We start from the raw sequence: 280,366 nt of genomic DNA, 5'->3' as shown, positions 1-280,366 counted from the left end.
TGTGTTGTGCTCTTTTTCCCCTTCGACCGAGGTTATTTTTGTCCCACTGGGTTTTTGTTACTCGGCAAGGTTTTTAACGAGGCAACGAGAGAAGCACCGCGTTTGGACAACACAAGGGGGAGTGTTTAAAGATATCTCTATTTGTGTTTGGCCCAAACTCTAGGTTACTTGACCTAGTGGTAATAGGATTTAATTAGAAGGATCTAGAATCCTAATCAATGTAGAATTACTTTCCTTGTATGATTGAGATTCTATGCATTGTAATCCTCTATATAAAGAGGCCCCTATTATCAATGAGAAGACACAGTAAATTCCTCTCAATTTCAGTTTCTCTACAACATTTATTACTTTTTATTTATTTTTAAGACAGTTTTTCCCTCTCCTTCTTTGTCACTTAGAGAGAGAAGTCATTGGAGACCTTGCCGGACTCCAATGACCGGCGGGGGACTCCGATGACTGGCACCGGGGTAAGTGGTCACGGCCCCTAAAAGAAAATATAGGAATGAGTTTTTCATAATAGGAGCTTCATTTTTTGGGTTTTTTTTCTAATTTTCTCTTTAGTGACTGCCACATTTACAGTACTCTTTACCAAAAAAAAAAAAAGACCAAGACTTTTGCTAAGATCCATTCTAGTTCGATACTTGTCAGTGACACTGACAGTGGGGCAGACATTGTGTAGTTACAGGTTTGTCAAGACTCGAGGGGAAGAAATAGCAGAGAAAAAGTAGAAGACACTATTATAGTTGTAGAAATTTTAGAGGCCAAATTTCAAAATTTCAGCCAAATTGATGATCGTTAAGGCATTCAAAACTGCAATTTACAACAATATACAAGAACGGTTCCGATTCGACAGATTCGGTTCGTTCGTGTAAATTGTAGTTTTGGATACCTTAACGATCATCAATTTGGCTGAAATTTTGCAGAAGTGATATATACATTAAGACCTAAAAACTGAACGGTTAAACTTGTTGGGGGTATCACGAGTGTGAAAATATGTGCAATTTGTGTGATGTTACCTACTCCCAAGATTAGGAAGTCAAGTTTTAGTAAAGGGGAAAAGTATAATAGTATCGTACCCAAGGGATTGAGTAACTCTACCCTAAGCTAGATTACCGCGAAAATAAACCTAGAAAACACATGCGAGTCTATCTTTTTACAAATTAATAATCTCGGCCCTTTGGAAGCCAAAACTATCAATAATGATATTTACAATGATAAAGTGGTGAATCGGCTTTGTTGATTTTAATTATTAAGAAGTAAATTAAGTTGCACAAAAATAAAGTAAGCAAATAAAGATAGAGACTTTGATGTAAGAGAGAAATAGAGACTTAGGCATCACACCTAACCTTACTCACGCACATAATATAACCCCAAATTAATGTAACAACATGCTTTGATAAATTTCCCCTTAGTGCTTTGGTGAAGCTACCAAGAAACCAACTAGTCATGAAATTTAACAATCTCTTTTGAAGCAAAGCTAAATTACACAATCTTTATACCATTCAAATGTTCCGGATCCTAAATGGCCTATGGTGCCGTAAGCCTAAATTCTTCCGAAACCTAAACTCACAACATCATGCTTTAATTTCAAGGTAAGAAATTCAATCAACTTAGTTCTTCCCGTAGGAATAAGCTAAGCCGCCACCTATTTAGCTACACATGCTCACGGAATCAAGAGTTTATCAAGTTCATGTTTCCGATTCATTAATTTCCTAAAGCATGCTTCTAGGTGATAAATCTATAAACACACTTAGGATACATGAAAGTATAGTGGCCTAAAGATTCAAAACATGCATAAACATCAAAGAACATAAAGAGATTACATTGTTTTGTGCACAAGTTTGGCTAGGGCTAAGCCCTAACCCCAAATTCAACTACTCACAACTCATATTTACACAATTACAAGCCATAAACTTCATAAATAACAAATAAAAGAGAGCAAAGAGTGGAGAACAAGTGATATACCCATGAGTTTGGCTCTTTTTGGAGCCAAACCAAAAGCACAAGATGTCTCCCTTGCCTCCTAGATGCTATATGAGAAGAGAAATGCTTCAAAGTATAGGGATTTCGGTTTCTAGAACCCAAATCACTATACAAATCCACAAAATCTCAAGAACAAAGTAAGAACAAGCTAAGGCTTGAATGTGTGAGAAACAAGAGAAGTGATAGCAAATATGTGATCGAAAAGTGGCCAAAAACTGGAAATCCGTTCCATAAGCTTAGGTAAGGATATCCTTACATGAGAAAAGTTCTATATATATATATATATATTGTTGTAAATAATTATGGCTAATATCATGTAAATAGATGGAGAGTCATATATGCCTTTCACTATAGATTAGTGATTGATAGGATTGTGAATAGGAGTAATTGACGTTGCTATTAAACGTTGCCTATTTGTATACATCATGTACTCCTATATAAACCCCCTCATGGTGAGATGAATAGACACATTCTATTCTCTGTGTCCAATCTCTCTCTCTCTCTCTCAAAAACTTTTCTGTTTTACAACACGTTATCAACACGATACTCTAACCCAAGCTCTAGCCAGGAAAAAACCCCCCCCCTGCCGCAGCCTCCCTGCAGTCCCTGCTGCCCCTGCCTCAGCCTCCCTACAGCCCCCACTGCCCCTGCAGCATCGTTGCACGCCTGCTGCCCCTGCAGCACAGCAGCACGCTAGTTCCTATGCAGATCAGCCTGTTTGCACGCCCCGAAACCTCTTGATCGGGACCTCAGATCAAAATCTTTCCTTCATCAAAGTTGTTCGTCTCTGCCTCTTCTATCTGCCCTCCAAATTTCAGCCCTATTGGAGTCGTTTTGAGACCTGTACATCATTCGAAGTGGGAGCTGTCCAGAAGAGGCGAATAGCTCTTGGATTGGCTGAGAAGACAACCTTCTCAGTTCTGCACACATAAGCTGATGATTCATCCGTCCTTCATCAAGTAATGTTTTCCAAAACCTAATTTTATATTCATGCTTCTTGCTTATTGAGCCTAATATTGATTGAATATGAAAAATCACCATAATGCATGAACCCTAGCAAATCCTACATGATTTAGTTACTTGGTATACGTATTTGTATATATTTGTTCATGTGTTTGGGATTGTTTGATTGGAAAAGAAAAGAGAAAAATTTATGGACTGCAACTATATATCTGTAGTACTTGGTCCAGTAGTACCAAATCAATATCAGTAACATCAATTCAACAAGAAAGAAAAAAAAACGGGAAAGGATCCTCTCCTGAGCAATTAACTTGCCTGAGCTTCCTAAGCTTTTAATCCTGTAATGACACGTGTAAAAACAACATCTAATGGTCTACAATAGTGCCACGTAGTGATTATTGACATCTAAAATTTCAACCAAAAGCAGAGAAAGAGAAGGGGAACGGCTCCTTCGCTCAGAGTACTGGAGAGTCTGGGAGCCATTGGAGCTCTTGGTTCAGAATCTCTTCGCTGCCAAATAAAAACTGCATCATCGCGGCTATTCTTGCATACAGAGAAACAGAGAGCGAGTAAACTCGGAGCAGAGAACTACCCTCTGGGTTTGATTGGGATTCAATTGATGCATGGGACGGAATTGGGGATCGAAGTATTACCTACAACAAGTAAGTCAGAGACGAATTTGGGATGGAATTTGTTGGGATTCAATTGATGGGTTCGATTTTTTTGGGGTGGGTGTTCCATTGATGGGCTGGCTCTTCTGTTCTATTGAAGAACAATATCTGGGTATATGGGTAAACCATCAAGGGAACATATTCGTTAAACAAAAATCAATTTGTTCTTATATTTGCAAAATCCAATTAGAAAAGGTTGTGATTTTCTGCAAAGCCAACAAAGAGAGGAACGAGATAATTCCAAAATTATAGCCACCATGATTCAATAAATTAGGCGACCCAAAATTTGATTTACCCAGATCCATTGGAATTAAACAACTAGATTTATATTTCTTCAACATCAGTAGTCTATTTTCTGGCGCAGTGGCAGGTGATTTCATTATAGAGAGAAGGAGAGGAAAGGAGGAGATGATCTGCTACAATAGATAAGCATTTGAATTTAGAAAAAGCAATCAGCTGCGAGTAAGCTAGGCTGAGTGAGAGAGAATAAATCATCAGTTCCCAACATAAATCTGCATAGACCCAATTTTTCAAGCTACTATTCTATTCGTTTTAGTCTCAGACTCTCAGCTGTAGAACAGACCAGCAAAGAAGAATAGAGGGGAGAGAGGGATGCGTGAAGGAAGAGAACAGAGAGAGAAGAAAAATGAAAAAAGTCAAGTTAAAGTTTATCGTAGACCGTTGGATTCATTATATCCACGTGTCATTATCTAGTTAAAAGGTCAGGAAGCTCAGGATGGGAATGAGCTCAGGAGAGGATCCACTCCCAAAAAAAACAGATTGTGCAATTGCTGGGATTCGAACCCAGCTAAAATAAGTACCAACTCAACATGTTGTCCGCTGTACCACTATGGCAAGTTAGTATGTATTAACACTATTTAGTATTAATTCTGCCAGAAGCAGATTTGAGGCCAATTAATTGGTGATTGATCAATCCGTGTTTTGTTTTTGATTGATTTTTTATCCAAAGCAATTACTATAGTAATTTATGCTCATTACCACAATCACTTCATAATTTATTCTTTCTTATTTCATTATTCATTTTAATAACGTATATTGCATTTATTACTATAATGATTTTGTGGTGTTACTTGCTTATCTATTTGCTCATATTAATTATATGAATATTTTAGTGGCTTAAAAAAATTCCTTGCACTAGAATATATATGAATAGAATGCAAGTACTTAATGAACCAGAAGTTCACACATAAATATTGAACCAGAAGTTCATACATAAATATTGAACCAGAAGTTCATACATAAATATTGAACCAGAAGTTCACACGTATCGAACCCGTAGTTTCGATAACATTGAAAGGTTATGAATCTTTCCAAGTAGGCGCACCCAATTCGATGCAATGTTTAGGCAAGATACAATGAGGCTGTGTACTTAAGAGAGCCTCGCTCCACCCAAACCTCATACTCTTACCTGGTCGTATTTAATTGGAGTTACCAAAAAGGGTACGGTTGAGTAATAACTTTTCATTCCTTGGCAGACCAGCTTGAGCCTAGCAGGCCCACTCTCCCTCTGCGGGACCTAGCAGCCCAGCAGGCCTCACACACCATTTGAATTACGCATGAAAGGCCGGGTCACAAGCCCGCAGACTAAGCCCGATAGGCTTCACTATCAAGCCCACTCCTTTGGTCCAGCAGAATCAAATAAAAGGAAAAATGATTTGATATTGTAAATAGATTCACCATATTTAATATGTGTAATTAATTGCCAGAAGCATTTATTCACATAATTGTGTGATAATTAATATGTTATTTTACTAGCATGCAATTAATATCTCAATTGATTTGTGATTTTTATTTATCCAATTTGTGAGATTATTTCAATTTGCTCAATTCAATATTATTGTGTTACTTGTCTAAATTTTCGCACTAGAATATATGTGTAGAAAATGCAGGTACCTAATGAACTAGAAGTTCTAAATGAACCAGTAGTTCATACATATATCGAACTTGTAGTTTCGATAATGCCGTTTAAGAAACTTGAAGTTTCCTTCATAAATTCACCACACACGATAAAACCAGTAGATTTTACATGTCTAATCCGATTTTTCATACCATGTTATAGAACCTGAAGTTCTCATTACTTGCTTATGGATGATATTACCCAAAGCACTAATATTATTTGTTCTTTTCCTGTAAGAAATGTCAAATCTCAACATGTTTGACTTTGTTGCTTTGGAGGTCTCCAGAAGAAACTATCTAAAGTGAACTCAAGATGTGAAAATTCATCTGATTGCAAAGAAGATGAGATCAACAATCAATGCTAACAATGTCGTCATTGAGGCTTTTAATATGAGTGCCATAATTTTCAAAGGAAACATATGGAGAAAACACTCCAAGTTGAGTATCCTATGAAGATGATACACAGACTCTTTGGGTCGCTCTAGAAGAGCACTTTCACCATCAAATGACCATTTTCTTGCTTGAAGCAAGACATGATTGGCAGAACGAAATTAGCCCATATGACCGTCTGCCACTTGGCCAAAGCCCAAGAGGCCATGTAATCAGGCTCCATATGGCCAAGGCCCACGTGGTAGAAACTATGATGCCATAACTCAGCAAGCCCGAGTTGAAAGGAACACTGGTCCGGCCCGCTGCCACCAGAATCAGCATGATCTTTGTTATCAATGTGGAGGAATTGACTGCTGGTCCCGCGCCTGTTGTGCGATAGCCTAAGCAGTAGATGAGTATTACGCTGGTTGCGGAACTCGAAATACCAACTTTATTAAAGGGTCATTTTCTATCGATTCCACACTAGAGATCACGGATTTTCAGGCAGGTACTGAACATACCGAGGATTAGAACTCGAAGACATGGGTATAATTGGCCCCTTGTGCCATATCTATTTCATCTTAATGAATGAAACATCTTCGGATTTTTGTGATTTATGTTTTCAATTATTTTGGATTATAGAAATGTGGTTATGTTCGAATATATTTAATTCAATAAACTTATTCATACATGTGATCCATTGAATTAAATAAATGAATAGGCATATTATGTGGGGAAGTTTGTTGTCTGGTTAAAAGTGCTATTACGCACACCATACTCCCAGATCGGAGATATTTTTCAAACTTATTGTCTATTCATATCTCTATGACAACCGTATCAGGCCAATCCAACCTGATAGAGGGTTATGGCAAAACCCACTATATGTTGTCCAATGGTACTGAACCTACCATTAATGAGGCCTTATAATCTCCACGTTCCAGAAGAACGTTATTGAGTATTAAGGATATTCGAACCAACGGTTATCACGCTGAAACCACTGACAAAAATGAGTGTAATATCTTTGCATAACCTCCAAAGTGTGTGGCCAGAAGCGTACATTGGAGAAATTGAAATCTGTTAGCTAGAAGCTAACTAATTCAAGCAACTACTTGCTATGGCATGACCGTTTGGGACACCCAGGTCAAAGTATGATGCACCATATCCTCAATTCATCGCAGGTGCATCCCCTTCTGAATAAGGGTCTTGTATATAATGACACGCTATGCCATACTAGACCATCATATGCAAAGACTAGTACATACACCACCATTTTTCTGCACAGAATGCAAGGGAAATTTGTGGACATATATATCCAACCACCATGTGGACCAGTTAAATATTAATGGTTTTGGTTGATGTATCGACAAAGTGATCACATGTTACACTATTGTCCACAAGAAAACGCTGCTTTTGCTAAACTCTCACCCAGATCATAAAATTGAGGGTTCACCACTCGGATTATCCCATAAAGTCTATAAAACTTGATAATACCGGAGAGTTTACATCGAAGTCTTTCGATGATTATTGCATATCCCTTGGGATTGATGCTGAACATATAGTTCCCTATGTTCACACCCAAGATGGTCTCGCAAATAGAATCTTGGTAATGCGCACCAAGCTTCTAGTTTTTGCGTGGGGCTATGCAATCTTGCATGCAGCTATGTTGGTCCCGTTGAGGCCCACTGTTACCCAACCTTACTCCGCGTTACAGTTGGTGACTGGGTACTGACCTGATGTTTCGCACTTACGCGCATTTGGGTATGCAGTCCGCGTGCCAATTGTGCCGTCACAACGTACAAAATTGGGTCCTAAAAAAAGGATGGGCGTGTATCTCGATTATGAATCCCATCCATTATGTGCTCTTTAGAGCCCTTGACAGGCAATCTCTTTACCGCTAGATTTGCGGATTGTCACTTTGATGAGACAGTCTTCCCGCCGTTAGGGGGAGATAAGAATGTCACCGTTCCTGATGAACGGCGTGAATTAACATGGAATGTCCCCACAATGTCTCATCTTGATCCCCAAACCGCATGAAAATACTGAAGTGCGGACAATTCTAGATCTATAGAGACACTTTCTCTGATCTAGCTAAAGTGACGAGATCACATATACCTGCTGCAAATGTGCCTGCAAGGATAGATGTCCCTGTAGGACGCGTCGCCCCAGATGGACGAGGTACGGCCATGGCGGCTAACCAGTCACATGTCCCTGCCCAGAAGCGAGGTAGACCACTAGGTTTGAATGATTCTTATCCCCGGAAGAGGGTAAAACTGGCACCAACGAATCCACTAGACATCGCGATCTCAACTGATCCATCTCACGAGACAATTCCGGATTATGGGTCCGTCCTATAAGAGACGACGTTGGGGGACGCTCCAACGTCTGAACCCACTCCCGAGAATAGAGAAATCTCGGTAAATTATGCATGCTTAAGTGAGATCTGGAATCAGAATGAGATTATCATCGATGATATATTTGTATTCGCAGTATCTACCGAAATTATAAATAGCGATGACATCGAACCTCGCTCCGTTGATGAATGTCAACGTAGAGACGACTGGCCAAAATGGAAAGAAGCAATCTAGGTCGAATTAGATTCCTTGACAAAGAGAAAGGTGTTTGGGCCTGTCGTTCCCACACCTCCCCATGTTAAACCTGTAGGATTTAAATGGGTATTTGTAAGGAAGCGTAATGAGAAAAACGAGATTGTGATACACAAGGCTTGTCTAGTGGCGCAAGAATTTTCTCAACTCCCTGTGATTGATTAGGCGTATTCTCCCGTAATGGACGTCATAACGTTCCGCTACCTTATCAGTTTGGTAGTTTCCGAAAAACTGAATATGCAGCGTATGAATATGGTCACAACTTATCTCTATGGGGATCACGGTACAGAGATATACATAAAAGTTCCTGAAGGACTTAATATACCCGATGCAAATAGTTCTAGACCACGGAACACGCTCTCCATTAGTTTTGAGGCGTTCACTTTATTGAAACAATCTAGACGGAGGTGGTATAACCGTCTAAGTGAATATTTGATCGGGATGGGATATGTGAATAATAAACTATGCCCATGCGTGTTTATTAAGGAAACAAGTTCCGAGTTTGACTGATACTCCTGAAGAAATCAAGGAAACCGCAAAACACCTGAAGTCTGAATTTGAGATGAAAGGCCTTGGGAAACAAATTATTGTCTCGACCTGAAGTCTGAGGATAGTGCAGATGAAATTTTGGTCCATCAACCAAATTACATCTAGAAGATGTTAAGACGATTTAATGAGGATAAAAGCGCATACCCATAGTCGTCCGAAGTCTAGAAAGAACCGTATCGTCCTGCAGATGATAACGAAGAGATATTGGTGCCAGAAGTCTCATATCTAAGTGCAATAGGCGCATTATTATACTTGGCTCAATGCCCTAGATAGGACATCTCATTCGATGTGAACTTGTTAGCTAGATATAGCTCTGCGCCTATTGGGCAGATATGGGCTACCCAACACGCCGCCACTGGAATGGCATAAAAGACATTTTTCGCTACCTTAGAGGTACGGCAGATATGGGCTTATTCTATCCTCAGAATAAGCCCATATCTGCCGTACCTCTAAGGTAGCATCAAGGAATGGATCAAATCCCCTTGATCCTCAGAATGATGCTTGCCTTGTTGGATATGCTGATATAGACTATCTATCAGACCCGCACAAGGCATGTTCCCAAACTGGTTATGTCTTTACCATTGGGAATACTGCAATTTCTTGGAGGTCTACGAAATAGACACTTGTTGCTACCTCTTCGAATCATGCTGAGATACTAGCTCTTCACGAAGCAGTATGTGAATGTACATGGCTAAAAGCCGTTACAAAGCATGTTCGAAGCACATGTGGACTGCATTCCACCACTGATGAACCAACCATTATCTACGAGGATAATGCTGCTTACATAGAGCAGATAAAGATGAGTTTCATCAAAGGAGACAACACCAAACATATTGTACCGAAGTTCTCCTTCAATTAGCAACGACAGGAGCATCAAAAGATTGAAGTTAAGCATATTTGATTTGAAGACAATCGTGCAGACCTCTTTACCAAGTCACTACCAAAGTCTACATTCCAGAAGCATGTTCAAGGTATTGGTCTACGTAAACTATCTGAATTACCTAACATGTAATTTTCAGGGGGAGTCGAAATCAGGGGGAGTATCCTGAAGCATACCCACTTGACCATCGTGTACTCTTTTCGTCCTTCGTCCAGGGTTATTTTTGTCCCACTGGGTTTTGTTACCTGGCAAGGTTTTGACGAGGCACATCTTTAGCATGGTCACCCCACTTATACTACATCCTGAAGATGCTTTGATTCGACATATACATGCATTTGCTCATCTTTTCCCTTCGACCACGGGTTTCTCCCACTGGGTTTACCGGGCAAGGTTTTGGTGTAGCAACTCTAATGCATACCTCTCGTAGACATACTATCTACTTATGATGCTGATAAGAAGACTTCACCTATCTCTGTTGTGATACGACTACTCCACATTCACGCGCGTTGTGCTCTTTTTCTCCTTCGACCAAGGTTGTTTTTCTCCCACAGGGTTTTTATTACTTGGCAATGTTTTTGACGAGGCAACTTAGAAGCGCTCAGCCTAGGCAACACTATTGACATGAAATATCCAAGGGGGAGTGTTGTAAATAATTATGGCTAATATCATGTAAATAGATGGAGAGTCATATATGCCTTTCACTATAGATTAGTGATTGATAGGATTGTGAATAGGAGTAATTGACATTGCTATTAAACGTTGCCTATTTGTATACATCATGTACTCCTATATAAACCCCCTCATGGTGAGATGAATAGACACATTCTATTCTCTGTGTCCAATCTCTCTCTCTCTCTCTCAAAAACTTTTCTGTTTTACAACATATATATATATATATATATATATATATATATATATATATATATATATATATATATATATATATATATATATAAGAAATAATCCTCTCTTTTGTGTTCTGTGTTTGAAGTTCTTATGTATCGGGTCAATTTGTCACACAGTTGTTCATTAATTTGGTCTAAAAAGATGGACCCTTTAGCATTACGTACCATGCTATCTAATTAGTTTTAGATTGATATATATGTTGCAGGTCAACAAAGCTGGATTATTCAAATGTTGCAGTCTTTGACTGTTTGACAGGTATTGGTAACTTGATACGAAAGGCAAACGTACTTGTTGGGAAGATCAGAGCTTTTTAATAACTCTCTTTGATTTTAATTATCTGCAACTAGCTAGCAGCCCGACTTGAATGTTCAGAGTCGTTTACCCAGCTAGCCGACTATTTTAATGATTTTATATGGTTTTTGGCACAGCAGAAGCAAAGAGGAGGAAGTTTCATGAACTTAATCCAGAAGCAGCTACCATCTAGAAGGCTCAATTATATCAGATGGTAGCTGTTTGTGGATGAACTTCAACAAACTCATCCTCTTTTCTTCTGCAGTAACAAAGTTAACAACATCTTTACCCAATTAATTTAAATTGAACGCAAGCAAAGAACAATTGCTACTCAACCTTGAATTGTAAAAAGAAAGTAGAAAGACAAATTTAGTTTAGCAGTATGTCTAACTCTTCTTTATCAGTCAACGATGAATAGGACTTATAGGAGGACTTGAAAATCAGCTACTCTGTTTTTCTATAGAAAGACAACCTCAATTCTTTTTTTTTTTTTTTTTTCTGGTTGGAACAAACTCAAATTTCTGCATCAGAGTCTTGCACGACTTTTTTGTAAAGCTAAGGCTTATAATTTCAAGTGTTTGAAAAAAAAGGTACAATAAAAACAGAATAACAGCTGCAACAAAATCATAGAACGACGAACTTTTATTGTGAGGAGCAAGAGAACATTACAGACATAGTCCAAAGAAAGTAAGAAACACACTTTAACAAGCAGAAACATAGTCCACAGAAGTAACAAGCTAACTAAACATATTCAACAATTACAGCATAAAGTTTAAGCACAATGCTATTGAGGAATCGTGAAAAAGCAAAGCTCCATGGCATGTTTACCAGCAAGGAACCAAGTATACTCCAGAAACCAATCATGAATCCCAATCCCAAGCTCAGGTAGAACCACTTGTCTTCAAGTAAATCATATCCTCTATGTTGCACAACTGCTGGTGGTATCACCTTGCTTGCACTACAATTCTTGAAGAGTGGAGGTCCGCAGAGTTCATTGCCAACAAAGCAGGACTGATCAAGGCTCTGAAGCTGAGTGCTTTCTGGAATCCGTCCCGTCAGATTGTTGTAGGACAAGTTCAAGTGACTCAGAAATGTCATTCTCGTGGTGCTTGCAGGAATTTCACCAGAAAGTTGGTTCATCGACAAATCTAGAGATTCTAGTCGTCACATATTACCGATCTTAGAAGGGATTCTACCCGTCAGAGATTTTCTGATAAATTCAAATTTCGCAAGCCAATGAGATTGGTCAGTTCCTTAGGAATCTCCCGGGATATAATGTTATTAGAGGTCCATGCTCGTTACCAAACCGAGAATGGTGCCATATTGCAAAAGAAGTGTAACACAGATATAGAGACGAGAAAGTTGATGTGGTATCTTATGACAAAAGAAGTGTAACACAGATCCAGAAAAGGATGAATTGGAAAGATCCAGTATATACACGGTAGACTGGTAGAGGAGACGAGTGGCATCGTAATGAACCTTTAAACTGGTTAGAGCTTAGGTGTACTATAGATGATGGCTCAGATAATCTAATCGGATCACAAAGTCAAATTGATGGGACTTTCCATTAGGCTTCCAATCGCTAATGATTGCATCCCATTAAAAAATATCAAAAGAAAAAAAGCTTTGGTTAATCCAGTGCAACTGAAACGAAAATAACAAGAATAATAATCTCTATATGGCTAAGAAAGCTTTTGAATACTTCAAAAAAAAAAAAAAAAAAAAAAAAAAAAAAGCTTTTGAATCCCTTTCAAAAAAAAAAAAAAAAGTTTCGAATTGAACCTTTTGAGCAGCTAAGCCTTTGGCAAACGATGGAGCTCCTGCTATTTTCTTCTGCACTGCCGATAGCCCAATACCTATTTTTATCCAATTAATAAATGAAGAAATTTTGAAGTGGAAGCAATAATACTTATCAAAATTGAACTCCCATATCAAAATATATTATTGTAGCATGATGTTTGGTACAATTCTCAAAGAAACACCGAACTAGGCCTCATCAAAAAGCCCGCGGATCAAGTGGGCCGATGGAGGCCCGCCGGCCCGGAGGGCCAAAAGCCCGGCCCGGCCCGTTAACAAGCCCGCCATAGGCCCGGCCCAGTGGGTAGAGGGCCGGACTTGGTTTAGGGGTTTGAAACCCGGCCCGGCCCATAGGCCCGGTCCGTAAAAGCCCGCAAACAAAAAATATTATATAAATTACACAGAAACTATTGTGCAGAACACCTAACTTCGCTGAATTACTGGGAACTTCTCGGATGGAATTAGGAGCTGTACCCTATATGCACAGAAATCCCCATGTGTCTAGTTTCTGAGGAATTTTACGGTTTGCGATTCCGACTTTTCTAGAAGGAGTTATGGCAATTTAAGTGAAAACAGTTCAGCTTGAACGAGAGTCTGCAACACAGAAACTGTTGTGCAGAACACCTAACTTCGCTGAATTACTGAGAACTGCTCGGATGAAATTAAGAGTTGTACCCTATATGCACGGAAATCCCCATGTGTCTAGTTTATGAGGAATTTTACGGTTTGCGATTCTGACTTTTCTAGAAGGAGTTATGATAATTTAAGTGAAGGCAGTTCTGCTTGGATGGGAATCTGCAACATCTTTTACAAGTTCATGTCTAGAACCGAACTTCACTGAATTACAGGGAACTGCTCAGATAGAATTAGGAGTTGTACCCTATATGCACGAAAAGCCCCATGTGTCTAGTTTCTGAAGAATTTTACGGTTTGCGATTCTGACTTTTCTAGAAGGAGTTATGGCAATTTAAGTGAAGATAGTTCTGCTTGGACGGGAATCTGCAACATCTTTTACAAGTTTATGTCTAGAAGGCCCAGCACAGATATTTGGAAATCTTCAGTGTGCCACATCATCATTATATGTGTGTGTATGTCTCTTTGTGTGAGTGTGAATTTGTTGTAATTTGGCTTATGGTGAAATTGGACGTTCTCATACTTCTATATAGAATATGTGCATATATATTATACATGTCATGACTACGGTTGACCGATTCGATCGGATTCGAAAATATGGTGAAATTAGCTAAATTTTTTTACCACACTGATAATTTATTATAATAATCTCATCCAACGGTCGGTTTTTTCATTTTCTTTGAATTGATAGAGGTTACTCTTTAGAGTGTATGATATATAAATATAGGTTTATAAGAGTAACTAAGTTTGACCTAGTTGATCGAATTCGAAACGAGAACCAAATTGGCTGGATTTTCTACAACCACCATAAAACATTACAATCTCTCCATCGAGCGGTTGGTTTCTCCGAATTCATTTTCCATTTCATGGTTGTTTTAGAATGAACCTCAACAATTTAAATGCAATGTATAAGTCAATACAACTTTAGGAGGCAAATTGGTATAAACCAACGTCTTTGTAATTAAAATTAAAGTTTTTATCTTATGTTCACGCACATCCATCGATTGAATATTTACAGACGTGATGTGAAAAAATAAGCACGTTTCGCAGTCGTCATGCCATCGGTCAACTAAGAAGACATACAAGTGACGACGGTTGACCAATTCGATCGGATTCGAAAATATGATGAAATTGACTAAATTTTTTACCACTCATAATTTATTGTAATAATCATATGCAACGGTTGGTTTTTCCATTTTCTTTGAATTGATAGAGGTTGCTCTTTAGAGTGTATGATATATAAATATAGGTTTATAAGAGTAACTAAGTTTGACCTAGTTGATCGAATTCGAAACGAGAACCAAATTGACTGAAATTTTTACAACCACCATAAAACATTACAATCTCTCCATCGAGCGGTTGGTTTCTCCAAATTCATTTTCCACTTCATGTTTGCTTTAGAATGAACCTTAACAATTTAAATGCAATGTATAAGTTATACAACTTTAGGAGGCAAATTGGTATAGACCAACGTATTTGTAATTAAAATTGAAATTTTTATCTTATGTCCACGCACATCCATCGATGAAATATTTACAAACGTGATGTAAAAAAATAGGGAAATTCGTCCAAACAGTGTCTGAACTTTTCCAGACTATTAATTTTCATACCTATATTTCAAAAAACATCAAAATGGTACCTGACGATTTAAGCCCGACCCAATTTCCGTACCTAGCAACAGTAAAATCGTTAACTCTGTTAACTTTTGAAGGGTATTTTCGTTATTTTACTATTCATCTTATCTGAAACCATCCTCATCTCCATCCTCTTCGTCTCCATCCTCTTCTTCTCCTCCACCGAAACCATCACCAAACCAGACTCTCAGATCTATTGATAACTGATTCTTTCTTTCTTTCTTTCTTTCTTCTTCTTCTTCTTCTTCGATTGCTGCTTCATCAAACCAAGGACAAAGCGTTGTCTCTATCTCTCTCGATTGCTGCTTCTTCGATTGCCCCATTTTCGCGCGCGCCACCGGTGAACCCGAACCCGGCCCACAACCAGCTCCAGAACAGCCTGCTCACGGAGGTCTGATTCTCGCGGTGGAACAACGCCAACGCCGAGAAGCCGCCGCGCCCAGCAAGAAATCGAGGATGACGTCCGCCGCGACCGCCGCTTCGACTCCGCCACCAGAATAGCCACCGTCGCTACGGACGACTCCTCCTTCGACGCCGAAGCAACATTCAAATCCATAGGCACGCCTTCGTCTCCCTCAAGCCTTTCAATTCCAGGCAGAAAATACAAGTACTCCAAGAACCCTGACCCTAGCTTGCACCCAGTGTTTCTCCGAGTCATCAAACCCACGAAGCTCTCGAGTATCTCTAGAGAGAAGCCGGAAATCAACCGGAAAGCCAACATCTCCGTCGGCGACGATGGGCTCCTCTTTGTGAAATGGGCATCATCAGTTCACTTTTCTTGGTTGATCTGATTTGGGTTTTCTTGTTTAACTTGTTTCTATGGTTGTTTTTCTCAAGAGACATGTGTTTGTTCAGACTGCTTTGATTTATTTGTATTTGAAGCTGGGACGAATTGGTGAAGCCCAGAAGGTGTTCGATCAAATGCCTGAGAGAGATGTTTTGCATGGACTACAATGTTTTCTTCTCTTACTCGTGTAGGGAATATGATTTTGGTGAGGACATTGTTTGATGAGATGATAGAAAGGTGTACAGCTAGTTGGAATACTATGATCGACAGCATGAAAGGTGCAGATAAGTGAAACCAGAAGAGAGAACAAAGGGTGAAGTTGCAGAAAGATAGGTGGATGAATAGTAAAATGATGAAAATACCCTTCAAAAGTTAACAAAGTTAACGATTTTACTGTTGCTAGGTACGGAAATTGGGTCGGGCTTAAATCGTTAGGTACCATTTTGATGTTTTTTGAAATATAGGTATGAAAATTAATAGTCTTGAAAAGTTCAGACACTGTTTGGACGAATTTCCCAAAAAAAATAAGCACGTTTCGCGGTCGTCACGCCATCGGTCAACCAAGAAAACATACAAATGACTACAGTTGACCAATCCGATCGGGTTCGAAACTATGGTGAAATTAACTAAATTTTTAACCACACGCATAATTTATTGTAATAATCACATCCAATGGTCGGTTTTCCCATTTTCTTTGAATTGATAGAGGTTGCTCTTTGAAATGTATGATATATAAATAGGGGAAATGATCATTTACCCAATTTCAGCTTAAAAATTGCCCACTTGCTCTACCAACAGTTTTTTAACCCCATTTACCCAAAACACTCTAAGAGATTATTTCCCTAATACCCAATTAATTCTTTTTTTTTATTTTTGGGACTTTTTTGACATTTCCTTCTTTCTCACTTAGAGAGAGAAGTCATCCTCCACCTTGCTGTGCACCGGTGACCAGTGGCCGGCCGCGGTCTCCGGTGACCGGACTCCGGCAACCGGTCACCGGAATCCCGAATCCGACTGCCGGACTGGTGACCGGATTCCGTCGTCTGATTTTATTACCCCCCAATAATCATATTATTGCTCCCCAATAAACTTGTTATTGGGGATCAATAATTAGTGAAAAATGAAGATGTTTTGAATTTTGAAAGCTTTCGAAGGTTTATCCAAATAAATAATCTTATTATTGCCCCAATAAATATTTTATTGCCCCTCAGTAATCTTATTATTGCCTTCCAATAATCTTATTATTGCCAACCAAATCATAATAAAAAAAGCAATCACTACTGGAAAAATAAAATTTGACCAGCCTGGAAATGTAGTGGGTAGCAAAAAAAAAAAAAAAAACTAGAAACTGATTTGGGCACCCAGTAAAGCTCTGGGCACCCAATCACCATCTTCGGCAGCACCGTGGCTTCGTCTCCGGCTTCTGAAGGCTATACGTCGGTCGACGTTCGGGTCTGGACGACGAGTCGGTTGTTTTATAAGCCGTCGATCTCTCTTGGAGGCTGAAGAAGCTCCAGCGCCGGCTCCGATCGCTGTAATTTCGGGTCAGCCACATCGGGCGTTCGAGTCGGTTGCGGATCTGCTAAGGAACGACAAAGCCTCCATGGATGGACGCCCCCGTCCAGTCCCCAAAACCGTCCAATCCCCAACGCTTAGCTCCTGACGAACCGGTGTCCAATCCTCGTCCGGCGAAGACTGCAGTGAACTCGGCATCTTTGAGTCGACGGAGGTGGTGGTCACCTGCTCAGTTGACGTGACAGGGGGGGAGAGGGAGAGAGAGAGAGATCCGGCGAAGACTGCAGTGAACTTGGCGTCTTCGAGTCGATGGAGGTGGTGGTCACTTTGCTCAGTTGACGTTACAGGGGGGAGAGAGAGAGAGAGAGTCTGATAGGAGGTGAGAGAGAGAAGGTTGTAATTTATTAATTAGACTGGGGGTAAAAATGTCACTTGTGCTTAAATTATGTAAATGGGAGTAAAAAACTCTTAATGGAGTAAGTGAGCAATTTTCAGGCTAAAATTGGGTAAGTGGTCACGGCCCCATATAAATATAGATTTATAAAAAAATTAGTGTCTTTAAATATTTATTATATATAAAGCCCACAAGGCCCGTCCCGAAAAAGCCCGCAAGGCCTGGCCCGACCCGGCCCGAAAAAGCCCACAAGGCCCGCTTTATATGGACAGGCTTGGATCCTTTGATTTACAATAAAGCCCGGCCCGGGCCGTTGACGAGGCCTACTTCGAACCACCTGCTCTCCTTTTCTTCTCGCCCAAGCGGGATTACTGATTACATGACCTAAAATGTTGGGAAACTTCACAAGCAAAGCAGGCTTGAGCCTGCTAGTCAGAATCAGACCAACACAACCCAACACTACAAAATACCCGGAAGACCCAGTTAGTGAAATCTACACTTTTCATTTTAAAAAGATAAAGGGGAGGGCGGACTGGACCCCGTCAAGCCTGATGGTAATTTCGTCACTGATGTTGTCGATGATGTTCTTGTCAAGTAAAAGGTGTCTGTTTTTGATGTTTTTTTTCTTTTTTTCTTTTGTGTTGATATTTTGTGGAGACACGAGTTGGCAAGTCTGTCGAGGACTTGAGATAGCTAAAGGGAATACCAGAAACATACTGCAGCAGGATAATTTTTTCTTTTTTAATGGAAGCAAAGTATCTGAAATTAGGAAATTGGGACTAAAATCCGAGGAAAACAAACCAGAAAAAACTAACCGAAGTGGCTACTCTGTTCTTTCTGTGCACAAACTCAAAATTTAATTTTTTTTCTTTTTTTCCGTTGGAAGCTAGAACTCAGTACTCAGATTTCTGCATTAGAGTCTTGCAAGACTTATTTGTAAAGGCTTATAATTTCAAGTGTTTGAAAAAAAAAAAGGGATAATGACCACTTACCCATAGAATACCAAATACAACCCCATACACTCCACCAACTTATTTTCAACCCCATTCACACAAAAGTTTTCTCTTTTTCTCCCAACTATTCCTTTCACCAATTATTTATACCATTAATACCCCATTCTCTCTCTAATTCTTGCTTTTACTATTACTTTGCTTCCTTTGTTTTTTTTTTTTTTTTGATGAAACGTGGTGGGCCCATCTTGAATTTATTTGTCTAAATTATAATTGCAGCTAAATTTCATCCTCGATCTCGAAGGTAAACAGTTAGTTTTACTATTCATAATTTCGATCGTTGACAGACTTGAATTAAATGTTATTTGTAAAAGCACTAGCAAAGAATTGAAAAAAGAAAGAGAAAAGTTGAAAAAATTGAAAGACTATAGAGAACGTCTTAACAGAGAAACTCCCAACTACTGGGATATTATTTATAGACTCCAAACCAGGATCTATAAATTAGAAGAAGATATTGATAATCTTTTATATGTACTTGAAGAGGAACAAAAACCTCTTGACTACCTGAGCATTGGTTAGATCCGCAAATCACTGGTATCAGAGCTTGTAAAGAGCTCAGCAGGGGAATCCCCAATGGGGACAATGTCTGATTTAATAATAGAGAGACTGAATTCTCTATTAAAATCTTCTGATGAAAAATATCAGATCCTGCAGAAAGAAATATCTAGATATCAAGAAAATCTAGAAAAAATTCCTGTTATAATCCACCAATTAGAAAAATTGGAAAACAAACTGGATTATATCAAAGATCTTCCAAAAACGGAAGAAGAAAAGCTAACAAGTGTTAGTAGAAAAATCAATGAACAGCAAAAAACGCTGGATTCTATGAAAAATATACTGAAGGACAAGAAAGTGCCTACAGTAAAACCAAAGAAGGCTAATGGATTCAAACCATTAGAAAGACCAGAAAAGAATCCTGTTCCAAACATGATTTTTTTGGATCCCTCAACTAGTTCTACTAGTATTCGGTATGAAAAGCCGAAAGAAACTCGAGATGTCAATATGATGAGCATCTTCGGGAAAAAGAAAGGAGTTCAACTCCTAAATGCTGAAGAATTTGAATACAATGAAATCGAGCATGAGGTAAAAAAACGCCTCAATTCCAAAGCTAGATTTCAAACAAATTTACAAAAGGGGAATGTTTGACCTGATGGATAGCCATCATTTCAAATTACTGGAATTTACAACCCCCTCTACAACAGGAGAAACAGATCTACTACTGATCACTCCTGCTGAAGTGGCCCGAGCAAAAGCAAAAAATTATCAATTTATGCACATTGGAGCAGTCCAAGTAGGCATAAAACTTCTTGCTCGAGAAGGCATAAACTGTTCAGTTCTATGTGTCCTACAAGACAATAGACTAACAGATTTTCAAGCTAGTCTTTTGGGAACCCTTGAAGCATCTCTGTGCAACCAAGTAGCATATTTCAACTGCTTCCCCAACTTCTCAACAAGCTTGAAAGATGCAGCTCACTGTCTTAGATTGAGAGTCAAGACAGATGGCATATCCATGAAAAATGATATGCAAGAATTGGCAATAGTATACAGGATATACTATAAACTGATGAGTACTACAGTAGAACCAAAGACAAGGATTTCAAACATCCCTGGTCTTACTACTGGATTCCTCACCAGTCAGAAAAACCATTCACAACAGATCCACAAGGTTACTTGGAATGAAGTAACATTTCCTATTGAATGGAAATTATCTGGTCCGAAGCTACCAGCAGAGAGTGCAAAAGCTAAAATTTATGAAAGTAGAAAGACTGGAGAAATCAGTCTAAATTTTGACAATCACAGAAAAAGTGATGTCTGTCCTGAAAATATCAGGATAAACAAAAATCTTCTCAGAAGAAGCTACAGCACTAGAGAAGCTAGTGTTAGTGGTACAAAAAGCTATGAAGAACCATCAGAGTCCATATCCATCACTGAAGAAGAATTGGAAGCTGATCGAAGCAGACCAGCTAATATGTTTAGAGCACAAAAGCTCTATGATCTCTATGAAGAAGCAGAATTTTGCGAAAATCCCGAAAGATTAGAAAAACTAATCGAAGAAATGAAAAACTTCAATCCAGGAAAGGAAAGAAAACTCCTTCCCTACCAAGATATTGAAATGGAAGAAGGAGAAAGCTCCAAAACTTCCATCACTAGAGAAAAGGGAAAAATGAAACTCCCTATACAGAAGGCCCCTACGGGCAAAAATGGAGAAAGAAATTCTCAGAGATTTGTCCCAGAGGACAAGATACCCAGAGTACCAATTTCCAACTATGGTATCTGGTTAGATTTAGATAAAGCTCTAGACAAGAGAAAAACTCTTGACCAATGGGTAGACAGCCTGATGATGGCATCTGCTCTAACCCTTGGAAAATTTGAAGCCCCTGATCTTCAAATGTACTTTGAAACTACTCTCACAGGAGTAGCCAAGAAGTATTATTATTCTTTCAAAGAAACAGCCAGAGGAAAAGAATGGCTGGAAGAAATCAAAACTTCGAAATCTCCGTATGATTTTGCAGCACCATTGTACGATCAGTTCTGTGGAGATCTTGCAAATATGAGTGAAAAGGCTAGAGAAACGGCCAAATCAAATATCTATGCTCTCAAAATTTGTGACATGAGATATTTTGAAGAATACTTGAATGAATTTCAAGAATATTACTGTACAATCGGAGAACTAGAAAATACTGATCTAGTCAACCTGTTGCACAGAAAACTCCCTGAACCATGGAGAACAGCTGTGCGGGAAAGCATAGCAGAAAAACCAATTGAAAGATTTTCAGTTGGAGGAATTGCCGACAGAATCCGGCAATTACTGAAAGAACAATGCAAAGCCAATCTTAGAGCTAAGATGGCCAAGAAACAACTCAAAGGAGTTGAAAATTTCTGTTACGGAATACTAGATATGCCAACCAACTGGGGATGTCATGAATCCAAGTTCTACAGAAAGAAGAAAGGAAAATATTACTCTAAAAAATTCAAAAAGAGTAACCAAAGAAAGAATTGGAAATTCAAGAAAAGTTCCAATTACAAGAAACAACAGAATGAAGATCCAAAAAAGAAATTCTTCAAGAAAAAGAAGAATACTCATCAACATAAACAACCAAGCAAGAAAGCTTGCAGATGTTGGTTATGTAAAGCTGAAGGGCACTATGCCAATGAATGCCCGGAGAAGGGTAAAAGATCTTCTACTAAGGCTCTCTTTGAAGAATATGAGCATATAGTAGAATCAGCAAATATGAAAGGCTACGAAATAGCCTATTCTGATGATGAAGAAGACGACAGGTCAGTTTACTCTGCCTGGTCTGAAGAAGAAGATTCATCTGAGTCTGAGACAGATTCTGAAGTAGAGTACTTCGAATCCAGACAAATGAATGTTTTGAGAATCAAAAACTGGGAAGAAAGCAAGACAGAATCCTTAATGTCTTCTTATCAGGTAAACCCTGGTACATTCGTTTGTGACTACTGCTTATGTCACGAAAAGAATGGTCTCCCTATGTTTTGTGAAGAGTCAAAAAAGACTTATCACAAAGAATGCTTCATAGCTGAAGCAAGAAGAAAAACCAAGAATGACCTTGTCAGCCAACTTGTTGAACAAGAATATGAAGAATATTTCTCTGAACAAAAAGAGAAAGAAGTAGAAACTCTGTTCCAAGAAATTATGGAACCATCTTCCTCAAAAATAAAGGAAGAAATCATCGAAAAAGAAAAAATCGATGAAGACATAGAACTGGTTGAAATACCAGAAAACGAAGAAATGGTGAAACCACCAGAAACTGTTCAAGAATGTAAACCATTCATTCCAAAGGAACAAGCTCAAGAAAATGAGCTTCAGCAATCGAAAGTCGTCTCTACAAGTAGATACAGCAACTACATAGAGATTGGACTAAAATTCCCTGATCACAAAAAATATCATCTACATGCCTTTGTAGATAATGGATCAGGATTTACAGTTGCAAAAAGATTTGCAATTCCAGAGAAACTCTGGAAAGAAGAAAAGAAAACAGCTACTGGTGTTACTTTTGATGGAAGCCATCTCACCATGAATAAAGTAGCAAAAAATGTTCATATCACCATTGGTGGAGGAACATTTACCATCTATAACGTCTGGCAATCTGAAGGCCAAGGCGCAGATTTCTTGTTGGGTAATGATTTCATTCTCCAACAGAGATTTATTCAGGATGAAGAAGCAATAGGCTTCAGAAAAGGAGAACGGGTGTTCTGGGCTGATAGGCTTATTCAGGCCAAAAGTATTGTAGGTCCAAACTTTACTACCCAATATCAGAGATCGCAATAGAATAGTGGTGATCTTACCCCCTACAAACCCAAATTTGAACCCATACTCCAAATTAAGCAACAAGAAGAACTACTTGTTGAAGACTCTTCTGAAGAAGAAGAAGAAGAAACTAGTGAAGAAGAAGAAGCTAGTTTCATCCATGAGCATAACCTCAAGCATTTTCAGAATAAGCTTGAGTCTCAGAAAATTCCCACTCTTGAAAAAATCAAGAAACTACTCGAGCAGAACATCGATGTAGATCCTCATAAGTTTTGGGAAAAAGACCCAGTGGTCTGTGAATTAAGATTGCATGACATGAATGCTATCTGTCATGTCAAAGCCATTCCTCAATACAAAGAGGAAGACCAAAAAGAATTCAGAAAAGATATTGAAGATCTCCTGAACAAGAGATTAATTCAACCTTCCACTAGCCCTCATCATGCTCCAGCATTCTACGTGAGAAATCATGCAGAAAATCTAAGAGGAAAAGCTAGAATGGTGATTGACTACAGAGATGTCAACAAAAAGACTGTCAAAGACGGTTATCAAATTGCTCAAGTAAGAGTACTGATCAACCAGCTCAGAGGAGCTAAAGTCTTTTCAAAATTCGATGCAAAGTCGGGTTTTTGGCAGGTCAATATGCATCCTGAGAGTGTACCTCTCACTGCATTTGGAACACCTCAAGGACATTACGAATGGTTAGTAATGCCTTTTGGTCTAAAGCAAGCTCCCTCCATCTTCCAGAGAAAAATGGATAATATCTTCAAACATGTTGCGGAGTTCTGCGTTGTCTACATAGATGACATTCTTGTCTTCTCCAAAAACAGAGAAGAACACATGAAACACCTCCATGAGGTTGTAAAGCTGATAGTTCAGCATGGAATTATCCTAGGTGAAAAGAAAATCTTCTTTATCCTTGATGAAGTTGATTTCTTAGGAATAAATATCAAGAATGGAGTGATAAAACTCCAACCTCACATCCTTGAGAAAATCTGGAAATTCCCAGATAGAATTCCTGATGCCAAAAGTCTAGAGAGATTCCTTGGTGTCATAAATTATGGAAGAGACTTCATTCCCAAGATCTCAGGGTTAACAGCAATGTTATCGCCTAAAACGAGTTCCAAAAGAAAATGGAACTTCACAGAAGATGATGAAAAAACTGTGAAGCAGATAAAAAATCTCTGCAAAAACCTCCCTCCGCTTCAACAACCCGAAGAGAATGACGAGATTATCCTCCAAACAGATACGAGTGATAATTACTGGTCCGGTGTAGTTCTGGCGAAAGCGCCTGGAACTAACATTGAAAAGATCTGTAAATTTTGTAGTGGCAAGTTCAGCCCTGCAGAACTAAATTATCCCACAGGGGAAAAAGAAATTTTGGCTGTTAAGAAAACTATTTTAAACTCTCCAGCTTTTCTTGGAAAACCCTTTACTGTCCGCACCGATTGTGCCAGAGTAAAAAATTTCAAAAATTTCAAACTTGATAAAGCTGCTGATAGAGGAAGACTAGCTAACTGGCAATTATTCCTTAACCAATATGATTATGTTGTTGAATTAATTGCAGGAAATAAGAACTATCTTCCAGACGCCTTAACAAGAGAATTAGCCATGTTCAGCAAAAGAAATGATGACGACGACGAAGGTCGCAATCCCAGAAGCAGAAGAACTGGGAAAGAACATGAAACCAATGAGGATCCTAAAGAAAAAATCCTCAAAAGATTTCTGCTAAGTCCAAGAGGCTTAGCCACAACTGATCAATCCCAGGGTAAAGGATTGACTAGCCCGTCTCAAACGGCAGACGGTAAAGGCTCATCAAGACCGTTGACGGCTGTTGCTTTGCCAAAAAGCAAACCTACTCCAACTGGAGTGCTAAATGTCTTTAATTATGAACTTCGAACCTTCGATACTCCTGTGTTCAGAACTGGCAGGAGACTTGCTTACCACCAGAAGGCAATTCTAGATAACCTTTTATTTGCCTTTCAGGAAAAAAGCAGTGGTCTAATGTTTCCAGCTCTCTTTGCCTTAGCTGAGGAACTCTATGAAAACGGCAGACCACAGTTTGAAGAAATACAGCAGAGTGCTATCAAGAAAGAAAAAATTAACTTCCTTGAAAATCCAGAAAGTGCTAGGGTCCCTATCATGGCACTCACTGAAGCAGATTGGCATGACTTCCACAATCTGATAGGAAGGCACAATTCAGAAGACCTTGTTCCTCCAACTCTCTTTATTATCTCAGGATCATATGTTGGAAGATACTTAGTAAATGTTCAGAGTGAACACCCTCAAGAACACAAGCTTTGGCTTGTTGAAAATGGTTTTGTCCATAACCTGTGGACTAAAACTAATGATGATCTAAAAGGTTTGCCACCCATCATCGTCAATACAGTCAAGAATGTCAGAAAAACTGATGGCATACTCCGACTAAAGTTTAGATCTACTCCTCCAGAATGGATTAGAAAGGCAAACGGCGAGGTTGAATACATTTCTCCATATCATTATGTGAGAATTATTCAAAGAAAATATCTACAACCTGCCTGTGTTGGGTACAACGGACAACCAAATTCAAGCATCCCATGGATGAAAGCCATGGCCCTAGAATATATGAAGAAGATCATCTCTGAAGATATCAACAATACCTTCCTGGCAGCAGGAGAAAAAACTATTATCACTGCCTATGATCATCCTGACGTAGTCAGTAGTGACCTATTTCTATCTCTCACTAGAAAAGAGATAGACTCAACGATGGCATGCATGCAGTGGATAGAACGACTTGAAAATGACAACCACTACAAGATGTATGTTGATACAGACGTTGAAGATAATGCCACAACGGATAGAATGGCCCAAGCTGACAACAACTCCTTTGTCTTAGGCCATAATTCTGAAACAGACGAGAACATGTGAAGCAGCAGGTGTAGAAAACACCGAAAGTACTTTTGGACTCTTCCCAAAAGCTACTTTTGCTTTTCAAAAAAGGAAAGGTGAAAAACATTTCACCCAAAAAGGAACCTGCTTTTTCCTTGTCCGACCTCCACCAACAGGAGCACTCAGGAAAGCAGGAAATCACGGAGTTGAACTGTATATTTTATGTTTTTGAATTTAAGTTTGAAGTCCGCTCTCTATATAAAGAGCTTGAGTTTCATTTGTAGAGGCATCGAAAAATCCCCACACATCAAAAACTTCCACAATCTGTAAGATAGCTTAAGAACTTGAGCAGAAGAGTCTTCTCTCAAGAAGTAGCAGTGTGATCTTTCTTTCCTGTCTAGTGTGAAGTGTGCTTCCATTTACAAGTAAGTACTGTAATCATTCTCATGGATAGCTAAACAGCCTTTTAGCTGTTTACCTGAGAATGAGGCTCTGAATTCTTAGCTTGTAATTATGTTTATATAAATAATTTCAGTGTGTTCACCCACTTCATCAAGTTTTAAATTAGCAAGTTAATTTCTGTTATCATAATCATGTTTGGCTAGTATCCTATACTATCTTTTAAGTTCAAGATTTTCTGATTGTTAGGAAAATTTGCCTCAGCTTAAGATAGAAACAAGCAGCAGTGATTCCGCCTGTTAAAGTAACCATTAGGCAGGAGGCCGTTAGGTGAAAAACGTGGGCATGTTGAAGGCTAGTTTTGTTTTTCTCAGAAGTTGAAACAGGATTTTCTAAGAAAAAGGTGAAATTGGACCCAAAAGTCAGCTTAGGATACACTAGGCACTACTTTAGAAAAGACTACCCTTATGAGTCTTTTCCCCTAAAAGTTGTGTAATTGGGCAAAATACAAAGATGATGGATTGATTGGGCAAAATACCAAGAGATTTTGGGCAAACGGGCACAACCCCAAAAAAAAAATTAGAATAACTACTGGAACAAAATCATAGAACGATGTTCTTTCATTGTGTCAAGCAAAGAAGAGAACTACAGACAAAATTAAAAAAATAAACAGACAAGTTCTTTTTAGCAAGGAGAAAAAAATCCACAAAACTAGCTAGCTAGACATATTCAACAATTACATCATAAAGTTTAAGCACAATGCTATTGAGGAATCGTGAAAAAGCAAAGCTCCATGGCATGTTTACAAGCAATGAACCAAGTATACTCCAAAAACCAACCATGAATCCCAATCCCAAGCTCAGATAGAACCACTCGTCTTTAAGTAAACCATATCCTCTGTGTTGCTCAACCGTTGGGGGTATCACTTTGCTTGCATTACAGTTCTTGATGAGTGGAGGACCACAAAGTTCATTGCCAAGAAAGCTGGACTGATCAAGGCTCTGAAGCTGAGTGCTTTCTGGAATGCGTCCCGTCAGATTGTTGTAGGACAAGTTCAAGTGACTCAGAAATGTCATTCTCGTCATGCTTGAAGGAATTTCACCAGAAATTTGGTTCATCGACAAATCGAGAGATTCTAGTCCTCCCATATTACCGATCTTTGAAGGGATTCTACCAGTCAGAAGATTACCGGATATATTCAGATTTTGCAAGTCGATGAGACTGGTCAATTCCTCGGGGATCTCCCCAGATATAGCGTTGGCTGAAAGATCCATGCTTGTTACCAATCCGAGAATGTTGCCGTATTCCACTTCTCTCCCTTTTGTCACCAAAAACATATTATCTGTGTACCTTTGGAGGATCGAACCATAAGCAAATTCAAATGGGACAACATCACCATATAACTCAGACGAGTCGACCATTGCACTGAAATTGTGAAAGCATCTTGGTATTGCTCCCGAGAGATTGTTATGTGCAAGGTCCAAGATTTGGAGATCTGTGAGATTACAGAGTTCATCAGGAATGGCTCCTCGAAGTTTATTTGAACGAAGGTTGAGAATTTTCAATTTCAAAAGAAATTTCCCTATCCATGTGGGTAGGCTCCCCACAAGCGCATTGCCTCGAAGGTCAATGACTACCAAATCCGAACTGTTCTGCATGGATAGAGGTATTTCCCCAGACAGATGATTATTCCGCAGGTTCAATAATCGAAGGTAGACCAAGTTCCCTATGGAGCCTGGTATGTTCCCACTTAAATTGTTGTTCTCTAACTCCAAGACTTCCAACTCTTGCCAATTCATCCAACAATCAGGAATCTTTCCAGTGAGAAGATTGTTCCCAATATAAAGACGACTAAGTTTATGAGGTACATCACAAAAAAAGTGAAAGACAGATCCAGAAAAGGAAGAATTGGAAAGATCCAGTATATTCATGGTAGAGGGAAGAAGTGGTAATGAACCATGAAAATGGTTACTGCTTAGGTCTACTACTTCTAACCCCTCAACAGCTATACTATTTTCAATATTCCCATGCAAGTAATTGTTTGAGAGGTTTAGGTAACTTAGTTGGGAAGATGAGTTCCAAAACCAATTCGGAATGGTACCTGAAATTCCTGTATTGGATAGGCTTAAAAAGTCTAACTGCCTTTGTGTCTGAAGCCACATCGGAAATTCAGGTGCAAGATGCCAGTAATCTAAGAACATTCCTCTAAGTTGGAAAGGAGGAATCCAATCTCGAGGAGTTTCCAGAGTCAATGAGTTTCCTCTTGCTTCAAATTGTTCGAGTCTTGTAAGATGAGTAAAATGCACTTCAGACACTATACCTTGAAATGAATTGTGATGTATAACCAATTGGTTTAGCCTTTTGAGTTGGCCAATGCTTTCTGGCAGAGCTCCATCAAACTGATTGTAACCAATATCAAGCACGATTAGACTTGTTAAATTTCCTATTTGGGCTGTTAAATGACCAGAAAAATTGTTACTATTTAACCGCAATGATTCGATATGATGTGAACTACATGCAGACAAACTTTCAAGGAATTTTGATCCATTTCCATTGAAATTGTTAGCTGATAGATCGAGCTCTATCAAGTTACAGAGATTTCCCAACGACTCTGGGACTTTCCCTCCCAAATCATTTCCGATAAGAACCAGAGATTCAAGATAGTTCAAACTAGACAATGACTCAGGTATCATTCCTCCGAAGCTTGCTTGTGAAAGGTCAAGATGAGTTAAACTTTTAAGAGAACCAAAAAAGCTAGGAATCTGTGTTCCTTGAAAATCGTTGTATCTTAGATGCAAGTGGGTGAGATGCGTTAAATTGAGCAGGGAAGGATTCATCTTACCACTGAAGCGAGAGTTGGAATCGTCCCAATCTGCATCAAGATGCAGCTCATGGATGTGGCCGGTTGAGTTATCACAGACAACTCCAGCCCAATGGCAACAGTTGGAATCTTCTTCAGCAACCCATGTTGAAAGGCGGTTGGACGGATCAGTAAGATCTTGCTTGAAGATAAGAAGCGCTTGTTTTTCACTTTCTCTACAAGCAGGCACACCCAGGTTTCCATTGCACGAACCAATACTAGTAGTAATGGTTGCAATAGTTAGCAACCTGAGAAGAAAGAAGGCTCTCATGGTCCTCTCCATAAAGTAATAGGAAGTTCGTGAATTAATGGTGGATGTGTGGATAACAGATCCGTCTGGGGTGCTATATATAGGGTGTATTGGATAAAAATAGGGTAAAATTCACAAATGATACCTAAATAATCACGAAATGTAATTTTTGGTACCCACAAATTTTTAGAGACTTGTGGTACCTCGACTATTTCTCCATTACCCCATTTGGTACTTCCGTCCAATTTCTTGTTAAATTAGCTAATGTGACACATATTTGGTCCACATGTAGACATTAGGGCATGGACAAAATTGTCTTTTGGCCTCGACATTTCACTCAGAATTTAAAAAAACTATTGCCTCGAAAATTCCTTTTTCGTCTCTTATTCATCGAGCATTATTGATTGACAGAAAGAGATTCAAAGCGAGATTCGATTCTCTTTTCTTACTGAAAAAGCTCACCGAGATGGTCAAGATGAGGCAGCTGACGAGTACTGGAGATATGAATTTAGGGTTTATGGGACTCCTGAATTTCATAGTGAGCGTCATTTCTCATTCACTTTGTGGTCCCAAGATGGTTTATATATGTTTTATGTTTGTTGAAATTATTGATTTGAACAAAATTCGTTAGGTGTATTGATGACTAAACATATTTGGGTTGAATTGGTTTGTTGGTGTTTTGGGTCTATTTAAATGCATGCATCTAGTAGGAATGGGTCTTTGTTGTTTGTTTTCTAGTTTGACTCTATTGTGGTTTAATTTATGTTACTTGATGCCTCATCCGAATCTGAATCTAATTCATCTTTCTCCCTCAACTCTTCACTATCATTAGAATGGTCTGAGATGTAACCTGCATATCCCATGTCATGAAACTTTTCAAAGACATCTTCATTGTCAACATGTTTATTAAAGTTTGCATCATCCTGTCTTTCATCCACCACATGTACTTCCTCATTATCATCTTCTGGCAAGATTTCATAATCACTACCAAGTATCAACTAGCACTTCCTCTGGTGGTTCTAAAGAGTCTGGAGGTATATACTCCTCATCTTGTGAGTCTTCATCTTCAAATTCTTCTTCAACATATTATATTATTATATGATCCAAGTTTGTGCTGTATACTACTACTAGCTAGCAGGGTCCAACCGGAGACTATTCTTCACCAAAGGAAATTGTGTAGAAAGATGTCAATTTTGGAAGAACCGAACCGTTTTATGTCTGTCGGTTCGGTTTCAATTCTAAATTTGTGTCTGATGCAGGAACCGAAATATAGACCCAGGCCTATATAAATAGTTAAATACCCACTGGAAGTTTACCCAAAAACAATAAAACAATACCCACTATCATGCCTTTTCACCTCGGAGACTCAACCAATTAAAGCAAAGCCACCAGACCACCGACCAGCAATGCCTCTTTACCCCAAAAATAATAAAACAATACCCACTAGCTCATACTTTTTACCCAAAAACAATAAACAAATACCAAGGATGTTGATTTGATTGATTTCTTCTCTCTTTCTATCAAACAAGACCCAGCCCGACTTCAATACTTGTTCTTCCCCAGTTTCGAAAACGCAGCTCTAGCCCCCAAGTCAATCGGCCATTTTAGTTTCAGTTTCTTCCCCAGGTTCTTCCTCAATTTCTTAGACTCAGCACATTAACTGACCGAAAAGTCACTTTCATAGTTTCATCCCGAATCGGGATTTCCAGTTCATCTTCATCACTTCCCCAATTCCCAATTCGATTCCTTCGATTCCCAGACCGGTTACAGGCTATAACCGAACCGAAAAATACGGTTCCGGTTCCAAAACGGTTCCGGCAAAAAAAAGCGATCACACCGAACCGGAAAAAACATTTCGGTTTCGGTTTCGGTTCTGGCAAAAAATGTCAAAAACAGAACCGATCCCAGCTCGACTCTTCATCTTCAAATTCTTCTTCAACATATTATATTATTATATGATCCAAGTTTGTGCTGTATACTACTACTAGCTAGCAGGGTCCAACCGGAGACTATTCTTCACCAAAGGAAACTGTGATAGAAAATTTTTGGGGCTTTAATGACTGCCACAACCGTTACCTAAAAAACAAAAAAAAAGAAACAAGACCAAGACTATTGCTGAAGTCCATTCTAGTTCGATACTTGTCAGTGTCAGTGATAATGGGGCAGACATTGTTGATGTAGATACAGGTTTGCCAGCACTCAAGGGGAGGAAATAAGAGAGAAAGAGATGGCTTAGACTGGAAAGATTTCCCAGTTGATGGGGAACCATTCCTCCGAAGCTTGCTTGTGAGAGGTCAAGATGAGTTAAAGTGTTAAACTCTTAAGTGAACCAAAGAAGCCAGGAATCTTGGTCCCTTGAAAGTTATTGTTACTTAGGTTCAAGTAGGTAAGATGCGTTAAATTGAGCAGGCTAGGGAAGGATTTATCTTACCACCCAAGTAAAAGTTGGAATCCACCTGGTTATCAAGATGTAGCTCATGGATGTGGCCGGTGGAGTAATGACAGACAACTCCAGCCCAAATTGCAGCAGTTGGAATCTTCTTCAGCAACCCATGATGAAAGACGATTTGAAGGGTCTTTAAGATCTTGCTTGAAAATGAGAAGCGCTTGTTTTTCGCTTTCTCTACAAGGCACACTCGGTTTTCCGCTGCATGATCCAATACTAGTAGTAATGGTTGCAATGGTTAGTAACGAGAGAAGTAAGACGGTTTTCATGGACTTCTCCATAGAGTTATATGGAGTTGGTAATGTTGATGTGTATGAAACAGACCCGTCTGTTGTGCTATATATACTAACAGGGTCTAGACTGGGTCTAGACTGGAAGCCTACTCTCATCTTTTTCTTTTTTTTCTTTTTCTTCTGCTCTATACTCTAGAACTCATAATCATTTTCACTATCCTAAATACCGGATAGTGAAAATGATTATGATTAATGACCATTGTATTTCGATTAATGACCTAAATTTTGGACAATTTCACAAATGAAAAGGGTGGGAAAGTGATAAGAAGTTAGCATGTGAACGAGAAAAGTAATTCCTCCCCATAAAACGGCTGGCAAGGACACGGAACGAAAAAACGAGTGAAAATTCATGAGGATTCAATGGTTCTCACGAAGACTGGAGCAACTTTTTACATAAAAGTAAACAGACGATGACTTTTGCTAGATGCGTTGTAGTTCCATCCCGTCATTTAAGGACTTTTGTTATGGACTTATGGCAGACACGTTTTGCAGACTCAAGACGGTAAACGTGAGAATGGGGGCATAAAGATGCCACGGTAAACGTGGGATGGGAAGCTTGTAGAGATGCACTAGTACTGTATTTGCAACCAACGTGAGCGACCAACTAAGTATTGGTCTAGTAGTATTTCTTTTCATCACATTGTTGGATGAGATCTAAGTTTGAGTTCTCCCCTCAAGACGAAACTGTAATTTAAGAACTCATATTGCAATTATCTTCATAGAAATTTCACTCGTAAATTGACATGACAAATTTAGCTCAGCCTCTGGGAGATGTGATTTCTTTATCCATGCCCACCAAGGAACGATGGAGGTTCTAAACAGTACTGGATCGTCGTTGGTAGAAGCTTCTGGATGAAGTACGAGAAATTTCCTCCTCTTTGCTTCTGAAATTTCAATACACATTAAAGAATCAGTAATTATGAAGAAGCTTGATTTGGACCCAAGGAAAGAGCAAAATGAAATTGCATTGAAGGCACAGCACAATATTGAAAATTGTGTGGAAAACATTATTATTGAGTATACCTGCTACAATGATACCATCCCAGCCATCTTGCCATCTTTGGTGAACATATTCAAAATTTCAAATACCATGTTCCCTTCTTCCACCTCGCATCACTAAATTTCACAGCAGAAGATTCTCTATCCAAAACGTGCTTCGATTTGTAGTCAGCTAGCACCACCCTTTGCCTCTGGCCTATCTACGTGTGAAACGGACTTCTCTTGTTCTGCTAATACTAGTGGTTGCAATGGTTACACAACAAACCATTTCTTTTTCTTTTTTGCTTTCGATCGATGAGCTTAACTAAGTATGTGGTGTAGCCAATTTTGGTTCAATGGACGGCCGGCTATACAATGTCATACTGAGTTCTTGTTCATTGTTAAACCAGGAATTAATGCATGGTTGCTTGTGACACAAGGCCTCCATATATAAGCGGATACCCTGAGTTGCAGGCAGAGGAAATGGTCAGGACAATCTAGATAATTGGACCGTGCAACTGGGTTTACGCAGCCGGAAAGCTAATAGTCTTGCAGTTCTTATGGTTGTCAATATCTAGGGTCCATCAATTAAACGAAAGTAATAATAACAATGAGATGATCAGTAATAAAGGTTTAGAATTCAGGAACTCCATCATATCATTGACAATCATCCCCATGGAGAGCAAAACAAAGAGAGAGTCTGGCAGAGGTTGCCAATGGCGTGGGCGACGCACGACTCGTCGTTGGCTTGGTCGCAGGGGAGGTGGTGCTGGCAGCCCCGAGCAGCGGTGGTGAGCTAGCGGCGCTGGAGCTCCTCATTGGCATCGAGGAGGCGGTCCTCGGCCTCGCGGAGGGGGTCGGATGCGGCAGCGTCTAGAGCCGGTGGCGGTGAGGTCGAGGGTTTGAGGAGAGACGACAGTGACGGCATTGCAGAGGAGAGGAGGATGAGAAAGTTTGGGCCTTGGGGTTTGGGTTTGGCATCTGCGAAACGGATTGAGATAATTACATAAAAGTGCATATTTGAATGTTTTTTTAGCCATAAGGCCACCAACTATTTTTTTCCCTCATAAGGCCACTAGATTAAAAAATGTGTTAAATTTTGGATACAAAAACCAACGTATATACATAAATGCTACTAGAGTAAAAAGTCAACCATCATCCTCTGTCTCCTCTCCGGCGAGGTCTCCGGCGAGGTCTCCGGCAGGTCTCCGGTCAACCTCCGGCCAACTCCAGGCGACCTCCGGTCAACTTCCGGGTAACTCCGACGACCACAAAAACTACTGTCACTAACACCAAAGCATTGCGGAGGAGAGGAGGATGAGAAAGTTTGGGCCTTGGCATCTGCGAAACGGATTTGGGGGAGTGATTATGATGTCATTAATGGTGTCATCATCATCTTTGGGAATTGGGAATTTGGGGAAGAAGATGGGAGAGGAAAGGTGTGTTTTATCTATTTTATCTGTAGCGTAATGCTGGGTATTAGGTCTCACTGTGTCTTCTTTCTTGCGTACTGTGATCACTGATCGGTGATAATGAAGTTTATGAGGGAGTTCATGTTGAACACTAATAGTGAATTTATTTCCTATAAATTTTGGTATTTTTTTTGTTTTTAGAAGCACCGAGGTGGTTTATGACTTCACGGAATATTCGTTTAGATATCAATAAATGTTGTAGAGAATTGGAAAAATTGTATTGTATTGTATTCATCTCACCATGAGTTTTATATAGGGTTACATCATGTATACAAAAGGCAATACATAATAGCTATACTAATCAATCGCACATTACAAGTATGTCAATCGCATACATTACGAGTCTATCAATTCGCATACATTACGAGTCTGTCAATCGCATACATTAAGCAATACCTATTGCATGAATAGTCATTATCATTTACAACACTCTCCCTTGGATATTCCATGTCAATAGTGTTGCCTCTGCTATGCGCTTCTAAGTTGCCTCGTCAAAAACTTTGCCAAGTAATAAAAACCATGTGGGAAAAACAACCTTGGTCGAAGGAGAAAAAGAGCACAACGCGCGTGAATGTGGAGTAGTCGACATCCTTCAACACTCCCCCTTGTGCCGCTCAAACTCGGTGATGACGCTCTGATCGTTGCCTCACTAAAAACCTTGCCAGGTAACAAAAACCCTGTGGGACAAAAATAACCCTGGTCGAAGGGCAAAAAGAGCACAACACGTCCTTCACTCTTCGAGATCGAACATGTAGACATCATACCTCCCCCTGATGTCAAGGTCTCCCCCTGATTTCTACAATTATGAGAGTTCGGATAACTTTCTTAATCCGATGCTCTTCACATGTTTCTCGAATGTGGATTTAGGTAACGACTTGGTAAACAAGTCCGCTACATTATCCTTTGAACGGATTTGATTCACTTCAATATTTAGAAGTGTTTGTTGTTGCTGATTGTAAAAGAACTTAGGCGATATATGCTTGGTGTTGTCGCCCTTGATGAAACCTAACTTCATTTGCTCAATACAAGCTGCATTATCTTCATAAATGCATGTAGGTTCATCTGTGGTAGACTTCAAACCACAAGTTCCTCGAATGTGTCTAACTACAGACCTTAGTCATATGCTTTCTCGCACGGCTTCATGTAGAGCGATAATCTCTGCATGATTTGAGGAAGTAACAACAAGGGTCTGCTTTGTAGACCTCCAAAATATCGCAGTGCTTCCCATGGTAAAGACATAACCCGTTTGGGAGCGACCTTTGTGAGGGTCAGAGAGATACCCTGTGAGTACTCCCATGATCGGTCGTAGTCTTGAGCCTGAAAAAGATCCGTTTCGTCCAAGGGATGAGGAAGAAGACTTATTAGAGGCTGAAGTGCCCTATCTAAGTGCAATAGGCGCATTATTGTACTTAGCTCAATGCACAAGACCGGACATCTCATTCGCAGTAAACTTGTTAGCTCGACACAGTTCTGCGCCAACACGCCGCCATTGGATTGGCATAAAGACAATCTTTCGATACTTGAGAGGTACGATTGATATGGGCTTGTTCTATCCCTACAGATAGAAAAGAAATAACGGAAGTGTGGGATCAGACTCCACAAGGCAAAACGCCAAGAGCACGGAAGGTGGCGTTTTGCCTTGTGGAGTCTGATCCCACACTTCCGTTATTTCTTTTCTATCTGTAGGGATAGAACAAGCCCATATCAATCGTACCTCTCAAGTATCGAAAGATTGTCTTTATGCCAATCCAATGGCGGCGTGTTGGCGCAGAACTGTGTCGAGCTAACAAGTTTACTGCGAATGAGATGTTCGGTCTTGTGCATTGAGCTAAGTACAATAATGCGCCTATTGCACTTAGATAGGGCACTTCAGCCTCTAATAAGTCTTCTTCCTCATCCCTTGGACGAAACGGATCTTTTTCAGGCTCAAGACTACGACCGATCATGGGAGTACTCACAGGCTTTGCTTTATCTTCATTAAAGCGCCTTAGTAATTTTTGAGTATATGATGACTGATGGATCATAATCTCATCGCTACGGTGCTCGAGTTCTAGTCCGAGACAAAACCGTGTTTTCCCAAGATCTTTCATCTCAAATTCGGATTTCAAGTACTTAGCAGTTTCCTTTATCTCATCTAGAGTTCCAATTAGGTTCATGTCATCGACATAAACTGCTACAATTGCAAATCCGAAACTTGTCCTTTTTATAAACACGCATGGGCATATTTCATTGTTCTCATATCCCTTCCCAATCAAGTAGTCACTTAGACGGGTATACCACATCCGTCCGGATTGTTTCAATCCATATAGTGAGCGTTTCAATCTTATTGAAAACGCGCTCCGTGGTTTAGAGCCACTTGACTTGGGTAATTGAAGTCCATCTGGAACCTTCATATATATCTTTGAATCTAGATCTCTATAGAGATATGATGTAACCACATCCATAAGCTGCATGTCAAGTTTTTCGGAAACTACCAAACTGACAAGGTAGCGGAACGTTATAACGTCCATTACGGGAGAATATGTCTCCTCGCAGTCGATTCCAGGGCGTTGTGAGAAACCTTGCGCCACAAGGCGGGCTTTATATCTAACAACCTCATTTTTCTCATTACGCTTTCTAACAAAGACCCATTTATGGCCAACAAGCTTTATACTTGGGGGTGTCAGCATTATAGGCCCAAATACCTATCTCTTTGTTAGTGAATCCAATTCAACCTGGATCGCATCTTTCCATTTAGGCCAGTCTGCTCTTCGTTGACATTCTTCAATGGAGCGAGGTTCGATATCATCGTGTTCTATAATTCCTTGAGCAATAGAATATGCGAGCACATCATCAAGGATAATAGAATCTCGATTCAACGTCTCATGTACACTAGTGTAATTCATGGAGATCTACCTATTCCCTGGAATTGGTTCTAACAATGGAGTGTCCCCCAATTATGTCTCTTGGACATAACCATAATCTGGAATATCTTCATGAGACGGGCTATTTATGTCGATGATTAATGGATCTTTCTGTGCCAAACTCGCTTTCTTTCTTGGGCGAGAATCCATCGAACCTTTGGGTCTCCCACGTTTCCTTGCTGGGAGCCTGGCCTGAGCCACATTACCATCACTATTAGTGGTGGCGGTGCCCTGCCCAATACCCCTAGGGGTGGGGCCATGTCCATGATTTTTAGGGACATCAATCCTTGCAGGCACGTTTGCAGCAGGTATATGTGATCTTATCACTTTAGTGATATCAGAAAACGCATCAGGCATAGAGTCTGCTACGTTCTGAAGATCGAGAATTCTCCGCACTTCAATTTCGGACTGTGCGGTTCGGGGATCAACATGAGACAAAGTGGGGGCAGACCACGACAATTCCTCTCGTTCCTGTTGAACATTATTGTTCCTATCTCCCCCTAACGACGGGAAGACTGTCTCATCAAAGTGACAATCCGCAAATCTAGCGGTAAATAGATCGCCTGTCAAGGGTTCTAAGTAGCGGATAATGGTTGGAGAGTCATATCCAACATAAATGCCTAATCGTCTTTGAGGACCCATTTTGGTACGCTGTGGCGGAGCAATCGACACATAAACTGTACACCCAAATATGCGTAAGTGTGAGACATCAGGCTCATATCCAGTAACCATCTGGGACGCAGAAAAGGGTTGAGTGGCAGTAGGCCTCAGACGAATGAGCCCAGCTGCATGCAATACTACATAGCCCCAAGCAGAAACATGGAGATTGGTGCGCATAACCAATGCTCTAGCGACCATTTGAAGTCGTTTAATGGCAGCTTCTGCGAGACCATTTTGGGTGTGAACATGAGGAACAGTTTGTTCAACCTCAATCCCAATGGACATGCAATAGTCATCAAACGTTTTTGATGTAAACTCTCCAGCATTGTCAAGACGAATTGACTTAATGGGATGATCAGGGTGGTGAGCCCTTAATTTAATGATTTGTGCTAGGAGTTTAGCAAATGCAACATTTCTTGTGGACAATAGCATGACATGTGACCATCGTGTCGATGCATCAACCAACACCATAAAATATCTAAATGGTCTGCAAGTTGGTTGAATAGGCCAACAAATATTACCTTGGATTCTTTGTAGTTGGTTGAATAGGCCCACAAATATCACCTTGGATTCTTTGTAAGAATGGAATATTTTCCTTAGTGTCCTTTGCATAGGATGGTCTCGATCCTAATTTTGCTAAAGAGCAGGCTTTGCAAAACGAAAGAGGGGCTTTAGAAGCAACCAGGGAAGTATCCGGTTGAGCCACAAAGTCACAATGGACTTTAGAAGTAGAAAAAGGAACCAAGGAGGTATTGGTGGCGTCAATACCACTTTTGGGCAGCAGGGGGTAGGCGGCGCCAGCCCTACCTTGGATCGAATTTTGGTTCTGACTTCTTTTCGTTTTGAAAAATGGATGTCCGTGTGAAGTCTTTAATATATGGATCATCATATCACGACCTGGGTGTCCCAAACGGTCATGCCAAAGCCTATATGTGTAAGAATCCCATAAGTCATCTCTCATGATATGGTTGGATTCAATAATTCGAATAGTGGTTGCATACAACCCACTAGAGCGACACATAAGTTTCTCTAATACTCGTTTATGTCCGTAGTCATTAGAGGTGATGCAAAGGAACTCTTGTCCATTCTCACAATGTGTTTCCACATGAAAACCATTGGCTCTTATATCTTTAAAACTAAATAGGGTCCTTCCAGCCCTAGGAGCATATAGAGCTTCGGTGACATTAATACTTGTGCCATTTGGCAACATAAATTGAGCTGGTCCTCGACCATGAATCAATTGTGATGGTCCAGCCATTGTAGTCACAGAAGATCGACTAGGCGTCATCCATAGAAATAGTTGCCTATGTCGCAATATAGTATGTGTGGTGCCACTATCAACAAGGCATTCCAACTCTCCAGGAAACATACTGAAAAATAATAAAGTTCGGAATTAAAACATGTCCATGATATCGAATAATAATACGATACTTTATTAATAAAGATAGCCAATGATTTCATCAAAGGTCCCAAAAAATTTAATCCAAAATAAAATCAAACTAAGACACATTGTAGTCACTCTATCCGTTTGGTAACTCCAATCAAATATGACCAGGAAAGTAGAGAGAGATGTTGGTGGAGCGAGGCTCTCTTAAGTACCATTAATCTCAATGACTTTCGTAGACATCATATTTCATTGGGTGCACCACATAAGAAAGAGTTTAATACAATTGTCATTTATTGACTAAGGCATATTGCCATTACAAAAATTCTTGGAAAATAAGAGGACTAATCTAATCAAAGTCTGCGGCATCCTTGTGCACTTCATCGTCAGCTTTGAAGTCCTCTATGGTGAGATGGACGTCTCCACCATTTTCTTCTTCTTCTGCAAAGTACACTTCTTGCTCCCTCAGGTCCCTGTATGCCCTGTATCTTGCAGCTAGTTGCTCACTTGCCTTGCATTGCTTGAACCAATGCTCACTTGATCCACATCGATGACACACATCATTGTGGTTGCCTCCCTTTAATTGAGGTGCACGTTGTGGGCATTCCCTAGGAGGGTTGGTGCCACCACCACGGGCCATGGCGCCACCACCAAGGCCAGGGTTGCCACGACCCCCTCTCCCACGTGTGGCATTGCCACCACGTGTATCCGCACCAAACTTGCTGTTTCCTTCTTGGTTAGGGCGGTTATATGGACTCATACGTCCCTCATATCCCTTATTCTTAAGGTTCCGCTCCTTGCGCCCTCTTTTGGGTGCATTATAATTCGCTTCATGAACGCTCTTAGTTCCAATGAGCCTTGAATTATAATTCCTCACAAGTATGTTATCATGTTTCTCAGCTACAGATATGAGATTGATAAGCTGATGAAACCTCGTGATCCGTCCAGCATTGACTTCAGTGCGGTATTGCTTTGATACCACAATGGCTGAAACGGGGAAGGTGGAGAGAGTTTTCTCAATTAGCTCTTGCTCTGTGACAGGTTGTCCACAAAACCTCAACATGGACTGTAGGCGAAGAGCTTCTGAATTATATTCAGCAACAGACTTGAAATCAGCAAAGCGCAGATTGTTCCATTGAACCTTCAAGTCAGGGAGGAGGGAATCTTGGACATTGCCAAAACGCTCTTCTAGCGCTACCCATAGCTCTCTTGGATCCTTGATCGACATATACTCCAATCTGAGTACCTTGTCCATATGGCGTCGCATCAAGATAACTGCTTGAGCATGCTTTGTAGGTGTTCGCACGAACACACGATCCGTGTTAGGTGCCTGGATTATGGGTAATATTCCCTTTGAAGTGAGGTGGTTCTCAACATCGGTTACCCAACAGTGGTAATCCGAGCCTGTTGAGTCAAGCATGGGGAAAGTCGAGTCTAGGTTCATTCGACATCCTGAAAATAAGAAGAGAAGATATATTAGTTTCGGAGCTAAACTTCCACGAAAACTAAAATAATAAGATTTCCGAGCTATGCTACCAAGAAAACAATTTCCAAGAATCTCTTTTGGATTAGACCAAACAATAATGTTTTAATATGGTCACAATTTGATGCTTACAGACGCTCTTAGTCCGAGCATTATGAACACTCTTAGTTCATACGAACACTCTTAGTTCGTTAAGCGTGAATCCCCATAATTCCGCTTTATTAAATACTCAAAATCCTGTTCATATATTCCAAAATTGTGCAAAAAATAAAAGGAATTTAAAATACAAGAAAGCAGCAACCTTAATTACAAAACTTACGTGTTGAAATTCGGAGCAGATTCTCTTCTGAACAGCTTTCACTTTGATTGTTGTACCGGTCTCAAAATAACTCCGATAAGGCTGAAATTCGGAGGTCAGATGGAAGAGACATAGACGGAAAACTCTGATAAAGAAAGGATTTTGATCTGAGGTTCCGAACTAGATGTTTCGGAGCCTGCAAGCAGATGAACGTGCACAGGAAAGGAGAAGGATGCAGTCGGTGTGCGTTGGTGCTGCAGGGGCAGCAGGGATGCGTGCGCAGGGGCGCGTAGGTGCTGCAGGGGCAGGTACGCAGGTGAGGCTAGCGTGGGCTAGGAGCTGCGGCAGTGAGGCTCGAAGGTGGCAGTGGCAGGTTTTGAAGAATTTTCTGGTTTGGTTTTTTTTCTTGTGGTTAGGGCTCGTGCTGATAACGTGTTGTAGAGAATTGGAAAAATTGTATTGTATTGTATTCATCTCACCATGAGTTTTATATAGGGTTACATCATGTATACAAAAGGCAATACATAATAGCTATACTAATCAATCGCACATTACAAGTATGTCAATCGCATACATTACGAGTCTGTCAATCGCACATTACGAGTATGTCAATCACACACATTACGAGTCTGTCAATCGCATACATTAAGCAATACCTATTGCATGAATAGTCATTATCATTTACAACAATAAAGCAGTTTTGAAAATTCAAGTACCAATATTTACATTTGGCTATAGTATAGTTATCATTTGACAGTACGTACGGGAGTCTTTTGCTCATGAATGATTGGTTTTCAAATTTTCTTCTTCAAAATGTGAGTCGATTTTATTTTATTTTTTATGAGAAATTTTTATAGACGAAGACATGATTAACGTAAGTTGTCCTTACTTATTTTATTTGTTTGTATATACAAATTATTTATCGAGAAAATTTTGTCCTCCATAGTGTGTCATTGTAGTTTTATTTTGAAAGAAGACAAAAGAGCTGATTCAAAGCAAAGTCTCCGTTTCCGGAATTGTTTATTTATGCGAGAACTTACAGACAAAATTCAGAGCATACTAGTTCTTTTCAGCAGGAACAGAAGTAACTAGCTAAACATACTCAACAATTAAAGCATAAATTTCAAGCACAATGCTATTGAGGAATTGCGAAAAAGCAAAGCTCCATGGCATGTTAATGAGCAAGGAGCCAAGTATACTCCAAAAACCAACCGCGAATCCCAATCCCAAGCTCAGGTAGAACCACTTGTCGTCAACTAAATCATATCCTCTCTGTTGCTCAACTGTTGGTGGTGTCACCTTGCTTTCACTGCAATTCTTGATGAGTGGAGGACCACAAAGTTCATTGCCAACAAAGCTGGATTGATCAAGGCTCTGAAGTTGAGTGCTTTCTGGAATCCGTCCCGTCAAATTGTTGTATGACAAGTTCAAGCGACTCAAAAATGTCATTTTGGTCATGCTTGCAGGAATTTCACCAAGAAGATGGTTCGTCGACAAATCAAGAGATTCTAACTGACCCGACTTACCAATCTTTGAAGGGATTCTTCCGGTCAACAGATTGTTTGATAAGTTCAATGTTTGCAAGCCAATGAGGCTGGTCAGTTCCTCCGGAATCTCCCCAGATATAATGTTGGCTGATATGTCCATGCTTTTCACAAGTGTAAGAATCTTGCTGTATTGCACTTCTCTCCCTTTTGTCACCATGACTGTAGAATATTCTGTAAATATTTACTTTCCTTGTAGATGTAGATTATATTTTCTGTATAATTGTAGGAGAGGAGATCTTTTCCTATTAGGACTACTCTTGTATCTCTTTATATACCTCCTATTTTTTGGAGATGAATATTATTGAAGCATAACAAACAAACACCGAATTCTTATTTTCTACTATGACCGCATTATCTTCGTACCATCTTTCAAAAGGCATACTGTCTAGCGCCTCGTCAACACGATTCAATAAACCTCCTGGCAATGAGAATGAGAAAGTAAGACTACTAGATTCTGACAAGTTGCTCATGGCAATAAGACGGTTGAAGCATCTTGGTATTGTTCCCGAGAGATTGTTATTTGCAATGTCCAAGATTTGGAGATGTGCGAGATAACAGAGTTCGTACGGAATGTCTCCCTGAAGCTTATTTGAAGTTTTGAACGAAGGTTAAGAACCACCAAGTTTGGAAGGCTTTTTCCCATCCATGTTGGTAAGCTTCCCTCAAACTTATTTCGACCAAGGTCAACAGCCAGCAATTCAGTACAGTTCTGCAATGATAGAGGTAATTCCCCACATAGCTGATTATTGCGCAAGTGAAGTGATTGGAGGCCTAGCAAGTATCCCATGGAGCTTGGAATATTCCCAGTCAAATTGTTTCTTTCTAAATTTACAACTGCCAGTGTTTTCCAATGCATCCAACAATCAGGAATATTTCCAAGGAGATGATTGTTACCAAGATGAAGAAGTTGAAGTTGTTTTGGTCCAGTTTTTGTATCACAAAAGAAGTTGATGACAGATCCAGAAAATGATGAGTTGGAAAGATCTAGTAAGCTTACACTGGAAGAGACAAGAGGCAATGAACCGTTGAACTGGTTAGAACTCAAGTCAATCATAGACAACTGGGGTGCAACTAAACTTTGAACCTCCCCATGCAATTGATTGTGAGAAAGATTGAGATAAACTAATTGGAAAAATGAGTTCCAAACCAAAGTCGAAATGGTACCTGAAAGTCCTGTGTCAGATAAGCTTAGAATCTTTAACTGGACTTGTCTCTGAATCCACATAGGAAACTCAGGCCCAAGATGCCTAGAATCTAAGGTTAAGTACTGAAGTCGAAAAGGAGGAATCCAATCTCGACTAGTATTGAGCATCAATGAATTTCCGTCACCATAGATGTCGAACAATCTTGTAAGACAAGTAAAATGACCTTCAGAGACTACACCTTCCAATGAATTATTATGTATATCCAAAATCGTTAGCATTTTGAGTTGACCAATGCTTTCTGGAAGGGTTCCATTGAACTCATTGCTAGAGATGTATAATTTTTCTAAGCATGATAGATTTCCCAGGGACACTGGAATGGGACCTGATAATGAATTTTTAGAAAGATCAAGGACGGTCAAGTTTGTAAAGGTTCCTACCTGCTCTGTTAACTGACCAGAAAGATTACAAGATCTCAAATACAATGACTTTATTCTATTTGAACCACACAGACCAAGTTTCAAAGATTTCTGATAACCTTCCAAGCGTGAATTGGTTCGATGAAAGATCAAGAACCATCAAGTTACAAAGATTTCCCAGTGAGTTTGGGATTTTTCCTTCCAACCTATTATACTTCAAGTCTAGGTTGATGATGGATGTCAAGTTCTCAATGGACCTTGAAATTTCACCCCGAAAGGGATTGAAAGAAAGAATTAAGGACTCAAGATGGTTAAAACTATACAACCACTCAGGTATGGTTGAATTGAATTTGTTCACTTCGAGATTAAGAACTTTAAGACCAGTCATATTCATCATACCATCCGGCAGTGGCCCTTCAAGGAGATTGTGCCCCAGGTCCAAAAGAGTGAGGTCTTTGTGGTTAAACAACCACTCGGGTATCGAAAGATAAAAAAAAATTCTGGAGAGATCAAATTCCCGGAGAGACGTGATATTGTTTGGACTTCTGGGAATCGGACTTTGGAAACCACAATTCCCCAGATGAAGAGAAACTAGATTTCTAAGACTGAAAATCCACCCGGGAATGAAGGAATTAAATTCGTTCCCAGAAAGATCAAGGATGGCCGGCAAGTGAAGTAAAATTGACGATAGGTAAAAGTGGAATGCTATCAAGTTGACAACCGTGCATGCGTAATTCTACCAAAGAGGGGAGCACGTTTGTTACTAGCAGCCAATGATCAGATGCTTTGCTAAGATTAACTAAACTCATGTCCAGGTGCTTTAACCGAGAAAGACCAGAAATCCATTGCAGGTTCTCAACTTTCAGGCCGTCGCCACCAAGAAAGAGATGGCTTAGACTGGAAAGATTTCCCAGTTGATGGGGAACCATTCCTCCGAAGCTTGCTTCTGAGAGGTCAAGATGAGTTAAAACTCTTAAGAGAACCAAAGAAGCCAGGAATCTTTGTCCCTTGAAAGCTAAGTAACAATAGGTTCAAGTAGGTAAGATGCGTTAAATTGAGCAGGGAAGGATTTATCTTACCGCCCAAGGAAGAGTTGGACTCCACCGGGTTATCAAGATGTAGCTCATTGATTTACACGCAATTTACGTGTGTTTCTAGCCCTAATTACCTTGAAATTAACGAATACTCAAGCATTATTTCGTAGTATTACTTTGTTTTATTCATTTGTAGGAAATTATGGTCAAGAGAGGAAAAAGACGAAAGAAGTAGCGAATTTGAGCAAAAAATCAACTTCCGACTAAAGGACAAAAAGTCAAATGTTGACCATCGGGTCAACCAAGTCACTCATGGATGTGGCCGCCGGTGGAGTAATGACAGACAACTCCCGCCCAATTGCAGCAGTTTGAATCTTCATCAGCAACCCATGATGAAAGACGATTTGAAGGATCTTTAAGATCTTGCTTGAAAATGAGAAGCGCTTGTTTTTCGCTTTCTCTACAAGGCACATTCAGTTTTCCATTGCATGATCCAATACTAGTAGTAATGGTTGCAATGGTTAGTAACGAGAGAAGTAAGATGGTTCTCATGGACTTCTCCATAGAGTTGTATGAAGTTGGTGAATGTTGATGTGTATGAAACAGATCCGTCTGGTGTGCTATATATACTAGCAAAGGTCCAGACTAGAGCCCATACTCATCGAATTATAATTTTTTTTCTCTTTCTTTTGGTCTAGACCCTATAATCATTTTCACTATCCTAAATATGGAACTCCCTAACCATCTTTATTTAGATTATTGACCAAAATTTTGGACAATTTCACAAATGACAAAGGTCGGAATTCGGAAAGTTATAAGAAGTTAACATGTGAACGAGAAAATAGAAATTCCTCCCCATAAAACGGCTGGCAAGGTTGTGTTGAGATTGGTGTTCATCAACTAGGACCCATGTAATAGTGTGTTGCAGCAAGTACTGAAATAGCTATCTAGAACATAGCTACAATGCTTTATATGATGTTTGTGGAAATTGAAGATGAAAACGTGGTCTTCAATTTGGTGCTGCCGCAAACTTGAATAGGAAGGAAGAAAAAGGCATGTCTTTTTGACAAGTATGATAATTGTCTATAATTGGCAGCATGGCAAGTCATTTGAAGCATGCAAGTAAGCATCAGGCAAGCAATAGAAATAGCCCGTGGGTTGTGCATGAGAGTGAGAGAAAAAAGTGCTAAGAGGGAAATTAGGCCCGCGACATTTAGTCAAATATTTATATTGTATGAACAAATATTTCATAGTTTAGGCCTTAAATCTTAAGGGTACGTTATATTAAATTATTGTTCACTAATCTCATATTTGTGAGATGCATCATGTACGTACTGTACGTGTTATTGCCTATTGGTGAACAGAGGAAGAAACGTGAAAAATTCTATACTTGCCACTTGTTCAATTTTTCCATATTTTTGTTTCGTATACCATACGAAAATCATTAGGTCAATCAAAATATTAGATTGTCACCGAGCCAAAAAGGATTAATGTATACAACATTTCAGTCAGAAATAAAATTTAACTACTGTTTCCAGTTTTCTCTGTAGAGTCACTCGTTGCATTTTGATTTTGTTCTTGCCAAGAAGCTTGCCATTGCTTATCATAGAAAGTAGCCTCATCAGCTAGCTTCTCAAGGTTGTCGAAATCTTCGGTTCGCCTGAACAGTATTATACCGATCACCGTCGCCAAGAGACCTGCCTTGCATATGAAGTTACCAGTTTGTCCGACTACGCCAACCCCTGTCAAAGCATCTACAACATATGCCATGAAAAACCCAACCATTGCTGCTCGACCTATAACATGATAATGCTTTTTAGAACTAAATATAATATGAAATCACAAGAAATGCTAGATGGTTCACATCTTTAGACCAAAGTAGCGAACTAGAATGTGTCACACATTAAGTTGACACAAAAGCTTGTTACCTAATTTAGTCCAATATTGTTGAAGCGATAGTTTTACTTTCAAATTAGAAGTTTGAGCACTCTCTTTGTAAGTGTGAGTTTGAGACTTTGAATTATTGACTTAAACCGAAGACAATTGAAACCCTTCTACCCCTCGAAAATTGAAAATTTTGTCATTCCGTGATCCAAATGAGTCGAGGGAAGGCCTAGCAAATTACGAAATATATAGTTCAAAGAACTAAGAAAGGAAGGCTAGTGTGTGAAATGATTATAAGAAGGTTGGGATTGAACCGTTGAGCAGCTCAGCCTCTGGGAGATGTGATTTCTTTATCCATGCCCACCAAGGAACGATGGACGTCCTAAACAGTACTGGATCGTCGTTGGTAGAAGCTTCTGGATGAAGTTCGAGAAATTTCCTCCTCTTTGCTTCTGAAATTCCAATACACATGAAAGAATCATCAAGTATGAAGAAGATTGATGTGGACAGAGGCAAAGAGCAATAAGAAAATTGTATTGAAAACGTTATTATTGAGTATACCTGCTACAATGATACCATCCCAGTCCATTTTGCCATCTTTGGTGAACATATTCAAATCCCATGTGCCCTTCTTCCACCTCTCATCACTGAATTTGACAGCAGAAGATTCTGTATCCAAAGGGTGCTTCGATTTATAGTCAGCACCACCCTCTGCCTCTGGCCTATCTACAGGGGAAGTGGACTTTGGCCTATCTACATGTGAAGCGGACTTCTCTTCTGCTAATTTGAAACCACTTTGACCTTCCACATTCAGAGAAACAACAGGGGTGGCCTCTTTCGTCCCCAGAGAGCGAGCCGGTCTGGCCTGGGGCTGTTGTTTCTTGGTTACATGTTGTGAACCAGAGCCACACACTATTTGCAAGGAAGCAGAAATGGCAATGGAAGCCATATGCCTTATCTAAGAGCTCTTACTCTGCAGTTCTTGATGTTTTAGTGCTTCAGTTTCTTGTTTTTTCACTTTTTGAATATATCTTATAGATAGAGATCAGAGACTAGGAAGGAAGCCCATGCTTGGAAATTTTAAAGCTTATCTTCCCTCCCACTGCAGCTTTTGTCAGTGAAGTTATGGGCAAACAGTTTACTGCCTCTGCTTCAACCATTTGTATTTTACTGCAGTTGATTTTGAGCACACATTTCACTGGTTCTTTGTGAAAAAAGAGTTAGAATCACTATGGATCTGGTGCAAGATAACTTCGAAAAATCAGAGGGATAAAAGAAGTTGATTCAAACACAAGGGAGCCGATGGATAAAGATACAACTTTAAACTAAATTGCATAATGGTTCTCAATATTTGCAGACACATTGAGACCGAATTTTCAGAATAAATCAATCCCCCTAAGGCATACAAAATCTGACCAAAAAATGTCACAACGGTGGAAAAATATAACAGGAATGTTTAAGGCAACTAAGAACGGATTCCAAGCTGTGTTTTTAGGCTGTGACCCTACGAAAGAGGGAAAGAGAAAAACTGCTAACAGGTTGATTTGTAAAGCTCCTCATGCTTCCCAACCCCTCAAGAGAGTTGCGCGGGCTACCCGGTTTACACCCAATGTGAAGGCACCCATTCTGAGATTACAATCATGAGTCTTGCACATGTTCTTGATGTTATGGAAGGCCCGAGTCATGTACCTCTGAAGCTCGTTATTCACCTTCTCTTCTTCCCACATGAAACCTTGAATATTCTGACAAGACAAATTTTTGAACACATTAGATCAACTCCCTAATCTTCAAACACAACTCAAAAATTATCAACGGGGGAAAAAAGAGTCGTATCGTAGTCACCTGAACCCACTCAAAGTAGCTGACAGTCACACCACCAGCATTTGCATATATATCTGGGAGAATGATGACTCCTTTCTTAGATAAAATCTGCATCAATCAGAAATCACTCATCAGAATCCTAACCATATATTTTTCCTATTAATACCCCCCCTAATAAAGAATGTGCATTTATACCTCATCTGCTTCAGGATCAGTAGGATGATTTGCTGCCTCAACTATGAACTTGGCTCTCACTGATGAAGCATTATCCCTTTACACCAGAAATTAATGAATGTAAGTAAAATGAGAGAAATTATGTGTAATTTAACATTCTACAAGAGATAACGATGAAACCAGTGAGTTTGGAAAAGCTCAGACCTGTTCAGAACCCCACCCAGAGCAGAAGGGATGAGGACATCACATTCCTGTGTAAGCAGTTCATTAGGGTTCATCATATCTCCACCACTGAAGTTTAACAAACTCCCAGTGTCCTCTTTGTGCTTAACCAACGCCGGGATATCTAGTCCATTTGGGTTAGTAACTGCACCAGTGATGTCACTAACAGCAATAACCTTCCCGCCTCTCTCATGCAAGAGCCTTGCTGCCCAGGATCCCACATTTCCAAAACCCTATAAACGTTCACCAAAAAAACATCTTTTCACTTGACCACAGAAGCTTTTAACAAAGAAGACATGTCAATATGGAACATAAGTACCTGAATGACAAAAGTCAAGCCTTTCACTGACTTCCCATGTTCTGCTAGCAAAGCTTCTGTTCCAAAAACAACACCGCGTCCAGTTGCAGCCTCCCTACCTAGAGATCCTCCAAGATCCTAAAATTCCAAAATTAATCCACAGGTTAATTATTTGACCCTAAACTTTAAACAGATTTCCATCTAAGTTTCTCGGGACTAGTACTTACAATTGGTTTTCCAGTGACAACAGCTGGTGAGTGACCATGGAATTTGGAGTACTCATCCAAAATCCATGCCATAGTTTGAGCATTGGTGCCCATATCAGGTGCAGGAACATCAGTGTGAATTCCAATGAGATCATGGATTTTCTGAGTGAAGACACGAGTCAGGCGCTCCAACTCACTCTTACTTAGCTCCCTTGGGGTGCATCCAATTCCACCCTTTGCTCCACCATATGGAATGTCTGCCACAGCAGTCTTCCATGTCATAAGTTGAGCCAGGGCATTTACTTCATCTGGATCAACCTTCATGCCCGAAAAAAGAAACATTTCAATACAGAATTCAACCACAAAGCACATCCATTTGTCTATATTGGAAAATAAATGCTACACATTTCATAGTGTTTTGAAGAAACAGGGGATTCTGGCGAATAGACCAAGTAATTTAGTAAAGACAGAGCCTTTGTATGATTACATATGAACTGTTTAGGCAAACCAAGCTGACTTTTTTATCTGAAGCCAAAAGAGCAATACAGGAACCTAAAGTATTATTCTTTAATATATATTTAACTTCTTTCTACCAAATAAATCATTAAAACCATGAATTCGATTAGTTCCCAAAAGTCTGGAATCAAAATAGATATAACTACCATTTCTGAGATGATAAAGTACTTAAATGACTGGGGACTGTTTCTGGGTCCAAAAGGAAACATCCAAAAATTGGCATCATGAAAAAAGCTTAAAGCTTTAAAACCCAAACAGATTAGAAAAATCAATACTTTATGGCTTCAAGTCTTAAAACCCACCAAAACCCAGATCACATGTATGATGCAATATCAAATCAAGAACGAACAGATCATCAAAAGCAACAGAACTTGCTTAAAAGAAAAAAAAGAAAAATCACCTCAGGATGATATCTGATCCCTCCCTTCATGGGACCCCGTGCATTATCATGCTGCACCCTAAATCCAACGTACGAAACCAAGGTCCCATCATCCTTGGGAATCGTGCACTCCACCTAAATTAATCATCATCATCATCATATCAAACCAGAAATTAGTTTTCTCTAAAAAACCAAACAGAATCACAAGACTGATCACCAAAACTCAAAACTTTTAAAAAAAAAAAAACAAAGAAAGAACGACAAAAGAAAAGAGCTGATGAGAAACCTTGATCTCCCTGAAGGGGATCAAAAGACTCTTCTCAATCTTAGCATCCAGCCCAAGAAGTCGTGCCGCGTTCTTGAAGTTACGGCTTGTTGCGGCGAGGGCGTTCATGGCTGCCTAGAAATTGGAAAAGCTTAAAACTTTAACAGACCCAGAAAACCAAAAGAGTTGCAGAAGCGATCAAATTGGGGAAATGGGACAGTGACACAGTGAAGAAAGCAAAGAGACGAAAGCAAGGTATATATGAAAAAGAGTGACAGTGGTGGGTGAGTATATATAGGGAAACAGCGGGGAAAAGGGTGCTGCTGTTACTACTGCTCTCTTGGATTTTTGGTCACAAGAAAAAAGGGAGACAGGTGGAGAACGAGCACACTATTAAGGAAAATTACTGGAATTTGATAAGATTGAATGCTGGGTCAATCCCAAATCTAACGGTAATTCACGACTGATTTGACTAAATAGCCATCATACTGGTGGTTACTCTTCTCCATGATAATGGGGATACAATCGTAATTTGAATATATTGAAGGGATTGAGAGCACCGGCGTAGAGACTTGCGATAACAGAAACAGACGCCTAAATAACATCAAATGCATTTTCGTTTTGTTATTTTGGTCAAGCAAAGCCACCCAAAGGAGCCACAAATGCAGGGGGAATATTTTCACGTGAAAGTTGTGTTCGTGTTGTTGTTTATTAAATGATTGACGTGGAATCGTAATCCGTCTCCACCACTTATGTCACGACAACTCAGACTATGATGAGCGCTGGCGAATGGTGATCTGCCACGTGGGGATTGACGCGGCGGAGCGCGCGGAAAGTTTACTAATTTGGAGGGACGGGTCGCCGCGTATTTGTCAGCAGTGATGGGATGGAGAGCTGGAGGGATATGCTTGAGGCTTAATTACTTTCTATGAATACAAAGTATTCTATAAGCGACAATATATGAATTTAGTCCAAGTTCTGGGACTAAAACCACCATGCTCAAAAGTCAAGATGACTTGGTTGTAGTCATATTGATTTTGGCTTGTAATTTTTTTTCGATTAATGATGATTTTGGCTTGTTTTGTATGGAGTTTCTTCGAGAAGATGTCCAACTTGGTAGCTCGTCACGTGTGAGTGCATTTCAGTAGGAGTATGAAGGGTGCAAGTGTTTTTGGAAAAGTGGTTGAACGGACCTGTCATGTGATAAGGCCGTCATACTCAAGATATTCTTTGTTTGTATTGATGAAATTACTCCAGATATTCTTGTTTGTTCAACTCAAACTCTTATTTGGTCTTTCCTTTCGAACTCTACAAAACTGTGTATATAGCATTTGGCTTCTGGATTGGTTAATATAAACAGGTCTAGCTGAGTATGATTCGTAAAGGGTACAAAAAAATGTTGTAAATTAGGAGATATCACTCGTATCTTTTGTTCCAAAGTAATTGATCGTGTAGTGAAGAGTGAAACTGTCATTCGTAACTTGGTTCACAAATCAAACGGGGCCTCAGCTTCATTTCTTCTCTTCTTAGAACCTTGATAATGTAGTGAAGAGTGAAACTTTCATTCCCATAACAACTTAAATTTGTAAATCAAACGGGGCCTCCCGCCTCCGCTACATGTCTTCTCTTCTTAGAACATGTTATGTTACTGCCATTTGGTGAGAGTTTAAGAAATCTACAATCCCCGTTCAATATTAAGACTGCTCAAGTACCTAGTCATTCACTAGTTCTCTTGGTTCTGTTACAAGTAGAGTAAGTTCGTCACACATGCTATACTATTGTTCAGTTTCTCTTTAACCGAGGAGAAACGGAAACTCAAACCATTCTCTCCAGGGCCATTAACCAGAAAATCCTACGGCTTCAAAGGCAACAACAATAAATGCCACACAAGAACGTATCATTCAACTAAAACAAACAATCAGAATACACTGTATATCAGTAATGTTGTCAACCACGAATCAAATGACATTCTGAAGCTACGCATTTAGCTTCCTCAACTCTGTTGAAACTAGAAGGAGGCTTAAACTGTCTTACACGCAATTTCTCTTCCTACCATCGACAGACCATCTTAGAGGGTATAAAACAATCAATACTGACAACTGCCAGAACTTCTAAAAGTTTCCCTGATATTGTCAAGTCTGACTGAACTTCAATGTCCACTCAGAAGTGTCTGATAGATTGTCTTGAAGATTCTAACACTAATGTCAGTGAGAGTTGGAAAATCTTGTTTCAGTCTTTTTTCAGTTCTTGACAATTCTCCTGCAATCAATAACAAAACTGTCAATAAACAAATAAATGCCTGAAAACCATAAACTGCCCTCCAAAAACAAATATGCAATATGCTATGCTGAAAGTTCATTCTTCACATAATTTCATAAAATAATGAAAGGTAAGCAACATGATTCCACTGCAGGGTTGACAGGTATTGCAGACCATCCACAGTGCTTAAATGGTTAAAAAAATGGTAAAATGTCATTGATCATAAATAGTCATATTGTTTCACCCCACCCCAGATTCCAAACATTAAGCCTGGCAAAGATGATCAGGCTGGCAAGAAGTAAGTACACCCACCTACTAAAAAGCATCAAACTTAATCAACTTTGTGATCAATGAAATAAACTTTTCATTAATTGTTTCCCACCCAATGGCTCAGATGGTAGTTCAGCTCAAAGAACAACTACAGAGTAGCGATTCTCATCCTGAGAGGTGTAGACAAAAAGCAAATATCATCATTGCCATATAGAGGTCGGGAGGAAAAAAAAAACAAAAACAAAAAGAGGTTGAACTTTTAAAACTATAAACAATTAGGAGTGGCATGTCATGTTCAGATAGACTGGTAGCCATTTAAGGAATTTCCGGCTGTGATGTGACTGAGTAGGGGTTTAGCCCTTCAAATTTTCAGTAACAACCCCACCCGAACCAAAAACAACTTTGAAATCAATAAAATATAAAATATATTTCCTTTAAAAAAAAATTTAGAATTGTCTCCCACAAAAGGCTCAGATCGTTACTTCAGCTCAAAGAACAACTACAGAGTAGCTATTCTCATCCTGAGAGGTGTAGAACAAATGCAAAATCATCATTGCCATATATAGGTGGGAAGCAAAGAAAAAGGTTCAACTTTCGAAACAATGAACAAGTAGGAGTGGCATTTCATGTTCAGACTGTTGATGAGGAATTTTAGGTGCCCCAACCACAGTTTGCACTCCCTTGTTATGTGTCTGAGTAGAGGCTTAGCTCTGTAAATTTTGAGTTAAGCTCTTTAAATCACCCCCCCCCCCCCCCCAAAAAAAAAAAAATCCGAAACAACACCTCAGACACACACACACACACAAACCAAAACCAGTGGAAAAAAAAAAATAGGAACAAAACTTCCTTGGTTTTTTTTCCTGTATATCTCCCATCTTCAATTGGCAGATCAAACATACATACTAAAAACAAGCTGAACGAGGTATGCAATCACTGTGTAGAAAGAGAGTTAATCACCTGGACAGAAAAATTAGACATTGAACTTGTTGAAATTCTATACAAAGAGTAGATAAACAAATATGTATCTTCTTTGTAAAATTTTGCCTCTATCATTGTAGCAATTCTTGTATCATAAGTTTTACATGGAGAAGAATACTAATCTCATAACCTGAAGACCAAGAAGTTATAACTTACCTCATCTGATATATTTTCCATTGCTGTTAGTATGTATGCTATGTCAAGTTAGCCTTCTTTCCTATAGTAATAACCATACATATAAATCAGGACACTGGTCTAGTATGGTCTTTTGGGAAAATTCTGTAAAAAGACTTGTGGTTTGACAATGATAAAGAAAAGAATTCACAATCAGCAAGCGCTAACGAGATAAAGTTCATTTCCTTACTTTCTCTTTCTTCGATCAACAGCACTATTCCTTGCATCGTTCTTTGCAAGAGCAGATCCAGGGGCATTAGCATACTGCATAGGAGGAAGGGCAGGAGCAGTAGCTGCAGCAGAAATGGTTGCAGCTGGCACAGGTGGAACAGGAGGCAGAGATTGCTGAGGCGGAGCAGAGGCGGGGGGTGCAGCTTCAGGTTCAGGAAGAGGTCTCGGTAATATGTGTTTCAAACGGTTGTGCCTATAGTTCTTCCAGAAGTAGAATTGCTGCCTATGCGCCAATTCCTAAAAGTTACAAGAACTTGAAGATTTTAGAACCTAAGCAACATTCACATGTTGTACTACAGGAAAGAAAAGTAATTGCTTATGTTCCAACTCCAAAAGACAATTTACGATTTGCTCCTAATCTGACCCCCATAAATTGTAGGGTTTCGGTTCAGGCACTGTTAAGTACAACATACAATATGTCACAACAAAATATTGGAGTGTGAAAACTAAGAATGGTGCTTTCATATAGTACAGAAAAACTTCTGTTTGCAAATTAAGATAGCAGAAAAGATAGGTGACTTTTTAACAAAATAAAAACAGATCTAACATATTCAAACACAAATACAGGAGAACTTCATAAAACTTCAGGGCCATATATTTACGCTAGACAAAGAAGACGGTATAAACATAACATATCGAAAGATCATGCTGCTCATTTCAATATCTAGTTCCAAAATATAAAAAACATAAAAACAACCAAGAGAGGCATAAAAATCGACCTTGTTGGCAGGATGTGCCATTGCATTGCGAAAGTTTGCATTTTGGAGTTGCTCAAGGAAAAACAAGCAATGAGGGTACCTGAATTGTTACAGTAAACAAAGTTAGACCATCCAATAATCCCAAATACACAACTCAAAATCAGCAAAAAACTAATAGACTACATTGGGCTTTATCTCACATTATGAATTTGGTGTACTCAGGACGCTGCCAATACTGAAGATATTTCAAGTACCCAATGAAGGCTTCATCTTCAAAGTACCGATTTTGAGCCAAATCTGAAATACCAACAGGGCAGAAAATTCACCTTAGGGTAAAAAAAAAAAAAAAAAAAACCCAATTACCAGTAATCGAATTGCAACAAAAGCAAGGTGAAAGAAGAGAAATTTACAGTGAATGTAAGTGGGATTTGCGAGACATTGGATGAACTCCAATTCAAGCAAGAATCGCTGCCTCCCATCATCTGGGTCTTTGTAAATTTCTGGACTGCAATTAACGAACACAAAACCGATCAAATTAGAGGAAATTGAATTGGGGATTTTATAGGCGAAGCGAGAAGAAGAAAGGGGTTTAGGGTTTTGCTTACGTGTCTGAGGCTTCATCACTCTCTGTGCCAGACGCCATTAGAACCCTTCTTCTTCTTCTTCTTGGTTCCCTGAACTGAAATATATTGCTGTGACCAGTCTCTTACCTGATTTAACGATTTAAAGGGGAACCTTTGACCCGTTCTACTTGGTGTAAATGGGCCGGGTCGGGCCTTTGCATGGGGCTGATAATCCTGATATTAAACTCTGCTCAGCAATTAGCTCAAATGCGAGAAAATGTGAGAGACACTTTTGAATTGTGCTACACAGGTTCGAGATCTTTTAATATAAAAACAAAAATAATTTTTTTCGTGATGAATTGTGAGAATGTTAATAGTGAGGCGGGAATGTCTGTGACATATCGAACAGTAGTTTTATGTGATAAGGCATTTTCTTAAGAATGTTATTGGAGGCAAAACTTGCTTGAGATTTTAGCAAGCTTTTAGCAATATCTCCCCGGCCTTTTCCATGACCTCAAATCGAAAACTTTCACACTGTTATTGAACACATTTTTTCATGGAATTCTTCATTTCAGTTTTCATGAGATTTTCAAATCGGTAATAAAACTAGCCATATATTATAATTATTATTTAGCACTATAAGGTTCTTTACATTCATTTATAGCTCTCTACATTGGTACTAAAATCATTGTTTCATCGTTAGCTCAAAAATAACAAAGGAAACATACACACTAATTCCAGTCATGTTCTTTTATTGGAAGATAAACAACTAAAACAATAGATGATACAAGGAAATTGAAGGATCATCCAAATTGACCTACGTCCTCGTGTGACGACGAGTAAGATTCCTCCAAGATGACCTAAGTTTTCCCAGCTTATGCACAACCCTGTTCTCTCCTCCGCCAGTTGGGGACATCCGTCCAACACGAGTACTTGTGTCTCGAGCATTAGCTGTGTTGGACGGATGAGTACTCGTGTTCCGAACATTGGCCGTGATGGACTGATGAGTACTTGCGTCCCGAGCATTGGGTGTGTTAGATTGATGAGTACTCGCCTCCTGAGCATTGGGTGTGTTGGACCGATGAGTACTCGTGTCCCCAGCATTGGGCATAATTCTTGGTGCGGGTTGAAATGGTCTCGAGGTTGCTACTTGATGTCTCGGATGGTCTTTGCGACCTATAAGCCTAAGGGCATGGTCTCTCACATATTTCTCATACAAGAAACATGCCCCTCCGAACTGTGGTAGAACTAACCACGCCACCAACACAAGCTTCACGTCGTACCAGAACGGTATCCATTGTAAAAGGGGTTGGAGAATCATCTCCAACGGAGAGAGTAAAGCGTACATGATCCAATAAGCAAGCCACTGCTGAACGTCTGGTTTCGATGTGTCGCCGCCCTCCATGGCCATCATTGATGCGTATAAAGGGTAAGCCAACGTCAATCCAGGCCAAGCAAGGGAGTGCAGTTTGGTAAGCAAGAACCATGCTTTTCCCATTGTTCTTTGTCACTGAACTTCGTGAATCTTCACACCTTGGAACTAATATAAGCAAAATCTGAGAGAGACTGAGATCGGTTGCAGAAAATTTAGTCGATCTTTAAAGGTTTTACACATAAACGTCATTTATATAAGCTATCACCTAGCTAGTCCTCGATCTAAAATTATTAGGAATGCAGCAAAAGTTGAACTTACCCACTAGGAATAAGAATCCTAGAGACACTAGAACATATTACTCTTAACCTAGTAAAATAAGGAAACAAAACTTTCCATGTTTAAGTGGCAATTCTAATATTTTCTCAAAAAAGAAAATGGGTCAATCCTAACACGACAAAAGAAATGAGAATTAGCTAACATCAAATAGAGGAGTGCATGTTCGGACTCACAAATACTAATTTCTTCCATCGATCTCCGATTCACGAGTTTCCTTATCAAAATAAGTAAACCTGTTTTCAAACAAATCAAACATCTTATAGCAATCGAAGTTAAACTTCTATAAAATTAGGAATACCCTAGATACACTAAACAAAGTACACATAATCTCGTAAAAGGAAACAAAACTTTCCATGTTTTAGCTGTAGTGTCAGCAGCCATGAATGGAATGCAACCATGTTTTAGCTGTAGGAACGCAACAAAGTAGGAATGCATGTTTGGGCCTAACCCGGCCCGGAGGCCATGCAGGCTTCGCCAACCAAAAACAAAAAGCAATTTCGTGCTCAATGCTCTAACCTCTAGTAGCTAGTACTGTAGTACGGAACATTTGTCTGTCCTGTCCGCTCCCTCGTCTCTCTTTTCAAGATTTTTCATTTCAAAACCCTCTCACAAAATAAAATAAGAGAAACAAAACACAGAGGAACAATAATGTTGATGACCAAAGAGAAGAAGAACATCACTTGAATCAGCTAATCAGGTATATATATATGTGAGAAGCTCTCAAATTTTGGTTTCAGATTATAGTAATTTGTGAGACATTTTAAGGTGGATTTTGGGTTTCTTGAGCTAACATTTTCTATCTGGGTTTTTGAATTTGTAAAGTCTCACTTGGTTAGATGAGCTAAGCTAGTCACGTTAGTGTTTGTATTGTAATGGCACTTGTGGAAAAGACTTGATCTTTGTCCCTTTTCCATGCTCAACTCTTGATGTCCTAATCATGCAAGTGAAAAGCTCGAATCTTTGGTTCAGATTCTAGTTATTTCTGAGGTTACTCAAGTGGGTTTTCAACTAGGGACTGTTTGGTTGCTCAGAAACTATAATTTTCTAGCTGGGATTTGAAGCTTTACCTTATCACTTAATTAGTACTGACTGAGTTGGTCACAATCTGTAGTGTTGTTGTTGCAATGGCACTTGCATTTTTGTGGAAAAAGCAACATCTTTGGCCCTTTTCGGTGCTCGAATCTGATGACCTGAGAGTCTCTTATGAGTTAGTCCAAAAGCTCCCGATACCTGAAGACACAAAGAAATTTGTTTACGCAGTTCGTGAGCCCGAAACTCAGTCAGTAATTTATATACTTTGTGTTCAAGATTTCTCAGAAAGGTCAGCATGGGATGCTGAGCTTCTGATTAGGGAGATTAAACCTGATGCTGTGATTGTCAAGGAGGATGTTTCGAACCTGAAAGACTTGCAAGTGCAAGAGAGAATGTTGAGTGTTGAAAATCCTGTTCCAGTTTCGAGTTTTGAAGTTATCAAACGATGTTTTAAGGAAGAGTTGAGAGCCGAAACGTATAAGCGCCTTGCACAAACTTCTGTTTTACAAGAAATCTTTGGGGTTGGCTCTAGTGGACAGTGGTCTGTAGCCAAGAGGGCAGCTCAACATGTTGGCTCATCACTAATGCTGCTTGGAACTCCATTGATTCTGTCCCATTGGAGTGCTACATCAGGTGATTCAGATGGTAAACGTAATGGAGTGAGCAGGTTTCAAGACTTGGCTAGTAGTTTGGTTCCGCAAAAAGTGCAATGCGGATGGAGTTGTCTTTCTGAGGTGGAATCAAATTTACCAGAAGTTAACCAGCCAGCACAATGCAGTTTTGAGGTCCCCCAATTTGTGCAATCGATTGATCCATTTTTGGTAACAATTCATGATAAACTTGTGCATGTTTTTCCATCTCTGGGGACTGCTCTGGATCATGTAAGAAAGATATATGATCGTGTCAACAGAGGCGAAGCTGTAGATGCTCTAGTGGTTTCAGAAGTCTACCCTTTTCGGAAAGTGGTGGAGCTGTTGCGATGTATTGATAATGATGCAGGTCGACTCCCAATCAATAGAATGAATACCATCCTAAGTAGGATTGAGTTTTCTGAGCTCGCATTAGAGGACAAGAAACATGCTCTCTCTGCACAAGCTCTTCAAAGCTTGACTAAAAGATTCAAGACCATAGTAGCAGTTGTGGATGCTAAGGACTTGCAAGGTCTTAGAAAATACTGGTACACTCCTATTCCTCCAGAATACAAGGATCTAGCTGCACAGATTGTTACAAGATATGAAGGTGAGGCAGCTAGGCCAGTTCTACAAGGGTCCTCATTCTCGGAACTTGTTCAAGCTTCCATTATCATGAATGTCAAAGCAAAAGTGAGAATTCCTACGCCTTCTGATTTTGTGATACGGGCTGCAGAGAACACCAGCTGGTGGGCAATGAGAACAGCATTCTATGAAATGATGAGAGATGGGAAAGTGCATCCCCTTCCTTTGAGAAGATTGGTGGTTAGTATGTCGATTCGTATGAAGTTGTTTTGGCATAAAGTTGGGATCAAATGTGCTGCTGATTCCCTTCCTGCAGCTCCATCAGTTGCCCGTCTGGGTCGCGGTATCAAAAGTTTAAGCCATGCAGCTCAGGTTGTCAAGTATACCCATGAAAGTTTAGGATACCGTCCTACTAGCGTAGTTCAATGAAATCCCTAATGAATACAGATCTTCTCATGGTCACTGTAGTAGTCATCTAGCATTACTGGATGCTTTCAGAAAGTGTTTGGACTTTGGATGCCTAAAACTCTAAAAGGTTGATTTCAAGGATGTTCGCTGCAGACTGTTTCCTCTTTCAACAGCCAATTTACTGTACTGATTTACCATTTTCAACAGCTTCACTAGTTCACAAAGCACTCTAAGATTGTAACGACCGGAAAAAGAACCGTTGATTTTATTAGCACAACCAAATTGTTGTAGTAACTAGTAACAAGCAGATTAGGTCAGTCATCTTGGGTTATAGTGTAATTCAAGTATTACAAGCACCAAAAAATGAAAATAACAGTCAGCTCGTTCTCGAGATCAATCTGAAACGGTGTTCTGCAGACATAAACCTTGCATGTTTAATCCACATTTATGCCTGCCAAGGCATGGATGGCACTCCCTTTTTTCCTGGCAAATGATATAAATACTAAGATCATTTCATTCTAACATGTATGTTGAACAGGAAAAGAAGTCATAATAGAACTCATAACTGAATGCACAAACACTTCCTTGAAATAGGAATCTTTCAATGTTAATAATCATCCACACTGACTCTGACTTTAGACTACAAATCTAGCACAGAATTTTGTAAGAAATCATCTCCAATACAGCATTTGCATATCAGCCTTCTTTCTTCCCCTCCACACATAAACTAAACGCTCTTGTGCACTACAAATTCGAGAAAGAATCAAGTCGGGATCAGCAATGCAAATGATAGTTCAAGTTCTTTTCTCTAGTATCCAAAACTATAGATACGCCATAATCAAACATTAATGGCCTTTGCACTATGTGGCCCATTTAGTGATTTCAGTCTATCATTAGCACCGTCTATGACCATCATGAAACATAAACGGCCTTCTCAAAATGTGGCCACCTGGAGGTGTCATCATTAGTATGGTCTGTAACGCATGGGCCGTCTGAACCTTGGAACCCTCCTGCACGCATGAAAATCAAATCAATGCTTCGAGCAATAAGGAGTTGATGCAAAGTTTATCCATATCTCAGAGTAAGCAAGTGAAAGAATAAGAAATCTACAGTTGCCAGCGATGCAATAACATAAAAAACTAAAACTCTGTCTACACAAGTTGTCTGTATTGCAGCAATTCTCAAAGAATCAGTAATGCAATCTAGGAGAGGCAGACCAGTTGCCATTGTCATTGCTTCTAAATTTAGGCAGTTTCAATATATAGTTTATATACTAACACTAAAACAGTATATACTCAGCAGATGTTGGGCGGTAATCAGTATTATTATTATTTTTTAAATTAATGTAACACCAGCACATGCTTGGTACTAAATATTACTTCACGTGTTATGTTGCATTACCAATTCCTACACTGTATCAAGAATCCTAATCTACACTGAAGCACACAAAATGGTTTAAAAGCCACAACACTAAAATACTTTCAAATTTTCATGCCTATTGGTTGCTTCCTTAAAGCATCGAAGTAGAATAAAAGGATTACAGTGCTTACCCATAACCATACGAGGGGTAGAAAGGCGCAGCAGCCATGAAGGGCCTCCTAGATCGGAAAAATGGGTTAGGACGCCTTCCTCGATACTGTTTCAGTCCAGGAACGTTTGTCCGTTTAGCAGAGACCTGTGAACAATAACAAAATCAATCACTATAAAATAATTGAGTCGGAGAAATTTCTCTATATAAATTTTTGTGTGTGTGTGTGTGTGTGTTTTTTGGGGGACCAGGGGGGTGGTTGTGATTGGTTGTGTATATATAAACCAAGTACCTTCAATTGACGACCATGCAATTCTGATTCATTTAGTATGAGAGCATTCTGCACAGCATCAACTTCAACAAACTCAACGTAAGCAAATCCTTTTGGTTGACCAAACTTGTCTGTCAAAATCGTAACTCTGTTCACAGTTCCACAAGATTGAAAATGCTGCTGGACTTCTTCAGGAGTGCATGCATAGTCGACCTGAAGTTAAAAGAAAAGAACAAATTAAGTGCTCACTCTCGGTCATGCTTCGATAGGATATTGCAAATATCAAGATATATAACACTTTAAAATCAATGCTGGATCTAACACAGGTGAACTTAATCCAAATACAAAGAAAAAAGAAAGTTATTGAGCCAGATTATAAACTACATAGAATTTCAACTTATAATGTTTGGATAGATAGTTTCTATTGTACTGAAATAGACATTAATAATAAATAAGCATTGTTACAAAAAAGTCATTAGTCAATCAACCCGACTATATCTACAGAAATAATCTAAACAAGTTTTTCTTCCAAAATCAGCATAGCCATGAACTAGTTGGCTACATGACATAAAAAGCTCTACTGAGACTAGCAAAGCTCTGTATATATAGCATAAAAATCAGTGAACTAAATTCTTACAACGATATCTTCTGATTCTAAAAAAAAAATGATGCTTACAAAGAGTTCTTTGATTCAGAGAAATAGAAAGAGATAGAGAATCAGAGGCAAAAGAAAAGGTATATATATTCCTAATTTAAATAAAACAAAAGGAGTGTTAAGCCTTACGTTGCCAACATAGATGGATCGAGCATCCACCTCCTCCTTCTCTGCCTGACTTGCAGAACCACCATTGGGATCTTCATTCACAATCAAAACACAAACAAATACGATGTTAGGTAATGTTGACGGATATACTTACTGGAAACATCAAACCTCAAAAGTAAAATACAAAAACCCAGAACCAAAGAAGAGAGATCATCCAGATACATATTAAAGCATCAAAGTCAAAATACTGCAGGAAACATAGTAAAGCAGCCTAACATGTAACAATGATAGAGCACAGAGATACAAAGAAACAATAACAGATCCACAGTTGATAGTAACAACCCAGGTGTGGAGGTTCAACTAACAATGTTTGGCCAGTTATCATATCAGACACATTGATGTGCACCATAACTAATCTAGCTTATACAAAACAACAATAACTCCTACTAAAACAATTCAAGACAACAGAACAACATGTATGAGAAACAAACCTCCGAAAACTCAATTATACAAATCAATAACCCACCTGTTTATATCCATATATCTACATACAACTGACAACCATAGTTGCATAAACGCATCGAAATTGAACGAAACTCAAATTTTCAGTCTTTATTTAGCTTGATTAGACCAGTTTTCACCACACAATACCACAAATAAACCAAAAGTTCAAGCCTGACCTAGCCTCAGCAAGAACGTCATCATTAAGCTCAATCCTACCTAAACACAGAATGCAGCCTAACCCTAGCTCACCAAATTACACAAAATCATACACATGCCTAACCCTAGCTCAATAACTCATACCTACAAATCAAGAAAGCAAGAAAGCATATTCTGGACAAAAGAAGAAACCTTGAACAGCTCCCATCTCCTTCTCGACCTTAGCCTGCATATCGCGGAGCGCGCCGGCCTCTTCCTCAATCTCCTTCAGCCTCTTCTTCATGTCCTCCAGCTCCTATTCACAACCAAAAACGACGCCGAATCAACACAAAGAAAAACTCCGCAAAACCCTAGATTTACAGAAGAAGAAGAAGCAAAAGACTTGGATTAGGTTAGATTACTACGGCCCTACCTTGGAGTTAGGGTCGTCGTTGTAGTCCTGGTCGTCGTCGGCGCGGGACGACATGTCGACATCTTCGCCGTCGTCGTTGGGAATCTCGCCGCCGTAGACCTCGTGCTCCTGTTGCTCCTCCATCGCCGTGACTCTGGTTTGGTTCTGGATATTATTTATGATTTGGGATCGGGCGGTCTGGGTTTGTGAGAGGGTTGGCAGACAAGTTTTGGGGTTAGGGAAGAAGAGGCTGCGGTGCTCAAATTTGAAATTTTGAGAAACGGTGGGGGTAATTTCGGCCTTTTTTTATTTGCACGTTTGTCTAAAACTGTTGGGTTTTTTTTTCCGGTTTGGACTTTGGACCCAATAGATTGCACATTGTGGATAAAAACAGAATTTTTTTTTTTTTTTTTCTTGAAAGTTGAAAGAAATTGGATTTATGTTTATTTTGCAATGCATCTATATAAACTTTATAATTTGAAAGCATGATTTTGTTTTTGAATAAATGAATGGTATTGGTTTACTATATACAGATTGGAGTGAAGCGTTGAAGCGATAGTTGGCAAAAAAGATCTCATCTCAAATCGTATAATTAATATGATTATAACATTTATATTTTGTAGTTTGAGAAAGGAAATTAGTGAACTTTTCGTAATGTGGTGAGATATACAGACTTTTTGTAATGTAAATATACAAAAGGGTGCGGCTATATCTACCATACCAAATACTTATCACATCCTACATATTTATTTTTATGATAATAATCCAATTTTACCCTTGAGCATTTGAATTTTGAAAAATGAACGATAATTCAAGATAACAAAAACAAATAAGCCAACAGCCCTATTCGAGCAACTCACTCTTAGGCCGTCATCCATCAACCCATGTGAATGCCACAATCATGGAAAGACAAAATCATGATTGTTCTTGTTTTTTTCCTTTAGATTGTGAAATCTGATCGACATGAATGTTATGTATTACTAAGCTAAAAATGTGCTTTAGTTCTTAAAATTAACGTTTGGATTTAAAATGACATTGTATGATATACTATCTTCAGCTGTGTATATTAATATTCTTTGAACAATAATCGACGACTTTTAAAAACGTACAATCTTTCTCTACCACCAAAAGCAAGAGATGAAATTCCAACCGAATCATTGTATAGTTGCTTCATATTTGATGTATTTAGGTAATTCCTATAGCATATCAAATACAGGGTATACATTTGCAATCCGAACACTAGTCAACAAGAACAAAATCTTGCGAGTGGCCAAGGCATTGACTTTAATTGTAGGTAGGGCATTTTAACTTGGTTGATATTGTCACTAGAATCATCCACCCAGCATAAAGCAAAGGATTATTTTATACCACATGAACAAAAAATATGCTTTTTTAATGCCTTTAAAAAAAACAAAAGCCAAAATTTAGTACATCTTTTGCAAAAAATGGCGACTGGGAACCAACCCATTTGAGGCAAGGAAACATCATTATTGTCTACCATGTCCACTGCAAGCCCTAAATTTGCATCACTATCATGACCGAAAATTAAAGCATCATGGGTAAGTCAAGACAAATTGATCAAGTTGGCTTTTCACTGTCCCAGATTGACCCTCATGAGCATTTCCTTTTCTTCCCTCAAGGAATATATTCCATCATGCCAGCTAAATTGCGCAAACACACAGTGACATAATAGAAACAGAAATTATGCAATATTTTTCAGCTTTTACAGGCTATAAAGAGAGAGTTTAGAATGCAGTGTTTCACATCCTCCATTGTAGAGAGAGAGTGATCAGTGAATGTTGAGGAAGAGAGGCCTTACATGGGAACAAGAGTCTTGTTTGGTAGCCAAGGATGACTTGCCTGCTCCTCCATTGGAGAGACTTCCAGCTCTGTGTTCATAGTTCAAATCTCATGCTTGGCCAGGCAGGCATCCTGGCTAATTTGACAGCCTCTTCTTTCTCATGCTAGGCCTTCTCTTCTTCTTTTGATCCACCAATGGGCAGAGCAAAATCGGGTAAATTACGGTTCTTTCATGAAGGTTAGCTTTACTTTCCTATTTTGTTTTAGTAATATAGTACGTACATCGTAAGTCCAATATTTTTAATCCTAATACATTTCCCATCGACGGCCAGTTGTGAAGACAAGAGTTGGTTTAATTAGTAAGAAGGTTTAGATCCTTAATTAGTCTTACCAACTATCGATTAGCCTTTAATTGTACATTTTATGTTAGCAACATTTCTCACCAATATTCTCATTTAATTTCATTCTTAACCCGCACGATAGTCTCTCATTATCAAATTTTTTTCATTTCTAACATCTCATTTTCATATATTAGAGATTCTTTAGTCGCATATGATTAACAAATAAAAATAAAAAATTTATTTGATAATGGTTAGATGAATAAACACTAGTTCTGATAATCCATTTTCTTACATTAAAAAATAAAACAAAGGGTTCTCTCGGGCATTAATTGCCTCTAGTTTAGGCCGAACCTAGTCCCAAGTCTAAAGTTTCCTATTCTTAACCTCAAACACGGCTCTGTGTTGCACCGAATCGTCCCCAAAGGCAGCAACGGTTGTATTTTCCTCCCCAACTTATAAATCTATTTGGGGGGAGTTGTTGAAATGCCTGCATTCCTATTCTTTCTAGTTGAAGATTTTCTTCTTCTTCTTCCTCTGCTTCATTGCAGAGAGCAATCAACAAGGACTCAAGGAAACCGATTTGATCAAAACACATGGGAAGTTAATCGAATTGGCACTCCCCAGAAGTTTATTGATGAACATAATTGTACCGAATTCGAAATCAGATTTCAATGTATGAATAATTTCCCTACAATAAGCACAACACAAAGTGTATAAGCGACCTTGGGTATACCATGCTACTTAATTAACCGTAGAGTATTACTTACCATTGTTATTATTCGTATCCACAAACGTGGAGGGAAAAAAATCACGATTTCACATGTTCTCTTCGACAAATTGTGAACCGGTTCTACATGAATGTAGTCATGCAACAAATTTTTAATTTGTGAAGGTGCCTTCGTTAAGAAAGTAGCCTTTAGATCACAGAAAGAAGCTGCACTCTGTGTGCATCCATAAACTTCAAAATCACCCTGGTCCAAGAAACCTAACATCACGATTAGTGGAAACAGTACACTGTCATGAACTAGTATCTATTTAGCACCCATTAATGATGTTGGGAAAGAAGGGCAGCCTTAATACAACGCCAATGGATATTTGGTTATCTCAGGATCTAACTTTTTCCACCTCTTGTGCGATTTGCGGAAGTAGAATAGATAAACAAAACAAGACACAATATTTAACGAGGTTTGGCAAATGTGTCTACGTCTTAGGGGCAGCAGTACTTCTTTCTTCCACTATGTATAACAATGAGATTACAAGAACAATCTCACAATAGTGACTAAACTTCACAAGAGTTTACCACTCTTGATATTCTCTCAAGAGGTATACTCTCTCTCACTTAATTGAGGCAATTTTTCTTTCAATTTCTCAAGTGAGGAACTCTCTCACCAAGTGTACGTAGCAATTGTATCTACTCACAAATGATGGACTCCTGGACTTTCTCAAGCTCTCAAATGCTTCAATGAGTTTGGATACCTTGATCTCAAACTTAGACAAACTCTCTCAAGTGAGGAACTCTCTCACCAAGTTTGAATTCCTCTCCCGTTTCCTCCAAAATAGTCTTCCCTCTCCTCGCCCAAATCAATCACGCACCCAGGAATCTGTCACAAAAACACCAAATCAGACAAACACCCAACAATCTTTCACAAAAACCCACCAAATAAGTGCTAAATCAAACAAAAACGAACAGAACGACAACATGCAAAACCTATGACCCAGCAATTACACCATTTTTGATTACCTGCAATCCCTGAATAGCCTTAGTTGAGGCCTTCTGCCTCCCAAAACGAATACTGTGAAAACTTTCCCAAGCTGAAATCTCCCAGGAACCAAGGCTTTCTGCATTCAGTCAATCTACGCAGTAAAGATCGAATTTGAATCGTAGATGCCAACTGTTAATGTCTCAGATTCAGCGGTAGCCGAACCTTGATCAATGCGGGTTAGGGGGGCGAACCGCTACTTGAGATATTCTTGGTGCTTCCGCTATCTATCAAATAAAATACACAAGGTGTCAGAGGGTGACCGCGGTGGGCGGTCTTCTCTTCTCCGATGCCTAAGTCAGTCAATATATTTATATATGTTGACATCATAACGTTAGGTAAGTAGTAAATGCGTAATTAATGAGGAGAGAGAAGTTGACCTTTTATAGGTGGGGAAGAGACTGATCTCTTCCTTGTTTTCGATGTGGGACTGATATGCTTCAATCCCCAGCTTCTGATGCTTCAGCGAGGTGATCTTGGCGCGGCGCGTGGCGGTGCGTCAGTGGTGATCTCAGGATGAGCCGGAACTCAGGTGATAGCCTGTTTGGTTGTGTTTCCGTAGGTCACACCCTCGATAGTTGTTGGTGCCGCTGGCGGCAGTATAAGCGTGGCTCATTGTAGCTAATTATGCTTAGGCCAATGCTCATGTAAGTACACCAACAAACAGTACCACTTCCTCCGCTATCTCTCTCTCTTTCTCTACCTCTCTATAGAGCGGAGTATAGCAAAGACACGCTAGGACTGAGCAGTACACCAGGTGTCGAGGCAAGAAACAGCAGACACGATAGGACTGAGCAGTACACTAGGGGCAAAATCGTCTTTTCACGATGTTGGCTCTGCTCGAGCCGGCACTGTTACTAAACTGATGAACAGTTAACTCACAAATAGTATATACTAAATTTTGTTCTTGTATCTGATGCCTTTATATAGGCATTGCTCTTCATGCAATTCAACATATGCACGTACCATGTAGACCTGTAAATGGACCGGATTTTAATCCGAACCCGCTCCAGATCAGTGGCTATTGGACGGGTTTGGATCGAAAATTTTGATCCGTTGATCCGTTAATGATCCGAATCCGTTAACCCGTTTATTGAACGGATCAAATACGGATTTAGGTCGATCCGATCCGTTAATGATCCGGCCCGTTTTCTTAATAATAAAATATTATTTTTTATTAATATATTATTATTATTTTTAAAATAAAAAATAAAAAATATGAAGAATTTCTAATGCAAATTTTTTTTTGCAGAAATCTAAGGGAACAGTCCATCACCCAAGATTCCAAGAAGCATTAAGAATTTTGATAATGTAATTCTACTTTTTGGTGATACTTTTCATGTTGTTTTAATATTTTATTAATATCTTATGAGGTATCATGATATAAATTTAATATTACTATTTAAAATTATAAACGGGTCGGATTAGCGGATCGGGTATTTGTTAATGTGGCGGATACAGATTTGGATCAAGTTATCAATTATCCGCCGGGTTAACGGAGTAGGTTTAATTGGATCGAATTTTTTTTTAGTAAACGGATTTAGATTTAAGTCGATCCGATCTAAATTCGGTCCATTTACAGGTCTAGTACCATGCATGGAAGCAAAGTCAAGCTTCCTCCTTGTTTCATGCTCAATGTTGGCATGCTCATTAATGCATGTTTCCCTCCAACATTCAACAATTGCTGCACCACCCTAGCTACTCATATAGCTAGCCTTCCTTTACATTTATTGGGTCACCAAAGGAATAGTAGAAAGTGTGTTCCTCATGTAGTACGTAAATCTACCACATGAATTACTCTCCTCCAAATAAGGAGGGACTACTAACCCAACAAGTACCACAATTTACTGCCACTGTCAGCTAAACTTACTAAATTTCTGATTCTCCTCATATACCAATAGTAAGAGCATCTTTAGCAATGCTAGCCATTTTTGAGTCAAATTTTAGCTAAAGTAACTAAAAAGTCATTTTAGCTAGCCACTTTAGAATTACGTCTGCATCAATGCTCTCTATTTTAGCTAGTTTTGAATTTATATTATTTTTTAAATGAATATTAAATAGTTTAAATTTATTTATAAATTACATAAAATAACTTAAAACGAATGTTTTAAATTATAGAGAGCCTCATTCCGCTCTCTATATTTAGGAGCGAGATGACTAAAAGTTATAATAGAAAGCCACTTAAGAGTCTGGTGCAGCTGCTAAATAGATAAAAAGCTAAACATGTTGTCTAAAATAGCTAAGGAGTCACAATAGAGAGTCTGCTAAAGATGCTCTAAGCTCATATATCAATACTAAGTTGATTGAAATGTCTACTTAAGCACCTTGCAGGTAAACCAAATTGAATGCTGGAAATGGGCAATGATCGACTTTAATTTGAATGTGGGGAATTTCAATTTGGTTGACGTTTTCCCACTCCCAATAGCATAAAGAAAAGGATTATTTTACCACATGAACAAAAAAGATGCTTTCTTAATGCCTTTATAAAACAGAAGCCAAATTTTAGTACATCTTTTGCGAAAAATGGCAACGGAAAATTAATCCATTTGAGGCAAGAAAACATCATCATTCTATACCATATACTTAAAACTGATATATCTATCTAAAGTGCTTATAAAGACAATTCCTTATTTCTTCTCAAAAAAAAAAAAAAAAAAAAAAAGCCCTAAATTTGCATCACCATCATGACCAAAAAATCAAAGCATCATGGGGAGTCGACACAAATTGATCAAGTTGGTTTATCAGTGTCCCAGATTGACCCCCATGAACTTTCCCTTTTCTTCCCTCAAGGAATATATTCCATCATGTCAGCCAAATTGTGCAAACACACAAGTGACATACTACAAACAGAAATGATGCAATATTTTTCAGTTTTACAGGCTATAAATAGAGAGTTTAGAATGCAGTGTTTCACATCCTCCATTGTAGAGAGTGATCGTGAATGTTGAGGAAGAGAGCACTTACATGAGAACAAGAGTCTTGTTTGGTAGCCAAGGATGACTTGCCTGCTCTTCCATTAGAGACTTCAGCTCTCTGTTCATAGTTCAAAGCTCATGCTTGGCCAGGCAATCATCCTGGCTAGTTTGACAGGCTCTTCTTTCCCATGCTAGGCCTTCTCTTCTTCTTTTGATCCATCAATGGGCAGAGCAAAATCGGGTAAATTACGGTTCTTTCATGAAGGATAGCTTTAAATTTCTATTTTGTTTTAGTACATCGCAAGTCTAATCTTAATCCTTATACATTACCCATCGACCGCCAGTTGTGAAGACAAGAGTTGGTTTAATCAGTAAGAAGGTTTAAATACCTAGTCTTACCAAACATCGATTAGTCTAATTTAATCATATATACATTTTATGCTAGCAACTTTTTTCGCCAATATTCTCATTCTCATTCTTAATCCGCATTATAGTCTTATCATCTAAATTGTTCATTTATAACATCTCATTTCATAGATTGGAGAATCTTTAATCGCATATGATTACAAAAAAAATCTATTTATTTTGATAACGATTAGATACTTGGATGAATAAACACAAGTTTCGATAATCTATTGTCTTGCATTAAAAGATAAAACAAAGTGTTCTCTATCATTTTCCCTTTAGTTTAGGCCAAACCTAGTCCCGATCGAGGCTAAAGTTTCTTTCTTCCTAACCCCAAAGACAGCCCGGTGTTGCTATGAATTGTCCCCAAAAGTAGCAACTGTTGCATTTTCTTTCTTAACCTATAAGAGCAACTCCAACAGCTTCCCTATAATTTTTGTATAATAGAGAAGCAAAAGTCAAAGCTTTAGCATCTTTTTCTTTTCCAACTCCAACAGATTCCCTATTTTACAGCAATCTCTAAAATCTTCATATTCTTCCTTAAATTTTTAGAGATTGCTGTAAATATAGGGAATTTGGTTTTCTCTTTCCTCACTTTCCCTAAAATAGGGATAGTTATAGGGAATCTGTTGGAGTAAAAGAGGCTCATTTTTCCCTAAAGTAGAGAAAAATCAAAATATGGGGAAGCTGTTGGAGTTGCTCTAAATCTATATGGGGGGAGTTGTTGAAATGCCAGCCCTCCCATTCTTTCTAGTTGAAGATTTTCTTCTCCTTCTTCCTCTTCTTCATTGCAGAGAGCAGTAAACAAGGACTCAAAGAAACCCATTTGATCAAAACATGTGGAAGTTCAATCGGATTGGTCCTCACAGTACGCCCAGTACACAACGATTTTCCAACAAAATGTTTATTTCTTGTTGTTGTGCATATTTTAGGGTGATCGGTTTATACCCAATAGGAGTTTGATGGATCATGATCAAGCTCAAATGTTTATTGACAAGCAGAACTATACCGAATCGGAACTCAAATTTCAATGTGTAAAAACATTATGTACAATAAGCACAAAACAAAGTGTATATAGCCTGAAAAAACTTATGAATTTGGTTGTTTAGAAATCAGAAACCTGGGAATACTTATAAACTGGGGCTTTCTGAAATTTCAGGGTTTTTATACTTTCTCATAGTGTGTGGTTTGTTATATCTTGGTTTGGTTCAACTGGGCTGTAGGAAATTTCAGAATTAGGTGATTTGTGATATGAATCTGAATTATGATTGTAGATATGAATGTGGATGGTTTCTGTGCGAGTGATTGTTGAATGTGTAGTGATTTGGGTAGGTTCTTCCGATTTCATGGTTTTTGACATTCTTGATAGGCTGTTATAGTTTATAGAATAGGGGGGATTTTTTGGTGCTAATACTAATCTGAATTAGGATTAATAATTTTGAGTGTTTGAGATTATTGGATAGAAAATTAATCGTCGATGGGTTACTGGAATACGTGTCCTCCAATTTATGGTTTTCGTACCTTCTTGAAATGTTCTGATAGTTTGTTTTATCACGATCAATTCTTCTCCTTTGTCGCTCCTTTGTTTCTCGAACGAGGATCGCAAGTGACGGTTTTGGATTTTGAGGAGGAGATGAGGGTCAAGGATTTCATGGGCATACTTGTCCATGCTGGTAACGACGTCGTGGTTGGTGACTTTAAGGTCAGTGACTTTGAGAGTAACAGAGTCGGGGCTGGAGACCTTGGGTAGGCTTATGCTAATTTGGTATTTCAAAGTGGAACTGCCTTCTAAAGCTTGCTTTCATGGATTGTTTACAGAAGAGTTTTGTGAGAAAGTGTATTACAAGTTTTGGTTATATATGGAGAAGAATGAAGATGGTGGGAAGGTTTCCAATTATTCTGGGCGGTGGAGATGGTAAAAAGTTCTCAAACTTGAGAATCGTATATTGGCCGGTGAACTGTTGTCTCTATGAGCATAAGATTTGCCTTTTCTTGAGATCTTCTTTATCGTTTCAGATCTGCGTTTTTCTATCTACTTCTGCTTCTCGATGCATATGAAGAACCCAGATAGCTAATGTTTTCTTAATCATTGGTAGGTCTCATTTAACTATTGTTTCCAGAGAGATAAACGGATAGATAATTGAAAAGGTTTATGGATGATTAATTGGAGATGCACGCATGTATACGGTATACCAGCAAAATTGAAGGAAAACATTAAAAAAGAGCCGAAAGATGATTAATAAAGGGCAATTATGTCATTTTAAATTGAAGTGATTTGAAATTTCTGATATACCCTCACAATTGACTGACTATAGGTATCAAGTTGAGGTTGATATGCTTTTGAAAGTTTAGATATTTTTTTGATTACTCTCAAAAGTTGTGTATCATTCTATCCGCTGCACTAAATTTATGACCTCGTTGGTGATAAAAATTCTTTTACACTCCAACCCGTAAGTTAAAATAAATAAATATTTTTATTATTATTATGATGTATTTTATTTAAAATAAAACACAACTGCACTATCGCTTTCTTTCTCTCCATCTTCTTCTCCTGTTTCTCTTCGTCTTCTTCTAGCTTTTCTGAGTGATTAGGAAAGCAACTATATTAAGTTATCAACAAATTAGAACATATTCAAGCAACCATAACAACATATTAGAACATATCCAAGCAACCACAAGTAGCCCAGATTTCAACATCGCAAACACAATCGCGACCTCAACACTGTGATCGACCAACGCAACACTACTATGATTTGATTGCTCAAGATTTGATCTGATCGAAGCTGCTTGAATCCAATTAGTCAGTTTTTCTTTCTGACTCCAAACTCTAACTCTATTCCTCTCTTTTTCTCCAAATCTGAATGAAGATTTAATTTTTGATTTCATATCAATGATTCATGAAGGTTTGGGTATGAAGATTTGGGTATTGTATGAAGAAATAGAGAAACGAGAAGGACCATGAATGACTCTGATATGGGTAGCACGAAAGAGGAGAAGGGAAGAAACAATAAAATGACAGGTGACTTGAGGCTGTCAAAATTGACATATGAAACCAAGAATTGTTATCCATGGTGGATTTGAAGGATGGGTTGAAGAGAATGAAATTTGCCTTTTGTATTCGTTGGAGCTCCACAGTGGATCTTGACGCCACCGTTGGAGATGCTCTAATGATTATTGCAGAAGTACAGTTACGTTGAGCTCACTGCCTCGAGCATGGGTATAAATGTCATCAACCAGTGGGTACAAACTCCAAGAGTAAAAAAGCTACCACCATTATTATTTTCGTACCAGTTATGCAGCATGTAATATGTGAATATATTGAACAAAAATCAATTGAAAATAGTTTGCCAAACATCTAAAGGAATAATTTGATGAGATCAATATAAATATACAATTTGTATCATACATTTCCCATATTACTTGGTTCCTTACTATTTCTTCTTCAATTATAGGTAAATCATAACAACCTTCTTCACTGTTATTCTCATTTCTTTTCTCCTATATCGTAGTTTCATAGTTTAAAGTTTTTATTCATTCAACAATAATTGAGCTAATTTATGTTCTTTTTTTTTGGGAGAATGAGCTAATATTGTTTAGTCAATTTCTTGAATGTGTGTGTTAAAAAGAAAAAATTCAAAAGTAATGGAGAAAACAAACAAAGGGGTTCGGTTAAGCATTTCTCTTCTCTTGGTTTAGGCCCAAACTTGGTCCCAAAAGTAGCAACGGTTGGATTTTCCTCCCCCACCTATAAATCTATTTGGCGGGAGTTGTTGAAATGCCTGCATTCCCATTCTTTCTGGTTCAAGATTTTCTCGTCCTCCTCCAAGGACTCAAAGAAAACCCATTTGATCAAAACATGTGGGAAGTTCAATCGGATTGGTACTCCCCAACTCGCATGAACAGCAGCCCAAATACCCAGTACGAATTTCCGGTAAAATATTCACTACCCTCTTTCTTGTTCATCAAGATTTCCACTTTTCTTTGATTCTCTATGCCATTCTTTGTGGAAAGTCTGTTCCTTTTTGGGTTTATTAATAATTTTTTGTTCTTAGGGTGATCGGTTTATACCCAATAGGAGTTTGATGGATCTTGATCAAGCCCAGAGCTTATTGACGAACAGAACTGTACCGAATCGGAACTCGAATTTCAATGTATGAACACTTTGCTTCTTGTCAGTTTTGGTTTTGAATGTTGTAATTGAATATTGAAAACCTTGGGTCTTGGGTTTTAGATGAGCATTATAGTTTGCTTTAAGCAATACTTGAATTCCTTGAATGCTGAAAATGGGTGTCCTAGTTCTTGGGTCTTTTGGGTTTTTGATGGGTTTTGGTTTTCTTTTCTGTTGTGGCAGGAGGCATACAGACAGAAATTGCAGGACCAACTGACTTTGGATTCAGATGGGAACCCTTTTAAGATGTTGGTTTTTAGGGGAAGCCCAAAATCTAGTAGAAAACCGCTTCGTTGTGTTGATGAGATGCGCCGGAGTGATGAATTTGATAGTAATATGATCAAACCTACTCAGCTTCGAAGTTTGCCTAAGGTATTGGAATATCTCAAGCATTAATCTTGAACCTTGACTTGAATTATCTGTCATTTACTGTTTAGTGGTCAACATATGAACTTTACAAAGGGATGTAGATTACTGAAATAGACAGAAAGTTTGAGATACTATTTATAGTGGTGTGTGCTTCATGCATAGTTTTAGTGTTTCTGCAGTGGTTTTCTGAGCTTATGAACTTTAAAATGGGAAAACGATAACTCAAAGAAGCTGCAGTTTGAGACAATTGTGATAGTGTTGTATGCTTAGTGCATAATGTTAGATTCTATTTTCGGACTTGAAGTGAGTTTATGGTGCAGAATACAATATCCTTTTGACACCCTAATCTAAGTGTACATGATTCAATATCCAAGTTTGTGCTGCTGTAGGGAGAAAGTAGAGTTCTGGATGCACCAAACATGAGAAATGACTTCTACATGAACATCATGGACTGGGGAAAGAACAATGTTCTTGCAGTTGCTCTGGGCCTCGATTTATACCTCTGGAACTCGGAGACAGTAAATGTACGTAAGCTGTTTCATGTCAATGAGAATGATCACCCCACAAGTTTAGCTTGGTCTCAAGATGCCAAATATTTGGCAGTTGGATATAAGGGCTCGAAACTCCAACTCTGGGATGCTGAGGCTTCCAAGCTGGTAAAGCTCTTATTATTTTTAACTAGTTTACTCATTACTTTTAGACATTTTTAGTGAATGAAGTTGAAACCATTGTTCATCTATATGTGTCACACAGGTTAGAAGCCTAAAAGGCCATAATCGCAGGGTAGCGACCATTACTTGGAATGGTCACACATTAACATCAGGCAGCCGAGACCGGTCCATTATTAACCATGATGGTATTTTGTGACTATTACTAAACCTCAAGCTATTCTATTCTGATTCTAAATCATTGGTTGAATGGAATTATTCGCTTTTTTCTTTTCTTTTCTTTTATTTGTTCCCTAATGTCGACAGTCAGAGCAAGAAACAATGTGACTTGCCATTTACGTGCACACTCTCAAGAAGTCTGTGGCTTGAAATGGTCGGAAACAGGCAATTTATTGGCAAGCGGTGGCAATGAAAACCTCTTGTACATTTGGGAATCCTCGAGAATGAACTCATCGAAATACTTGTATTGTTTCAAAGACCATTGTGCTGCAGTCAAGGCGCTTGCTTGGTGTCCTTATCAGTCTGGTGTACTTGCCTCTGGAGGAGGCACAGAAGATGGGTGTATTAAGTTATGGAATACACAAATGGGGACCTGTATCAACACCATTGATACCAACTCTCAAGTATGTTAGAGAAACTAGTCTTCAACTTATAAGCTTTTAATGGTTTTATGATATTCTAACTGTTACAAAACAATCCAGGTCTGTGGGTTGGAGTGGAACAGGCATCACAAAGAGATACTGAGTGGCCATGGTTATAGTCCGAGAGAGCAGATCAAGAATCAGCTATGCCTCTGGAGGTATCCTTCCATGGAAAAAGTGGGGAACTTGAAGCGCCACACCTCCAGAGTCCTTCAGCTTTCTCAGGTTTGACATCCCACAATTTTCTTTCTTAAATCTTTAAGGTTTTGTGGTTGTAGATAGAGTTTATAGGCTCTAACTTTGGTAATTGTATTGATTTTGTTGCAGAGCCCTGATGGGTTAACTTTAGTATCAGCTGTTGCAGACGGGACTCTTCGGTTTTGGAATATCTTTGGACCCCCATGTGCTGACAATTCAAGGCTCTCAGCTCTGGACAGTTTTTTGTCTAATAAGACTTCTCCAATAAGATGATCATGATAGTGTACAGCTAATACCGTTTGTATATTAAGAACATTACATGTGTACATGAGCAATAAGGAAATAGTACAAGCTCTTGTTTTTTGATCTGCCTTTGTTTGCACGATATTAGTACATGCCGCCTAACTAAACTCTATCACAGTCGCAGCAAAACAGAAGGCAACCAACTCAAAATTGTTATCAGTTTTCTCATGGTGAAATAAACTGAATTCATTCAGCCTCCGAGTCATCGCTCTTGTTGTCCACATAAATCTCTGCAACTTCGCCATCTGATGATTTCTCCTCTTCTTCTCTTTTCCTCCTTTCCTCTTCTTCCTCTCTTTCAACTGCTCGAGCCTTTGCAATTTCAAGTCTAGAACTGACTGCTTCCCATGAAACAAGTTTCTCCAAAAAGATTGATATGTAATCAGCTCGCCGGTTCTGCAGTATTAACCAAAGATTTACAGGGTATTAGACAGAGTTCCATTTAACCCCTTCTCATAAGAGGAAAACTGCATGTTTAATTAACAGGGTCTCACCTGAACATCGAGGTAGTAAGCATGCTGTTGAAACAAAACATATTTCCACAACAAATTTAGCAATTTGTCAGCAATGGTTTTCCCATAAAACCCATATATAGTATATAACTATTTTCAGACATGAATATACAAGATAAATTACAAATACCTCCCAAACATCGATGGTAAGGAGCGGCTGCATTGAGCAATAAGAAAAGTCATTACCCATATGAACTTCTTATGAAGTATCTCATTACTTAAGTTGGGAAAAACTTAATGAATCATGATACTCACAGAATAATCCCATATAAGGGGGTTTACTGAATTAGGACTCTTCACCACTACAAGCCTTTTGTCTTCGTCCGTTGGATTAGGATTTACTGCATTTTCAACATCAAGTCTATTTGCTTTATCTGAAGAAAACAAAATAATAGAGAATATTACTGTATGCCAAATGCAGGGTCACAACAGAATTTGCAGTCTTAAAAGGCAAAGAATAAGACATGCCAATCGGAAGGCAAACCCACATGCAAGCCAAGCCCAACCAGAACCAAACTGTGTAGCCGCAGCCAACCTTATATCATCAATGAATCTCTCAAAAGAACCAAAATCTCTATTAATTAGTTCTAGAAGTTCCCCGGATGGCCTTCCTCCACCACCTGGTTTCATGGACTCCCAGAAGAAGTCATGGTTCCAGATCTGCATAAAGGTGAAAAAGGCAATACGTGAATAGGTAGTTAACTTTGAAACGACTCTTCAATAATGACACTGAAGCATATGCATGATGGTATTGATGCAGAACATAAGTAAACACTAAATGCTTGAAAAAATTTGTCATAGACGCCATAGGAGGATTCAATCGATCACTACCTTAACAATCAAGGAGTTCAAAATTCTATCGAAATAATCATCTCATGAATAGCATCATACCTGTGCAGCATTGTTGAAAGGTGGAAGTAAATCTCCGTTGTTGTGTGTAGCAAGTATAATATCTTCCAACGACAATTCATCTAGCTCGGTTCCTTCGATTTGCTTGTTTAGGTTATCCACATAACCCCTATGGTGCTTCCCCCAGTGATACTCCAGAGTCTCCTTGCTCATATGCGGCTCCAGCGCATCCTACTCAAAAATTACAAATCAAACCAAACCGTCACAATTTCGAAAAACACAACATTAACCGGCTCAACATTGACATCTAAACTAACCCAGTTTACAAATTTCACAGCCATTGTCAGCTAAAATTCTCAGTCTCCTCATTTACCAATACTAACCAATGAAGGGTCAAAAAGATTGAAACTTGATTGAAATGTTCCCTTATAATAAACTTAAAGTTTGGTACTTGCTGATTGAAGCCGAAACCCACACTCAAATTAGAAACTTAAAACCTTACCAGTGGATATGGAGGAGGCTTCAGCTCAAATTTGGCACAGATACTACTTGAACCACCTTTCCTTTTGCATTGTCTCTGAAAATTCCACAACAAACAAGAAATTACATAAACCCAATTCAAAGTTCAATACTTTATAAGACACTAGAGTAAGCTCAGTGAGGAAAACCTGTTTCTTTGACCATAGCAAGCTTGAAGGTGATCCCAGACTTCCAGTGAGGCCTGTAAATTGAGACTTAAAAGCTTAAACCCAAAACCCTTGACAGAGAGAGAAAAGGGGGAGGAGAGGGAGAGGGAGAGGGAGAGGGGGCATACTGACCTTTCCATGGTGGGCCTAGTGCGCAAGTTAGCGAATTGGGCGCAGCGAAAGGTGGTGTTGTTGTTGCTGGTATTACCATGTCGGAAAATTTGAAAGCTTTCGGATAGAGGAGAAGAGTCAGAAGACTGAGAGAGAGTAGAGAGTGGGAGTTTTAGATTTTGGGAGGGCCTCAAGTGAAATAAATATAAACTTACCGGGTCGGGTCGGGTGAGGAAAACTTGATAACCCTATTCCAAGAGAGGATGAGGGAGAAAAATACAGTAAAATTTTATAAATTAATATTTAAGGGACTAAAAAAAAAGGCCCCTGATTGTATCGAGCCATCTTGGGAAGACTCGAGCCAATAAGAATGTTCCTTTGCTGTCTACATTTTCGTAGAGCTATTTTATATTTTTATTAGCTTCCCAATAGCCAAGCAATAATTGTCTAATATAAAAAACAACACGTCGAACTTGAGGAATTTTTTTTTGGAAGACATATTTATTTCACTCATTTCAAATTGGCGAAAATTGTCAATTTACATCCATTCGTTAATTCTAACATTTTTCATCCAAATGTGAGAGATATGCCCCTACACAGTACACACCTTAATTAACTCGATAACATTTAAAGATAATAAGGGAGTGAATCATTCCATTCAACCAATGAATGAAAATCACAATGTATAGAATATTTTTGTATTAGTTTCAATCTACCATGACGATTAATAATAGATTGGTGTCAACTGCCTTATAGCTATATCCTTAAGGACTTTGCAAAATTTCATTTTTTGATGAATAAAGATTATGTAAAATCATTTTGGTTAGTGTAACCTAAAGTAGTAAACAGTATATTTTGCAACATTTCATTATTTGATGAATAAAGAAAAAATAAACCATTATTTCTAGAAAATTTGGTTTTGGGTCATCCTCGAAAAAGAAATAGAATGAAATTACTAGCTTTGATAGTTTTTTTTTTTTTTTAAAGGGGTTTGGAACCCAGCCGAGCTGGGAGGCTCAGCCCCACGCCCGGTTCCATTTATTGAAGTAATACTTTGCAACGGGGAGGACATAAAACCTGAACCCCGTGCTACATTAGAAAGATTACAAACATCCTCATAGAGAACATCCCGAATAATAACAGGAGTTTCATCTAACCATACATAAAAACAATATTATTAATACTAGCAAGGTGCGCTAACCTGTTGGCTACACCGTTTGCTTCACGGAAGATATGACTAACCTGAATTGAGTGAAAAGATGTCAAATATGACTTACAATCATCGATAATACGCCCAATTTCAGATCTATCTTCCACATCAAGCTGTAGAGCAGTAACAACAAGGGAGCAATCGCTGATAGTTAGAGGGACTAGGGAACCGCTGATCGGCTGTAAATAGCAAAATATTAATTTTTAATTTTCGATTGTGTCAGTTACCGCACCTCCTTTGAGTGCGTGATGATTACCCAATCTGAATAAGGTAAGGAAGGAAGGGAACTAGAAGAGAGCCACGTAGAAAGAAGGGAGTAATAACATAATTGAACATTCCGACCAAATCCTAATATGACCCACTCCTTTCCTCAAATCAACCGTTAGATGTTTAGATATTCATGTGTAGGTTATTTATGCAATTTTTCAACCAAATTGAAAATCGTTAAGGCATTTATAATCGTGATTTATCAATTATGAACATGAACGGTTCATGTTTGACAGATTTGGTTTGTTCATTGATTTGATCTAGTTTAGTACCTCAATGATTAGCAATTCATAAGAAAATTTTCAGAAGTGATTTACTCATGCATATATAAACATCTAATGGTTAATGACTCAGCATAGATCTACTCATCATAGAAAGACACCTATCTATTAATCACGAGATCCATAGATCTGATTAGTATGGATCAACATCATCGGCATCAGGGCCTTTTGCCTACGACGACGACCACGTGGCCATTTGGCATCCGATAACTCGGCCGCGTCGTCGTTATCAGCAAAGGTTTGATGAGGAGAAGAATTCGTCATCGGCAAAGGCCGACAACATACCCTCAAGTTTGTTTTTCATCAAAATTTGAGTCTTTATTTCCCTTCCGGTCTTCTATGGGGTTTGTGCGAAGTCTTTTTGTGACGTCGTTTTGTCAGGGTTTGTGAAGTCTTGCTGCGACGTCATTTTGTCGGGTAAGCTCGAACTCTTGTTGCAACGTCTTTTCATCTAGTTTTGGAGAAGTCTTGCCATCAAAAATTCTGATCAAATGAACATTTTAACCCACGTTTTCTATTTAGATTTCCGTCGGGTACTACAATTTCTCCGATTTGGATTTCCCCTTTCTATTCATCCATCAAATCCCTTGCGTCCTTCCGTTCTCTCTCTCTTCAATTTCTTTGTCTTGACTTCTTTTATTATTTTCTCGTTAATTAGTGCAGGCATTCTATTTGTGCTTACTCAATTTTAGAATGGGTGGGTGTTGGGAAGAAGTGATCGGACAAATATTTTCTATGTTTTTAGTGCATTTCTCTCTATATTTTGCTTAGTTATTCTCTTAACAATATCATTTCTGACTTAGTTTTGTGTTTTTAGGTACATTTGAGCTCCAAAGGCAGGAAATGAGCTAAGAAGAGCTAGAAATGATGGAAATGAAGGCAAGGAGGAAATGAGGCGCATAAATGACAAAGAAATGAAGCTTTCCTAATCCTACCAGGAAAAGGAATCCCAGTTGAAGTAGGAATCCTAATGCAACTAGGAGTGAGCTCGGAAAAATGATGTTCGGAAATGAGAAATGACAGAGTCCTAGTTAGACTAGGAAACCTGATGACACTAGGAGACCTGGTGAGGCTAGGAGATGTTGTGGCTTCAAGATGACTCAAGATGGTTCAAGAATCTTCTAGAATGCACAAGAAATTTCGACAATTGAAGAATGGGCTTTGAAATTGTCCAATTGAGAAGCCTGGCCCAAAGATTGAAGCATGTGACTTGCACATGAGTTTCTATACCCTTCTTGACGTCTTGGAAGAATTCTAAAACAATTCTAGTTGGTTTTGCCGTGCAATATGGAGAATATTCAAGAAGATTTCGGAAATCCCAAAAAGGAGAGTTTTTAGGAATCTGCCTGTGCAGATCAGTCAACTTCGACAGAGCCCTGAGGACAGCTCAGAATGAACTAAATTGTGATCTATATATGGTTGGAAAACTATGGATGTCTAGTTTCCATAAATTTTTATGGTTCGTCAATATCAATTTTCTAGAAGAAGTTATGGCTGATTTAGTACAGAGAGGTCAAGCTGCGCGAGAATCGGACTTTTGACGGAAATTTTTGTTTTGAGGCCCAAATCACATCCCAGGCCGAGTTTATGCTTCATATTTCAGATAATATTGCATGTGGGACGTCCTAGAGGCTTCAAGAAGGGTTTGGCATCATCCTTGGAGAGTTTTAAGGGATTACAACATGCAAAAATGATGGAAACAAGTCCAAATACGTTGCTTGTTGCTCACACTCCTATTTGGACGAATTTAAGGCTTAAAATCAGAAAAATCTTTGTAAATTCTGCAATATTATCTCCTTTAAAGACTCATGGTACAAATCTACTTAATTTTGGAGGCTTCTCATTGGTTGGACAACGCAGAAAAGCTGACATGTATTTATTTGATTGGTTGGAACTGTGTGGACTAATCAAATAATTTCTAAAAATTAAAAGAAGGATCCAGAAGGCTTGAAGACTAAGTTTGCCGTCCCCTATATATAGATGCATCCTTGGGACGTTTTATTCATCATCAAACCCAGAATCAAAACCAATTCCTGTCCCTTTACTCTCAAAATTTCGATACCTCTTCAATTGTTCAAGACTTGATGGCGTGAAGCAAGTTCCATCCTCCATTCATCATCTCCTTGCCGTGAGCCTCATCATCCTCCACCACCTTTGAAGACCTTCTTGCGTTCTTGAAGTTTCTTTAAAAGTATAACCATGATCTCTATTCTTTTGTTTTCGGTTTTGTGTTCTTGTAACCTTGTAAACAATTTCACTTGCGTTCTTGGATTTTGTTTTAATTGGATGTTTTGACTTTTTGTTAGAATAAAAGAGTATGTTTTGATGTTTAGTTTTCTATAACCATGAAGCATGATAAACGTTTTAGGATTTTCATATTATAAATTGCGATATCTCTATGTGATGATGATTGTTTGTTGATTTTGTGCTTCAATCCCACCTTTTATGTGTTTATCTTAGTTGGTTCGAAACAATTAGAGTTTGCATGTAATTGAATCCAAATTAAGATATGCTAGTGTTCTAGGTCTTAATTGCTTAAGTGGAAAACTTATAATTCCTTAGGTAAATCAACAATGAGTCTTGCATGCTTGTATGGCGTTCCAACTTGTGTTCTTGGCTTAACTCAATCAAACTTTCATTGATCTTTATGCGTTAAATATGTTTTGTTAGTGAGTAGCGTTCTATGACTAGCATTGCATGTTTAATGGTGCGTTCATCTAGTTAATCTAATTAAGGGAAGTAATAAGAACTTTGTATGCGTTCATCTCTGTTCTTAATTGATTTCTATCTTCATCATATGTTGATTCGTGATTTATGATTTGATATTCTGTTTTCGTGTTAATGGTTGATAACTACATCTTGCATCTTATCCGTCCATCTTTTCCTTGATTCATGGTTTGATCGATCACTTGTATTATGTAATTAGATTAGAATATAAACACTTTCGAAATCCCCCTATTTTGTAATTCTGTAAATATATTTTGTTTTATTTTTGTTTATATTTTGTGAATAATAATAATTTGTTTAACGTTTTTGACAGGAAGTATACCCCAGTCCCCGGCTTAGAACGATACCCTACTTACTCATACTAAAATTCGATGCAGGGTTTAAATTGACACTCATTTTGACCGTATCAAAAAGGTTTTTCCTTTCAAGATCTCTTAGGCTTTAGATTTCATGGCTTTTCAGTTAGGCTTATGTCGTGATTTTAGTCCCAGTTCATTGATTTAGTTTCATTGATTTTGGTCCCTGTCTGTTTATGTAAATCTAGGTTGATTTGGTTATGAATAGGATCGTTTGTAAGAACTCTTTATTAGAAACCTTGTTTAAATTAGGCGTTCATTGATTTCAGATTTCAGTGTTCTGTGATGTTTTGTGGATTTTGTTTGATTTTGATTTCACCATATTTCAGTGTTCTGTGATGTTAATTTGATTTAGATTAGGCATTCATTGATTTTAGCAGTCTTGGAGTGTTTGTTTGATTTAGTAAGTACCTTGAATTTCCCTACTTGCAGCCTGCATTTAGTTGTTTGTCTGATGAAGAAGAGTTCTGTCTGCATTCTTTGTTTGAGGAGCATACAGGTGCGTTTTCGCAAAACGAATGGCTATTACTTGTTTTGTTTCTCATACAAATGCTGTTAAATCTTATGTCTGATATTATCTATTATTTTCAGTCACCGTACTCCCAGGGGAATTTCTTGCCCGACCGGTATGTTGTTAAATCTTATTTCTGATATTATCTATTATTTTCAGTCACTAGGGTTTCTGTTGCTTCTATTTCAAGTTACTTTTTGCTTTCGTTTCAGTATCGGCCACCTATTTCATTCAAAATCAAGAAACCTCAACCAAAGTTTCCCCTCCCACTCCCTCGCCTGAAAGTGTTTGAAGAGGTCTTTCAAAATCAAGAAACCTCAACCAAAGTTTCCCCTCCCACTCCCTCGCCTGAAAGTGTTTGAAGAGGTCTTTCAAAATCAAGAAACCTCAACCGAAGTTTCCCCTCCCACTCCCTCGCCTGAAAGTGTTTGAAGAGGAAGAAGAGGAGTTTCATCTCCGGAAACTCTTTGAAGGGGACTCACTTCCTGCTGATGAAGAAGAGGAGTTTCATCTGCATAAACTCTTTGAAGGAGACTCACTTCCTGCTGATGAAGAAGAGGAGTTTCATTTGCATAAACTCTTTGAGAATGATGCTCCTTATTCAGGTGCATATTTCCAACCATGGTTCAGTTGTAGATAAATTTATAAGGATTAATTTCAGTTTACCCCCCTGAGGTTTGGGGGTGTCATCATGTCACCCTCTCTATTCTCAATTTTGAATTTTTACCCCCCAAACTTTCCAATTTCAATCAGCCGTGTCCAATTTCTCCTATTCCGTCCAAATTGGACGTTAACTCTGACCTTTGAGGGCTAAAATGATCATTTCAAGACCAAAAAACTAAAATTTTATTATTTTTTTTTTTCCTGTTTTTTCGTTTTTTTTATTTATTTTTTATTTTGTCTTCAACCTATATACCACAAGTTATAATAGGTTTATAAAAACAAAAAGATACTCTAGGTGGTTGAAAGTCGCTCGCTGATCTACGATATTTGTGATATATCTCCGATAAAGTGGAGAATTTTAGGATATATCCCCAATAAAGTGAAGAAATATCTGTAAAAAACGATTTTACACTTTATCTATAATACGTTTTTTACACTTTATCTATAAATATCTGTAAAAAATGATTTTACACAGATATTTCTTCACGATTTTACACTTTATCTGTAAATATTTGTAAAAAATGATTTTACACAGACATTTCTTCACTTTATTAGGGATATATCCTAAAATTCTTCACTTTATCGGAAATATATCATAAATATTGTATACCAGTGAGCGGCTTTCAACCACCTAGAGTATCTTTTTGTTTTTATAAACCTATTATAACTTGTGGTGTATAAAAAAAATGAAGAAACAGAAATTTATTTTATTTTATTTTTTAAATAGTTTTTTTGGTCTTGAAATGACCATTTTAGCCCTCAAAGGTCAGAGTTAACGTCCAATTTGGACGGAATAGGAGAAATTGGATACGGCTGATTGAAATTGGAAAGTTTGGGAGGTAAAAATTCAAAATTGAGAATAGAGGGGGTAAACTGAAATTAATCCAATTTATAAATTACTAATACAAAAGTATGTTTGGGTTTTTGGAGGCTTTGTTCCTCACAGGGGACTTGCTCCAATCACAGGGGAAGTGGTTGCCACTGTTAGTGTGAGTCATGGCATAACATTAGTGATGTAATATATTGTAACTGTATCATAGTTAGTACTTACCTTTTCTATGTGTGGTAGAGAATAGAGACGTAAGTCAATTGTATTTCTGTAGATCGATCTCTTTATATACCACCATTGTAAGATGAATCAAATATAAGATAATTCACTTTCTCAATCTTGTTATCTTTGACTTGGTATCAGAGCAAAGATCCGAAAAGGACTTTGTCTCTTTTTCTTTTAGTCTTTTCTCAATCTGAGGAAGACAATTGAGTTAGAACCCAGTTTTTTGGGTTAGTCTCCAAACAACGTCGTTCACTACTTGAGCAGACGTCTCCTTTCTCGACTGGCTTCGTCTTCAACCAAAGACCGTCGTTGCTCTTTCCGTGTTCAGATCGACTTCACTGTTTGTCTAAGAACAGTCGTCCTCATCTTCATGTCGAAATGCACACCAGCTTCACCGCGTAAAATCCAAAGTCCCTCATCTAGACCGGCGTGAAACCTACATTGTCCAGACCCGCGTCAAAACCCGACGTCGCTCATCCTCAAAGCCGCTCCTCGTCATTGCTCATTCTTAGACCAGCGTTCTCCTCTGGTCAATTCGATCGGCTTCGTCTTCCGCCCAAGACTGTCGTTGCTCCTCTTCTCCAGATCGACGTCCTCAGTTTAGTCCGGAGTTGCACGTTAGGCCAGCCAACGTCGTTCAGACCGTCGCGCGTCCTTTGTTCAGACCGGCGTCGCAAACTAGGCTATCTTCTCCGGTCGCTCGCCTCTGTTGGTCGTCGTTTTCTGGTCTAGCCAACGTTGGATCAGTCGGTCACCGTCTCAGCCCATACAACAGGTTCAAAAAAAAAAAAAAATTGTTGTACGTTTCTGTTATTATTATTGGAGGTTCCTGTCTTTTTATTCCGCTGCATACTCTGTGATTTTGTGATTTTGCTACTGTATTGTTGTGATGGGTGGTGATGAAAATGAAGGACAGAGTTCCAGGATCAATGAGGTCCAAAAGGTCGAGGTTTCTGTCTGAAGCTTAGATGGTGGTTCTTTTCGAAACTCAATGGGACCAATTTTCGAACATGGAAGAAGATTATGTCTGTCCACCTTCGTGGCATACACAAGATGGGGCATGTGACTGGAATGACCAAAGCACCTAGTGAGGAGGATGTGGATGCCTATACTAAGTGGGAGGATGATGATGGATCTGTGATGGTAATCTTATTCAAAGCCATGACTGAAGATGTGCTACAATTGGTGGAAGAGTGTGACACTGCTGAAGCAATATGGAAGACATTGGGGGATCTGTATACAAATGAGTCTAATTTTATACAAGTTCATGAATTGATCTGCAAAGCTGGCAGTATGCAACAGAATGGGCAACCAGTAGCTGTGTATTTCACCAAGCTGAAGAATGTATGGGCTGAAATTGATCAGAAGTGTCCTTGCAAGATCAAGAATCAGGAAGATCTTGTGTGGTACCAGAAGGAGAAGGAACTTGAAAGGGTTCATGTATTCTTTAGAGGGCTTGATGAGAAGCATAACAGCGCCAAGGGAGAATTGCTCAGAATGACAGACCCTCCTAGTCTAAACACAGCTTTTACATACGTCCGCAAGGATGAGTCTCAGCAGGAAAGTGTTAAACGTGCACAGGTTGAAGTCTCTAGCCTAGCCATTCAGGCTAAGTCACCGACACCTTTTCTCCAGCAGCAGAGTTCAGTCCCACTTCATCAGCAAGGTCTTCCACTAGGCTTCACCAACCACCCTCGTCCTCAATGTTCTTATTGCAACGACCTTGGACATGTTCAAGAGACTTGTTGGAAACTAAATGGGTATCCCAAAAAGAAAGGTTATTGTCCTAAGGCGAAGGCAGCTGCGGTCAGTTGGTCAAAGAACTAGACTTTTATGGCGTGGCCGGACAGAATCATCATACAGCAGGTGGGGCTACTCTTACAACCTTTATAGCTGGTCGTGGTAAGATTGGTATGGCTTTAAAGGTTTCTAACTTTGTTGGGTCTGATACATGGATTATTGATTCTGGTGTCTCTGATCATATGACTTATGATAAATCTTATTTTATTGAATTGTCTTCCCCACCAGTATCCTATGTCACCAATGCCAATGGTGAGGCTTTTCCTGTGTTAGGGTCAGGGTCAGTGCGTATTACTCCCACCTTAGAACTTCATAATGTTATATGTGCCTGACTTGTCTCATCAGTTGATATCTGTTCCACAGTTGAATACTGAGTCTAAATGCTCCGTAACCTTTTATCATATGTATGTGATTTTTCAGGATCTTCTCACCAGGGAGATAGTCAGTCGGGGGTATCTGAGGGGCAGATTGTTCCATCTGGATCAGACATACGCAGGGGAGAAATCAGGAGCATAGTCCCACGCCTCTTTGACTTTGAATTCTGATAAGCTAAGTGAAATTTTGTTATGGCATCGCCGTTTAGGGCATCCATCTTTTAGTCTTATGAGAAAAACCATGCCTACTTTGTTTATTAGTGTGGATGAATCTGTTTTACATTGTGAAACATGTGTTTTGGCTAAGAGTCATCCTGCTACTTATTCTCCTAGTGTTTCTAATAAAAGCGTTATCCCTTTTGAGTTGATTCATTCTGATGTTTGGGGACCTTCTAGAGAGCCCACTATTTCGGGTATGAGATATTTTGTGTTGTTTATTGATGATTGTACGAGATTGTTATGGGTTGCTCTTCTTAAAACCAAAGGTGAAATCTTTCTTGCTTTTCAAACTTTTCGTACTCTTGTTCACACACAATTCCATAGCACCATTAAAGTCCTTCGTTCTGACAATGGGGGAGAATATGTTAATCATGTGTTCCAAGAGTTTTTTAAAACCTATGGGATTGTTCACCAAACTACATGTCCACAAACACCAGAACAAAATGGAGTGTCCGAAAGGAAAAACCGTCATCTACTTGATGTGGCTCGTGCCCTTCTCTTTAGTGCTCATATGCCTAAGTATCTTTGGGGCGATGCTGTACATGCTTCCTCCCATCTGATCAATCGTCTTCCATCTAGTGTCCTTCAGGGAAAAATTCCATTTGAGGTTCTTGCATCTCATGTCTCTTTACCTTCATTTCATAATCTTCCAGCTCGTGTCTTTGGTTGTGTTGCTTTTGTACATATTCCTCAAAACCAGAGGTCTAAGTTGGATGCCCGGGCACTTAAGTGTGTGTTTGTTGGCTACGGAGGTTATCAGAAAGGGTATAAGTGTTATCATCCACCTACCAGAAAGTACTATGTCACTATGGATGTTACTTTCTTTGAAGACATGAGTTATTTTTCCTCTTCAGATACAGCTCTTCAGGGGGAGAATTCATATTTTGAAGAGCTGTATCATGGAGAGAGGGAGGAATCAGAAGGAGGAGGATAAGTCACACAGGCATGAGGTATTTTGACGGATCCAGTTGAGACCATTAGCTCGTCGCCTCCAGCAGCAGAAGCTCCAAACATCCAGGCACCAGTTTCAATCACTGAAAATGAGGTTGAAGACACAACTGCCCCTTCTGCCATCGCTACTACCCCTGACCCACAACTTCCTGGTACTGAAGATCATCCATTTAAGGTATGTCCATCCACTAGTACTAGTAGTAGTGAGTCTAATGTTGGGCAATATGTGTTACCAAATAGGACCACTCGAGGTCAATCAGCCAAAAGATATGAACCTACTCTCACTGCTAAATCAAAATACCCAGTAGCCAACTATATGTCCACTAGGAGGTTGTCTAAGTCATATGAATCATTTGTGAATCAAATATCTGCTGTATCAGTACCTAACAAAGTGCAGGATGCGTTGGGAGATCCAAAGTGGAGGAAGGCAATGGAGGCGTTGCAGAAGAACAATACTTGGCAACTTGTGCCTCCACCACAAGGCAAGAAGGCTGTAGGTTGTCGTTGGGTGTTTACCGTGAAGCATAATGCAGATGGATCAGTGAATTAGTACAAAGCATGCCTTGTGGCAAAAGGATTTACTCAGACGTATGGTATAGACTATGATGAAACATTTGCTCCTGTTGCTAAGATGAACACTATTCAGAATCTGCTCTCGTTCGCTGCTAGTTTAAACTGGCCACTCTGACAGTTTGATGTCAATAATGCATTTCTTCATGGAGAGTTAGCCGAGGAAGTGTACATGAGCCTTCCACCTGGGTATGTAGTTGCTTCTCCTGGTGATTTTGTATGCAGATTGAGAAAATCTCTGTATGGTCTCAAAAAGCCACCTCGTGCTTGGTTTGGAAGATTTTCACAGTTCATGCGGAAGATTGGTTACAGACAGAGCAACTCAGACCAGACCTTGTTCCTCAAGCATCAACAAGGGAATGTAACAGCTCTAATTATTTATGTGGATAATATGGTAATCACTGGCAATGATACTGTTGAGATGGATAGACTGCAGAGACAGCTAGCCTCTGAGTTTGAGATGAAGGACTTGGGTGAACTTAAGTACTTCTTAGGAATTGAGGTAGCCAGGGGGAGAGAGGGAATCTATCTGTGCCAGAGGAAGTATGTTCTTGACTTGCTGACAGAGACAGGTTTGTTGGATTGCAGACCTGTTGATACTCCTATTGAGCAGAACCATTGTTTAGCTGAGTATCCAGATCAGGTACCTACTGATCGAGCTCGCTATCAGAGGTTAGTTGGGCATTTGATTTATTTGGCTCATATTAGACCAGATGTTGCATATGCAGTGAGTGTGGTGAGTCAGTTCATGCATAACCCGAGTGAGAGTCACATGGATGCTGTTATGCAAATTTTGAAGTACTTGAAGTCAGCACCAGGAAGGGGAGTACTGTTTTCTAAACACAACAACATTCTTGAGGTTTGTGGCTTCACAGATGCAGATTGGGCTGGAAATATTACAAACAGAAGGTCGACGTCAGGTTACTTTACCTTTGTGGGAGGTAAATTGGTTACATGGAAGAGTAAGAAACAGAAAGTTGTGGCACGTTCTAGTGCAGAAGCCGAGTATAGAGGCATGGCTCACGGAGTGTGTGAATTGTTGTGGCTAAGAGAATCTGTTACGTGATCTGGGTTTCAAACTCAAAAGTACCATGCAGTTGTATTGTGACAATAAAGCAGCTATTGACATATCACAGAATCCAGTACAGTATGATCGTACTAAGCATGTGGAGGTTGATCGTCACTTTATGAAGGATAAGCTAGATGCCAAAATTATTAGCTTTCCTTTTGTTCCAACTGAAGAGCAACTTGCAGATATAATTACCAAACGAGTTTCCAGGAAGGCATTTTATGACTCACTAACCAAGTTGGGCATGGTTGATGTATATGCACCAACTTGAGGGGGAGTGTTAGCGTGAGTCATGGCATAACATTAGTGATGTAATATATTGTAATTGTATCATAGTTAGTACTTACCTTTTCTATGTGTGGTAGAGAATAGAGACGTAAGTCAATTGTATTCCTGTAGATCTCTTTATATACCTCCATTGTAATTAAGATGAATCAAATATAATATAATTCACTTTCTCAATCTTGTTATCTTTGACTACCACACCTCCAGCTAGTGATTCGAAGGCAAGTATTCAATTTCTCTTCTACTGACTTTTTCTTTTAAATATCTGTTATCTATTTTGCTTGCTACGTACCTACTCTGTTTGAAATACTATGGTGAGATTGGACTTTTTCTTTCATCTGAATATGCATGGAATTGGGGAACTTGAAGTGCCACACTTCCAGAGTCCTTCAGCTTTCTCAGGTTTGACATCCCACAATTTTCTTTCTCAAATCTTTAAGGTTTTGTGGTTTGTAGATAGAGTTTACGGGCTCTAACTTTGCTCTTTGTATTGATTTTGTTGCAGAGCCCTGATGGGTTTAACTTTGCAGACGGGACTCTTTGGTTTTGGAATATTTTTGGACCCCCTTGTGCTGACAATTTAAAGCTCTCAGCTCTGAACAGTTTTATGTCTAATAAGACTTCTCCAATACCGCTTGCATATTAAGATGATCGTGATAGTGTATAAGCTAATACCGCTTGCATATTAAGAACATTACATGTGTGCATAAGCACGTACTTCTATATATCTTTTTAGTTTTAGAAATACAACAATTGTTTTTTGATCTGCCTTTGTTTGCAAGATAATAGTACCTGCTGCCTAACTAAAACTCTATCACAGTTGCAGCAAAACGAAGGGAACCAACTCAATATTGTTTTCAGTTTATTCTCATGGTATAAACTGAATTCATTTAGTAATTTGTCAGCAATGGCTTTGTTTGAACCCAAAATTAACATTTTTTTTTTCCCGACAATGGCGTCTCGAGAAAATCCGGGCCAATATCTGTGGCTCAAGCTATATATTTTCGACAAGTTCGAAATATATTGTTTAGAGGCTAAATAAAGTCTACTTGGAGACTAAGTAATCCTGAAGCAAATCTGGATATTCATTAATTTACTATTAATTATCAAATATTTGATAATTAAATATGGTGATTTGCTTGATTACCAAGTATTGTGCAAGAGGGAAGATGGCAGCTACATATATGGAGTAGGTTATGTGGCCTAGCCATGCAAGGAATTATAGTTTCCCATGCGATTAAGGTGGACGTGCAAGCATGGGCTCTTATTGATTAAGGAATCAATCATCCTTGATTGCAATCCTCAAGGAATATATATAATCTAGTTATATATATAATTGCTCATGCATTGGTCAATTGAGGTGAATCTCCTTTGTTGCATGAAAAAGGCCTTTGTTGCATGAAAAAGGCCAACACATGGCTACCATACGTCCATACTCAGATACATATTTGCATGGCAGAAGATCAATTAAGGAAACTATCATCCTTAATTGCGTGGAGATATGAATATATTTGCAAGACGTGTATAGCGAACAGTTCGCAACCAAGAGCATTACGTCCAGGACTCTAAGAGGCAATCAACTTTGCCTACATTCTAGCCACGTACAGAGGATAATTAATATCTTATTGCCTACGATAGTTATCAAAACTATATATTAAGTGTTTTGATTTGATTCAAAGGCCAATAACTGTGGCCTAAAATATAGTATTTCATTCCTATTAGGAAGGAGAATCTGCAACAGCCTATATATAGAGGCTAAAAATGGGACAATAAAACAACAACACTCTCAATCAACTAATCGCACAGATTATCAAAGTCTCTCCGGAGCAAACCTACCTTCAACCTAGTTGAAACCAGTGAAGCAAGGGTAACGCCCTCGCAACTCAGCGAAGCTAAAGTCACGCTTTAGCAAACCCGTGCTTTCTCCTACTTCCCGGTGATTGCTCTGCTTAACGTACAACGTTAAGTATCGACTCGGTGACGCAAGAGATCACATCACAAGTCCTTATCCGTAAGGCAAAAAGTCCTTTTCCGAAAGGCATACAAAAGAACCTGGTAACGAGATTGATGCTCTCCTTGTCCACAGCGTTTGATTTAGAAGTCAGGTCAAGGGACGCCCCGACGACTGCACCCCACGGTGCTGGCACGCCTGCTCATTCAAAAAGAGACTGTTTGCACGCCAGACTGGTTTTGGAGCCAAACAGGCTTTTCCTATAAACTCCATATATAGTATACAACTATTTTAAACATGAAACACACTATAAATTAGAAATACCTCCCAAACATCAATGGTAAGGAGCGGCTGCATTGAGCAATAAGATAAGTCATTTACCCAGATGAACTTGATGGGAATACCATGTTTTCCTATGAAGTATCTCATTGCTCATGGATACATGAAAAATGAGTTGGGAAAAACTCAGTTTATGATACTCACAGAATAATCGCATATAAGGGGGTTTACTGCATTAGGACTTCACCACTACAAGCCTTTTGTCTTCGTACGATGGATTAGGATTTACTGCATTTTTAACATCGAGTCTATTCGCTTTATCGGAAGGAAACAAAACAATTGGGAATATTACTGTATGCCAAATGCAGGGTCACAACAGGATTTACTGCATTTTCAACATCAAGTCTATTCGCTTTATCTGAAGAAAACAAAAAACAATTGAAAATATTACTTTATGCCAAATGCATGTTCACAACAGAATTTGCAGTCTTAAAGGCAAAGAATAAGATATGCCAATTGGAAGGCAAACCCACATGCAAGCCAAGCGCAACCAGAACCAAACTGTGTAGCCGCAGCCGACCTTATATCATCAATGAATCTCTCAAAAGAACCAAAATCTCTATTAATTAAGTTCTAGAAGTTCCTCGGATGGCCTTCCTTCCACCACCTGGAATTTCATGGACTCCCAGAAGAAGTCATGGTTCCAGATCTGCATAAAGGTGAAAAAGCAATAGGTGAATAGGTAGTGACTTGGGAAACGACTCTTCAATAATGACACAACATAAGTACACACTATATGCTTGAAAAAAAATTGTCACAGATGCCATAGGAGGATTCAATCGATCACTGCCCTTGCACTCAAGTACTTCAAAATTTTATCGAAATAATCATCTCATGAATAGCATACCTGTGCTGCATTGTTGAAAGGTGGAAGCATATCTCCGTTGTTGTGTACGGCAAGTATAATATCTTCCAACGACAACTCATCTAGCTCGGTTCCTTGATTTGCTTGTTTAGATTATCCACATAATTAACCCCTATGGTGCTTCCCCCAGTGATACTCCAGAGTCTCCTTGCTCATATGCGGCTCTAGCGCATCCTAAAAAATTACACATCAAACCAAACTGTCACTATTTCAAAAAACACAACATTAGCCGGCTCAACATTGTCATCTAAACTAACCCAGTTCACAAATTTCACAGCCATTGTCAGCTAAAATTCTGTCTCCTCATTTACCAGTACTAATCAATGCAGGGTCAAAGATTGAAATGTTTACTTATAATAAACTTAAAGTTTGGTACTTGCATTGAAGCCTAAACCCACACTCAAATTAGAAACTTCAAACCTTACCAGTGGATATGGAGGAGGCTTTAGTTCAAATTTGGCACATATGCTACTTGCACCAGCTTTCCTTTTGCATTGTCTCTGAATATTCCAAAACAAACAAGAAACTACATGAACCCAATTCATTCAAGCAAACGACAGTAAGCACTAAGCACATGGAAAGATGTGATGTGATTTTCTAATCCCATAAAAATTTACCTTGAAACTTTTTCTCAATAAGAAAAATGTCTAAAATAATTCACCAAAAATTATGGATAGCACAAGTTTATTTAGTAAAAATATTAAGTTCTTATTTTTTCACCAAAATACTTTTATTGGTAAATCACGATTTTAGAAAAATTCTAGAATTGACATATCTAAAAAATCTCGACCGATTTTTTTTTTGATTTTATAAGTAATTTTAGAAATGAAAATTAAATCAAAGAAAAAAGGCAAAATTATGTTGACTTGTAGCGGTCAAACGACGCCATGCAATTACAAACTCAAACGATGCAACAGTTCACCTCTACTCAACAATATTCCAACACAAACTTTTACTACTCACATTCATTTTACTTTTTCTGATTTTCTCTATACATTTTTGTCTGCAACCGCAATACTGATCTTTCTTTACCAATTATGGCAGAATCATCCCTAAATTCTTCGTTGATGCCCACAACTCCTCTCCAACTCTCCGGATTTCTCACCGGAGACACCATTCAAGTCAGAGGCGACACTGGGAATTTGAAATTCTCAATTCAGTTCAACATTCAGGAGAAACATATCTCTGATTACAACAACAGCCTGTTTAACTCTCTTGGTGCAGATGCATCTTACCCCGAAAATGAACATCGTTCATGTCAAAGTTCAAGTTTTTCTTCATATGTGACACCACCAAATGATGTTCAAGAACTGGAGGATCAGCATAGTCAATTTCCTGAAGAGGGTGGGAGTAGTACTGGACCAATTGTGACGAGGCTGAGAAGTGGGGTGATATCTCCAGTGAACTATTTTCCTCGTACATCAATGTTGTCGTCAGGGTTAAGGCCTGGTGGGAAGAAGAGGTATGGAGGAAGGAATCAAAAGACTGATGATGTGTTTGAGACGGTGCTAAGAAGGCATAGGTTTCCCATAAGGCCATGCACTTCTTATGCTTTCTTTGTGATGGCAACTTGGGGTTCTGTTAAATCCTCTTCATTTGGGGAAACAAGTAAGCAACTTGGTCGAATGTGGTGCCAACTCCCTCAAACAAAGAAAAGAGTATGTGATCTCTCAAGTTCTCTCGACGTTCAATCAAAAACTTGCAGTTCAGTTTTCTTGTACTCGTTTATTTCGAAACAAAAAAGAAAACTAAAAGATATATACATTCTGCAGTTCTACAAGGAGATGGCTATCAAGGACAGCGCAAGGTATAAGAAGCAATGCGTGCAGTTGATGAAAAAGCCAACTCAGAGCACTGCAAGAAAGTAGAAGATGCAGATGCATAACAAGTATATCTAAGAATGGCTTCCCAATAATTCTGATTCATTATTCTTTTTTGTTATATGTTGAGAGAATCTTAGCATATTGTAATGCAAGTTCTAATAATAATCTGTTTCCGTATTACTTCTCTGATTAATTATTGTTTGAGAAAAATGTCTCAACTTTTGACCCAATCTTAGCATACAAGGTTTCCATATTTGATCAAAGTCATTCATTCTTATAGGAAAGAGATTAGGTGAAAATCGTAGTCAAGATAGGATTCTCTATCTTACAGAATAATTGGAAATGGAGTACTGGATAAACGTCGTATTCATGAAATCTGTATGAAGGATATGGAGGAGATTAGGTGAGAATCGTTCTGTCTGCACTAATTTTCAATATAATAAGGAACAATTCCATCATCAGATGGAAGTTTCAGATACAGATTTCAGAATAGATGTTGAAAGAATTAAAGAATATTAGCATATATTGAAGATCAAACATTGACAGTCACATACAATAGAACTTGCAGATTACAAAATTGGGTCCTAGAACTATACATGAGTACAGAACACTACTGGGAGGTTGGGGCATGAGCAGTAGGATGAAAATATTGCTCTTAATACCCTATAGGGAGAAAGGTTTTGTATACACATCATATTGTTGATTGGCAGTTAGCTGTGGTTCCTGCAGCAAAAACCAAAGGGACGTTAGAGATGCCAACTGAAATCAGCATAGACACACCCACAAACTTGGATCCCATATATGGTCAAACTAATGTTAAAGGCATTGATAATCATACCTGTCTCAACCTTCCGAGACTCCCTCCTGTCAAAAGCATGGAGATAAGGGTTGTCACAATACCGCCTCCAGCACCACCATCAGTGTTACGGATGGTGGATCGCATTGCATTCAACATGTTTCCGTATGTAGTTGCATGTCCGCGCTCTATGGCTTGGATGAAAGCATAAGTCATGGCACCAGTTGAGGTAATCTTTGACAGAGCCTGTGTTCAGTGAAGTGTTAGCTTTTATCTTAGTAACCTTATGCTAGAAAAGGCAACATTGGCACTTTAGTTGAATGAACAGTTCAAAGCTTTTGTCCACTACTTAGTACTTACAGAGGTATCAGCAGAGGTCTGATCATCGTCGCAGCCACTGAAGGAAATGGCCTCACCACCACTTGTTCCCTTCCAAACACCTGATCGAGGACGATGGTCCTCCCATATGTACCTCCCATTTCTACATCCACACACAAGAATGCACCAATCAAACAGATTGATAGAGCAACAATAAGCAGAAAACAGTCTCTAAGAAGAAATTGAAGTGTGCTACAAAGAAATAACAAATTTAAGCAACAAAATATATAAAACCGTGAGTTACCTGTCCATTCTACAGAGAAATGGCAAATCTAGCACAGTACCACTATGGCAAGCATCGACAACAGCATGAAGTTTAACTCCAGCAGGAAGAGGCCTAACAATTGTTGCATTGATCTCATCATCCACGATCATCCCCTGAGTCTCATAATCCGTGGGACACAGTGTCTCATCATATCCATCCACCTCGTCTCCAGTGTAGTTCCGCTGCTGTGATCCATGCCCCGAATAATGAAACACCAAAGAATCCCCTGCTTGACAACCTTGCACAAGCCAAAACAGCGCCATTCTCATGTTTTGTTTGGTTGGCCGTCGAAAAGGATCAGCTTCTTCTTCTACAAGTAATGCAGATAGAGATTAAGATCAGAAGCTATCTTGCATTACTTTTTTTGGAACAAATTTCTAATGACATTCTAAAAGATACATTGGTTTCCTTATCAATTTCAAAACCAGTTCTTACTAGCAGTCATTAATTTTCAAGCTGTGCACCGGAGCATACTGTGCACTCTCATAATGTCAAATTCAGTTGTTCAAGACCAACAATAACAATAATAAAACCCAAAACAACAAAACAATGGTTTTGAAGATTAAGTAGAAATTAAGGCGAACTTCAGACTGAGCATTGCTACTCGCCAATTACGGTTTCCTAGTAATAACACCTAGTGGTCACCAATGAAGTATTAACAATGTACAAAACACTAAAACATACAAACAAATATTATTTCATCTACAATGAATTTGGAATAATTCAACCATTTTGCAATGCATCTAGAATAAGGACCACCTGGAGATAAAGCCTACCACAGTTCAATTCACACACAATATCAAAAAATCAATACTTTTAAAAAATAAAAATCAAATCTTTAAAATGAAGAAAAAAAAACAAGAGCTACCTGTGAGCATGACAATGGAAGACTCTGGAAACTTGAACTTGTTGACCAGCAAATACTTCATACACTTGGCGTCGTTAATGCAGCCCTTGAGCTCGCGCCGCGTTCCCTTGTACGACACGGCGCACAGCACCGCCCTCTTCCGTCCGTGGGCCGACGGCGGCGTCCCCGGCGGCGCGTGGGGGGAGGACGATGAGGGGGATTGCGGATGAGGAGGAAGGAGAGATCGGGAGGAGGAGGAGGAGGTTCCGGCGATGCGGGTGACGGCGTTGCATAAGCCGCAGCGGATTACCTGAGCGCCAGCTGGCAGCTGGAGAGGTGTGTGGCAGTTGGAGCAGTCTACCAGCATTAACATGGTGGATTGAATTTTGAAGAAAAGATTGAGAATTTGAGGAAGATGAGCAATTGGGTGTGAAGAAGGAGATGGGATTGGGTATTTTTCAAAGGGGGTTTGCTTTGGTTTTCTAGAGTTGCAGAATGTGGAGTTGTTGGTGGGGGAGAGGAAGCTGACGAGGAAATCGAGAAGCTTTGACTGGCGTGCTTTCTTCAAATTGGACAAATAATGACTAATGACAATTTTGCGATGTGATTAATTTATCTTGCAATTTGCCAAAAAAAAAATAATAATTGAAAATTCAGCTTGGAGAAGACGTACTAGGCTCAAGAGATAAGAACTGCGGGAGAAGTGATTAGAATCATGAACCATCATAAGCAGAAGTGATTAGGATCATGAAGAATCATCAGCCAACCTTGCTTTCGTATTTGCTTTGTTAGCTGTGTTGAATTTTTCAGACAATGAGTAATACGTAAAGTGGAAAACATTAGTTACAGATGATTTGAGTGTTCTTACGGTGTTGAGAATATATATTTAACACTTTAATAGATGTAAAAGGAAATAACGGTGATTGATGAAATAAAGAATGAGGCGAAAAACCATGACATTGATGAACAAACATAGTAGAGTTCGCAATGAAACCCTTTGTAATATTCGAACCAATAAGAATGTAGCTAAATTATGCCACTTCTAGAACATAAGTTAATATAAAAAGCTGAAGATAAATGTTTTTGTGAACTTGCAATTTTGTATATCGTAATTGTGGGTTGATTACACGCATATATAAAATATTTAGAAGATATGTCAACGCATATCTACGGGGGTTGCCATTTTCCGGTGTTGATTTACATAGATTAACAAGTGTTACAAGTTTCTATAAAGCTAAAACCACTTTTGACTTTACAAGTTTATATTAATAATGTTTACAAGTTTATATTAATATTATTCTAAAAAAAAAAATGTATATTAATAATGTGTGCAACTTTTATTAAGAAATGTTATAGAATCTTTCACTTGGTGGAGTGGTTTGGAACCCAAGTCACAAGGTGACCCTGCAACCAACTCATACAAGAAATTAATTACCTCGCACCAAGAAAATCACTTTTACTTTTCACATGGCGTAGAAATGTAAAAGTAAAAATATAGAACTTGGATACAGTCAACAGAGAGGAACTCTTCCAAACGACGCGTCGTTGGTCAGATCCATGTCCAGAAACGGAACGGTCGGTTGAGGAGGGAAATTAAAGTGAGGACCCTTCCCAAAAGAGGCAAAAAAGGAGGGAGATCAAAACGTTTTTCAAAAATTGCTGACAGTCACACGTGTCAGTCGGACACGAAAAGTCACTATAAGACAAAAAAGAATGGAACTTTGGAGCAAATCAGCCTCAAAGGCCTCACCTTTCTCTCTCTAAAGTCCTTTCTTCTTCTTCTTCTTCACACAAACTCTGTGAGTGACTGAGTGAGAAGAACCAGCAATGGCGAAACCGAGCAGCAATACTCGGACTTGGTTCTGGAGCCGAGGCGAGAAAGTGGAGGTGCGCACAGAAGAAGAAGGATTCCACGGCGCGTGGTTCCCGGCGACGATCCTGGAGCCGCCGTCGAATCCTTCTTCGGTTCTCAGCAGGAAACGAAAGAGCTTCAACTCGAACAAGGTCTTGGTCCAGTACAACACCTTCGTCACGGAGAAGGACCCAACCAAGCCGCTGACGGAGTACACCAACGTCATGTTCCTCCGGCCGTCGCCGCCGGTGGAGGCTCCCGGGAAGACATTCGAGGCCGGCGACGACGTGGACGCGTTTCACAACGACGCGTGGTGGCCGGGAGTGGTGATGAGTGTGGAAGGAGGGGACAGGTACAGGGTGGGGTTTAGGGACCCGCCGGAGTTGCTGGTGCTTGGCCGGAGTGAGTTGAGGAGTCACTTGGATTGGGTCAACGAGATTTGGTCCAGACCATACAAGAAGGTATAAAAGTCATCGTTTTGATGATGCATGTGGGTTTTGGGGATTTAGGGGTTTTCAGGGTTTAAGAAACATGGAGGTGGGAAATTACCATACTCTGTTCTTTTACTTTTAAATTTCGTTTATTTTTTGTTAAGAAAATAGCTGGAAAATGTTGGTGTGGTTCATTGTTCTGCGAATTTTCATGATTTATGAACCAAAGTTGCTTCCTTTTTTGGGTGAATGATGAACCCAAGTTGTAATTTTGGGGTTATTATACTTAATGATGATGTGATGGTCCAAGTCAGTACTCGAAATCGAGTTTGATTGTACTTTGTAAAATGTTCTTCTGGGGTTACTCTGTGACTTGAAAGTTGGAAGTTTTTCGTAGTCTTTTTTGGGTGGATAGAACAGTGGGGGACTATTGATCACTTTCTAGTATATATATATATGGCCAATGATTTCTGTCATTCTTTGGCCAAGAGCATTTAGTTCTGATGTGATACATTCATTGATCTTATTTACAGTGAGTCTGGTTTCCTTTTGTTATTCGTAGAGATGACAAGAATGTTCTATTTGCTTTGCTCTTTGGTTATGATATAAAAAAGAAAACTGATTTTTTTTTTTTTCAACGATTGTTAGCGGATGAAGGAATCGATGTATAGTCCGGGGACTCCAATTGAAGTGAGACTTGTCAAAGAACATCTATGGTCTGCTTGGATTCCAGCAATTTATGCTGGTGCATTAGGGGGGAACTTGTTTTTGGTTCAATATAAGAGCCTAAAGAACAGTGATAAAGATGGGATTGCTACAGTGGCTGTATCTGACCATCAGATCCGACCTCGCCCTCCACGGCACAACGAAACAGGTTTTTGCTTGCTGGACATGGTGGATGCGTTCCATGATATGAGTTGGTGGGTTGGAAGTATTACAAATGTTCTTCCAGACAATAAGTACATTGTCACTTTTAAACTTACAGATGAACAGAAAGAATTCAGTCACTCAGAACTAAGGCTCCATATGGAATGGATTGACAAAAAATGGGAGTCTGACTTTTCGGTATGTATGTTTCCTTACGTTATATATTGGGGTTAATGGATGAGTTTCTTTAGGAGTTTGGTGGTCAACATGTTTGAACCACTCTCTGACTTCAAAGATAGTAATTAGTACATTCTGTTTCTCCAGTGAAGGAATTAGTTTTCACTTATGTTTTTCCATTTCTTTTGATAGTTTCCATTTTTGCCACTATAGTTTTGTACATGATTCAGAGGAATATACAGGTTCTGTTGTGCTTAGGGAACACGCTAATTGATTGATAGCTCTAATTGTCCTACATTTTAAGAGTTGTACTATTAATAAGTTGAACCATTACAATGGTACTGTAGATATAAAACTGAGAAACAAAAAAACAAACAAAAACATGTGGCCGGCCGTTATGATTGGGACAGAGCCAAGAATGATGAATTGTGGTGATAGTGTCGATGGTGTCGATGATGAAGATGACAGTTGCTTCATCATATAGCTGTGATTTTTTTCTTTTCTTTCATCTTTTCATCATTCATGTTAGTTTAACCATACTGAAAAACCTATTTAGACTCATATTACTTCAGGATGGCTTAATTTTGGTTTCTTTTCAGAGATTTGGGTCTGCGATGGATGATATAGAACAAACACAGCATACATTCACAAATTCCAGAAACTCTGCGGTAGCTACACCACTTAAAAGGTCACGTGCTACCAAGGATAGCACGGGAGAAGAAAATCCTTATGCTAGCTCACAGAAGAATCAGATGAAGCAGCTGGGTCCTTGCATTGATAAATCAGCTTATAGTAAAACCACAAATGAACTGAAACTACTGGACCAACCTAATGATGATGCAACATTTTTAAGTCCAACTCCTTCCAAGAAGTTAAAACGACATCCAGAAGAATCTGTTTCTATTGATGAAGTATATGTGAGGAGAAGACCAATTAAAATATCCAATGAAAAAGGCCCTGTTGGAGATGGTGTGGTAAGTGAACTCCCAGAGACAAGTGTTGGAATTTGGTGCTATACTTTAATAATAGATGCATTATTTGTTCCTCTGATTTTGTTATTGATTAGAATGCATGATTCCTATTGCAGAAGACTGGGTCGCTGCTTGGAGAACAAGGTAGACAAAGAAAATCACAATTTGATGGGAGCAGTCCACCACTGAAAATTCATGGTAAGAAGACCATAACAATCGGATTTGTATAACCACACTGAGTAATATTACATGAAAGGCATTGTGTAATTCATAAAACCTATTGTTTGTATTTAGTTGCAGTCAAGAAGGGAAGTAGAATGGACAAGGCTGATGAAGAATGTATTGGCGATGAGCATGTAATGGACAAGTCTGAATCTTCTGGTATTCAGTCAGACTCTGAAGTAACGAGAAGATCACTTGCTGGAAATTCTAGTCTCCTGCATTTGAAGGTAAATCTGAAGCCTGGGAACAGAAGAAAGAGAAGAGCATTACAAACAATGTAACAATACAACACCATTATAGATAAACTCGAGTATCACAACATTCTAAAAAAGGAAAGAAGGAATCTTTCAGAACTAAGAAGAAAAGGGAAGATTTGCAACAAAGTTTTGAAACCAAAAATTTGTTGGATGGCAGTTGTCATGGCCATATTCATGTATGATTCTGGGTAATTTTCAAGATACCTAAGTCCATCTAGGATGTGCTGCCAATGTCAAGTTGGATTTCTGATATTACACATCAAAGCTAAAGTCTACATTCAGTGGTGCAGGCAATATGGATCTATGATCACTGTGCTTCCTATCATCACAGATGTAAGACAGTGATGATGGGAATGAAACTTTGCTGTTCAATGATAGACATAACTAGTGCTTCTTTTACCAAGAAAAATGTTTTAATAAACCCTATTACATGAAATGAAAGGGCTTGCATGCTTAGACCATAGAGGGTGCTGCCCAAGGGATGGAAGGGCTAGGATTATGTGTGTCGAGATCTCAAACAGTGTTTGAGGATTAGCTATGAATATCTTCAATTAATTCTGAAGTGTTTAATTATATCCTAAGTATCTCAAATAGTAATGGATTTGGCGGCATCATATTGTGTCTAGCTCAAATTTTCTCTAATTGTTCTTCAATAATGCAGGAGATTAATCAACATGATGAAGATGGAGTGAGCAATCAGACAAAAGTGAAGGGTAAGCTGCCTGATAGACTTGTTGAACACTTGAAAGGTCTAGCGGCAGATGTGTATAATATGTCACAGCTACAAAACTAATCTTAAATGGTTATATTTTGAAAAAGATAAATGGTTATTTACTTTGCTATAGCTCATTAGCTGTGAACAGAACTGCAGAACTAGAAAACATTTTCATGAGCGTGATCCCTACTCTCCCTTCCCATCACCGATCATCTAGAAAACAAACAGGAAAAAGAAAACATATTTTGCGGCATACCTTTTCTTTTATAGTACACGGTCATCTTGTCTTTTACTTTTCACACTGTATCTGGAACAGATATTGCTGAGGCTGGACTGCCCGGAAAGACACCTACTCATGATCAGCCTCTACCATTGTGCATATACAAGATGCATTCTGTTCTAGGTAACCCTGCTGCAACTACCAACCAACAAATTCCAGTTGCTGAGGCTGGACTGCCCGGAAAGACACCTACTCATGATCAGCCTCTACCATTGTGCATATACAAGATGCATTCTGAAAAGACTATGGAGGGCTCAAGTAAGCTGAAAACTTTTAGTGGATTACTTTGGTTGTCTATCTTATTTTCTTTTGCAATTTTGTGATACATGCGCATGCTTATCCTCTTCTCTGTGTGTGTGTGTGTGTGTGTGTATTTCTTTGTTGTCTTTAAATCAAGTCTTCATAAATTTCAGGTTCTGAAGATCCAACAGAAGATGGAAAAGGTCAAGCTACTGCAATGGAAGTAGAAGTGGCTGGGACTGAAATATCCTCAGAGACACCTCTTCATGATCAACCTTTATTATTGTGTGACATGGACTCTGAAAACACTTTGGAGGGTAAGCTATCTTGAAAATTTGATCGATTCCTTTCTTTGTAGTCTGTTTGATGACATGAAGATTGTGTTCTAGGTAACCCTGCTGGGACTGCAAAAACATCCCTTCATGATCAATTTCAGGCATCAAGCATAGCTGAAATGTATTCTGAACATACTACTGAGGGCTCATGTAAGATATTGTGAAACTTTCATGGATTCCTTTCACTGTGTTTTGTTTGATTAATCTTACTACAACCAGACCTCACTTCATGTTGTCTGACAAAATTGAATGGAAAATGTGCTCTAGGCAAACGTGCTGGGACAGCAAAGGAACAATATGAGGTTACAGGAAGACAAGGTGAAACTGGAATTACCAGTGACATTGAGCAAGAAGACACTCCGCATCTGCCTTTTGTGAAAAAATCTCCATTTTGGAAAATGTTGGAATCCATGGATGCATTCAAAAGGTTTCCACAACAGCCACATTTTAAGCCCTTACTGAAGGTTAAAATGTTATGCCGTGAAGGACTAGCCCTTGGAGGTATGCATATCTTTGCCGCTGTGGTCGAGTACATTTCAAAGCTGCAGGTTGATGATCCTAGTGACTCCATCAACGACATTTTGGAAGCTCTAGTTGAACTGGAACGGCTGGGATTTGATGTCAAGGCACTCCAGGACCGACTGAATGAATTGCAAGACATGAAACTTAGGTTTGCAGAGCTTAAGAACAAGTCAGACGGAGTCAAAATCCTGATCACAAATTGTACGCATGAAAGAAGCAAAGGCTCTGAAGTTATCAGTGGGATGGATGCGGACATCAATGACTTGGAGGAAAAGATCAGAGGGATACAGGCAAAAAGGGCAAAGGTGGTCTCAGAGAGGGCGGCGAAAGATTCTGAAATCAGTATGTTGGAATCAGAAGCAAATGCTATCAATGAAGGCATTCAGAGCATCGAGCATGATTTCCAAAATCTAGCAGCAGCTGCATGGTGAATGTGGTGCCTCCTAGTTCCCCAATAATCACCACTCCTTTTGCTAACCCTTAATTAATACTTATGGAGCAAGATGGTCAATGAGAACCTCTATTTACTGGTATAACTGGTACAAACAGTTTAGAATGCTGGGACCTTTAATCCCATATCATCAGCCATGCATTCTTGCACTTATTTATCTTAGTCTTAATATATTCGAAACCAGTCTTTTTTTTTTTTTGGTCAAAGATATTCATTGAAAAGAGGGCAAACAGCCCAGCCATACAACAACAGAAAGCCAAAAGGCTAAACTGAAGAGAAACAGAGCTCTCATAGTCAAAGCCACAGGAGGCAAGACAAGAGGAACTACGAACAGACGCAACAAACAAAACAAGCCTAAAGAAAAGCAAGACATAAAGGAAAGCAAGAACGCAAATTAAAGGAAGACATTAGAAGCTTCGTCAGACAGCCAACGCAGCAGCGTCCCTCAAGCAGGGAGCGCATGTCTTGGGGCACCTGGAACTCCAAAATTGCAGCTTGTAAGGAGACCCCTACACCAAAGTCCGATCAAAATAACCCTGAAAATGGAAAAACAGAAGAAAAAAGAGGATCTAACCACAGATATATCCTCTTCCCCACAGTACAAATTTGCACCATAACATGAGATTTGCAGCCACAACTTTGATAACAAATCTAGGCAAACGAAACCCAGATCAGGAGGAGCCAAGAGGCCCCGAAAATAGAACATAGAAGTAGATGGTGCATGCACCCGAGCCAAGGCTCTACCTATCTTCCGATTGAGACGCGAGAAATCGCGTTTGAGAGAAGCCACTGCAACAACCAAGCCATGGTACCGATTTGAAATGGAATAGAAGAAATCCAGGGAACAAGATCTTGAGTTGAGAGATGGTGGGTAAAAGAAAGTGATGGGTGGTGAGGAATGGGTTAGAGCAAATTTGGGGTTAAAGTGCAAAAAGAAAATTGGGGCAAGATGGAAGGAGAAGGGAGGGAGACCGAAGGAGAAAAAAAGAGAAGAAACAAGAGGCAGAAGCCCCAGATCTGAGACATAGCTCAGGGAAGCACCCATAAAGGGTGAGCAGTGCCACCGACTCTCAAGGAAGAAAAGCTTTGAGCTCTGAGAAAAGCTCTCAGAGGAGGAGGCTTATCTGTTTCCTATTGATTCTCTTGTTTGTTGTTTGTCTGCAATAGCTTTGGCCTGTCGTTTCCATTTCCGGCAGATTATGAAGGTTAATTCCTTTCTTAATTTCTAGCTCTACCCAAGATCTTGACAAAATTGCAATATATATATATATATATACAAATCCTATCTAGAGTGAGGCCTCACTCTGAAATTAACGTGTATGGTTGGAGTTTAGGGTCACTTTTCGGTCTCATATCCACATATCGACCGTTCAGTTTTTAGGTACTAACGTATAGATCATCTTTGTAAAATTTCAGTCAAATTGATGGTCGTTAAGGCATTGATATATATAATGCAAGAGAACCAAGTTATTTTCACTGTAAACAAGAATCAAATCGATGCTAGGACAGTTGTGTTTGACTCAATCGAGCTCACCATTGAAAGCTGTATAAACAAACAATAGAAACCTGCATGTTCTAGTCTAACATATATAGTAAATAGGATGATTAGGGTTAACCATAATAACAGAGAGATCAGGGTTAATTAAGGAATGTTCTGGAACCTAGCGAGATCAACGACATGTCGCTTCCAACACTTGCGACACGTCGCTCAAGAGTGGGAGAGTCAATGATGGGTGGTGGGATATTTGAAGAGAATCTCGAGAACTAAAGTAGAAAAGACATTTGACTCCGCAAAGATCACAGTGGACTTGACACACTGACCGCCGTTTTCTATCACTGCCGGAAAAGAAAAAAAAACCCAAATTCCGGCGAAATGAAGAACCCGAAGGAGGAGATCAGTTGTCTCCCATGTGGGTATTTCAGCCGCGGCGCGAAAGTCGAGGTGCGCGACGTACAAGGTGCATGGTTTCCTGCTCATGTCCTGGACCCAAATCCAAACCCGTCCCCATTCTCGCTTCGGAATCGGAAGCAGAAGTTGCTGGTGGTAGAGTATGAAACTCTCGTCTCCGACGACGACCCTTTGAAGCCGCTGACGGAGGAAATCGAGGTGGGTTTGCTCCGGCCTTCGCCGCCTGCGGAGGAGGAGGAGGGGTTTGAGGTAAACGACGTCGTTGACGCGTTTAATTTGGACGCGTGGTGGCCCGGGGTGGTGATGAGTGTTGTGGGGGACAAGTACACGGTGGGGTTTAAGAGCCCGCCGGATTTGCTGGAGCTTGGGAGCGGCGAGCTGCGGCGGCATTGGGATTGGCGCGGCGGCGAGTGGACTCGCGCCGGGAAGGAGGTAGGTGAATTGGGTTTGGTTGATTTTGATAATGCATGTCGGATTTGGGGGGTTTTTGATGGGTTTATGCATGTGCTCTGTTTTGGGTTTATTTGGGAATTTATGTCTTGGGTTTTGATGGTTTGATTATATGTCTAGCTCAGAAAGATTGAAATTTTTACCTTTTTAAGAACATACTGTTCATGCAATAAGAACCCAGCTGGATTAGCAGTTGCATGATTGTCATTGATGCATTTATTGTTCCATTTCTTAGCAGATGATTGATGAACCAAAGTTGGGATTTTGTATATAATGTGCATCGAGTAATGATGTGATGGTCGAAATTAGTATTCGAGGTTATGTTTGTTTGTCATTCGATTACTTTATGATATATATGGAAAACTGATTGTTTTTATTGATTGTTTAGATGATGATGCAATTGGATTTCAGCCCTGGGGAAGATGTTGAAGTGAACCTACACAGAGAACGTGTATGGTATGCTTGGATACCGGCAATTTATGTTGGTCCATTAGGGGGCAATTCTTTCCTGGTTCGTTATAAGGGTGCGAATAATGGTGATGAAAATGGTTTTGTTAAAGCTGTATCGGACTATCAGATTCGACCTCTCCCTCCGCAGCAAGAGGAAAGAGCTTTTGAATTGTTGGGAATGGTGGATGCATACCAAGATATGTGTTGGTGGGTTGGAGACATTACAAAAGTTCTTACAGAGGAAAGGTATGTTGTCACATTAAGATTCACAAAGCAGGAGAAGCAATTCAGATCGTCAGACCTGAGGCACCACTCAGAATGGATTGGTAGCAAATGGGTGTCTGACCCTAAGGTATGTATGTTTTCGTTTTGTTCATATGGGGATTTATGACTGTGTTTGTTATGGCTGAATCACTCTGTCTGACCCTTATGTTTGGACAAAGGGAAGGATGATGGCGATGATATCAGTCAGTTCATCATTTCAGTCTTTTCTTTTGGATTAGCATCATTATGCAATGTGATTCTGGAAGTTCAGTAAGTTTATGTGAATATGCTGAGAAGTATATATAGACTCAGTTTAGTTTCGAGTGGCTTACCTTTTTGTTTTATATCAGGCACTTGAAAATTCTATTGTCAATGAAGAACGATTAAGATATACAAGAAGCAATTACAGAAACTCCGAAGAAAAAACACCTTGTCATACTAAGTCTCAAATGAAGCAGTCGACTTGTCTTGTGAATAAATCACCTTACGGAAATACGAATAAGAAACTCAAATTATCTGAGCTTTCTAATGATGGCGCAACATTTTCAAGTCCAACTCCTTCAAAGAAGTTAAAAGGGGAACGCTCAGAGGACTCCATATCTCTGTTAGCATTATTTGGCAGGGAAAAATCAATTAAAACATCCAACAGAAAAGGGCCTTTTGAAGATGGAGAGGTAAGTAACTCAAAAAAAAAAAAAAAAAAACATTTGTGTTTGGGATCACATTCCTGAATGTGCTTTACATTACAGTGTTACACAAAGTCAAAGGCCACTCTAAACCTCATTAACTTCTCTCATTCCATCATTTTATAACTTGATAGGAATTGAAGATAGGCATTTTTCTTTGATTTTGTTTCTTCCGACACACGATGTCCCTCATTAGAATTACCCTACATTCCTCTTGCAGAAGTCTGAGCAACAACATGTCGGGCAACTGGATGGTGAAGTAACCACTCCCGTAAAAAGAAGGGGTGGACGACGAAAATCACAAGCTGATAGCCCATCCCCTGGTGTTAGACAGGGTTCAAAGGCTAGACGACCAAAATTGCATGGTGATGTATCCACAAATCTAATTTCGAGACTGATTGACATTAAGTGAAATATTCATTCTCTGTTTATATCTATATACATACTACTATTTATGTATGCTGTAGTTCATATAAGACAAATTTGTATTTTTAGTTTCAGTCAAGAAGAGCAGTGGAATTGACAAAGTATATGAACAAAATCTTGAAGATGAGCATGTAATTAACGGAATTGAATCTTCTGGGATCAGTTCGGAGAATGAAGTAATGGGGGGATCAAAGGCTAGAAGCTCATGTCTGCTCCCTATGGAGGTAAGTCAATCCTGAACTTAATTAGAAGAGAAACAGAACTCAGAACATCATTGTATACAATCTACAGGGCAACAGTAATAGAGATAAAAAATCAGCATCACAAAAAGTATAGAAAAGGGAAAAATGAAAGCTGCTAATTTTTCCACTGTTTGTGGTGTTTGTTCATTACTCATGCAGGATAACCAACAACATAATGAAGATGGAACAAGCAGTGGAATAAAACTGAAGAGAAAACTGCCTATGTTGGTTGTTGAACACTCAAAAGATCCAACAACAGGTAATATCCCAAAGCTACAGAATCCTCACTAAATGGTAGTATATAGAAAGTTTCAATCTGTGCCACATTCTTCGGTGAGAAACACAATTCTCGTTCATAATTGGTCTATCTTTCTTGTCTAAAATTCAGATCTTTTTCTCAAATTTTCAGGTTCTGGAGATTCGGTGAGAGATGGCCGAGCTGTAGCTTCTGTAGAGAAAGTTAAGCTGGCTGTGTCTGGAATTCCTGCAAAGGAACCTGATCATGATCAATCTTTATTTATAAAGGAAGGGAATTCTGTAAAAACCGTGGAGGGATCAAGTAAGATGTCGTGAATTTTTTTATAGATTCCTTTATCTTTACAGTTTTATATACTAACGTCATGTTTGGTTACCCTGCTGGAACTGCCAACCAACAAAATGAAGTAAGTGGAAGAAAAATTGAAACTGGAGTCAAAGGTGATGTGGAGCAAGAAGACAGTCCAAATTTGCCTTTTGTGAAAAGTATCCCACTATGGGAAAATATTGAATCCATGGAAGTATTCAAAAGATTTCCACAGAAGCCGCATTTTCATCCTGTACTGAAAACTAAAGAGGTGTTTCGTGAGGGATCGGCTTTCGGAAAAATGTTAGCCTTTAGCTCTTTGGTAGACCGGACCTCCAAGATACGGATTGGTGATCCTAGAAACGTCATTGATAGCAACTTGGAAGCGACAGTTGAATTGGAACTGCACGGCTTTGATGTTGATGCCATAAAGTGTCGTCTGACTGGGTTGCTAGACCTGAAAGCCAAGCTGGAGGAGCTTCAAAACCAGTCCAAAGTTGTTGAAACCAAGATCACGGCGTGTAGACAAAACACAATCAAGGACACTGAAACTATCAGTAGAATTGACAAGGAGATCAAGGACTTAGAAGCAAACATCAAGGGCTTGAAGAAAAAACGGGCCATGGTTGTGTCAATGTGTTCGGCCAAAGATTCCGAGCTTAGCAAGTTGCAGTCAGAAGCAAAAGTTATCAGTGAAGGCATTCAGAGCATCCAACATGGTTTCGACATACTAGCTGCTGCTCCATTATGATTGCACAGATTGGCTGCTGTAATAAGAATCAGAAGTAATCAGTGAGTCTCTTTAAGTGGGAACTCTTTGCTAATTCTTGTTTGGAGCAAGATTGTCCATGGAGACTAATTTATATGCAATGCCTTTTTAATTTTTTTTGAATAAAACAATGCCTTTTTAATTTGACTGATGGTAGCTCTAGTACTCTGGTCATTCTCAGACTTTGTTTGGTCGGCCGTATGGACATGCATGAGAATTAACCTCTATCTACGTTAAGATATTAGGAACATCAATATTAGAAACATTGTTGATGTTCCCAATGCATTATCGAAGCCAAATTTCACTACCAGACCAATGGTAACAATTGATTAGATGTAAAAAAAAAAAAAAATCCATATTAGTCCATACTCCATAATGCTATTCACCTTTAATAACTATGGCAAGTGTTATAGACTTCTTGGTCACATTTACCTTTTTTTTGGTTTGTATTTTTTTCAAGACGAGAAAATATGTCAAAACACCAATATAAAAGTAAAAAACACCCACCGTATTTACAGACCCTTAACCCTAATTTACATCTTTACTCTCAAAAGTGCATCATCAGTCTTAGTGACTCTATTTACCACTGTCGCCCGTCCGAGCACATACAGAGAATTGAACACGACGAGGCCCCGATTAGGCACCAAATAATTTGTTATTATTTTTCTAATTCAATTTGGAATTATCATTTGTGATGGTTGATTATAATCTTGTCTCTTCTCAATTAGATTCAATCCACTCTACTACTTGACCACAAAAGAATTTGGTTCTAGATTTGATTATGTTGATTAGATTTTGTTTACTTGGGATATTGGTCATAATCTCCAAAACAAAGGAAAAAATTGGAGTCTAACTAAGAAAAAAAATTGGAAGTTCTATGATGCTTCATATATTGAAATTGGAGTTAAAAAATCGTTAGATTACAAACTTTATATGGTGTGCCCTATTGAGTACTGGAGCCAGAACGGTTGGATTGCAATCTGAAATTGTGGTGCGCCCTACAGTAATAAAATCAAACAGATCGACTTTAGAATTTCAATATTCGGAAGCACTTCTCGTCCGTCCATCATCCTAATAAAACAGCAAAATAAATGTCTGAAAACACACGTGTCAGCAACAGAGCTGAGACAGCACACGAGAAGACAAAATCGAATCATCCCCTGTGTTTCATAGGGTCCAAAAGAGTAAGTGCAGTGCCAAAATTGTATAGTAATAATTTTTTCCTCCTTTGAAACTGTGAAGCAACCAATTAAAATGGAGGAGCAGGAGAGCAATGGTGGCCATAACCCTGTTGGGTATCTCACCCAACGTCGAAGTTTGCAGCAAAGAAAAAGGGTCTGAAGGTGCATGGTTCCCTGCAACAATCTTAGAGCCACCAGCAAACTCCTCAGCCTAAAAAAGAAAGACCTTTACTTCCAACAAGGTTTTGATTCAGTACAAGACTCTTGTCTCCGACAAGGACCCCACCAAGCCACTTGTCGAGCACACCACCGTGGGGCTTCTCCGGCCGCCGCCTCCGGCTGACAATGCGGAGGAGGAGGAGAACGACGTCGTTGATGCTTTTCACCTTGAAGGTTGGTGGACTGGGTTGGTGATGAGTGTTGTGGGGGAGAAGTATGGTGTGGGGACGTTTAAGAAACCGCCGGATTATTTGGAGCTAGAGCGCAGTAAGTTGAGGTCACATTGGGATTGGGACCATGGGGTTTGGACCAGAGCCCCAAGACAGGTACTAGTTCTTGGGTCTTCTTGGTAATGATGCATATGTGGGTTTGTTTTTTGATGCAGGGTTTTAGTTGTGCTTTATAAATGCAGGGTTTTAGTTGTGCTTTATAAATGCAGGGTTTTACTTGGGTCTATGTTGGGAATTTACTTGAGGCTTCTTTTGACTAAAGAGCATACATGTGCTCTGCAATAGTTTATTCATTGTCTTACTCTGTTGTTTGGCTGTGGAATTGGTTTTGATTGTTTAAAAAGTTTGAGTCTTTATTCGTTTTCGTAGTTTTTAAGAGCAGTTTGTTATGATTCTTGTGGATAATTTTGTGTTTGAAGAATCCAGATAGGGTAAAGGCGTTTCCTTGATCATTGTAATGAGGTTTGTTATGATTTAATGAATGAAAGCCGTTCTTTTTAGGAAAGAAATAATGACCAGGTTGTGGTTTTGTGTAGTGTGTGGATTTAATGAGGTGATGGTTTTTTGAAATTCATTTGTTCATGACATGTACAATGAATGTAGGAGCTTTTTGTTACTCGAGGGATGACAAAAGTTTTCTTTATGGTATGCTTTTGATGATGATGTAAAAGTAAAACTGATGTTTTTCACTGATTCAGGTGTTGAGGGGATCAAATTACAAGCCATGGACACCAGTTGAAGTGAATCTGGAAAAAGATCATCTATGGTCTTCATGGTTACCTGCATTTTTTATTGGTCAAGTAGGGGGTGACTCTTTTTTGGTGCAATACAAATATAAGACCCTAGAAAATGATGATAAAAATGGTCTTGTTAAAGAAGTTGTAACTGATCACCAGATTCGACCTCGCCCTCCACAGCAAGAGGAAAAAGATTTTCACTTGTCGCAAATGGTGGATGCGTTCTGTGATATGGGTTGGTGGGTAGGGGACATTACAGAAGTTCTTACGCACAAGAGGTACATTGTCACTTTCAGATTCACAAAGGAGGAGAAGGAGTTTTGTCATTCAGAGTTAAGGTGCCACTTGGAATGGATTGGTAAACAATGGGTGACTAGCGGTTCGGTATGTATGCTTTCCTTTTGTTTATACAGGGATCATGGCTGTCTTTAGTTCTGAAAATGTTTGACTAACTTTCTGTCTCGGCGAGTTAATGATTAGTACCTTTAATCTGTTTCCCCATCATAGGGATGTGTTCAAAATTCCCTTCAGAGGTTTCATTTTGCTACTATATTTTCATACAGGTTTCAGAAAAATAGAAATACTGTCCTTGGCACCCTACAATTGGTTGATAATTCTCATTGTTCACAAAATTATAAGAGTTCTCTTACTACATTAATTTCATGTGGCTTACCCTTTTGATGGGGAGAAGGCAAGGATTACAATGGAGTGGTGATTTCATTTATTTTTTTTCCAACTTTGTGATGCAATTTGGATACAGATGGTTTAGTGATGTTCAAGTTGAAGTTACCATGCTGAAAGCATACATAGACCCAAATTAGCCGTAGGTGGCATAATGCTGGTTTTTGTTTTTTTGTCAGGAATTTCAATCTACTAATGATCGTGGAATACAACCAAGACATGCAAGGGAAATTTCCAGTAATTCTGTAGGCAAAACACCTTGTCATACCAAGTTTAGGATGAAGCAATTGAGTCCTTGCATGGATAAGTTACCTTGTGAAAGAACCAAAGACAAACTGAAAATATCTCAGCATCCTAGTGATGATTCAACATTTTTAAGTCCCACTCCCTGCAAGAAATTAAAAGGGGAAGATTCAGAAGACACCTTGTCTCTTGCACAATCCTATCAATGGAAAACCCCAGCTAAAACATCCAAGAGGAAAGGCCTATTTACTGATGAAGAGGTAAGTGGTCTCTCAAGAACGTAACTCAGTGGCATTTAGTCTCCTATTAATGAACGTTCTGTTGGGGTAAACAAACCTGGGAGTCAAGTCTTGCCTCTCTAAACCCCAAGTGCAGGGTTCAGTAATGCTCATTCCTGGGGAAATATTAGAACATATAACTACTCAACTTTACATGTTTCCTGAATTTTTAAAAGAGAAAGGAAACTAGGCCTCTGTAGTTCATATGGGATGATAAATAGATATGTTCCAGCATTAAGCTAAGGTTAATGTTCTCAGAGATGCACCAACTGACCTGGAGGCAGTCCAAGTGGTGCTGTTCTTTTATAGATAATTTGGTTCAGAATTTTTCATTTTAATGTTTCAAAGTAGGGCTGCTATTTTTTAACTAAGAGATGGAACAGCTGTTTCTCATCTGATATTTATTCTTCTGAGTTCTGCATCCGATGTCCTGATGTGAATTCATTTTAATCCTGTGGCAGACGAATGAGCAACAGCAGTTCGAACAACTGGATAGTCTAGCAATCAATTTTGTAAAAAGGGGGAGACAACCAAACTCACAATTTGTAAAACGTGGAAGGAAGGGTATACCCCGAAAATTGCATGGTATAACATCCACAATCCTGAGACGTGCATATGTCCACATTGATTAACGTTAAATGAAATTGTGCGTCTGTGTGTGTGCAGTCAGCAATGGCAGTAAAAGTGTAAGAGGTGACCAAGAATACATTGAAGATGAAAATGTAATGACCAAGATTGAATCTTTTGGTAACCCGTCAGAGCCTGAAGCAATTGGGGGCTTGCATGCTGGAAATTCATGTTTGCTTCCTGTGAAGGTAAGTTTTCTGAGAAGTTTAAATGTAAGACAATAAGACCAATGTGCTTCCTATCAAACAAATGCAAGAGCATTGTGATTTTGAAGAATAAACTTAGCTTTTGAAAATACGAGAAGATGATTCTCCTGAGAGCTAACTCAAAGCATGTCTATTAAAGTAGTGCTGCTTGAAATTTCTTCTTTTATCAAGAAAACAAGATTATCTAAAACTATTCAGTGTTACCTTAATACGCTTTTTTTTGTTCTTAAAGAAACCTGAGTTTCTTTCTTCTTCTTTTTTTTGTGAATCTGGAATTAATTCAAAACTGTTCTGCTTCGCTTATAGTAAATATGGATTTGGATGCATATTACTACCATCTAACTCAATTTTTCTGACTATGATGTTTGTTCTTCACTCATTTAGGAGATTAAACATGGTAATGAAGATAAAGTGAGCAGTGGAATAAAAGGGAAGAAAAAACAGGCTGAGTTACTTGTTCAACACCCAAAAGATCCAGCAGCAGGTGTGTGTAATATGTCAAAGCTAGACATCACTTGCTAGATGGTTATAGATTGGAGATCTCTAATGTGCTAAGATTTGGTTGTGAGGAACTTAATGACTCTGGATCTGTGGCTGCAGGTTGTATGAATGATATACTTGAAAAGCCTGCAAATCCAAGGGGGAACCAAAACCTGGCAACTTACCAAAGAAAGAAAAGGTTCAAACTGACAGGTATAAGAGGCTCACAACCTGAAAATTCCTTCTGTGCACTATGGAAATAGAGCATTGGTATCCTGAAAAACATTGGTTTTGTAGGTGTAAAGCATAACGGAACTGGAGTTTTTACTGATGTTGAAGTGTCCAAGCTAATGTTGTTGAACATATAGGTATGATAGAACATGACAAACCAATATCAATAAACCCTAAACCCTATGTCTTATTTTGCTTATTATAGTTGAATTGTGATAATTTCAAATAGATTCCTTTGGCTGTAGTCTGTTTGATTAACATCAAGATTGTGATCTAGGTAACCCTGCTGGGACTGTCAACCAACAAGAAAAAAGTCCAAATCTGCCTTTTGTGAAGAATTCTCCACTATGGGAACATCTTGAATCCATGGAAGTATTCAAAAACTTTCCGCAGAAGCCGCAATTTCATTTTGCGGTGAACTTGAATCCTGTATTTCGTGAAGGAGCAGCCATCGGCAGTATGTTAGCCTTTGCTTCTTTGGTTGAGAAGATTTCCAATTTACGAGTTGATGATCCTAGAGAATTAATCGAAAGCTATTTGAAAGGACTAGTTGAAATGGAATTGATGGGATTTGATGTCAAAGCACTAAGGCATCGTCTGACTGAATTGCTAGACATTAAAATAAAGTTGGGACAGCTTCAGAAACAATCAAAGGAAGTTAAACTTAGGATCACAGGGAGTACTCATGACACAACCACCTATGATGAAACAATCACTGGGATTGACAAGAAGATTAAGGACTTACAAGAAAAACGGATGATGGCAGTGTCAATGAAAGAGGTCAAAGTTTCTGAAATTAGCAGGTTGCAAGCAGAAGCAACAGCTATCAATGAAGACATCCAGAGTATCAGGTGTGATTTTGGAAACCTAGTGGCTGCTGAATGGTGATTGATTCCTAGTGTTCCCTTTAGATGATCACTCAGTTTGCTAACCCTTATTTTGTTTGGACAAGATTGTCCATGGAAATATTATACCCATTTGACTTGTTCAGTGATGGAATTTGGTACCAATCCGTGTGGTAACAGCTATGATCCCCTGAATGCTGGTATTAGGAGTCTATGCCACCATATTATTAGCCAGTTCTAAATATATATCAAAAATCTATTCACTCTTTCTAGTAAAGCTTTTAGCCTATACTTTAGCTAGCCTCTGCCACTTCAAAGGTTCTAGTTACTTAAGAAAGTAAATGGCCACCATGCATGCACATTTCCTCTGCCACTTCAAAGGTTCTAGTTACTTAAGAAAGTAGATGGCCACCATGCATGCACATTTCAATTAAATCATGATCCGAATGAATGGCATTTTCTACATGTAACCGCAATAAGGATTTCTGTTCCGTGTTGAAAGAATCAAGTTGATGCATATATCATTGCGTACCAGCAATTGCACAGCCTAAACAAGTTAAAAGCCTTCCTGAACTACTCAGTGCAAAGAATGAGAACTGCCCTCCGCTGTCTATTTCTTGTGGACTTTGAAGCCAAATATTCTTGGAGCATAGCTCTGACTTGCCTTCTCTGGCTTAAGATGCCCATAAGTCAAGAAAAACAGGTGAGGAAACGTGGTTCCAAAATATGCCCCATCGATTTCTAAACTTGTCAAGGAAACATTGTTTTGTGTTTTGAAGTACAAGAAATCATATAAGATTGGGTCCTAGTCTTACCAGTTTACTTTTTTTTTACTGTGTATTCAGATGTTTCCAGTCTTGGTCACAAGTCAAATTTCATCAATTTGAAGTTAAAAATCACCTGTGAATCGCACTTCTAAGGGCTTCACTCATGTTGGGCAAGCCATTTGGCCAAGGGAGAGAGCCGAGAGCCATTGCACTGGTGATTTTTAATGATAATTTGACGAAACTCCACACCAGTCACCAAGATTGAAAACACATTGATCTTGTAACCATGGAGCAAAGTTAAAATTCAGCCAAATCAGGTAGACCGAAAGATGACTTTAACCTTAGACATATGCAATGGTTAAGGATACGTTCTTGGTGTCTGGATTGTGGAGAGTAGATATCTTCACACCTGGGACAGTATATTTTGACGGTAGTCAATCTTGGAATGTCAGACTCACCTACAGGTAGACATCTTTGTTTGTTGCAGTTTACTCTTGGACATCTACCAAAATCATAGTTCCTGTACTTCTCCAACTAAAATTGCACAACAGTATTAGCTACCAGAAGCTTGGAATCATATATTAAGAACTACCATGGGTCCATGGTTAACATAAATAAATCTTACCATTGCAGAAATTCCTTTAGTAGTTGTTATGTATCTGGCATGAATCAAACCGTAGAGCATCTCTGCCGCTGATTCGATCAAGTTATTCTGCTCATGATCATGTAAGGTACCATCTATTTGATCCCAAAGGAAAACAAATTACTCAACTCGATCAAACATGAAGCACTAGCTAGCACATATAACAAATTCAACATTCTTAAAAAATTACATATATTATACTGTGACTAGACTCCACAAATGTGCTTTAGTGCTTACCAAATTTTGTTCATCGAAAGAATGTGACAATTCTTCTTATCTAGTCAACCAAGATAGTGATCTTATATTCTTATGTGCGCGGACGGTGAACAAATTTGGTGACTCTAGAAGTAGCAATGCAATTGAAATCGCAGGATTACGAAATATAATATTTCTACAAAGCGGTCATGGAAAATGGCCAGGTAAGTTTTACCGATATCAGAAGACTCAACGTCCAAAATCATATCCAATGCGTAATCATAGAATGGCACTTGATTTCTCAAACCAGAGCGGTTGAAATCGTCTAGGATATAGTCGTCGTCAACTTCACAGAAGAATTCATTCCCTTTTTGATTGCAGAACCATGATATCCAAGATGAATCTTCTTCTTCATCAAAACGTCTAACGTCTGAATCTTCGCAACTTGTTTCAGATTCCTCTGCAATTAGATGAAGACCAAGACAATTGCATGTAAAACAAAACTGAGAAATAGAGTGATAATGTCCGCTTCCAAAATTGATTAATTAACACCAGACGTGGATTAACAAGTCCAAACAAGTTGGTTAATAATAAATATGAATTCTCTGAACAAAATGCTATCATAGATATGTATGCACACACACGCATATGTAATTGTATAGAAATATGCATACACAGGTAGGTATTGGGTGTATGAAAGAAACTGACCCTCTTCAAAGAATAGATTGTTGTCATTGTAATGGCCAATTGCAGCAAATGACGTGGAGGGAGTGTATGAAGATTTGTCTTTCAAAGCCGGTTCAGAATGTGATCTAACCACACCACGTAGATGATGATGATGATCCCCTTTATCTTTATGCATAGTCTCCCTCTAGCTCCTAAAAATTAATATGCAATAATCTCTGTCATATCAAGATTCAATAGCTTTAACCTCCAAAAGAAAAGTAATATCCAGAAAAGATTGAAACAAGGCAAACCCTAATATATATTTTTTTAAGGAACCTAGTATTATATTACCAGAGAAATGAAGCAATCAGACATAAGAAACCCCCACAAACTTCAGAGAAAAAGGAAAAGCTAGAAATGTACAGTGAGGTTTGGGCGTCCGGCTCCGGATAGTATGTAGACGGTGACTTTGATGTACATTTGGATCTGGCAACCTAATGAAACTTTGGATCTCTTTTTCTCTATTCAGGAAAAAAAAAAAATCGAAATGAAAAAAACAAATCATTTTAGCATATAGACATGGTTACATTGCATATTCTTTTTTTTTTTTTTTTTTGAGTAATTATATATACACATCCCTCTTTTATTAATACACACACCCTATAAAAAAAAATTTGCTATTTTTTTCCCATGTTTCCTTTCCTACCCTTCCTTTTTCTCCCTCATCTCTCTCCAACAATTTTTTCTCCTTTTTGTTTTTTGATTTATTGTGGACTTAAATTGCTAATTAATTTCGACAAATTAATATGGTGATTACTAATCATCATTCTTCTTTCTCACATCAATGAGGTTGGTATATGGTTAATTAGAAGATTGAATAACTTAATTTTATTACCTTTATTGTTCTTCTAATTGAAAAACTTGATGCCTCTAAGATTTTAAAAGATTCAATGTCAATATCTTCATGATCCATATAATCATGGTCAATATTAAAATCGGTAAAGAATGAGCCAGGATGGTTGTTTTGCAAACCAAGTTGATGATGATGTATTCATGTATCTAAGATATATTTGATGGTTTTATAACCTCTTTCAATATGTTTCAACCAATTTAGTTGCCTGCTAATTCTTCATGTGGATCACAATTATTTCATCTACTATTGACGTCCTTCACTTATTATCTTGAAGCGAGATCGACTGTATCATGCAAACGAGGAGAAAATTTGACCCTATAAGAATATCTTTAATTAATATTTTGATATAAAAAACATTTCATTCTTATTTTATTTTTGTGAATTGTTCTTTGTTTTTATTTTTATTTGTTTATTATTTATTTATCAATGAGGAGGGGCATAGATGGAAGTTTGATGATAAAAACTGTAGAGAGTGTGTATTAAGTAATAAGGGATGTGTATTCAAAATTTCTCTCCTTTTTTTTTTTTACTGCGATACAAATATAGGGAAATCACATTTCAAAAAACTTATATATCTTTTTCTTTTTTCTTTTTTCTTTTTTGAGAAGAAAAAAAAACGTATATATCCAGGTGACATGGAATAGCATTCATTATCCATGCCCTAACTGGCATAGTAATGTTCGACTGATCATGAGAAATCTGCTTGGCATATGGTAGGAGATGAGTCTCTGCATAAGATCATTCACTGATATAGCATGACATTACGACACTTTAACGGCCACGCCGATGTTACTGGAAATTGAAAATGTGAAAGGTACGTTCTGATCTATCAGTTAAACTTACTATATTGTTAACCTATGGCATCACATATGCATTTGTTTTTGCTTTTGGTAAAATATACATTTAAACCAACCGATAAAAAGAAAGTAGAGTACTGCATGATTGACAAACAAGCATTACATCATGTATATGTAGTACTAAATGGGGTAAAAGGGTTGGGATTGCTCCGGCAGTTGGAAGGTCGACGAGCCGAGACCAAATCTAAACCTAGAGGGTCAGATATTAGAATCCTAGGAACCCTCTTTGTCAAGTTTCTAATTCACCAGCACACATTTAATTTGGTCAGGGTTGGCAACCTAATAGGGGGTTTGGTTATCTTTGTGAACAAAAAAGGAGATATTTGGCAACTAGCGTGGTAGGTAAGTATCTTAATTTAAAAAAAAAAAAAAAAGGAGATATTTGGCAACTAGCGTGGTAGATCTTAATTTAAAAATAAAAAAAAATCTTAATTTAATTCCTTTTTTTTGGGATAGAATATGGGTGTCAATCCACAAAAAGATAAAAATGCCTACAATAACTCACACACAATTGGATAAAAATATGCAATCCCAAGTGCTTTTTTTTTTTTTTTGAAAAGGGTAATCCCCAGTGTTTACCCAGCACCTACGTCCTACGGTCTTCAAATAATTCGTCCAACCCTAAAGATTTGATAAAGGGTGCATTTATTATTCTTTTTAGCTGATTTTCTTCAATTAAGTCCATTACTGTATATGAAAAAGTGTTATAAAGAAAGAGATTTGTTGGCATAATAAGGCAAGAAGAAAAAACACACTTCCGCTCAAACTATAGCCCCAACCCCAATTAATTAATTCACCAATCTCGTTAAAAAAATAAACCATATATATACATAATGTAGATATATACAAAAAATTAATGTCCTCTTAACACTTAAGGTTCATGCGGCGTCCATTCTTTATACATTTTTGATTTGTTTCCTATATAGATTTAATCTCCCCCTAATCGAATTCTTTTAAATTTTAGTAAATACTTAATGAAAAGTATTTTTTGGTAAGTACATAATTATGAGATTTAATTAACATTTCTATCTCTTGTATTAATTTACTTTTGAATTTCTTGTTCATCATACGTTTTAGATCGATTTATGTATTTAATATATAATTATGACTACATAAGAAGACTGGAGGGGGGGTCCAATTGGCTAAGATTGTGCAAGTTATATATGATTTCATAGAAATCATTCATTAATTAGCTAATCAGCTTAAGTCTTTTGATATCCAAAGGACAACGATCTAAATCTGTGTCTAGTTGGGGTGGTTATTAGTCAATTTTCTATTAGTAAAATAATTTTTCAATAGAGTCCGTTACTCGATTTGACAGTGTAAAGATAAAAGATGAGTTGGAGAAGGAATCTACGTACGCAAGAAACACATGCCTACTCAAACTCAATTAAGGTTAAATTCACCAAAATCATGCCTAACTAGCTATGAATCACGCATATTGCTTGCCGTGGTCAGTTTATTCCAGTTTTCATGGGTGCAGAGGCCTAATGAATCTTCAATATATGGCCGAAGACCTTTCATCTATAAGAAGCTTGCTAGTTCCCATCACACCTTAAATAGCTTATTGATTAATAACAAGCAAGGCATGGAAAGTAAACAGTTTGCAATATTCTTCCTTCTGATATTTGCTGGTTTAGTATTGCTCGTGTTCAATCAGAGCTCGAACGGATCCAATCCATTCTTTCTTGCCCGCCAAATATGTCAAACCTCTAAACAGGTAAGTTATGCTTAAGCATCTTAATCTCTGATTATCATTTTTGTTTCTTGTTTCAAATTTTCAATAATTCAATCTAATCATCTTTATGATTTATATATAGGTCAATGACACGAGCAGGAGCGATGCTCTTGAATCAGCTTTGTCTGAGGCTTCCATGGAAAACAAGACTCTGATCATTGCGATTATAAACAAAGCCTACGTAGAAGGAGATAAGCCCATGCTTGACTTGTTTTTAGATGGTTTTTGGCTTGGAGAAGACACAAGGAACTTGATTAATCACCTACTTCTTGTGGCGGCCGATCAAACATCCTTTGAACGCTGCAAGTTTCTCCATCTTCACTGCTACAAGCTTGAGACTGCCGGAGTCGATTTTGATGCTGAGGAAGTGTACATGTCTCAAGATTTTATCAAGATGATGTGGAGGAGAACTCTCTTTCTCGGAGAGACACTCAAGAAAGGCTATAGTTTCATATTCACGGTGAGTCTATTTCTTAGTTTAAATTTCTTGACATATTCAAAGAGAAAAGATCACACCTAATCAATTGTCTAACAACTTACTGTCACCAAAGTAAAAATTAATTACTATTGTGAGTAGTTGGCCTACAATCGTGGGCAAAATTTTAGATTCACATCATTAACTAGTGGTCAGGCGAAATGTATTATGGATCATAGACATTATTGCATGACCTCTTATACTATGTTGAGTATAATGTATATTCATATATTCCTTATGCTACCGTATAGGTATTGCTCACTTGTCCAGGAAAAATATGCCTATTTCTAGATAACAATTTGCCAAGCTTTTGGTCAAGTTCTGCTAACCTCAATTTGCTAAAAAAATATGCCTTTTTACGCAAAATCCGATGACAATTATATATAGAAAATTAAAATAAAAATTATGAAAAGTCACCAAATACACCAAATATTTCGTGGAGGATGTGACATATGGGTTGTACCTCATAGAGCGAATGATAAAAGAATTTGACGTTTTATTGTGTAGAATCATATGTAATACATTCTTGAAATATTTTGTTCTTCTGGCTATAATAGATATCGAGAATGTTAAGCATCTCCAACAGTGATAGCTATCTTCATAGCTAAAAGTAGCTAAAATTAGAATATAGCTAGTTGAATATTGAGTTATGCTCCAGCAGAATACCTAAATCTCAAGTTAAATTTAACTTTTAGTTAAATTTCTCTTTTCTCTAGCTAAATATAGCTAGGTCTTTTAGCTAAACCTAAATTTAGCTTTTGTTTAGCTAGTCTGCTGGAGATCAAACTTAGTCTAAAATTAGTTAAATTTCAAATTTTTTTTGAAATAAGTATTCTGTTGGAGATGCTTATGTTGTAAGATTAGACGTCACTCTAACTCGATTTAAAAAAAGAACCAGTTTGGTTAATGATTTCAAAATGACAATCTTAAAGAACAATATCAGCGCGATTAGATTTTTAAAAACATTTTCTTTCTCGTTGATATCATTATGGTTATATAGTAGATGAATCCAATTCAAGCTCATTAGGTTATGGACTTAAAAATTAAAATATAATTTTTAATCCAACATTTCATTCACAGGATGCGGATGTAATGTGGCTACGGAATCCATTTCCAAGGCTCAAGTACAACCAAAGCATAGATAGCTTAGATCTCCAGATCAGTACTGATAAATTCAACGGCGATCAGTGGTCTGAAGCCAACCCCATCAACTCAGGCTTCTACATTGTGCGGTCCAACAACAGAACAATCTCATTATTCGACAAGTGGTACGCCAGGAAAAACGACTCCGCCGGATTGAAAGAGCAGGATGTTCTAAACAACATGATCCGGGAAGGTGTTTTCAAGGAGTTAGGCCTCAGAGTGAGGTTTTTGGACACCCTTTATTTCAGTGGCTTTTGTGAAGTCAGCAGGGACTTCAAAGCTGTCACAACCGTTCATGCTAACTGTTGCCGCACAATAAGCGCCAAGGTGGTGGATCTGACGGCTGTGATTCACGACTGGAAGAGGTTCAAGAGCTTAACTAACTCAAATCAGACGTCGATTTTGCAATGGACTAACCATGTAGCCTGCCATAACTCCTGGAAACGTCACCGTTAACCTAATATGTATGTATTGCGTTTTCTGAGGAAAAACTGTGTATAATTACCAATTTAATCCACCGACGTGTTTGGTTAATTTGCAAGATTCACGTTTTTTTTTTTAAATTCGCAGTCTGTGGCCGCGGAAATGAGATTAATCAAGGTAGGGGAGACCTGCTTTTAAAAATCCACGTTCTCTTAAGTCTTAACGCAATTAAGGAGCAGCGACAGTTTAATGAATTTTTTATTATACGCGAAATATCCCTACTGAATTTTGCATTTACACCTTCTATCCCATTCTTTCTTCAACGCTCTGGCTCTCGCTCACAGCTCTTCTTCACTCGTTCTTCTCCCTATTAATCTGTTCTCCTCTTTGCCTATAAAAAGTGACTCTTCAATTCTTCTTTCATTCAACGATTAGTGTGAATTCAGAACTCAGATACTTCTAATTAATCTAGCGTCAGCTGCTCATCTTTTTTTTGATAATTTGCATTCTTCTTCTTTCTTTGAAGTTCTGGGGTTTATTTCTTTTCATATCTAGCTCTTTAAGAAAAGGCTCCAGAGGGTTTATTGAGATCATGGACCTTCCCTTTCCTACATTGGAATCATTATGTAATTACTCTTATAATTTTAGGTGGGCAAAGTAGAAATCTGAAATGATTCTTCAGTTGGTGAAATCTTGTTGATTTTAGCAGCCAAGGCTTCTAATGCTATATCATGACGGCTTTTAGTAGCCAAGGCTTCTAATGCTTATAGATATAGCATGTGCTCTGTAGCTTGTGATGGTAGCCAAATTGATTTTTCAATTCACCAGCTCCCATCTCATATTTTGTTCTAAATCATGACTGTTACAACTTACAAGCTCTCTGGATCTAATTCTAATGAATAATCATTGCTGGATATGTTGCAAATTAAGAATCAAAGATAGAGAAATAAGAGTTTCATTTTGTGCTATGTATATCGAAACTAAAGTAAAAGTTGATAGTAATATTGAGCTAATTAACATGCCAAATACCAAACAAATGAACCGAAGTACTTTAGCATCTATGTCTATTTTGGTTATTTTATACGGTGACATTAGGTCTACATGCACTAATAGTTACCAAACACATTACGATTGCTTTTTATGATTATATATATTTTAAAAATGCAATTACCAAACACTCTACTGATTTATTTTACTGCTAATTATTCTCACAACTACTTTATTTTACAACAGATTATTCTCACAGTGATACCAAACTTAGCCTTAAGTTTTAACTGGCCTCGATCTGCTATAAGTCTATATAATTATCTTTTTGACGTTGCATTTTGCTCTTTTTCTTCTCGAAGCTTTGCAATTTTTAATTGTGAGCAATTGGCTAGCTAGCTATAGCTAGTATATTAATTTCTGTTACCAATTATGCAAAGGGAGTATTTGAAACCCCACAAATCTAAACCTTAAAAGAGAAACTAGGAAAGACGAGAAGTTCTCCAAGCCTCACATATATTTGGTTTTCCTCTAATCATATCTATTGTGCTCTATATATTTCATGCATTGTAGACTATAAAAGCAATGCCCCCTGCATTCATAATCTAATCATAACACACACAAAACACCAAAAAACAAAAAAGACAAGAAAATAGAAAAAAGAAATGGCCGGAAGAAAGAAATGGATGGGCATCCATGCAGCTCTCATGATGATCACGACGATTCTCCTTGCTGCTACTGTTTCCATGGCGGATGGTGATGCAGTCGTACCAGCCGAAAAATCCGAACTGCACAAGTGGTTCAACAACAATGTGAAGCCGTTCAAAGAACAAAAGTCGCTTGACGCTGCCCTTGTCACGGCGGAGGAGGGTGCGAAAGTTGTGAAGGTCATGCAAGATGGGGGAGACTACAAGAAAATCATGGAGGCGATTGATAGCATTCCGGCCGGAAACACTAAACGTGTGATTGTATACATTGGAGGGGGTACCTACAATGAGAAAATAACAATTCCAAAAAACAAACCATTTGTCACATTAATTGGGGATTCAAAAAACATTCCGAATTTGACATATTCCGGCGATGCCGCCAAATATGGGACGGTGAATAGTGCTACATTGGCAGTGGAATCCGACTACTTCACTGCTGCTAACTTAAATATCATAGTAATTTTTTTCTTAAATTCTTTTTATATATATATATATATATATATATATATATATATATATATATATATATATATATATATATATATATTGTGTTTATGTTCAAAATTACCTCTAGCTCTAACTACGAAGTATTGTGATCTTTATAGAATTCCTCGCCAAAACCAGATGGAAAAAGAGAAGGGGCACAAGCAGTTGCCTTGAGGGTGTCCGGGACCAAGGCCGCATTGTACAATTGCAAAATGTATGGATTTCAGGACACCATTTGTGATGATAAAGGCTATCATTTCTTCAAGGACTGCTACGTTGAAGGAACTGTAGATTTCATCTTTGGAAGTGGAAAATCTCTCTATTTGGTGCTCAATCAAACTTGAATCATCATCATCTATTTACTTGTTTTTTTATTGTTCATATTTAGCACAAACCAAATTTGATACGTATTTTTTTCGTACCACAGAGCACACATTTACATGTTTTAGGGGACACCGGAATGACGGTGATAACCGCACAGGCAAGAGACAGTAAAGAGGACACCGGATACTCATTTGTTCACTGCAATATAACCGGGACCGCCAAGGGCACATTTTTGGGCAGAGCTTGGAGGGCTAGTCCCCAGGTGGTGTATGCCTACACCGCCATGGGAGAAGTTGTCAGTTCAGAAGGATGGACCGACAATCGCCACCCCGAATACGACAAGTAAGCAAGATTAAGCTAGCAAATTCTCATCTTGATTTTCATCTTCGGGTACAATTGTACATTGTTCTTCATGTTTATAACATGTTGATGGTAAAAATTTGCAGCTCTGTAAATTTTGGAGAGTACAAGTGTATTGGTCCAGGTTCAAGCATGAGTAAGAGAGTGAAATTCACAAAAGAGCTGAGCGAGGCAGATGCCAAACCTTACATCAGCCTGAGCTTTATTGAGGGTTCCAAGTGGTTGCTTCCTCCTCCAAATCCGAAGGTCTAAATAGTTGGTGCCAAACTGCCAATAGCCACAACTGTATATGATATGTTTCCGATACAATATGATTTTCTTTTGAGAGTTTCTATTGGGACCTCCAAATTTGCTCACTTGACCTCACTCTATTATGAATTATTAAATGACATATATAACCTACTATAAAATGACTATTAATGACAATAATTATACCAAAAAAATATTATATTTATTTTATGTAGACTTTCCAATTCAATAATATTAGATTGTATTCCTTATTATTTTCCTTATCTATTTTCATATTCCAATTTCACTACATACTCATTAAAGCATTCACATATATTTAATAAGAATTAAAAATATGATTAAGATCATGTGATATAAAAATGTATGATATATATGTTGAACGCATATTGGTGAGGGAAAACAAATAAATCCTCTTATGATTTATGACCTAAATCTAAGTCTATCCATCATATTTGCAAAAAAAAAAAAAAAAAATCAGCAGTTAAAAAAAAAAACTAAAAATATTTAAATAGAAATGCTCATTTACCCAATTTTAGCTTAAAATTTACCCACTTGCACCACTAACAGTTTTTTAACCTCATTTACCCAAAACACTCTAAGAGATTATTTCCCCTTTACCCAATGAATTCTTTTTTTCTTCTTTTTATTTATTTTTGGGACTTTTTTGCCCTCTCCCCCCTCACCGATTTCTCTCTCTCTCTCTCTCTCTCTCTCTCTCTCTCTCTCTCTCTCTCTCTCTCTATCTCCAGACGACGTTGGATCTCTCTCTCCCTCCAGCAGGTCGCCCACGACGCCGGCTCTCGCCATCGCCACGTCGAAAGTCGTCGTCGTGCTCTCCGCGGCCAGGCTCGACGCCAAGCCGACGGTCCTCGTCACTTAGAAGCTCGGCGAGGCCGAGTTGGACCTTCTGAAGGAATCGATGACCGCCAGTAGAATCAGGTACGTCTTCAATTTGCTTCTGTCTCTCTCGCCGGCGACTGATCATCACGGAAATCGCAACTTGATTGTATCTCCAGTCCCGGGCTGCAATCGGAGTCAAATCAGTGTGAAGGCAAATGGTCAACCGGAATTGTTGCAAAATGACTGGAATTGTGGGCAAAATCGTCAACCGGAGTCGAGATTATTGGGGGGCAATAATCGTCCTATTGGGGGGCAATAATGTGTCTTAATTGTTGTAAAGTCTCTATAATTGTGTTCAGTGATATTTTTCTTTGTGTTTAAAGACTGCTTCTAATGTGTTTTGGTATTTCTGATATATTATTGGGGGGCAATAATCTGTTTATTGCGGGGCAATAATATATTTGTTTTGTTATTTTTTGGAGGAATATGGGTGATCCTTTTGTTGTTAGGTGCATTTATTATTGTTAAGAGGCCACCCGGGAGGCCTAGGGTGAAGCGATTCAAGTGAAGTGAAGAGTGTGAAAAAAAAGCCAATTCGTTGTGGACTTAAATTCACCAAGTATTGAATTTGAATACCTGTACTTTTGTAAACTAATTTAAAACCAAACTGAGTTACTTCTTACCATCTATAAAAAAAATATAAAGGGGGCAATAAACTTTTTATGACCCCCCAATAAACCTAATTATTTTGGTTAATGAATCTAGCAGCATTTTGTTGAAATGACCTGTAATAAATGAACCACAGTTAAGACATTATTGCGGGGCAATAATCTGTCTATTGCCTCCCAATAGACCACCCCAAAAATCACCAGTTTCTATCATTGATTGATTATTGTACTTTAATAAACTCAAAACAACATAAGACTTATCAAAACTCTAATTTCAGTGATTAATTAACCACAGTTAAGAAATTATTGGGGGGCAATAATCTGTCTATTGCCCCCCAATAGACCGCAGTTTTGACGTCGTCCGAGACCTGCAAGCGAAGCCCAGACCCTATTCCGGCTTGGAGCTTCGGAGCTTCCTAGACATCTGACAAACAAAACCGGCAAAGCCCAGACCCGATTCAGGCGTGGAGCTTCGGAGCTTCCCGGACATCTGACGAACAAAACCGGCGAAGCCTAGAGGGGTTAGGATCGTGGAGTTGGATGGAGTCATCCTTTGGTGGTCCGACGGTGGGACAGAGCGGCGGCGATGGAGGCCGACATCGACGGTAGAGTGGTGGGCGTGGTGGCTTAGAGAGAGAGAGAGAAAGAGAGCCTGAGACGAGGTTAGAGAAAGAGAGAGAGAGAGAGAGAGAAATCGATGAGGGGGAGGAGAGAGAGATATGAGTGTAATTTGTTAATTAAAATGAGGGCAATACTGTCAAACACTGTTAGATTAGGTAAATGTGGTTAAAAAACTCTTTGTGGAGTTTAGGGTTTAGGGCAATTTTCGGGCAAAAATTGGGTAAGTGGTCACGGCCCCAATAATTAATCATGAGGTACAAAAAATACAGAAAAAAAATAAACATTAAAAAACAAATGATTTCTTTACTTTTTTTGCACAGCTAAAATAGAAAAAAAAAAGTTTAAAAAAAAAAAACCACAGAATAGTTCATGTCATTTTACTCAATACCTTGTGTTTTTATTGGAAAAGCGATTTATGCATGTTGTTTGATTAAGAAATGTAGATTTAGTTAAGATCTATAGAGTAATTAAATCATTGAAATGACTAAATTTTTTATTTTAAAGATAATAATTTGTTTGCAAATTATATGAGTGAAGTTATTTGAGGAACTTTAGTGAGGTTTAGTGAGTAAATTTAGTATTTGAAAATTTGTTAAGAGGTGTGAAAAGCATAGAGGTCAAGCGAGCAAATTTGAAGGTTCCAATAGAAAAACTCTTTTCTTTTTTGGGCCAATGACCATTACCTACAATTGTTATTATTTTTTTCCCGTGCAGACATATTGGAGGAAACGTCACTATCAGAGTATCAGTGAAGTTAGTTCAAATTGTTGAAAATACAAAATTTTGATAAACTTTAGTATATTTACATAATATGCCACTGCTTCTTTCTGAAGGAAAATTCTACAAAATGTTAACGTATGACATGCATACAATTGCCTTAAAAGTGGTAATTTGAGTCCTCAAAATAGTAATATTAGTCCTCAAAGTGGTAACATGAGTCCTTAAAGTGATAAATTTTCTTAGTTACCACATGAGTCCTCAAAATAGTAATATTAGTCCTCAAAGTGGTAACATGAGTCCTTAAAGTGGTAAATTTTCTTAGTTTACCATATGAGTCCTCAAAATAGTAATATTAGTCCTCAAAGTGGTAACATGAGTCCTTAAAGTGGTAAAAATAGTTGATGTATGAGAAATGTTAACATACTATAGCTTTACCCCTTTCTGAATTCATTTATACTTTTCTAGTATTTCTTTTCTTTACTCTATCAAACTTTTTGATCCACAGTACCAAAAGTACAAAACAATAATAAATTTTGAACTATTAAAGTTATCTTGTTCAGGTCAAAACCCTTTTATTTACATGCTTTGAATTGTGGCGGATAAACACAGACCAAGCTCAAATTTTCTAATATCTCTGAAAAATAATCCAGCTTTCATAATTGAAGTAGCGAAAACATGTTTCCCATCAAGCCAAAACATAGGGTATGTTAAATTCTGAAAAGTGAAGTTCACATGATGAATATTAAATTATTAATAAACTTACAGATTTCACTGTTTTCTACTCATCAAATTGACAATCTTTGAAATAAAACGCATATGCACTTTACCTGCATATATTCTATAGCACTTTTGACTTGGGGAATCAACTGAACAGAAGATATTGGCCTGCACAAATAATTTGCACATCAATAATTGAAGATATAGTTATTCACCAAGTTGAATCATGAAAGAACTTGAACTTCACAACTAACAGCAAACCGGCCAAATGGCATAATAGAATCTAGACCCAAGACTAATCTTGATTCTCAATAGTCAATACTAGTTATGCAATCCTACTTATCGTCAGTAGATTTGCGTAAATCTATTAACAACAGCTTAGTATTGTGGCAAAAAGCGCTAACAGATAATACATTCTTATCTCTTCTAGTGGTGTTAACTAAACATTACAGAACTCTATTGAATATATTCTACTAACCTCTAGTAGAATATGACAATATGTAATTCAAAAAGGTACGTTATAGCATGTAAATAGTGCACAATTTTATTGTAACTAAAATCAAAACAAAATAACCATGTATAAAATAACTAACCTCATATCACTCCCTTATTGTTATGAAACTTTACTGACAATTAATAATAGTTCTACTGAAAGTATATTTATGTAATGCTACTGAACAATATTGCAAATGCTATTGACCATCAATAACAAGCCTACTACCAATTATATTTCTACTAGAAGTTTATTTACGTAGTTTACTGACCTTCAATAATAATATTCTGAATTGTTAATGACTGTCAGTAGCATTTTTTTTTAAAAAAAAAATGGGCTGGTGCGGCTGCCCTTAAGTCTTGATTAATGAAATTGCAGAATACAAGGGGGGGACGTAGAGCCTAAACCCCATATTACAATAAGCATAGAGAGAACATCCTGAAATAATACCAGGACTCTTAATAAAATCTATGTATTCTAACAAGCACCAATTAGCAAAGAGTGCACAAATGACTACTCCATTTGCTTTGACATAGCGGTGACATACCGGAAAGATAACTCTATAACGAAGAAGCATCATTACAAATAGCACAGCTTTCCCACTATGTTGCCGCACAGAAATAAATCCAGCGACACTTAATTTCATCCTGCCACTAGGAGGTTGCTTCCATTTGATCAAGCAAATAGCTCGCTTCCTCGCTAGGGCCGACCAGGCACACTGAGTGTGCATACCGGAACCAAGCCCACTTTTCCCTATCAACAAGAGATAGGAATTTATTGCCGGCATAAAGCCATAGCTAATGAAACATAAAAAGCAATAACACTTAAATAAAAGATTAAAACACCATGGGCCATGAGCCAAAGCCCAGACCCAATCATCACCGAGCCCAAGTCTGATTGAAAGCCCGCTGCAGCCATGCCACCACCATCTCGCCAGCAACTCTCCTACCTTCCCATCACCGGCGGCATCTCCCCCTCCATCTACTGTGCCCCGAGAGAAAGCAGACCGCCCACGCTCCAACCTAGGATAGAGCAGACCGGTAATCGATCTCTCGAACCCAGATCTTCCCCACGCAACACGCCCAACCTGATCTGTGCTTGCACTCCGGCCGGCACCGTTTGGGACTCGCGTCGCCGCTTTGACAACCAGAGAACCAGCCCTGCCCCGCCCCGCCGGCCCGAGAACTCCCCATCGAAATCCCATCCCCGCCTGGTTGCCAACCAACCATCGTTGACCCGCAGGCGATCTGGACAGCTCCGCAGCCACCACGCGACCTTCACTCGGACTGGACTCACTTCTTCAAGCCCGTCCGACGACGACGCCCCGAGGGCGTGCCGTCGGACCGGGCATACACTTGGACGGGTCAGTAGCATTTACAATTGTACTAACTGGTAGTACGTAGCATTCACAATTGTACTGACTGTCAATATCAGTTGAGAATCATAGACAACTATTAGGGATAACAAATATGATATGTTATTGAACTGTTATATGGTAAATAACATTAAATCTCTTCTCAAACCTCAAAGCAATAACCACCTTGAAAATTTTGAACAAAATAGCAAAGCAACATGCAAAGACATATATTATTAAATTATGCTGCTAGTGGTGTCATTGTTTGACCGGTTTGCTATGATCTTTTGACAATAAAGATGCATATAGTTTATGATCTTTTGTTGATTTGGAAAAACACAAATTAATAGAAAATTTCAAATCATACAAAGTAGAGAAATACAGACCTCAAATGATTGCAACTACAGATCTAAGTACAGATTGGAGTGAGGATCTCTCTCTCTCTCTCTTTCTATCTATCCGCCTTGAATCAAGAACACAATCTCGATCTATTTGATCTCTCTCTCTCTCTCTTTCTATCCGTCTTTATCAATCATTTTCTCTCTCTAGCTCACCAAAGAGATGAATATAACCGGAAAGAAACAAAAAGCTAAGACGAATGGGTATTGTTGTCATTTCATAATTAACAGAAAGCTTAGAAAAATAAACAGAATTAGCGCATAGCCGCATGAATCAATTTGATGTCCGCATGGATTTCAGAAAAATAAGGCATGCGCATGAGATTTATGTTCTAAATTATCTTGTGGTAATTTACTATTTTTTTGGTTTGAAATAGTTGCTTTATATACATACATATCATGACAATTTATAAAGCTAATATCAAATTTATTTGATTATTTCTATTTCCAGCTTTTATTATTTCTATTTCCAGCAAGAAAAAAAAGATTTAAAAAGTGTCTGAGCCCGGGTTCGAACCGGGGACCTTTAGTGTGTGAGACTAACGTGATAACCAACTACACCACCCAGACTCTTTGATGGTTGTTAACTCTAACATTTATATAATCGTTACAAAATGTGTAGTTATATAGAAAAAAAACCAAAACCATTCGCCCGTTCATGGGATCGCACCCGAGTTAAATTTCACATAAATTAAATTAGCATCTAGAGCATAGAATTTAGGTGAAGAATGCTCCTTAGCATCCGACATTCTCTTTGACTCATTTGTGTATATCCATCTTTAGACTATAAGTTAGTGACTTTGAATAAACTTGGTGTGAAGTGTGAACTAAGTCGAGCATTGCCAATGCTTGGTTCTTTGATTGTTGATAGTTTTTATTTTATTTTATTTTTTTATTTTTTATTTTTTGCTTTTAGCATCTTATTGCCAATCAACTCGGTTAGGTCCAAGTCATCCAACACTTACTCCTTGAGGTATGATAATTTCGAGCATAATATTTCACATACTGGACAATAATACGTATGCTTGCATAAATATGTTTCAAGTCAATGACACCGTCACAGACAGAAATACTTACTACTATACTACTTACTGCTATACTACAACGACTTGTTGCTCTAATAACAGCTTCTACATTAATTATAATTACAAAATTTATTATAAGCCCTTATCACCTTAGATTACTAAGTTACATCTTAATGTCATAGTCTCATAGATACAAATTCAATCAATTCCAAAAGACAAATTAAAATACACTTACACATTTTCTATCGAAATAACATACACTTGTTTTTTTTTTTTTTTTTTGATCAAGTGAAATATCATTCATTAAAACTGCAATTACAACATACACTTGTTTATGATAATTTTTTTTTGAAAGGATTTATGATAATTTTAAAGTCTTACAAAGTAAACGTTTAACAGTAAATAGCCATAAATCGAATCCCTAGATTGAATAGCTAACTAAAGACATTCAACATTTAAGATACGTACCCAGGTCCTCATGTAGTTTTTACTATCTCATCATGGTTCTTAATTGGTTATATACTAAGTTATAATTTAACTATAATTTTGTTTCAGCCAGCCTGGTTCTTGAAGTAAATCACAGGTCTAACTAAAGACCAAGCATGCATGGAGATTATTCATTCTTTTTTTTTTTTTTTTTTGGGTTACAGAGATTATTCAATCTTTGGAGCCATTATTTCCTGGGAACACTGAAGACTGGATCTTAATATTTGGCCATTTTCTCGTCTCACCCGCCATAGTAAAGAAAAGAGAAAAATGCACCATTAGTGCCTCAACTCTTGTGCACCGACCAAGTTGATACCCGGACTCTCAATTGTATCAATGTGATACCTGAACCCATATTTTGCTATCTACGAGGTACTTCCGTCACATTTCACTGACGGCTCCGTCAGATGTCTGACGTGGCAAACATGTGGACCCTAAAAATGCCATGAAATGACTTAAATGACCCCAGACTCTATCAGACCTTGATTTCCCGCCATTTTCCATAGGGGATGACCACCATTCCCTCCGTCGTCATTTTCCAGAACCGCCTGCCTCTCCGACCTCCACTACCTCAGCTCTAAGTTTAAGCATACAAAATGTTCAATGCGATTTCGATTTCAGCTCAATCCAAAGTTCCAAACTTTACTAAAGCAATGCTCTATTAAACTAAAACCCAGTTCTCTAATCACAACCAAAACTCAACAAATTGCCAAAACCCAGTTCTCCAATCACAACCAAAACCCAACAAATTGTACACAAACCTTCAACAGGGTACGAAGCAAATTAATGAGGGAAAGTGAGGTTGAAGAAGATAAAGAAAAGGGCCCAGAATGCAGATGGTATGAATGCATTGCCATTGTAAACCAGACGCAAACAGATGCAGGTGCTCCATTATCCCAAAAATCTTAGAGCTTCAAATTAAATTGTAGCAATTCCACTTGCAAGTCTTGACCAAAATTGAAATTCGATAACAAACCAAAACCAAATCTGGAAAACAATATATTATCCAATCAATTGGCATTTGACATCATTCAAAATCAAAACACCATATGTTAAACATAGACTCAAGCTTTATGCTTTCTTTCCTTAGGAGCTAGATCAAAAACCCATTAATCAATGCTTGCCCAGAAATCACTTACAACGACTTGACGGTGAACTCGAGGCTCTGGTGGGGCGGAGGCGGCGACGTACTGGCAGCCTGTACCAGCCGGCAAGGCGGCCGCCTCTCCAAAAACGCCGACGACCGGTTCCAGATCAAGATGGAGAAGCCGATCTACGACGCGATCATCGCCAAGCGCCGCGAGGAGTTCGGGGACTTCATCGAGGACGACGGCGGCCTAGGGTACCGCGACGACGGCGAGGAAGAGGACTGGACCCGTTCGGGGACTTCATCGACGACGTCGTCGGATGAATCAGACGGCGATATGAGGCCCAGGAGGAGGAAGAAGGTGGAGAAGAAGGAGAATGAGCCGCGGCCCAAAAAGCCCAATTCGTGGCTTACGGCGGCGGCGGCGATGATGGGGAAGCAGAGGCTTTCATCGATGTTCACATCTTTGGTGTTTAATAAAAGTAGGGATAGTGACAAGGCCAAAGGATTGTCTTGTGATAGCCGCTGCAAGATTTCGTTTCTGGTCTCTGTCTTTACCTTCTTCATTGGACTGAACGACTAAACAGAGGAGGAGGAAGAAGAAGAAGAAGAAGAAGAAGAAGAGAGAGAAAATTGTGTAAAAAAAAAAATTGGGCTGCATTTGGGCAAAAAGACGTATTTGCCCTTTTTTTTGGGCCCATGTGATTGGCACGTGACTTTTTTAACGTTCCCGTTTGAGAAATTTGACGGAAGTACCTCGTTGATAGCAAAATATGGGTTCAGGTATCACATTGATACAATTGAGAGTCCGAGTATCAACTTGGCCGGTGCACAAGAGTTGAGGCACTGATGGTGCATTTTTCTCTAAAGAAAATGACTCATCTCATTTTTTAATTTCCACAAACAAGACGAGGAGTCTAGCCTTCAGCAAAGTTCTATGCTCCTAAATTCCTTATCTTCCTAGCTTGCCTAAGCTTTCAATGTCAAAGTGACACGTGTATAAAATCATGATCCAACGGCTTATATTGATTTTCATAAATACCTACTATTTTATCTATTTTTTTAATTGCTGCTGAGGCAAAAAAATAAGTGGGGTCCCTCTCTCTCTCTCTCTCCCCCCCCGTTTTGACTTCTTCTTTGCCACAGTTTCCAAATCTTCTCTCTCTCTCATGGAAGGAAATTTGCTTGAAATCTTCAATTCTACCAACCTTTGGTTCTATCTAAGATGGGTGGGTTCATGAGAAGAAATGCATGATAAGAGAGAGAAAAGCAGAGGGCTAATTAATCGGTGGAGGTTTTCAGCAGAGTTGGCTGACAAAAGGGGAAATCTTGCTTATGCAGGTGTTGCACTCGGCAGGGGAGATGTAACGCCCCAAACTACACCTCACCAGCTTGAGTACGTTACAGTGCCGCGAGTCTCTAAAACTTAAACCGAAAATTCGATTTACATTCTAGAAATTCGCTAGGCATTTGTTCGAAATAAATTTTGACAAAAATTCGCAACGGAAGCTTTTAAATTCTTTTGAGGTGAAAACCTTTCTAAAACTTTAAATTCAAAAGTTCGTCCAGGACTTAACGTTGTAAACAACCGAGGAATAAAGGACTTAGCATATAACAAACAAATTGTGACAAGTTCCGAAAATACAATTTTAAGGAACAGGAATAAGATTGGAACCCAGAACCTGACTTCTATTGAAATCTGCACACCCAACTCCGTCCGCTCCAATCCCATTTCCAGTGCATAGTACTTGCAACCACACTATTGTAGGGGTGAGCTTTCGTCCTCGCTACTCAATAGGGGCTTCACCCGACTAGGTTTGAAAACCGACACATAAGATAATAATTTGGGATCCCAGTATGAAAAAGTTAAACCATTTCTTTAAAGAACGACAAACTTTAAATATCTTTCGGACTCAAAATCCAATGCACGAAACTCAAAGAAATGCATAATACCTGATGGCCAATCCCATGGACCAACTACAGGGCCTTACCTCAAATAAAATCATCACCAGGTAAGCATAGTGAGAGTGTCCACTTACGCCATATCACCTAGAAATAGTGCCACATCTCAGAGGATGTCAGACACCATTCCGTCCATACGGCTCCTCCGGAGGTTTAGGGGATCGAAGCCCAAGGAATCGCTATGTTCCACTCACTCTCAAGCGATCAATAACCAAACCATGCAACTCAAATATGCATAAACATTTAATTCAAAATGGAAAACAACTAACCGAATGAGTCCTGAGTCCCCTACTTGGATTCCGATGCTTTAACCTTTTACGTTGTCCGAGATTCACGAACCTTCCATTCCTCGGGTAACTGGAAATCCTAGATTCCGACATAATTAACGTTAATAATCCGTCGAACAAATATTTAACGCCAACCCTTCCTGGTTTGACCAGGATTTGACCGAGTTGACCAATACTACAAGTTCGATAACTATCCCAACTACCGAAAATCTTACTTGAGATTTAGGATATCGACCAATAATATTAGGTGCACCCGAATTTACTAAGGTCACCCAATATATTAATTCATTTTCTTTACCTGTTATCATTTCACATAATGCTCAAGCAAACGAAAGTTATATCAAATTCCGAATATCGTCAACGAATACGATCAAGTTTACTTAACGATTATTACTATGGACACCCAATTTGAAATCCACACAACCCATTATAGGTATTCCAGCATAGGCACATCCTCACAACCAATTCAAATCCATACAACTAATTATTCAACATCACAATATCAATTTATCAACTCATCCAGATTTTCCAACTAATCCAAATACCTTCTTAATTCACAACAAACTCAATACACCTCCCTCAAAACATGATTTCACATTAAGCATACAAACATGGCAACCAATTTCCGGATATTGACCACACAATCTGATTCTCAAAGTTTTCGCAGAGAACCCATCTCACCTTGTAATCAAACTTGACCAGGAACAAAAATCCAAATTTTGCAGGTCTGCGTCCGATGACGAACACAGCAAGCTAGAGTTTCCCACTTCTCTCGACTATTTCCCAATCTTACCAAATCTGTGTTCAATACAACTAAGCCTCAATCCACATTCTAGTACTAAAACTGAGTTAAGAGACAAACCAGAAAAGGTCACGGAAACAAGACCTCGGTGGAGGCCGAGTATACCCAAACACTGCTTCTCCAAAACTTGGTCGAGCTCAAGGATTAGGTACACCAGCGTGTAGAGTACGAAGAATGGATCGTCTTCCATGTAGCAAGAAAGCCCAGAAGTGCCGGAAAGAGTCGCCGGCGTTGGAGACAGCGACGGAACCGAGATGAGCCCAGAAACGAAAATGTCAAAACTTGATCGAATTGAAAAACTAAATATGCTGGGGTGTAGAGCATGACGAGGAGATGAATTTCCATACCTCATGCAGGCCAATCGGTGACCGGAGTCGCCGGAAATTGCAGAGGTTGTCGGAGAAAGTTCGGGGCTTCCAGTCGTCGGTCCTCCGTCTACAGCCGGTGCATGTACGATCCGAGGCCACAGGCGTGACGGCGACGTCGATACGAAGAGAATTCCGGTGGTCCGCCGCTGTGAGGTGGCCGGAAAGAGTAGCCCCGGTCGGATCCTCTTTGCAGGTCTCCGGGTCGCGTTTCGGGTCAGAGAGAACTCTAGTTCTCTTTCTCTCTCTCGATCCTTCTGGATTGATCACCGGGTCCTCGGCCTATTTATAGGCTGCCCAACTAGCATTCAACGGCTATGATCGAGTGATGGAGGTTTTTTGACGGCTGAGATCGCATCGTAGAATTTCCGTATTTTCTAAAGTCTCAATAACTTCAGAAAACCGCTATAAATAGCTTGGGTATCCGGAAAATTCCCCGAAAATTTCCATGAACTCATCGTGTCGTGTACTTTATTATCCAACTTCTAAATTGAGGATTTCACTTTATGAAAATTTCTGAAAATATTCTCGAGCACCTTGACATTTATCGAGATCGTTGAATAATTTCACGTACGATCCCCATTAAGCTCGATACATTTTTCCGGGTCTCACAGGAGAGGTCACCACGGCACTGATAAAGCCCGTTAGTGCCGTCGCCAGAGGTGGCTGTGGCTGCGAAGAAAGTCTTTAGTGAAAAGTTTCAGACTTGGTCACGAATAGAGACTGAAAGTATAGAGGAATGATTGAAAGTATAGTGGGCAAATCAATATCAGCCTTTAGATTTGCCTTTATACACGTGTCAATTTGTCATTAAAAGCTTAGGTAGGTTAGGTAGATAAGAAGTTAGGAGAGGATCCTCTCCCCCGAATCTAAACCTCAAATGAGAAATTGAGACAAACAAGTTTCCGAGAAGTTCTCCAACCTTCGTATATTTTTGGTTTTTCTCTAATCATATCTATTGTACGTACTTCATGCATTGTAGACTATAAAAGCAATGCCCTCTGCATTCATAATCTAATCACAACATTTCCGGATAAGGGCGCTGAGTTAACTCTTATACCGTTTTCTAAAAAAAAAAAAAAAAAAAATCACAACACACCCAAAAAAAAAAAAATGGCCATAAGAGAGAAATGGTTGGGCATCCATGCAGCTCTGATGATGATCACGACGATTCTCCTTGCTGCTACCGTTTCCATGGCAGATGATGCAGTCATACCAGCCGAAAAATCCGGACTGGACAAGTGGTTCAAAGACAATGTGAAGCCGTTGGCAGAACAGAAGTCCTCGCTTGACCCTGCCCTTGTCAAGGCGGAGGAGGGTGATGCCAAAGTTGTGAAGGTCATGCAAAATGGGGGAGACTACAAGAAAATCTCGGAGGCCATTGATAGCATTCCGGCCGGGAACACTAAACGTGTGATTATATACATTGGAGGGGGTACATACAATGAGAAAATAACAATTCCAAAAAATAAATCATTTGTCACATTTTTTGGGGATTCACAAAACATGCCAAATTTGACATATGATGGTGATGCCGCCAAGCATAATGGGACGCTTTATAGTGCTACATTGACGGTGGAATCCGACTACTTCATTGGGGTTAACTTAAACATCATAGTAATTCTTTTCTTAAGTTCTTTATATATTGTGTTTATGTTCAAAATTACATATCTAACCTTAATTACGAAGTATTGTGTTTTTTAATAGAATACCTCGCCTAGGCCGGATGGGAAAAAAGAGGGTGCACAAGCAGTTGCCTTGAGGGTATTCGGGACCAAGGCCGCATTGTACAATTGCAAAATGTTTGGATTTCAGGACACCCTTTGTGATGATCAAGGCTATCATTTCTTCAAGGATTGCTACGTTGAAGGAACTGTAGATTTCATCTTCGGAAGAGGAAAATCTCTCTATCTGGTACTCAATTAAACTTGAATCATCAACATCATCTATTTATTTGTTATGCTTTTTTTTTTGGCTCACATTTGGCTCATACCAAGTTTGATACATAATTTTTTTTTTGGGACCACAGAACACACATTTACATGTGCTAGGGGACAACGGAATGACGGTGATAACGGCACAGGCAAGGGAAGGTGATGAGGACAACGGATACTCATTTGTTCACTGCAACATAACCGGGACCGGCAATGGCACATATTTGGGCAGGGCTTGGAGAGCTGCTCCCAAGGTGTTGTTTGCCTACACCAACATGGCAGAAGTTGTCAAGCCAGAAGGATGGACTGACAATTTCCACCCCGAATACGACAAGTAAGCAGGATTAAGCTAGCAAATTCTCATCTTATTTTTTATTTTTCAGGTACAATTTTACATTGTTTTCATGTTTATAACATGATGGTAAAAATTTGCAGCACAGTTCAATTTGGAGAGTACAAGAATACTGGTCCAGGTTCAAGCATGAGTAAGAGAGTGAAATTCACAAAAGAGCTGAGCGATGAAGATGCCAAACCTTTCATCAGCCTAGGCTTTATTGAGGGTTCCAAATGGTTGCTTCCTCCTCCTAATCCAAAGGTCTAAATAGTTGGTGCCATCAGCCACAACTATATATGATTTGAAATAGTTGCTTTATGTAACATATCATGACAATTGCTAAGCAGAGCATAATCATGCTTATGGGATAATTGAGTTTGATAGCACTCCCTATTCATGCATCTTTGCCTATCTTAATAAAAAGAATCTCTATTAGGCCTGATGATAGGCCAAGGTAGCTAGTTTCATTAGTTTTTTTTTTTTTTTTTTCCCGGGTCTTTTTGGTCCCCTGCTTGTCCCAAATGTATAAAGCTAATATCATATTTATTATTATTTCCAGCGAAAAAATAAAAAATATAAAGCGTCTAATCCACGGTTCGAACCGGGGGACACTAGGTATGTGATGAGGCTAGCCGCTAACGTGATAACCAACTACGCTACCTGGAATCCTACAAGTTATTATTTAAAAGGGAAATTCGTCCAAACAGTGTCTGAACTTTTCCAGACTATTAATTTTCATACCTATACTTTGAAAAATGTCATAATGGTACCTGAAGTTTTGGCCCCGACCCAATTTCCGTACCTAGCAACAGTAAAGTCGTCAACGGCGTTAAATTTTGAGGGGTAAATCTGGAACTTCAGGTATTCTCAAGAGAAAATCTTCCAAACAGTGTCTGAACTTTTCCAGACTATTAATTTTCATACCTATACTTTGAAAAATATCAAAATGGTACCTGACGATTTAAGCCCGACCCAATATTCATACCTAGGAACAGTAAAACCGTTGACTCCGTTGAACAGTACCAGAAAAGTATGCCAATAACTACCGTTGGGTTCAAACATTGCCCCCCAGACCTCGAAGTCAAAGGTCTTCGTCTTACCTCAGTTGAGAGCCGCAGAACTCAGCTACCTACCTCAGTTTTCTATCAGGAGAAAAAATTGAACTCGGGTTCTTTACTCCTAACAGAAGCTCTGGTACTAGAAGATATGTTGGAATTCGCTATTACAGATCGAATCCACAATGTGAGGCGTCAACCACCCAATTATTCCCTCTCAGTGATGGCTTCGCCGGCAACGCGATCTTCTCCAGCATCTTCTCTGCTTCGATTTCAATCAAAAATCCCAAAACCCACAATCCAAAAAATCAAATTCAATTATTTGCAGCTGAAATCAATTTCAATTTTTCTTTTTTTGATGGGTTTGGGAGAAGACAACAGAGAAGAAGGAAAGAAAAGTCGTGATTAGGTAGATGCATGTGGAAATTTTGGTAGCTATAACAGCAAAAATGGTTTGGTTTGCAAGGGTTTGCTCGGTTTTAAGCCTAGTTCACCAGATAATTGGAATCATGGAGATTATTCGGGTGGATGCACAAGGAAATTTCAATGCTTTAGGTTGGAATCCGACGAGTCTGATAGCAAAGGAATCTGAAATTTTGGTAATTCCACTTTGGGTCAAGTCTGGGTCCGATCTCTGTCGGAAATGGAATGGCGAAGCGATTCCGATCTCTGTCAAAACGAGATGTCGTAGTTTGGGCAATCTGCTAGACAGCCTTGACGCGAGACCCTAAGTCAGGTTCTGGGGTGTCGGAGGACGATTCCGAATTCAGGTCGTCGATGTAGATGAAGGTCGGGTTCCGATCAAGTATGGGTCTGAGTACGGCTGTTGGCGGTGGTCTGGCATCGTACGCCGATCTTCCTGAGTTCTTCTGGATACGGGTATATGAATATTTAGATCTAGGTATACCATGTTGATATTGGTATTTAAATCTCGTATTGGGCATGGTAGTTATTGGCATACTTTTCTGGTACTGTTCAACGGAGTCAACCATTTTACTGTTCCTAGGTATGAATATTGGGTCGGGCTTAAATCGTCAGGTACCATTTTGATATTTTTCAAAGTATAGGTATGAAAATTAATAGTCTGGAAAAGTTCAGATACTGTTTAGAAGATTTTCCCTTGAGAATACCTAAAGTTCCAGATTTACCCCTCAAAATTTAACGCCCTTGACGACTTTACTGTTGCTAGGTACGGAAATTAGGTCGGGGCCAAAACTTCAGGTACCATTATGACATTTTTCAAAGTATAGGTATGAAAATTAATAGTCTAGAAAAGTTCAGACACTGTTTGGACGAATTTCCCTTATTTAAAACGATAACTTGCAGTGATATAGAAAAAACCAAAAATACTCGCCGTTGCCGGGGATCGAACCCGGGTCACCCGCGTGACAGGCGGGAATACTTACCACTATACTACAACGACTTGATGTCTAAAGCATTTGAGAGATAAGTTATAATTCCTTATCACCCTAGTAGTCATAGATACTAATTCAGTCGACTCCAAAAGACAAATTGAAACACACTTGAAACATTTTCTACCGATGCAACATAGACTTATTTTTGATAATTTTCAAGTCATACATCTCTAGATTGAACAGCTAAATAAATACACTCCACATTTAAGAATCGTACCCTGGTGCCCATGGAATTTATACTATCTCATCATGGTTCTTAATTAATTGGTTATATATGCAGTATGCACAAACTAGCTAGAAGACCATATAAAGTCACAATGTAATATCTCTAATAAATCTCCCAAAGAATTTATATGTTTAAATTATAATTAAACTATAATTTTGTTTCAGCCGGCCTTGTTCCTGAAGTAAATCACAAGTCTAGCTAACGACCAAGCATGCATGGAGATTATTCAATCTTTGGAGCCATTATTTCCTGGGAACAATGAACACGTACTGGATTTGAATATTTGGCCAGATTCCTTGTCTCACTATTGATGCCGATCGCCCTACTTTAATGGCGAAACTGACTTATCTCATTTCTTAATTTCCACAAACAAGATGAGGACTTTAGTCTTCAGCCATTGATGATCAAATAATAGTTATGGAGTCGGTGAACCATTGGACGGGAAACCAGTACGTATGTTAGATATTTAGATGCTTAGGTGCAAATTAGTTTTGACTGAGCTTGTTCTTCTTAGAATTGAAACAATAAATAAATAATTTACTTCTATCAAATTTATAACCAATGGGTATCATTATGATGAGTACATGAAGTTGACCACCATATGAAGATTTCTTACCCTCCAACTAATACTTCAAAATCAAGATATTCGCGATCATGTACTAGACCAACAAGTAATCATAATTCAATAGTTTTTTTTTTTTTTCCCACAATGTTGATAACGTGATAATGACATTTGACTTAAATTAAACTCTTGTGGAAGATGGTATTATTTAGACCAGCTCGGTATCTTCCAATAACAGCGCAAAATACATGCCAAAATGGGAGTTGATTAGTAGTATCTGAAATTTAATTGAGAAAGAAAAAAATGCATAATCTGAACACATGCATTGGTACTTTTTCCACCACGTACTTTGTCTAGCCTGACTATCACTTTTCTGCTTGTCCATGAATGATGATCGATATGTCCATAGAATGACTTTTGCCTTCACACTAGAGGAGTACCTGGAATAGTTTTTTCCTAACTTCCTAGCACTTTCCTAGTTTGCCAATCTCACCTGTCTTCTCGATCTATATAAAGGGGAGTAGTGTATACTGATAACGCCACAAACTAAGACACAAGGAAAACAACTAGAAAGAAAAAAAGAAGCTGAGATAAAGAGAAAATGGAGAGGGCAGACTTAGTGGTTATGATGATATGCTTGTTGTGCTTGGTGGGTGTGGTTCCTATGGCAGAGGGGGATACAACTCCAAGTCAGTGCAAGCAGGAGAAGAATCTTCTCGTTGGTGCATGCAAACCAATTATTTTTGGACTTCAACCATCTGCAGCCTGCTGCCAACGTGTTAGGGTTACTCATGCCGAGTGTGTGTGTCCATACCTTAGTCCCAAGGTTGCCAATTTAATCAATGTGAAACGCAGCATCAAGCAAATCCAAGGTTGCGGAAGGACTGTTCCTCACAACTTCAAGTGTGGAAGTGAGTCTCTCTCTCTCTATCAATTTGCAGTGACTTCATGAATTAGCTAGTATTTGCTTGTATTTATGTATATATCACTCCTGACATTCTCATTTTCTCTGCAGGTGTCACCACTCCATAAGAAGATCAAAGTCGATCCTACAAGAACAAATAAAAATAAATAAATATATATATGTATATGTATATGTATATGTATCTCTCTTGGCTAGCTTTCTCGGCGGCTAATTAGGTGAGTTACATATACATATACTTGAAAGTGCATTGTGTTTGTGCCAATATGTATCAATAATTAAGATCGAGATTGAGAGGAGGAAACTAAGAAGAAATGGATGTGTGACATTCTATAAATAACAAATTCAGAATTTTATTCAGTTTTTCCTATTTTGCATGATATTTTTGTTGTAATTAAGTATAATATGTTTACGATATAGAGGGGTTCTAGGTAATTAAGGATCCAAACCCTAAACTTTAAATTTGTACCCCTGAAATAAACTATTTCCATGTCCTAAAAATTGTATTCACACAAAAAACCTATATTGTAGAAAGAACAAATAATAATTTAATTTCACACTAAAATATACTTCTCCATTAACATATTTTCTCCACCACCACAGATGTTTCTGTGAAGAGGCACTACTACAATATTAAGCAACAGCAACGCTTTGATGGGCACGATTGCAAACAAGCGTGGGTACTTTCACTGTTTGAGTGGAATCGGTGAGATAATGTCCACGATTGTAAACAATCGTGGGTAAGTCAAGTTTTTTTATTATTTTTCACATTTTTGTTTTGTACTCAAACCTACACTACTACAATATTAAGCAACAGCAACGCTTTGATGGGCACGATTGCAAACAAGCGTGGGTACTTTCACTGTTTGAGTGGAATCGGTGAGATAATGTCCACGATTGTAAACAATCGTGGGTAAGTCAAGTTTTTTATTATTTTTCACATTTTCGTTTTGTACTCAAACCTACTAATGGCCATTAATATACTTATTATATTTGTAGCTATCGACCTCTCTTTCTCCTCTCTGCTCCCTTCTCTCTTCTCCCTCGTCAGTCCATCACTTGCATCTGCTTCTCTCCTCCTTGTACTCAATTGAAACCATCATCCAATGAATCAATCCTTCAAATTGTTAAGCCTCAGCGCCTTGTCTTAGTTCTCAGTGGATCTACCAATTTTGTATGAGTTTATGCTTCTAATCGAAGATCCCCAATTATTTCATTCAAAACCCTAATCTCTCCCAATCTCCCTTCATCAGCAATGGCCGCCGAATTTACAGAGTCAAGATCGAGAGAGAGAGAGAGAGCAATAGCAATGGGTAAAGAGGAAGAAAAGGAGATCGAGACGTAATAGGTAAGAGACATGACTGCGAGACTAGTGTGCCGCTGCCGATATAAGTCAGACTTTGATTGCCTCTCACCTCCTCTCTCAACATAAGGTATGGTCACAATTATGAATTGAGTTTTTCATTGTGAGGGAGACACTTGTGGGTTTATTTACTGTTGTTTATGAACAAATTTTAATGCTTTAGATTGAATTGGATTTGGATTTTTCTCCAATATCTTGTTTGATTAATTGTTCATGCTCAGTGATCTGAAGCTCATTATCCTTACTTTATTGAAGGAGAAACGCACCACAATTTTTGTACATGGCCGCTATGAAAACCCAACAATAGTGGTTCTTGAGGAGAAGTTCAGGTTCAGTATCCTATTCATTTTAGTATTCCAAAGCCTGCTTGTGGTTGGGGTATGCTTATATGTTGAATGTTTACTAAGGCTGAGCTTTGTTTTTGACGGTCTATTGTTGATGGCATTGGTTTCAGGTGGTGGCCATTGTGACAAAAACATATTGCTATAGGAATGCTCGATATTTACTGCGACCATCCTTCCCAAAATGGGGATCAAGGTATGGTTTACTGCTATTACTTTTAGAATGATGAGTCATCCTGAATTTTTAGTAATAAGATAGTTTCTGTTACTTTTCAATTTGATGCTAATGCTTTTGTTAGTGATTATACTTGTCACCCTCATATAGTCCTTTATATGAATTGATTAAAAAGAAATGGATCAATGAGTGACAAATTACTGACAGTTTCATTTCCTTGTGTTGTGTTGTTCTGCACATTGCAAGTATTTAATAGGCTACGCTCTTGGCATTGTAGTCAAGATTGATGACTAGCATTCGGGCTTTGAAAAGGTTCGTCATTTATGAACTGATGCATAATGAATCTCTGGAAACTCAATTACACGGTAAAATTGTTATTTTGTTCTTTGGTTTTACGCTAAAATGTGCACCCTTCTGTTAAGTCCATTTTCTATTCAAGTGTTGATATTTCAAATTTTCAATGGACTATAGACATAAGATGCTTTAACATGGAATTCTGCATATTGGTTGTGGATATTTGCCACTCATCTTATATGCCTTATAGTAATATTATGCCATTCATTTTCTCTTGAATCTATTTTGTGTGTCTTACTTAGACATAACAGATGCTCTTTTTAATACTTGTTTTTTTTTTTTGTGACAGAACAGATGCTGCACTTAATTTTTTGGTAGCTGTTGGTAATTTTAAATGCTCGTAAAGATTTTTTAAAAGGTCGAGGAAGGTACGTTAATACTAGCAGTTGCTTCGAATGTGTTTATGTTTTTGGTGTTTAACCCCTGATCTCTTGTGTTTATTTGGTGATAGCTACTCGATCATCATGCAAGTTCACAGTTGAAAATTTCAGAGAAGATTTTGTGAAGTTTGAATTAGGTGCAGTGTTTTGTATAGACATTAGATTGTTGTATGTACTCTTAAGGTATTAAACCTCACTGGGGTTGACAGCTTGTAATAGGTACGATTGAACAATGTAATTTTTCCCTTAATATGAGGTATGAAGAAAGTATAAATTCCAGAAGCTGAATTTTATATCATGGATTATAAAAGGATTATTAAACATTTTCTCTTTTTATGTATGAAAGCTGAAGTCAATACCAATTCAACCCACCATTGGATTGGTGGTCCCCACAATATTAGAATTGTAAAGAAAGCCACGAACAAATGAATATAAGGCAGAGAAGTCGAAAGCAACTGGCCTACAGCGCACTGACCCTGATAACAGTGGCTGCAGCGTTGCTATGATAGCTGGACACGCTTATATGTGTCTTTTGAGGGTATTTTGTCACGAATGTTGTATGTGCCCTTTGCCCATGATTGTAGTAGTGAGATGTGTTGCAACGACACATTTTCTACCGAAGCAACATAAATCTACTTCTGATCATTTTCATGTCTTATAAGGTAAACCTTTAACAATAGGTAGCTATAGATCGAATCTCTGGATTGAACAGCTAACCTTAAGACATTCCACATAACATAGGTACCCGGTCCCCATGGCGTTCATAATCTCATCATGGTTAACCATGGAGATTGCACTTCTTTGTTGTATAAGATCGAACGTTCTTTGTTGTATATGCAGAAACTAGAAGACCATATATTCGTAACAGTGTATGATCGACGTCTCTCCGGCCAAGAATTTATATGTTTGAGTTATAATTAAACTATAATTTTATTTCAGCCGGCCGGCCGGCCGGTTCCTGAAGTAAATCACAAGTCTAGCCAAAGACCAAGCTCCATTATTTTCTGGGACACACTGACGACTGGATCTTAGTATTTGGGTGCCAGCTAGTTTTCTTGTCTCACCCACATTAATTAGTAGCGAAACTGACTTATCCTCTCATTTCTTAATTATCCACAAATAAGACGAGGACTGTAGTCTTTAGCCAAGTTCTTTGCTTTTACCCAAACAGTGATGCTATTGATGATCGAATAGTTATGGAGTCGATGAACCATTTGATCGGACCAGTAACTGCATGTGTTCGGTTCAAATTAGTTTTGACCAAGCTTGTTCTTCTTAGAAAGTTAGATTTGACAACTAAATAAATAAATAATTGACTTTTATCATAGCTATAACCAGTGGCTACGTACATCGGATCATTATGATGTGTATATGAAGTTGGTCACCATATGAAGATATTTCTTACCCTTCAATAACTGATACTTCAAAATTAAGATATATCCGATCATGCATGTACTATATTATTAATTCAATAATATTTTTCTCCATTAGACTCATCTCCTATACATTGTGGAAGATGGTATTTGCTAGACAGCTTGCTATCTCCCAACAGCGCAAAATACATGCCAAAATGGGTGTTAATTACTAGTGTTTGAAAATTAATTGGGACCAAAGAAAAGAAATGTATAATCTGAACATATGTCCTGGCCTGGTAATTTTTCCACAATGTTGTCTTGATTGACTAGTACTTTTCTTCTCCATGATGATCTATACGTGCGTACGATGACTTTTGCCTTTACAGTGGAGGACTTTAAATAGTTTGTTCCTAACTTCCTATCACATTCCTTACTTCATCCAAGTTTTCCAATCTCATCCATCTTCTCAATCTATATAAAAGGGAGGTAGTGCATATACTGATCGATAGAGGAAAACAACTACAACTCTACATAGAAAAAAAAGGAACTGATCGAGATCGATAAAGAGAAAATGGAGAGGGTAGGCTTAGTGGTTTTGATGATATGCTTTGTGGGTATGGTTCCAATGGCAGAGGGGGATGACACTCTAAAGTGAGTGTAAGGATCGAGGAGAAGTATCTGATCTCGTTAATTGGTGCATGCAAACGAATTATTTTTGGGTTTAAACCATCTCCAGCCTGCAGCCAACGCGTTAGGGTTACTCATATTGAGTGTGTGTCCCTACCTTAACCACGAGCCACTAATCATGCTTGGGAAAGTAGAATCTTCGGTTTAAGAGTTGATTTGATTTGATGAAAACGAGTAAATAAATGAAATAACAATTGCTTCGGTTTGAGAAATCAATAAAGAAACATAAGCTATGCTGCTAGCCTGCTAGGGAATGCATTCACCACCAATCAATTATGTATACTAGTCATGTTCAATTTAATTTGATCTATGGATGAAGGTGCTCAAGTTAATTAACTCAACAACTCAATGCTAGAATTAGCCTATTATCTTTCCTTACTTGTATGCTAGGTGAGAGGCGTTCTATACCTAATTTATTTTTCCTATTATCTTTCCTTACTTGTATGTTAGGTGAGAGACGTTCTATACCTAAGGAGGTGAGACCTATACTCATTCCGATTTCTTTATGTGTTAGTGAATGCATGAATACTTTTATCTCGGAATCATCTCTCCATTTTCATTATCATTCCAAGTAAGTAAACGTGATCTTAAAGAAAACTAGCTTCACATTATATTGTAGAATAATTTGTGTTTTGTCTTTTCTTGGTAGAACATCATCCACAAAACAAGCAAAGACAAAATTAATTTAGTCGACATCTATACATCTCATGGCTAATGGCTCCACAATGAATTGCCTTCATATTAGTTTTGATAAAATAATATGGGTTTCACATCCAAAATCAATTGGCAATGGATGAAGTAGCCCAAATCATTATAAACCCCTAGGCAAGGTCTAATTTTTCCCATGTGGGATATACATATTCTCAAAACGCCCCCTCAAGTGTGGCGCATTTTCAAGCCATACACGTGGACAACTTTGGGTGATGTAGAGCCCGTGTAGCCATGAGGTATGCACACGTGAGATAACCTGCTCTTATACCATGATAACATGTACGCCATGGCCAAACTTGATAGCTAGAAGAAAATGAAAGAAAACTATGGAACAAATTTTCTGAGTCTCTCAAATTAATGCAACACAGTAACAATTCTTACAAACATAGCCTATTTATAGTTAGGACACCCTAACAATTATTATAGACTGTAAAATAGGAAAATACACTACTGGCAAAACAGACATCTCACACATATTTAAATCTATGTGAAATAATGCTATTTCACACGGATATCAGTGTGTAAAATGCTATACTTACAGTGCAAGCATGGAATGTTTTTCGATTGCCTTCGGAGGGGACGTTAATGCTCTACTCACATGGTTTTGGGAGTCCGTGTGAATATTTATCATGAACCCCACTATCTATTAACATGCATAATTAAATTTAAATCAATCCGTGTGAGTCCAAAATGATTTCTTAATATCATAATCAGTGTGAAATATCTTCTTAACTCACACAGATGTTAGTGTGGAATAGTAATGGTATTAAAAAAAAGATATATATTTGCAAAATCTGCCCAGAAACTGAATTGCCACACTGGAAATCGGTTTTTTCATAAGCACAATCCCCGCAATCATTGTTGCTCAAATCAGCCTCACACTGGCCCAATATATAAACCGACTCATAGCTCCCAGTATAGAACAAAATATTACCATTCTTGATCCCACTCTCTAATTTGTCAAAAGCAGAGTCCCTTTTCTCTTCAAACCCAGCAGACCCACTAGACCGTCCCGATCCGCAAATCTTGTACAACAGCTGTGTCTCTGAAACCTGCTTAACCTCTAAATTACCAGCCTTACACCTTCCAAAGAAAGCATATGCTATTAGTCAAGAACATATATATAGGATCACCGTTTCTGAAGCTTTGCCACTGAAATATGCATAAAGAAAATGTAAAGTTATTAAATAGAAAACTCTACCTCTTTCTAAGCTGAAAGATTCAGAATTTCACCCTTTTTAAGAGACGAGATTAGTCCAAACGTGAAGAACAAAGCTCAAAGCTTTGGGTTCCTTAGTTGATTCAAATAAACATTCAGAAATCGAAACCCAGAGAAACTGTGGTCAATTGAGAAAACCCAGAAGAGAGGAAATACAAAGAATCATTAACATTTAACCATCGAGGAGAAATTGAAGGGAAAGAAGATAACTTTTCACATTTTACAGCAAACACAAAAATGACTCAACTGTAAAAGATAGAGAGAAGAAGAACTGACTTTCTATACCATCCTACACTTATCAGGTTCATCACTAACCAAGCTTCATCAATATCACAAAGTTTACAGTACCCATTAATCCATTTTGAGAGGAACTAGTTAGAAATTGAAAGATAAAGAACGAGAGAGAGTGACATAGGATCGATTTGGTCCATGGATCCTGAGCTCTGGTGGAGGCCGAGGACGGGTGAACTCTGCTATTGATGACCTCAACCGCTTCAAATTGCGTTTGCCGATCTCTTGTTTTTCCAATTAAACCTCAATTGCATTGGTTGAGAGAGGAGATATGGGGTTGAGGGAAGGCTAAGGTTGTCTGAGGGAGTAAGAGCATCTACAACAGTAGGAATTACTTTTTAGTTAAATTTAGCTAAAGATGTGAAATATAGCTATTAATTTAACAATATTGCTCCAACAGAAGTAGCTATTCTTAAATAATATACTAAATTTTATCGAATCGTAAACTGACATGTGGACAAAAGAGGAGAGAGAAATATAACTTTTTCTTTAGCTATGCAAGATTCTCTAGCTAAATATAGCTAGCCATTTTAGCTAAAACTAAATTTAACTTGGGTATAGCTAGTCTGTTGGAGTTTATTTTTTCTTTAAAAATAGTTATATATAGCTAAAAATTGAATTTAGCTAGTCTATTGGAGATGCTCTAAGATGGTGATTAGAAGAAGGAGGTCTGATGAGGCGGTAGAGTGAGGAGCAGTGTTGCCTGGATCGCGGGTCGTTACGGTACCCGTACCACGTACCGGTACGCGGCACGCTATAATTTATTAGTGAAAATTTTATTGAAAATAAATTACATATGATAAATATAATTATGAAAAAAATAATAAATAGATAACCAAACTCCTAATAGCGTATTTGGAAACATAACTTTTTTACGTAAATAACCCTTATACATCTACTATGAAAACCACATTAATTTGAAATGATAAATAAGTAAAATTAGAGATTAGAAATCTTTTAGATAATATTGTTTTTTTTTTTTGGAATAGTCACTATCTTTTTTTTTTTTTTTTTTTAATAGGGTTTGGAACCCAGCCTACATGAGAGGCTCAGCCCCACGCCCGATTCCATTTATTATATTAATAGTAGAAATTTGCAACGGGGGGGGGCATAAAACATGAACCCCATGCTACATTAGAACAATTACACTGATCCTCGTAGAGAACATCCTGAATATATAATAGCAAGAGTCTCATCTAACCACACATCATCAAGACAAAACAAACTAGCAAGGTGTGCAAGCCTATCTGCAACACCATTTGCTTCACGGTTAATATGCCGGATTCTAACTGATTGAAAAGTAGTCATATACTCCTTACAATCATCTAAAACCCGGCTTACCTCCGAGAAATTCTTCTCCTTACTCTAAGTGCAGCAACCAAAAGGGGGCAGAGTCGCTCTCAATGTCAATTTCCAACCAATCTTTGTGGATACTAAGAATAAAACCAGCTCTACATGTCTCCGCTTCCATATTAAGGGTCGAGTGCGCATGTACAAAAGGTCTAGCAATAGCGGCAATACAACTACCCAAATCATCCCTGGCTACTACACTGATTCCCCCACAACCATTATCTGCTTTATAAGCCCCATCTATATTTATTTTGAGTCGACCTGATGGGGGGTTCTGCCATTTTATTCGAACCCTCTTCTTCTGCATACCCACCTTCGGATGAAAATTATGGTCTTCCATTTGTCTCACAGTCCATTGTATCATATGCATTGGTTGAAAGCCTCTCTTCTTCCAGACTAAGTTATTCCGCTCCGTCCATATGGCCCAAAGCCCATAAAACAAAAAGTCACGCTGCTCAGTTTGTAGCACATCCATCATGTCAAAAACCCAATCAACCACACTCCGAGCAGGGTGTTACGCAGCCTGCAAACCCAAAGGACCCAATGCCCAGAAACATTGAAGAGCAGCACAATTTTAAATATATGTGTACCTGTTTCGATGACTTGCTCACAGAACATGCATTGAAGATCCTGGAGTGGGACCCTACGCTGGACCAGCACCGCTTTAGTAGGCAAAACTCTCTTCAACACTCTCCACATGAGTCACTATCTTCTTAAAAAAACCAAAAAGAGGATAAATTTAAAAAAGTAGAAATAAATCTCAGCAGAGTAGCAGAGGTGGGTATCTCAGCGGAGCAGCAGAAGTGGGTAAACTTAATTGAATGATGACTGACGAAGTCTTGATTCTTGAAGAACACCAGATCTGAATCACTTGATGTTGGGTAAATAAGGGATCGCTGGAGTTACCGATCTGGTTCGCGATCGTACCGCGATTCAGGTCGCTCGATCGGGATCGCGGGTCGCCGGCAAACCGAGCGATCTCGGCATCTCTGGTGAGGAGGAGGGGGGAGAGAGAGAGAGAGAGAGGCGATAATGATGATAGGTTTAATGGGTCAAATTGCTACATAAATATGTGTGAAATGCATTTTTAATTCTTACATATGTCCGTGTGTAATTATCTCAGTAAATCTGTCAGTTCTCATTCGAAGATTTACACAGAATTCCGTATGAGTGTTTTTTTTCTCTCACGGATGTCCGTATCTACATTTCACACTGATATATGTATAACGCTTATTTTACACATAAATCTGTGTCAAAAAGTTTTGGCCATGGAAAACCGTCCCTCTATAATTTATATAGCACAAAAACAAAAGATTTTTTAATAATTTAATATCTGATGTTGTTTCACACATACTTTTGTGGTTATTGTTATTCTATAAACTATTGTAGGCCCAATTATACTTATTTCACATGATTTTCTGTACATCCAATTCACACAGATATCTGTGGCTTTGTAAAATATGTGTGAGTTAAATCTGTGTGAGATGTCTGTTTTGCTATTAGTGATATTTAGAAAGCTCCGCATTACATGTATGACAGCTGGACACTACTTCACTGGTCAGTGCAGACTTCTCCATGCTGACATCACGTACAGGTTAACAAGTTTATCATAGGTTTAAAGGATATTGCAAGTAGCTGTGACACTAATTTCTTCATCTATGTATTAATATACAAATTGGAAGACTATAAGTCTATATATACCTCCAACCGGCCAAGACAGGGTAATCTTATAGTTAAATTGCGAGTCTCACTAGTCTGAAGTAAATCACAAGTCGAAGCAGCGGTCATGCACATACGAATATTAATTTCTAGAAAACACTGACAAAATATTGCTTATTTAGTCATACACCGACCACCGACCACCGACTACAATGACAGATTAGGCCTGTCATTGTCGTTAAATTATAGAAATTCATACAATCTGAACGCAAGTGTATGTAGTTCTCCCGAAGTTTCTCTTGCTTGAAGTTGAATAGTAGGTTCCTTAACCATGGTGATTTTATTATTTCCAGCTATTATATATGTACGTACGTACCAAACATGCAGACTAGCTGACTTTGCAAACTAAATAAATATTCCAAGTTGGTGACCTTTTCCTGCAAGTTTCACCTATTCTCGATCTATATAATGTGGGTTTGTGCTTACTGCTAATACCACAAAGTAAAGAGAGAAGGAAAACAAATTGTAAAGAAGCTAGAAAACCTGAGAAGTTAAAATGATGAGGCCAGGATTATTTGGTTTGATGGTATGCTTATTGTTCTTGGTGGGTGTTTGGGATGTGGTTCCGGTAGCAATGGGGGACACGACACCGAGCCAGTGTAAGGAGGAGAAAAAGCTTCTCGTTGATGCGTGCAAGGCAGTTGTTACAGGAAGTGATCCCTCTGCATACTGCTGCCAACGCCTTAGGGTCACTCATCTTGAGTGTGTATGCCCCTATGTTACTCCCAAGCTTGCCAATCTGCTCAACGTCCCACGTATCATTAAGCAAATTGAAGGTTGCGGAAGGACTGTTCCTCACAACTTCAAGTGTGGAAGTAAGTCTCTCTTCCTCAATCTCACTCACAACTTTAATTTGTATATAGCTTATCATAACCTTTATTTTTCTGCAGGTATCACCACTCCATGAGATCGAAGGAATGCACTAGCTAAGATCCCAGAAGAATATATATATTTATATAAATTATGCTTGACAAATAAAATATGCATCTCTTAGTTTTCTGTATTAATTAGTTATGCATTTATGCGGATGTATATATATATTAGAGATTGAGAGGAGGAAATAAGGAAAAACCTGATGTATGAATTTCCATAAATAAATTAAAAAGCGCATTTTTATTTTTATTTATACTATCAGATCTTCCAACTAGGTACAAATATCAGTCAACTTTTGTTGTGGGATATGTATATTTTCACCTTATGTACGTGAAGAGAGGAACTAATAAGTAATATATATGCAATCAGATAATCATTATGAGTTCCTGGAGTTGGCGACCTAGTTTTGGACCCGGATGCTTAAAATACAATTAATTATACTAAATGATAATGAATTTTTCTAATGGGCAATGATATAGGGCCTCAATGAGGCCTAAGATTTGTGGCCTCAAATCCTAGGTGTCATGCCATGTAAGCAAATTCAAATTTTATTTTCAATTCCACATAATAAATCTTGTCACATCATACTATTGCAACACCAACTTTACCATTTTAAATTTCCTTTTAGATGTTAGGGGATGAATCAATTACATTAAAGAATTAAATTAGGTGACAAAAAAAAAAGATAAGCTATTAATTATGTATTCATTTAAGAGATATGTCTATAAATTCTTTGACAATTATTTTTCTTCAGTTAATTAAATTCTTTCCTATAATTTTTCTTTCCAAATAGCATCAATATAGTCAAGAAATAGGCATTAACTTTTCTTTTCAAATATTGATTAATTTCCTCCAAAAAAATAGCATTAATAAATTGAATTTGAAAAATACATATGTCCAAATTAAGAGGTAAGAAAAAATTTCATCAATTAATTATCATCTACAAATCTAAATATAAGGAAAAAAAACAAACAAAAATAATAATAAACTCAAAATATAACATGTAAACCCTAGCTACATATAGAGAAGAAGAAAAAATTTAACATAAGAATACATATAATCATATGAATATGTACTTTTCACATTATACTTTCAAAATTTACAAGAACCCAACAAAGGTTGAATTCATATACATGTGTTATGCAAATCTATTGATCGAGTGTATGTGCAAATCTATTGACTGAATTACATGAATTTTTTTTCCATTCTTGATTGAAGAAAAAAATTGTTGTTTAAATCTAAGCATGAGAGTAATGAAAAGAAAAAATGAAAAAAAAAAACCAAAATAATTTTTGTTTAGAAGAAAGCCAAAGTAACTTAGATTCATTAGATTTTGGAATGATAAGATTGTCTTTTTCTCAAGAATTACATGTCATAATATGACAAATTAGTGATGTGTGTAGGTGACATGGCATAACACCTAAGATTGAGGCCACAAATCTTAGGCCTCATTGAGGCCACAAATCATTTTCCTTTTCTAATCTTGTCAACACTATAAGCTAGAATTAGACCTAATTAATTAACTAATTATGCATGCATTTCTTAATTAGTGGTGAAGGCAGGGCTTAACTTTATAGAATTACGTACAGTCCAAAACACACGGCAAAAAGGGTGCAAATTACTGGCACAATATTTTTTCAACTAGCTAGTTTGCTTATTCTAATGTGAACGTACTCCCTTATTTGTGGTTTTCCAAAAAATTCCAAGCTTGAATAGTCCTTTTAAGTTCTGGACCATTAGATGGAGTCCCATTGACACGTTCCTGCGCGACTTTAACAGTGATTGTCTACGTTCCTGCACAACTGTAAATTATAGCTGAAATCATACTAGACCAAATCATATCGTATTCGACAAGGAGGGACTTGACCTAGATTACATCTCAAAACCCACGGCAGATTTAGATGAGTGGATTTTAATCAAACCTGAAAACTTCTTATATTATCTTGACCATTAATTATGAATCTATGATAAATGTTCCTATTGACTACAAAATTGGAAATATGGATATAGAGGGGCACTCTGCGCTGTCCTAATACATACCCTAATTAAAATCAAGTAGTAACAGAAATGAAAATGGTGATGGTGATCAGGGGCTTGATGACGATATGCTTAGTTTCTTGCTTGGCGAATGTTTTGGATTTGGTTCCGAAGGTGCAGGCGGACACGATCGACGCCGAGGCAGTGCAAGCAGGAGAAGAAGCTTCTCGTGAACGAGTGCAAGGCACGTACTTATTCTTGGGGGCAATAACGTTTCTGCAAACTGCTGCAAATTGGTTAGGAAATTTTGAGTGTGTGTGCCCCATATTTACTCCCAAGCTCGCTAATTTGATCAATGTCCCTAGCTTCGTTAAGAAGATTGAAGCTTGTGGAAGGCGAGTCCCTCACAACTTCAATTGTGGAAGTAAGTACTGTATCCCTTCGAATTAATATATAGCTGATGAGTTAATTAGTTCATGTGTTTATAGGTGATGGATGATGACTTATTCCGTTGTTCTGCAGGTATCAGTATCACCACTCCACCATAAGATGGAAGACATGCGTGTACTGATTCTAGGTACAAGCTAGAGTGAACTTAATTTATATGTATATATGCTATTTAGTTTAGCTAGTGAGCTAAGTGAACTACTTACTTAATTGCAAGCAATATATATATATGTGCCCAGGATTGAGATACTCTGAAGTTATTTCTCTGCAATTTTTGTAAATTTCATAAAATCCGAACCATCAATAAAATCCAATGATTTAGGACTATGCCACGTCATCTAGCATTACAGTTTGGCTTTTCTTCACAGTTGACGGCGACTCCTGCCGTTAATAGTTTTCTGATTTTCTCACTTTGATTCGTCTCCGAATTTGCCAACTCCTGCTGTTAAGCAATGATTCTGTTGGTCTGTAATCGATCGATAATAGTTGTTGACCCAAATTCGTTTGGGTTCTGATCACTTTAGCATGTCGAACATTTTATGATGATGGATTGATGGGAATAGAAGAATTTTCTGATCTAGGTTGTTTCGTGTTCTAAACTTCTCACCCAAATGTCTTTCATGATCGATCTGGGCACCCTCCCACTTTGTCTGGGCATAATTTCTTAATCTGAATGCTATGACTTCACTTTTTAATCAATCATAGAAAAAGAAGATCTAATGCTAAATCATGAAGATTTGACCAAGAATACAGCCACCCATCCCATTTTGAGCAAGATCTAATGCTATGATTTCTCTCACAAGTCAACCACACAAACCCAGAACTGAACAAATCACGGTCGTCAAATCCATTCTAGTCGTCCTCTTCTTTTAACGCTAGTGAATATATGTTTTCTCGGTTGTTTTTCTATTTCATAGATTCAATTCAGTTGAGGATATGGGGTTGTTCCATTTCAATCAATATGCAGGTTTAATCTATATGCAGGTTCTCCAGAGACCAAGAGTAAGAGAGGTACAGTCACAGTACTAACGATCCGTTAGTTTATTAAAAAGGAAAAAACTTCACACCATATTACGTCGCACATTTTAAACCATTAGATTCGTTGTGTGACCCAGATTTTATGAACTGCACACAACTGCACGACTTCTCACTTTAGAGGAGCCGGATCCATGTGCCCAATATATCTTTGGGATTGAGAGGAGGCAATTACAGAGATAAGAGAGATCGATATATGACTTCCCCTGAAAGAGTAAAGACATGTAGGTCAAGTTTTGATATGAATCGTGTTTTATATTGAAACAATAAGCCGGAACTCGAGCTTGATCTTACATTCTCACTTGTAGTATGACTAGTATCATCCCTATCATGATTGAATAATTTGTATTTCTTATTAAGTTTTTGCCATAAATTAATTAAATTCACTCTTATCTTTATGTTTCTAAATCATAAGTTTTGATTCCATGTCTATCTTCAGTCTAATTTGGAATATTTACCGTCTTTTAATTAATTTCTTGAATAACAAAAGTTCAGTTTTTTTTTTAATAAAGGGCTGGTGCGGCTGCCCTCAAACCTCGATTAATGAAATTGTCGAATACAAGGGGGGGGACATGAAGTCTAAACCCCTGATTACAATAAGCATCTAGAGTATGTCCTGAAATAATATCAGGAATTTCTACATAAGACATGTATTCTAAAAAGCACCAACTAGCAAAGAGTGCACAATTAGCTACTCCATTTGCTTTAACGTAGCAGTGACATAGCGGAAAGATAACTCGATATGTAACTCGATTACAATAGAGCATAATTACCAGCTTTAGCACAGCTTCCCTCCTATGTTGCCGCCGACAAAGAAATCCGACGACACTTAGTCTCACCCTGCCACTAGGCGGCAGCGCCCATTTGACGAAGCAAATAACTCGCCGTCGACCTAGAGCAGACAATGCACGTAGAGTGCATACACAGGTACATAGCCCGATTAGTCCTACACAACTAATGTAGGGACTTATTACTTGCATAAAGCGCCATTTAACTAACCAACATAAATAAACGAAAACATAAAATAAACTTAGACCTAGGGCAGAGCTCAAAAACTGAGCCCAAGCCCAAGCCCATGTAGCTAAAGGATCAGAGCCAACATGACAAGCTCGGCCCAATACTGTTTTAGCCACCGCCGATATCCTGGCACCTCCGTCGCACCTCCACCTATTTCGGGTCGCCGCCGTCATCAGCACTCCACCAGCCTCGCAACTTAGGCTTCTGTCATCATTCTACCCAAATCAGATCTGGGATCACCCATAGATCCAACCCAGAGCAAGTCATCCATCGTCCCTCCACTATTGACTTCGCAGCGCACGATCCCGACCTTGCTCCTAAACCAGCGACTTCCGGCCAGCCCCGCGACAACAGCTTCATCCGCCGACCCCACCAAAGAGTACCAGACCACCGCTCGCCATCAGCCGCGATCTCCTCAACCACTTCTCTCAAATCCCAGCGATCCAGATCGGATCCACTTTGATTGAGAGCCCAACAATCTCACCTCAAACCCGTCCACGATGGACGGACAATCAGACCCGTCCGGCTGCGCCCACAAAGCACCGACGAGGTCAATGACGACGCCGAGGCGGAGGGCCGCCGAACGAGTGCAAACACGGCTAGGGTTTCTTCCTGTTTTCGCTCTCGGCGCTCTTGCCTATAAAAAATATAACAAAAATTAAGTTATTTGCACTAAAAGTTGTTAAAATAATGAACCAAGTAGTAAGAGAAGAAGAATGATTAAATACTATTATGAAATATTCATTTTTAGGGTTGAAATCTCGATTTCACCATTGATCACGAACACTAATATAAATAAAGTAATCGAGTTTAAAATATGATTTTTGGATAAAAATAATTAACAACAACCGGCTCCAATTGCAACCTAGAACGAATTTTTGAGTAAAATCTAGATAAAATTTGATGCATTATCAAAATTATAGTTAATGACGTGGTTTTCTGAGTACCGCGGGCACCAATAGCCTGCCTTTTTCCGGAAACCAAACAAAAGCCAATCATCATCCAGATAACACCAACAAAATCCAAACTTCCATGGCCGCCACCAACCTCTCATTCCCTCACTTCTCTCTTCCATGTCACCACCACCACCACCACCACCACCACCACCCCAACTTCTTCACTCTTCCGACTCGGGCCCGACCCGGCCCGAGAACCCAGGCTCTGGGCCATGACATGATTGGAGACTTTGGGGCCAGAGACCCGTACCCGGCAGAGATAGCCAGTCAGTTTGGAGACAAAGTACTGGGCTTCCAGAACACAGAGCACAAGATCCTCATCCCAACTGTGTCTGCTTCCTCTCTAGCCCAGCAAGAGTGCACCCCTGTCTCTCCTCTCCAGGCTCCTATGCTTGAAGAGGACGCGCAACAGCTCCTCAGGAAGGTCAGTTTCTTCGTTCATGAACACTTGCAAAATGCCCATAACGTGTTCGATGAAATGCGTGACTCAAGTTTCGTTCTTTTACTCTTTATAATGCGCAGTTTTGAGGACCCTTTTTGTTTTGCTTCAAGAATTTTGGGTTGTTTCAAATTGTGCTTCTTTTTTGTGTGTAGGTTCTTGGGTGGAGATTGATAGTTGGAGAAGACGGGCTCAAACTACGGTGCTTGTGGAAATTGAGAGATTACCAATGTGGGGTTGAACTCATCAATAGGGTTTATAAGGTTGTGGAAGCTGCAGGGCATTTCCCAAATCTTCACTTGGAGCAACCCAATCAAGTTAGAGCAGAGCTATGGACATCTTCCGTTGGTAAACTTCTTGCAAACTTTTACGACTTTTTATTGAGGCACTTGCAAAACCATTTGTCAATGACAATACCAACTTCCATTGTTGCAGGAGGATTGACTATGAATGATTTCATTGTAGCTGCTAAAATAGATGCGATCAAAACATCAGATCTCGTGCCCGTGAGAAGAGCTTGGGCCTAGTTGAAGCATTGTGTAATATGGATTTTGTCATTAACACAAAGACTTGAGAGTTTTTGTACAAGTGTTAAAAGAGATTGTTTATTTTTCTTTTGTGCTAATGGATAGTTTCTTTGTTGATCATATAACTCCCTTCATCTTTGCAGTTCAAGTTCATGGCCTATGTATTAGAACTTAAAAATGATTACTTGCACAGCAACTACAAAGGTATTAAGCCAATGGTGCTTTAACCTGAAATTCTTGTTCATAGCCCATGTGTTAGAACTCAACAAATGATTACTTACACAGCGACTACAAAGGTACTAAGCCAATAGTGCTTAACCTGAAACCTCTTGTTCCAATATATTTAGAAGATTTTGCTAGGTCCTTGAAGGAATGAGAACATTGAGAAGCCTTGTTAGAAGCTGCACTAATTCCCTTTTTAACGCTGTGATCGTCAAGTCCATTCTTATCTAACAGTGCAGACGCCTATAGCTTTATGATGATATCCAATCTCAAACAAGGGTGAAGGTAACTTTATGCAACTTCACATTAATTTCACTCTCGGCAAGTAATGATCCTTTTATGCAACTTCATCACATTAATTTGATAAAAGATGAAGGACATCAACCTAAAGTGGAAAACTATAAAAGCACGGCCTTCTTCCTCCCACCAAAAATAACGAACTCTCTCACTCACCACCGCCAAGCCCAAACAGTAACTAACAACCCCTAATGGAGAAGCTCAAGTCCTTAGTTCCCGAGACCCTAAAGCAAATGATCGCAGAGAGCACTACTGACGATCTGCCCGGCACGTGTTCTTCTCTCCTCGACTTCCTTCTCCATTTCGAGCCGTTCCAGCAAGTAGGTCATGCATTTTCTCATTTTATTTCTCGAAAGGTAACCCAAATGAATCTGTTGTGAATTCCCAGATGGTTAATGACCTGACGGACCCGGAAGCTGCGCTGTGTGGGAAGAATAAAGAGGATGCTTTGGAGAGTAAGCAGAAGGGGAATAGGTGCTTCTTGAGTGGTGATTTTGCTAATGCTTTGGATTTCTATACCCAGGTAGATTTTCTAGTTGTTTTTAATTAGAGTGTGATTTAGTTACTTCAATTTGTGCAATTATTGATTATGTTTTAGGCATTGCGAGTTGCTCCAGTGGATGCATATGAACAAGACCGAAATCTGGTTGCTACCTTGTATGTGAATCGGGCTTCTGTATTGCATGTGAGTACCGTGTACCGAAAACGTGATAAAGATGGCTTCTTTTTTGATAGTTTTGGTTGGTTGTTAGTGATATATGTGTGGTGTGTTTTGCTTAGAAAATGGGGCTTGTGAGGGAGTGTGTAAGAGACTGCAACCGGGCGCTTCGGATTTCTTCAAACTATGCCAAGGTGAGATGCTCTTGATGTGGAAAGCTTTTTTTTGTGTGTGCTTGTAATGGAGTTGATGACTTTGTGAATATAGAACAAGAGAGACAAAGAGGGTTGCACTAGCTTTCTCCAGGTTTACTTTTTTTTGTTTTTGCTGTAGGCATGGTTTAGAAGAGGCAAGGCAAATGCATCTATGGGAAAATATGAGGATGCAATACGGGACTTGGATGTAGCAAGGATTGCGGAGTCATCAGTTGGTGGGAAGAAACAGATAGAAAGTGAGATGAAAATAGTTTTGGACCAACAGTATAAAGCAGCAAGTCCATCGACACAACATAATCAGAATAACTCAAATCTGTTGGGTAAGATTACAAGTTAGAAACTACTGGTAGTTATCGATTATGTACTATACTGGGCTCTTTGGACTTTGTGATTGAAAAGCTCTGCTCACAGTTGATTAATAATCCTCTTTAATTCTTGCGATAATGATACACTCTGGACCCCTATGTTTTTAAACTGTGATGAAAACTAAAGATGAATAAAACAAGTTGGAAACATACAGAATCTCCATCTTGGCGCAAAACAGCATGAAATAGTACTCTCACTTATAATATGCTTTTGGTTTTATCGAACTTGAGTTTTCTTGCATTATATTCAATTAAGCTTCTGGGTTTTCATGCTTGCCTTGGGATAGTAGCGATGGCAGATGTCTCATTTTGAGTACACTTTTGTTACTGAGCCTTTAAATGCAATCTTCTTTAGCAATGCAAAGACATCCTGGAGTTTGTAGCTTGTTTTGCTGGTTAAATCTCCTAATTGTCTTTTCATTCTTAATATCAGGGAACTGAAATACTAAGAACCTAATTAAATTACATTGTCATCCATCAGATGAACCACACCAAATGAAATTACAATGTGTCACCACACCCGAGAAAGGAAAGGGTTTGGCTTCCACGGTGGACATTCCTCAAGCATCCTTGGTACATACCGAAGACCCTTTTGCAACGGTATGAATAAAGAGCTCTTATTGCCACTGCAAATACCTGCATTTCTGCTGCTGATGAGGAATCTAAAATATATCGGCCCTTGGCTTTGCAGATAATATTAAAGCATTGCCGGGAAACACATTGCCACTACTGCTTGAATGAACTACCAGCGGATAAAGTCCCATGTACATCATGTTCAATACCATGGTATTGCTCCCAGAAATGCTGTATAGAGGCAGGAGGAGAAATGTGCTGCGATTACCCAAACAATCAAAGCATTCATAAGTATCTACCAGATGACCTTCAGAAGTACATCGTGGAGGCCACTTTAATTGCTGATTCTGAAAGAGGTAATCAGATTTCTGAACATAAGCATGAATGTAAAGGTGTACCCTGGCCAGCAGTATTGCCTTCTGAGATAGTTTTGGCTGGTCGAGTACTAGTCAACTCTATAATCAAAAGAGGAGGTTCCACAGATAGTATTAATCTCGGAGAAATTTCGGTACATATCCTGTTATTCCTGTCTAGGTTTTCTACTTTACGAATTAAGTTACTTGTGTCAATTTCACAAATATATTTTGATTTGTAACTGACTAACTTCTATATTTTCTTCTAGGATCTTTCTCACCATTATTCAAAAATGCCTCCGGAATCGAAATTGGAATTACATATATACTCTGATGTATTATCATGCTGTCTGCAACATTGTAATGGCTTTGAAATACCAATAAACGGGATCTCCATTTCACAGGTTGCCTCTCTCTCTCTATATATTTATTATTTGTGTATATCATGTCAGATAGTTGTAATGGAAGCTGTTTTCTGATAGCTGTGTATGCTGGGGCCGTCTATATCTACAATTTTTTGTTTTTTTTTTTAATATCATGCTTGATTGCCATCTGTTGACTGATGTTCCAATTCTCTTGCTGTTGCAGATTGTTATACTTATATCCCAAATTAGGGTGAACTCTATGACAGTTGTTCGTATGAAATTCATTGACCAGCATGAACTAGTAGATCAGTTTGGAAATCTGTCATCTTGGGAAGGAGGTCCAACCAGTAATGTGGAACAGGTTTGCATTTATGGTATGCTTTTATATTTTCCTTTTTTTCCCTCCTTTCACCGTCTTTACAATAATACTGTTGATCTTTGTCATGTGTGACACTCAAAAATTTAATGCAAAGATGCTTGTAATTGATGTACTTACATATGTGTGCCTTCTGAATCATGCTGCATCATCATTTTTTATAGGTCAGAGTAGGTCAAGCTATCTATGCATCAGGAAGCTTGTTCAACCATTCTTGTCGACCTAACATCCACGCTTATTTCCTTTCACGCACTCTTCATATACGAACTACAGAATATGTCTCAGCAGGGTGTCCCCTTGAATTGTCCTATGGTCCACAGGTACACGCACTTACTCTTAATCTCGTTCAGTTCTGGTAATATGGAATAACATTGTGATGTTCTCCCTGTAACTGCTTGATCAAGCAGCTGTAGTATACAGAATTAAGTAACCGTTTTGTTCGCCAAAACCTTTTCTGCCATGATTTGAAACGCCAATTTGATGAAAGGTTGCCATTTCTAGGTGAAAACTAAGTTTTAGTTCTACAGGTTGGGCAGTGGGATTGTAAGGACAGGATTAAGTTTCTGGAAGATGAGTACTCATTTCGATGTCAGTGCACCGGTTGTTCAAAAATGAACTTTTCAGACCTAGTGCTAAATGCATTTCACTGTGTGAAGCTGAACTGTTCTGGCATAGTCTTGGAGAGCTCTGTTATTAACTGTGAAAAAAAGAAACTTAAGCACTTACCGAACATCATCAACACTGACAGCATCGTCTCTCTTCTTCAGGTACTGTGTATTTTCTGTAATGTACATTACTATTAGCATCAAACTGGAATATTGACATTGGAGTCACATCCTGAATTTTTACTTGAGAACTTTTCAGCCCTACTACATGCGGAAAATGGTAGTCAATTGTGTATCTTCACTTTTGACTACCTTGGTTATTTATAAGATTTTTGCCAACTCTTTTTGGATTCTATTTATGTATCCTCACCGACTATTTTGATGTTTGTACAGGCTGAAGAGCTCAATATTGATGACATCAATAAAGCTGCAAATGATATGCAAATCAATAGCTTTTACCAGTTAAATCCTGGCTACTGTCTAAAATGTGGTTCTTATCGTGATCTAGAATCTTCCTCTGTAGCTGCAAATAACTGTATCAGAAGGTATAACACTATCTAAGAGGTGGTCCGTATCTTTGAAATTAAGTCGGCACGTATCTATTATCATCACTCTGCATACTAGAGTCTTGACTGTTCATTTCTTGACAGATTACAGAATTCAATAGACTCAAAAAATGTCTCTAGTACCACGCTTTTGGGTGCTTTAAGTTCTCTTGGTGTGCTGAGATCAACTTTGCATGCATATAATAGAAGAATTGCAGAGGTGAGTTTCAAGCACACTTTACTTTCATATGATATAAATTTCTCCTTGTTCAAGTTATTATGATCAATATTATTACATTTCTGTGTTTGAGCACTTGGCCATTTTTTTTGTAACATTTGAATCTGCAATGATCCTCATAAGTTTGGCTCATATGACTGGATCAGTTTATGCTTAACTTGAATGATTCATATTTGCAGGCAGAAGATAATCTTGCACAAGCATTTTGTTTGGTCGGAGAGTTGCAACCTGCAATGGAGCACTGTAAAGCATCAATTGAGGTAAAACTCTTGTTGTACGCAAGTCACATCACCTAGCTTAGTTGCATTAGTTTATGTTTCTTAGATCAGATCTTTGTGAGGATGAATTCATATATAAGATACATCATGGTTATTGACCGCAGTTTTAGTATGACCAGAAAGTCGAGATTCAAAATCCCCGAGCAATATTTTTCCCAGATATTTTCTTATGTGGGGATGAGCATGATACAAATGCAATGACATATCAAGTGATTCAAGTCATATGAAATCTTTTGATTATACTAGCTCATAGTCCCCCACTTCTGTCATAGTTTCAAGTCATGAAGAAGAATGATCTTGTTTTGTCTTTCCCTTCAAAATATCCTCGATCGATTTTGCTAGTACATACTTCCAAATGTTATTTTCATGATTCTATTGTGGGCAATTGGCAGATCCTGGAAAAGCTCTATAACCGTAATCACATTGTTATTGGATATGAACTTGTGAAGCTCTCATCTATCCAGTTATCATTGCGTGATAGTGGTGCCGTGGACAGCATAGATCGACTCTATCAAATATTTTCATGTTATTATGGATCACATACAGACGTCATTTTCCCAGATCTTCAATTCCTCAGAAAAGAGGGGCAGGCCTATTTTGCCAAGTATCAACTCACATGATTTCAGTCAGCATATTCTCTCCTGTTCTGATCTTTTCTTCTTCATAGACAGTGATTGTAACCCTTTGCCAACTTTTTTCAATGGCTTGCAACCTAAATACTGTTGCGAGTAATACATGTATGGTGGGTCTGATAAAGTTTCAGGATGCATAACTTTCTTAGGCCAGTGTTGAATTCCAAAGGATAGCCCCCTGTCTGTCAAAGCAGTGAGTTGACAGATTCCTCAGGGCAAAGCCGACAGTCTGGGGCATTTTACAATCCTTAGTCTGTAGAGCGACTTTGAGTTTTGCAACCACTCTGGAAATAGCTTGAGACTATCACAACCCAGATATCTAGGTCTTGCAAAGTGTGTGCACTGTTCAAGCCAATGGGGCAAAGCCTTCAGACCTGGGTTCTAAGCGACGTTGTGAAAAAAAAATTATCAGATTTTTTATTTATTTTATGATTTCCACGATTTTCTGAAAATTTGGGTCAAGATATTTGAGTCCTGTTACTTGTATAATTGCTCAAAAATCATTATTCACGAATAAGATGATTTTGGTGAAAAAATAATGTGCGATTTTGAACAAATAACCGTGCTATAATCCATAGTTTCAGGTGGAAATCATGGTCTCGGACAACAATTTTATTTTTTGGGAGAAATTTCGTGGGCTAGTTACCACAAAAGGTTGGAAAAAATACGATATCTTTTGGTGGTTAACCTCACTTTCATGGGCGCTGTTATCCTCATTTGCATAAGCGTCGTCATAGAAACCGTTAGCTTACTTGCCATGCCCAACGTTAGCCTCATTTGCCAAGGGCGAGGGTTTGGACACTCTTAACCTCACTTGCATTGACAATGTCCAAACTAAGCTAATCAAAATGAGAAATGCTTTAGTGGAGGAGCTAAATCAGCTAATGAAACGAGACATGAAGCAGTAGTGTAAGGGGAACCCGAGCTTTAACATAAAAGTAGGCCACAATTTCAGCTGGTCTTTAATCAGGCATAGGCAATTTTTACACGTTATAATCTGGAAATGATATGATATGAAACGACTTTGTTCCTTTGAAAAATACTAACCTGTAGTTGTACAACATTCTAAGCATAGGGGGTTAATATGGGTCTGTTTGAATGCACAGCAAAAGACCCAGCAATAGAATATTACAATGTGAAATTGAAAATGAAAAAGATAGATTACAAAAGTATTGGGATGACTCATTCCTGCACATGTGGTCTGATACATGCTACAAGCTACAATGACAGTGAAGAACAAGGAAGAGTCAAAAAGTTCAGCCACACCTGACTTGCAATGGCCAGGAACAAAGTGGCATATATTAAGCATCACTCCATTACTCTATAATCATTGCTAGCATTAACGAAACTTCATCTCATTTGGTTTGCTTCCCCTAAATGCTGAAAGAGAGAAGAATGACCTTGTTGCTGAAACACAAAAATGGTAGACAGTATTGGAATCTTATTAAAAGATTAAAATGGCGCATCAAAATAGGAGTAATCTATCATTGATGATATAATATTTTGTATACTCTAGATCTCATGTGAAGACAAACCTTTAGTTGTTGGTGCTGCAGCTGCGTCGCGGCCCTCTTGGTACTTATGAGAAGAACTCTGCGCCTCGAATTTGCTGATATTTGATTGAGCTGTATGCACATATCCCCAATAGTTAAACCATCAGACTAGGAATATGGAAGGAATATGCCTGTGTGTATGTGTGTGTGCAAGGTCAAATCGGCTTGAGTGCAGCCTTTGTCCACTATCTACTTCAATAAAACCAACAACTGCGGAGGAAGGGGAAAAATGGGATACAAAATAAACAAAAAGAAGGATGAAACTTACCAGAGTATAGTTCCCGAGCATCATAACCTTCATATAAGGATGTCTTTTGCTGCCCATAGTTCTTTGCATGAAGGGAAGCCTTTCTGAGTACAGTGTCATCATCCTCTCCTTCCGAGAAGACTGATGGGCTAGACCAACCGGTACTGTTTGCATCTCCCTTGCTCTTCCGAGCAAACTTTAGGAGCCTCTTCAGTCCTTTTGGTGCATCTTTTTGGAATATTATAGCCGGAGGGTTTTCTGCATTCCCCCACTCAATATTATCTGGTTCATTGCTTTCTTCTTGCAGCATCTGAGACAAAGAATGACGGACACGAGGACTTGACAGTCCAGATGGTGCAACATTGGCTGAAGTGGTAAGCTGAGACTTGCTGTTGTTATATGGGGACATGGCCTGATGCTCCTCTATTTCCACCCAAGCACTTGGGGAGATGATTGATTCTTCTTCAACTTGAATTTTCGTTGGTGACTCTGCAACATCTTTCATATCATTACTATCAGCAGAAACTGGGTCACCCTCCTGTGTCTCATCACACGTCAGATTATCATTTATTGGAGCTTTTGATTCTACAACATCATCAGGAAAACCCACCGACATAAGATCAGGCCCTTGATGCTGACTCACAAGGTCAGAAGCACTACCAACCACCTCAGCCTCTTGAGTTTCAACCACGTTTTTGCTGGTTCTCAAAGATTCGTCTGATTGAGAAGCATTTCTGGTCTTGCTAACGACAGGACCAGCACCAGAACTAGCTCTAGAACCCTTGCGAAGAAAAGGTTTCGATTCCAGTGGGACTACACTGCTTTTCTTGGTCGACTTGTTGGCCTTTGCTGGAATTATACCAGAAAAATCACCAGAAGTTGTCACTACTGTTGGTTTTGTTGTTTTTCCGTTCTTTTTGACTGCTTGCTGCTGCTTCTCAGTCACTCCCTTCAAGCTCCTATCATTATTAATCACAGATTCCTTCACATTTCTCTTTCGCTGTTGGGGCCTTTCCACTTTAGCTGTGGGTGGTGTAGGCTTGGGTTTTTGACGAGTTGGAGTAGTGCTGGCAGAAGAGGCACTAACAGGAGTTTTAGCTGGTGATAATCCTGTGGCTCTTGGTGTTGGTGTTGATGGCCACGACTTGCGTGTAGCAGGCAAGGGTGATGTTCTAGGTGAAACCTTCTTTGGAACAGAAGGTTTTAAAGTTTCCTTTTTGGGATTTGCTGGTTGAGATAATTTTCCAAGCGACTTTTGGGGCTTCTGCACACGTTTTTTATCACTATCATTCACATTTGCAGAGGCCATTTCTGCTTTCCTTTCATCAAGAATCCGCTGCATGGCTTTAATTTGTGCTTCTTTTTCTGCTCGCTTTCTAGAATTTTCTCCTCGTAGTTTCTCATCTCTCTTCTCCTTGTAGTGGTCATAAAACCCACCTCTATTCTCAGCAGGAATGCTTGGGTTCCTGCTAGCTTGTGACTTTGTAGATTTAACAGGCTTGCTTTCCATCATTTTCTTCAGCATCTGGTTCAGTTCAGCTTCCCTCTCTTGATTCCACTCACTCGATGCTGTTGATTTTCTAATAACTTCCTGAGTTATGCTACTGTCCACATGAATATCAAATGGCACTGATTTTTTCTCCAATTTTTCTTGGTTGACATCAATCTTTGGAGTCTCAATAGTGTTCTGACCTGTAGGTAAAGGGTCAGAATCTGACTTCACTTCCTCTGAACATTTTGGAGTCTCACCATTAGACACACCATTGGGAGTCACAGGAACACAGTCTTCAGAGACGATTTCTGATTGACATTGGGTCGAAGCTACCCCCACACTTGAACTCCATCTTCTCAATACAGCTTTATTTGGAACCGCAGAGATATTTGTTAATGAGCTCCTTTTTTGAGTATCTGTAGCTTGATCCTTCTGCTTGCTTTCGAAAAGACTAATTGCGTCTTGAACACTGATCCTTTGGACATTAAACTCAGGTTTCTTATTCGAGTGTTCGGATTCACCATCTTCATTAGAAAAAGGCTTTTCCCTAGATGGATAATAGTTGAGGCTCTTAATAGTTAACGCAGCAGCCCTGCGCGACCCGGCTCTACCTATCTGAACCCTCCGCATTGGAGATGCCGACCTTCTAGGTGTCGCATTTCTCATAAGACTTCGACTTCTTTCTGCAGATCTTTGGTCCTCATCACTTGATTCAGAAGACTCCCCACTTTCAGTTGAACTCTGTCTCTCAACCTGGGCAACTTTTGCAGGCGAAACAGTATATTCTACTGGTGTAGCACTTTGCATTGGTTTTGACATCTGAGAATTTCCATCTGTCTCATCAACATTGTCATTTCTAAAATTGAATGTGGATGAAAATTTGTCATCATTCAAGGGGTCAGCGCTCTTGCTTTCTTGATACTGTTCTAAGCACTTGCAGAAAACATTCCTGCATTTTCACCATGATATTCCTTCTGTAAGAATATTTAACAAATGAACTTTCACTACACCTATTTAAGCACATGGACATAATGATTCTCACAAATAAAGTATGAGGTAAAATAATGCAGCTTACCTGAAATCTATTGGTCCAAAATGTTGAGAAAACTTTGCTAAATCTGTGACCTCTTTAGAGGAGAAGGAAACATGGCAAGTCTTGCTAAAAGCTGCAGCTAATTCCCCTCTTAATGCTGTAAGCCTCAAGTCCATAGCCCGCAAAAGTTCGTTCCTGACAGTACAAATTCCTATAGCTTCATGCTGATGCAACTAAAATGGAATCTTAAATGAAAAATGAAATTTTAAATTAATAATCAACATGAGATTTCAAGTAAACATTTGAAAGGACCTACTTTGAAGCATCTGGTGATGCAATCTCGACTTCAGGCTGTTGACAAGCAATTATGCATATTAGTTTCCAGAAAATAGTATGATTAATAAACCACATATTCAAACATCAATTTTTAAAGGTGGAAGGGACCTGGCCATATAAAGAAACATGAAACTTCTTGGCTTCTTCCAATTGAGATATTTCATCTTTGAGAGCAGAAGCAGTATGTATAACATCTGGTGAACCAGCAATTTGTAAGAATCTGGGAAGAAATAAGATAGTTTTTGTATCAGGAAATATAAGTGCTCGAATGAAAGAAACAAAAGAGGTAAGTACACAAGTGACAATGAAAGAATATATTAGTACTCAAAGTGTCTCTAAAACCTGCTTAAAGTTGCTTTTGTGAACCATGCTGCACCATGCAGGCTTTCTGGAAGTTGGAGTTTGAAGGTAGCATTTGATCCCCTTGAGTATAATTCATGTACTTCCAGAAAATGTGGCAAAAGTGGTTCTAGGGGTCCAGCTGCTAACTTTTCAAATACGCCATCACAGGAAACATGTGCCTCATACCTAAACCACCATATTTGTGAAAGCTTATTAGTAAGAAAAGAATCACAAAGGGAAAGAACAGATAATGTACTGAGAAATATGTCATATAAACTAGCAGAAACTTTTGAAATTGTGATATGGGATGAAGTTAAAAGAGTAGTGCTGAGTACTATGCAGAACCAAACCTATAATTTAACAAACTTTAACAAACACAACCAAAATATTTTTGCATAGGGACAAGGAGAGTGGAAATGCAACTCCCTGAATCCTTTTGTTCTACACACAAAAACTTGGGTCTGTACAAATCACCCTTAAATTCTGTTTAATACATACTCAGTTCATGTTAAACTATATCTGCATGTTGTAGAAGAGTTCCTCCAGTATGTAACCAGAATGACATCATGGTTTCAATCATAATATCACTTGTCGAGGTAGAATTACTTAAGAAAGAGATATGACCTTGTGGTTTACGTTCTTTGAAATAGAAAAAGAAAACAACATGGGAGGGTTTCTCTCTGTAAGTATTCAGATGCTGTCAAACAGAGGTAGAGTTGAAAGCTGTGCCCACAGTTGTGCAACACAAGAATCATCATTGCTTTATGTGTTTTTCACTTATCACAACCTGATAACTACTTATATATCTAGCTCAAATGAATGTTTATGAAATCTTTTCTCTAGATCGCCCATTCCTTCTTTAGTGATCAAGTTGTGAAATTGAACTTTCAGTCTTGTTTAATTTAAATTATAATGGAAGGATTTCTCAACATTCATAATCCACAGATTATAGTGTATGCAGAAAGAATATGATTCCAAGAATCCAACATGTACAACTGAATACCAGAAGGATAGACTTATTAAAGTAAAATGTACCGAAAATCTAACCTGTTGTGGGATGGAAAAATCTGAAATTCAGCATAATCTAACGGTGTATCAGCATCTATTTCCGCCTTCATTTCCTATGAGCTTACAGCAGAAGCAGAGCAACCTGAATCCGAAAATGAGGGGCAGAAAATGAACACGAACAAAAAAAAGAGGAGAATTAATATCAGTGACCTTACAACTAAACAGAGAGAAAAAGTGTGCACCAGTCAATTAAGCAACAACCTTTATGCCAACTCAGCTAAAGAGAATTTATTCCAATACTCACACCGACACTCCATGAATGTCATTATCAAACACGAAAAAAAAGAAGAAGAAGAAAAATCCGAAACTCTCGAATGCATACCGATCACTCAGCAGGCAAAATTAGCAGCATTGCTTATCCGATTCGATTTCAACAAAATTAGAAAGTTGCGAGAGAAAAAGAAGTCATTCAAAATCAAGATTCAGCTCAAACTCAAATTTTTTTTTTTTTTACCTTCACTACAAAAATTCAGCATTTTGAATTCAGATCTAAGAAGACGAAATCCCTATCTCAGCATCAGAACAACACTCAATTGAAATCAACCACAGCCAAATTAAGTCAATGCTAATTTTAGCATTATGAACAAACCAAAACAAATCTAACTAACTAGTTCTCAATCCAAACCACGAACACATGCAAAATCGAAAAGATTTCCTCAAACTCATTCACCCTCATTTCAATGATTCGAAATCAAAAACCGAAAAACCGAGCAGGAGATTTTGGAAAATGCGAGTAGAGGGAGGCGGTGTGTACCTTAGGCGCAGAGAGAGAGAGAGAGAGAGAGAGATCTGATGAGAAGGTGCAGTGGCGAAAATGCAGATGGAGAAGAAGCGAAGAGTGAAAGAAAGGAAGAGAAGAATGAAGAAAAAGGAAAAGGAAAAGCAAAAGGTTTGGGCTTTGGTTTCAGTGTAGTTGTGGCCACTGCTTCTTCTTCTTCTTCTTCTACTACTGCTACTCTACGGCTCTACCACAGAGAGAGAGAGAGAGAGAGAGAGAGAGAGAGTGAAGTGACTACAAGGACTTGGCTTATTCAAGACTAATACTAGGAGCTAAAAAGCCACCGCCTTCGCCTTGAAGTTGATTGCGCCTCTCAACTTTTACACCGCAAGTCCGCAACACAATTATTTTTTGTTACTCAAAATAATAATGCACAACTCTTTTCCGATTGAGTAGACTTACGGCTAAAGCAGACCGTTTGCCAGAGAAGTTTGGTCTGAGGAAGTATTATTGTCTTGATTTGTTCATTTTTTAGAGAAGTGGTTTTCGGATTAAAAGAAAAAAAATTTCTTTTAAATCCCAACTTGTAGTTAGTATTAAAATGAATAACCGATAAGTGAAGAAATCATTATTGGATCTGTAATAATGTTCATCTGGTCAGTTTACTCACTAAGAATATCTTGCTCAATTACCTTCACATGTAAATCTAAAGGTAAAAATAATTATATTTAAGTTGAGTTGTTTTATTTTCCACCATCACATCCAACGGCAATTGAGCATTGACTTCATTTACTAACTAAATGAACACCACTAATTAAATTTGTTAGCAAAAATAATAGATTACTCTTTCAGATCTGTGAAATAAAACATTAAAATAAGTTTCTGGTAAGTGAAACTTTGTCCGATGAGTGATGAGATGTGATAGCCTTAATTTAAAGTCAAGTATACCTTAAATTCTGGGATTAGAAAAATCTCTCATTTGATAAGGATGGGTATCAAATCATGGATTACTCTATTTCTTTTCTTTCTATTTTTCGGTTTGCAAAAAGCAATGCCCACCTGTTTAAATATTATTTGTTCCGTAAAATCTTTATTTCTTTTTGGTCGTGATTATTCCCCCAAATCACATGTTGGTGTCCTTTAGCTGCAAAAATATTTTAAGGACAAGAAATAGAAGGAGTAGTTTCCAAAAGGAAATTTCAGATTCTGGACAATGGCTACATCTCCCAGATCATCATAAAAAATTAAAAATCTCACATCTAGTGTCATCACATTCTTCAAATGTCAGTCGGTCCCAAATAATATTATAGAACCTCTGATGTCAGTCAAAACCTTCTACCTAAAGTGGTAGATCTGTTTTTTTAACTGAATTTAACTGTGTAGTTATTTCGGAGTATGTCATACTTCGAAGTACGGATTACCAAAATCGTGCAATTGTTGTAGAAGTCTGAAGTTAGTGGTGTAAAAGGTGGAGGTGGAAGAAGAGGAAACTTCGGAGATGACCAAATCTTAAAGCTGACGCTCCACTCATGCCCTTCTCTCTATTGCGACACTTTCAATCCATGTAAAGTGCTGTTCTTACCACCAGAGAGAGAGGGGGTACCCCAGAAGAAGGCCAAGTACCCTAAAAAGGAAGGAAAAGGAGGGGGACCTGTGGTCACACAAATTCCACTTCCCACATGTCCAGCTCCATAACACTAACAAAAGCGGTTGAGGAAAAAAAAAAAAGATTAATTTTCAGTCGAATTCAGCTTTATAATTCACCACCATGACAAGTCTAGCTTCTTACTTATAAGTGAAGGCCAGGACACAAAGTGTACTGATTTAGGTAAATGGTACAAGAGAAATTAATGGTACAGCTTTACTGGGGCAGCACAATGATGTCAACCATCTACAAGATTAACACAACACTGAATCCATGGACATATATTGCAGATATAGCCATTAGTTAGACCATACATTAACTAGGCAGAGCATGTTGCCCTTATAAATCTCGTTCCGCTTCTCATTGTAGAAGAGAGCATTACAATCTTCCAAGGCTTCCGCAACCGAGCTGCTAATTCTTGATGAATGGATAAGCATTCATTAAGCTAATTCTTGATGAATGGACAAGCATTCATCAAGCTTCTTTGCACTGCAAGGGGTAGTACTACACTCGCCAATACAACTGCATTCGTCTTCTATTTTGTTGCTTGATCTTATTTTAGCAAGGCATGCATTTCCCAGTAAAAATATTGCTGATGCATGTTAATGGATGGTCCTGTAAATAGGGAGAAAACATCGTTAGAGATCCAACGAATTCACAACTTTGAGCCTTACTGAAAAACGGTCAAAAACCCCTCTAACACGCCTAACTTGGAGACTTTACTACAGGAAGTATGTGATAGTTAAAACCCTTGGAAAGGAATGACAAAAAATACGTACAGTACTCTATATACATTACAGTACTACACAATTCACCAATAACCCATACCGCAACATGAAAGCAGGCCACTTTCAATGCATGATTTACAGGCGGAGAGTTTGATAGTCATTTGTTAGGTATTTTCATCGTCTTAATCATCCTATATTCACACATATAAGATAAAATTACCATTGTTTTCAAATAATTGATAATCAGAACAACTCTTGCAGTAAGAAATAATAAGATTCTGATTACTAGTAATATTTACGACATTAGTGTTGTTGTCGGGATGCCACAAAAGACGATCCTCGATCAAATAAAGTCACAGGTTCCCCTCGTAAGTTCCAAACAGCCACAGTTAACTGTCAAGAATAACTCATTCTTATGCAGAAATGTGGTAGATGATGGTGTCATAAATTCATGTTTATTCACTTCTGTCATCTCAAAATTGTAAACCTGCAGATCACAGCAGTCAGTGAGTTAGACATACAAAATAAGTAACAAACCAAATGAACAAGAAATAGTACCTCTGAAAGATACCAAGAAAGATACTGACATCAAGAATCTGGAGGTTCTCATTTTGCTGCTTTGCTTTATAAGCAGCTTTTCACTAAGCTGTTCGATGCCACCTTCTTCTTTTGATGAAGTAGATGGTTGAAGGATTTTCACCAAATCTTTCCATATCATTTTAGGAGTCTAATAAGTAAACCCTAACTTATCTTTCAGGAAAACCTTGGCAATCCAATGTAATCTGTAATCCAACACACAAGGATCATAGATACAATCATACAAAATACATGAACATATTTGCAGCAAATGCATGAATAAAGTGTTCTTGAAGAGTCAACAAACCTGAAGAGGCCATTGATCTCAAACACTGATCTTCTGCTCTTCTCACTATCTAATCTCTCTATGGGACGAGTATATGAATGTCCGGTGATGGTGAGAGTGCATGGATCAGGTTCAGTCTCCTCCCATAAAGGAAGCTATTCAGTACAGAATCACATATTCTTAGGTATATTATTAACACTTAGCTTGATAACCAAGTAGTTATTTCTGATTCCCTGCCTTAAAGCATTTGGATACATAATGAATAAGTAATCTGGGATTTAAGTCACTAGATTTCCCATTATTCTGCAAGTAAATGATAATGTCCATTTTGAACTAAATGATAATGTCCATTTTAGGACTATCCTATTAAATCTCGAATTATTCGGTTGGCAAGTCACAGCGCCTCTATATAGGGTATAGGGTTTAGGCGCTGTGCCTACACCCTATATATACTCCCTAAATAACCCCTTGGGCGAGGCAAAGCTAATCTTAAAGATCGCATGACTGAAAAAAAGAAAGAATGGCTGTCGACTGGTCTAAGGATATTCCTCGAGATCTTGTTCTCTGTTTCGCCAATCGGTTGATGGTTCCGTTGGAGGATTTTATTGCTTTCGGTGCAGTTTGCAAATCATGGAGTTCAGCGGCGATGGAGGCACAGGAAAACTACCTTGCTAGCACTACAGGAAAACAAGCCATTTACGACGTGCAAACTCGGGCAAAAATGCGCCCTTATAGACCGTGTCGTAAAAAACGAAATTTTTTTGTCTTTTTACGGCGTGCAAATGCACGCTGTAAAATTTGGTATGCACGCCGTAAATGACCTAAAAGCACGCTGTTAAACTTGATATGCACGCCGTAAATTCAATTTTAAAAAATATATATATATATATATTCTTTGTTGTTCCAATGTCACCCAAAAACTTTATAAATAAAAACGAATAACAAATATGTCTAATTCTTTGCTTGTTGCAATTTCATAAGAGAACCTTCACTTGTATAAAAAGTTAAGCAGTATACAAACAAATGTTGTGGAAGCAATCACAAATGAACCTTATAGCAAAACCAATACAAATAAAATGAACCTAAAGTGGTAGTGTAAAGCCACTGGGGTGGATTGCCTCAAAACATTCACTGCACATTGCCACATTCCACTTCAAATACATCTTGTTTCTTGCAAACAGGGCACTGGAGGGCACTCATCAGACGCAAGGGAGGCGCTTTGGACCTGAAGCCATTTGTAGATGCAAGGCCAGCAGTATAGATGGCCACAGAGGATGACCACTGGCTCGTGTGCAAAGTCTGAGCAGATGTTGCAGTCAAAGCCGCCTTTAGAATTTTCAGAATCAGCTATTTGCACCTAAGATGGACTTCCATTCATGTGCACAGTATTGCTGCATTTCCATCTTTCTGCTCTTCCAATTTGATTCTTCCACCTGAGATAAGATATGAAACCAGTTAATACCAGACTCTTAAGCTACCTGATCTCGTTAGCTTATTATGAAATCCTCTACCATCAACTATAAACCATTCTTGATTCGTTCTTTAGTTCAAAGTTCCAAAGTCCGAACATATAAATATAACCATGAACCTCAAAATTCAGAACAAAACAGTTACTGAATTAGAGATCAAACTAACAATCTTTCCACAAGCAAAACACGGTTGCATAACATAACTCTACAATGCATTGTAAAGTACTCACTCACTTATATCAAACACACTAACAAAAAAGCAGTTTTTACAACTAGCACCCCTCATGGAAACTTGTACTTAATTCCCCACCAATTCCAATTCCTTTACTTCTTATTAGTCAATTTCACCTCAGTCATATACATCGGCATAACAGATATCATTGAAGAACAAAGGAAAACCAACTCAGGCTCCAGTGTTCCCCATCAGGCACAAAAGAAACAGCAACTTTTTATGGTTTTCTTCCTATCATCCCAGTTCTAAAGCAGACCCAGATCTGAAATGAAGGATTCACTGTACCCCTTTCCAAGACACGCGGCTTAGTTGAGTAGTCCAATGCAAGCCTACACATCTTACCATCATCCACACATGAGATTAGAAACATACTACTAGAAGAGCTGTCAATCTGCAAAGTGGTAATTCATACCAGCTGCTATTATACTAGTCCTAGAAATTACAGAATTTTAGAGATGCATAAAGACACAACTTTCTACGACACTCATTTCCTAAAACTTCTTATCCATCTACCTTTATAAACTGCACGGTCTGATATATAAGATGTACACTGGTATCTTTGCCAAATATACCTACCTTATTCTAATCATCAGCGAATCATTATCAAGAAATCATTAAGGTAACTATCATTGACAGGTGACTTTACCTCAAAGCATGTATGGTATAGAAGACATAAAAAGGAGAACTAGATTTTCTTTTGTCTCACTTCCGTATCATTTCTCATTTTTATTAAGCTTATGTTAGAGAACATTAAATATATAACATTACATGCCTTCTGATGCAAAGCTAGTAGAGAACAACCATTTAAGAGAATACTACAATATAATGGCTAAGGCATTGCAATTGATAATTCCAATAGCAGCTAAGCACAAGTCTTTCAATTGATAATTCTATTCTGAAACCCCAAACAGAGCTTAAGGGGAATTTAATCGAACACCTGGTGTGCGATAAACACCCACTTCCACAAAAACATATTGAAAAAGACAACGATTCTAGAGTGGAGAGTAACAATAATTCAGACAAACTCTTAACACAGACTCTAGCTAAGCAACCAACAAAGATATCAAATAGCAACATCAATGGCCTCACAGAAATTCCAAATAAGCAAATTCCGATCATGATAAAATAAGATAGAGGCGTACCTTTGAATTTGTATGGTGCTTCCGATCCTGCGAGAGCTGAATCGTCAATGATAAGATCTCACTTCTTCAGGCGCAGATGAAGCTTTGAGAGAGAGAGAGAGAGAGAGCAGCAATCGATTTAATTGAAAATTGAACAAGGAAATTTCAAGGTCCAAAGATGCAAAATCCAAATACAGAATCAAATTCAACAGAAAGATCAGAAAACCTAAATCGAAGCTTACCTCTGGACTTTCGAATTGCTTGTGAACTGGTTCGCCGATGGCGAGAGAAACGCTCTCCGATTGCAGAATCGAACATGAATAAGGAAGATTTGGAGTACGAATCTGACCTTCACAAACTCAGGACTCGAGCTCTTGGTAATCGGTGATGGCGGTGCGACGGCGTCCTCCGTCTCGGTCGACGTCATCGCGGCGGTGCTTGGGAGGAGAAATGAGACAAAGGAAGGTCCGGCTCTCAAGGCTTTTGGGAGAAGAAGAAATCGATGGCTCTCGACGGCTTAATCTTCGTCCTTTATCGGACGAGAGAGAGAGAGAGAGAGACCAGATAAGGGAGAACCTTTGACATGAGAGGGAGAGATAATTAACAAATTTTCTAATGCTTTTTACTACATAAACACGGCGTGCTTTCGACGCACGCCTTAAAATTTTATTCTAAAATTGCGAGTTTTACGGCGTGTATTAAATGCACGCCTTAAATGATACTCATTTACGGCATGTATTAAATGCACGTCGTAAATCACATGTCGTGAATGATCATTTTTTCTGTAGTGTAGTATTAGTACTAGTACTAGCACTGGATTGAGATTATTAGCATATCAAGTTCCTCTCCTAATGCTACCAGTAGTACTTACCCTTCCACGGGGTGTTGCAGGCGGCGACGTGACTGTTGGATTTTACAGTCTGACTGCAAAAGGTAATAAGATTTACAGACGTAAATTACAAGATTCTAAAAATAAAGATTGCTATTCTTCTTTAGGATGGCTGGTCACTGTATCTAAATAGTTGGAATTCAATCTGTTACATCCCTTCAAACATGCCATAAACATTCCACTCGATCCCAGATGGACGACCTAGTTTGCTACAATATCATGACGACATATGCAAGTTTGTCTTATCGTCGACCCCTTCTTGGACATCGGATTACGTAGTCATTTTTCATACTTATAATACTCTGGCATATTGCAGACCAGGACTACTTGAAAATTATTGGACGAAGCTATCATTCCCAGAGTACAACTATATCAGGGATCTGACTTACACTATCGGGGACAATTTTATGTGGTGAACTCTTTTGGCTGTGTTTCAGTCGTTTGCGATATCGACGACCCTAATCGAGCAAAACTGAAGGCTGTTGCTCCAGAGAAAAATCAAAAGGAACTACTTGGTACTAGGAGGCCCCGCATTAAACAACAATACTTGGTGGAATGCGCCGGAGCTCTATTGCTTGTTTTGTGTCTCTACTCCGGTAAAAAGCATGAATCCATACCACTACCGCCTGTAGGGTTTTCGAGGTCCCGTTTGATAACGGCAAATCATGGAAAGACTCTAAGGTCAAGAATTTGGGGAAGATTATTCTCGAGTCAAAGTAGTTCTTCCTTCTGTATTGAGGTCACTGATTATTCTGGATGTAAAGCCAATTGCATATACTTCATGAACAATAAGGTAGTCTCTTCAGTAGTAAACATTGATATGGGTATTTATAATATGGGCAACGCGTCAATCAACCGAGAATTTGGCAAATCCTTCAATCATGGTTTTAAAGGTAGGAGGGGATCGCATTTACGGATTCAACCAAGTTTTTAATAGGCCCTACTGTCTTCCCACTTTCTCTATGCAGTAGCATCATCGATCTTCAGAAAGCATAAACTGAACCGGTGATAATGAGTCATTATTTTTAGGGCTGGCATTTTCAGCCGAGACAAACCAACCAACCGAGTCCGAGCCGAACCGGAAAAGTTGGTAGCCGACCATGTCGGTAACTGAAAGTTTGGTACGGTAGTCACTACTAGCAAAACAACAATTACCCACGGATTTTAATCTGTGGGTAATAAGACTATCTCACACTGATTTCAGTGTGTGATAGCTTTTACACACAGTGCACGCACAGATTGGTGTTACCGTGCGGTTTGGAGGGGGGGTAATGCTCATCTCACACGGATTATGTTGTCCGTGCGAAATACTAACGTGGGCCCCACTATAATTCCATAAATATAAATTACCAGAATGGAACGAAATCCGTGTGAACAACTCTATTTCACACGGATTTCTGTAGCAAATGTTTACCTATCTCACACGGATTTCTGTGTCAAATATGTACTCATCTCACACGGATTATTTTTTCCGTGTGTATTACTCGACGTGGGGCCCACCATCTTTCCATAAATATAAATTACCGTAATGCAATGTAATCCGTGTGAACAACTCTATTTCACACGGATTTCTGTGGCAAATATAGACCTATCTCACACGGATTTCTGTGGCAAATATAGACCTATCTCACACGGATTTCTGTGTGTAAAAGTGATAGCATTTATAAAAAAAAAATTAAAAAAAAAATCTGCTAATTAATTAGGAACCAATGAAGATTCTGCATTACTTGAAGAAAAAAAATATCATTCCAAAGATGTCAATAGCAGTTGATAATACAACTTATGAAATGATCAGCGTTTCTGCATATGCCCCTAAATTCGAAAGATTGGTCGAGCTTCTGTTCTGGTGAACTAAAAATCTCCTTTAATTCTCTCTTCACTCCATCATCTGCAAATATAAACTTGCACGAATTTCTCGTTAGCTGAAATATTTCCCTCCTTCCAAGACCTAAGAATTCAAGAAACGGGCATCAGTTGTGAGCTTTTGTTCTATGTTATATTAAATGCACTAGTGACATCAGACATACCAAATGCAGAAGCAGCAAGGTTGTACTCGTTGGAAGGGCTGGTAGAAAAGACCCCAGAATCATCGGTGCAGAGGACTAGAGGATGCTTTGCACTGTACATACAAACATATTGTTGATGTTATTAATTCTATATATCTTCAAATAATTTGGAATTGATCACAGACCTTATAAAGTTCTATGCAGCAATCTATCAAAAAGACAAAAGAACAGCAACAACATGCAATAAAGTTCTTCCATTTGCATCAATGAATGAATCTGTCACTGGGTTCCCAATTACATATCCCTAATAAGAGTTCAAGAACATAATATAGATAACAATTTACAAAAACTGAGAATTTACAATGCTCTAAACAATAATCTATGACTGGTTTCCAGGTATAAGGCGTTCACTTCCTATCTTAATTAATCCAATTTTCTGCAGTTAGATCCACATACCTTGAGATTCATTAGAGGCAAAGTTCCATTTTCATTACCTGCAACATCATGAGGAAGTAGGACTAGCCATAAGCTACTACTCTTTTCAATTTCAATCAGGTCCATCATTTGGTGATTAAATTAGGGTAAACTATTATGATTAACAAAAATGAATAGATGAAACGAATCACGAATGCAAAGCAAGAAAGGAAGAAGAATAGTTATTGGCTGACAGTAGCATACCATCCAATATTTGTTACACAATCATTGGCACAATTATGCCAGAGAAGGAGTCACCACCAATGTAGAGCATATTTTCCGCAGGGTGTGCCTCCAGCCACTGCATGACAACACGAATTGTCAAATTCAAAGCAGACTATTCATTAAATCTGTGGAATAAATGCCACTAGTTTTCTTACAAATAGATTGTATAAGATGCATACCTTCTGCAGAAATTCATAGCTTTGTGCAACATGTTTTCAGAAACTGATGTAATGAAGGACGAGAAAATACCACTCTCAAAAGAGAATCCAGCAAGACCAGAGCAACCTGGGCCTCCATTGAACCATAGCAACAGAGGATCGTCTGCAGGAGCTCTTTCAGACTCATCGACAATGTAAAATAGCTGCACTTCTTCATTGTCACCTACACCGATATATCTATGTGCGAAAGATAATCAGAACTCGCATGCATACAATACCATCTATCAAGCATACTATATGCACAGATATAAACAGTGGTGTCAGGAATTCGAACATCAATAGAAAAACAACAGTAGCCATGAAAATAGATGAAAAAACTCGGCTTCATCTAATATACATTATACAACACTAGTTATGTTGTTATTTACAATTCATAATTAAGTTACACTAACAATATGACAAGTAATTGGTAAAAAAGGAGAACTCATTCAATCCCATTGTATGCAGACCTCCTTGGCTCATGGTTCCATCACTAGAAACTCCATAATCCATTCAAATGAAACGTAACTCTCAGGCATTTAATCAAACAGGTTCTGAGAACCTCAAAAACCAAATGTAAGAGTGAAGAGAAGCATTACCCGGATTCCAGTGCAAAAGGAAGGTCACTGGAATAACCCGGCAGAATTGTAATGTTGGTTGTAGTAATGATGGCAGCTGAAGTTGAAGTGAGTATCAAAGTGAAAGCCAACATTAAGTGCACAAAAAAACCCATCATTTTCATTGTGGGTACCAAATGATAGACAAAATCTATCTACCTTAACCAAAATACGAGCAGCAATTTGAGTGCCAATATGCTCTGGCTCAAATGACACCCAAAAATTACAAGAACAAACCATCACAACAAAGCACAGAATCCAAACAGAAACTAGTCAAAACCAGAAACTCTATTCCTAAATCACCTGACGAAGCCTAAACATCGAAAATAGAATTCACTTAATTAAATCAATTAAAACTGATTAATCAATGAATCAAATCAAATAGAAACAAAACCTACTCGGTGACGTAGCCTCAAATGGATCACTACTGTGGTCTCCTCCGCCTCTTTTGAAATTTGGGTCAACCTAAAACAAACAGAGTGAATATCAATTGCAGGACCCAGACCGAATCGACGGAGAGGATCAGCAGTATATATAAATCATAACCTTGGACTAGAGATTGGGCTCCCAGACCTGATGACGACCGCTTGGATTGTGGTCGGTGATGACCTTGAGGGGCTCGTACCGGAGATGATGGGGGAGAACATCTTCTTCTGTGACGCCTTAAGGCTTGAGAACTTGAGGCTTTCTGTTTTTCTTGGTTTGCAGGTGAGGGAGAGATGAGAGAGGGAGAAAGTTTAATCGGCTAAGGATAAGAAAAACCGAAAAGGGTCACAGAGAGAGAGACAGCGTGTGAGACTACTAGGGAGGGAAATTGAATTTGTTCCAAAAAAGTGAGCGGGAAAACATTTACCACGAAAATCTGTGTGAGATACATATATATTTACCACTAATATCCGTGTGTATTTATTTCGGTAATATATAACTGTCATGTTAATTATTGTTTACACGGAATTCTGTCTCTATTCTATTTTTTCACACGGAATTTAGTAGCTAATTTTTCTTTTCACACAGATATCCGTGTCTACTTTTCACACAGATATTCGTGTGTTGCTCATTTCACAGATAATTCTGTATTAAAAACTTATAGTAACGGAATTCTGTAGCTAATAGAGTTTTTCACACGGAGTTCTGTAGCTAATAGAGTTTTTCACACAGAATTCTGTAGCTAATGGTTCTTTTCACACGGATTTCCGTGTTAACATTTCACACAGATATCCGTGCGTGTTACTCATTTCACACAGATGTCTGTACCAAAAACCGGTCAACCCTTTAAATGCTTCTACTTCCCTAAGGGGAGCCGACCCTTGAGGAGATAAAATTTCAGAAATTTTTACATTAGTTAATATAGCTTCTACCCATGAGAGCATGAGAGTTTACAGATCAAAAAAATAAGTTACGAGTGAGCGGTTATGAGCATATTAGTTTTATGTAGTATTTAAAGTTTAGGGTTGACCTACTAGATCAAAACCCAAACGAAGACGAAAATAGCTGAAATTTTGAACACAACCATTTATTCTTATCATGATAACATCCTACGGTCGATTTTGATAAAGTCTATTTCCTACGCATTGTTGCTTATGGAAGGTATACTTTTCATTATAACTAATAAACTAGTTATACCACATTAGTAGACATATAAGAATTTTGTGCAATCTAAAAAATAAAAATTGAAAATTGATAAATTTAACATTACCCATCTATTTATAGCGTATTAATAGGTATTGTGTAAAAAAATTAACCCGATCTGCCGTTATTTTGACATGAAATAAACCGGTCAACCCTTTAAACGCTTCTACTTCCCTAAGGGGAGCCGACCCTTGAGGAGATAAAATTTCAGAAATTTTTACATTAGTTGATATAGCTTCTACCCATGAGAGCATGAGAGTTTACAGATCAAAAAAATAAGTTACGAGTGAGCGGTTATGAGCATATTAGTTTGATGTAGGTATTGTGTAAAAAAATTAACTCAATCCGCCGTTATTTCGATATCAAATAAGTGATCAACCTTATATACACCTATACTTTTTCACACGGAATTTTGTAGCTAATTGTTCTTTTCACACGGATATCCGTGTGAAAAGGTTTTAGTTTTTACACAGACATCCGTTACTGATATTCATTTCACACAGAAATCTGTACCAAAAACTTATTGTAACGGAAATCCGTCCCTCCATAAATCACATAACATAAAAAATTAACGATTTCTAAATAAACTAATTTATAATACGTACAGAAATCTGTCTGAAATACATTTTTAGCAAATGTAAGATGTCCGTGTGTTATCCTTTTTTAGTTATACCACAACAGTATCCACAGTAATCTGTGGGAATATTCAAATATTGAGCGGGAATAAATTGATTAGCCCGCCCTTATTTTTTGAAAATAAATAATTAGTCATTAGCTTTTATTTTTATTGATAATAATTTTCTTTCAGGTTATTTTGCCACATAAATCCGTGTGAAATACTTATATGAGAACAATGGCCAAATTTGATCAATCTGCTAATTATAAGCAGAATAACCACGGAAATCCGTGTGAAATACTTACACATTTGCAACTGATTTCCGTGTGTATTTACCTCGGTAACCACTAACTATCATGCTAATTGTCAGTTGATTATTTACACGGAACTCTGTGTGTAGTGTCATTATTCACACGGAAATCTGTGTGTAGTCCACTTTTTCACACGGAATTCTGTAGCCAATTGTTCTTTTCACACAGATATATGTGTCAATATTTTCACACGGAAATCTGTGTGTATTACTCATTTCACACAGAAATCTGTATCAAATACTTATTGTAACGGAAATCTGTCCCTCCTTAATTCACATAACAAAAAAAAATTAATTATTTCGAAATAAACTAATTTCTAATACATACAGAAATCAGTGTGAATTGATCTTCACACAGATATCCGTGTAAAAATATTTTACCGTTTACACAGACATCTGTTACTACTGTTTATTCACACGGATTTCCGTCGATATTGTTATTGTATAAATTACTGTGAGCCTAATTATGCTCTTTTCACACGGATATCTGTGTCAACATTTCACACAGATATTTGTGTGTTACTCATTTCACACAGAAATCTGTATCAAATACTTATTGTAACGGAAATCCGTCCCTCCATAATTCACATAACATAAAAAATTAATGATTTCGAAATAAACTAATTTATAATATGTACAGAAATCAGTGTGAATTGATTTTCACACAGATATCCATGTGAAAATGTTTTAGTTTTTACACAGATATCTGTGACTATTGTCTATGCACACGGATTTCCGTTGATATTGTTATTGTATAAATTAATGTGGGCCCGATTATGCTCATTTCACACGGATTTCTGTTACTATTTCTATTTCACACGGATATCTGTGGCTTTTAACTACAGTAAATCGTGTGTGTTGTTATTTTGCTAGTAGTGAGTACCAAACCGAGAGAGATATATTGGTACGGTATTGGTACTGAATTTTAGACATATACGGTATACCGTACCGAACTGTATATTATATATATTATTTATTTATTTAAATAAATTTTATATATATCGATCTGAACCGTTGATTATTATTAGTTTTATTTCATATTAAATTATAACCGTTCGATTTTAAATTTTCCAAACCCTAAAAGGGGGGTTAGATCGAGCCCTCTCTTAGTCTCTCATTCTCTCATACCCGAACCCTCTCCGCCTCGGCGCCTCTCTGAAGGAATTATGTCCTAAAACAATCATTTTGATGTAATTATTATTAATCAAAAGGGCAAGTTTATTGTTCATTGCTTATATTTAATATTTGATTGAACAATGTCCAAGGAATATGAGTTAAAGAGAAAGTAATCTAAAGAGTTAGATGTGTGAGACCTTTACTCTTTCACACTCTTATCCTAAAAGGTTCCTAGTCATAGGATTATCACTTGGACATTGATAATCCGGAAAGACTAGCACATACTATGTATGCTCAATATGGAGGATGATATGTCTCTTGTCATTTGTGTAGAGACACTAATACAAGTATGTGGGTGCTCTTAACTTAAAGAGTACACTGAACGCGATCATTAGAGTTCTTGTATGGAGTCTTACTTACATGTCAAACTTGAACTCTAAATTGCAATAATACAAATTAGTCCTTTGACCTGAGACACCATAGTTGTCTTATGAGTGAATGGATTATCTCTTGATGATGCAATAACATTGTGTCCCTTAATGGATATAATAGATGCATTCATTGGTATAATCAATTCGGTCATGGAGACATGTGAGTGTACAATAAGGAATCTCTATCCTTAAGTAAATAAGGTGTATGTTCAAAGATGTGATTCAATGAGTCTTTGGCCAAAGCATTGAATGAGATTAAAAAGGAGTTTTTAATCACATTCTAAGAATCACATAAGAATGAAAATCACATTAGGGGATTGACATATCAATTCCATACCCCGATGATGTGATTTAGAACATAGTGTTAGAGAAGGACCGTATTGTATTGTAATTCCAATTGAATAGGTTCTTTGTCATTCTACATTAACTAGGGTAGTCATGATATGTTGCAAGACGTCACTCATGACTTGTGAAGTCCCCGAGGATTAATAAACATTTATAATCCTAATAACAAGGGAGAATCAAAAATGGAGTTTTTGATTCGTAAACAAAATAGAATGGTTTCTATAAACTTCACTGCCTTGTTAGTTAGAACCTAAGAGATCGCACACCATATAAGTGGATCCTTGAGATTGTATATGAAGAAGATTAAACAAGAGTTGGTTATGACCAAATAATTAATTAGATTTATTATTTGGACATAATTAGGTTTTTCGGGTAAAACCGAACCTATTGGGCCTAAACGATTGTCGGGCTTTTCGTGTGGACTTGGGCTTCACTAAATGAGATTTAAATGAAAGCCCAAGACACATTTTTAGTGCCCAATAACAAGTATGGACCAGCCAAAATATTGGCTTTATGAAAGTCAATATTTTCTTTTAGTAATTGGAGTTATTTCCTATTATATAAAAGTGAAAGCATGGACAAAGAGAATAAGAGTGTCTCCACACTATTATTTTCAGATTTGAGATAGAGAGAGAGAAAGAGTTCTTTCTTGGTCCATTACAAAATTAAAGGAAAGAAGAACACTTGCATAATTTCTTCTTTTCTTTCATCTTTCTTCATCTCTTGATTCACTTGGTGAAGATCCTTAGAGGCCATATCCTTTTGTGGCTTTACTTGTTACATCAAAGAGAAGATTACAAGCACAAGAAGGAGTACAAGAAGGAGTTCTTAATCCAAGGTGCTTCAAGGTGGAGGAAACACACACAAGGAGAGATCAAGGAGAGGAACTTTGGTGGTTCACTTGGATCGGATTAAAATCACGCTCCAAGGGTGAGTAGAACATAAACTCCCTCTTTGTTCTTCCTTACTATGCATGCTATGTTTATATACATATCACAATAAGCCAAGATCATGGGTTAAAGGAATGGATTTTATGTTTAGTTAGTAGTTTAATGGTTAAACTAATTCCGCACTAATTAAAAAGTTTTGAAATCCATCCATTCCTTCAATTGGTATCAGAGCCATTGGCTTAATTTTGATATGTTATAAACATGGCTAAGTATGTTGGTTGATGTGATTTTCTTAAGCTTAGAGTAATATGTAATTTAGTTCATAAAATTTGCTTTATCATAAAAGTTATGAAGCATGTGATGTAAGGTAGATTTTATGATAGCTAGAAAAAGTTTTCTAGAAATTACATGTAAGAAGTGGTTTAAGTTTTATGAAACTTTGATGCATATGAGATATGTATTAAGGGATTCTATATGTTTCTTAATTAAGGTGTTAATCTTAGAAACATATTAGATTATATATGCCTTAGGGTATGCATGATTTTTGGCTTCAAAGATGAAGTAAACAAGTGTTCAATGGAAGAACACAAAGCTGAAATTTTATTTCCAGCTTTGGAACATGTCTAATCTAGTTATGAACTAGCTAATTTTTCATGGTGTTTGTTTTTCACTTTTGATCCATAAATTCATGCATTCAAATTTACCTAATAGTTAATGATGACATAAAATCATTTCCATGTTTCCCTCACCAAAAGGTTGGTAGAGTTAGTCATCTTTACTATTAGTTTCTCTAAATTACTCACCAAAAGTTGGAATGAGATAAAAGACATGTCTCCCTAAATTATGAGATAAAAGACATGTCTCCCTAAATCACTCACCAAAGGTTGGTGAATCATGATGTAAAACATCATCCCCTAAATCACTCACCAAAAGTTGGTGATGCATGATGTAAAACATCATTCCCTAAATCACTCATCAAAAGTGAAAAGTTGGTGATGCATGATGTAAAACATCATTCCCTAAATCACTCATCAAAAGTGATGTGAGACATCATCCCCTAAATTACTCACCAAAAGTTAGTGTTGCATGATGTAAGACATCATCCCCTAAATCACTCAATTAATTTACTTGCATTAAATTAAAGTAATTTAGTGGTTAATTTATTTTGAATAAGTTAATTATGCTTGTTTAATTAACCTTATTAATCTTGATTAATTAAAGGATGATTATGGACTATGGCCTAATATAATTGAGCATGAGATTGGCCGACTATTCATTTTGAATGAATGTGGTTATGTAATTAAAGTAGTTAATTCATTTGGGCTATGTAATTAAAGTAGTTAATTCATTTGGTTGTGTAACTAAGTAGCTTATTTAATTTATTCAAGTTTAATTAAATTAAATGGGAGCTTGTATGCCCCTCATCCACTCTTGTAATCGAAGATGGAGGCACATGAGGATGATCCAAAGAAGAAGTTTGAAGTCATCAAGCCTTGAAAGGAGTTCAAGTGCAAAGTGTAATAGTTTAGCTTAGTTATTTAATTCTCGTAATCGTTACGCGTAATTAAAATCAACCACCCAAACATAACCTTGATCCAACATATTGGCTCATGTTGGATCAAACAACAAGTCCATAATCATCCTATGTGACCTATTATAATTGCATGTTCATTGCACTTGATCAAGTAATTTTATATTTCCCATGATTCCATTTGAAAAATGTTTTTGATGAAATCAAATTGTTTTCTGAAAACAATTAGTGGGAGTATTTTATTATAGATCAAGTATAATGAATGTGTGATTGCATTAGGATCAAAGCAAATGCAATGTGATTGTTATTAATGAGATTATTAAAGATGAGACCTTAAAATTCCCTCAAAGTGATATTAAGTTGAAAAAACGAAGAAGTCATTATGAATGCTTCTTTGTGGCCTTCCAACATTGTAATCTCCTAGTAGATGTTCTTGCATGTGAATATCATTCCGAACGGAGGTATTTCTTGCTAGGAGCATTGAAGAGAGGTTATTCAACATTTGATGTTGTAAGGTAGGGACAAATCTTGGTCAATATTCTATTATGATGAGATTTAATTTTTGATCTCTATACTTACATGAGATGTTGGGTATAGCTTAACTAGAGTAATTTATCAATATCCTATTATGGTGAGACTTAATTACTTTAGAGGCCAAAGTTATGGATATTCACATTTGATGTGATTGGATAAGAGTATCCTCTCATGGAAATTAAGTTGACTTATAGTTCTATTATGATGCGGTTGGCTTAATGAAAATGAGTCTTCCATACTCACTAAGAGTTTTAATTTATACTCTCGAATTCCTTTGAGGGATTTGGAATTTGTTAAAATAGTGAGAGGGTGCCATTTGATTCTTAAGACCCGAGTCACTTGGTTTTAAAATCAATCTCACTTCTTTTATTTTATGTTATGTAGACTGCAATATGTCAGGACATCCTATCACCAAAATTCTCAATGAAAATCGTCTTGAGGGCCCAAACTTCAATGACTGGCTCCGCAATTTGAAAATTGTATTGACATTCGATAAGATCGCTTATGTCTTACAAAATGCACCTCCTCACACTCCATTGGCTCAAGATGCAACCGATGAGCAACGTGTTGCTTATCAAAAGCATAAGGATGATGACACGCAAGCTAAATGTGTTATGCTTGCATCCATGAACTCACAACTTCAGAAGTAACATGAGAATATGGATAGCGCCAGTTCTATATTACTTCATCTCACTGAATTGTTTGGTGAGAGAAATAGAAATGTGCGCTTCACAGTAGTCAATGAGCTTGTTAAGACAAAGCATGTGAGGGGTGCACCTGTTCATCAACATGGTCTAAAAATGATAGGCCTTATTGAGCAAATTCAAGACCTTGGATTTGCACTTGATGCGGAGCTAGCTCAAGATCTTCTTCTTTCCTCCCTAGATGATTCATTTTCTCAGTTCATAATGAACTATAATATGCAACAAATGGATCATACTCTTTCTGATCTTCTCAATATGCTGGTAACAGCTGAGAAGCAAATTAAGAAAGAGAGTGGGAGTGCGGCTATTATCGCTTCTTCTTCATCCAGTAAGTCCAAATGTAAAGGCAAAGGGAAGAAGAAACAAGTGATAAAGCCTAAGGGAGTAGTCCAAAAGAAGAAGAAGAAGGAACAAAAGGAACCAAAAGGTATTTGTTTCTTTTGCAACAAAGATGGGCACTGGAAGAGGAATTGCAAAGCTTATCTTGCATCCTTGAAGAACAAGTCTTCAACAGAAGGTATGATCAATGTGATTGAATCAATATTTACAGTTAATAATACTTCCACTTGGATAATTGATTCAGGTGCATCCCACCATGTTTGCACTTCGTTGCAGGACCTAGTGGGAGCAAGGAAGCTTAAAGCTGGAGAAATTTCCCTACGTGTAGGAAATGGCACAAGAGTTGATGCCAAAGCCGTGGGGACTTATATTTTGAAGTTACCATCAGGAGATACATTGGAGTTAAATAATTGTCTTTATCTTCCTATATGTATAAAGAACCTTATCTCCATCTCCATGCTTTTGAAGGATGGTTATAGAGTAGTTTTTGATAAACTAAGTGGTTTTGTATCTATTAATGAACGCATGATATGTCATGCTAATATTATTGATGGTCTCTTTCATCTAGCTTTAGATGGTAGTATTAACTGTATGAAGGAAAATGCTTTGGGATCTAAGAGAACTCGAGAAACGGTTAACCCCATTAAGATGTGGCACCTTAAACTTGGTCATATTAGCCAAGATAGAATTCACAAATTATCCAAAAATGGATACTTAGAGTCATTAGGATCTGATCCTATGCCTACTTGTGAGTCTTGTCTAAAAGGAAAAATGACCAAGTCACATTATGGTGGACAAAGAACAAGAGTTAAAGAACTCCTAGGCCTAATACATACCGATGTATGTGGTCCCATGTCCACTATTAATAGAGGTGGATTCTCATACTTCATAACCTTTACCGATGATTATTCTCGGTTTGGTTATTTATACCTTATGAAGAACAAATCTGAAGCCTTTGAAAAGTTCAAAGAATTTAAGAATGAAGTTGAGAAACAAACCGACAGAAGTATTAAGGCTCTAAGATCTGATCGAGGAGGCGAATACTTAAGCAATGAGTTTATTGATTATCTCAAACAAGAAGGCATTGTTTCTTCATTAGCTCTTCCTGGAACACCACAACTCAATGGTGTCTCTGAAAGGAGAAATCGAACTTTGTTAGACATGGTTCGTTCCATGATGAGCTATACTGATTTACCTATATCCTTTTGGGGATATGCACTTCAAACAGCAATTTATTTGTTGAATAAAGTGTCTTCCAAGTCCGTCCCTCTTACACCATATGAGATGTGGCATGGGAAGAAACCAAGTCTCAATCATATTAAGATTTGGGGTTGTCCAGCTTATGTCAAAAGACTAGAAGCAGGCAAGCTTGAAGCTAGATCAAGCAAGTGTTTATTTGTGGGATATCCTAAAGATAGTTTAGGATATTATTTCTATCAACCTGAAGAACAAAAGGTGTTTGTTAGCAGGAATGCCACTTTCCTTGAAAGGGACTACGTTCTTGATGGAAATGTTGAGCAAATGGTAGAACTCAAGGAAGTGTCCAACAAGCCACAAACTAACACTCCATTTCCCATTGAACAACTTCCTGAACCAACTATAACACAAACTCCAAGAATTTCTAGTAGGATCCGGATACCTCCCAAGAGGTATGGTTTGTGTCATGAAAGCCTTGGGGAGTTAAATCTCCTTGGTGACAATGAAAACCTGTATGATCCTTCTAGTTATAATGAAGCAATGTCAAATGTTGACTCAAAGCAATGGCAAGAAGCCATGGAATCCGAGATTGACTCTATGTATACCAATCAAGTCTGGACTCTCGTTGACCCTCCACCTGGTATTAGACCAATTGGAAACAAATGGGTCTTCAAGAAAAAGATAGGTTCAGATGGTAAAATAGAAACCTACAAAGCAAGGTTGGTGGCAAAGGGCTATAAGCAAAGAGAGGGCATTGACTATGAAGATACGTTCTCTCCTGTTGCCATGGTTAAATCTATTCGGATATTATTTGCTATAGCTGCTCACTATGATTATGAGATATGGCAAATGGACGTAAAGACTGCCTTTCTGAATGGCAACCTTGAGGAAGACCTTTATATGGATCAACCTGAAGGCTTTACATCTAAAGATGACATTCATAAAGTGTGTAAGCTTCATAGGTCCATCTATGGACTCAAGCAAGCTTCAAGGAGTTGGAACATCCGTTTTGATGATGCAGTCAAATCTTTTGGTTTCACACAAAACATGGATGAACCTTGTGTTTACAAGAAGGTCAGTGAGAGTGCTGTTGTGTTCCTTGTACTTTATGTAGATGACATCCTACTATTTGGGAATGATGTAGGAATGTTATCTTCAATTAAAGTTTGGTTGTCCAAGACCTTCCTTATGAAGGATCTTGGAGAAGCTGCCTATGTACTAGGAATAAAAATCTACAGAGATAGATCAAGGAGATTAATTGGATTATCTCAATCCTTGTACATAGACAAAGTGTTGAATAGATTTCACATGGAACAATCTAAGAAGGGTTTTCTGCCTGTCAGACATGGCATTCACCTTTCTAAGAAAATGTGCCCACAAACGATTGAGGAAGTGCAAAAGATGAGCAAGATCCCATATGCATCTGCAATAGGGAGCCTCATGTATGCGATGCTATGCACAAGACCTGATATCAGTTATGGCATAAGCATAACTAGTCGATATCAGTCCAATCCAGGTTTAGAACACTGGAATGCTGTTAAGAATATCCTTAAGTACTTGAGAAGGACTAAAGATTTATTCCTCGTTTATGGAGGTGGTGATTTGCAATCAGAGTTGCAAGTGGAAGCATACACAGACTCAGATTTTCAATCTGATGTGAATGACAGAAAATCCACATCAGGGTTTGTCTTCACCTTGAATGGAGGTGCAGTAAATTGGAGAAGCTGCAAACAAAGCGTTACTGCAGATTCCACTACTGAGGCAGAATACATTGCAGCTGCAGAGGCTGCAAAGGAAGCAGTTTGGATGAAAAAGTTCATCAATGAACTTGATGTGGTTCCTACCATTGAGTCACCGATTCCACTTTACTGTGACAACAATGGGGCAATTGCTCAAGCCAAGGAACCAAGGTCTCATCAAAAATCCAAACACATCGAAAGACGTTTCCATATCATAAGGGAGATTGTTAATCGTGGAGACGTTAACATTCTCAAAGTAGCATCTGTTGATAACATATCGGATTCATTCACTAAGCCTTTATCACAAGCAAAGCTAGAACAACATCTTGAGAAGATGGGTGTACGTTTCATGGGTGATTGGGTTTAGTACAAGTGGGAGATTGAAGGAATTATGTCCTAAAACAATCATTTTGATGTAATTATTATTAATCAAAAGGGCAAGTTTATTGTTCATTGCTTATATTTAATATTTGATTGAACAATGTCCAAGGAATATGAGTTAAAGAGAAAGTAATCTAAAGAGTTAGATGTGTGAGACCTTTACTCTTTCACACTCTTATCCTAAAAGGTTCCTAGTCATAGGATTATCACTTGGACATTGATAATCCGGAAAGACTAGCACATACTATGTATGCTCAATATGGAGGATGATATGTCTCTTGTCATTTGTGTAGAGACACTAATACAAGTATGTGGGTGCTCTTAACTTAAAGAGTACACTGAACGCGATCATTAGAGTTCTTGTATGGAGTCTTACTTACATGTCAAACTTGAACTCTAAATTGCAATAATACAAATTAGTCCTTTGACCTGAGACACCATAGTTGTCTTATGAGTGAATGGATTATCTCTTGATGATGCAATAACATTGTGTCCCTTAATGGATATAATAGATGCATTCATTGGTATAATCAATTCGGTCATGGAGACATGTGAGTGTACAATAAGGAATCTCTATCCTTAAGTAAATAAGGTGTATGTTCAAAGATGTGATTCAATGAGTCTTTGGCCAAAGCATTGAATGAGATTAAAAAGGAGTTTTTAATCACATTCTAAGAATCACATAAGAATGAAAATCACATTAGGGGATTGACATATCAATTCCATACCCCGATGATGTGATTTAGAACATAGTGTTAGAGAAGGACCGTATTGTATTGTAATTCCAATTGAATAGGTTCTTTGTCATTCTACATTAACTAGGGTAGTCATGATATGTTGCAAGACGTCACTCATGACTTGTGAAGTCCCCGAGGATTAATAAACATTTATAATCCTAATAACAAGGGAGAATCAAAAATGGAGTTTTTGATTCGTAAACAAAATAGAATGGTTTCTATAAACTTCACTGCCTTGTTAGTTAGAACCTAAGAGATCGCACACCATATAAGTGGATCCTTGAGATTGTATATGAAGAAGATTAAACAAGAGTTGGTTATGACCAAATAATTAATTAGATTTATTATTTGGACATAATTAGGTTTTTCGGGTAAAACCGAACCTATTGGGCCTAAACGATTGTCGGGCTTTTCGTGTGGACTTGGGCTTCACTAAATGAGATTTAAATGAAAGCCCAAGACACATTTTTAGTGCCCAATAACAAGTATGGACCAGCCAAAATATTGGCTTTATGAAAGTCAATATTTTCTTTTAGTAATTGGAGTTATTTCCTATTATATAAAAGTGAAAGCATGGACAAAGAGAATAAGAGTGTCTCCACACTATTATTTTCAGATTTGAGATAGAGAGAGAGAAAGAGTTCTTTCTTGGTCCATTACAAAATTAAAGGAAAGAAGAACATTTGCATAATTTCTTCTTTTCTTTCATCTTTCTTCATCTCTTGATTCACTTGGTGAAGATCCTTAGAGGCCATATCCTTTTGTGGCTTTACTTGTTACATCAAAGAGAAGATTACAAGCACAAGAAGGAGTACAAGAAGGAGTTCTTAATCCAAGGTGCTTCAAGGTGGAGGAAACACACACAAGGAGAGATCAAGGAGAGGAACTTTGGTGGTTCACTTGGATCGGATTAAAATCACGCTCCAAGGGTGAGTAGAACATAAACTCCTTCTTTGTTCTTCCTTACTATGCATGCTATGTTTATATACATATCACAATAAGCCAAGATCATGGGTTAAAGGAATGGATTTTATGTTTAGTTAGTAGTTTAATGGTTAAACTAATTCCGCACTAATTAAAAAGTTTTGAAATCCATCCATTCCTTCACTCTCGACCTCTCCTTCAGCCCTTTGAAGTGATGATCGATGTTCGAACTATCCAAGAATCGAACCCAGAGATAAGAGATTCATGTCTTACGACCGGTGAGTTTTCCCTGAGACTCATTCGATTTTTGTTTCAATTTTAGCTAGAAGCGCATGGATTCATTTGATTCATGTTCTAAATTGAGTAATCTCTAAGACTCTAATGCTTTTGCTGCTTTGCATCTTGCTGCTGTGGATCTCAAGTGGAATGGGTCTCTGTTGCCGTTAATCTCAAGTGGTATCTATGAGTTCTTAACCTGTGATTTGTTGCTCTTTCTTTACCAATATGTTCTGGGTTTTCATGGTTTCCCTTCTGTGCTTGCAGGAACAGGAGGACCAAGGACTGAGTTTGAGTGTTTGAGACTTTGAGGGAGACGAAGGCAAAGTCACTGTACAAATGAAAGTATAATTCATTAATTCGTACTATGCATAATTGATAATTCTTTGTAGATTTGATTTGCAGCAATTGTGGTAGGTTTGATTTATGAGTAATAGATACATCTCATCTTGAGAATAAGGTAGAATTAGTAGTTTTGAGTAATGTCAGTACTCACTATCTATGTGTGATGGCTGTAGGTAGAATTAAGACTGAAGAAAATATAGTCATGTACCTGTGAATTGTTATGTTCTGAAATTTTAAGTTTGTTTTTCTTACTGTGCTTTTCAGGTGTTGTTCTGTAATAACCTCGATTTTCAATCGAGCAATACTTGGCGGCAGTTTTATTCAATGAAGTATTCATTTCGAGTTGGTGGAGAATAATTTTACGTCAAATCTCAATTGTTATTGTTGTAGCAAGGATTAATCAAATTTCCCCTACAATAATCAAATCCTATATTTCTGGTTTTAACACAAAGTAGTGGCAATCACTTTGTTAAAAAAAAATGGAGGCGTGCTTTGTGTTTCAAGCAATAAGTAAAGTAGTGCGACACTAGTTTGCTTTTTATTATACATTTGTATAGGATTGGTGGTATACCAGCTTTGGAGGAAGAAGAAAAAAATTCATTTCTCTCTCGTTCTCTCTTTCTGCCGAAACAACACCAGAAAAATCTGAAGATTTTCTCCAAGCTTGTTCTCGCTCCACAGGCCTTCGATCGACCCCAGACCACGTTCCACAGCTTCGCCTCTTCCTTTCGCAGCTGCCGGTAACAGCCTTTCGCCGTCTCGTGGGCCGTACACGGCGGTGGAGCACGAGGCCGGTTTACCCCCGTTTTGATTTCAAGCTTGATATCTCAAGCTACCAGTCACCACTCCTCACCAAACTCCATCCACGAGCTCGCCTCAACCTCCTGAAGCTCCCAGAAGTAGCCTTGCACGGCGGCGCTACTCGTGGTGGCGGCTGGAAGCCAGACCCGATCAAAATCGAAAACCGAGCTATCAATCTCTATATCTCTAGCTTTAGACCATCGTTTTGGGTGATTCTTGAACTGGTAAACTCACCTTGAGTTTATGAACAAATCTCCAGAAATAATCGAAGCGATTTGTGGAAGTTTTTACGTGGATCGGAGCACCTGCCGGATTCTGGAATTTTTCCGACCACCGAAGCTTTCGATCGATATATCTAGAGCTACAGGACGTCGTTTTGAGTGTTTCTTGGACTGGTGAACTCAGAGTGAGGATATTAACAACTTTCCAGAAGGGATCGAGGCCTGAAGTTGCAGTTTTTACGTCGAACTAGGAGCTCGCCGGTTTCTGGGTTTTTTCCGGCCAACCGACTGGTTCGAGGTAATTTCTATCCCTTCCGGTCATTTTCAGCTTACATGCTAGTTAGGAAAATCATTAGGCATGATGAGATGAAGAAGGGCAGCCCGGCCCCGACACCATTGGCGGCGGTCGGCGGCGGCTCTGCCACTAACTCCAGCGGCCATTTCCAGCCACCTCCAGGGGTCAAAAATATGGTTTCTATACATTTTTAGATTCTATATTTCAATACGATCTTGTCGATATATTATACGCAATTTTTGGATATCGTATGATTAAGTTATGAATTTTACGATTTCGATCGATTTCGATCGTTCGATTTGTGATCTGTGAAGATCGGACCGTCTGATGGACTTGTAGTTTTGATATGTTGGTCTTACGACTGTCCCAGTGGCTTTGTGTGGTCATGGGCGAAGATCCGACCGTTGGATCTTCGTATAATTGCTAAACAGTGATTAGGGAGGCGATTCGTGAGAATCCGTCCGTCGGATTTTCGTATAAATTGGTAAAGATGTTAGTAAGGACAATTCAGGAAGATCTGACCGTTGGATCTTCGTGATAATTTTGGAGGATGACTTTAATGGCGATCCGTGAGGATCTGACCGTTGGATCATCATTTAATTTCGATCCGATCGTTGGATTGTCGTTTAAGTATGTTTTTGAGTTGTTGGCTAAGTTGAGATCATTATTGGATTAGGTGATCGATGGATTTATTTGGCGGACAATTTGTGAAATTGTTGTTGAGCTGTTAAGAAGACGCAGCTGGATTACAGGTGAGTAAACCTCACGTGGTTCATATTACGAACCCAATGCATTTAATTGCTTTAATTGTTGCAATCGTGTGATCTATAGTTGATATTAATAGGCATTCCTGTGTGAATGTCTATGTATATATATTATTTACGTGAAATAATATGTATTATGTGAGTTGTGAAATAATATGTATGGTTGGAGTTGTGTGAGTTTGAGGTTACATTTTTGAGTCAAGTGTGTCTCGTTTTAAATGTATTGGTCCTTGTACCAAGGTAGGAGATAGGTAATCACGTCTTTGGCCAGACGAGTGGTTACTTGTCTGATTTATGACCAGACGGGTCTGAAATCAGATGTCACAGGTACCGGTGGTGACCAAAGTGGGGAATAGGTAATCACGTCTTTTGGCACGGACGAGTGATTACTTTTCTGATTATGACCAGACTGGTCCAAAATCAGATGTCACAGACGGTGACCTAGGCAGGACATAGGTAATCACGTCTTTGGCCGGACGAGTGGTTACTTCCTGTTAGAAATGTTGAGGATATTTGAGTCTTTTAAGTTTGAGTTTTTAAAAGAGAGTCTCAAGAGTATCCTTTCATTTATGTTGTGGTGTCTTGGAGTTACTTTGTGATTGTGTGGTGGTTGTTGAGTTATAAGAATTGTAATTTAAAAATCAACAGTTCTTTCTTGTTTACTCATACGAGCTATCAAAAGCTTACCGGGTTTGGTGTTGTTGCAATCCCGGTACACTATTCAAATTGTGTAGCGGGTACTACTACAGGTCAAGAGAATCAGGATGGAGATCGAGCTGCGTAGAGTGACTGCAATTGTGGCAATCTAAATTACTTAGTGAGTCTGTGAGGTGTGTTATATGCTCATTTAGAGCTTTACAATATTGCTTGTGAGAGTGAATTGTAATAATGAACTCGAAGTTTTGAGATTTGGAGTTTGTGTATCATGTGCTGAGGTTGTTTTGAGAAAAAAATTTCAGAACGTTTATTTGATTAAGTGGTTTAATTCATGTTTCGGATTTGAATTTATTATTCAAAATTCGGGGCGTGACATGTTCCAATCTCAGAAATTCAAGCAATCATCTAATCAAGGCCGGCTTAGACCTGGAGCAACGTATCATTTCATTCATTTGTGTGAAGTGTGAACTATGAGTGTTTGAATTAGAAATTGTATGAACTATGAAGTGATGATGAGATGAACTGAAGTTGATGTATTGCTTTATTTGCTCATGGTTGTACTGAAGTGATGATGAGATGAAGATGAACTGAAGTTTGTATTGCTTTATTTGCTCATGGTTGTACTGAAGTGATGATGAGATGAAGATGAATTAAAGTTTGTATTGCTTTATTTGCTCATGGTTGAACTGAAGTGATGATGAGATGAAGTGTTGAACTTTGCTTATTTTTCATTTGCAGATTTGCTTATGGTTGGGCCTTTAAATTCATATGATTATTGCAGTTTTTCATTTGCTGGACAGGTTTGACCGTTTGGGCTTTTACAATTGCAGTTGGGCCGGAGCTGAAAGCTGGCCCAATCTTAAAGTCGGTTGGAGGCCCAACCAACCGATACCAACCGGCTATCTCGGTATACCGACAAGTTGGTATACCAACTTTTTGGCTGGTAATTGGTAGCCCATTTTGTGTACCAACAATGTTCGGTTCGGTACGTGGTATTGGGCTTCAAGGTCCGGTACCGAACCGAACCCAACCCTAATTATTTTATTATGAAACAAGCTTCTTATAACTTCATCGGGACTGACATTCAGAAAGCAAATACTCTGAGGGCACGTTTACTTACTTGGAATGGGAGGGAATGATTACGGAGTAAAAACATTCATTTGTTTACTAACACATAAAGGAATCGGAATGATTCCGGATAAAATAATTCATGCGTTTACTAACACATGAAGGAATTGGAATGGATGTAGGTCCCACATCTTTATCAGGAATCGATTCCTGAATACTTAGGAATTTGATTACGAAGGGGGGAGATGGGTTTAGGAATAAATCCTCCGGAATCAATACCGATTCATTTCTTCTCCAATTCCACTTGTCTCCGATTCATGATTATTTTCCATTCCAATTAAGTAAACGTGCCATGATTGGTATCTGCATCCAACAATAAGCGCATTACATATTGATATATCCCTACATTAACTACTAGAAGTAAAAGCCTTATTTAATTTATAACATTGAAAATCCAAATAGAAGAGCTACTACCTCGGCTAGATCGATGCTGCACAAAGACCAAATTGTACAAGAGCAAACACAATGTTATTTCAATAATTTTTGACCTCTTTTGCAGAAAAGGAAGAACCATTAATTGAACCATTAATCACATGCAGATTTTCAGTAAAAACTTCTGATCACCTTAAATTAAAGGGGAAAGAAAATGTTCAATTTTAGAATTAGGCTGTGTACATAAATTGTAAAAACTGTTGAATTAATATTTTGATCTCGAAAGACCAGCTACTTTGATTAGCCGTTGGCGCAACATAAACTTGTAGAATGAATTGTTAAACTTATACAGACCTTACTTAATCAGTAGTGAAGAAATACAGTAAGTTTCAGCAAATTGAACTAAAAGGAGAAGGACTTGGAGGTACAGATACATCAACCACTCCTTCGAGCATTTGTGTAACCTTCTTCATGGTGGGTCTCAAAGATGGATCCTCTTGTATGCACCAAATTGCCACCATTACTAGCCTCTCCAACCTTTTCATGTCATTTCTGGCCTCCTCATCATCCTCGATCATCTTGTTTAATCTCCTTTGCGTGTAGCAATCGTAAACCCAGTCAGTTAGTATCACCTCTTCTTCATTTTCCCTTTCCATTTCGAGGCTCCTCCTGCAACAGATAATCTCCAACAGCATCACCCCATAACTGTAAACATCAACCTTTGCAGTAACTGGAGTATTTCTGAACCATTCTGGTGCAACATACCCTCTGGTCCCTCTAATGACTGTATGAGTCAGAGTTTGATCACTTAGCAGAAGCTTTGCCAATCCGAAATCCGAAATCCTTGCTGTAAATGAATCATCGAGAAGTATGTTGGGGGGTTTGATATCACAGTGGATGATCTGAGTGCTACACTCCTCGTGTAAGTACATTAGCCCTCTGGCAATACCAAACGCAATTTGGATCCGTTTGTTCCAATCAGGCCTTGAAATCCCAAACAGAAAGCTAGCCAGTGTTCCATTGCTCATAAACTCATAGACTAGGAGTTTATTTTCCCCTTCATCACAAAAGCCGAGCAATCTGACGAGGTTTTTGTGATGGGTCTTGGCTATTGCACTCGCTTCTGCTTTGAATTCCTTTTCACCTTGTTGTGCCACCTTGTCCAACTTCTTGATTGCCACATAGTTTGTTGAGCTTATAGATGATATGATTCCCTTGTACACAGTGCCAAAAGCCCCTCTTCCAAGTTGTTCTCTGAAACCATCTGTGGCTTCTTCGAGCTCTTTGTAAGTAAAAGCGCGTAGATTTCCGTCCATAATACTTGATGTGCTAGTGATAACCCCATGTGTTTTTCGGTATGTGTAGAAAATAAGCAAAGCAATTGCTGCAACAAATAAGAAGTTGAGAAACACAGAGCTACCTAGAAGGAGTACTCCTACTAAGACGAGAGTTTTCTGATCTTTCTTTTCTGCGCTTGAATCTCGAGATGCAGGATTCTCAAAAGCATCAGCAGATTTTGGTACTTTGACGAGAGCCTTGCCGTACATATTCCAGTCTACCTTTCCATTCGAGAGTGGCAGTTTCTTCTTCTTGCAGCCCCCATCGAATATAACAGCCACGACACAGTTACAATCGTCGAGGCAGTTTCTGCTACAATTATCTTCACTGAGTCCCCGCAAATCTTCATAGTTTACAGAAGTGGGCCAGAAAGTACTTTGTAGCTCACGGATCACATACACATCTTGTGGTTCACAACTGTTTATCCTGTCTTGTTTGCAGCCGCGCAACTTATATTCGGGATCTAAAGGAGAAAAGCCAGGAACGCATTCACAAATTGGCCTTGTGTTTGCATCAAGTCTGCAGTAACTGTTCACTACAAGAAAAGTAGTCTACCACAACATCACAATAACAACATGCTCTAAATGTTCGTTGTTACTTACAGTATTCGACAACGAGCAAATAATGTGCGTTGTAGTAAATCATTTAATACCACACGCGTCATTTGCACGTTATTAATTTGGTTATCAACAATCTACTTTGTGTGTTGTTATCTGCAAGTTGTCAATTAAGTTATCAACAAGCAGGTGTGCACGTTGTTGAAAATTTTTCAGAATGACAACATGTGGCGAACGCTGTCAAAACTTTGAGATAAAAAAAAAAAAATTGGTGAGGGGAGCTGTCCGTTTTATTCTAAATTTTAGGAGAAATTTGAAATTTGGTTGACCTACCTTTTACAAAGCCACTAAACGCCCTAGTCGAAGCCAAAACTCATTTCCCGCCACCAAAAGCTCTCGCCTCAGTCGACGGTGACCTTCATAATGTTCGACGGGCTCGGAGCCACCTAGTCGTTTCAGACTTCAAGCAGTCCTTCCCTCCCGCCATCAACTCGTCTCCAGGTACCAATCGCTCTTCATTCTCAGTTTTCAATTTCAAATTCTCTCAAAAGCTCAGATCTCTCTCTCTCTCTCTCTCTCTCACTCGCAGCGTCTCTCAGCTCAGCTCAGCTTCTCTGTCTTTGGTTCCCTTCTGAAGCTCAAGCTCAAGCTCTTTCTCAAGATCAGCTCCCTTCGATTCCTGCAATGCTTCTCCGATTCTGATTACAGGTACTTTTTTTTGACTTATTGTTCGTTCATGGTAGTGTTTGGTTCGAAAATTTTCGGAAATTCCACATAGCCATATACTCAATTGAATGGGAAATTGAGTATATGGCTTTGTGGAATTGAATGGGCAATTGAGTATATGGCTTTGTGGAATTGAATGGGCTTCTCTTATTGTATCTGCAATTGATTAAGAAAGTTTAGTTAGCTGCAATCTATGACTAGTTTTCTGCATTTTGAGAAAATAGGTAGAGTAGAATAGCACGGAATTTTGACATTTATAGTTCTGCAAATTGTTTAGTTTCAAAAATATATGAGGCAAATTGGAATAGGCTAAGTTTAGTGTGAGAATTTGCCTTTAGCTTCTCCTTTCGATTCAATTCATTGTTTAGTGAGGACTGCAATTTCTGCTTGTAGGGTCAAGAGGGGGAAGAACACGGTGGCTTTAACAAAGTAGCATTTTAATCTTTCATTGATTCTTAAAAGCCAGAAGAATTAAACATGAAGTTGAAACTGGACATGAATTTAGCTAACCGAAACCATAACTTGGACCTAGGCTGCAATTGCATTACCTGCACCACTTTGCTATAATGACTAAATCTGTTTTGGTTTCTCACCCGGCTCATGCTTCTTGGTATATCTTAATATCTTAAGATTAGTTACTCTTGATTTGTCATTCCTTCCTTTGATCTTCATCTGCAGGTGTGGTCCTTGAATGATTATAGCTCCAAAATATATAGAATTGTCACAGAAATATCACGATATTATATTCTTGAAGCTTGATCGTGACCAAGAAAATAAGGTTTGTCATCTGTCATGTTGAAATTTTCTTTGACATCATTATTTTTGTCAGGTGCCAGTGCTCTTATCTTATGTTTATTTTGATTATTGTTAGCAGCCATTTGTCTCAGTGCTATTTGTCTACTACAGTCTACTGAACAATCTAATGCTCTTGAGTTGATTAATTTGTTTTTTCCTTCCGAGCTTCATTCTTTTCTCAGTGTAGGTACTCATTCACTGCACTTTTTTTTTATCCTGTTTTTCATCTATGATGAGATTTTTTTATAGTCTACATATATCGACTTATTATCCTTTTTTTTTTCTCTTTTCATTCGTGCAATTTTACAATCCATTTTATTTCTTTATCAAAAGCAACCAAAGTGCCATACACTACAACAAGTAAATAAAGATACAATAAATCCCACAGCAAACTGCTGATACTATCTAGCAAAGGCGATCAGACTATCATTCCAATTAAACTGTCAAGGCTTTTTCTAAATTCCGTCAGTTTATCTTGAGTTTCTCCTTCCTCATTTTTCAGTGATTCTGATGTATTAATGAAAGATTGTTTGCATTTATCTCCCTTTGCAACATTTATGAAAAAACAAGGCATCTGGTTTTCTTGACACATATGGTATCACATCTCACTTCTCACTTGTATGGGCGTAAATGTTATAATGGGAGTTATGTCTCATGCTCGTTTAGGATGAGAGTTTAGAATTTTATAATCAATAAAATAAGTGAGGCAAAACTTGCAAAGGATCTCTGAATTGAGGTAAGCATCTCTTGGATTAAACCTTCTGTCTCAACCTTCTGTGATGCCTTAAGTTGCCTGGTTGTGGATTTTCCTACCAAGAAACGTGCAATTGACAAGGTCAAGCCAGCAAATGTGAAATCTCAGATAGAATGGGACAACTTTGTGAAATACAAACTTGGTCCTGAGTTTCGGGTAAATTTCTCCTTCTATTAAATGCTTTTTGGACACATGGTATTGCATCATTCATGATCTGTTACAGAACTTCTATTAAGAGGCCACTCAGGAGGTACAAATCTGCTCTTGAAACTTGAATGCATTATTACTCTTCGGATTCTGAAACAAAACACAGAAACTGCCAATTATCTAGAACGATTCTATACCACCTCTTGCAATTGAATTCATTTGTACACTTCATCTCAAAAGCTCCTGTATTCTCGACTGCAAATAGCCATTGACATCTTCTGCTACATAATTGTGTATGACATTGTAGTTTACTATTAAAATATGACTTATATTGTTTAGGGGATCAAGTTATTGATCTGATAGTAGTTGGTACGTGGTATACAAAATTATGTATTAAACATGAGTGGGCGGAATAGTCTGGTATTCGATATGCCTTCATACCATCTTCAAGTTTTTTTTTTTCCTTTTTTTTTTTATGGGATATCATCTTCAAGTTGGAAATGTGAAACTACTGTGTTTTTGAGTTAAAATAAAAAAAAACGAGTTCTGGTATGCGATGAGTTGTTCAGTTGCAAGACTTACTGCATATGACTATAGGTATTACTTTACTTGTGGACCTGTGGTCATGTTGTGAACTACGAATTAAGATAGATCTGATATGCAGTTTCTGGCTTGTGCTTAACAAATCCATTGGGAATGAAGAAGCATAATCTAATGTGTCTTGAACTAAATTCAGGGACCTTCTCAACAGAACATAAACTTAGAGAAAATGATAAATGCACATGCAACTACTTCTCAGGTATGTAATCTCTGCTATAATTGGTAAGATTTATGAATTTTAGGTGAAACAAAATTCACCTATTGTCATGCTATAACAAGAGAGGAATTTCTGCTTTGAGGTTCCTGGACAACAATCATTAGTCATTACAGTCTAATTATCATTTTAGAGTAGGGCTATGCTTTGAAGAATAAAATAGAATTGCTCTTGGTAAGCAACTAGGTACTGTACGGTACATGTTCAGTTTTAAGTTTTATCCTCTTAATCTACTGATACAATAGCTATTACTTCCAGAAACTGTGTGAGCAATATTACAGTTAGATGTTTAAACCAATATTTCTCTCTCTTAATTTCTTATATTTGTAGTCACAACAATCAAGTAGACCAATCAATGCTCCAAGCAATGATCTTGAAAATAGAAGATGTGCACTTTTGAATTGGAACAATTATGAAGAAGATGAAGTGGTGGCTGAAGGGAAGATCTCTTCAACAAATCCAAGTACAAAAGTTCATTGTGTGCCTCTTGGACGAGATTGTTGGAAGGTTTGGGTTGACGTGGTGTTTGATGAGTATCAGACTATGGAAGTGTATAGAGCAACCATGGATGCCAAACAACTTGGTGAAGCTGTAGGAAGCACTCTTGCATGGCCCAAAAGCTCCATTAAAATGCTCCCTTAGTAGTTGAAGTAGCAGGTACATTTTGCTTTACTAGAGAATTTATGTAGGTGAGGGAGTACCATGCATGTTTTGTCAATGCTGATGAACAAAGAATCCAGTACTTTGTCATGCTTGTTTTGTAAAGAACATATGTATAAGAGAATGTGGCACTCCTAATGAAATGTAAATTTTTCATACATGGTTAGTGTGTACTAATATTGGCATGTGAATGAGTTTAAGTAATGGTGAATGTTTAGAGGTACAGGAAAGCATAACCCAGCAAATTGGGTGCAATAGTATGTACTGAAATTTTATAACAACGTATCCATTAATATGACAACGTACCGTGTATGCTGTCTAAAATTTATGACAACGTGCAGAGAATGTTGTTAAAACTTACAACATGCGCTTGAAACGTTATCGAAAATTTATGACAACGTGCATAGCTCATTGTTGAATAATTACAACAACATGCTTCGCCTCTTTTCGACAACGTTCAAAGCTCGATGTTAAGGACTCGGGGACTTTTAATGACTTTGGCATCTACAACATGCGGCAAACGTTGTCAAAAGTTATTGACAACGTGAATTGCATGTTGTTAAATATGTTTTTTCTTGTAGTGGTTATATCCACATGGCCCGCCGCCCTCGTTTCCAGTTGAATCCGAGCAAATATTTTCTGGGATAGACCACAGAGAAATCCAGGGTGTCCAATTCCCATTTTTTGGGGACTTCGAATGAGCGTATTGGGTAAAAAGCCCATCGGAATCTAGTGTTGCTCTGAAATAGTAATCTCTTGATGGGGATGCTGTTTTGTTTGAGAGGGTTACTATATTTCCATTCCTCAGAACAACATTGACTTGACCTGACTCATTGAAGGCTAGCTGATAACCAGAGTTCATTGGATCAGCTGCATCCGATGTTTTGCTTATGTAGTATGATGAATATGCTTGCTCTGTAGGCAAGGCTATGAGATACAGCTCAAGAGTACCGGCTTGTTTAAATTGGAGTTGAAACTGGCCCTTTGAGTAGTTGGTGGCAGTCTGCCTGGAAGATAGCTTTTCTCCAATTTCCAAAACTTGGGTTGGTAAAATGGTGTCTCTGGGGTCTTTGAAGCTCTGCCATAAAGGAGCTGATGAATTCTGGTTTGAAAGAACAAAGTTGCCTGAGTCAAGCATGGCAGCATAATTAGCAACTCCACTAATAACAGGCTGGGACCAGATTTCTTCTTTCCGAGGGCTAGTGAGCCTGAAATGACCATCCTTTGTGAGCTCCACTTTGGATCCTTTTGGTGCTGGATTGTCTCCATTTGCGTACCAAACAATAGTCTTTTCTGGTATCTTGTCATACCATATGGCAAGCAAGAAGAGGTCCTGATCACCAATCCGGCGAAATCCAAACGCAAATTCCCCGGAGGGAGAATGCCACGATTTAGAGTTGTCTGATGCAGTTAGGGACGACCCCAAGCTTATATTTGCAGTTTGATCAGCAGCAGCAGCAGCTACACAAAATGGTTGGACGACAAGGTAAAGGCCAAACAAGTGGAGAACCGAGAAGGCCATTTAATTTTATGGGATACCAATCTGATTAAGGGTCTTACATTTATACAAAAATTCTAGGTTTACGTTATGAAACATGCTGCCTAATTGCAGCATGCAATGACAAAATTTGGCTTTCATTTCCTTACTTTTTGAATTATTATTAGCTGTGACAATTGGATCTGTGTACACGTGTTTAGATTCCAGAAACCGACGACTCCCAAGTCTTGAGTCAAGGGTGACTTGTCAATATTTGTTTAGTTTGCTTTTCTTTGTTTCATCACTGAATTTGGACCGATAGGTTTCAATGGAGACTTTGAAAGCATTGTTTTTGACGCGTAAATTCTGGTTGCGTAAAGCATCTAATTTAATTATCTTTCTTCGAAAAATCTTTAAAGTTTGAATATTACGGAGCAAATCTTCTGGAGAAATAGTACTAGTAGTACTTGGAGGCGAACATTGCTGAACCTTTCATAGCGAGGAGAGAGAGTTAAACCAAACAAATGCGTCTGAGGAGGTAAAGAAGAAACAGGCAGTTTTCTTTGTAAAGTCTATTGTAGTAGATTTTTTTTTATGACAGTCTGCTGTAGCAGTTGTTTTGAAAGCTAAAGAACTGCCTTAGGTTGCCTTCCAAGTTTTACAATGCAATTGTCACTAAATTGATGAATTGAATCCAGGCGGGATAGTGTAGGCCCTTTTCAGGCCGTTAAATTAACAAATCCGAATCATTAATGGATCAAATTAACAAATCTAAAACCGTCCATTAATAATGAATCCGAACCAAATCCAGATCTGAATCAAAATCTGATCCATGGATAGGTAGTTCTTATTGGTTTCACCACTTACCACCCTAGACAGATAGAAAAACAAGACTAAACCCATAGGAAGGCTTGGTCACGTAACCAGTAATTCCACCAAGAAATGTTGAAACATAGGACGGAGTATAATTCCAACTTGACACTCTTACAGAAGCAAATTCATCTCGATATATTACACGACCATGAAAAGTTACAAATACGTTCTCAACCTGGGCACAGATACAAGGAATTCTGATTTAGGTAAACAAAGGGATTAATGGTACAAGAGCAATTGAGGGTACAGTTCCAGGAAGTGGTTGTTGCAGTGGGGCATCAATGAATTCAACCATCTACAAGACCAACACAACAATGAATCTAATGGACGGACACAGCTAAGTGAGGACTCTGTTGCTGCTAGGTACAGACTCAGGACCTCATGTAGTGAACAAACTGAAGAAACCCTTAATTAGACCATACATGAACTAGACCGAGCCTATTGCCGGTATAGATCTCGTTGCGCTCTTCATCGTAGAAGAGAGCAGTAATATCTTCCAAGGCTTCTGCGACTGTACTTCTAATTCTGGATGACTGGGCACGCTTCTTGGAACTGCAACTGCTTCCACAACAGTCACCACTACAACTGCATTCATTTTCCACATTCTTGCTGGCTTTTATTTTAGCAAGGCATTTCCCTGTCAAAATGTTGCTGATATTGATGGATCCTGCTGCAAATAGAGTGCAACACAGTTAGACATCCAAGCAAATCCAACACATTTTTCACATAAAGGGATAAACATTCAAAAGAGAACCATGCAATTAGATCCGTGGAGGTGGTATCCCCAGACTGGGTGCACCTGCCACCCCCATTTTCAAGAACAACTTTGAGCCTACTGAAGGACCGTAGTGAACATTATAAAATCCTCTGCCTAGAATAACAAAGATACAGCACTTCTACTATAAAAAGACTAGAACTTCAGGACATTCTACTCGTACTATATGCAAAGCAGGTCATCAAAGCCAAAAACATCAACCTCAAAGCAAACCAACTTGCATATAGTTCATGGAGAAGAATGTCCATGATGTATAACTATAAAAGGTGATCATCCTGTATAGGTACAAGCCAAAATTACCATTTCCTTCAGCTAATGGATCATCAGAATCAGCCTTGCAGTAAGAAATAATAAGATCCTGGTCACTAGTAATATATATGTTATTAGTATTGCAGTCGGGATGCCACAAAAGATGATCCTCAAACGAAGTCACAAGCTCCCCTCGAAAGTTCCAAACAGCCACAGTACGATTACGAAACGTTAAAAATAACTGATTCTCGTACAGAAATATAAAAGCCGATGGTGTCATGAATTCACTTTTGCTAACTTCTGTCATCTCAGAATTGCGAACCTACAGAATACAGATAATACCAGTCAGACTCAGACGATCAAGTGTAACAAACCAAATGAACACAAAATATTACTTCTTCAAGATATCAAAAAAGATACTCACATCAAGAATCTGGAGGTTCTCATTTTCTTGTTTTACAAGAAGCTTTTCATTGAACTGTTCAATGAAATCTACCTTCTTATTCCGATGAAGTAGATGGTTGAAGGATTTGAGAACACTACCATCCTCTATAGAAAGAATCTTGAGAGGAACATGGCTACTAGCTTTATTGAAAATTAACAACATGATCCCCGGACTGCAGCAAGAAAACAAACCAAAAAAAAGAGAGAGATAAGTGCCTGCTATGAAATAACAAAAGAACCAAGGCTAAAGGCAAAAACAACCATTGCTGTATGAGTCTGTGATTGAGAATGTGAAGAAAGCTTACCTAATCTTAATTTCTTGGACATGTTTATCTGATATGGAGTACAACATTGTATAGTTTTTAAGATCAAACACCTTGTATATACTGATCAAAATGGAAAACAAAAATTAGATAAATCAAGAACAAGAAGATGACCAAGAGAACCATACTAGAAAGATGAAATACTTACCTATCTTGTGCAGAGTAAGTGAGAACCTTCCCATTTACATCATCGAACTCTACAAATCCAGGCCACTTTAGTGACTCAGACTCAAAAAGAGCAAAGCCAGCATCTGGTTTACCCCTTCGTATGTATCTGGAACATACAGTTTGACAGTGTCTTTAGCAAGCAATCAAAGAAACTGATGTAAATTGGGTTAACTACATTGTTGTTTATGGTGGGTTATGTGTGTGTCTGTGTTTGTTTGTTGGGGGCAGAGGGGTGGAGGTATTCACTTACTCAATCCTTGTGCTTCTACATTTCAAAGAACTGAAATTGTCTGAAGCATAAACTGAAACTGTGATAAGTGAGTCATTGTTTTTATTATAAAACAAGCTTCTTATAACTTCGTCGGGACTGACATTCAGAAAGCATATCCTCTGATTGGTTTCTGCATCCAACAACAAAAGTTCTACATATTCATATTCCCCTCCATGAACTTCTCGAAGTAAAAACTTATTTCAGTAGATCCTTATAACATTGAAAATCCAAATAGAACAGCTACTACCTCGGCTAAACGCTGCACAAACACCAGACTGCGCAAGAGCAAACACAATGTCACGTGCTGCTACAATTTCAATAATTTTCGACCTCTTTCGCAGAAAAGGCAGAACCATGGCACAATGACCTTTTGGATCATGGGTATCATATTCCTCCTGTGCATTCAAACACAAGCAGAACTTAGATACTTCAAACAGACAGACCAACAATACCAATCAAAAGCTTGTCACCAATATATCAAACAGAAGAAAGCATAGGTAGTCAATATCTATCAGAGTTTACAGCAATTTTCAAGAATACTGGAGCTTAAGTGCATTAAGATTTTCATTAAAGATTGTTAAAAGAAACGAATACAAGTTCTAACTTCAATCTCCAAACTTACAACTTCCTACTGCAACCTAGCATCTGAGCCTTATTATACAGCATTCTTCCCCAGAAATCAAGTATTGGTATTAAAATCACGAAATGAGTTCTAAAAGCAAATCTTAAAGTAGAGCCTGTAACAAGTTCATAACACTTAGAATTTAAAGCTACTCAGCACAGGAACAGAGGTCCATGCCCAGATTAAACACAAACAATTAACTTCAACATAAGCCTAGTTCTGATTAATTAACAGCAAAACCCCATCATTTATTTCTGAATTAAATCCGAACCAGCACAAAACCCAGAGCCTCTTCATAAAACCCCAACCACCAAACCAATCACCCAAACCATCAAAAGCCCCAAACTTTCACTTCCATTAAAATCAAAGCAACTATATTTACTTTACCTGGAGACGAATATTCCGAAACCTCTCCTGGGCATCGCTCATAGTGAAAGCACGGTCACGCTTGGAGCTGATTTCGCGTCGCTGAAGCTTCTTAACGCTGTTGACGAACCCGTCCACGCCGCCAATACGGGGTCGCTTCCTCGCCGCCACCACCCTCCGGCCACTACACGGCCGCGGACTCGCCGATATCCTCCTCCCCCCTTCCATCAAAATCGTAACTTCAATTCAACTCCTAACGCATACTCACTCCTCCTCTTCCTTCTTCAATTTCGCCAATTCCTGATCATCAGAGAAACCCTAGATTCTCCGAAATTGGGGGAAGAAGAAAAGATTAGGGCTTTAGCCTTTAGGTGATTAGAGAGAGGAGAGGAGGTGTCTCCGTCTTGGGTGTGAGCTCGTCGTGACGGAGAGGAGGTTTTTGGTGTCGGATTTGGGAGGAGTGAAAATGTCTGCTCTGATCTGATTTCAAATTTATTTGACGGCAAATTTTGACGGCGAGTTGCTGGGCTTTCCTGTTTGAATCTAGGCCTGGAAGATGAACTGAGCAACTTTGGGCTACATTCTAGTTTAGAGGCCTAGTAGCCCAACTATATTGGTCCAGGGTTGAAAAGACTAGTCTACAACAACAAAATTGTAAAGAAAAATCTCTAGGACAACCTGACCCAAACGAGTCATAGTTGAAATCCCTTAACACACACACCAAGGGGAAGAAAATTGTCCCAAAGTTGTTCGTCCCTAGTAGAGTGATCAAGGTTAGCCAAAGCATCCGCCGTAAAATTTGATTATCTTAGTATATGTTGAAAGTTGATTGAAGAAAATGACTTGACCAATTGTTGAATGTCAAGAACAATGAGTCAAAACAAGAGATAATTTTGGCTGAATAACTTCAATGTCTCATTCACCTTACAAGAAGAAATTATATACAAATTACAATTGCGCCTAATAAGACAAGTACTACTCTTAAGGTAAGTAGTAAACCTAATAATACTACAGATATTACATAATATTACATATCACAGAATATTACAGAATATCTACATAAATAAGGTAAGCATGACTCACGCCAACACTCCCCCTCAAGTTGGCGCATACAAATCACGAATGCCCAACTTGTCAAGTGAGTCATGAAATGCCTCACTCGATACTGCCTTTGTGAGAACATCAGCTAATTGTTCTTCTGAGTGGACAAAATGAAAAGAGATAAGCTTAGCATCGAGCTTCTCTTTAATGAAATGTCTGTCAACCTCAACATGCTTAGTTCTGTCATGTTGAACTGGGTTGTGAGCAATATCCACCGCTGCCTTATTATCACAATACAAATCCATGGCTCGTTTGGGTTTAAATCCCAAATCACGAAGTAAATTTCTCAACCAAAGTAATTCACAAACTCCATGAGTCATACCTCTATACTCTGCTTCAGCACTTGACCTGGCCACAACCTTTTGTTTCTTACTTCTCCAAGTAACAAGATTACCACCTACAAAAGTGAAGTAACAAGAAGTGGATTTTCTATCTGTAACACAACCTGCCCAGTCTGCATCGGTATAACCACTAATATCCAGATGATTATGCTTTGAAAACATCAAGCATTTTCCAGGTGCAGACTTTAAATACCTCAGAATACGGATCACAGCTTCCATATGAGTTTCACTTGGATTATGCATGAATTGACTCACAATACTAATTGCATATGCAATGTATGGCCGAGTATGTGAGAGATAGATTAATCTGCCAACTAACCTCTGATAGCGAGCCTTCTCTGTCAGAGTTTGATTAAGGTACTCAGCCAGTTTATGATTCTGCTCAATAGGAGTATCAGCAGGTCTACACCCTAGCATTCCTGTCTCTGTCAACAAATCAAGCACATATTTTCTCTGGCACAAGAAAATTCCTGAACTCCCCCTGGCGACCTCAATCCCCAAAAAATATTTAAGAGAACCAAGATCTTTCATCTCAAACTCTGATGCAAGCAGATTTTTTAATCTTTCAACCTCCTTTGAATTATCACCAGTAATTATCATATCATCAACATAAATAATCAAGGCAGTTAATTTACCTTCATAGCGTTTCAGAAACAATGTATGGTCAGAGTTGCTCTGCTTGTACCCAAAACGACGCATAGCTTGAGAGAATCTTCCAAACCAAGCTCGTGGTGATTGTTTGAGTCCATACAAGGACTTATTTAACTTACACACAAATCTACCTGCTGTACTTGCCTCATATCCTGGTGGTAGATCCATATAGACTTCTTCAGATAGCTCTCCATGTAAAAAGGCATTATTCACATCAAATTGTTGCAAGGGCCAATCTAGATTAGCTGCTAGAGACATCAATACTCGAACAGTGTTAATCTTTGCTACTAGAGCAAAGGTCTCCTCATAATCCACGCCATATGTTTGAGTATATCCCTTTGCAACAAGTCTTGCTTTATACATGTTCACTGAACCATCTGCATTGTGTTTGATAGTGTACACCCATCTACATCCAACGACTCTCTTTCCTTGTGGAGGTGGCACCAACTCCCAAGTATTATTCTTCTCCAATGCCCCCATCTCTTCATTCATCGCTTGAGACCATTTGGGATCCTTGAGAGCATCCTGCACTTTACTGGGAACACATACAGAGGATATTTGATTCACAAAAGAAGCATGGGATTTGGATAATCGGTGGGTGGATACAAAGTTAGCTATGGCATACTTAGACTTAACATCTAAACTTGGTTCATATTGACGAGGTGGTTTACCACGGGTGGACCTAGGAGGCAAAACATACACACTATGACCAATATCAGAGTTAGAATAAACACCACTAACCTCAAGATTGGACGCTCCTCAGGGATTGATTGACAAGGGTTATCTGTATCTAAGAGGGGTGGAGGAGCTTGGCCTTCTTGGAGGGTAGACGATTCGGCAATTGTCTCTTCTGTTTCGGAACTCGCAATGCTCTGTTCGGCAGTTGCATGGCGAAGGGTAGACGATTCAGCAATTACCTTTTCTGTTTCGGAACTCGCAATGCTCTGTTCGGCAGTTGCATGGTGAAGGGTAGATGATTAAGCAATTGTCTTTTCTGTTTCGGAACTCGCATTGCTCTGTTCGGCAATTGCCTTTTCTGTTTCTGCAGGAGTGTCATAGGCTTCAATGGGCTGAATTTTAATCCCACAAGACTTCTCTTCCAAAAAAGTGTGTTTCTCCCCCTGAAGTGAAGGATTTATGGGAGAAAAATAACATGCATCCTCATAAAAGGTTACGTCCATGGTAACAAAAACTTTATGTGTAGGAGGATGAAAACACTTGTAGCCCTTCTGATTAACACCATAGCCCACAAAAACACACTTTAATGCCCTGGCATCGAGTTTGGACCTTTGATTCTTAGGAACATGGACAAACACAACACACCCAAAGACACGAGCAGGGAGATTAGAAAATGAAGGGACAGACACATGATTTGAAAGGGCAGCATAGGGGGTTTTACCATTGAGAACAGAGGAAGGTAGCCTATTGATAAGATGACAAGCAGTGAGAATTGCATCTCCCCAAAGATACTTAGGCATATGAGCACTAAATATATAGAAGAGACCGGGCTATGTCAAGAACATGACGATTCTTTCTTTCTGACACCCCATTTTGTTCAGGGGTTTGAGGGCAAGTAGTTTGATGAATGATCCCATGAGATTGAAAGAATTGGTGAAACTGAGAATTGACAAACTCCCCTCCCCCCCCCCCCCCCCCCATTATCAGAACGAAAGACTTTAATATTGGCTCCAAATTGATTTTGAACAAGAGCAAAAAATTCTTGGAAAGCAGAGAAGACTTCATATTTGTGTTTTAATAAGGCGACCCAAGTAAGACGGGTATAATCATCAATAAACAAAACAAACCAATGTTTGCCAGACAAGGTTGACTCACGGGAAGGTCCCCAGACATCAGAATGAATAAGCTCAAAAGGAAAAGAACTCCTAGTAGTACTCAAAGGATAACTAGTACGATGACTTTTAGCTAAGACACATGACTCACAATGCAACTTAGACTCATCAATGCCAAAAAACAAGGATGACATAGATTTCTTCATGACACTAAAGGAAGGATGCCCTAATCTCCGATGCCATAGCCATAATTCTTCAACTTGATTAGTAACCCCAGTCGAAATCAACGCTGCTTGGACTACCTTCTCCGGCTTCATTCCGGCGAACATGCAATCCAGATGAAATAGTCGACCCCTCAGATAACCCCTGCCGATTATTTCCCTGGTGAGGAGGTCCTGAAAAATCACATACAACGGAAAAAATGTTACAGAACACCGAGATTGAGTATTAAGCTGAGGCACAGATATAAGATGATGAGAGAGATCCTGGACATAAAGAACATCATGTAGTGTCAAAGAAGGGGTGAGACGAACTGACCCTATTCCTAAAACAGGAAAAGAATCACCATTGGCATTGACAACAGAGGAAATAGAGGGTGGATTGAGAAAAAAGAAAGAAACTACGATCATAGGTCATATGGTCAGATGCTCCAGAATCAATTATCCAAGTATTGCCACCAGTAAAGCTAGAAATTTTTAAAGCAACTCCAAGCTTACCATTACCACCACGACTTACGGATGCGGTATCCTTACCAGCAAAGTTGGTGTAATCTGGTTCTGTCACCGCATAGTAATCTTGGTCTTGAACAAGGTGAACAGCAGCCTTTCCCTTGGGTTTGTTGTCCTGAGGTCGGGGCCTATCAAAGTAGCCTGCTGGAAAACCGACTAGCCTGTAACAATTTGCTTTGATGTGGCCTGGATTCTTGCAGTAATTACAAGTCAGATTTGAGGAAAACCCTGGAGGAGAACCTTGAGGAGAGGGACGCAGAGAAGAAGGAGGCCGATTGCCTGAGAGTGACCGATTACTTGAGGGATTGGATGGCTTTGATTGTATTGCAAGGCCTGCAACTTCTGAAGTAACTACTCTAGTTCCAGCCCTCTGGGTCTCATCTTTGCGAATATAAGCAAAGGCTTGCTGCAAGGTTGGTGTGGTAGTCCGGCGAAGCAACTCGCTCCTTGCATTCTCAAATATTGGATCTAGGCCAGCCAAAAAAACATGAACTCTCATGAGATCCTGCTCCTCCTTATAAATCTTGACATCATTCGGGCACTTCATGCGACATGGACGCATCTGATCAATTTCTTGCCAAATCCCCTTTAGTTTTGCAAAATACATGGCAACTGGTTTTCCATCTTGTGTCATATGGGAGGCTTGAGTGCTCAACTCATAAACCTCGGCAAAATCCGTTCCGTTAAAGTAGATCTCCTTAAGGCTATCCCAGATTTCTTCAGCTGTATTACACCCCATAATCATCTGTGAAACATCTTCAGTCATGGATTTGTAAAGAATAGAGGTTACCGAGCCATTTGCAGTCTTCCATTTTGAATAATTGTTGGCTGCAATTGGTGGTTCAGTAATCGAACCATCAACATAGCCCACCTTATCGATTCCACAAAGGTGAGCCTCCATCATCTTCTTCCAGGTTCGGTAATTAGAGCCATTGAGCTTGACACCTCCATAACTTCCAGTTGAATCATCTTTAACGGAGACAGAAATTTGGTTGGAACCATGAGAAGTCTCACCATCTCCATCTTGCTTGATCACGGTCGAAACGTCTTGATCTTTCACCATGGTGAATACGCAGCGGAAGGAAAAACAACAAAGTACTTGGAAATATAAGAGGCAACGGTGATGAATGATCAAAGGACAAGGAACAAATTCAAGCACAAAGAACAAGGGTCAAGGATCAAAGAACAATAAGTCAGAGTCCAGGATCGGATCTCTGCTCTGATACCAAGTCAAAACAAGAGATAATTTTGGCTGAATAACTTCAATGTCTCATTCACCTTACAAGAAGAAATTATATACAAATTACAATTGCGCCTAATAAGACAAGTACTGCTCCTAAGGTAAGTAGTAAACCTAATAATACTACAGATATTACATAATATTACATATCACAGAATATTACAGAATATCTACATAAATAAGGTAAGCATAACTCACACCAACACAATGGTCTTGAGTCTCCAAGGAACGACACTGCTATCATTGAGACAATTGATAATCAATTGAGAATCTCCTTTGACAAATATATTCTGGAGACCTTTGTTTCTCGCTTTGAGTAAGCCATCACAAAGGCCAATAGCTTCAGCAAGGGGATACTAGTAAAACCAAGTCTTCTAGCTCTAGCAATGACAGGATTATTATCACCATCTCTTATAATGAAGCCAAAAACAACACACAAATATATATTTTTTGAATAACTGAACCATTAAAATATATCTTGAAAGTGTTGACAGGAGGAGAGTACCATTTTATTTCAGTTACAGCTCAGTACAAGTAATCAGACAAAAAAAAAAGGGTTTTTGACCATTACCCTAATTCTAGGTATTTTTTTCCTCCTTACACCACCCACTTATTTTTTTTCCTTACTTACCCAACTCTAATAAGGTCTTCTCTAATACCCAATTAAGTTTCTTTTTGTTTTTTTTTTTAATTTTTTTTTTGAGACTATTTTTCCCTTACTCCTTTGTTACATAGAGAGAGAGAGAGAGAGAGAGAGAGAGAGAGAGAGAGAAAAGTCATAGGAAACTTCGCTGGAGTCCTATCACCGGCCGTGGGACTCCGGTCACTGATCGTCGGCCGCAGACTTCTCTGAAAACCTCGCCAGAGGTCCCCAAAGAGATCGTCGAAGATCTCATAGGTCACCGGAGAGGTTTATTGGCCCTTAATAAACATTTATTGCCCCACAATAAACATTTATTTAGGGGCAATAAAAGTTTATGAAACCTTGCCAGAGGTTCCCAAAAAGGTCATTGGAGATCTCATAGGTCGCCAGAGAGGTTTATTACCCCTCCCCCCAATAAATCTTTATTGCCTCCCAATAAACCTTTATGTCGCCGGAATAAGAACTAATCTCCCTAAAATTAGACAAATAAAACTTTGATTAAGGAAAAAAAACGAGGAGATTACATCAATTCAAAACATTTATTGGAGGGGCAATAAACGTTTGTTGCCCCCAATAAATGTTACGTTTATTGCCCCCAATAAATGTTACGTTTCTTTTTTCTTTTCTTCTTGGCCTCTGCCCCCTTTTTACCCAAAATAAATAAATAAATAATAATAACAGAGAGGAGACGAGGCCTAAATTGGGCGGGCTTATGCTCCTCCTCTGGTGAGGTCGAAAATATCTACAGCTTAAGATTTGATCCATCTATCTGTTACGTGATTTCGCATACTTCTAATTCAAAAACACAATCAATATATATATTCAAGTCAATTTCTCAATTATGTACCTTGTGGAAGCTCACGTCGCCTGGGTAGCCGAGGCTGTTGATCCCGGAAGCCATGTCCATACAGACATTGAACTGGTCGGTGATGGAGGAATCGGGAAGTGAGGTCAGAAACGACGACGTTTCGGAGATGAGGCTGAGGGGCTGGCCGTAGATTGACACTAAAGTGGCCGGCGTGAGGTTTTGGACAGACGACACGTCGTTGGGGACCCGAATGCCGGAGTTTTGGAGCGAGTTTCGTAGTATTTCCGGCGAGTCTTCCATTTTGTTTTTGGATGAGACGACGCCAGCTCCACCGCTGCCGACTGCTTCGGAGTCGTCGTGGTCGAATTCAAACCAGGAAAGATGGACCTGATCGAGAATCGCTGGGAAATCGAAAATGGAAGAGAGAGAGAGAGTACGCTTAGCCGGAAATGAGAGCACAAAGATCATGACCGACGACGCCATCGGAGCAACGACTACGGCGACTCGGAGCGAAGAGGAAACAATCAGATAGAGAGAAAGAAACCGAATCGGAGGAGGGGAGACATAAAGAGTGGCATGATGTAGTTTCTTAATTAGGTTAAGGATAAAATAATCTATTGTTGGGGTAAGTAGTATAATTTTGGCTCATTTTGGTGCTTTGGGTCAAGAATCCAAAAAAAAAAATCTCAGTACAAGTAATGTTTAATTATCTTCTTTAGGGGATTCGGAAGGAGTGGAACAACAGAGTTTGGGAACAAAAGAAAAGTGAGGTTTGTGATGTGTTGATCAGAGCTATGTCAAGGCTACAAGAATTCCAGTTTCATATCTTGAAACGGACCAGTATTGTTGGTCGAAGTTACAAAGCAGTGAGGTGGGTTGCTCCTCCAATTGGTTTGCTTAAAATAAATGTCGATGGTGCTTTTAATCATGTAATTAACCAGAAGGGAGGGTGCAGGTTTTGTGATTCGTGATTCTCATGGAGTTATGCTTGCGGGTGGAAGCTGTCCTCTGAGTGGCTTGATATCTCCCGAGCATGATGAGATTTTGGCTTGTAAAATGGTTGTAGAATTTGCTGTGGATTATGCCTATTTGTCGGCAATGCTGGAAACTGACGCTATGGAAGTGCAGCGTCAATTAAACCCCATGCAGTTTGTAATACTTCTACTTTGGGGCGTCTTTATGAAGATCTTGGTCTTCTCTTGGAGTCACATATCACTATGAGAGTGACTCATATTTGAAGGAAGGGAAAATTTGGTGGCTCACCTATTAGCTGCGGATGCTAGTACTCTTGTTCAGGCTTGTTTTTATTTTTCTACCCATGTTTTTCTTCAAGCTGCAGTTGCAGTTGAATTCTGTCATTTGTAAACTCTTTTAATTCAATAAAAGGTTGACCTCCTTTCCTAAAAAAAAAAAAGTAATGTTTATGGGCTCGAAAAGTAGAGAATTTTGGTTGTCAATAAATTTTCTGGAAAAGCAGACAATTTTTATCTAAAACTTAAAACAACTTTAAAGTTTAACATCTTATACAAATAATTGAAACTAAAAGTTAGGTGGTCTAGCGCACATGCATGTCGAGAGTTATATAAGAATTTTCAAGTAGAATTGATATATATAGTTGTACACTTCTTCAGTCATTAATTTTGAAGAACCAAGTGTCCAAAATCTATATCTGTTAAAACAAGTAATGCACATTGGATTTTCTAGATCTTTCTCTAGCTATCTAGATCATGTCTAAGTCTAGAATGATCATGTAATTAATCATGTGAAGTATGTTCTAGAATTATCTATTAATGAGTAGTTAGCAATTAACCACACATGCTAGGTCGGTGACTAAGTCGGTGAAAACTCCCTATAAATATGGGATGCATGTATGTTCTAATCAATCAATGAGCAAAGCATAAATCAAAAGCTTAGCTTCTCTGTTTCAATTGAATACCTCCTCTGTTTTCACTACTCACCTATCTCCTCTACTCCTTCTCCCAAACTCTTGCCCCCAAAACTAAAGTCCTAAACACATTGTCCTAGCCCACTACTATCAAAAGCTTCCGCACCAAATTCTAACAGTGGTATTAAAGCCACAAATTCTAACAGTGGTATCAGAGCTTGTTCGATAATCTATTTGGGGCGTTGATTTGTGTCTTCCACCATGTCTACCTCCACCTCCAACCAAACATCAATTCCTCTTCCCATCTTCAAGGGAGAAAACTAGGATTTTTGGAGTATCAACATGAGGACATTCTTCATGTCTCAAGATCTATGGGATATAGTAGAGAAAGGATTCTCGACTCCAAAAAATCCAACGGTGGAGTGTTGGATCATAATTCATATACATATTTGTGCTCTAAAACATGAAAATTACTTGTTCTAAACTTCAATTTAATGTTGACTAATCCAATTCTATTAATCCCCTAATCTTGTACTTTTACTTAACATTTGTGTTTATTTATATATATTTATTATGTTTTCCTTATCATGCTAGGAAATGATGGAGAAGCATGGAAATGCAATAAAAAGTATGATAAAGTAATCTGGGGTTCGCATCCAAAACCAATTGGCAATGGATGGAGTGGCCCAAACCCTTACAAACCTATAGGCAATGTCCCATTTTCCCCATGTGGGATGACATATATTCTCAACACCCCCCCACACGTGTGGCGAATTTTCAAGCCATACACGGGAACAACTTTGGGTGACATGGAGCCCGTGTGGCCGTTAGGCATGCACACGTGGGTAACCCGCTTTGATACCATGATAAAGTAATATGGGGTTCGCATCCAAAACCAATTGGCAATGGATGGAGTGGTCCAAACCCTTACAAACCTATAGGCAAGGTCCCATTTTTCCCATGTGGGATGACATATATTCTCAACAAACCTTAGTACATTTTCTTACTCTGGCTAGGAGAAAGCGAGCTAGACAAGAAAGGAGGGTCGGCAGCCTGATCAAACGAACTCTAAATAAGTTAAAACTTTTCATATCCATTCTAGACATCCTAAGAATCATTTCTTATGAAGAGTGCAAGAGCTATTTTGGAGTGTAAGGCCTTCAAAAGATCGGTCCAAGTTTCTGATTAAAAGACAAAAAACGGCAAAACCGGACTTGTAGGGATTCCGGCAGAATTTCCTGCCAAAATACGGTGAAATAAGCTCTGAAATTTTACCAGGATGATCTACACTTATCAAGGAACATTTAGTATGAAGAAGTCGAAGGCCAATTCTGAAGTCTCAGTGGAGATTCAATTGAAGGAAGCTTCAGAAGCATAAAACAAAGTCAAAACATGGCAGTTTGGCCTAGAACCTTCTTTGGACGGATTTCTTGTGCATTTTTGGAAGGTCTATGATGCTGAAATTATCAATGAGAGCCCTAGAAGAATTCTACAAGATTATGGCAAGATGAATCCATCATATTATCTTTTGGATAATAGGCATCCCTTGCACACTTTCTCTTCCATGCTTGTCACCTTGACTTTGGTGAGCCAAAACCACTCCAACACTCTTCATTTTCATGTTTCTCATGGACAACAAAGAGAGCAGCTGCTCCTCTCTTTTCCTAAGTCATTTTTTTTCTACTCTATACTCTAATAGCTCATCATTAATTACTTCCCTCTTTTTACTGCATCTCTTCCATACTTTTTTCCCTTGTTTTTAGGATCTATTACCACTCTCATACTCCACCTCTATGCTTCTTACAATGCTTGAGCTGCTCTCTTTTTCTTTCATTCATCATTTTACTCCTCTCTCTCTCTTCTCTATATAAGCATCTCTTCTCACAAGGAAGAGGCATCACCCATTCCACCCCATTACATCTTCTTTCTCTCTTCATCTCCTTCATAAAACCTCCATCTCCACCTCCCAAAATCCAAACTCATAATATCCATACTCCTCAACCTCCATCACCACCACCATTACTCCATCACTACCACTCAAAGTTGGCCAAAAGAGCATCATATCTTCATCACCATTCCATTCATCATCACCATCAAGAAGCTTATCATCCATCCATTGCACCATCAAAGAGGATTCAAGGAGCATTGAAGAAGGAAAACAAATGAGTAGCTAACCATTGATTTGTCAAGCTTCAACTAGTTCATTATTTCCTTAACTCTTTGATTTACCTTGATGTACTTTATAGATTTGATGCTAATTTGTATGATTATGAGTGAGTAGTTACTTTGTTGGGGCTAGGGTTGAAAGCCTTAGCCAAACTTGTATGAATTGATGTTTTAATTTACATTTGATGTTATTTGTGATTTTCATCTTCATATGCTAATTCAAGAAGTGAATGCATTCATTCAAACTTAACTACTTTGAATGTGTTGTGTTTGTCATCTCATGAAAAAATGTTTAGGGAGTAGTTAACCTTGAGCATTGATAGCATGATAGCATCCTCTATGTGCATGTGAAGGTTGTGAGTTAAAATCACCTAGATCTAGGATTGGTTTGCTTGCATGATTATCTAAACTCAAAGCTTTATGCATCTAGGAACAATGAATTGAGACTTAACTGGTAATAGGATTTGTTCTTAGCTAGGTAGTTAATTCTAGACTTATCCGGTTGGAATTGATAACATTAAAGGAGTTTAAGCCTTTGTTGTCTTATCCGGATGCAAAGATGGTAATTGGGAAATTAGAATAGCATCACTTGTATTTGAACTTCAATACTTGCAAGGGAGGTTAGTGGTAGACAATCCAACCCCTAACTTCATCCATTATATTACTAGTTTAGTTTAGAGTAGTTTAGTTTACATTTGAGCATTTATTTTAATTTGGTTCACCACTCTATCCAACAAACAATTTAACTATCACCACAATGCACATACTCACCATGAGCCTAGATTTCCTTGTGAATTAGGTTTGTGATTGTACATTTGCATATTCTAGCTCTCCTTAGGTTAACACCCTAGCTAGTGAAAGGAATCCAATCCTCGTGGGTTTGACAACCTTTCTTAAATCCCTATACTATTACTTGTACCCCTTATACTTGAGGGTGGCTATTTGGCTAACATGGAGCAGTTGAGGCAAGAAAAGAAAGAGAAACTAAGAGATGCTAGTGCTCTTTTTGCCATTCAACAAGCGGTGGATGATACAAACTTTTCAAGAATTATGGGAGCTACTACATCAAAAGAAGCTTGGGATCTACTAAAGGAGGAGTTTCAAGGAACTACAAAGGTACGTTCCGTCAAATTACAAACTATGAGGAGAGATTTAGAAAATTTGAAAATGAAAGATTCTGAGATCGTTAAAGATTACTATTCCCAGTTAAAGGAAATAGTAAATCAATTAAGAGCCTATGGTGAAAATATTAGTGAGACTAGAGTAGTTGAAAAAAATACTCATTGTCGGTGATGAAAAATTCAGTAGAAGAGTTTGACTCACCAATGAATGCGGACTGGAGCGGGAGCTGACCGGGAAAGATCGAGAAGCTTCCTTTGAGCGTTGACTCGAAGTTTGACCGTCGGCTCGAGGAGGAGGGGGGTACCTGCAGAAAACCCTCCGATGCCTAAATCAGTACGTTTCTTAGTTGAGTGGAGTAAAACGAGTCGGAATGAGATATCTTACTTGTTCAGTATGCCCCTATTTATAGATGAGGGAGAGCTCGCACCACAAGTCATTTTTTTTATATCGCTTTGATAACTGTCCTTATTATTGCCATCATTCTGCGCTATTTAATAACTCCATTACTCCGCGTTATTAAATAACGTCATCACTCCGCGTTATGTAATAACGTCATCCATCACTCCGCGTTATTAAATAACGCCATCACTCCGCTCTATTTAATAACGACATCACTCCGCGTTATTAAATAGCGTCATCGTGTGGGAGTGGTCAACTTTTGCTGGGCTCGCAATTAAGGTCATTAGCTCCGTACTCCGCGTTATGTAATAACGCCATCACTCCGCGTTATTAAATAGCGCCATCATGTGGGAGTGGTCAACTTTTGTTGGGCCCGCAATTAAGGTCATTAACTCCGTAGTTAGTATGACGTTAAATTTCAGTCATGAATACGGCAATTATTACGATAATAACTACGCGCAATTATTACGGTTATAAATGCACGATGAATGACCGTCATAAATGAGTCATGATTAACCGTCTTTAATACAGCAATGATTATCATCATAAGTGAGCAAATGAATGCGACCATAAAGGCAGGAATAATGACGGCTTGTCCCCCAAGTAAGTCATCGCCTATATAAAGGCGGCTCGACGTCAAGGTAAACCATCTGACTCCGACTCTTCTTACTACACTACTAAGAAGCGTACTGACTTAAGCACCGAAGGGTTTTTTTGCAGGTACCCCCCTCTTCCTCGAGCCGACGGTCAAACTTCGAGTCAACGCTCAAAAGAAGCTTCTCAATTGTTCCTAGTCAGCTTCTGCTCCAGTCCGCATTCATTGGTGAGTCAATATCCTCTAAGGAATTTTTCGTCACCAACACTCATTAGCCTCACTGAAAAATATGATCCAATAGTAACTACCATTGAACATTCGAAAGACATATCGAATCTTTTAGTAACAGAATTGATAGGCTCTTTAGAAGCTTATGAGAAAAGATTGAGTTGTCGGAGTTCTATAGAAAGTGCATTCCGATCTAAATTCAATATTCGATCTCAGAAAAATGAAAAAGAAAAGAAGGTTGAAGAATTTTCTAGAGGAGGAGATAGACCAAAATATTGGGCAAATAAAAAAGATAAAAAGGAGAAAATAAATTATTCTCCATGTGGAATTTGCCACAAAAATAATCATCGAGAAATAGATTGTTGGTTTCAGGAAAAACAAAAATGCCGAAACTGCAACAAGTTTGGTCATACTGAGGAAAACTGTTTCCTCAAGAAAAATCATCGAGCATGCATACTTTTCAGAAGAAAATGAGCCAGATAAGCGGCTCTTCTATACATGTCACTTGGCGATAGAAGAGGAAAACAAGAAGTGGTACGTCGACAGCGGCTGTAGCAACCACATGTCAGGAGACCAAACCATTTTCTCCAAACTTGATACTTCACAGAAGTCTCGAGTGAAACTAGCTAGGAAATGGAGAAATTGTGAAGACTAAAGGCAAAGGTACGATTTCCATCCCGACTAATTTAGGAACTAAAAAGTTTAATGATGTTCTATTAGTTCCTAACTTGGAGCATAATCTCCTAAGTGTCGGGCAAATGATGGAAAATGGATATGCTATATTATTTCATGGAGACTTCTGCAAAATATTTGACAAGAAAATATTTGACAAAATATTTGGCAAAATATTTTTCATCTTCAAAATAAGGATGAAAAATAGAAATTTTCCAGTCCAATGGCAACAAATGGCCATGAAAGCAGAAGTCAAGAAGAAAAATATTGGCCTAGACAAAAAGCAGCCGAGGACTCCACCATGTCAAGCAAATAAAGAAGGAAATTCAAATCCTTCAAAGTCTAAAAGATGTGAAGTTGCGATGAAGTAGAAAGCCGGAGAAAGGCTATGGAAGAAGAAAGTTGAAGGAAGGCAATGGAAAAAGAAAGCAAGAGCGAGAACACCTTCGCCAAGGCACTTCCAAGATCGAGACTTGAATTACTACGATTTTACTCGGAGTAACACCAATGCGCATTAAGGAGGAGTGTTAAAACAAGTAATGCACATTGGATTTTCTAGATCTTTCTCTAGCTATCTAGATCAAGTCTAAGTCTAGAATGATCATGTAATTAATCATGTGTAGTATGTTCTAGAATTGTCTATTAATGAGTGGTTAGCAATTAACCACACATGCTAGGTCGGTGACTAAGTCAGTGAAAACTCTCTATAAATATGGGATGCATGTATGTTGTAATCAATCAATGAGCAACACATAAATCAAAAGCTTAGCTCATCTGTTTCAATTGAATACCTCCTCTGTTTTAACTACTCAAGTACTCAACCATCTCATCTACTCCTTCTCCCAAACTCTTGCTCCCAAAACTAAAGTCCTAAACACATTGTCCTAGCCCACTACTATCAAAAGCTTCTGCACCAAATTCCAACTGTGGTATCAAAGTCAGAAATTCTAACAATATCTATATTAATTAAGCGAATTCTTCACAAGAATAGTTAAAAAATTTAACTTCCACAAATACCCTCACTTGATAAAAAGTCAATAAATAAATTTATATATATGTGAGGATATAACAGTAAATTAACAATATATTGATTTAAAAGTAATAAAACTAATATATAACTAAACAAATACATCATTTCTCACAAAATAAGGAACAATTTTGAATTTTCCCTAAAAAATGCGACATGGAAGTGTCATTCACAAATTGTTTATTTTTTTTAAGGAAAATGATTTGTGGCCTCAATGAGGCCTAAGATTTGTGGCCTCAATCCTAGGTGTCATGTCATGTCATCTACACACATCACCTATTTGTCAAATCATGCCATGTAATTCTTGAGTAAAAAGACAATCTTATCCTTCCAAAATCTAATGGCTCTAAATTATTTTGGTTTTCATCTAAAAGTAAAATATATTACTTTGGTTGTTTTTTCTTTTTCTTTTTTTCGTTATATATATAATTATATATATATATATATATATATTCACAAACATATATATATATATATATATATATATATATATATATATATCACAAACATATATATATATATATATATATATTTCTGTACGAATTATATATATATATATATATATATTTTTTTTTTTTTTCTGTACAAACATACATATATATATATATATATATTTCTGTACGAATTATATATATACATATATAATTATATATATATATATATATATATATATATATATTAAAATGTCATAATTCTAACCCACAAAATTTAAAAAAAAATTGATTAAAAAAAAGTCAAATTTAAAATTGATTCCACAAAAATGGAAAGAAAATATATTAATATCTTAATTATAACCCATCAAATTTGGTAAATTGAAGTAATATTCAACTCTTTTAATAAATGAATTTAATAAAATTAATGGAAGATTAGTTTACCTTACACTAACAAGTTAATTAGACTATTAGTGCGTATTCTATGGTTTCATTAATGGTAAGAAAATGTATCCACAAAAATGACTTTTCTAATTAATGACTATTACCGTACTGGCCCTTATTTAAAAAAAAACAAGTTAATTAGAAAAGTCAAAAATTAAATTAGATCCACAAAAATGGAAAGAAAATGTATTGAAATCGTAATTAAAACCTATGAAATCTGGTAATTGAAGAGGTAAGAAAATATCATTAATAAATTGAATTGATAAAATTCTAGATTCCATCATTTCAAAATTTCTCGATAATTTAATATTGTCTCATCCAAACGCAACATTAGGAAGTGTTCCTTAAAGGTCAAGTGAGACTTCATTAATACAACTGTTCATTTATTTTTACATGAAAAAACAATCATAATGTTATTAATACTATGTAGAAATTCAATGAACAATAGGTGTATAACACAACAATAATCAAAGAAAAAGTGCAATTAAGGAAGGTGTAAAATAGAAGTCATCGTCCACATTAACATTAAAGTCAGCTAACATGTCTTACTCGAACAAATAAGTAATAAGTAGCTAATAATGAGCCAGTAAAGTTTACTGGGGACTTTTCCCTAATGACATATTTACACTGAAATAGAAATCATCATCCACACTGAAATTTAAAGTCAGCTAACATGTCTTACAGTAACAAATAAGTACTGAGTAGCCAATGATGAGCTAATAGAGTTCACTGGAGACCTTTACCTAATGGCATATTCACACTTAAATAGAAGCCATCATCTACTGAAACTGAAAGAACTAACATGTCTTGCACGAACAAGTAAGTATTAAGTAGCCAATGATGAGCTAGTAGAGTTCACTGGAGACCTTTACCTAATGGCATATTCACACTTAAATAGAAGCCATCATCTACTGAAACTGAAAGAGCTAACATGTCTTGCACGAACAAGTAAGTATTAAGTAGCCAATGATGAGCTAGTAAAGTTTACTGAGGATCTTTTCCTAATGGCATAATTACACTAAAATAGAAGTCATTATCCACATTGTCTTACAGTAACAAATAAGTACTAAGTAGCCAATAATGAGCTAGTAAAGTTCACTGGGGACCTTTTCCTAATGACATAATTACACTAAAATAGAAGTCATCATCCACACTGAAATTTAAAGTTAGCTAGCATGTCTTACACGAACAATAAGTACTAAGCAGCTAATAATGAGCCAGTAAAGTTTACTGGAGACCTTTCCCGAATGGCATATTCACACTAAAATAGAAGTCATCATCCATTGAAACTTAAAATAAGCTAGTGTGTCTTGCATGAACAAGTAAGTACTAAGTAGCCAATAGTAAAGTTCAACGGGGAATCTTTCCCTAATAACATATTCACACTAAAATTGAAGCCATATATCATTCACATTTAAATTGAAAGTCAGCTAAGTACTAACATGTTTTATACGAACAAAAAAGTACTAAGTAGCTAATAATGAACAAGTAGAGTTCACTGGGAACTTTTTCTAATGACATATTTACAACTAAAATAGAAGCTATCATTCACATTTAAAAATCATTATTGTCTATTGAAAAATTTGGGATCAACAAAACAAGTATACTTTCAAAAATTAATTTCCTCATGTGCAATATATATATTGTATTCCATATTAAGCAATTTCTTTTCAGATATCAACTTCCCAATCAATTTAGATATCTAGGTTTTCAATCACCAGATTTTATGAGTTAAAATTACGATTTAAATACATTTTCTTTCCATTTTTGTGAATCCAATTTAATTTTGACTTTTCAAATTAACTTGTTAATGTAAGGTAACTAATCTTCCATTAATTTTATTAAATTTATTTATTAAAAGATTTAAATATTACTTCAATTTACCAGATTTCATGGATTATAATTATGATATTAATATATATATATATATATATATATACACACACCACATTAATTCTCCATCGAAAATATATAATTTTTTTGGACGAATTATATATATATATATACACCCATACTTTTTTTTTGAATATGTATAATGAAAAAAAATCCAAAATAATGAAAAAAAAAAAAAGGAAAAAAAACCAAACAATATTTTTTTTAGAAGAAAGTCAAAATAATTTAGAGCCGTTATATATTCAACAACATATATATATATATATATTCTCAAAAATATATAAATATAAAATTTTTTAGACGAATTATATATATATAATAAAAAAAAGAAAAAGAAAAAAATAAAATAATATATTTTTCTAGAAGAAAACTAAAATAATTTAGAACCATTAGATTTTGAAAGGATAAGATAGTCTTTTTATTCAAGAATGACATGACATGATTTGTCAAATTAGTGAGGTGTATAGGTGACATGGCTTGACACCTAGGATTGAGGCCACAAATCTTAGGCCTCATTGAGGCCCTATATCACATCTTTTCAAAATTCGCCATTATGATCTATGATCCATCCATATAGGATTCTAGGGTGGATAGATGCGAGGATATCATGTTGGGGTTTTTTTTTTTGTGGTCAAGTTTTTTTCAAAAGTTAACCAGGCAAAGTACTGACAATTTTATGAATTCGATCAGTGATGTAACAAGTTATTCAGAACTCTCTCTGCTGGAAGAAGATGAAGATAAAGATGGTGGGATCCCTCCTCCTTCATTCTACTCTTTGAGTGGTTCTCTGGTACTTAGAAGAGTTGGAAATGAATTGGAATGATGCTGGAGTCTGGACCTCTTGTCTTGTAGAAGTGGAGGAGTACCCTAGTAACTACAAGGTCTGTCTTGCTCATTGGTCTGCCGGACAAGATCGAGCACCCATATAATACACTTTCGTCCTCATTTGCTAGCTAGGAAACGAGCTGCATGCGCGCCAGTTCTGTGTTTCAATAAGGACGTACGACACGTCCCTTCCTAGCTAGTGTCCATGCATTTTCATTGCAACCAATAATGCATGCATAACAAGCTAGGGCTAGCTAGCTTGCACTCATTTTCGCTTTGATCTACCTCATCTCAATCACTCAATCAGGGGTGGACTCGGTTTTAAATTGGTGGGCGTTCTTGTAAGAACTAACACTCGACTCACCACATTCGTTTTGAATTATTTCTCATCACAGCTTACACGAGTGGTCGATTAAAAAGGAGACACAACAACAATGCAAGTGTACACTATTGATAGTAGTGAGCCTAGTGAGGTCTTTTGAGGACCAAAGTGTCAGTTCAACTCATTTAAAGTAGTTACGTACGCATGGAAATATCGGTGTAATGTGAAACCACTAATAATACTCGGGAGCACCTCCAAGGTGAAATCAATCGAAGTGGTTGAATACTCAGCAAAAATCGTAATTAGAGAGGCTCGATAGATTTGGATGCTAAATAAAACGTGTCAAACTATAGAAAAATCATCTAATGAGCTAAATAACACGTGCTAAACGTCAATATTAGTGGAGCCACGCAAATTCTGATCCTTTGCAAAGCAGCAATGGCCGGCCCCCCGGAGCCCGATTTTCTTCACGTACCTATCTCCATTATCAACTAGCTATCAAGAAGAGCTAGCCTAGCTAGGTCAGATTTGGCTCTGCTTAAAAGCACTTTGCGATCCTTTACAGTACGTTTATGCACAGCTGCACACCACACAAATGTGAAAGGAAGGCCTGCCTGGAAGTGCAGCTGTACGTAAGCCTGGAAGTAAAGGAGCATACTCACATGCACAAGGACATACATATTCCCCTTCAATCTTCATCATGTGAGGCCCTGACAGTGCATCCAGTTCAAACACAGCAAGAAAGTTTCAAACTTAAGCACTTTCCAATTTCCATTAAGAAGTGGTTAAGTGATCAGTTCCCATTGAAAACCAATCTAAGTGGTCCTGTAGAAGCGTATTGGTTTGGAATCTGAGGAGCTAAGCTGAACTAGATAGATGGATTAGTAATGAGTGAGTCTGATTGATCTTGTGGCACTGCCACTTTCATGGTGAAGGTGGGGTATCTCCTTTTGCTTTCATATGCTCTGTTTCTTGAGTGTTTGCACGCCAAGTATCCGGTGAGATCGACAACTCTCATACGATTCCATGTTGCAGTCAATGTTGCAACTCGATCACTATTTTCTTTTCGCTGGCCAATGCTTAGCTAGCTTATCCGGGACCATCCCACCGATCAGTCGCGACTAGTGTACTTAATTAATTCTCGGAATATTGCTGTAGATCTCCACGTTGACTTATTGTGTAAAATTGTTTTATGTTTTTTTGAGACAATTTATCAAATATATTATCTCTATTTTGACAAAATGTCAGTATACTCGGTGTTTACCGCACCTTATCAACTCCTCTGGACCTCTTAAATCTCATGCATTTTTCTTTTTGGTTTGACATAATTTGTCGAATAGTTTATCTTCATTATCACTTATATGCATTGATCGCACATAGTGCCTAGTACTAATTAACCCTATCTCGGCCTCTGATGTCCCATGTGCTTAGGGATGTATGCATTTAAATAGGGGACGACTGCTGACGAGCATCTTTCCTATTTTATCTTCTATTGATCATGATATCTTTAGAATTTAGGTAGATCCATTGCATGTCCAATCATCTCGATCAGCATATACATTTATATAACATTTATAATGGAGGTATAAATATACACACACACATACAGGCCGATATCCGCACATATGCAAAAGTACGGACGTCCATCCTCAGGTATCGATCAAGCGTCGATGGCGGCGTTTCTATTGCCGGACAAAGACTCTGGACATCCCGGACAGCGTCTCCATCAAGGCGAAGGCGAATGGATTCTCAGCGATGCGGGGCGAGCTCGCCTGAAACCATGGAAGCACCATCAAGGTCGACTTCGAACTCTTCATCGACGAGTCCAGCAGCAAGAAGAGGCTCGACATCGAGGCCTGATTCCGTCCGGCAAGAGCAGCACCGCCTGTCGGTGCTTGATGCAGCTATAAGGACGGACATCCGCTTCTGAACGGCTCCGTGTGTGTGTGTGTGTGTGTGTATATATGTATATATATATAGGGCCCTTCTAGTGAGAGATCCCTGTTTTGGTCTTTTCTAAGGATAGAGCATTAGACCAACTTTTTTATTATATTTTGGCATATCAACCGTTCAGTTTTTAGGTCATAATGTGTAGATCACTTCTGCAAATTTTCAGCCAAATCGGTGATTGTTAAGGTATCAAACTAGATTAAATCACTTAATGAACCAAATCTGTCAAACTTAAACCGTTCATAATTAATTATAATCTTAAGTCGCCGTTTTGAATGCCTTAACGATAATCAATTTAGCTGAAAATTTGCAGACGTGATCTACACATTAGGACCTAAAAACTAAACGATTAAGATGCCAAAATATGATCGAAAAGTTGGTCTATCTAATACCCTATCCCTAGAAAAGACAAAAAAAAAAAATCCCTTAGTGGAAGGGCCCTCTATATATATATATATATATATATATGGATTTTTCTTAGGTAAGGATATCCTTACCTAAGCTTATGGAACGGATTTCGAGTTTTTGATCACATATTCCACATTTTAACCGTTCTGTTTTTAGGTCCTAATGTACAGATCAGCTCTGCAAAATTTCAGCCAAATTGATGATCGTTAAGGCATCCAAAACTACAATTTACACGAATGAACCTAATCTGTCAAACCGGATTAGGTTGTTTTAGGGGTTCTTCGCTGTAATTTTCTTTGCTTATCGAAAAAACAAGAGTCTTGGTTATATCGATGATATACACAATTACCGTGATGTATTATTCGACTTATGTATATATGTTTATGTTTAGAATAAAACTTTAAAACTCTACCCTCAATTCTTTCTCGTCACTTGCTTCATTTTAATATTAGGTAAACATAGAGTAGAAAATGACTAATACACAAGTGACTAACATAATGAGGGACTTGTTAATTTGAACCATAATTTGATGGGCTACTTAACTAATATATTCAAATTTATTGTCCGAAAACATAACATTTTCAAAATCGTCTAAAGTGCAAGTTTGGAGTCAGTCATTAATCATTATAGAGTTCCATGTCTAGTGATCATTTCTGTGTAAGAGATGTTGCCTAAAACTAGCTGTTCATTATTAATGAAGTTCTTATTTGATCAAAAAAAAAATAATCGACTGAAGCCTTCTATGAAAAAACCATTGAGTGACTTTTACACCATTATATATGAATATAAAGTACACACTGTTGTTCAGTTGCTATAAATATCACTACTCTAGCTAGCTGCTAGCTAGAAACTGAAAGCTCGATCAGAGAACAAAAAAAATGGAGCTCTCTCTTCATTTCAGAATCGTTTCTTCCCTAGTTCTTTTGGGACTGGTTGGCTTCTTTCTTCATCTCTACAACACAGTCTGGTTGAAGTCCGAGAGGGTCAGAAGGAAGCTCCAAATGCAAGGCATCAAAGGCCCTACACCTTCTTTACTGTATGGGAATCTCGCTGAGATGCAGAAAATAATCCAACTCCAAGCTCAGAAGTCTTCAAATCACTCAGAATTTGTAGCCCACGACTACACTTCCAGTCTCTTCCCCTATTTCGAACACTGGAGAAAAGAATACGGTAATTCATCGACTTTCGATCTTGTTTCTTCTTGTTGCGTCTATATTGTAGGACATAGATAGATATAAAACGTTGGTTTCACCTTTTTTTTATTTTTTATTGGAGAATAAGAAACCTGGTTTCACCTTTCTGCAAGCAGTAATGTTTGAAAAAGTTGACAGAAGAGTTCTTGCGAATTTTGGCCAGGAAAACAAAGGATTTCTAGCTGTGATTTGTGGAGACATGAATGTAATAAGTTATCTAGGGTAAGCCAACTCGATCTTGATCGCGGTTAGACTGAGTCAATGAGATTTGGCCAATACAAACTAAAGATGCTTAATTAGTTTGACTAGTGAAGTTAACACTTAACAGTACCCCAATGTAAATGTCAATGTCGATCTTCTGCAAATAGATTCCCAATAGGATTTAAATTAGGAGACAAGCTAGTGTACTGGTGGGTATGAGATACCCTCATTTACAATTATTTGAACAAAAATTTACAAGTATTTGAATCAAAATTACAACATTGAGAACAAAAGTTACCATATTCATTTACACTATTTACATATAATTAAACAAAAATTACAACTTTGACAACGAATTTGTTCAAAAGCTTGTAAAAATGTCGTAAGAGGTGTAATTACCATTATTAGAACTAAGATTACAACATTGACAACAAATTTGTTCAAAAACTTGTAAAATGTCGTAAGAGGTGTAATTACCAGTATTAGAACTAAAATTACACAAAGTAGGACTCAAATTACAACTTTGACAACAAAATTTGTTCTCACTTTTGTAAATGTGGGTATGAGATACCCACCACTACACTAGAATTTCCCTTAAATTAGTTTACTGTCTAATCATGTTACTTTGCCATAATTACAATAAAATATTAAAATATGAAAGTAACAAGATAATGATCTACTTTAAAATTTTGAATAATGTTCTGGACTAGATTACAACAACCATGAAATGAAACTATTATACGATGTCGTGTATTATAAAGTAATGATGATTGAAACAGAGACAGGACCACATCTGATATAAAATGGGAGTATTATCATTGATCTAAATCATTTAACAAAATATTATTAGATTAATAGGATACTTCTAAATGATTAGGATGAAGTTTCTGTTTATTTATATTTCTTACACCTGAAAACTTCTTATTTGAACTCGAAATGATATGCTAACATTGTGACAAATAACTAATTTATGAAATAATATATTTTTCGAGACTCAAAAGTTAGTTTCACTAGTTTATAATGAATAATGAATAATGAATGATATTGCGCATATAAGATTAAAATCCAAAACTAGCTGATCCAACTTGGCCTATCACAGTTTCTAGATGTTTTTTTTTAATTATTATTTTTGGTTCCATTAATTTTCAAATCAATTAATGTTGCTCAAATCATAAGAATTGACCTGAGAAATTAATGAAACGAACTATGCAGGCTTAATTTACACGTATTCAACAGGAATGAGGCAGCATTTATATGTGAACCAACCAGAGCTAGTGAAGGAAATGAACCAGTGTATTAGTTTGGATTTAGGTAAGCCTTCATATGTAAGCAAGAGACTTGCTCCCATGCTTGGAAATGGAATTCTCAGATCCAATGGCATTATTTGGTCACAACAAAGAAAAATTGTTGCACCTGAGTTCTTCACAGACAAAGTCAAGGTAAAAGAATCAAGTTCAAAAACTTTGAGCAACTTTTCGGATTCTCTGCTGATCGATTTCTTAACGTGACAGGCAATGGTAGGGTTGATGTTGGAGTCGGCGCAACCATTGCTTAGAAAATGGGAGGAGTGTATTGAAGGACAAGGAGGTGCGAGAGCAGAGATTCAAGTAGATGAGGATTTAAGGGATTTCTCAGCTGATGTTATCTCAAGGGCTTGTTTTGGCAGTTCTTATTCTAAGGGCAAAGAGATTTTCTCCAAGCTTAGAAGTCTTCAGGAAATAATGTCTCATCAACCCTTCCTCTTTGGATCATTTTCTAATTTTGGGTATGTAAATAGCTGGAGTTACTATGACACTAGTATATACTTTGTTTTGTGTGTGATACAAGTTCCTAACCTACTCTAACAATGTAATGCAGAGGGTTTAAGAAGCAAAAGGAGATTAGTTGTTTAGAGAGAGAGATAGATTCACTGATATGGGAAACTGTGAAAGAACGCGAACGAGAAGGGTTAGAGGCTTCTTCGTCGGAAAAGGATCTGCTGCAGTCATTATTAGTGGGAGCCAGGAATGACCAAAGCCTAGGCAAAGGCAAGGATTCATCCAAGGGATTCATAGTTGACAACTGCAAGAACATTTACTTTGCAGGGCACGAATCTACTGGTGTTGCTGCCTCTTGGTGTCTGATGCTACTCGCTTTACATCCCGAGTGGCAAGCTCGAATCAGGACAGAGTTGGCAGAAGTTTTCCCCGATGGTCAGCTAGATGCTAATTCGCTCCCTCAACTGAGAACGGTACAAGTCTTTGCATTTAGTCTTTTATCTTCACATGAAGTTTCTTATCTCCAGAATTACAATAACCCCAAAATTTAATCTATTAGTTACAATGCTTGTCAAGTTAGTTCACACGCTCCTTCTCGTGCTACAAGATCGATCATGCACTTGGCTTATTGTTTTTGGAGCAATATACTTGCCCCCGTCGAGTATATTTCTCTCGTTGATTTGGAGTTAAGATGTAGCTAGCCTTGCTCCCGTCTTTATTAATTTTTTTTTGTTGAATGGGAGTGGCCGACAGTGTTGACAAAATGCTTCAAAGAGGCGACCACAGAATGAATGCATGGGTCAGTAATGTATAAGCTAACACCTGCATTTGTACACCTTGCAGATGAATATGGTGATTCAAGAAGTCATGCGTCTATACCCACCAGCTGCTTTTGTGTCCAGAGAAGCACTTGAAGACACCCAGGTGGGAAACATAAGCATTCCAAAAGGGTTATGCTTGTGGACTTTGATCCCAACATTGCACAGAGACACAGAGATTTGGGGACAAGATGCAAATGAATTCAAACCTGAGAGGTTCATTGATGGTGTCTCTAAGGCCTGCAAATTTCCTCAGGCCTATATCCCCTTTGGTTTGGGTCCTCGGACCTGTTTAGGCAAAAACTTTGCTATGGTAGAATTGAAGGTTGTCCTCTCCCTCATTATCTCCAAGTTCACTTTCTCTCTCTCTCCCAAATACAGACACTCTCCTGCTTACAAAATGATTGTAGGTCCTGGAAATGGTGTACTTATTCTCATTCAAAAATCTGATCTGTAGGAAGATGACAAAGTTAATTAGGCCAATTCATTCATGTAGCTAATCTCTCACTTGATTCATCTTTACGTGGGCCATTATTCAAGTTATAAAATGTTATATTTGCCAAATTTGAAATGTAAATTTGGAATAGTGGAATAATGTAAGCATTTTTCTTTTATTAATAGGGTCATTGACCCAAAGCCCCAAAATGAGCAAAAGTTATCTCACTTACCCCAGTAACAGAATTTAATTCCCATTAACCCAATTTAAAATAAAATGTCGATTTTGCCCAAAGACTAATTAATAATTTACATTGTATGCCACTCTTCTCTCTCCCCGATCTGTAACACGCACTCTCTCTCCTCCGATGTGAATTCTCTCTCTTCTTTCTCTCTCTCCATGGTGGCTTGTCCAGGACCACGCCTCCAACTGCCATGGCCTGCACGTCGTCGGCGCCGGCAGTCGATGGTAATTCTTTTGCAGCCCAGAAGCCGGCGATCGTCATGAGGCGGCGCCACGGATCGTGCAGCCAGCGGCGACTTCATGCAACTCAGAGTCGTGCAGCTCCGGTGTGGCGGCTTGAAGTCGACTCCGGTGCCGGGTCCGGGTCTCCAACGATTGCGACGACCGAAGTTCCGCCGAGGTCAAGGAGGAAGGCCAGGGGATTCATGGGGTTGTTATGAGGTCTGGGCATGGCGGATTTATCACTGTAAAGAATACCCTTCTGCATTGTTACTGTGTTTGTGGGAAAATTGAGGATGCCCACCACTTGTTCGATGAATTTCCTCAGAGAAATGATTTGATTTCATGGAATACTTTGATGGGTGATTACCTTCATGTTTCACAGCCTCGTGTGATTGTGGACTTGTTTAAGGAAATGTGCATTGGTGGTTTTGAAGCTAGTGTAACCACTGTTCTGTATCTTTTATCAGCCATTGGTGAGTTGGGAAGTTACCTTGGAGGAGAGAGTGTTCATGGCTACTGCATTAAGATGGGATTTTCCTATAATTTACATGTGGTCACTGCTTTGATTTATGTGTATGCAAAGAACGGGGAAATTGACTTGGCACGTTGGATTTTCGATGGAGTTGCTGTGAAGGATGTTGTTTTGTGGAATTGTTTGGTAGGCAAGTATGCAAAATGTGGCATGGTAGAAGAAGCAGTAGCTTTGCTATTGGGGGGTAATAGACATCTGTTAAAGCGTCTATTGGGGGGTAATAGACATCTATTGAGGGGCAATAGACGTTTTGAATTGATGTAATCTCCTCGTTTTTTTTCTTTAATCAAAGTTTTATTTGTGTAGTTTTAGGAAGATTAATTACCATTTCGGTAATCTAAACGTCTATTGGGGGGCAATAGACGTCTACTGGGGGGCAATACATGGCTGATAGTCGTCTATTGGGGGGCAATACATGGCTGATAGAGGGCAATAGACTATTGGGGCAATAGACTATTGGGGCAATAGACGTCTATTGGGGGCAAAAAAACTTTCCAGTGAGATTTTCAGCAAATTCCGGTGGGCGACAGCCGGTGACCGAAATCCGGCGACCGGTGACCGGATTCCGGCGAAAGTTGACCGGATTCCGGTGACCAGATTCCGGCGGCCGGTGACGGGCTCCGGCGAAGTCTCCTATGGTTTCTCTCTCTTCGATCCATTTTCTTTATCTCTCTCTCTAAGTAACAAAGGGGTGAGGGGTAAAATGGTATTAAAAAAAAATTAAAAACAAAAAAAAAATCTTAATGCATGGGGTATTAGGGAAGACTCTCTTAGAGTGTATTGGGTAAGAGAGAATTAAAAAAACTTAATGGGGTAAGTGAGAAAAAAATCCCTAGAAATGGGGTAAATGGACAAAACCCCTTATTAATATAGTTGTTTGTTGTCATTTCATCCATATATAGTGACTTGGGTTATATGGACAGATAAATTTTCAAACATTTTGATTAACGACCCCGACCTCATACGATGGAGGTCGATTATGGAATGACAATCGGTTCTGAAGCACATCCCTTGCATTTAAAAAAGAAAAGAGTGAAGCATAATCAATGGAGAGAAAAGAAAAAAAAAACCAAAATACGAAAGTAAAGGAAGAAAAAGGCAAAGTTACAATGAGATACAGTTGGTTTTCAAAAAAATATAAGAGTATAAAAATAAACTCATAAAGTATATAAAAGTATAGTTACATCGAATTATAAACATGGTTAGGGGAGGAGTTGCAATGTCATGTTGGCCGTTTAGGCCCCTAGCGAATTAATCTCGGGGTCTTGGAAGTTTTTGACTTTTTGGAATACCGCTAAAAATCCGTAAGAACTATCACTCGTTAAGGACGGTGTAAAAAAAAATAAAAATCATAAACGATCATGACAGAAATCACAGAATTCTAATTCACCAAATGCAATTTAGCTCGAGAAGAACTATCACTTTAGAGCTTCACTTCCAATCAAAGTCAATCAATAGAATCAACAACTAGACATTTTTTCTTGAAATCACCAAGGGTGCGGCTATTGCCTCCCTGTCAATTGCTTTTTCACCCTACAAGTAAGTTTCTAATTTATAGAAAGACTAAATAGCCTAATATAAAATTAAAATAAAGGACAATATATTTATTAAAAATTATATTTATTTATTTTAGGGCTAAATACTAGTTAGTACCCTGTGGTTTAGGTCCAAAATCAATTCAGTCCCTGAACTTCTAATTTCATCAAAAACACCCCTGCACTTTCAATTTTGATCTAATAGGTCCAATTCGTTAATATTCTTTCAAATAGTTGGATTATTTGTTGAAAAACTATTTATTTTTAATAGTAGGACTCACTCCTAAATTGACAATGCAGACCACCTCGACACCACATCATAAAACATAGGTCATATGTGATCCATATTAACAAGTTAAATAACTCAATTGTCAAAAAACTAACAAATTGGACCTATTAGATCAAAATTGAAAGTGCAGGGGTGTTTTTGATGAAATTAGAAGTTCAGGGACTGAATTGATTTTGGACCTAAACCACAGGGTAGTAATTTGTATTTAGCCCTTTATTTTATTACACCCAATGGACACGTATTAAACTTCATTATTAATCATTGGGTTTTTTGCACCAACAGTGTCTGGACACTCAGGTGACTGACAATATGATACCCGAACTTACAAAGTTATCAAAATGATTCCCAGACTCAATTTTTCGTATCAACGTCGTACCTGCTGTCAATTTCCGTCACGTTTCCGTCAATTTTGACACGTGCGTAGCACGTGACTCGTTAAATGAGGCTAAAAAGTCCGATTTGCCCTCAATTTCTTTTTCTTTATTTTATTATTATTATTATTATTATTTATTTATTATTTTTTTTTTTTTTGAAAGGAAAAATGAAACGCTGTTGTCGGGGATCAAATCCGGGTCTTTAAGGTAACCAGTTTTGAATTCGAGGAGGATCTATTTCTTCGAAGAGCACTTTTCTCAACTCCAGTGATTTGTCTTCTACCCATCCACTTCTTCAATTTCAGTTAATTATGCTAGTAGAAGTGATCAAAGCTATGGGAAATGACCAAAATAGACTAAATCACCGACGTGCACAGTAGCCACACACGGTGGCCGAACCTGCAACACACGGTGGCCAAACCTGCAAAAAATCTCAATTTCTCCAAATCTCAACCAAACTGAAATTCAAGTGCAGAAGCATGTAGAGCTCGACAAGTAGACCGATTTTGATATCTCAATTGAAATCGAAGGTCACCGGAAAAGGAAGAAAACTCACCGTGAAATCCCTACACCATCTCTCCTTCGATTCTCACTCATGCTTCGTTGTTGGGACAATCTGACACCACAAGGACGTCCACGACGTCAAGAGGAAGCTACGGCCACCTGTTGAAGGTCTCGAAACGGCCGGAATCTGGAAAGCTCGCCGGAAATCCATGAAGCTTCTCCCCTTCGATTCTCCTTCCTCACTTCGCGACTTGACAAACGAGGTCGGTAGCCGCCTCACCATTCCCTAAAAGACCCGAAGCTGGCGTCATGGGTTCAAAAAAGATAACCTCTTTCCCCTCCTCGCCGCAGTTCAACCTCGACTTGCCGGAACTCATGTTCGTCCCTGGCCCAGTTCCGGTCTTCTCAGCCCCAGTTTTGGGCGTCCGAGACCAACCCGACCACCGTTGCGGCAACCCGATCCACCGCTGCAGCAACCCAACCTGATCCACACTCGCAGTCAGCGAGTCGACAAAGAAAATGCAAAAAACCTCTCCCCACCGATTGGGATTTTTTTTTTTTTTGAGAATCACCGATTGGTATCTTTGGTTAATAAACAAAGTAAAACAAATTCAGTTTTTATTTTTAATTTTGAATTTATTCATTTAGGATTTAATAGAGGGGAAAAGACTTTTTTGCCCTCAAAATTGACGGAAACATGACGGAAATTGACAGCAGGTACGACGTTGATACGAAAAATTGAGTCTGGGTATCATTTTGATAACTTTGTAAGTTCGGGTATCATATTGTCAGTCACCTGAGTGTCCAGACACTGTTGGTGCAAAAAACCCTTAATCATTTTATTCGTCGTGAAACCCTAAAGCTTTCTTTCTTAGCATTCATCATCTTCATTCATTCTCATGTCACTACAAAAAAAAATTGCAATGGCCACGACGCAATGCCGTCGCAAATGACTTTTGGCGACGGCTAGGCAACAAAGCTTCTGTCGCCGTTGGTGGCGTCACCAATGCTATTTGCTACAGCAAATGCATCATCGTAAGAGTATTAGCGACGGCAAACCTTTTACCGTCGCAAGAATCATGCAACTAAAAAATTAAAAATGTCGTTGCCAATACCAATAGCGACGCCACCAACCGCTACCAGAGTCATTTGCCGTCGCCAAAAGTCATTTGCGACGGCAAAAACACCGTCACAAAAGTGTTATTTATGAATAAAAAAAATTTGGCATGCAAATATATATGCATGCCAATTATTTTTTTTTTGGATAAAAGCTATACAAAAAAAATAAAGCTTATACAAAAAGGAATGAAGCTTATACAAAAGGGATACATTTTAATTTTTCTCATGAATGTTACAAAAAGAATGAAGCTTCTACGAAAGTTTACAAGATGATTAAGCTTTACAAGGAAGAAACAGACACTTCTGTTTTAATCTTGCTCAACTTCAAGATTAAAACAGAAGCTGCTCACCAACCCTAACTAGGAAGAAACATGAGCTTACCAAGCTGCTCACCAAGCTTGAATTGATGCTTTAAAGCCCTACCTATATGACAAATTTTAAGAGTCAAAATGTTAAATATATACAACCTTGAAGAAATATATAACAAAGCAACAGCTAACCATCTTCAATTATATAACTGTCACGCCCCGAATTTTGAATAATAAATTCAAATCCGAAACATGAATAATTACAATTACAAAAATCCAAATCTCGAAACTTCGAGTTCATTATTACAATCCACTCTCACAAGCAATATTGTAAAGCTCAAATGAGCATAACACACCTCACAACTTACAATTGCTGTAAAACTCTAACAATTGCTTTAACCGTACGATCACCGTCCTGGTTCTCCTGTCCTGTAGGATTACCCGCTACACAATTTGAATAGTGTACCGGGAGTTGCAACAACACAAAACCCGGTAAGCTTTTGACAGCTAGTATGAGTAAACAAGAAAGAACTGTTGATTTATTAAATTACAAGACCACCACAAACCCACGTTACTTTCTCACTCTCATATATATATATATAGACACTTATGAGTTACTCTCAATTTCCCCCATAAGGTCACTCAATATTTGGCAGACAGACTAGAGCTCTAACTGATCGTTTCCACCTACCCGGCGCGAGAGCGTGGTTCACGATTTAATACTATTCAGTTCCACCTACCCGGCGCGAGAGCGTGGTTCGCTGATAGTATGCCATGGTCACCCCGTGACCTATTGATCTTCCACAGATCACAACAATTTATTGTTCCTCAACAATAAAACTCAACATCTCTCTCAATATATTGTTTCACAACAATAAACTCAATACCCCTCACAATATATTGTTTCTCAACAATAAACTCAATACCCCTCACAATATATTGTTTCTCAACAATAAACTCAATACCCCTCACAATATATTGTTTCTCAACAATAAACTCAACACAACTCCAACAATACATATTATTTCACGTAATAATATATATACAGACATTCACACAGGAATGTCTAATACACCAACAATAGTTCATATGATTGCAAAATAAAGCAATTAAATATATTGGGTTCGTAATATGAACCACGTGAGGTTTACTCACCTCCAATTCCAGCTGCGTCTTCTAAAAGCCACATATCCATCTGAATCGTCCACCAACTCGATTCGTCAATCACCTAATCAGATACTATCTTGACTTAGTAAATTACTCATAAACCACACATATACTGAAATCCAACGGTCGGATTCTAATTATATGATGATCCGACGGTCGAATCTTAATTTAATGATGATCCAACGGTCAGATCCTCACGGATCGCCCTTAGGATCATCCTCCAAAATTATAATGAAGATCCAACGGTCAGATCTTCTCGAATCATCCTTACAAACATCTCCACAAAATTATATGAAAATCTGACGGTCGGATTCTCACGAATCGCCTTCCGAATCACCATTTCTCAATTATACGAAGATCCAACGGTCGGATCTTCGCCCATGACCACACAAAGCCACTGGGACAGTCATAAGATCATCATATCAAAACTACAAGTCCATCTGACGGTCCTAACTTCACATATCACAAATCTAACGATCGAAATCGATCGAAACTTAAAAATTCATAACTTCATCATACGATATCCAAAAATTGCGCATAATATATCAAAATGATCGTATTGAAATATAGAATCTGAAAATGTACAGAAACCATATTTTTGATCCCCGGAGGTGGCCGGAAAGGGCCGCCGGAGTTAGTGGCAGAGCCGCCGCCGACCACCGCCAATGGTGTCGGGGCCAGGCTGCTCTTCTTCCTCTCATCATGCTTAACAACTTTCATAACTAGCACGAAGTCTGAAAATGACCGGAAGGGGTCGAAAATTACCTTGAACAGTATGAAGGTGGCCGGAATTTTCCAGAAACCGGCGAGAAACTGCAGAAAACGGCGAGCTCCAATTCGACGTAAAAACGTCAATTTAAGGCTTCGATTCCTTCTGAAGAGTTGTTAAGAAACTCAAGAAGAACTCACTAGTTCAAGAATCACAGAAAAATATGGTCTGTAGCTCGAGATATACCGATCGAAAGCTTCGGTGGTCGGAAAAATTCCAGAATTTTGCAGAATCCGGCAAGGCTCGATTTCGACGTCAAAGCTTCAATTTCAGGCCTCGATGCCTTCTAGAGAGTTGTTAATAACATCAAGGGGAACCCACTGGAAAAAGAATCAATCAAAACGATGCACTACAGCTCGAGATATACCGATCGAAAGATTTTCGTTTCGGATTGAAAACTTACCGAGCTCCGACGAACGTGAAACCGGTCACTCTAGGTGCAATCCTCCTAGTATGATGATCAGCAGGTTGAGGGGAGTTCATGGAGCCAAGGATCGGAAGTTTTGGTGGCCGGAGCTAGGAGAAAACCGGCGTTGACCAAAATCGAGCTTAAATCGAAACCGGGCCGCCGCCGCCGCTAGGGGCCGTGCCGCCGTGCAAGGTTGCCACAGATGGCTTCGGAGGAGTGAGGCGAAGCTGATGGACGTGGTTGCTCGTCCAGAGGTGGCCGGAATTGGAAGATAGACGCCGGCGAAGGATTGCCCAGTTTCCGTCGGTTTCGGACGCGTGAGGAAGAGAGAGAATGTTCAGTTTCCAATTTTGGAAACTTAATGTATTTTGGAAAAATTAACAAAAAAGGAAGCTTTTATATTAAACTGGAAACGTTTTCAAAAAAACATAACTAATTCATACGAGCTCCGATTTTTGCGTTCCATATATGCACGCGATCGTGTCGACGAGCTCTACAACTTTCATGAAGGAAGTTTTCCCAAATTCCATACGTATAAAAAGTCGATTTTCGCGTGCCCCTAAATAACGTACGTTTTCGAAAATTAATCGTTCGAACTAATTCCACAACTTCTCAGAGCCTCGTACTCGCTCCCACTATTGTGAAATCATTTCTAAAAATCCACGGAAATTAATTTGGATTTTTCGGGGTATTACAATAACAAAGCAGCAGCTAGCTAGAAGCTAATGATATCAAAAGCCTGAACTAGATAAACAAAAGCATAAATGCATCTAGGTATATTTCCAGAAGGCCGGGTGTACAATATCCGAAATCAATTACGAATGTGTCTTCTAGGTTGATGAAAGAATGGCTAATATTTATCACAACTCTCAATCATTTAAGTGTCATCAGTAGAACATAAGTATTTATGATGGATATGAATGAATAAAAATGGACTTTCAAAACATAAAGTATAAATCTGTACAAGTTTTCATGAGAGGGAGGAGGGGGGTATTCACATCACTCACCTCTCTTTGATGACCAACTACAGACATGCTTGTTACTGATGTTGTCCCAGAGATTCCAAGTATTTAAGAAGTGACTGATCATCACCAATAGAACCAAATGCACCTTCATGTAGGCCTCATCAACGGGCCTGGCCTATTCATAGCGGGCTTGGGCCGGGCCGGGCCGGGCCGGGCCTTACTATATTTTTAAATAATAACGGGCCGGGCCGGACCGGGCTTTATTGTAAATTGAAAGATCCAAGCCCGTCCATATAAAGCGGACCTTGCGAGCTTTTTCAGCCCGGACCGGGCCGGGCCTTGCGGGCTTTTTTTATAAATAAATCTTTAAAGACACTAATTTTTTATTTTTCTATATTTATATATCATACACTCTGATAGCTAAATTTAAAGCTATTGATTTTCCTTATTCTCTTGCAAATATGTCAATTTTAGTGTAGGGAAATAAGGGCCTCCTGCAAAGGATTAAGTTAAACTAAAAGCTTCAACAAAAGTCACAAAACGTGACTGCAGTTCCTACTGAACAGCAGTCGAAAAACAAACTAAGAACCTAACCAAAACAACCCATAAAAATACGAAAATTTACAGAGACATACTAGACACACAAGGCGTCCAGCACACAAAATTTGGTGAATTTTGGAGTTGATTTACTATATTAAATAAATACGTCAAAACAGAGGACAGAACAAAAACGAAACTGAGACAGGTTTGAGATTGGTTGATATCCTTCCTTTTGCTCTTATTTCTTTCCTTGCTTCGGAAAACCTAATAAACATAAAAATAATTAAATTAACCAGAAAATAAGATAAACTAACAAAGTAAATATGAGAATTAACAACATTATTATCGCATAATTATGCTCCTATCACACTCCAAAGAGCAACCTCTATTAATTCAAAGAAAATGGGAAAACCTACCGTTGGATGTTATTATTACAATAAATTATGAGTGTGGTTAAAAATTTAGTCAATTTCACCATAGTTTCGAACCCGATCGAATTGGTCAACCGTAGTCACTTGTATGTTTTATTGGTTGACCGATGGCGTGACGATCGCGAAACGTGATTATTTTTTTACATCAAGTTTGTAAATATTTCATCGATGAGCGTGGACATAAGATAAAAAATTTAATTTTAATTACAAATACGTTGGCCTATACCAATTTGCCTCCTAAAGTTGTATGACTTGCACATTGCATTTAAATTGTTGATGTCCATTCTAAAGCAACCATGAAGTGGAAGATGAATTTGGAGAAACCAACCGCTCGATGGAGAGATTGTAATGTTTTATGGTGGTTGCAAAAAAATCCAGCCAATTTAGTTCTCGTTTCGAATTCGATCAACTAGGTCAAACTTAGTTACTCTTATAAACCTATATTTATACATCATACACTCCAAAGAGCAACCTCTATAAATTCAAATAAAATGAAAAAACCGACCGGTGGATGTGATTATTACAATAAATTATGAGTGTGGTAAAAAATTTAGCCAATTTCACCATATTTTCGAATCCGATCGAATTGGTCAACCGTTGTCACTTGTATGTATTCTTGGTTGACCGATGACATGACGACCGCGAAACATGCTTATTTTTTCACATCACGTATGTAAATATTCAGTCAATGGATGTGCGTGGACATAAGATAAAAATTTCAATTTTAATTACAAATACGTTGGCCTATACCAACACTACTAGAATTCTGTTCATTTACATCAGTCCAGAACCGATGTAAAACTAAATTCTGACCGATCTCTTAGTGGCTGATGTAAAAGATGCAGACATTAGTATAAGCGCGTTTTTAACCGATGTCCCAGACAACAACCAACATCGATTCTAAAATACAAATCGATGTATAATCGTTATAATCATCATAATCTTATATGTTAACTATATTTAATTGTTCATATTTTCACATTTTATGCTTAATAAAGTATATCCCGAACAATACCTAAGTGAACATTTAAATCGATTACAATTTCAGAAATGATGTCTAATACTATCGTAGACATCAGTCTCCAAAATTTTTTGTTTGTTCGTGTCCATTTTTAGGTGCATCTTGCCGCCTTATTCTCCTGAGAACGATGTATGTACCTTTAGGCAACATCAGTTAATCTATTAAGAATGATGTTTTACGTTACTAGGAACATCGCTTTTCGTTAGTTGAAACGATGTCTAGTAGTTTTGTAGACATCATTTATATTTTACAAAACTGATGTCCTGTATTTCATGGTAAATCGGTTTACTTTATAAAAGCTGATTTGTACGTTGACAGTAGATAACGGTTTGGTGTTTAGATATCGATGTGCATTGGTTTTGTGTACATCGATTTTTGGGTGACATTTCGATATGTTCATAATCATGAGACATCAGTCCAGTTTTAGGTACTAATTTGTAATCTCTGAATTGACATCGTTTTCTTTGACATTAGTGTTTTGTTTCCCATATATATACATCAGTTCATATTATATAAGAATGATGTGCAAATAATCATCTACCTGCTGGTGATTGGAAATATCTAGAAATACATTTCTCATCATCCAAAAATTGGGGCTTTCCATTAATTTTGTCATCTTCATTCATGATTCTACATAATTCACAAAATAAAACCCCAAAACCTACAAAGGCTAGCCCATAAACATAATAGCAACCAACTATATCAGTTCTACATATATACACCAAACTTTCCTTCAAGCAAAAACTAGCTAGCCTAGCTAGCCTTACTCAAAAATGTCTTCGTAGCCACAAGTCCTACACCCAACTCTGTATATAATCAGCCACTTCAATGCGCACCTCGTCAATTTGAGCTTGGCTATATGATCTGCGCGTCTTTACCGCCCACTTGAAATGTATTAAAGAACATATAAGTCACAATGGGGCTAAACAATCTAATAGTACTTAATTAAACCAAAATGTTCTTCATATATAATAATGCATATACGTACCTTGGTTGGAAATGAAAGTGTCTCATCCTCTATAATTTCCTTCATGTATCGCATAACATAATAGCCACACTCAACCCCACCCGGTTGTTTAGGTACGCCCTATTTATTCAAAGTATTGAATTAAGGCATATATCGACATACTAGATGTAATGTATTATCTCAGCCAATTAAACACATGCATGTATAAGCCTTACCGGAAGCGGTTTTACTTTAGGCAGTTTGTTGACCCTTCCAGTTTCAGCATTGAAGGTTTTCACCGCACTACACAACCATATTATCATTACCCAATTTAAATGCTACTTGGTCGGATATGTAAAAAAAACAGCTCAATGTATATAATGTAATACTTACTTCATCACCGAGGTCTCCCATTCTTTGTAATGGATTGGTTTTGGCAACGGATCCAACATGTAGTTAATACCCAATGCTTCCTGCAATAAAAATGAAGTCAACATTATGCAAAATATAAAAGCAGTTTAATAATATAGTAAAAATATTGCAGCATTACCCCGGATTGTAAGGCATAAAGAAAATACGATCAGATTTTCCCTCTTTTAACCGATCAACTAAGTACCGCACAAAGTCCGGTCTTTGACAATTATATGTAGCTGCCGGATCAACAAAAGCAAAGGTGTCCAAAAGGTCCCTTTCAGTAATAAGTTCATGCAAGTACCTGTGTCAAAAGCTAAGACGTGAAATGCAGCAAAACCCCATAATCCATATCACCTTTCCACACATAACCATTTGCTAGACTAGAATAAATATGTTCGAATCTTTCCACAAAAATCTAGGATCAAAGTCTTATATATAGTTGAAACTTGGCTGATATCACTTAATTTGAATAGTTGCATGAACAAAATAAGAATGATTGTATTAGAGAAAGTGAAGCTTAATTTATTCAACATTGAATGAACACTTACCATCAAACACGTGCAATGGTTGCTTCTCATTTATTCAAACCGGGCTTGACAAAGGGTTCATCTAAGTTGCCTAATGCACGCTGTTTCAATTCTTGCAACTGCATAATTTGAAACGGGTGAGTTAGATAAAAATATCCACAGAACACAGCAATAGGATAAGAGGAATGCAAAGCATGTGAGTGAAGAACCTAAAAGAAATGCAAAGTACTGAGAAGGAAAGAGAAAAAGAAAAAAAATAACTCCACAACAACAACAACAGATAAAGAAATCAAAAGCTGCAAAGGTAGGGTTGAGCTGTTAAGAGCAATAACAACATTTAAACTATAACTCCATAACTCATCTTTTAGTCCTTCACTTTAAAATTACTCCCACATTCCTTCTTCACACTTAGAGACAGAAGATGCTATGGAAACAATGCAGGTACTAGCTACAGCTTTAGTTCCTTACTTTGAGATTGAAAACTAATAACTTTTAAGTGAAAATCCATTCAACTTCTTAATCTCCTAACCACTGTCCTTATATACAACACATATTCGGATTCTACATCAACAACAATTAAACATCGTTTGATTTGATAAGAGAAAGAGGCTTAATCCAATATAGAAAGTAACATTCCTATACAAATGTATAGGAAAGAGTAGTTAACACTTGTACTATTTAGGAGGATATATAGTCACTCAAATTTATCAGAGGAAAGAGTAGTTAACACTTGTACTATTTAGGAGGATAGTCACTCAGTAGGACCAGACACACATTAAGCCTTCCTAAAGGTTCCACATATATGAAAGTAAATAAATGGAGAAAAAGGAGAGGCAGCTATAGCTTTACATTGCATCTCCCGGCCGTTCACTAGGGCAATAATAAACTCTACCAACTTTTACCAAAAAATATAGCATTCGGACTACCAACAGACAAGGAGCATATATTCAGATTGGAGTAAATGCAGAGCTCAGGAAAACTCCTCACAATCTGAACCATTCCGTATGGGCTAATAGTTGTAGAGTTTCTACAAGTCACCACTAGCTCAAAACCTTTTAACATAGGCAATACTAGGAATTCATTACTAAAGTTAATTCAGGCAAAGCAAAAACATATCTATATTCAGATATTCAACAAACAAATAAGCTTGCAAGTCAACAAGTTCTCAGCCATTTTGAATTGCTAAGCAACCTATAACACAAAAGCTGAAAGTTTTGCAGCAATAAAATGCAGAGGCAAACATAACACAATTCAGAAAACACACCAAAGAATCTGCAAACAAAGAGAAACAACACCTCATTTACCCCAAGGTAACATCGGGTTTGCCGAAATATCACAACAAAAACCTAGAAATCTATCTAAACTCTAAACTAGCTAACATCAACTACTTGCTCAAAATTCCAATACAAAACCCACATCGATTCAGTACCATTAAAATTTAATCTGAGCAGTACCTGAAGTGGTCGAGTTGAGAGAGAAATCCTCTAGGGAGCAACGACGTTTCGATACAGGAATCCGTTGGGCTTTTCTTCAAACTCGAGTTGAGGCCCTGTATTACCAGTCGGTCAATTTGGTACCAAATTCATAAAAGTTGGCTGCTTTGTATCTGAAGAACTTGATAAAAGTTGTCCAAATATTTGATACTAAAACAATCATACTTACAAAGATTACTTCGTCTCCTTCAAGAGTCCAGATCTGCACCTTCGAGAGTCGCCCTGTATTACCCAGTGGCCTCCCGGTCGTTCTTTGAAGCCACTAGCGCCGAATCGCTGCCGATTTCTTGCAGTCGCCGACCTTCAATTTGAGAGACTAAGAGGGAACGACTCCGTTTAGAAAAGCCTGGATGATGTCCTCCTCCTCCTCGGAGCACAATGCTTGGTCGGCGTTGACATTCTTGGTTTGGCAGGGGGAGGGCAGCAGCGACAGTTGACGAAGGGCAGCAGCGGACGTCGTCGTAGTGGGAGGCGCGTAAGATGAAGGACTGGATGAAGGAGGCGATCGACGAGGCTAACAATGGCCGCGAGTTCGACCGAGTCGAGTTTTGGGAGGAGCTCGAGTATGGCCGATTAGGGTTTGTGTTTTGGTTTTGGGGTCGGGCCGGGTGCTTTTTTTTTTCTAAGTGTGAAAATTTTAAGTTTTCGTCCCCGCGTCTTTGAATTCATTAAAACACTTAGCGCTTTTTGCAAAAATAGGTTCCCGCAAATTTTCGAACTAAATTTTTAACACCGGTCATTTTAAGAACTGATGTTAATGACATACATTTAAATCGGTATTTTCGTAAAACGATGTTAGATTTCTTTTTTACATCGTGGGCAAGTATGACCGATTTAAATGATATGATGTAAATGAACATATTTCTAGTAGTGCAATTTGCTTCCTAAAGTTGTATGACTTATACATTGCATTTAAATTGTTGAGGTCCATTCTAAAGCAACCATGAAGTGGAAGATGAATTTGGAGAAACCAACCGCTCGATGGAGAGATTGTAATGTTTTATGGTGGTTGTAAAAAACCCAGCCAATTTAGTTCTCGTTTCGAATTCGATCAACTAGGTCAAACTTAGTTTCTCTTATAAACCTATATTTATATATTAAACACACACACATATCTATATATATATAAACACACACACACACACACACACACACACACACACACACACACACACACACATATATATATATATATATATATATATATATATTGTAAAAAATCCAGCCAATTTAGTTCTCGTTTCGAATTCGATCAACTATGTCAAACTTAGTTACTCTTATAAACCTATATTTATATATTAAACACACACACATATCTATATATATAAACACACACACACACACACACACACATATATATATATAAACATACACACACATATATATCTATATATATATACAGATCCTATCCAGAGCGAGGCCTCGCTCTGAAATTAAAGTGCGAGGTTGGAGTTTAGGGTCACTTTTCGGTCTCATATCCACATCTCGACCGTTCAATTTTTAGGTACTAATGTATAGATCATCTATGAAAAATTTCAGCCAAATTGATGGTCGTTAAGGCATTGATAACTGCCTTAAAGCTAGTACGGTTCAGGTTGGACAGATTCAGTTCGTCCATTGGTTTAAGCGAGTTAGATACCTTAAAGATTATCAATTTGGTTGAAATTTTGAAGAGATGATCTATATATTAGTACCTAAAATTTGAACGGTCGAGATGTGGATATGAGACCGAAAAGTGACCCTAAACTCCAACCTCGCACTTTAATTTCAGAGCGAGGCCTCGCTCTGGATAGGATATATATATATATATATATATATATATATAAAACACACACACACACACACACACACATATATATATATATAATAGTTTACGGGCTTTTACGGGCCGGGCCGGGTTTTTGCAGGCTTTTTGGAAGGCCTCCATAGGCCCACCGAGGCGGGTTTTTGCAGGCTTTTTGATGGGCCGGGCTGGCGGGCCTCCATCGGCCCACTTGATCCGCGGGCTTTTTGATGAGGCCTACCTTCATGGACCTAGAATTATTCAAAAACAGTAAACATTGAATGTAAGAGGCAGATAAGAGCACAAGTATGCTAGTACTTTTATAAGAACAACTACCATATTCAATCCATAGTCAGAACAATGCAGTTGTTCAGGTTTAAAGGTAGTGTTTCTCTCGTGCAAATGGTATGTTCCTGTACTAGACACTAATAACTTTACACCTGTGTTGAGTCACAAATTACTTATGCAATTGTGCCCCATAATTATGAAAATTGATTTGTCTTCCATGCTATTTTACCATTTTTAATCTATTTCCTTTTATTTGTAGGAAACCTTGCATTGAGAATAAAATGACTATTTGAGGCTTGAAATGCGGAGATTTGAAGCTAGGGGAAGAAGACACGGAGATTGGAAGAAAATTGTAAATCGACTTTTACGGCGAGCCGCCACTCATGGAGGGTCATTTCTCCAGCAAAGGAGGACCATGGTTGTGAGAATCTCCCATCACTTGAAATTCAAATATCTCCCTACACCTTGTTCTTTTGTCACCTTGCCAATTTGGGACCATTTGGGGGACAATGGTGTAAGAGCATCTCTTGCACACTTTGGGACCAAAGAGGACACACATAGCTGATCAAAGGGAGGCCAAAGACTCATTCTTCAGCATTCTTGACTCCATTCAATCATCTTCATCCTATCCAAGATCCATTTTCTCTTTAGAGAAGACACCACCATTTCCACCACTACAACCTCCATTTCCTCCACAACTCACCTTAGAGATTTCAAATTTCACTATTCTTACCAATATCAAGAGCTTGGAGCAAGGAGAAGGAGGTGACTACCATCACATCATGTTCTTGGAGACCCATCTCCACCACCTCTTCTGACATCATCAATAGTCACCCTTTACTCCCTATCTCTTTATGTATTTGATGTTTAATAGAATGTTGAAGCTTGTGTATCTAGCTATGTGTGAGTAGTGAACTAGTTGGGGCTAGGGTTGAAAGCCCTAGTCAAACTAGCTTGTATTGACGCTTTTGTTTATAAATTGATGTAAATTCATGTTGTCATTCTCACATGCTAAGTCAATAGTTGAATGCATTACTTAGACCTAATCAATTTGAGTTATGTGTTTGCCATGACATGAAGTTTTTTCTAGAGATTGATTACCTTTAGGCAAAAAGGGAGCATGAAAGCACACCATGTGTGCATGTGAGGGTAGTGAGCTAAAATCACCTAGAGATAGGATTGGTTTGCTTGCTTGGTTACCTAAACTCTAAGCTTTATGCATTTAGGGGCAAAGGATGGAGACCTATCCGGTAATTGAATTTGTCTCTAGGTAGTTAGCTCTAGACTTATCCGGTTAGAGTTAATAAAATGAAAGGGGTTTAAGCCTTAGTAGTCCTATCCGGATGCTAAGAGGGTAATTGGACAATTAGCTTTGCATCATTCATATTCAATTGCTTTAAGGGAGAATTTTTCGAACAGTACATGAACTAAAGGTCACTGTGAATTAACGTTCCTCACTTTACACTAATTACATTATGGTACCTGGACTATAAAACCCGACTACATTTAAATACATGACGTTAACTTTTCCGTTACGGGGAAGCCAGCTGGCATATTTACAAGGGTAAACTTGTCTTTTCAGTGAGCCCAAAGATGTGGACGAACTCTGATGGTGTTTGGGGTTGGGAACCGGTGAAGTAGCAGCAGCAGAGGGGCTTCCAGAAGCTCAAAGGAGACCTTAGTTACAAGGTCGATCCCTACGCTCTTCGTTCCGGTGAGATCGTTTCGCTTTCACACCGTACTATTAAGCTTGGAGCACGGAGGAGGAGTAGTCCTCGTCCGCCGCCGTGCTTAGGTGTCAGGAGGACAATGAAGGTTTTTGGTTTGTTGGTGTTTTCTTCGGTGACTCTCCCTTTAACCTCAAGTCCCTTGAAGTTGTAAGGATCGTTTTCCCTTCTTTTCATTTTCTACCGTAGCTCTGTCCCCTTTGTTCTTGTGATTATGGCTTCTTCTTCTTTCTTTTTTTTCTTTTTTTTTGTCATTTTTATTTACAGGTTTGGTGTTTTGACTGATAGTGGGTTTGGGTTGGATTGTTGATTCTGGTTTTTGTTTAATTTTTGACATGGTGGATGTTGGGTATGAATTTGCTATGCTAAAAGTGTGGTGTTGCAATTGTATATGTATATTGCAGATGTTTATCAAACGAAGAGGAAGATATCAATGGCTACAGAAATGACCTTCCCAAAACGTCTTGGAAAATTTCCGCTAGTTTTAATTTTGTGGGTTATTTTCGCTATAATTCAATTTCAATCATGTATCATTTTAAATACCCATTCAATTGAGATCTTTATATTGTACCATATGGAATGGATTTGCAAATTTCATATACCAGCAGCTGTGCTAGTAGGAGAGGGGCTCATACCAGAACTTCCTCTTTCTGCTGATTGGGGTTTTGTTCTTCTTGTTCTTTTCTCGGCCCCATCCCAATCTTTCGATTCCCAGAAGACTGCCTTGGGAACTTCTTGTTTTGTTTTCCTTTGTTTTCTATTTCATCTGGTTTGTGTTCAAGAAAGAAGAATAACTTGGAAATTTTTTTACTTTTTTTTTTTTGGGCAACTTTACCTGGTCTGGGTTTGAAGAACATAAAGGAATGGCTTGGAATCTCTTTATTTTTTTACTTCTTTTTGCCTGATTTGGGTTCAAGAACATGGAGAGAATGGCTTGTGATTTTTTTTCTTTTCTATTACCATGAATTATTGCAGATGGTGTAGGGAAGGGATCCCTGCGGATTAGAGGGAGTTGGAGGTAGGATTGGGAGTTGCAGAGGATTGTGAAGAAGAAGAAGAATAGAGTGAAAATACCAAAGTACCCTTTAAAAATTGAATAATGACACGAGACTAACGGTGTTATTAACGGCGTGTATTTAAATGTAGTCGGGTTTTATAGTCCAGGTACCAAAGTGTAGTTAGTGTAAAGTGAGGCACGTTAATTCACAGTGACCTTTAGTTCAGGTACTGTTCGAAAAATTCTCCCTTACTTTAATGCTTGTAAGGGAGGCAAAAGGTGAAACCCGATGCCCTAACTCCCATCCATTTGATAACAACTTGTTTAGTTTAGCTTAGTTTATATTACTTGCTTTCATTGTTTCAATTTGAATAGAAACCAATCTCAAAATCAAATTCAAATCTCTACACACCATCTTGCACATACTCACAATGAATTTTGGTTCACTTGTGAGCCTTTGTTTGTGATTGTACATTTGCATATTCTTCTAGTTTTTCCTTAGGATTTCCCTAGCTAGGAAAGGATTTACCAATCCTTGTGGGTTCGACATCCTTACTTAATCCCATATTCTATAACTTGTACCTCTTGCACTTGAGGGTGGCTTCAATGCTAACAACCTGCACTTATCCAGTTGTGCAACAACTCATTCATTATAATTATGAACCTCATTACCATCTGCCACCCATGGATGAAGGCAAACAGATCAAGATTCACGGTCTATGCAATACCAAAAAAAAAAGAAGCTTTTCCTTTGCATATAAAGTACTAGTGGTAGATAGAAAAGCCATGGCAGATATTGAAGCACCTCCACCAAAGTAAAAGATCATAAGATCATACTGTCAAGGGTGCTTGGGGATGATATAATATACCAGCAAAAAACTACAACAATGTAGCAGTATCTAATATATTAGATGACTAAGAAAAAAAAAGTGGGGAAATGCTTACCATTCCAGCAAACATACAACCGAGAATCCACTAGTCCAAAGAATAGTCAATTAGTCATAATCTTGTAAATCAACAAGAATCTCAGGACCTTTGAAATACCTGCAAAGTGTGCAATCAGGGAACATCATAAGGCAACGAACAAAAACAAACTGCATACACCAAAATTGAAAGCCAAGAGGTTTCATAGTGCTAGTTCAAATGTTGGAGTTGTAGTCAAACCATAAACAAGAAATAGAGGTGGCAAATGGACAACTAAGCACGAGCACGGCACGCTTAAAAGCGGCCCGGCACGGCCCAAGCCCGTTAGTGGCCCGGCACGACCCGAGCACGTTAGAACAACGGGTCGGGCTGGGCCTAAGAATATTGGCCCATTGGCCCGGCCTGAGCCCGAGCCCGTAATGGGCCCGGCACGGCCCGAGCACGACATATTGTGGGCCGGCCCGTTACAAACACAAAATTTCATTTTGTTTTTAAAAATATTAAAAAACTACAATGATGAGATTTGAATATGAGACCTTTTATTTAAAATATCATGACAATTCCACCAATGCTTTCTTTTATATTGTCAAAATAATGAAACAAAACATTATATCCTTGTTTTGACATAAGTATTTTTTCTAAATATTAAATATATGTTTATTAATAAAGACTAATCTCATAATAATACAACTATAGAATGAATGAAAGAATAATAGATACTAAATCTTCATTATATTAATAAAGATTAATCTCACAATAATATATTAAAAACAATATATTTTGAGTTTTTTTTTCTTTCTTTCTTATAGTGGAATATAAAAAATTATTTGAAATCTAATCTTAAAAAACTAAGATTAAGAAAAACGTTGTAGAACTTAATTTATTTTAATTTTCTAAGTAGTTAAATAAAATTAATTTTTATTTGTTCAAATTAAGATTTTTAAATCGTGCTTTATAGTGGGTAGGCACGAGCACGGCCCGTTATTGACCCGGCACGAGCACGGCCCGGCACGATATGGGCTCGGGTCATGGGCCGGGCCAGGCTTAATGTTTAAGTAAATTGGCCGGCACGAGCCCGGCACGATAATAAATGGGCCGGCTGTTAGCATTGAAGCCACCCTCAAGTGCAAGAGGTACAAGTTATAGAATAGGGGATTAAGTATGGATGTCGAATCCACGAGGATTGGTAAATCCTTTCCTAGCTAGGGAAAACCTAAGGAAAAACTAGAAGAATATGCAAATGTACAATCACAAACAAATGCTCACAAGTGAACCAAAGTTCATGGTGAGTATGTGCAACATGGTGTGTAGAGATTTGATTTTGATTTTGAGATTGGTTTCTATTCAAATTGAAACAATGCAAGCAAGTAATATAAACTAAGCTAAACTAAACAAGTTGTTATCAAATGGATGGGAGTTAGGGCATCGGGTTTCACCTTTTGTCTCCCTTGCAAGCATTAAAGCAATTGAATATGAATGATGCAAAGCTAATTGTCCAACTACCCTCTTAGCATCCGGATATGACTACTAAGGCTTAAACCCCTTTCATTTTATTAACTCTAACCGGATAAGTCTAGAGCTAACTACCTAGAGACAAATTCAATTACCGGATAAGTCTCAATCCTTTGCCCCTAAATGCATAAAGCTTAGAGTTTAGGTAACCAAGCAAGCAAACCAATCCTATCTCTAGGTGATTTTAGCTCACTACCCTCACATGCACACATGGTGTGCTTTCATGCTCCCTTTTTGCCTAAAGGTAATCAATCTCTAGGAAAAACTTCATGTCATGGCAAACACATAACTCAAATTGATTAGGTCTAAGTAATGCATTCAACTATTGACTTAGCATGTGAGAATGACAACATGAATTTGCATCAATTTATAAACAAAAGCATCAATACAAGCAAGTTTGGCTAGGGCTTTCAACCCTAGCCCCAACTAGTTCACTACTCACACATATTTAGATACACAAGCTTCAACATTCTATTAAACATCAAATACATAAAGAGATAGAGAGTAAAGGGTGACTATTGATGATGCCGGAAGATGTGGTGGAGATGGGTCTCCAAGAACATGATGTGGTGGTAGTCACCTCCTTCTCCTTGCTCCAAGCTCTTGATATTGGTAAGAATAGTGAAATTTGGGATCTCTAAGGTGAGTTGTGGTGTTGAGTGGTGGAGGAAATGGAGGTTGTAGTGGTGGAAATGGAGGTTATAGAGGTGGAGATGGTGGTTTTAGTGGTGGAAATGGTGGTTTCTTCCCTAGAGAGAAAATGGATATTGGATAGGATGAAGATGATTGAATGGAGTCAAGAATGGTAAAGAATTGGTCTATTGCCTCTCTTTGATCAGCTATGTGTGTCCTCTATGGTCCCAAAGTGTGCAAGAGATGCTCTTACACCATTGTCCCCCAAATGGTTCCAAATTGGCAAGGTGACAAAAGGACAAGGTGAAGGGAGATATTTGAATTTCAAGTGATGGGAGATTCTCACCACCATGGTCCTCCTTTGCTGGAGAAAAGACCCTCCATGAGTGGCGGCTCGCCGGAAAAGTTTGCCGGAAAAATCGCCGGAAAAGTCAATTTGCAATTTTCTTCCAATCTTCGTGTCTTCTTCCCCTAGCTTCAAATCTCCGCATTTCAAGCCTCAAATAGTCATTTTATTCTTAATGCAAGGTTTCCTACAAATAAAAGGAAATGGATTAAAAAAAGGCAAAATAGCATGGAAGACAAATCAATTTTCATAATTATGGGGCACAATTGCATAAGTAATTTGTGACTCAACACCGGCCCAAGCACGGCACGAAGCACGACTAGGCCCGTTTGCCACCTCTAACAAGAAACGTGAGTAATCCTGAAGGAACACGAAAAATGAATGAGACCCAAATTTATGAGGATGAGCAGTTTAAACACTACAGAGGAAGAGCAGTTTAAAACAATATCCTAGAAAACATACCATTTTAAGTAAGGTAGATTAGAAGGTGCTTTGAGGTGATGTAAGGGTAAACTATAGGTACATGATTGTTTAAGAGTTTGAAAAGACTGAAACTTTAATATTTTTAAGTTTAATTACATACAGAAAATCACTCATACATACTTGAGTACACGTACAGATACTGAAGTTTTGGCAAATTGAATACTTCTTTACCTGTAAAAAATCTCAATCAGATTACATATAGAAATTGAAGAGACTAGCTATATCCTAATATACTTAAAACATAAATTACATAGCAAAACAGGGAATACCTCAAGTAATAATTGATGTAAAATGAAACAGACAAGAAAAAAAGGATGAGAACAAAATACATAATTCTGCTGCTATAACTACAACATCCATGTTCCCTTAGCCATTAAAGAGAGATATAAGGAAATAAAGCAATCGAGCCAAGGAAAAATAATTCTCCTATAGGATAAATGTGAGCAGTATAACCCCACATAAAAAGCATGGGTGTGTACTGTAAATGGATTACAAGTAAAATATGAATCAACATCAATGCACGACATCATATTCTTTTACAATTAAACCAATAACCTATAAATCCATGGCATATATGTTTGAAAAACAGAAATTACACAGCATGTCAATACAATGATATTGACATAGATTCTACATTTCTTATTTGGAGAACAAGAAGAATCACTTATCTTGAGGAGATCTAGTCCCAGTGGTCTAGCTCTACCTAGAAGATAGACATCTTGATCGATATTGACTTAATTAAACACAAAGCTATTTGACAAATATAAGGCAATAGTAACAAGAGTCCAAGTCCTAAAATAAAAAATAAAAAAAACCCCATAGCATCGACACTAGCTAGAGTATCATTGATCCAAAGTTCTATTTCTACAAAATGTTTTCGAAACCAAGAGTATGAACTGTTGAAGTGAAAGAATATGAATTAAACTAGGAGGAAGCACCGACATTCGTTTTTGCTTGAGAACCCTCATGGCTCTCGCCTTAACAGCTGCCTGTGCAGGCCAAGCCTTATCTTCTTGACATGCTCTTTGTATCTATTAAGTTCAACATCAAGCTTCTTGATCTTCTCATCCACTGTATCGCCTCTTTTATTAATCTATTTGTTTGTTTGCAAATAAACCAACAGCTTTACCACATAATATACCAATCTAAAGCTAAAACGCCTAAACAACAAATCCCACTGGTCATTGAATGACCTAGAATTAAGCTCAGAACCAATTAAGCTCCAACAGTAATACAAACACAGAAGGAAGTAAGCTTATCAATCACTAATTAAAGTAACCAACAATAGCCCCAGGGCATAAACAGAAAGAGAGAGAGAAGAGAACGAACCTTATCGGAGGCATCTCCAATAGAAGAAGGAGGCTCTTTATCTTTCTTGGCACTGACACTGGCAGCGATAGTGAGAGAGATCTTGGTGGTGGCGATGGCTTCTCAAGATTATTGAAATCGACGGCGAAATTGATAAAGAGAATAAGAGGGCTCACAAGAGTTAAGTAAATTGATCGATGTCTATTTTTTTCCTTGTCAAATATAATATCTAGGGCTGGTGCTTAAGGCTACGGAAACCACAGGTAGTCGCCAATTATTGCGACGGTGTTCTGTTGCCAAAGCAATTTTGGGCGACCGCACATTTTTTCGAAGCAAATATCGGATCATTGATGACGGCATGCTTTGCCGTAGTAATTTCGGCCACCACATGATTTTCCGAAGCAAAAATTGAACCAATAGCAACGGCAAATCAGTGCCGACGCTAACTAGGGATAGCCATTGCAATTCTTTTTTGTAGTGTGTTATGCTAACAACTTTTATGCCTCAAAATATATCATATTAATGGACTTTGAAATTCAAACACCTACTTGGACCCCGAGATAATCGAGTTTATGATTTAGGGTTTAGAACTGAAGATCACACATGGGCGTTTATGTTTCATTTTTCAAAGGTGCGTTCTTGATTTTACTGATCCTTAATTTTCATTTGTTTGATAAATGTGACGGCTTCGAGTTTTGTTTCGTTTCCAATACCCATACTTTCAAGATTGGAAACCATAGAAAGGTGAGCATAGTTATCTAAAGGATAAATCTTTGGAAGTTCAAAAGAGTTGAATAGTAAACTAGCCGAATCTTGAATGTAAACCATGACTGTCACTGCAATCATGATTGAGACTCCAACGGATGCATACTACCAAATTACCAATTGAAGAAGCTGGTACAACATTTTGTGTGTATTAAAAGTTTAAAACTGCCTTATGCAAACAAAATACGACATGTTGTGTGTACTTCTTCTTTTTGGTACAACATGTTGTGTGTACTTCTTTTTTTTAATTAAATGTGGCTTGATGGCGGTAATAAGTCCCTATCACTATTTGATAGGGCGACGTGGGCTTGGTTCCAGTAAGCACACTCAGTGTGCCTTGTCTGGCCTAGCAAGGCGGTGAGCTATTTGCTTGATCAAATGGACGCAACCTCCTAGTCGCAGGATGAAATTAAGTGTCGCAGGATTTATTTTCGTGTGGCAACATAGTGAAAAAGTTGTGCTATTTGTAATGATGTTTTTTCGTGAAAAAGTTATCTTTCTGGTATATATGTCAAAGCAAATGGAGTAGCTATTCATGCACTCTTTGCTAATTGGTGCTTGCTAGAATACATAGATTTTGTGGAGAGTCTTAATATTATTTCAGGATGTTCTCTTTATGTTCATTGTAATCTGAGGTTCAGGCTCTACGTCACCCCCTTGTATTATGCAATTTCATTAATCAAAACTTGATGGCAGCCGCACCAACCTTTTTTTTTTTTTTTTGGTAAAACACACATTTAATGTCCAATCATTTTATCTTCTTTTGATGACGATGTCTTTAGATAGATCCATTTCATGTCCAATCATCTCGATCAGCAAGGGCTTTGCATACGAGGGTGGCTTGATGTTAGCAATTCTTTATCTCTGATATATATTACCTTACAACAAGAGCTTTGGTCATATCAATGATATACATGATTACCTACAACAAGAGCTTTGGTCATATCAATGATATACATAATCACCATTGATGTATCATTTTGTTTTCTTTTTTTCATTTGACTTAAATATGTTTATTTTTTAAATAAAATTTTAAATTATAGAACTCGACCCTCGAATCTCTCTCGTCATTTGTTTCATTTAATACCAAACAAATATGGAATAGAAAATGACTAATACACAACTCGATCAGTGAACTCACTAACATAATATATCAGATATATAAAATAATCTGTTGCGACTTGTTCATTTGAACTAATAATGCGATGGGTTACCTAACCAATATATACCAAATTACCGATTTATAGTCCGAAATAAGTCGCGGGCATTATAACCCAGAGTAACTTTTACACTACAGTATTATATATGAATATAAAGTACACACTCTTATTCAGTTGCTATAAATATCACGACTCTAGCTAGCTGCTAGCTAGAAACTGAAAGCTCAGAGAAAAAAAAAATGGAGCTCTCTCTTCATTTCAGACTCGTTTCTTCCTTAGTTCTTTTGGGACTGGTTGGCTTCTTTCTTCATCTCTACAACACAGTCTGGTTGAAGTCCGTGAGGCTCCGAAGGAAGCTCCAAATGCAAGGCATCAAAGGCCCTACACCTTCTTTACTATATGGGAATCTCGCTGAGATGCAGAAAATCCAACTCCAAGCTCAGAAGTCTCCAAATCACTCTGAATTTGTAGCCCACGACTACACTTCCAGCCTCTTCCCGTATTTCGAACGCTGGCGAAAAGAATACGGTAATTCATCTACTTTGATCTCGTTCTTCTTCTTCTTGCTTGTATATTATAGAACGTAGATATATAGCTAGATATAAAACGTTGGTTTTCACCTTTCTGAAACTAAGCACTGTTTGGAAAAGATGACAGAAGAGTAATTCTTACGAACTTTGGCCAGGAAAACAAAGGATTTCATATGAAAGTAAGGATTTCTAGCTGTGATTTGTGGAGACATGAATGTAATAAGCTTAGCTAGGGTAAGCCAGCTAGATCTTGATCGACGTTAGACTGACCGACTGAGTCAATGAGATTTGGCCAATGCAAATGACTCAAGATGCTTAGTTTGACTAGTAAAGTTAACAGTACCCCGATGGCCAATGCATATGTTAATGTCGAGCATTTGCAAATAGATTCCCAATCCAGGAATTAAATTAGTTTACTGTCTAATCATGTTACTTATGCCATCATTACAATAAAATATGACAGCAACAAAATAATGACCTACTTTAAATAATGTTTTGGACTAAATTACAACAACCATGAAATGAAACTATTATATGATGTCGTGTGTTAAAAAGTAACCATGATTGGAACAGAGACAGGACCATATCTAATAAAAAATGGAGTATTATCACTCATCTAAAACATCTAATTAGGTTAGTGTTCCAACAAAATACTCTTAGATGCCAAATGGGGTTCCTAGATACATCTCATGATAGTCAAAGTGACCTTGTGTCTGTGGTCTAACGCACCCCCTCATCTGCTGTGCTGCATGTATTTCTTATATTGAAAAGTTGTGTTTCCTGTCCAAACTTTCATTGCTCAAACAAAAAAACAAAAAACAAAATACTATTACATTAATAGAATACTTTTAATAACTAGGATGAAGTTTCTGTTTATTTATATTTATTACACATGAAGATTTCTAATTTGAACTTGAGATGATATCCTAACATTATGACATATTCTATGACTATACTAACAATTAGTAGTATGTTTTTCGATCGAGACTCGAGAAGTACTATATGTAATTTATAGTGTTTGAGATTGGGCATGTTTATAGTCCAAAACTAGTTGATTCAGCTCATCATAGTTTCTAAATGTTCTAGCTTTCTTTGGTTATTTTTTCAAATGAACTAGTGTCGCTCAAATCATAAGAACTGACCTGAGAAATTAATGAAATGAACTTTGCAGGTTTAATTTACACGTATTCAACAGGATTGAGGCAACATTTATATGTGAACCAACCAGAGCTAGTGAAGGAAATGAACCAGTGTAATAGTTTGGATTTAGGTAAGCCTTCCTATGTAAGCAAGAGACTTGCTCCCATGCTTGGAAATGGAATTCTTAGATCCAATGGCATATTTTGGTTACAACAAAGAAAAATTGTCGCACCTGAGTTTTTCAGAGACAAAGTCAAGGTAAAAGAATAAAGTTAAAAAACTTTGAACAACGTTTCGGATTCTCTGCTGATCGATTTCTTAACATGACAGGCGATGGTAGGGTTGATGTTGGAGTCGGCGCAACCATTGCTTAGAAAATGGGAGGAGTGTATTGAAGGACAAGGAGGTATGAGAGCAGAGATTCAAGTAGATGAGCATTTAAGGGGTTTCTCAGCTGATGTTATCGCAAGGGCTTGTTTTGGGAGTTCTTATTCTAAGGGCAAAGAGATTTTCTCAAAGCTTAGAAGTCTTCAGGAAATAATGTCTCATCAACCCTTCCTCTTTGGATCATTTTCTAATTTAGGGTATGTAAATAGTTACTATGACACTAGTATAAACTTTGTAATTTTGTGTGTGATACGTACAAGTTCCTAATGTACTTTAACAATGCAATGCAGAGGGTTGAAAAAGCAAAAGGAGATAAGTTGTTTAGAGAGAGAGATAGAGTCATTGATATGGGAAACTGTGAAAGAACGAGAACGAGAAGGGTTAGAGACTTCTTCGTCAGAAAAGGATCTATTGCAGTTAATATTAGTGGGAGCCATGAGTGACCAAAGCCTAGGCAAAGGCAAGGATTCATCCAAGCGATTCAAAGTTGACAACTGCAAGAACATTTACTTTGCAGGGCATGAATCCACTGGTGTTGCTGCCTCTTGGTGTTTGATGCTACTCGCTTTACATCCCGAGTGGCAATCTCGAATCAGGACCGAGTTGGCAGAAGTTTGCCCCGATGGTCAGCTAGATGCTAATTCACTCCCTCAATTGAAAACGGTACAAGTCTTTGCATTTAGTCTTTTATCTTCACTTATCTTGGCGGACATGAAGTTTCTTATCCCCAAGAATTAGATAACCGAAAAATTTAAGCTATTAGTTAATAATGCATGTCAATCTAATTGGCACTCTCCTTCTCGTGCAACAAGATGAATCCTGCACTTGGCCTATATATTGTTTTTGGAGCAATGTACTTGCTCCCGTCGAGTATATTTCTCTCGTTGATTTAGCGTTAAGATGTAGGCTTGCCTCCGTCTTTCTTAAATGGGAGCGGCCCAAAATGTTGACAAAATGCTTCAAAGAGGCAACCATAGAAAGATTAATGGTACAGTAATGTATAAGCTAACACATGCATTGGTACACCTTGCAGATAAATATGGTGATTCAAGAAGTCATGCGTCTATACCCACCAGCTGCTTTTGTATCAAGAGAAGCACTTGAAGACACCCAGGTGGGAAACATAAGCATTCCGAAAGGGGTATACTTGTGGACTTTGATCCCAACATTGCACAGAGACACAGACATTTGGGGACAAGATGCAAATGAATTCAAACCTGAGAGGTTCATTGATGGTGTCTCAAAGGCTTGCAAGTTTCCTCAAGCCTATATCCCCTTTGGTTTGGGTCCTCGAACCTGTTTAGGCAAAAACTTTGCTATGGTACAATTGAAGGTTGTCCTCTCCCTCATTATCTCCAAGTTCACTTTCTCTCTATCACCCAAATACAGACACTCCCCTGCTTTCAAAATGATTGTAGAGCCTGGAAACGGTGTACATATTCTCATTCAAAAATCTCATCTGTAGGGTTGACATGAAAAGTTAATTAGGCCAATTTATTCATATAGCTAATCTCTACACGGGCCATTAGTCAAGTTATAAAAGGTTATATATATTTGCTAAATTTGAAATGTAAAATTGGAGCTAGTAGTGGATCATATTGTATGCAGTCTTCTTTTATTAATGTAGTTGTTTGTTATCTTTTCATTCATATATAGTGATGGGTTACTATTTGATTATCGACCCAACCTCATAGGGTCGATAATTGAATGAAAATCAGTTCTGAAGCACATCAATTTGTATTCAAGAAAGAAAGAAGTGAAACGTAATCACCTTTGTAGGGATTCTTCTCTCAAGAGCTTTGAGATTTATTACTTGCCCAAAAAGCACACATTAGGTAGAAAGTCATATATATATATATATATATATATATATATATATTGTTAAAGGAAAAACATATTGTGTGCCTTCATCAAAGCAACTAACGAAGAGGGAATCAAGGAATCAGTGATTACCATCAATCAGCACAATTACGGATCAATCAGCATTTAGTATCATTAATGTAATCGATATTTCCGTTGTAATTCTATCCCTATATAAAGGGACTATGAAATGAAATGAGTAGACCAATTCCAATTGACATTTTACTTTAACACGTTATCAGCACGCTCAGAGCAAATAGCCAAGAAAAAAAAAACCCTAAAAGAAAAACAAAAACTTTTTCTTTTCTGTCGCCACCCAAAAAAAAAAAAAAAAAACAAAACAAAAAAAAATCTCCCAACATAGACCGGCCTCCTCCCCTCTGCAGTCCAGACCGGCCTCGTCCGGCCTCCATCTACCTTGCAGCACACCAGGCCGCGCTTCACCTCCGCCTGCACATCACATAGACCGGCGTAGCCTAACCTAGCCCACCGGCCTCCAGCGCGCTTTTACCACAGCCCACGTAGACCTCGCTGCAGACCCGCGCCCAACAGCCCATCCCAGCACCGATCCGGCGATCCCGGCAGCATCCCCGTGCCCACCTCACCGATCTCAGCCTGCACACCCAGGCCACTGGATCCCAGCCCACCGCAGCCTCCTGCCCCCGCGCGTCTGTGGCAGTCCCTAGTGCCTTGCAGCAACAATCCACGCGCAGCAGCCACCGATCTGCAGCAACCCGCCTGCAGCAGCCCCACGCCGCCACCGTACCTGCAAACCTGCAAGCCACAACCCCGCGCAACTGCTCGCACAGCCGCGGATCACCCTTCACCGTCCAGATCACCGGCGCCGCCCTTGAGACCCACTGATCTCAACCCAGTCCCTGCCACCGGCCGCAGATCCCTACGCTGCCCAACTCACCAGCGCGGTCCCCTGCGCAGTATACCCAGAAAGAAAAAGAAAAAACAGAGAGAGAAAAAGAAAAGAAAAAAATCAAAAACAAAAAGATGCGATCCGGCCCAAAGTAATAGCCGGTCCAAAGAAAAAAAAAGAGAAGGGACGAAAATAAAAAAATAAAAAAAAACTCCGGCCCACTGTTGAAAAAAAAAAAAGGAAGCGGCCCAGTTTTTTTTCACAAGCCAAAAACATCGTTACGCACGCCTGCATCAACACGCGCGTGCGCTAGGATCGTTTTATTTACTCAAAATCAAGTATGTTTTCTTTTATTTATTTAATTTCATACTATGGTATATTTAATTAGGATTTTTGAGCATGCCTTATTATTTATGTTTTATATGATTATATTTAAGCATGATTTATAATTATGTTTAAGCATGCTTTATATTTTATTGCTTATGTTTTTATTATGCAATTGTGAGCATGTTTTGTGAATTTTATTTACTCTTATATAATTATTCCTACGCATGTCTTTATATTATGCTATTATTTATATTTTATTTTACGCATGATATATTATTGCTATTATTATGTGTAGTATATAATTTGTTGTATATTTGTGAAATTTGAGCATGAAGCTTATTTTTATATGATATATTTAAATGTACTATGATTATTTTTAATGCAACATATCAATACCGTTTGGCCATGATAATGAAAATTCATGCGCATCATACACACTTACTGTGATAAAGTATTTTCACATAGCATCGAAAGAAAAAAAATGTGACCATTACGAATCTTGGTCTTGAAATCTAATTCATACGTTTGAAAAATAATTCACGTGGATGTCTTTATGACTGCGTAATTTATTTCTTCTCTCTTGTTTATGTAGATGGCTGATCCAACTCGACCTGAATTTGACATCTTGAACTCAGAAGGACTTGAGTACCACCGTTGGGTTTCCGATATGGAAACTGCCTTTGTGGCAAAAGACTACACTGCCACCATTACCGACCCCAAAGATGATGAACTATCTAATAAGGTGAAAGCAGATGCCTTAATTTTTCTGAGGCGACATATTGATCCTAGCCTACGCTGGGAGTACCTTCAGTTGAAGACACCCAAAGCACTGTGGGATGCCCTTAAAGGACGTTTTGGGAACATTCACGATACTTTGCTCCCAGGACTGGCTGTTCAGTGGAATGGAATCCGTTTTCTTGACTATAAAAAGGTCAATGACTTCAACAAGGACATGTTGCGCTTAAAGGCACGTCTCAATTTCTGTGGAAGGGAAATCACAGAAGATGATATGATCTACAAGACTCTTACCACCTTTCCTAATTCAGCTTTTATACTAGCGAACCAGTATCAGTTGGATTATGACAACAAAAGAATCACAACCTTCAATAAGTTGATAAGCCTACTGCAAGTGGCTGAGAGACAAAATAAGATTCTCTTGAATAACAATGCCAGGCCCACTGGGACAAAGAAAATTCCCGAGGCTAATTATGGAAAAATGAAAGGTGGAAATAACTCCAATGCAAGGGGGTTTAGACGTGCTGATCCCTACCCACATGGCAACAATGCACCACGTGGAAAGGGACATGGGGATCATGGAAACAAGATGCCAAAGGAAAGAGTTGACAATGAACCATGCTATAGGTGTGGATTCATTGGGCATTGGTACAAGAACTGCCAAGCAAACAACAGAGTAGCAGCCAATTACAAGAGGTATAGAGAGTCTAAAGAACAAGAGGCTCACTATATGGAAGAAGGAGGTCATGACCTAGACGTCAACCTTACAATTGCAGACTTCAATGGCAAAGAGGAACTTGCTAAGTCAATGGATGCTCTCAATCTTGACTGGTCTGCTTTATTCATTTTATTTTCCAAAGACAGTTGTGAAGGCATAATGCCTCATTTTTAATTAGACTACTACTTGGTCTTAAAGTTTATTTCAATACTGGTTTGATGAATTAGAACAAGACCTTGATTTGATTATCGTTGGCTTATTAATAAATTTTGAATTTTATTCTGAAGCACTGAATTTATTCAAATTTATTTACTATACACATATTTACATGGTTCAAAATAGCATTATAAAGATGTAAAGCAATACATCTAGAGAAAAATTATTAGAATGAAAAGATTATCATTCTACTAAAATAGAAATACTCTAAAGAATATGAGATATATTTAAAGAAGCTCTATATGCACCAAGAGCTAATCGAACCTTGTTAAGTATCAAAGATATTCATGCCAACGATTATCATGTAAAAACACACTGTGAGAATGGAACTGAATACCTTTATATTACCTCTAATGAATGTGGAAGGAAACGCATTTTAGAGAAACTTATGAGTCAATCTAGTGGACTGTACCTCACTACGATTCGGATCATTGAATCCTATGTTGTCACCAACAATGAAATGTGGGACACTGACTCATACAGGCTTTGGCATGACCGCCTAGGGCACCCCGGTCGTGACATGATGATCCGTATTTTAAAGAACTCATATGGACATCCCTTCTTTCGAGTGAAAAATAAAATGGGACAAAAATCCGTCACACTGCAAGGTGTCGGTCCTAGTACTGCTCAAATACAGTCATTGCCTTCTGAAGTACCAGAAGCACTACCTCCCTCCCATTATGCCTCATTGACTATTTCAAAGGCATATCACTCGTTTTGCAAAGCCTGCTCTTTAGCAAAAACAGGATCGAGACCTTCCTATGCTAAAGATACAAAACAAAACATTCCATTCTTACAAAGGATACAAGGAGATATCTGTGGACCTATCCATCCAGAATGCGGACCATTTTAAGTACTTTATGGTTCTGGTGGATACTTCGACACACTGGTCACATGTCGCTTTAGTGTCCACAAGAAATGCTGCAAAACTCCTAGCATAGATTATACGTTTAAGGTCTCACCACCCTGATCACCCTATCAAGTCTATAAGGCTTGATAACGCTGGAGAGTTTACATCAAAAGCATTTGATGAATATTGCATGTCTATTGGGATCGATGTAGAGCATCATGTACCCCATGTGCATACACAAAACGGTCTCGCAGAAGCCACCATCAAAAGGCTACAGATGGTGGCTAGGGCATTGGTTATGCGCACCAACCTGCCTATATCTGCCTGGGGTTATGCAATATTGCACGCAGCTTTACTTATTCGTTTCAGACCCACTGCTAGCCAACCATTTTCTGCGTACCAGTTGGTAACTGGATATGAGCCTGACATTTCACACTTACGCATATTTGGTTGAGCAGTATATGTGCCTATTGCGCCCCCACAGCGCACTAAAATGGGTCCTCAGAGACGATTAAGTATTTATGTTGGATACGAATCCCCAACAACTATCCGCTATTTGGAAACCCTTGACAGGCGATCTCTTTACCGCTAGATTTGCGGATTGTCACTTTGATGAGACAGTCTTCCCGTCGTTAGGGGGAGATAGGAAAAAGGATTTTCCAAGGGAACGACAGGAATTGTCGTGGTTTGTCCCCACTCTGTCTCATTTTGATCCCCGCACTTCACAAAGTGAAAGTGAAGTGAAAAGAATAATCGATCTTCAGAACGTAGCAGATTCGATGCCTGATGCGTTTACTGATATCGTAAAAGTGACGAGATCACATATACCAGCTGCAAATGTGCCTGCAAGGTTAGAAGTCCCCAACAAGGGGCACGGTGCCGCAGATAGAGGCACTGCAACCGCACTTAGTGGAGGTGTGGTTGAGGCCGTGGCTCCCCAAGGAAGAGGGGGAGGCCACTTGGTTCAATTGACACTCACCCAAGGAAGAAGAGGGTGAGTAAGGCACAAACCAATCATCAATGTACAGAATCCCTCTCATGAGATTGTCTCTGATTATAGTTATGTCCATGAATCAATACTGGAGGACGCTCCGATGTTAAAAATGATTCCAGAGAACAAAGAAATCTCAAAGGATTATGAGAGTGCGTATGAGTTGATAGAAAGATCTTCCATACACATTGATGATATATACTGTCGCTCAAGGAATCATAGAGCACGATGATATCGAACCACGCTCTGTTGCAAAATGTCAACAAAGAGCAGATTGGCCTAAATGGAAAGAAACAATCCAGGCAGAATTAGATTCTCTGACAAAGAGACAGGTATTTGGTCTGGTAGTGCTAACCCCACCAAGTGTAAAGCCTGTAGGACATAAATGAGTCTTTGTCAGAAAGCGTAATGAGAAGAATGAAGTCCTGAGGTACAAGGCTCGCCTTGTGGCGCAAGGTTTCTCACAACGCCCTGGAATTGACTACGAGGAGACATACTCTCCCGTAATGGACGTTATAACGTTCCGCTACTTAGTTAGCATAGTAATTTCCGAAGGACTGGAAATGCAGCTCATGGATGTGGTTACTACATATCTCTAGGGGGATCTAGATTCAGAGATATATATGAAAGTGCCTGATGGCCTTACATTACCCAAGTCAAGTGACTCTAAACCACAGAGTGCGTTTGCAATTAAGTTGAAACGCTCACTTTACGGAATGAAACAATCCGGGCGGATGTGGTATACCCGTCTAAGTGACTACTTGATTGGGAAGGGATATAAGAACGATGAAGTATGCCCCTGCGTATTCATAAAGAAAACAAGTTCCGGATTTGCAACTGTAGCTGTATATGTCGATGATATGAACATAATAGGTACTCTTGACGAAATAAGAGAAACCGCGAGCTACTTGAAATCCGAATTTGAGATGAAGGATCTTGGGAAAACTCGATTCTATCTAGGCCTTGAACTAGAACACCGAGTTTGTGGAATACTAATCCACCAGTCTGCGTATGTCCAAAAGTCAGGCGATATAACATGGACAAAGCGCATCCTGCTAGCACTCCCATGATCGGTCGAAGCTTGGATGCAAGGAAAGATCCATTTCGTCCAAAGAAAGATGACGAAGAGGTGTTGGGAGCTGAAATTCCCTATCTAGGTGCAATAGGCGCATTATTGTACCTAGCCTAATGTACTCGACCAGACATTGCATTCTCAGTGAACTTGTTAGCTAGATTTAGCTCAGCGCCAACGCAGCGTCACTGGAATGGTATCAAGAACATCTTCGATACCTAAAAGGAACCATTGACTTGGGACTGTTCTTTCCCTACAGAGAGACAAGAGGAACCGCAGATGGAACTACAATCCCTAAAGGAAATGTTGATGGCGAAAGCGCCACTCCCTACACCGAAACGCCAAATGACGTTTTGGTTGGTTTTGCTGATACTGGGTATCTCTCTGACCCACATAAAGGTCGTTCCCAAACTGGTTATGTATTTACCAGTGGGAACACGACGATATCTTGGAGATCAACCAAGCAAACCCTTGTGGCTACCTCCTCGAACCACTCAGAGATCATTACTCTACATGAGGCGGTTCGTGAGTGTGTATGGTTAAGAGCTATCATCACACATATTCGAGGGACTAGTGGTTTGAGTTCTACCACTGAAGAGCCTACTTGCATTAATAAAGATAATGCAGCTTGCATCGAACAGATGAAGCTAGGGCATATCAAGAGTGATAATACAAAATACATATCACCAAAGTTTTTCTACAATCAGCAACAACAGGCCCTCCTCAAGATTCAAGTGAATCAAGTAAGATCTGAGGAGAATGTGGCAGATTTGTTCATCAAATCATTGCCTAAGGCCATATTTGAGAAACATGTGAAAAGCATAGGAATGCGAAGACTTTCCAAGCTCCCCTGATTAATGTAAGTATCAGGGGGAGGTGTAGACGTCAGGGGGAGTCTAACACACACATGTCATCCTCAAATGTAAAAGGTGCGTTGTGCTCTTTTC

At 38.3% G+C, this 280,366-nt stretch overlaps 28 protein-coding genes, 7 long non-coding RNA genes, 2 other non-coding genes and 2 pseudogenes across 66 annotated transcripts; 19 read left to right on the top strand and 20 right to left on the bottom strand.

Moving 5' to 3' along the window:
• Positions 1-27,077: 27,077 nt before the first annotated feature.
• Positions 27,078-29,594, bottom strand: LOC133717969 (receptor-like protein EIX1). Its single transcript, XM_062144739.1, has one exon. The coding sequence runs from the start codon at positions 29,574-29,576 to the stop codon at positions 27,153-27,155; it is 2,424 nt and encodes an 807-aa protein (XP_062000723.1). The 5' UTR covers positions 29,577-29,594; the 3' UTR covers positions 27,078-27,152.
• Positions 29,595-42,552: 12,958 nt separating this feature from the next.
• LOC133718576 (receptor-like protein EIX1) lies at positions 42,553-46,166 on the bottom strand (annotated as a pseudogene).
• Positions 46,167-47,115: 949 nt separating this feature from the next.
• Positions 47,116-48,643, bottom strand: LOC133717886 (light-harvesting complex-like protein 3 isotype 1, chloroplastic). Its single transcript, XM_062144635.1, has 3 exons — positions 48,048-48,643; positions 47,801-47,938; positions 47,116-47,398 (listed from the first exon to the last, which is right to left on the bottom strand). The coding sequence occupies exons 1-3, from the start codon at positions 48,433-48,435 to the stop codon at positions 47,124-47,126; spliced, it is 801 nt and encodes a 266-aa protein (XP_062000619.1). The 5' UTR covers positions 48,436-48,643; the 3' UTR covers positions 47,116-47,123.
• Positions 48,644-48,793: 150 nt separating this feature from the next.
• Positions 48,794-51,942, bottom strand: LOC133717885 (glutamate dehydrogenase 2). The gene is made up of 8 exons (XM_062144634.1): positions 51,389-51,942; positions 51,124-51,237; positions 50,229-50,525; positions 50,023-50,139; positions 49,686-49,936; positions 49,503-49,578; positions 49,329-49,415; positions 48,794-49,228 (listed from the first exon to the last, which is right to left on the bottom strand). The coding sequence occupies exons 1-8, from the start codon at positions 51,494-51,496 to the stop codon at positions 49,043-49,045; spliced, it is 1,236 nt and encodes a 411-aa protein (XP_062000618.1). The 5' UTR covers positions 51,497-51,942; the 3' UTR covers positions 48,794-49,042.
• A 1,305-nt stretch (positions 51,943-53,247) lies between these two features.
• On the bottom strand, positions 53,248-56,742 carry LOC133714872 (mediator of RNA polymerase II transcription subunit 31). 3 transcript variants are annotated; one of them, XM_062141137.1, is made up of 7 exons: positions 56,583-56,742; positions 56,388-56,482; positions 56,178-56,274; positions 55,999-56,077; positions 55,239-55,516; positions 55,031-55,091; positions 53,248-53,626 (listed from the first exon to the last, which is right to left on the bottom strand). In XM_062141137.1, exons 1-6 carry the CDS (start codon positions 56,618-56,620, stop codon positions 55,079-55,081), a joined length of 600 nt encoding a protein of 199 aa, XP_061997121.1. In that variant the 5' UTR covers positions 56,621-56,742; the 3' UTR covers positions 53,248-53,626; positions 55,031-55,078. The 3 variants fall into 3 exon arrangements, with proteins under 3 accessions (XP_061997121.1, XP_061997120.1, XP_061997122.1); XM_062141136.1 differs by lacking the exon at positions 55,031-55,091; XM_062141138.1 differs by lacking the exons at positions 53,248-53,626; positions 55,031-55,091 and having other exon boundaries at positions 55,235-55,516.
• Positions 56,743-59,375: 2,633 nt separating this feature from the next.
• Positions 59,376-60,926, top strand: LOC133716929 (uncharacterized). Its single transcript, XM_062143564.1, has one exon. The coding sequence runs from the start codon at positions 59,376-59,378 to the stop codon at positions 60,924-60,926; it is 1,551 nt and encodes a 516-aa protein (XP_061999548.1).
• Positions 60,927-61,471: 545 nt separating this feature from the next.
• Positions 61,472-64,755, bottom strand: LOC133717520 (polyadenylate-binding protein 1). The gene is made up of 6 exons (XM_062144238.1): positions 64,540-64,755; positions 64,320-64,422; positions 63,489-63,559; positions 62,726-62,917; positions 62,456-62,580; positions 61,472-61,915 (listed from the first exon to the last, which is right to left on the bottom strand). Exons 1-6 carry the CDS (start codon positions 64,660-64,662, stop codon positions 61,870-61,872), a joined length of 660 nt encoding a protein of 219 aa, XP_062000222.1. The 5' UTR covers positions 64,663-64,755; the 3' UTR covers positions 61,472-61,869.
• A 6,532-nt stretch (positions 64,756-71,287) lies between these two features.
• LOC133718194 (cell division cycle 20.5, cofactor of APC complex-like) lies at positions 71,288-78,065 on the top strand. Of its 2 annotated transcripts, XM_062145003.1 has the most exons (10): positions 71,288-71,575; positions 72,534-74,539; positions 74,643-75,670; positions 75,792-75,890; positions 76,091-76,279; positions 76,666-76,932; positions 77,030-77,132; positions 77,251-77,567; positions 77,646-77,810; positions 77,913-78,065. In XM_062145003.1, the coding sequence occupies exons 3-10, from the start codon at positions 75,515-75,517 to the stop codon at positions 78,054-78,056; spliced, it is 1,440 nt and encodes a 479-aa protein (XP_062000987.1). In that variant the 5' UTR covers positions 71,288-71,575; positions 72,534-74,539; positions 74,643-75,514; the 3' UTR covers positions 78,057-78,065. The 2 variants fall into 2 exon arrangements, with proteins under 2 accessions (XP_062000987.1, XP_062000988.1); XM_062145004.1 differs by lacking the exon at positions 71,288-71,575 and having other exon boundaries at positions 72,445-75,670.
• LOC133718195 (superoxide dismutase [Fe], chloroplastic-like) lies at positions 78,065-80,407 on the bottom strand. Its single transcript, XM_062145006.1, has 9 exons — positions 80,266-80,407; positions 80,116-80,168; positions 79,950-80,024; positions 79,490-79,678; positions 79,087-79,258; positions 78,854-78,972; positions 78,729-78,755; positions 78,581-78,604; positions 78,065-78,482 (listed from the first exon to the last, which is right to left on the bottom strand). The coding sequence occupies exons 1-9, from the start codon at positions 80,342-80,344 to the stop codon at positions 78,273-78,275; spliced, it is 948 nt and encodes a 315-aa protein (XP_062000990.1). The 5' UTR covers positions 80,345-80,407; the 3' UTR covers positions 78,065-78,272.
• Positions 80,408-84,516: 4,109 nt separating this feature from the next.
• On the top strand, positions 84,517-86,563 carry LOC133713779 (uncharacterized). Its single transcript, XR_009848244.1, has 4 exons — positions 84,517-85,143; positions 85,518-85,584; positions 85,677-85,711; positions 85,809-86,563. It is a non-coding gene; the product is annotated as an uncharacterized LOC133713779 (long non-coding RNA).
• An 8,260-nt stretch (positions 86,564-94,823) lies between these two features.
• Positions 94,824-96,705, bottom strand: LOC133716928 (superoxide dismutase [Fe] 2, chloroplastic-like; annotated as a pseudogene).
• Positions 96,706-98,035: 1,330 nt separating this feature from the next.
• Positions 98,036-100,410, bottom strand: LOC133715487 (metacaspase-1-like). The gene is made up of 5 exons (XM_062142000.1): positions 99,867-100,410; positions 98,978-99,308; positions 98,716-98,836; positions 98,398-98,601; positions 98,036-98,282 (listed from the first exon to the last, which is right to left on the bottom strand). Exons 1-5 carry the CDS (start codon positions 100,216-100,218, stop codon positions 98,223-98,225), a joined length of 1,068 nt encoding a protein of 355 aa, XP_061997984.1. The 5' UTR covers positions 100,219-100,410; the 3' UTR covers positions 98,036-98,222.
• Positions 100,411-101,593: 1,183 nt separating this feature from the next.
• On the top strand, positions 101,594-108,387 carry LOC133718686 (DUF724 domain-containing protein 1-like). 2 transcript variants are annotated; one of them, XM_062145550.1, is made up of 10 exons: positions 101,594-102,158; positions 102,777-103,193; positions 103,772-104,146; positions 104,260-104,341; positions 104,444-104,592; positions 105,284-105,335; positions 105,654-105,875; positions 106,031-106,174; positions 106,247-106,342; positions 106,460-108,387. In XM_062145550.1, exons 1-10 carry the CDS (start codon positions 101,673-101,675, stop codon positions 107,143-107,145), a joined length of 2,709 nt encoding a protein of 902 aa, XP_062001534.1. In that variant the 5' UTR covers positions 101,594-101,672; the 3' UTR covers positions 107,146-108,387. The 2 variants fall into 2 exon arrangements, with proteins under 2 accessions (XP_062001534.1, XP_062001533.1); XM_062145549.1 differs by having other exon boundaries at positions 104,438-104,592.
• A 542-nt stretch (positions 108,388-108,929) lies between these two features.
• Positions 108,930-113,074, top strand: LOC133715282 (DUF724 domain-containing protein 3-like). 3 transcript variants are annotated; one of them, XM_062141722.1, is made up of 8 exons: positions 108,930-109,506; positions 109,913-110,326; positions 110,589-110,912; positions 111,145-111,289; positions 111,474-111,574; positions 111,752-111,851; positions 112,002-112,151; positions 112,256-113,074. In XM_062141722.1, exons 1-8 carry the CDS (start codon positions 109,039-109,041, stop codon positions 112,903-112,905), a joined length of 2,352 nt encoding a protein of 783 aa, XP_061997706.1. In that variant the 5' UTR covers positions 108,930-109,038; the 3' UTR covers positions 112,906-113,074. The 3 variants fall into 3 exon arrangements, with proteins under 3 accessions (XP_061997706.1, XP_061997705.1, XP_061997704.1); XM_062141721.1 differs by having other exon boundaries at positions 111,426-111,574; XM_062141720.1 differs by having other exon boundaries at positions 111,420-111,574.
• Positions 113,075-114,177: 1,103 nt separating this feature from the next.
• Positions 114,178-119,110, top strand: LOC133716927 (DUF724 domain-containing protein 7-like). The gene is made up of 10 exons (XM_062143563.1): positions 114,178-114,218; positions 114,325-114,649; positions 115,252-115,714; positions 115,798-115,853; positions 116,151-116,474; positions 116,954-117,077; positions 117,159-117,307; positions 117,710-117,809; positions 117,926-118,018; positions 118,314-119,110. Exons 1-10 carry the CDS (start codon positions 114,178-114,180, stop codon positions 118,922-118,924), a joined length of 2,286 nt encoding a protein of 761 aa, XP_061999547.1. The 3' UTR covers positions 118,925-119,110.
• On the top strand, positions 116,156-118,450 carry LOC133715283 (uncharacterized). 2 transcript variants are annotated; one of them, XM_062141724.1, is made up of 7 exons: positions 116,156-116,474; positions 116,954-117,056; positions 117,159-117,307; positions 117,710-117,809; positions 117,926-118,018; positions 118,103-118,173; positions 118,314-118,450. In XM_062141724.1, the coding sequence occupies exons 1-6, from the start codon at positions 116,250-116,252 to the stop codon at positions 118,171-118,173; spliced, it is 741 nt and encodes a 246-aa protein (XP_061997708.1). In that variant the 5' UTR covers positions 116,156-116,249; the 3' UTR covers positions 118,314-118,450. The 2 variants fall into 2 exon arrangements, with proteins under 2 accessions (XP_061997708.1, XP_061997707.1); XM_062141723.1 differs by having other exon boundaries at positions 116,954-117,077.
• A 186-nt stretch (positions 119,111-119,296) lies between the features above and the next one.
• On the bottom strand, positions 119,297-121,693 carry LOC133718661 (casein kinase II subunit beta-1-like). Of its 2 annotated transcripts, none has more exons than XM_062145525.1 (6): positions 121,576-121,693; positions 121,195-121,364; positions 120,722-120,946; positions 120,274-120,386; positions 120,017-120,182; positions 119,297-119,622 (listed from the first exon to the last, which is right to left on the bottom strand). In XM_062145525.1, the coding sequence occupies exons 2-6, from the start codon at positions 121,346-121,348 to the stop codon at positions 119,492-119,494; spliced, it is 789 nt and encodes a 262-aa protein (XP_062001509.1). In that variant the 5' UTR covers positions 121,349-121,364; positions 121,576-121,693; the 3' UTR covers positions 119,297-119,491. The 2 variants fall into 2 exon arrangements, with proteins under 2 accessions (XP_062001509.1, XP_062001508.1); XM_062145524.1 differs by having other exon boundaries at positions 121,504-121,670.
• Positions 121,694-124,297: 2,604 nt separating this feature from the next.
• On the top strand, positions 124,298-126,853 carry LOC133718660 (uncharacterized protein At1g28695-like). The gene is made up of 3 exons (XM_062145523.1): positions 124,298-124,642; positions 124,743-125,120; positions 126,216-126,853. The coding sequence occupies exons 1-3, from the start codon at positions 124,511-124,513 to the stop codon at positions 126,732-126,734; spliced, it is 1,029 nt and encodes a 342-aa protein (XP_062001507.1). The 5' UTR covers positions 124,298-124,510; the 3' UTR covers positions 126,735-126,853.
• A 1,425-nt stretch (positions 126,854-128,278) lies between these two features.
• On the top strand, positions 128,279-130,074 carry LOC133718659 (pectinesterase PPME1-like). Its single transcript, XM_062145522.1, has 4 exons — positions 128,279-128,848; positions 128,998-129,204; positions 129,306-129,544; positions 129,649-130,074. The coding sequence occupies exons 1-4, from the start codon at positions 128,351-128,353 to the stop codon at positions 129,812-129,814; spliced, it is 1,110 nt and encodes a 369-aa protein (XP_062001506.1). The 5' UTR covers positions 128,279-128,350; the 3' UTR covers positions 129,815-130,074.
• Positions 130,075-134,199: 4,125 nt separating this feature from the next.
• On the bottom strand, positions 134,200-136,458 carry LOC133717268 (uncharacterized). The gene is made up of 2 exons (XR_009849501.1): positions 135,611-136,458; positions 134,200-135,291 (listed from the first exon to the last, which is right to left on the bottom strand). It is a non-coding gene; the product is annotated as an uncharacterized LOC133717268 (long non-coding RNA).
• TRNAV-CAC (transfer RNA valine (anticodon CAC)) lies at positions 136,119-136,192 on the bottom strand. The gene has a single exon. It is a non-coding gene; the product is annotated as a tRNA-Val (tRNA).
• Positions 136,459-136,804: 346 nt separating the features above from the next.
• On the bottom strand, positions 136,805-141,879 carry LOC133717367 (uncharacterized). 5 transcript variants are annotated; one of them, XR_009849563.1, is made up of 5 exons: positions 141,619-141,879; positions 141,356-141,454; positions 141,151-141,267; positions 140,452-140,548; positions 136,805-140,361 (listed from the first exon to the last, which is right to left on the bottom strand). It is a non-coding gene; the product is annotated as an uncharacterized LOC133717367 (long non-coding RNA). The 5 variants fall into 5 exon arrangements; XR_009849565.1 differs by having other exon boundaries at positions 136,805-140,031; XR_009849562.1 differs by having other exon boundaries at positions 136,805-140,548.
• Positions 141,880-142,677: 798 nt separating this feature from the next.
• LOC133717393 (pectinesterase PPME1-like) lies at positions 142,678-144,361 on the top strand. Its single transcript, XM_062144096.1, has 4 exons — positions 142,678-143,253; positions 143,344-143,550; positions 143,666-143,904; positions 144,006-144,361. Exons 1-4 carry the CDS (start codon positions 142,750-142,752, stop codon positions 144,169-144,171), a joined length of 1,116 nt encoding a protein of 371 aa, XP_062000080.1. The 5' UTR covers positions 142,678-142,749; the 3' UTR covers positions 144,172-144,361.
• A 1,949-nt stretch (positions 144,362-146,310) lies between these two features.
• On the bottom strand, positions 146,311-146,382 carry TRNAD-GUC (transfer RNA aspartic acid (anticodon GUC)). Its single transcript has one exon. It is a non-coding gene; the product is annotated as a tRNA-Asp (tRNA).
• A 1,309-nt stretch (positions 146,383-147,691) lies between these two features.
• LOC133717880 (probable non-specific lipid-transfer protein AKCS9) lies at positions 147,692-148,447 on the top strand. The gene is made up of 2 exons (XM_062144629.1): positions 147,692-148,073; positions 148,178-148,447. The coding sequence occupies exons 1-2, from the start codon at positions 147,764-147,766 to the stop codon at positions 148,192-148,194; spliced, it is 327 nt and encodes a 108-aa protein (XP_062000613.1). The 5' UTR covers positions 147,692-147,763; the 3' UTR covers positions 148,195-148,447.
• A 618-nt stretch (positions 148,448-149,065) lies between these two features.
• Positions 149,066-150,995, top strand: LOC133715821 (uncharacterized). Of its 12 annotated transcripts, none has more exons than XR_009849230.1 (6): positions 149,067-149,517; positions 149,703-149,776; positions 149,902-149,984; positions 150,220-150,328; positions 150,612-150,685; positions 150,769-150,995. It is a non-coding gene; the product is annotated as an uncharacterized LOC133715821 (long non-coding RNA). The 12 variants fall into 12 exon arrangements; XR_009849235.1 differs by having other exon boundaries at positions 150,607-150,685; XR_009849231.1 differs by having other exon boundaries at positions 150,210-150,328.
• A 7,461-nt stretch (positions 150,996-158,456) lies between these two features.
• On the top strand, positions 158,457-159,161 carry LOC133718562 (uncharacterized). Its single transcript, XM_062145423.1, has 2 exons — positions 158,457-158,844; positions 158,920-159,161. Exons 1-2 carry the CDS (start codon positions 158,526-158,528, stop codon positions 158,934-158,936), a joined length of 336 nt encoding a protein of 111 aa, XP_062001407.1. The 5' UTR covers positions 158,457-158,525; the 3' UTR covers positions 158,937-159,161.
• A 5,186-nt stretch (positions 159,162-164,347) lies between these two features.
• Positions 164,348-165,448, top strand: LOC133716045 (probable pterin-4-alpha-carbinolamine dehydratase, chloroplastic). Its single transcript, XM_062142782.1, has 3 exons — positions 164,348-164,758; positions 164,929-165,121; positions 165,209-165,448. Exons 1-3 carry the CDS (start codon positions 164,411-164,413, stop codon positions 165,298-165,300), a joined length of 633 nt encoding a protein of 210 aa, XP_061998766.1. The 5' UTR covers positions 164,348-164,410; the 3' UTR covers positions 165,301-165,448.
• A 442-nt stretch (positions 165,449-165,890) lies between these two features.
• Positions 165,891-171,497, top strand: LOC133716044 (uncharacterized). 2 transcript variants are annotated; one of them, XM_062142780.1, is made up of 15 exons: positions 165,891-166,139; positions 166,208-166,342; positions 166,418-166,504; positions 166,600-166,671; positions 166,811-167,012; positions 167,539-167,657; positions 167,749-168,138; positions 168,253-168,387; positions 168,572-168,709; positions 168,889-169,044; positions 169,252-169,491; positions 169,723-169,874; positions 169,980-170,094; positions 170,292-170,372; positions 170,783-171,497. In XM_062142780.1, the coding sequence occupies exons 1-15, from the start codon at positions 166,011-166,013 to the stop codon at positions 171,008-171,010; spliced, it is 2,379 nt and encodes a 792-aa protein (XP_061998764.1). In that variant the 5' UTR covers positions 165,891-166,010; the 3' UTR covers positions 171,011-171,497. The 2 variants fall into 2 exon arrangements, with proteins under 2 accessions (XP_061998764.1, XP_061998765.1); XM_062142781.1 differs by having other exon boundaries at positions 165,944-166,086.
• Positions 171,498-172,133: 636 nt separating this feature from the next.
• Positions 172,134-178,240, bottom strand: LOC133714628 (flocculation protein FLO11-like). The gene is made up of 9 exons (XM_062140788.1): positions 177,848-178,240; positions 177,073-177,175; positions 176,026-176,211; positions 175,792-175,903; positions 175,664-175,698; positions 175,390-175,542; positions 172,844-175,263; positions 172,558-172,647; positions 172,134-172,429 (listed from the first exon to the last, which is right to left on the bottom strand). Exons 2-9 carry the CDS (start codon positions 177,141-177,143, stop codon positions 172,362-172,364), a joined length of 3,135 nt encoding a protein of 1,044 aa, XP_061996772.1. The 5' UTR covers positions 177,144-177,175; positions 177,848-178,240; the 3' UTR covers positions 172,134-172,361.
• Positions 178,241-187,012: 8,772 nt separating this feature from the next.
• LOC133713838 (uncharacterized) lies at positions 187,013-188,941 on the bottom strand. 2 transcript variants are annotated; one of them, XR_009848269.1, is made up of 5 exons: positions 188,850-188,941; positions 188,675-188,741; positions 187,442-187,857; positions 187,220-187,257; positions 187,013-187,067 (listed from the first exon to the last, which is right to left on the bottom strand). It is a non-coding gene; the product is annotated as an uncharacterized LOC133713838 (long non-coding RNA). The 2 variants fall into 2 exon arrangements; XR_009848268.1 differs by having other exon boundaries at positions 187,019-187,857.
• Positions 188,942-206,796: 17,855 nt separating this feature from the next.
• On the bottom strand, positions 206,797-213,919 carry LOC133716926 (G-type lectin S-receptor-like serine/threonine-protein kinase LECRK4). The gene is made up of 2 exons (XM_062143562.1): positions 212,921-213,919; positions 206,797-208,447 (listed from the first exon to the last, which is right to left on the bottom strand). The coding sequence occupies exons 1-2, from the start codon at positions 213,869-213,871 to the stop codon at positions 206,948-206,950; spliced, it is 2,451 nt and encodes an 816-aa protein (XP_061999546.1). The 5' UTR covers positions 213,872-213,919; the 3' UTR covers positions 206,797-206,947.
• Positions 208,584-212,891, top strand: LOC133715222 (uncharacterized). Of its 2 annotated transcripts, none has more exons than XR_009848964.1 (5): positions 208,584-208,954; positions 209,043-209,161; positions 209,858-210,884; positions 211,612-211,674; positions 212,020-212,888. XR_009848964.1 is itself a non-coding variant. In XM_062141632.1 (5 exons), the coding sequence occupies exons 3-5, from the start codon at positions 209,871-209,873 to the stop codon at positions 212,329-212,331; spliced, it is 462 nt and encodes a 153-aa protein (XP_061997616.1). In that variant the 5' UTR covers positions 208,584-208,954; positions 209,043-209,161; positions 209,858-209,870; the 3' UTR covers positions 212,332-212,891. The 2 variants fall into 2 exon arrangements, 1 of the variants encoding a protein (XP_061997616.1); XM_062141632.1 differs by having other exon boundaries at positions 209,858-209,957; positions 212,020-212,891.
• An 896-nt stretch (positions 213,920-214,815) lies between the features above and the next one.
• On the bottom strand, positions 214,816-218,405 carry LOC133715838 (uncharacterized). 2 transcript variants are annotated; one of them, XM_062142501.1, is made up of 8 exons: positions 217,939-218,405; positions 217,177-217,324; positions 216,909-217,059; positions 216,639-216,764; positions 216,473-216,553; positions 216,148-216,340; positions 215,775-216,045; positions 214,816-215,366 (listed from the first exon to the last, which is right to left on the bottom strand). In XM_062142501.1, exons 1-8 carry the CDS (start codon positions 218,143-218,145, stop codon positions 215,107-215,109), a joined length of 1,437 nt encoding a protein of 478 aa, XP_061998485.1. In that variant the 5' UTR covers positions 218,146-218,405; the 3' UTR covers positions 214,816-215,106. The 2 variants fall into 2 exon arrangements, with proteins under 2 accessions (XP_061998485.1, XP_061998484.1); XM_062142500.1 differs by having other exon boundaries at positions 214,816-215,369; positions 217,939-218,403.
• Positions 218,406-240,333: 21,928 nt separating this feature from the next.
• Positions 240,334-244,169, top strand: LOC133717271 (cytochrome P450 714A1-like). Of its 2 annotated transcripts, none has more exons than XM_062143953.1 (5): positions 240,334-240,756; positions 242,217-242,419; positions 242,492-242,745; positions 242,838-243,210; positions 243,581-244,169. In XM_062143953.1, exons 1-5 carry the CDS (start codon positions 240,465-240,467, stop codon positions 244,010-244,012), a joined length of 1,554 nt encoding a protein of 517 aa, XP_061999937.1. In that variant the 5' UTR covers positions 240,334-240,464; the 3' UTR covers positions 244,013-244,169. The 2 variants fall into 2 exon arrangements, with proteins under 2 accessions (XP_061999937.1, XP_061999936.1); XM_062143952.1 differs by having other exon boundaries at positions 240,336-240,756; positions 242,193-242,419.
• A 5,153-nt stretch (positions 244,170-249,322) lies between these two features.
• Positions 249,323-251,810, bottom strand: LOC133718431 (uncharacterized). Of its 2 annotated transcripts, none has more exons than XR_009850284.1 (4): positions 251,457-251,810; positions 251,050-251,373; positions 250,273-250,681; positions 249,323-249,561 (listed from the first exon to the last, which is right to left on the bottom strand). It is a non-coding gene; the product is annotated as an uncharacterized LOC133718431 (long non-coding RNA). The 2 variants fall into 2 exon arrangements; XR_009850285.1 differs by having other exon boundaries at positions 250,273-250,345.
• Positions 251,811-265,382: 13,572 nt separating this feature from the next.
• LOC133717104 (uncharacterized) lies at positions 265,383-268,212 on the bottom strand. The gene is made up of 2 exons (XR_009849403.1): positions 267,822-268,212; positions 265,383-266,663 (listed from the first exon to the last, which is right to left on the bottom strand). It is a non-coding gene; the product is annotated as an uncharacterized LOC133717104 (long non-coding RNA).
• A 1,701-nt stretch (positions 268,213-269,913) lies between these two features.
• LOC133717272 (cytochrome P450 714A1-like) lies at positions 269,914-273,520 on the top strand. Its single transcript, XM_062143954.1, has 5 exons — positions 269,914-270,253; positions 271,427-271,653; positions 271,726-271,979; positions 272,073-272,445; positions 272,816-273,520. Exons 1-5 carry the CDS (start codon positions 269,965-269,967, stop codon positions 273,245-273,247), a joined length of 1,575 nt encoding a protein of 524 aa, XP_061999938.1. The 5' UTR covers positions 269,914-269,964; the 3' UTR covers positions 273,248-273,520.
• Positions 273,521-273,703: 183 nt separating this feature from the next.
• Positions 273,704-276,555, top strand: LOC133717232 (uncharacterized). The gene is made up of 2 exons (XM_062143910.1): positions 273,704-274,848; positions 275,430-276,555. The coding sequence occupies exon 2, from the start codon at positions 275,430-275,432 to the stop codon at positions 276,462-276,464; it is 1,035 nt and encodes a 344-aa protein (XP_061999894.1). The 5' UTR covers positions 273,704-274,848; the 3' UTR covers positions 276,465-276,555.
• The last annotated feature ends 3,811 nt before the right edge of the window (positions 276,556-280,366 follow it).

Source organism: Rosa rugosa, chromosome 6 (assembly GCF_958449725.1).
Source record: "Rosa rugosa chromosome 6, drRosRugo1.1, whole genome shotgun sequence".
NCBI lineage: Eukaryota > Viridiplantae > Streptophyta > Magnoliopsida > Rosales > Rosaceae > Rosa > Rosa rugosa.
Note: the sequence above shows the minus strand (reverse complement) of the source record. Positions and strands in the feature narration are given on the sequence as shown.

What these genes read in the sequence shown, in the direction of transcription:
- LOC133717969 (XM_062144739.1), bottom strand. Translation starts at nt 29,576, where the DNA reads ATGGAGAGGACCATGAGAGCCTTCTTTCTTCTCAGGTTGCTAACTATT.
- LOC133717886 (XM_062144635.1), bottom strand. Translation starts at nt 48,435, where the DNA reads ATGGCTTCCATTGCCATTTCTGCTTCCTTGCAAATAGTGTGTGGCTCT. An exon ending in GGATGGTATCATTGTAGCAG is followed by an intron (nt 47,939 to 48,047) that starts GTATACTCAATA and finishes TTGGAATTTCAG; the next exon opens with AAGCAAAGAGGAGGAAATTT. An exon ending in AGAGGCTGAGCTGCTCAACG is followed by an intron (nt 47,399 to 47,800) that starts GTTCAATCCCAA and finishes ATCATGTTATAG; the next exon opens with GTCGAGCAGCAATGGTTGGG.
- LOC133717885 (XM_062144634.1), bottom strand. Translation starts at nt 51,496, where the DNA reads ATGAACGCCCTCGCCGCAACAAGCCGTAACTTCAAGAACGCGGCACGA. An exon ending in TCCCCTTCAGGGAGATCAAG is followed by an intron (nt 51,238 to 51,388) that starts GTTTCTCATCAG and finishes TGATTAATTTAG; the next exon opens with GTGGAGTGCACGATTCCCAA. An exon ending in TTGTCACTGGAAAACCAATT is followed by an intron (nt 50,140 to 50,228) that starts GTAAGTACTAGT and finishes TTGGAATTTTAG; the next exon opens with GATCTTGGAGGATCTCTAGG.
- LOC133714872 (XM_062141136.1), bottom strand. Translation starts at nt 56,620, where the DNA reads ATGGCGTCTGGCACAGAGAGTGATGAAGCCTCAGACAC. An exon ending in AGTGATGAAGCCTCAGACAC is followed by an intron (nt 56,483 to 56,582) that starts GTAAGCAAAACC and finishes CGTTAATTGCAG; the next exon opens with TCCAGAAATTTACAAAGACC. An exon ending in AAATCCCACTTACATTCACT is followed by an intron (nt 56,275 to 56,387) that starts GTAAATTTCTCT and finishes TTGGTATTTCAG; the next exon opens with ATTTGGCTCAAAATCGGTAC.
- LOC133716929 (XM_062143564.1), top strand. Translation starts at nt 59,376, where the DNA reads ATGGCACTTGCATTTTTGTGGAAAAAGCAACATCTTTGGCCCTTTTCG.
- LOC133717520 (XM_062144238.1), bottom strand. Translation starts at nt 64,662, where the DNA reads ATGGAGGAGCAACAGGAGCACGAGGTCTACGGCGGCGAGATTCCCAAC. An exon ending in ACGACGACCCTAACTCCAAG is followed by an intron (nt 64,423 to 64,539) that starts GTAGGGCCGTAG and finishes GGTTGTGAATAG; the next exon opens with GAGCTGGAGGACATGAAGAA. An exon ending in TACCCCTCGTATGGTTATGG is followed by an intron (nt 61,916 to 62,455) that starts GTAAGCACTGTA and finishes TCATGCGTGCAG; the next exon opens with GAGGGTTCCAAGGTTCAGAC.
- LOC133718194 (XM_062145003.1), top strand. Translation starts at nt 75,515, where the DNA reads ATGCCTGCATTCCCATTCTTTCTGGTTCAAGATTTTCTCGTCCTCCTC. An exon ending in ATCGGAACTCGAATTTCAAT is followed by an intron (nt 75,891 to 76,090) that starts GTATGAACACTT and finishes CTGTTGTGGCAG; the next exon opens with GAGGCATACAGACAGAAATT. An exon ending in CCATTGATACCAACTCTCAA is followed by an intron (nt 77,568 to 77,645) that starts GTATGTTAGAGA and finishes AAAACAATCCAG; the next exon opens with GTCTGTGGGTTGGAGTGGAA.
- LOC133718195 (XM_062145006.1), bottom strand. Translation starts at nt 80,344, where the DNA reads ATGGTAATACCAGCAACAACAACACCACCTTTCGCTGCGCCCAATTCG. An exon ending in TTACCATCGATGTTTGGGAG is followed by an intron (nt 78,605 to 78,728) that starts GTATTTGTAATT and finishes TTGTTTCAACAG; the next exon opens with CATGCTTACTACCTCGATGT. An exon ending in CTTACTACCTCGATGTTCAG is followed by an intron (nt 78,483 to 78,580) that starts GTGAGACCCTGT and finishes TTAATACTGCAG; the next exon opens with AACCGGCGAGCTGATTACAT.
- LOC133715487 (XM_062142000.1), bottom strand. Translation starts at nt 100,218, where the DNA reads ATGTTAATGCTGGTAGACTGCTCCAACTGCCACACACCTCTCCAGCTG. An exon ending in TTCCATTGTCATGCTCACAG is followed by an intron (nt 99,309 to 99,866) that starts GTAGCTCTTGTT and finishes CATTACTTGTAG; the next exon opens with AAGAAGAAGCTGATCCTTTT. An exon ending in AGACCTCTGCTGATACCTCT is followed by an intron (nt 98,602 to 98,715) that starts GTAAGTACTAAG and finishes CACTGAACACAG; the next exon opens with GCTCTGTCAAAGATTACCTC.
- LOC133718686 (XM_062145549.1), top strand. Translation starts at nt 101,673, where the DNA reads ATGGCGAAACCGAGCAGCAATACTCGGACTTGGTTCTGGAGCCGAGGC. An exon ending in AATGGGAGTCTGACTTTTCG is followed by an intron (nt 103,194 to 103,771) that starts GTATGTATGTTT and finishes GTTTCTTTTCAG; the next exon opens with AGATTTGGGTCTGCGATGGA. An exon ending in ACATACTACTGAGGGCTCAT is followed by an intron (nt 106,343 to 106,459) that starts GTAAGATATTGT and finishes AATGTGCTCTAG; the next exon opens with GCAAACGTGCTGGGACAGCA.
- LOC133715282 (XM_062141720.1), top strand. Translation starts at nt 109,039, where the DNA reads ATGAAGAACCCGAAGGAGGAGATCAGTTGTCTCCCATGTGGGTATTTC. An exon ending in TAGACGACCAAAATTGCATG is followed by an intron (nt 111,290 to 111,419) that starts GTGATGTATCCA and finishes TTGTATTTTTAG; the next exon opens with TTTCAGTCAAGAAGAGCAGT. An exon ending in AAAAACCGTGGAGGGATCAA is followed by an intron (nt 112,152 to 112,255) that starts GTAAGATGTCGT and finishes AACAAAATGAAG; the next exon opens with TAAGTGGAAGAAAAATTGAA.
- LOC133716927 (XM_062143563.1), top strand. Translation starts at nt 114,178, where the DNA reads ATGGAGGAGCAGGAGAGCAATGGTGGCCATAACCCTGTTGG. An exon ending in GCTACTATATTTTCATACAG is followed by an intron (nt 115,854 to 116,150) that starts GTTTCAGAAAAA and finishes TTTTTTTGTCAG; the next exon opens with GAATTTCAATCTACTAATGA. An exon ending in GAAAAGGTTCAAACTGACAG is followed by an intron (nt 118,019 to 118,313) that starts GTATAAGAGGCT and finishes ATTGTGATCTAG; the next exon opens with GTAACCCTGCTGGGACTGTC.
- LOC133715283 (XM_062141723.1), top strand. Translation starts at nt 116,250, where the DNA reads ATGAAGCAATTGAGTCCTTGCATGGATAAGTTACCTTGTGAAAGAACC. An exon ending in CATGTTTGCTTCCTGTGAAG is followed by an intron (nt 117,308 to 117,709) that starts GTAAGTTTTCTG and finishes TCACTCATTTAG; the next exon opens with GAGATTAAACATGGTAATGA. An exon ending in CCCAAAAGATCCAGCAGCAG is followed by an intron (nt 117,810 to 117,925) that starts GTGTGTGTAATA and finishes CTGTGGCTGCAG; the next exon opens with GTTGTATGAATGATATACTT.
- LOC133718661 (XM_062145525.1), bottom strand. Translation starts at nt 121,348, where the DNA reads ATGCATAAAGATAAAGGGGATCATCATCATCATCTACGTGGTGTGGTT. An exon ending in CAATCTATTCTTTGAAGAGG is followed by an intron (nt 120,947 to 121,194) that starts GTCAGTTTCTTT and finishes ATCTAATTGCAG; the next exon opens with AGGAATCTGAAACAAGTTGC. An exon ending in CTAAAGGAATTTCTGCAATG is followed by an intron (nt 120,183 to 120,273) that starts GTAAGATTTATT and finishes GTGCAATTTTAG; the next exon opens with TTGGAGAAGTACAGGAACTA.
- LOC133718660 (XM_062145523.1), top strand. Translation starts at nt 124,511, where the DNA reads ATGGAAAGTAAACAGTTTGCAATATTCTTCCTTCTGATATTTGCTGGT. An exon ending in TATGTCAAACCTCTAAACAG is followed by an intron (nt 124,643 to 124,742) that starts GTAAGTTATGCT and finishes ATTTATATATAG; the next exon opens with GTCAATGACACGAGCAGGAG. An exon ending in GCTATAGTTTCATATTCACG is followed by an intron (nt 125,121 to 126,215) that starts GTGAGTCTATTT and finishes TTTCATTCACAG; the next exon opens with GATGCGGATGTAATGTGGCT.
- LOC133718659 (XM_062145522.1), top strand. Translation starts at nt 128,351, where the DNA reads ATGGCCGGAAGAAAGAAATGGATGGGCATCCATGCAGCTCTCATGATG. An exon ending in CTGCTAACTTAAATATCATA is followed by an intron (nt 128,849 to 128,997) that starts GTAATTTTTTTC and finishes TGATCTTTATAG; the next exon opens with AATTCCTCGCCAAAACCAGA. An exon ending in CGCCACCCCGAATACGACAA is followed by an intron (nt 129,545 to 129,648) that starts GTAAGCAAGATT and finishes AAAAATTTGCAG; the next exon opens with CTCTGTAAATTTTGGAGAGT.
- LOC133717393 (XM_062144096.1), top strand. Translation starts at nt 142,750, where the DNA reads ATGGCCATAAGAGAGAAATGGTTGGGCATCCATGCAGCTCTGATGATG. An exon ending in GGGTTAACTTAAACATCATA is followed by an intron (nt 143,254 to 143,343) that starts GTAATTCTTTTC and finishes GTTTTTTAATAG; the next exon opens with AATACCTCGCCTAGGCCGGA. An exon ending in GAGGAAAATCTCTCTATCTG is followed by an intron (nt 143,551 to 143,665) that starts GTACTCAATTAA and finishes TTGGGACCACAG; the next exon opens with AACACACATTTACATGTGCT.
- LOC133717880 (XM_062144629.1), top strand. Translation starts at nt 147,764, where the DNA reads ATGGAGAGGGCAGACTTAGTGGTTATGATGATATGCTTGTTGTGCTTG.
- LOC133718562 (XM_062145423.1), top strand. Translation starts at nt 158,526, where the DNA reads ATGATGAGGCCAGGATTATTTGGTTTGATGGTATGCTTATTGTTCTTG.
- LOC133716045 (XM_062142782.1), top strand. Translation starts at nt 164,411, where the DNA reads ATGGCCGCCACCAACCTCTCATTCCCTCACTTCTCTCTTCCATGTCAC. An exon ending in CGCAACAGCTCCTCAGGAAG is followed by an intron (nt 164,759 to 164,928) that starts GTCAGTTTCTTC and finishes TTTTGTGTGTAG; the next exon opens with GTTCTTGGGTGGAGATTGAT. An exon ending in GCTATGGACATCTTCCGTTG is followed by an intron (nt 165,122 to 165,208) that starts GTAAACTTCTTG and finishes CCATTGTTGCAG; the next exon opens with GAGGATTGACTATGAATGAT.
- LOC133716044 (XM_062142780.1), top strand. Translation starts at nt 166,011, where the DNA reads ATGGAGAAGCTCAAGTCCTTAGTTCCCGAGACCCTAAAGCAAATGATC. An exon ending in ACGGGATCTCCATTTCACAG is followed by an intron (nt 168,388 to 168,571) that starts GTTGCCTCTCTC and finishes TTGCTGTTGCAG; the next exon opens with ATTGTTATACTTATATCCCA. An exon ending in GCATCGTCTCTCTTCTTCAG is followed by an intron (nt 169,492 to 169,722) that starts GTACTGTGTATT and finishes ATGTTTGTACAG; the next exon opens with GCTGAAGAGCTCAATATTGA.
- LOC133714628 (XM_062140788.1), bottom strand. Translation starts at nt 177,143, where the DNA reads ATGAAGGCGGAAATAGATGCTGATACACCGTTAGATTATGCTGAATTT. An exon ending in TTTGGACCAATAGATTTCAG is followed by an intron (nt 175,264 to 175,389) that starts GTAAGCTGCATT and finishes GTGAAAATGCAG; the next exon opens with GAATGTTTTCTGCAAGTGCT. An exon ending in TGCTCGGGAACTATACTCTG is followed by an intron (nt 172,648 to 172,843) that starts GTAAGTTTCATC and finishes ATGTGCATACAG; the next exon opens with CTCAATCAAATATCAGCAAA.
- LOC133715222 (XM_062141632.1), top strand. Translation starts at nt 209,871, where the DNA reads ATGATTATAGCTCCAAAATATATAGAATTGTCACAGAAATATCACGAT. An exon ending in ATCGTGACCAAGAAAATAAG is followed by an intron (nt 209,958 to 211,611) that starts GTTTGTCATCTG and finishes AACTAAATTCAG; the next exon opens with GGACCTTCTCAACAGAACAT. An exon ending in CACATGCAACTACTTCTCAG is followed by an intron (nt 211,675 to 212,019) that starts GTATGTAATCTC and finishes TTATATTTGTAG; the next exon opens with TCACAACAATCAAGTAGACC.
- LOC133716926 (XM_062143562.1), bottom strand. Translation starts at nt 213,871, where the DNA reads ATGGCCTTCTCGGTTCTCCACTTGTTTGGCCTTTACCTTGTCGTCCAA. An exon ending in GATATAACCACTACAAGAAA is followed by an intron (nt 208,448 to 212,920) that starts AAACATATTTAA and finishes ATGTTGTGGTAG; the next exon opens with ACTACTTTTCTTGTAGTGAA.
- LOC133715838 (XM_062142500.1), bottom strand. Translation starts at nt 218,145, where the DNA reads ATGGAAGGGGGGAGGAGGATATCGGCGAGTCCGCGGCCGTGTAGTGGC. An exon ending in TTCGGAATATTCGTCTCCAG is followed by an intron (nt 217,325 to 217,938) that starts GTAAAGTAAATA and finishes TTGAATGCACAG; the next exon opens with GAGGAATATGATACCCATGA. An exon ending in TGTAGAAGCACAAGGATTGA is followed by an intron (nt 216,765 to 216,908) that starts GTAAGTGAATAC and finishes TGTATGTTCCAG; the next exon opens with ATACATACGAAGGGGTAAAC.
- LOC133717271 (XM_062143952.1), top strand. Translation starts at nt 240,465, where the DNA reads ATGGAGCTCTCTCTTCATTTCAGAATCGTTTCTTCCCTAGTTCTTTTG. An exon ending in ACACTGGAGAAAAGAATACG is followed by an intron (nt 240,757 to 242,192) that starts GTAATTCATCGA and finishes CGAACTATGCAG; the next exon opens with GCTTAATTTACACGTATTCA. An exon ending in TCTTCACAGACAAAGTCAAG is followed by an intron (nt 242,420 to 242,491) that starts GTAAAAGAATCA and finishes TTAACGTGACAG; the next exon opens with GCAATGGTAGGGTTGATGTT.
- LOC133717272 (XM_062143954.1), top strand. Translation starts at nt 269,965, where the DNA reads ATGGAGCTCTCTCTTCATTTCAGACTCGTTTCTTCCTTAGTTCTTTTG. An exon ending in ACGCTGGCGAAAAGAATACG is followed by an intron (nt 270,254 to 271,426) that starts GTAATTCATCTA and finishes TGAACTTTGCAG; the next exon opens with GTTTAATTTACACGTATTCA. An exon ending in CACTCCCTCAATTGAAAACG is followed by an intron (nt 272,446 to 272,815) that starts GTACAAGTCTTT and finishes TACACCTTGCAG; the next exon opens with ATAAATATGGTGATTCAAGA.
- LOC133717232 (XM_062143910.1), top strand. Translation starts at nt 275,430, where the DNA reads ATGGCTGATCCAACTCGACCTGAATTTGACATCTTGAACTCAGAAGGA.